The sequence below is a fragment of the Geotrypetes seraphini genome, chromosome 3 (assembly GCF_902459505.1).
Source record: "Geotrypetes seraphini chromosome 3, aGeoSer1.1, whole genome shotgun sequence".
In the NCBI taxonomy this organism is placed as follows: domain Eukaryota; kingdom Metazoa; phylum Chordata; class Amphibia; order Gymnophiona; family Dermophiidae; genus Geotrypetes; species Geotrypetes seraphini.
Genome location: NC_047086.1, coordinates 406,605,572 through 406,856,930, shown reverse-complemented (window position 1 = coordinate 406,856,930; position 251,359 = coordinate 406,605,572). Strand labels below are relative to the sequence as shown.

At 45.2% G+C, this 251,359-nt stretch overlaps 2 protein-coding genes across 3 annotated transcripts; both read right to left on the bottom strand.

Moving 5' to 3' along the window:
• Positions 1-24,277: 24,277 nt before the first annotated feature.
• Positions 24,278-69,313, bottom strand: LOC117357507 (histone H3.3A). Its single transcript, XM_033938222.1, has 4 exons — positions 69,157-69,313; positions 68,603-68,739; positions 42,359-42,512; positions 24,278-24,989 (listed from the first exon to the last, which is right to left on the bottom strand). Exons 2-4 carry the CDS (start codon positions 68,728-68,730, stop codon positions 24,861-24,863), a joined length of 411 nt encoding a protein of 136 aa, XP_033794113.1. The 5' UTR covers positions 68,731-68,739; positions 69,157-69,313; the 3' UTR covers positions 24,278-24,860.
• Positions 69,314-126,644: 57,331 nt separating this feature from the next.
• On the bottom strand, positions 126,645-242,519 carry ACBD3 (acyl-CoA binding domain containing 3). Of its 2 annotated transcripts, none has more exons than XM_033938785.1 (8): positions 242,198-242,519; positions 195,276-195,417; positions 191,348-191,488; positions 187,584-187,742; positions 185,998-186,172; positions 176,683-176,878; positions 149,108-149,392; positions 126,645-128,161 (listed from the first exon to the last, which is right to left on the bottom strand). In XM_033938785.1, the coding sequence occupies exons 1-8, from the start codon at positions 242,376-242,378 to the stop codon at positions 127,950-127,952; spliced, it is 1,491 nt and encodes a 496-aa protein (XP_033794676.1). In that variant the 5' UTR covers positions 242,379-242,519; the 3' UTR covers positions 126,645-127,949. The 2 variants fall into 2 exon arrangements, with proteins under 2 accessions (XP_033794676.1, XP_033794677.1); XM_033938786.1 differs by lacking the exon at positions 242,198-242,519 and adding an exon at positions 241,989-242,093.
• Between the last annotated feature and the right edge of the window lie 8,840 nt (positions 242,520-251,359).

Here is a 251,359-nt window from a genome sequence, read left to right as displayed (position 1 = left end):
TCTCTTGCTCCAATCTATCTTTACCCTTCCCCCCAATCCAGCAGCTGCCTCCTGCCTCCTCTCTCTTCCCAGGTGACACTCAGCCTCTGCCCTCTCTTGCTCCAGTCTCTCTTCACCTTTCCCAATACAGCAGCTTCCTCCTCTTCCCACCTGACACCCAGCCTCTGCCCTCTCTCTTGCTCCAGTCTCTCTTCACCCTTCCCCCCCAAACCAACAGCTGCCTCCTCTCTTCCCACCTGACACCCAGCCTCTGCCCTCTCTCTTGCTCCAGTCTCTCTTCACCCTTCCCCCCCAAACCAACAGCTGCCTCCTCTCTCTTCCCACCTGACACCCAGCCTCTGCCCTCTCTCTTGCTCCAATTTCTATTCACCCTTCCCCCCCAAACCAACAGCTGCCTCCTCTCTCTTCCCACCTGACACCCAGCCTCTGCCCTCTCTCTTGCTCCAATTTCTATTCACCCTTCCCCCCCAAACCAACAGCTGCCTCCTCTCTCTTCCCACGTGACACTCAGCCTCTCCCCTCTCTCTTGCTCCAATCTATCTTTACCCTTCCCCCCAATCCAGCAGCTGCCTCCTGCCTCCTCTCTCTTCCCAGGTGACACTCAGCCTCTGCCCTCTCTTGCTCCAGTCTCTCTTCACCTTTCCCAATACAGCAGCTTCCTCCTCTTCCCACCTGACACCCAGCCTCTGCCCTCTCTCTTGCTCCAGTCTCTCTTCACCCTTCCCCCCCAAACCAACAGCTGCCTCCTCTCTTCCCACCTGACACCCAGCCTCTGCCCTCTCTCTTGCTCCAGTCTCTCTTCACCCTTCCCCCCCAAACCAACAGCTGCCTCCTCTCTTCCCACCTGACACCCAGCCTCTCCCCTCTCTCTTGCTCCAATCTCTCTTCACCCTTCCCCCCCAAACCAACAGCTGCCTCCTCTCTCTTCCCACCTGACACCCAGCCTCTGCCCTCTCTCTTGCTCCAATTTCTATTCACCCTTCCCCCCCAAACCAACAGCTGCCTCCTCTCTCTTCCCACCTGACACCCAGCCTCTGCCCTCTCTCTTGCTCCAATTTCTATTCACCCTTCCCCCCCAAACCAACAGCTGCCTCCTCTCTCTTCCCACGTGACACTCAGCCTCTCCCCTCTCTCTTGCTCCAATCTATCTTTACCCTTCCCCCCAATCCAGCAGCTGCCTCCTGCCTCCTCTCTCTTCCCAGGTGACACTCAGCCTCTGCCCTCTCTTGCTCCAGTCTCTCTTCACCTTTCCCAATACAGCAGCTTCCTCCTCTTCCCACCTGACACCCAGCCTCTGCCCTCTCTCTTGCTCCAGTCTCTCTTCACCCTTCCCCCCCAAACCAACAGCTGCCTCCTCTCTTCCCACCTGACACCCAGCCTCTCCCCTCTCTCTTGCTCCAATCTCTCTTCACCCTTCCCCCCCAAACCAACAGCTGCCTCCTCTCTCTTCCCACCTGACACCCAGCCTCTGCCCTCTCTCTTGCTCCAATTTCTATTCACCCTTCCCCCCCAAACCAACAGCTGCCTCCTCTCTCTTCCCACCTGACACCCAGCCTCTGCCCTCTCTCTTGCTCCAATTTCTATTCACCCTTCCCCCCCAAACCAACAGCTGCCTCCTCTCTCTTCCCACGTGACACTCAGCCTCTCCCCTCTCTCTTGCTCCAATCTATCTTTACCCTTCCCCCCAATCCAGCAGCTGCCTCCTGCCTCCTCTCTCTTCCCAGGTGACACTCAGCCTCTGCCCTCTCTTGCTCCAGTCTCTCTTCACCTTTCCCAATACAGCAGCTTCCTCCTCTTCCCACCTGACACCCAGCCTCTGCCCTCTCTCTTGCTCCAGTCTCTCTTCACCCTTCCCCCCCAAACCAACAGCTGCCTCCTCTCTTCCCACCTGACACCCAGCCTCTGCCCTCTCTCTTGCTCCAGTCTCTCTTCACCCTTCCCCCCCAAACCAACAGCTGCCTCCTCTCTCTTCCCACCTGACACCCAGCCTCTGCCCTCTCTCTTGCTCCAATTTCTATTCACCCTTCCCCCCCAAACCAACAGCTGCCTCCTCTCTCTTCCCACCTGACACCCAGCCTCTGCCCTCTCTCTTGCTCCAATTTCTATTCACCCTTCCCCCCCCAAACCAACAGCTGCCTCCTCTCTCTTCCCACGTGACACTCAGCCTCTCCCCTCTCTCTTGCTCCAATCTATCTTTACCCTTCCCCCCAATCCAGCAGCTGCCTCCTGCCTCCTCTCTCTTCCCAGGTGACACTCAGCCTCTGCCCTCTCTTGCTCCAGTCTCTCTTCACCTTTCCCAATACAGCAGCTTCCTCCTCTTCCCACCTGACACCCAGCCTCTGCCCTCTCTCTTGCTCCAGTCTCTCTTCACCCTTCCCCCCCAAACCAACAGCTGCCTCCTCTCTTCCCACCTGACACCCAGCCTCTGCCCTCTCTCTTGCTCCAGTCTCTCTTCACCCTTCCCCCCCAAACCAACAGCTGCCTCCTCTCTTCCCACCTGACACCCAGCCTCTCCCCTCTCTCTTGCTCCAATCTCTCTTCACCCTTCCCCCCCAAACCAACAGCTGCCTCCTCTCTCTTCCCACCTGACACCCAGCCTCTGCCCTCTCTCTTGCTCCAATTTCTATTCACCCTTCCCCCCCAAACCAACAGCTGCCTCCTCTCTCTTCCCACCTGACACCCAGCCTCTGCCCTCTCTCTTGCTCCAATTTCTATTCACCCTTCCCCCCCAAACCAACAGCTGCCTCCTCTCTCTTCCCACGTGACACTCAGCCTCTCCCCTCTCTCTTGCTCCAATCTATCTTTACCCTTCCCCCCAATCCAGCAGCTGCCTCCTGCCTCCTCTCTCTTCCCAGGTGACACTCAGCCTCTGCCCTCTCTTGCTCCAGTCTCTCTTCACCCTTCCCAATACAGCAGCTTCCTCCTCTTCCCACCTGACACCCAGCCTCTGCCCTCTCTCTTGCTCCAGTCTCTCTTCACCCTTCCCCCCCAAACCAACAGCTGCCTCCTCTCTTCCCACCTGACACCCAGCCTCTCCCCTCTCTCTTGCTCCAATCTCTCTTCCACCCTTCCCCCCCCAAACCAACAGCTGCCTCCTCTCTCTTCCCACCTGACACCCAGCCTCTGCCCTCTCTCTTGCTCCAATCTCTCTTCACCCTTCCCCCCCAAACCACAGCTGCCTCCTCTCTCTTCCCACCTGACACCCAGCCTCTGCCCTCTCTCTTGCTCCAATTTCTATTCACCCTTCCCTCCCAAACCAACAGTTGCCTACTCTCTCTTCCCACCTGACACCCAGCCTCTGCCCTCTCTCTTGCTCCAATCTATCTTCACCCTTCCCCCCCAAACCAACAGTTGCCTACTCTCTCTTCCCACCTGACACCCAGCCTCTGCCCTCTCTCTTGCTCCAGTCTCTCATCACCTTCCCCCCAACCCAACAGCTGCCTCCTCTCTCTTCCCACATGACACTCATCATCTGCCCTCTCTCTTGTTCCAGTTTCTCTTCACCTTTCCCCCCAATCCAGCAGCTACCTCCTCTTTTCCCACCTGACACCCAGCCTCTGCCCTCTCTCTTGCTCCAATCTATCTTCACCCTTTCCCCCCCCCCCCCCCAATCCAGCAGCTGCCTCCTCTCTCTTCCCACATGACTTTACATTACATTGGTGTCTTCTATCCCGCCAATACCTTTCAGTTCTAGGCAGTTTACAAGAAGAGTTGGCCTGTGCATTCCCAGGGAGAATACATGTTAATAGATGTAGTATGCGTCGGGATCTGTGGAGGGTCGATCAGGTTTAGTTAGATCATTTCACAAATTTCTTGAATAGAAAAGTTTTAAGTTAATTTTTGAATGTTTTGTAGTTGGGCGTCGTAGTCAGCAGATTGGAGAGGTGGCAGTCTAGTTTCGCTACTCTGGCGCCTAATAGTCCATCGTATATTTTTTTGCCTAATAGTCCATCGTATATTTTTTTGCTTTGTATGCCTTTGATTGAGTGGGGGGATAAAGTGTGCATGAGTTCTCCTTGGTCTGGATGTGTTTTTCCTGATTAGGTGGTTGCTCAGATAGCTTGGTCCGTTTCCATTTAGGGTTTTGAATAGGGTGCAGTAGAATTTGTATTATATGCATTCTTCTACTGGGAGCCAGTGTGAATCTCGGAAAGCGGTGGTAATGTGGTCATATTTTTTCAGCAAGTAAATCAGTCTATGAGCTCTATTTTGGACTGTTTGTTTTAACCACATTACCGGAAAGATGTGCTGAGAATAGAGTCAGTTCAGCGGATGGCCACCAGGATGGTCTCGGGGCTCAAGGATCTTCCATATGAAGTAAGGCTGAATAAATTGAAGCTGTACTCACTTGAAGAAAGAAGAGAGAGAGGAGACATGATTGAGACATTTAAATATATCATGGGTCGTATCGAGGTGGAAGAGGATATCTTTCGTCTTAGGGGACCTTCGTCCACCAGAGGGCATCCGCTGAAAATCAGGGGAGGGAAATTTCATGGGGACTCCAGAAAGTATTTCTTCACTGAGAGGGTGGTTGATCATTGGAATGAACTCCCACGGCAGGTGATTGAGGCCAACAGCGTGGCAGATTTAAAAAATAAATGGGATATTCATGTGGGATCTCTAATGAGGTAAGGGCAGGAGGTTGGTGAGCAAACTCATGGGGGAAGGGTCACTGGAGTGGGCAGACTTGATGGGCTTTGGCCCTTTTCTGCTGTCATTTTTCTATGTTTCTACTCGAAAGGGTCCAGAGAAGAGCAACTAAAATGGTTAAGGGGCTGGAGGAGTTGCCATACAGCGAGAGATTAGAGAAAGTGGGCCTCTTTTCCCTTGAAAAGAGGAGAGTGAGAGGGGACATGATCGAAACATTCAAGATACTGAAAGGAATAGACTTAGTAGATAAAAAAACAGGTTGTTCACCCTCTCCAAGGTAGAGAGAACAAAAGGGCATTCTCTAAAGTTAAAAGGGGATAGATTTCGTACTAACGTAAGGAAGTTCTTCTTCATCTGGAGAGTGGTAGAAATCTGGAACGCTCTTCCAGAGGCTGTTATAGGGGAAAGCACCCTTCAGGGATTCAAGACAAGGTTGGATAAGTTCCTACTGGAACAGAACATATGCAGGTAGGGCACTGGTCTTTGACCTGGGTGCCGCCACGGGAGCGGACTGCTGGGCATGATGGCAGCAGCAATTCTTATGTTCTTAAGATAAGTCATTACACAGGACTTTCTTACAGATCAGATTTCACAGGTGAGCTATGGGAAGAAAACTGGCCATGTCTAACCCTCAGTAAGCCTGGTTGTAAGAGAGAAGTTATAGAGGCTCAGTATTACAGATAGTTTTCACAGCAACGTGTGAACTGCATATATAAATTACATGTATTTGCTTGAGATTATTTAATTCTAGTTCTGTTATCCCAAGACAAGCAGACAGCCTATTCTCACATATGGGTAACGTCATCAGCGGAGCCTGGATGCAGAAGCTCGCAAGCAGACTTGCTTGAAGAAAGTAGAAGTTTTGAGTCGACCGCACCGCGCATGCGCGAGTGCCTTCCCGCCCAGCGTAGGGCGCATCTCCTTAGTTCTCAGTTTTCCATGGAGCCGAGAAGTCTGTCTTTGACTCTCTGCATTTAACTTTGTTACTTCGTGCCTTCTCTACACCGCGGTTTATGTTTTTTTCTTCACAAATCGCTGGGTTTTTTTTTTCTTTAAAAAAAAAAAAATAATTTGTACTTTCTTCCGTTCAGCTGCAGCCCTGGTCTTCGATTTTGCAGCGGCTGTTTTTCCTCCTATGTCCCAGCCAGCAACGGGCCTCAAGAAGTGTAGCCAGTGCCAGCGTGCAATTTCCCTCAGACCCACCCGTTGATGCCTCAAGTGCCTTGAGGCTGGATCATCAACCTCGAGCCCTTAAAAGTTGTCGTCTGTTGGTGGAGAAGCTCTTCAGGATGGATTCTTCCTCTGATCCCTTGACTTCGAAGGCGACCTCGGCCTCACCTTCGACCGAGACTCCTCCTGCTTCTATTGCTTCCACCTCGAGCCTCATCAGACCTTCATCGTTTGCAGCGGCTCTCTCCTTGACAACGTCTGCTGTATCTTCCCCTGTATCCTCAGGTCAGATAGCTCAGCAGAAAGTTCCAGCGGTGATGCTTAAGGTGCCTAAGACTTCCAAGTCGAAGCACATTTACACTGCCTCTGTGGAACCTCCAGCCAAAACAGGTGGTCCGGTTTCAGATGCGGATCCATCCTTGCCGGCTTCTTTTCAGACCATGTTGGAGAAGTAATTCATTCAGTTCCTTACTAATATGGAACCGAAGCTTCTTCATCTCATCCAGCCTGGCCATTCTGCAGACTCCCTCGAGGTCGAGCCGTTTCCTTTGCCTGAGTCTGAGTTTGCACACTCTTTGCAGGGAGCAGAGTCTCTGCGAGTGTCTGGTCTGACATCTAAGCACGTAAAGCAAGGAGCAGAATCTTTGCAAGTGCCTTGGCAGGAATCCTCACACTCTATACAAGGAGCAGAGTCTTTGGGAGTGCATCAAGGTTCCTCCACCAAGCCTCTGGAGCTTCTATCTACAGCCTCCAGTCCTATCCATTCTTTGGTGACATCGGCTGCTTCTGTCTCCGAGGCTAAGTCTCCTCGAACTTCGAGATCTGCTTCCAAGCACCGTTCTCACTGACGATCGAGGCCTTCATCGAGGAATACTTGCAGGCATAGTTCTTCTTCTTCTAAAGAACATCCCTCTTCAACTAAGACCACCGACTCCTCAATCAAGGTCTCCACTTCTACACCTCAAGGATGCAGCGGTTTCGATTGCTTCGTCCAAGTCTCCATATTCTTTTGATGCCTTTTTTCCTGCCGAAGCTTCATCTTCAACCCAGGCTGCCTTGATGACCTCGAGTCCTTCTCGAGGCAAAGCATTGGCGGATCAGCTATCTTTTTCATCTTTTCTTCGTCAGATGGCTGTTGACTTGGATCTTCAATTAGATGCTGGTTCCAAATACTCTAAGGAGTATCTCAAAGTCATGCATCTACCTCAACCTCCGGCAGAGTCACTTAAGCTTCCTCTTCACAAGCTTTTGTCTCAGACTTTTGCCAGATGCCTGGAGACCCCTTATACCATTCTAGCTGTTCCAGGCAAATTGGACCCTAGGTATAAAACTCTCCATCGCAAAGGGTTTGACAACTCAGTTATCTCATCAATCCCTGCTTGTGGAGTCATCCTTAAAGAGGTCTCATCCTTCCAAGGTTTATGCCACCATTCCTCCTGGAAGGGAAAACTATGGACAAATTTGGACATCGCATCTAGCAAAATTCTATGATGTCCTCTAAAGTCCTTAATTATAATTTTCATTTTATTACTTATTTTGAGTTCCTCATAACTCTTTTACCTAAATTTTTGAGTTATTTGGATACTCAAAAACATTTTGAATTTCAAGTGAATTGTATGAATATTGAATGATTATTGTATACTTGTTATGAGATATGAAAATGAATAAAGAATTGGAAAAAAAAAAAAGTCATTGCTTCTCTATCACAACACAGATTACATCTCCTTCAGTCGTCTTATGATGCCTTCAAGTTGTCTGCCTGGGCAGCTGTTTGCTCTGTAGCAATGCATCGCCTTGCCTGGCTTCGTACCATTGACCTGTATCCTAATCTTCAGGACCGTTTGGCAATATTCCTTGTGCAGGCAATGACCTCTTTGATGAATCTATCGAGGCAGCCACCAAGAAGTTGTCTGAACATGAAAAATCTTTTGCTTCTATTGTCAGACCTAAGCCCAAGCCAACTCCTGCCAAGTCTACACATCCTCCTCCTATTTACCAGAGGCATTTTGCTTCAAGGGCGGCTCCTTATACTCGCCCCCCTCCTAAGAATCAGCAGCCTCAGAAGCAACAAAAATCTCAACTTTCTGCTGCACCTAAGGCTTCACAATCTTTTTGACTGTTTACAACAGAGCATAACCTTCATCGTTCTGTCTCTGACTTCCCTTCCCCCTATAGGTGGTCGTCTCCATTATTTTTACCACCGATGGATGACAATTACATCTGACCTCTGGGTGCTGACCATCATCAGGGAAGGATACTCTCTTCATTTCACTCAGGTTCCACCAGAGCTTCCTCCAAGAGAATATCTTTCCAATCCTTCCCAGACCTCCCTTCTTCTTCAGGAAGCTCAAGCTCTGCTTCGTCTCCATGCCATCGAACCAGTTCCTTTGGAACAGCAGAACAGGGGGTTTTACTCCTGTTACTTCGTTGTTCTGAAGAAGACGGGAGATCTGTGGCCCATTCTGGATCTCAGGGCTCTCAACAAATTTTTGGTCAAAGAAAAATTTTGAATGTTATCCCTGGCATCCCTTTATCCCTTCTCAAGCAGAATGACTGGTTATGCTCTCTGGATCTCAAGGAGGCCTATATTCATATTCCCATTCATCCGGCCTCCCGTCAATATCTCAGATTTCGGATGGGGAATCAGCATTATCAATACAGAGTGCTGCACTTCAGCCTGGCTTCATCTCCCAGAGTGTTCACCAAGTGCAGCAGCTCTAAGGAACCATGGTCTTCAGGTATTTCCCTACCTTGATAACTGGCTCATCAAAGATTCAACATCTCAGGGGGTTATTGTAGCGACCCAACGAACTACCTGGTTCCTACAAAGTTTGGGATTCGAAATCAACTTTTCCAAATCCCAACTTCAGCCCTCACAGAATCTACAATTTATCGGAGCTGTTCTGGACACTGTCGAACTCAGAGCATTCCTCCCACAACAACGTCTGGAAGCTCTTCTTCAACTCTGTCATAGTGTCTTCCCGCTCTTTCATCTCAGCGAGACACATGATGGTACTCCTGGGTCACATGGCCTCCACAGTACAAGTGACTCCTTTTGCCAGACTTCACCTCAGAATTCCTCAGTGGACCCTGGCATCTCAATGGACACAGGTTTGCGACCCACTTTCTTGATACATAGCAGTCACTCCTTTATTGAAGCAGTCTCTCCGTTGATGGATGCTCTCTTCCAATCTCTCCAGAGGCTTGCTTTTTCAAACGTCCCCCCATCAGAAGGTCCTCAGGACAGATTCTTCAACCTACGCTTGGGGCGCTCCTCTTGATGGTCTCCGTACAGAAGGCCACTGGACCAGTATGGATCGTCAGTGTCATATCAATCTGTTGGAACTCGGAGCGATCCTCAAGGCTCTCAACGCTTTTCAACATCTTCTTTACGACCAGGTAGTCCTCATTTGGACGGACAACCAAGTTGCCATGTATTATGTCAACAAACAGGGAGGGACGGGATCTGTCTCCCTTTGTCAAGAAGCTCTGAAGGTTTGGGATTGGTCAATCCGCCACAACGCCTTCCTCAAAGCTGTCTACATACAAGAGGTGAAGAATTGCTTGGCGGACAACTTGAGTCATCTTCTGCAACCTCACGAATGGACACTCCATTCCTCGCCTCTTCATCACATTTTTTCACAGTGCGGAACGCCTCAGATAGACCTCTTTGCAGCTCCACACAACTAAAAACTGCCTCAGTTCTGCTCCAGGATATACTCTCATCGCCTCGAGACAGATGCTTTTCTTCTGGAATGGATGAATCTCTTCCTATATGCATTCCCTCCGTTCCCTCTCATTCTTAAGACTCTGGTCAAGTTGAAGAACGATCATGCCACCATGATTCTGATTGCTGCTCGGTGGCCGAGACAACATTGGTACTCCCTTCTACTTCAACTCAGTAGCAGGGAGCCATACCTTCTACCAGTTTTTCCATCTCTCCTTACACAGTCAAGGGTCTCTCCTTCATCCTGACCTGCAGTCTCTACACCTGACAGCTTGGTACCTCTCAACATGACTCCTCTTCAGTTTCTCAATCTGTAAGACGTTTTGGAGGCTTCTAGGAAACCTACTACTAGACAATGCTATCACCAAAAATGGACTAGATTTTCTACATGGTGTTTTTCTCATGATAAGGAGCCTCAACATTCCTCCTTATCTTTTGTTTTGGATTACCTTTTGCACTTATCCACTTCTGGCCTCAAGTCTACATCAATCTGAGTCCATCTTAGTGCAATTGCGGCTTTCCATCAACCTATTGAAGGGAAACCCCTCTCTGCTCATCTGGTGGTTTCCAGATTCATGAAAGGACTTTTCAATGTCAAACCTCCTCTCTAACCGCCTCCTGTAGTTTGGGACCTCAATGTTGTCCTTGCTCAGCTGATGAAGCCTCTGTTTGAACCAATTGACAAGACTCATCTGAAGTATCTCACTTGTAAAGTGGTGTTTCTCATTGCCCTCACTTCTGCTCGACTAGTCAGTGAGCTGCAAGCCTTAGTTGCTGATCCACCTTTCACAGTGTTTCATCATGATAAGGTGGTCCTAGGTACTCATCCAAAATTTCTCCCTAAAGTGGTATCGGAATTTCATCTCAATCAATCTATTGTTCTTCCAGTGTTCTTTCCGAAGCCTCATTCTCATCCTGGAGAAGTAGCTCTTCACACTCTGGACTGTGAACGTGCTTTGGCCTTCTAGTTGGAACGCACCAAACCACACAGAACTGCTCGTTTGTCTCCTTTGATCCAAATAAGTTGGGACATCCTATCTCTAAGTGTACCATCTCCAATTAGATGGCTGCTTGTATCTCATTCTGCTATGCCCAGGCTGGATTACCCCTACACAGTAGAATCACAGCCCATAAAGTCAGAGCAATGGCAGCTTTATAACTTTCCTCAGATCTACACCTATTGAGAAGATTTGCAAGGCTGCTACTTGGTCCTCGGTTCATACTTTCACATATCAATATTGTCTGGATACTTTCTCCAGACAGGATGGAGTTTGGCCAAACAGTATTACAAAATTTATTCTCCTAAATTGCGAACACTCCCACCATCCCATTCTGGTTAGCTTGGAGGTCACCCATATGTGAAAATAGCCTGCCTGCTTGTCCTGGGATAAAGCACAGTTACTTACCGTAATAGGTGTTATCCAGGGACAGCAGGCAGCTATTCTCACAACCCACCCACCTCCCCTAGTTGGCTTCTCTGCTAGCTATCTGAACTGAGGAGACATGCCCTATGCTGGGCGGGAAGCACTCACGCATGCGTGGTGCGGTCGACTCGAAACTTCGTTTCTTCAAGCAAGTCTGCTTGCGAGCTTCTGCATCCGGGTTCCACTGATGACATCACTCATATGTGAGAATAGCTGCCTGCTGTCCTTGGATAACACCTGTTACGGTATGTAACTGCTTTTTAGCTCAGCAAAATTAGTTAGGCAATAGTGTAGTCTTTAGAGCAGTGTTTCTCAACATGTGGTACATAGTAGTGCTGCCCAATTCGCATCGATTCACTTTGGGTAAATCGGTTTGAATCGATTCGTTTGCACAAAAAATCGAACTCACCAATTCAAGGTCAGCCCCCCTTGAGACCTGTTCGCATTCGGGCTTTCCCTCTGTCCTTCATCTAATGTAACTTCTGGTTTTGCGAAACCGGAAGTTACATCATAAGAAAGGACATTGGCTTGTGCAATCTGCGGCGGCAGCAACTTGGAAGCTTGTTAATTTTTTATAGCTGTTGGCTCTTGGCTGGCTCGTTCTCAAAAGCATTTCTCCTCTCCTCCCGAGTTCCCACATTTAACTTTCAGCATATAGGATCTCTCTGCTGCAGTGCTCTCTTCTTTTTCTGAGGCCATGGAATGGGGGGGAGGGAAACTGAGGCCCTTTCTTTAGGGAAGCTGGAGAGGGGGAATATAGTGCCTATTTCTTTAGGGATGCTCTGGGCCTGGGTAAGCTGAGAATCAGGAGGCTGGGGAGGGGGGAATATGGAGACTTTCTTTGGCGATGCTCTGGGCGTGGGGAAGTTGAGAATTGGGAAGGGGGGAATATGGGGACTCTGGGGATGCTGATAATCAACTCTGTAGGCTGAGGAGGGTGAATATGGGGTCCTTCTTTTGGGGATGCTCTGAAGAAGCTGAGAATCGGGGAGGGGGAATATGGTAGTGCTGCTTGATTTCCTTGTTTAATTAAAATGTTTAAACTTAAAAAGCTGTGTCATTGAAAGTGAATTGATCAACAGGGTGAATCAAAATATTTTTCACTGAATCAGGCAGCACTAGTACATAGCACTGCACGGGTCTCTTGCCCCCCTTCCTCCTTAATGGCTGCCGCTGAGGATCCCCTGCCCTCCTTCCTACTCAACCCCCTCAGCCGACCCAGGCTTCCCTCTGATGTAGAGCTGACATCAGAGGAAAGCCTTCCGGGTCAGGGGGGGGAGCCCAGTTACCTCCTTCCAGCTGGGCTATTCCTGCCTGCATTCAGCGGCTCCTTCATGCTGCATGTGGTTAACCCAGAAACCTCACTGACATCAGAGGAAAGGCTTGTGGGTCAGCCACGTGCCGCTGAAGGCACAGCCCAGCTTGATGGTCCTGAAGGAAGCGAATGCAGCTCTGGAGCCAGTAAGGGAGAACAGGAACATGATCTGGGATGAAAGGAGGGGGGGGCACAATTGTGGGACAAAGGCTGGAAGGCAGGGAGAGGGGCATAAACCCAGGACACAGGAAGGGAGCATTAACTTGGAACATAGGCGGGAGGGAATAGAAAGGGAGAATTATTGGGCATGAGTGTGAGTGAGAGGGAAAAATGGAAAGGAAGAAAAAAGAAAATTTGGCACAGAGTGAGGTAGAGATGCATGGAGAAATGTTGCATATGGTGGTGGAGGGAACAGATTGAAGGGGATGCAAGGGGGAGGAATGTTGTACAGACTGATGGAGATGTGGCATTGTGCTGGAGAGGGCTGAATATGGGGCTAGTGGGCAGAGGTGAAAAATGCTGCACATGATCCGGGGGATGAGAGAGGGAAAATGTTGGATGTGGTAGTAGAGGGGGTGGGAGAGATGCACCCTGGATCTCTCTCTATCCCCACTCTAGTTGCAGCAAGGGAGAAAGACAGATGGACAATGAGAGAGGGAGACATGTTGCCCATATATTTAATGTTTACTTTTTTTTTTCTCTCTAAAGAGAAAAAAAACAACAAAAAAACCACCAACTTTTTACTCCCCCTTTTTCCTATTGTTTTTACCGTTTATGTCTTCTTCTATACCTAATAATAATAATTGTAGTTCAGCCCTTCTTCTCCATATGTATCTGTAAGTTTGTATGTCAGTCTGTTTAAACCATATTATTTACTGATTACATTGATGTAAATTTATATTTTACTTGTTTTAATTTGTACATCGCTTAGTAAAATTTAATAAGTGATTCATTAAGTTAAAAATAAACTTGAAACTTGAAGGAGAGAGGAAGAAAAGTTGGATTCATGGAAGACAAAGATATGTTTGTTGGGGAAGGGAATGAGGTTTGGAGAAGCAGGAGGCAGAAAGAAATATTGGTTGCAGTCAGAAGGCAGTGCAACCAGACTCATGAAATCATGACACAAAGGTAGGAAAAATTATTTTATTTGAACATTAAAGCCTTACTAGTTCAAACCAATGGTCCATCAAACCCAGTTGCCTGTTCTCACGGTGGCCAATCCAGGTCAAGCAGAGGCTTCCCCCCATGTCTTCGTAACAGACTATTGACTTTTCCTCCAGGAATTTGTTTAAACCTTTCTTAAAACCAGCTACGCAATCCGCTTTCACCACAACCTCTGGCACCACGTTCCAGAGCTTTCCTCCTATTGGTTTTAAAAGTATTTCCCTGAAATTTCATTGTGTGTGCCCTAGTCTTTGTAATTTTTGACAGAGTGAAAAATCAATCCACTTGTACCCGTTCTACTCCACTCAGTATTTTGTAGACTCCAATCATATCTCTCCTCAGCCATCTCTTTTCCAAGCTGAAGAGCCCTAACTGTTTTAGTCTTTCCTTATACAGTCTCAAAACCGTAACCATAAGAACAGCCTTACTGGGTCAGACCAATGGTCCATCAAGCCTAGTAGTAGAGAATGACTAGCCGCGGATAACCTGCCGAAGCAGAGGAAATGAAGTGGTTGCCGCAGGTATGAAGAGACCATTCAACGCCCTGTGGAGTGGTGAATGGCCTTGTTTCCACAGTGGAGGGAATGCGCGCGGTCACAGATCGTACTCCCTCCCTCTCTCCCTGATAGCCGCCGCCGCCGAAGCATCTCCCTCCCTCCTGATCGCTGCTGCTTGAACCCAATTGCCACCCAAGCATCTCCCTCCATCCTGATCACCACCGTAGCCTGAGCCCGATTGCATTTCCCTCCCTGCCTTACCTTCAATGGCAGAAAATTTCTCTAAATGTGCTTCTTTACCAGCAGCCGGAGCATTGAAAACACATGTGGCTGCTGTAAAGGTCATCTCTGACGCAACTGGAAGTTGCATCAGAGACGACCTTTACAGCAGCCACACGTGATTTCAACGCTCCGGCTGCTGGTAGGAAACAGGGAGGGAGAAAGGGAAGAAAGGTGGGGTGGAGAAAAATAGATGCTGAAGCCGGGACCTGGGGAAGGTGGGGTGGAGGAAGTGGGGAGAGGAGACTGAAGGAAAATGGGGAAGAGAGTGGGGAGAAGATGCTGAAGGGAAATGGGGAAGAGTGGGGAGAAGATGCTGGAAGGAAAGAAAACAGATATGCCAGACTATGGGGGAGCGGAGGGAAGCAGATGGGTGCCAGCCAGACCAATTGGGGAGGGGGGGGGTGAAGGGAGAGGCACAGTAACAGAGCAAATGGAAGGCGCAGAGAGAAGACAATCAGTGCTTGGAAGGAATTGAATGAGAAGATGTGGAAAGCAGAAACCAGACAACAAAGGTAGAAAAAAAAATTATATTTTCTTTTTTCGCTTTAGGATTAAGTAGTATATTAGTTGTGTTGATAAAAATGTATAGAGAAAGCCCTGCCAGCTGAACATCTTTCTCCAGTTCAGCAGCCAGAACTTTGATTTATAAGGCAGGAATAAGCTAAATATTGCAGTACTGAGGCTTGTATGGATGCGAAGGGGACAGGGCAGTGACAGGGACAGATTTTTTTCCCCTGAGTCATTCCCTACCCAGTAGCCTGTTCTCACGGTGGCCAATCCAGGTCACTAGTACCTGGCCAAAACCCAAGATGTAGCAATATTCCTTGCTACCAATAGAGGGCAAGCAGTGGCTTCCCCCATATCTTTCTCAATAAGACTATGGACTTTTCCTCCAGGAACTTGTCCAAACCTTTCTTAAAACCAGCTACTTTACCGCTCTTATCACATCCTATGGCAACGCGTTCCAGAGCTTAACTATTCTGAGAGAAAAAAAATTTCCTCCTATTGGTTTTAAAAGTATTTCCGTGTAACTTCATCCAGTGTTCCCTAGTTTTTGTAATTTTTGAAAAATTGATCCACTTGTACCAGTTCCATTCCACTCAGGATTTTGTAGACTTCAATCATATCTCCCCTCAGCCATCTCTTTTTCAAGTTGAAGAGCCCTAACCATTTTAATCTTTCCTCCTTAAATTTCATCTGCCACTTGGGACGCCCAGTCTTCCAATTTACTAAGGTCCATCTGCAATTTTTCACAATCCGCATGTGTTTTAACAATTTTGAACAGTTTAGTGTCATCTGAAAATTTAATCACCTCACTTATCGATCCAAATTCCAGATCATTTTTAAATAAGTTAAATAGCACCGGTCCCAGTACAGACCCCTGAGGCTCTCCACTGTTTACTCTTCTCCATCGAGAAAAATGACCATTTAACCCTACCCTGTTTTCTATCCGATAACAAATTCCTTATCCACAACTGAACTTTGTCACCTATCCCATGACTCTTTAATTTTCTCAGGAGCCGCTCATGAGGAACTTTATCATAAGCTTTCTGAAAATCTAGATACACTATATCAACCGGCTCACCTTCATCCATATGTTTATTCACACCTTCAAACAAGTCAAGTAAATTTGTGAGGCAAGATCTCCCTCGGCTAAACCCATGCTGACTCCGTCTCATTAAATCATGTTTGTCTACGTGTTCCACAATTTTATTTTTTATAATCGTTTCTACCATTTTGCCTGGAACTGAAGTAATTTCCCAGATCTCCCCTGGAGCCCTTTTTAAAAATCAGCATAACATTGGCCACCCTCCAATCTTCAGGTACTACAGACAATTTTAGCGACAGGTTACAGATCACTAACAGCAGGTCATCAATTTCATGTTTGAGTTCTTTTAGTACCCTAGGATGTATACCATCCAGTCCGGTCGATTTATCACCTTTTAACTTGCCAGTTTGGCTCAGTGCATCTTCCAGATTCACCAAGATTTCTTTTAGTTCCTCCGCATCATCACCCTTGAAAACCATTTCTGGTTCAGGTAGATCTCTTACATCTTCCATAAAGCAAAGATTTCATTCAGTTTTTCCGCTATGGCCTTATCCTCCCTGAGCACCCGTTTTGCTCCTTGGTCATCCAACAATCCCAGATTCCCTCACAGGTTTTCTGCTTCTGACACTTGTCTTACCTTTCTAGAGCCTGCTATTAATTGATCAAAATATGATTCCTTTGAAAGCTGTGTAGACATGTAAAATTTGTAAACACTGGTCTTGATTGCATAGAGGTATTTTGGGTGATATAGTTCCTAAGGTTTATAGAACTGTAGTCATATGAAAAAAATCTAATGCAGTTAATGCGGCGCTTTTACAATTGAAGAGTGTGTAGGAAAATAGAAATAGGTTGGCATCAATTCTTTGTTGGAGAATAGAGAAATGGAAAAGCACGACAAATAAGACAATCTCAGGATCAAGTGGAATACATTCTCTGGATTAACAGGGACAGCTATTTAATAATAAAGCTTTATTCAAAATTGTTTTGGAGTCACAGATACTAATATATTTTTAAACTGTTCACATTACATCACCTTCTGCTATACAATTGGTTGTTTTCAATCAGTTAACAGGTTGCAATTTGGAAAGGCAGTTCAAATGTCAATGCTTGCCCTGGGATCGGTAGCATGGAATGTTGCTACTATTGGGTTTTTGCCAGGTACCTGTGACCTGGATGTTATCTTTAGGCAAGAGAATGACATGGGGACAAATTTGTCCCTGCAGGAAATCAATTTCCCCGTCCCTGTGAGTTTTGTCAGTTTCTGTCCCATTCCTGTAAGCTCTGCTTTAAACGCACAAGCCTTGAATACTTATGATTTTGTTTTGAGGCTTGTGCAGATGAGGATGAAGCTTACAGGAATAGGGCAGGGACAGGAAAATGAGTTCCTGCAAGGTTAGGGAAAAATTTGTTCATGTGTCATTCAGCACAGTTACTTACCGTAACAATTATTATCCAGGGACAGCAGGCAGATATTCTCAACAGGTGGGTGACGTCTCCGACGGAGCCCCGCAGCGGACAGCCTCGCAAGCAGACTTGCTTGAAGATCTTTGTAAGAGCTTACGAGTGCTGCACTGCGCATGCGCCTTCCCGCCCAAGTCAGGGCGCGCGTCTCCTGTGAGGTATCTCAGTTCAGATAGCTAGCTTAGAAGCCAACCAGGGGAGGAGGGTGGGTTGTGAGAATATCTGCCTGCTGTCCCTGGATAACAACTGTTATCCAGGTAAGTAACTGAGCTTTATCCCAGGACAAGCAGGCAGCACATTCTTAACAGGTGGGTGACCTCCAAGCTAAGCATAATGGGATGGAGGGAGAGTTGGCAATTTAAGAAAACAGATTTTGTAAAACAGACTGGCCAAAATGGCCATCCCTTCTGGAGAAAGTATCCAGACAGTAATGAGAGGTGAAAGTATGAACCGAGGCCTAAGTGGCAGCCTTGCAGATTTCCTCAATAGGAGTTGATCTGAGGAAAGCTACAGATGCCGCCATTGCTCTAACTCTGTGGCCCTTGACTCAACCCTGTAGAGAGAGACCAGCCTGAACATAGCAGAAAGAGATACAAGCAGCCATCCAGTTGGATATGGTTCGCTTTGAGACAGGATGCCCCAACGTATTTGGATTGAAGGAGATGAAAAGTTGTGGGGCTGTTCTGTGAGGTTGAGTGCGTTGCAAGTAGAAAGCCAAAGCACGTTTACAGTCCAAAGTATGGAGCGCCACTTCTCCAGGGTGAGAATGAGGATTCTGAAAAAAATACTGGAAGAACAATAGATTGATTGATGTGAAATTCTGAAACAACTTTAGGCAAGAATTTTGGATGAGTATGGAGGATCACTTTGTCATGGTGGAAAACTGTGAAAGTTTTCCACCAAGGCTTGTAACTCACTGACTGTTCGAGCAGACGTGAGGGCAATCAGGAACACCACTTTCCAAGTAAGATATTTGAGATGAGCCTTGTCAATTGGTTCAAATGGAGGTTTCATCAACTGAGCCATGACGACATTGAGATCCCAGACCACTGGAAGTGGTTTAAGCGGTGGATGTGGTGTAAGCGGTGGATTAACATTAAAAAGTCCTTTCATGAAGCGGGAAACCACAGGGTGTGCAGACAGAGGTTTCCCATCAAGAGGCAGCAATCGCACTGAGATGGACTCGGATAAATGTAGACTAGAGTCCAGATTGTGATAAGTGAAGTAAATAATCCAAAACCGAAGCCAAGGAGGTAGACATTGGCTCCATGTGGCGAGCAGAACACCAAATAGAAAATATAGTCCATTTCTGACCGTAATATTGCCTAGTGGACGGCTTTCTGGAAGCTACCAAAATGTCCTGAACAGATTGAGAAAACTGTAGAGAGTCAGGTTGAAAGGTACCAAGCTGTTAAGTGTAGAGACTGCAGATTGGGATGCAGTAAGGATCCTTGACTCTTGAGTAAGCAGAGAGGGAAAAACTGGTAGAAGCAGAGGCTCCCCTGGTGCTGAGTTGAAGTAGAAGGGAGTACCACGGTTGTCTGGGCCACCAAGGAGCTATCAGAATCATGGTGGCAGGTTGCGACTTGAGCTTGATAAGAGTCTTGAGAATCAGAGGGAATTGAGGGAAGACATAGAGAAACTGACCCGTCCAGTCTAGGAGGAAAGCATCTGCCTCGAGATGCTGGAGAGAATAAATCTGGGAGCAGAACTGAGGCAGCTTGTTGTTGAGGGGAGACACAAAGAGGTCTATCTGAGGGGTCCCCCATTGAGCAAACACCTGATGTAGAGGTGAGGAATTGAGTGTCCATTCATGAGGTTGCAGAAGACGACTCAATTTGTTTGCCAGACAGTTGTGCTGACCTTGAATATAGACAGCTCTGAGAAAGATGTTTCGATGGATTGCCCAATTTCACAGCTTCAGAGCTTCTTGACAAACGGAGTGAGATTCCGTCCCTCCCTGTTTGTTGATACAGTACATGGTAACTTGGTTGTCCGTCCAGACAAGGACTAAGTTATCATGAAGAAGGTGTTGAAAAGCTTTGAGAGCATTGAAAATCGCTCTGAGTTCCAACAGATTGATGCAACAAAGACAGTCTGCAGGAGACCAATGGCCTTGGGTATGGAGACCGTCATGGGCTCCCCATGGGTAGGTTGATGAGTCTGTTGTGAGAACCTTCTGATGAGGGAGAGTATGGAACAGCAAACCTCTGGAAAGATTGGAAGAGAGCATCCACCAGTGGAGAGACTGCCTCAACAATGGAGTTACTGTAATTTGTTGAGAAAGTGGGTCGGTAGCTTATTGTCACTGAGATGCCATGGTCCACTGAGGTTTGTGAAGGTGAAGTCTGGCAAAAGGAGTCACGTGAATTGTAGAAGCCATGTGACTGAGGAGAATCATAATTTGTCTCGCTGAAATTAATGTGAGGCAAGACACTTGATGGCAAAGGCGAATCAGAGCATCTTGGCGTGGTTGAGGCAGGAATGCTCTGAGCCGGACCGTGTCCAGAGTGGCCCCGATGAACTGAAGAGACTGAGATGGGTTCAACTGGGATTTTGAAAAGTTGATTTCGAACCCCAGACATTGGAGGAACATAATAGTCTGTTGGGTAGCTGCAATAACCCCTTGTTGAGAGGAGGCTTTGATGAGCCAGTTGTCCAGGTATGGAAAAACTTGAAGACCCTGGGTACGGAGAGCTGCAGCCACCACCAGCAGACACTTTGTGAAGACTGGGGGATGAGGCGAGTCTGAAATGAAGAACTCTGTATTGTAGATGAAGATTCCCCACCTGAAATCTTAAATACTTGAGAGAGGCTGGATGAATTGGTTTATGAGTGTAAGCCTCTTTGAGATCCAGAGAGCACAGCCAATCTCTCCGATTCATCAGGGAATACAGAGTTGGTAAAGAAAGCATCCGAAACTTCTCTTTGACTAGAAATCGGTTGAGAGTTCTGAGGTCCAGAATGGGTCGCAAGTCTACCATCTTCTTTGGGACTAGAAAATAACGGGAATAAAAGCCCATGTCCCGTTGGTTCAAGGGAACCTCCTCGACTGCTTGAAGTCGAAGAAGAGCCTGAGCTTCCTGAGGAAGGGGAAGTTGCGACGAAATGGACACTCTCTTGGAAGGTGATCTGGAGGCACCTGAAGAAAGTGAAGTGAGTATCCCTCCCGAAGGATGGTGAGAACCCAGAGATCTGAGGTGATCATCTCCCACTGCTGATAAAAATGGTGAAGACAACCTCCTATGGGCAGAAGAGAAGTCTGATGGAAGGAGGTTGGTATGCTCAGACTGGGAATGTCAAAAAGACTGAGCTGGTTTAGCCGCAGTAGAAGTCTGAGCTTTCTGCTGTCGTGGTTGCTGTGGCGGTCGTCTAGGCGGAGGCCTGGAGAAAGCTGGCGTCATTTTTGAGGATAACGACGTGGTGGAGGCTTGTAGGGCCGAGCAGGAGTCGTCTTAGGCTTGAGCCGGATCAAGGAAGCAAAAGCGCTCATGTTCAGAGAGGCGCTTTGTAGCAGCTTCAATGGAATCATCAAAAAGTTCATTTCCCTGGCAAGGCAAGTTTGCTAGACGGTTCTGCAAATTGGGATCCATATCAACAATGCGGAGCCAAGCGAGGCGATGCATGGCTACTACAAAAGCAGAAACTCTGGAAGAGAGCTCAAAGGCATTGTATGTGGCTTGCAGCATGAAGAGTCGAAGTTGAGACAAAGTTCGAATAATGTTTGAATTCTGGAAGACACTGTTCCTCAAGAACCGGATAAAACTTAGGCATTAATTTGAGGAAGTGATTAAAATAAGCAGTGAAAGTGCAATTGTAATTGAGAATTCTGTTAGCCATCATGGAATTCTGATAGAGCCTGCGGCCAAACTTGTCCATGGTACAGCCCTCCCTGCCTGGAGGGACCGCAGCATAGAGCTTAGATGGTTGAGCTTTCTTTAATGAAGATTCCACAACCACAGACTGGTGAGACAATTGAGATTTCTCAAATCCCTTACAAGGTATGGTGCGATATCTGGATTCCAGCTTAGATGGAATGGCTGTAATAAGGAGTTTCCATATTTCTGAAGAAATTTGCTTTAAAATAGGAGTCATAGGAAGCCTCAAGGTCTCCTTGGATGGATGAGGCAACTCCATGTCAGCCAAGTATTCAGGAGTGTACTTCGAATCAGAGTGGAGATCCAGCTGAAGAGCTTTCCCCATGTCAAAGACAAATCTCGCAAATGAGGCAGACTTCGAGGTAGATAGACCCTCAGGAGAAGGAGAGCGAGACTTAGGAGCCACCGAATAGGAAGGAGAAGCCTCTCTGGAATATTGAGGAGGCTCAAGACTCCAGCCGCATAGTCACTGAAGAAGCTCCACTACCTGTGACAGGAGGAGTCAAAGAGTGCTTGGGCTTAAGAAGCCTCGATGGTGAAGTCCCCGGGGTCCAAGGGACAGAGTGGATCGAGGCAGGAGGAGAAGGCTCCCTTGGAAGCGGTCTCGATGGAGGAGTCGTCGACCTGGATGTACGTTGAGGAGAATCAGCCGGTGGAAAAGTCTTGCGAGACCGAGACTTATGTTTAGGTTTTGAAGAAGTCTCGACAGCCATCGATAAACGAGGCACAGAAGACTCAGTATCCGGAGGAGAGGTCTTGTGCTTGAGAGAAGACTCAGGACTTTGCTTGGAAGCATGATGCCTTGAATGCCTCGAGCGAGGCTCAGGAGAGTCTGTCCCAGGAGGAGGCGAAGAGTCACTGTTTGATAAACAACGAGACTTCCAAGGCTTGCCTCGAGGTGCTTCAACAGGAGGCTCAGGCTGGCTCGTAGGAAGCAGGGTTGAGGCGGGAGGAGTTAAGCCATTCTAACCACTCATATTTCCTCGGTCATGGTTCTCAACATGTTCTCAAACATAGGCACCGAGACGAAAGGATCAGGTCTCGAAGGTGCAGCAGTGCGTTCCAAAGAGGGTGACCTCGAGGATGAGTATTCCCTATGTTTGGAGGCACGCTTAGCTGTAGGTCTCATAGAAGCTGGCAGGACCGTAGGCACAGCCTGGGATGCCTGAGTCTGGAGGCTTCTTAGTAAGGGTACCTGAAGGAGAAACAGGAGACTTACCCACAGATGAAGACTTGGAAGAGACAGGGGCCGAGACCTTCGAGGCCGAAGTGATTGAGGTCTTGGTCGAGGCAGCCACGGGCGTCGGGGTCAAGGCCCTTTCAGTAGATTGCTCCATAGTGCAAAATAGTTGAAGAATTTTAGCACGGCATCTGCAAAGGGCTCGAGGTTGAAGGGCAGCACAGCGCGAACAAGCGTTGGGGCAATGTTCAGGACCCAGGCAAACAATACACCGATGATGAGGGTCGGTGATTGAAATAACTCTGCCGCACTGGCTACACTTTTAGAACCCGGTAAGAGGCCGGGACATAGAAAAAAAGAAGACCGACGAAAGAATGAGGTCAGCGGCCAGGCCTAGGCCAAAAGGCCGCTGGCCGAAAAAGAAACAACATAAGTTTGTTTGTTTTTTAAATAAAAGATAAAGTACACGCGAGCACAGCGACTAGAAAAAATAACAAAGCCGCGGTGCGAGAAGGCAACGAAGGACTGCAGAGCTGAAGTGAAGACTTCTTGGCTCCGCGGAAAACGATGAACTGAGGTACCTCACAGGAGATGCGTGCCCTGACTCAGGCGGGAAGGAACTCGCGCATGCGCAGTGCAGCACTCATAAGCTCTAACAAAGATCTTCAAGCAAGTCTGCTTGCGAGGCTGTCCGCTGCGGGGCTCCATCGGTGACGTCACCCACCTGTTGAGAATATGCTGCCTGCTTGTCCTGGGATAAGCTACTTTATGCATCTTTCCATCAGCACTGGCTCTGATCATTATTACCCTGATAATAAAAATAAGGACTCCAGTGAATTTACACAGTAACATAGTGACTGCACTAAAAAAGCCAAAACGAAAGACAAAAAACTGTGGAGTCAATGTTTTTAGTAAAAAAAACCTTAAAGAGCTTAATGAATATAATCCCAATGAGGGGGCTAAAATCCAATGTATGTGCAAATGGAATTAGGAAAGGTTCAAAGAACTGCAACCAAGATGATAAAGGGGATGGAACTCCTCTCGTATGAGGAAAGGCTAAAGAGGTGTTAGACAAGGGAGAAGCCAACACTTGCCCCGGGATTGGTACCATGGAATGTTGCTACTATTTGGTTTTTTTGCCAGGTACCTGTGACCTGGATTGACCACTGTGGAAGCAGGATACTGGGCTAGATGGACCACTGGTCTGACCCAGGATGGCTATTCTTATGTTTAGAACTTTTTGACACCATGTTTCCCTCACATTGTGCCATTTTGATCTAGTCTTGCTCCTTTCTCTATTATTGAGCTTAGAAGTTTCATAGTGCAAGGACACTTATACCAAATTAAGTTGGCTGGCAGCAAGCAAGGGTAGATCTTCTGCATGACATGAGGTTCTTGATTATAGTAGCCTCTTAAGTAAAGTTTGACATACTAGGCAATGAATAGACCAAGAATCTACAACATAAGCCAAGAATCTACAACATAATACTAAGGAATGCACACCCGAGTCAATAGGACACAAAAAGGAACAAGGCCCATAGTCAATCTACTCCATTGCAGGAATAATGTGCATACATGAACTGAACACTACATACTATTAAAATGCCAGTATCAGTGGTAAAGCCCAATGCAGAGTGTACAAAGTCTTCGCTTCCACTAATTTGGGGGAGTAATTAAAGGGACTTGGAGAAAAAAAAAAAGAGAAATTATACTAAGTTTAATCATTCATTTGGCTTAGAACTTCTTGAAGTAATGCTTATTAAAAATAATAATAAAAAAAAAGTTTTGCATATTTACCATGAAAAAAAGGCAGCTGCCCTATCTAGTATCCCAACTGCTACTTCATGTATGTCCCTATTTCACTCAGGCAGTGTTTCAACCTCAGGCATCATATGGGTGGCATAATAGAGCCACACAATATTGGACAATATGACAGTTTCTTATGTAACTGCAATAATCACAATACTGGGACTTAAAGCATGGAGACCACAATCAATTACTTTAATGTATTTTAATAGCAAACTTACAGGAACAGCACAGAAGACAGACAACATTAAAAACATGTACTTGCATGTAGGACAACTCAGAAAAAAAGGATATAGTGAATGGAATCTACTGTATGATAAAAATGCTACAAACACCATTTAGTTGCCTTTGATAAGAAATTTACTTGTTTTAAAAAAATCCAAATGCTGGCATTGTCCAGAAAAATTAAGATTTTTATAATCATTATAAAGTTGAATTGCTGAAACTTGTTCTTTGAAACACTGACTGCATTAATGCTTTATGTCCCCGCATTTATATTAAAAACACACACAAATGAAAATGGAAAAAAAATCCCAAAATCTTATCAATACCTGATTCTGTCCCCATTCCACCTCCTCTTATCCCCCCCCCTACACCCTCCCTCTCCCAAAGTTTGCAACCATATACTTAGGTAACTTATTCTCCCATAGCCCCCATGTGAAAAAAAAAATCTAAACGTTTATAACTACTAATAACAGGAAGAGGAGATTTTTTTTTCTGGTTTAAAGAATGAGTGTGTTCCCCGTCATGGTGGAGATTAAGCACGCTCTCCACGTATGCGGCGTGCTAGCTGGATATCTTTTGGCATGATTGTGACACGTTTGGCGTGGATAGCACACAGATTGGTATCTTCAAACAGCCCAACAAGGTAGGCTTCACTTGCCTCCTAAAATAAAAGAAAAATATATAATGAAATCTTCTATTTATGAACCCATTCCCATGGAATATGTGATATTGAAAACATGAGGCAGAACATTGTGATTTAGATGTTTACCTTATGCTTAAAAGCTGGGAAAGTGTGATGGCAACTAGTGTACATTAGATCTTGTACAAATAGAGCCTTTTATTGGGTGGAGGGAGAAGGTATACAAGTGCACATATTGATGAACCACATACAGGAAAGGGAGACAAGGCCCTGGAAACATGGATGGGAAGATCCAAGAGCCAGAAATACCAAGGTAAATATACAAACAGCAAAGCTGAAGGTAGAATGATATGGAGCATCATATTTTGCAAAAGTCAGGGGGAAGGAGAAATTAAGTTCTTACCCGCTAATTTTCTTTCTTTTAGACTCTCCAGATCGGTACAGTTCACTGATGGGTAATAGCTCAACATGACCAGCAGGTGGAGACAGACAAAACTATGGCTGTAATACTAATAGCTGTGCTTCCCTCTAGTCCAGAGTCTCTCAAACTTTTTCAAGTCGGCGCACACTAAAGGTGGTGGCCATGGCTTGAGGCACCCAGAAGTGCGCAGACATCACCATGATGACATCACGCGTATGCGTGACATCATCACGTCAATGTCCGCACATTTGCCGAGGCCCTCCAGATGGGCCCTGATGTACCAGCAGGGAAGAGGGCCAGAGATGAAAGGCACTGACACCAGCTGATTGCCTACAGCAATGTTTCTCAACTATTTCAAGCTAAATACCCCCTTAGTTTAACAAATATCAACTGAGTACCCCAACCACAGACCTCCCTAGGCACACCCAAGCTCTGCCCCAGATCCCATCCCCTATACTAATTGTAATGCAATTTTTTCCATTCATTTTTCATATACACAATATACACAGCAGATATAAATTCTCAAAACTGACATTTCAATCACTATATTGAAAATAAAATAATTTTACCTACCGGCAATCCTCTGCAGGCTACTGTAATTAGTTTTAAAGGTGAGACCGGGAGGCCAGGGGGGAACATGGAGGACACTAGAGAGAAGGGGGAAACATGCAAGCCTTCGGCAAATCGGGCAACGCTGGCACCGTACCGCATAGGGAAGTCAGCTGGTAGGCGCCTCTCTTCCTACTCAGTGTGCCGCGACACACTTGGACTCTCAGGACACACACAGTTTGATACAAACTGCTCTAGTCTAATCAGTCTGCCAAATAGCCAAGAAGAACTAGAGGTGCTAATTATAACAGTAACAACACTCCTAACAGGAGTAACAGAGCAATACTGTTGGAATTACATAGAATAAGCCCCCTTCAGCAAAACATCCCCACAGCTCGCCAGCTACGCCAAAGCCACTGTTCTTTTGATCGCCCCAACCCTATAAAAATACTAGAACCCGCAAAAAAAAAAACACACTCTTCATGCAAGTCCCGTAAGAATGACAGACAAACAGGGTGGGACTATACCAGTCTGGAGAGTCTAAAAGAAAGAAAATTAGCAGGTAAGAACCTAATTTCTTCTTTAGCACCTCTCCAGACAGGTAAAGTTCACTGATGGGACTTATCAAAGCAGTACCCATCATGAGTGGGACCCCTGGAGGGCTGCCACCAGAACACGCTCATCAAACACAGCGTCCCAACGCACCTGGATGTCTACACGGTAATGTCGCAAAAAAGAATGCAGAGAAGACCAAACAGCGGCCTTACAGAAGGCTCCAGAGAAGACTCAGATCAAGAAGCTGCCTAACCCTGAGTGGCATGAGCCTTGACAAAATCTGGAACAGGCTTCTTCTGAAGAAGCAATAGTCTCTTTGAACCAGCATGCAATGGTAGCTTTGGAAATGCCGTTCTCCTTACGAAGATCCACTAAGAGGACAAAAATATGATCTAACTTCCAGAACTCCTGAACATAAAAGAACCTGACAGACATCCAACTTGCGCAACTCCCTCTGTTCCGAAGAGCCCTCCCGGCTACCCAAGACCAGGAGGACCACAGACATGAAAAGGCGAGACCACCTTTGGCAGAAAGGAAGGAACAAGCCGTAGCACCACCTGCTCCCTAGAAAACTCCCTAGAAAACAAGAGAAAACCTGCAGCTCAAAAACGTGTCTTGCAGAAGTAATGGCCACCAGAAAAACTGCCTTGAGAGTAAGATCCTTCAACAAGCAGGAACCCAGGGGCTCAAATGGAGGGCACACTAGCATGGACAGGACCAGATTAAGATCTCAGGCTGGAATCGAAGGCCACACTGGAGGCCGAAGCAATTTAGCCACCCTCAAAAAGCGAACCACATCTGGAAAAGAAGTTAAAACACTTATCCTGCAGCAAACAGCGAAAAGCAGAAAAAGCTGCAAGCTAACCCAGAGAGAAGACCAGACCAGGCCAGGCCCCTATTCAGGCCATCCTGCAAGAACTCCAAGATGTGAGGCAAAGAGGCGCGAAAGGAAACCACTGCAAGTGCAGCACACCAAAAATACGCTAAACCCGCACATATGCCTGAGAAGTGGAAAGCCTCTGGGACCCCAAGAGATTGGAGATCACTTTATCTGAATAACCTTTCTTATCTAGGTGTTCACTCTCAAGAGCCAAGCCGCAAGATAAAAAGGACCCAGATCAAATATTGGAATGGGGACCTGTCAGAAGGTCATGTGAGAGGGGCAGCGGAAGAAGACCTGCCACGAGAAGACGAACCAGATCCGCATACCACAGGTGTCTGGGCCAGTCCAGAGTCGCCAGGATCACGCAGCCGGGGTGCCAAGCAATGCGAAAGACTCTGCCCACCATTGGCCACAGAGGAAACTAAGTACAGGAGGCCCGAAATCGGTCAAGGCTGTACCAGAGCATCCAGCCCCTCAGCCTGAACATCCCAGCGCAGACTGAAGAACCTTGGTGCTTTGGCATTGACATTCATGGCCATGACTGGCAGCCCCTAAGACTGCAAAATCCTGCGCTATCAGACTCCTGATTCCCCCTGATAATTGACGTAGGCCACTGCCATGGCATTGTCTGAGAGACAGACTTGCCTGTCAACATTTGGAACATTAGCAACGCCAGCCAAATGGCTGTGGTCTCCAGAATATTGATCGGCCGAGATGCCTCCTCCGCAGAGCAGCTGCCCTGAGCCGAGTGACTGAGACACTGAGCTCCCCAACCGAGGAGACTGGTGTCCATGAGAAGCACTGTCCACTGGGGCTAATTCAGACTCACTCCCTGCACTAGATTGGAAGACTGTAGCCACCAAAGGAGACTATGACGAACTAACTCCTGAAGAGGAATGGGAAAATCCAAATTGTGATCCTGGGGTGACCGCCACTGAAGCAGAGCATGCTGAACCACATCCAGCAAAGCATGCTGAACCACATCCAGGGAAGCTGCCATCGACCCCAAGACCTGGAGAAAAAAATTTGCACCCGACACCAGGAAGCCATCAGAAGACGAACCTGCAACTGCAACTTGACCACTTGGGCCTCTGGCAAAAAGACCTTCCCCAAGCTGGTGTCAAAAAAAATCCCCAAGATACTCCAGGCGCAGAGATAGAGCCAACCGGCTCTTGGACAATTTGACTACCCATCCCAGCGACTGCAGAACTCCACAACCCAAGCTGTAACTTGTGAACTCTCCTGAAAAGACTGCTCTGATCAACTAGTTGTCCAGATAGGGATGAACCAGAATGCCTTCTGTAAGGCCGCCGCCACAACCACAATAATCTTGGTGAACATCCATAGAGCCGTGGCCAGTCCAAAAGGAAGTGCACAAAACTGATAGTGCTGACCTAAGATCACAAAGTGAAGAAACTGCTGATTGTAGGCGCAAATCAGAACATGCAAGTAGGCCTCCATCAGATTGAGAGATGTCAGAAATTTCCCCGGCTGAACCACCAGAATGACACATCTCAGGGTCTCCATGCAAAAAGACAGATCTCGCAGAGCCCTGTTGACCCCCTTCAAATCCAAGATGGGCCAAAAAGTCCCCTCTTTCTTGGGCTCCACGAAGTAAATCAAATACCGACCAGTACCACACTCCTGTGGAGGCACGGACACTACCGCTTTCAGATCTAGCATTCTTTGAAGCATCTGGCGAAAGGCCTGCTTCTTCCATGCCAACTGACAAGCAGAAACGCAAGAGTGATCTGAAAAGGAGTGGAAAAACTCCAGAGAATAACCGTCCCAAATCAAATCCAGGACCCACCGATTCGTTGTGATCCCGGCCCACCTCTGGAAAAGTCTTACCGCCGAGTGCCCGCTGGAACCAAAGGAGGCACCAGCAAGGAGTCATCGGGCGAGACTGGCGGCAGAGGAATCACGTCACCCCCGACAGGCCCCCCCAAAAGGACTGCATGTTGTGAAAGAAATGGCCCCAGGGAGACCCAGAGGCAGGAAAAGAAGCAGCCCCTCAACCAGGGTGATATCTGCAGAAATCACGCAAACGCCCCCGAGCAATGCCTCCCTGTGCAGGCGGGCACGGTCTTCAGGAAGATGGGGCACCTTGGAGTCTGTTAAGGTCTGAAACAACTTGTCTAAATCCTTGCCTCCAAAAGAGAAATTTCATCAGCTTAGCCTTAGATGGCGCATTCGCCGACCAAGCTTGGAGCCACAAGGTACAAGCGGCCACCATGAGAGCCATGGACTTGGCCAACGCCCATAAAAGGTCCTACGTGGCATCAGAGATAAGAAGCACCCATCTCAATTTTGGCTACTTCCTGTTCCACCAAGGACCAGTCATCAGACTCACGGTCAAGGACATGCTTGGCTCACTGAAAACAAGACCGAGCTACCAAACTGCCACACATCGCCGCCTGAACCACAAGAGCAGTGACATAAAAATTCTGATTAAGGAGGGACCCTAATCTACGCTTCTCGGAGTCCCTCAAGGCTGCACTCATCGGGCACCGTATGCCGCTTTGTAATGGTCGAGGCCATCACATTCACCACAGGTGACTTCAAGGTATCCCTATCCCCCCCTCTGGGATGGAATACAGACGAGTCATAGAGCATGCAAAACGAAAGGGTGTCTCTGGTGCTTTCCACTGCACAAACACAATATCCCGAATATCCTGATGCATAGGAAAAGAGTGGGATGATGAGCAGATCCCCCGAAGCAGAGGGTCCACCACACGCGGGGGCTCCTTCGCATCTTCCTCAAAACGCAACACTGAGGAAACCTGAAGAATAAGCTCCTGGATCTCTTCTCGCTGAAAGATGTACACCGACGCATCCTCGCGAGCTGACGGAACCGAAAAACTGCCGCCAGTGGCCTCGGTCCCCTCGAGAGGATCCTGGAGGTCTCCCAAAGGGTCCAGGTCCTCATCAAGAGAAAACTGTTCCCAATAGAAAAAAATCATAGTTCCAAAAGACTCTTGGATGAGAGGAGAAGACAGGGATGAAACCGGCGCTGAGGGGGACCGAACCAGAGTGGACACAGAAGGGAACCCCATTACCACCACCGAGGTGGAAGCAGGACCCCCAGCCGCCTGAAGACAAGCCTTAAACAAGGTGAAAACAAAAATCAGGGGGAAAATCTCCTGATGGTCCATTAGGATTCACTGCCAAGGTCGATGACCCTGCAGAAACCTGCCCTCCATCTCTCCTATACAGGGGAAAGGTCACCTGAGGCTACAGACAAAATGGAGATGCTTCCCGCCAAAATTGGAGCAAAGCCACCTGGAAAACATGCCCCTGAGGCCTGTAGCAGCTGAGAAGCCTGAATTGTCCCAGCCACTAAAGCAGGCAAGCTGGAAGCAGTGGTAAGGGAGTCCCCAGCACCATCGACGGTAAGGGAAACTTTATTTCCCTAACCCTTAGCGGCTGGAGGAATCCCTGTGTGGGCGGTGAGCTGATGTCAGCTGCTGGCACATGAAGCACTTGTGAAAGGGATCCCCTTCGCGGCGGCTGGTACACCGCAAACACAGGCCGGCCGCATCGACCTCGCGTCTGTAGAACAATGAGCACTTTTTCCCTTTAAAAGTGCTCGTTGCACAATATGCAACCTAAAGGGAAAAAGTGCCGGTTAGCAATAAAAAACAGTAGCAATGAATTGAAGGCTCCCTTCAGACCGGCACTGCTTCAGGATTATTATTGTTCAATCAATCATCCTTTCAAGGCTGGATTATTGTAATTCGGTCTATTTAAGCTTGACCAAGAAAAGCTTTCAAAGATTTCAACTGATCCAAAATACTGATGCTAGGCTGATCTTTGCAAAAATTGATCACGTCTCTCCGCTCCTGCAAAAACTTAATTGGCTTCCAATAATTTCCAGGGTTTATTTTAAATGTGCCTGCTTAACATTTAAGATCTTACATGGCATCCTTCCTCCTTTAATTCCCGTCTTGGAATTCTGTAAGATCTGACATTACCAGATCTACTCAAAAATTTAAATTGTCCTTTCCTATGTTAAAAGGCGTTACCTACATTGGCAAACTAGGGAAGTCTCTACTTTTCAAAATTACTGAACTGTGGAATAATTTTCCTATTCAACTGCACGATCTGGGCTCTTTCCAACCATTTTGAAAACATCTGAAAACTTGGCTATTTTCAAAGTTGTAAATTCTGCTCCTCTTCATACTATTCTAAATCCATATTGTATCTGTCCTCCTTTCTAATTTCTTGTAAACCGTGCCGAGCTCTACTGTTATAGAGAAGATGCCACCTCTTTGACAATTAACTGTTTCAGCTTCTGTATAGTAACCCCTCCTCTTGCTTCTCCATGCCCCCTCTACTACTTTCCCACTTTCTCTTTGATCTATCGCCTTGAGCTTGTATAGGTTTGTGTAACTCACAAATGGAAGATTAGATTAGATATAAACCTAAGGTTTAGTTTAGTTTTTTTTTTCTATCAGAACAGACTCCACTGGCTCTCTAAGCCACATGCCTTGCCAGTACTGGTTTTTCAAACCTCTGTTCAAACTCACACAAAATGGCCAAATATCGCCTTAGAATATCAATATGCTACTTATATATACTTTTTCTAAGGTGAGTTGCTTAGCAAGAAGTGTATTTAATGGGAGCCCTAAAGACGCGGCCGCCATCTTACAAGCACTAAGTAGCAACAGATAAGAGGTGGATGGCAGAGGATTGGGTAAGTAAGGGGTTTTTATCTGAGTTTTTTTGAGTAGTGGTATATGTGAGGGATATTAATTTGGACAATATGATTTGTTTTAGTGTGGATCCCTGACGAAACTTTGGTGAAACATGTCGGGTCCTACCGCTATTCCACATTAATGAGCAACTCACCATTACTGAGATAAGTAGTCACAAATCAAAAGAATGATAAGAAATGCACAATATCTAAAAGAATACTTTAAGTAGACCGGTGAGGATTTCACCACTTGAATCTCCCCGTTGAAACACCTTGGTGGGATGGAGGAGTGGTGGTTCTGAGGTCTTAAAGAACTGTTTAAACTGTTTAATAATAATAACTTTATTTTTCTATACCGCCATAATCTTGCAACTTCACAGTGAAGACAAGCTGTACAATCAGCGAATTACAGAGTATAGATAGAAATGAGAACATTCAGCAGTCAGTGAGCAGGTGCCAAATGGTTAGGAGAATGATATACATAGGACTGCTGAAAAGTATTAACTTAATTTTCATGTTACATTGAAAAACATTGGGCATCAGCAGAAAGCTGGGTACGATTGTGAGGAAGACATAGTAGTATACAGAGAAAATGGGGTTCCTAATGGAGAGGAATCAATGAGTACGGGTGAGGTGAGGTAGCTTTGATCGTGTAGGGAAAAAATCTGGCTATGACATGAATTTCTTAAATAAGGCGGTTTTTAATTCTTTCCAAAAGACACTGTAGGTCAGTCTAGCTGCATCAATGAGGTAGCCTAGCCAAGTTTGCTGTCTATCAGCTTGGAACTTGAAAGTTCTGTCTACGAAGGTTCGATATCTGCAGCCTGAGATTTTCGGGTATGTAAAGAGGTTGCGGTTTCTGGTAGTCCTGGTAGAGGAGTAGAATTCGAAGTGCTGTAGAAGGTAGTTGGGGGCCATTCCTCAGATTAGTTTGTAGCAGAAGCAGGAGAATTTGAATAAGATTCGCGCCTCAATTGGTAACCAATGCAACAATCTGTAGAAGGGACTAACGTGATCACTTTTCTTTAGTCCGAATATTAAGCAGACTGCCGTGTTTTGGACTATTCTCAATTTTCTCACGTTTTTTTTGGGTATCCCCAGGTAGACAATGTTGCAGTAATCCAGGATGGGTAGAATCAGTGACTGTACTAGTAATCTGAAGGATCGAGGGTCGAAGTATTTTTTATGGTTTTCAGTTTCCAGAGAGTGAAGAAGCATTTTTTTGTCACCGTATTTATGTGATCGGTCAGGATCAGGTGGGTATCTAAGGTGACTCCTAGTATTCTTATAGTTTGTAGTATTGGGTGATCGTGACCATTTATGTGAATTGTAGTTGTATTGATTTTTTCCTTTGGGCTTGCCAGGAAAATTTTTGTCTTTTCAGAGTTTAGTTTCAATTTAAAATTTATAGTCCATTGTTCGATTTCGGTCATGATGTATGAGATGTGTTTTGTGTTGGCAGTGATCACTTTTGTAATTGGTATTAGTATAGATATATCATCTGCGTATATGTAGTAAGTTAGGTTTAACTTTTGAAGTAGGTGACCTAGGGAGGAGATGTATATATTGAACAAGGTGGGAGATAGGGAGGAACTTTGTGGGACTCCCGAAGGGCTTTTCCAAGGTTTGGAGTAATTCCCATCATGGACTACTTGATAATGTCATTTTGTTAGGAATCCTTGGAACCAGGTCAACACTCTTCCAGATAGCCCCATTTCATCTAGGCATATAAGCATTATTTCGTGGTCCACTAAGTCGAAGGCGCTACTGAAGTCTAATTGCAGGATCAGGGCGCTGGTACCTTAACTGAAGAGGTCATATAGGTTTAGTAAACCAAGAAAGAGGAAATTGAAAGACAGATCAACCAGTACCTTAGAAAAAGTATATATAAGTTGCCAGTATTGGTGGCAAGGCTTACAGCTGAGGCACCTCTAGAAAAATTTTGGGGAGATGGAAGAAATGGGGGGAGGGACTCAACTCATGACCCGAGTGTGACCCCCCCCCCCCCCAAGATCGGATGGACCTCTGAAAGGGTCCCCCACGCTCAATCAGTCACCAAACAGGGACAAGGCGGAAAGCTAAACAACTTCCAACAGGCCTACACTAACCATTTTCAGGGAAGACTGGTACAGCTTACCACACCTGCTGGAGACCGAGCAAAAACTGTTTAGACTAGAAGAAGCACAGCTATTAATATTATAGCCAAAGTTTTGTCTCCGTCTACCTTCTGGTCATGGTGAGCTATTACCCATCAATGAACTATACCGGTCTGGACAGGTGATAAATAGAAAGTAAACAAGAGGAAGAGCTGCTGTATTATATTTTTTGCCATTATGATTGTATTGGTATAAGTTATATTTCCTTCTATTTTTACCTTTTTGGTCTGTATTGTTCCTCTTCCTTTTTTTTTTTTTTTTTTTAAACTACCGTATTTTTTGCTCCATAAAATATACTTTTTCCACCCCAAAAAGGGGGTGCATCTTATGGAGCGAATACACCTCCGCCCGCCCCCCCGGCGTTCTGCTGCTGCTCTTCGCCATCCCCACCGCCATCTTACTTGATTGCTGCCACAGGAAAGAAAGAGAAGGGCTGGCGATGTGCAATCGGGCCCACAAGTCTTGCCCCAATGTCAACTTCGGCGTCAGAGAGAAGGTCCGGGTCAGCCAATCGCTGGCCCAGACCTTATCTCAGACGTTAGAATTGACGTCGGGGCAAGATTTGTTGGCCTGATTGCATGCTATTGGCCCTTGGTGGAGTTGCGGCAGCAGGAGTCAGTCGCTGCCATGTCAGCAGCAGGAGTCAGCCTTTCCCTATTGGCAGCAGGAGTCAGCTACTACCGTGTCGGCAGCGGCATCAGGTGTATGCTGCGGTCCAGGAGACAGAAGCCTTGTTTTGGTCAGAGAAGCAGGCTTTTTTGGTCTTCCGTGGAGGGATTGTCGGCTCCTGAGATGGCAGTGCTGCAGTTCCTGCGGTGGGGGCTTGAGGACCGTTCCTGTAGCAATTTCAGGTGTGTGTGTGTGTTCAGTGGGGGGGGGTAGCCTGGTGCGGGTGTGCTAGTGGCACTGGTGGGGCATGGCTTGGGAGGTGAGCCTCTGGTTATTTGGGGTAGTGGGGTGTTGGTAGGTTGGGGCTTATCAAGGTTTGGTGAAGGTTTTTTTGTGCTCCTTATGGCGCCTGCTAAAAAGTCTAGTTCCAGGGGAGGGAGGGGTGGAGGAGTTCGGAGGAGTCGTTCTGCAGTGGTGGCAGTGCCTGTTGGCAGACCAGGGAGGAAGAATCAGCATGGCAGGAAGGAAGGAAGACAAGTTTTGTGAAGTTGCGGCAGCAGTGGGCGAGTGGTGGACCAGGGAGGAGGAATCAGCATGGCAAGGAGGAAGGCAGTTAGGCTTCGGTGTGGGAGGGAGGAAGGCCTCGGTGTGGGAGGAAGGAAGGACAAAGGCTGGAAGGCAGTGAGGGAGAGGGGGCAAGAACTCGGGACATAGGAAGGAAGAAGGAAATAGAAAGAGACAATTGTTGGGCTTGAGGAAGTAAGGAAGGAAAGAAAGAAAGAAAAAGAAAGAACTATCTAGTGCAGGGGTGCCCAACGCGTCGATCGCGATCGACCAGTAGCTCAGGAAGGCAACTCGAGTCGATCGCACTCGTGTTGCCGTCCTGATCTACCGGCCGATCAGCCTTCCTCTCCAGTGTTCTCCCTAGGGCCTTTTAGCTGTCATCTGCCGCTGCTGAACATTAAACCCCCCCCCCCAAAAAACCGGCTTGGAAATTTCAGCCCCTAGCGAACTTATGCTCCGGGCTCTAACGTGTGCGTGCAGGCTTCTCTTCTCTTCCCTCCGAAACCGGAAGTTATGTCCGGGGGGGGGGGGGGGGGGAAGAAGGGAAGCCTGCACGCACATGTTGAGAGCCCTGAAGCAAGCGTTCGCTACGGGCTAATGCGGGAGACAGGTTAGTGAAGCATTTGTTCTTCTTCCTGCCGGGTCCTGCCTACTTTCTGTTTCCGCGAAGGCAGGACCCAGCAGCATTTCCCCCAATAGGTTGATCACGATCTTGGGCTGATCAGCCTTCCTCTTCCCGACGGCAGAATTGACGTCGGGGAGAGGAATGCTGGTTGGCCGAAGCAGGGAGAGCTTGGGGCCTGTTATTGGTGGCGTTTGGGTCCTGGTCCCCGATGGTAATGGCAGTGGCAGTGGCTTGGGGGAGGGCAGGGAGAAAGAAGGAAAGAAGAGAAACAGAAAAAAAAGAAAGGGAGGCAGAGAGAAAGAAAGGGCAGGGAAGAGGAAGGAAAAGTTGGGGGGAAGGAATGAGGTCTGGAGGAGAAGAAGCATACAGGCTAAAAGAAGGGAAAAAAGATTGTATGCACAGTCAGAAGAAGAAAGTGCAACCAGAGACTCATGAAATCACCAGACAAGGTAGGGAAAATGATTTTATTTTAAATTTAGTGATCAAAATGTGTCTGAATTTATATCTGCTGTCTATATTTTACACTAAGGTCCCTTTTTACTAAACCGCAATAGAGGTTTTTAGCGCAGGGAGCCTATGAGTGTCGAGAGCAGCGCTGGGCATTCAGCGCAGCTCCCTGCGCTAAAAACTGCTATCGTGGTTTAGTAAAAAGGGAGGGGGTATATTTGTCTATTTTTGTATGGTTGTTACTGAGGTGATAGTGCTTAGAGTCATCTGCTTTGACCTCTTTGAAAAACCCTGGAATAGGAATGATGATTAACATTTTCTATGCATACAGTGTGCTTTGTGGGTTTTTTTTATTTTATTGTTGGTAGATCATTTTGACTTGGTCATTTAAAAAGTAGCTCGCAAGCCCAAAAAGTGTGGGCACCCCTGATCTAGTGTAACCAGAAATCACCAGACAACAAAGATAGGATTTCAATTTAGTGATCAAAATCTGTCTGCTGCAGTATATTTGTCTATTTTTCTAGGTGGCTTGGTTCAGAGGCACAATTTGATTCAGAATATTTTTTTCTTGGTTTTTCCTCCTCTAAATCTAGGGTGCGTCTTATGGTCAGGTGTGTCTTATGGAGCGAAAAATACGGTAGTTATAGAGAGTGACATGGGGACAAACTTTTACCGTCCTCATGAGCTCGGACCCATCCCTGCAAACTGTCTGATTCCATCCACACAAGCCTCGAATAGTTATGATTTTATACTGAAATCATTTTATTAAAGCATAAAATGAAACAATATTCTGCACAATTGTCATTTTATAAATCACAAATACAGAACAAGGAACAAAGCCCCTATCTGCCCTCCCCCTCACAAATATCCCCTCCACTATCAAAAAAACTGAATAAATCAAATTACTACAGATCTATCTCGGAGAGAATGTGAACTCGCAGGCCTCGAGCATGCGCAGATGCTCAAGGCCCAGCACAGAGGACGACGATCTTCGGGCGGACACCAACGCACATGACATACCGGTGCCGAGGCCGAGCTGAAAATAAGAAGCGGGTTCGGGTGGGTCTGGGGGACTTCAGGTCGTGGCGGGGGGGGGGGGGGGGTGTGTATGCTCATAAATCGAGCCACGCTCGGTTTCCGAGGCGCCGATTTTGCGAATGTTTTGCTCGTCTTGCAAAACACTCACTAACTGGTGCACTCGTAAACCGAGGTACCATTGTACTTCAGTCACACATGGCAGGAATAATATTAGAGGAGTGCAACTAGGGCAACTGCCCCCGGCCAGCTAAAGGCACATGGCCTTGGCTTTATAGCCCCCCAGTTATGTCCAACACCAGTTCTGGCAGGATCTACATTTCAAATCTGATATATTGTAATCACAAAATAGAAAATAAAATTATTTTTCTACCTTTTGTTGTCTGGTCATTTTATTCTTCAAATTACATTGGTCTCAGGCTCTGGTTTCTGTTTCCTGATCTCTACACTTAACTCACTCACCAGAGTCTTCAGACTATTTGACATTTATTTCCCCATGCTCACCATCCATCTTCCATCTCTGTGTATGTTTTTCCCCCATGTTCAGTATCTTTCTTCTTCAACTCCTATACTCCCCCTTTCTAGTTATTTACCCTGTGCCCATCTCCCTGCCGCCATCACTACTATTGTGTCCCTATGCCCTCCCCCCAGTCCAGCATCTCTCTTCTACATTCCTATTCTCCCTCATGTCTAGGCATCTTCCCTGTGTCCACATACCATCCTATGTTTAGTATTGCCCCACTGATTGTGTCCATATACCATCCCCATGCAGCATTCCCCTTTGTTCCCTGTCCCTATGCTTCCATCAATGCCCACTATCTCCATGTCCAGCTTCTCTCATATTACACCAATGTATCTCACCCTCTTTCCTCCCTCCTCCTTTAGGTGCCATCAGTGATGAGCATTGTATCATCTACATAGTGCAAGCTGTTTATATTTCAGCCACCAACTTTGAAACCAACGCTCTCCTTTCAAATTAGCTTTTCTGAAAATGGCTTTGCTGTAAAGGTTGAAAGATAAGTTGACAAGATATAACCTTGCTTGACACCATATTTTATTGGAAACCAATCAGTGTTGCCATATTCTGTTCTCACTGCAGCTTCATGATTTTTGTAGAGGCTCTATCAGCAGAGTTGTATGTTTGGGTGTTCCAATTTGTGCTAGAGTTCTCCATAGTTTATCATAATCCACACAATCAAAAGCTTTGTTGTAGTCAAAGCATAAGTATAGGGGCTTTTGGTGTTCTTTGCTCTTCCACCAATATTCATCTAACATTGGCAATAATTTCTCATTCCTCAACCTTTTCTGAAAGCAGCCTGAACTTCAGGTAGTTCTTGCTCAATGTATGATTCTAGCATGCGTTGTATTATTTTCAGCAATATTTTGCTGTCAATTGTTCTATAGTTGTTACAGTCCTTGGTGTCACCTTTCTTTCTTATAGGTACGAACAGTGATCTTTTCCTATTGGTTGGCCATGTTTCCAAATCTGTACAGTCGAGCGAGGGCCATGATAGCACCTTCTGAGCGTTTGAATACCATCAATACAGGCGACTTGTTTTTCATTAAAGCTTTAATTACTGCTATGACTTCTTTTAAAATATCTGGTTCTTCTTCAGCGTCAGTTTCCTATTCAATTTCCTCAATGTTATAATTTTTGCCTTTTTTGTATAGATTTTCTATATGGTATTTCCATCTTTTTTAATGCTTTCTGGATCATTCAATATCATTCCATTGGTGTCCTTAATCATCCTCAATCAAGGCTGGAATTTCTGCCGCAATCTCTTAACCTCCTGATAAACTAATCTAGTTTTCAGTTTACATGTTCTGATTCAATATTCTGACAAATATCCTTTAGATATCATTTTTTGTCTTGCCAAACCTCTCTGAAGATTTTTCATTGCAGCATGGATGGCTCCTTTAGATAACCCAGAAGCGAGGAGAGACGGGGAAGATATACTAACTCATTTGGTGGGGGGAGGGTTTTGCCACTACCACTAGTCTGACCCTGGTTCAATTTTTTTTTTTTTGCTGTGGGGAGGAAAGCTTTTTACCACTCCTGTGTGGAGGTAGAAGGCCTTGTTCCCATCCTCGCAGTAAACCGACAGCAAAGTTTTCTGTTCCTGTGGATACCATGGTTTGCCATGGGAACCTGTCATGCCATTTTCTAGCTCAGGGGTGCCCAAAAGGTCGATCACGATCTCCCAGTAGGTCGCAAGGGTAACGCGAGTCGATTGTGGAGCCCATCCCAGCTCCACAATAGACTCAAGTTGCCTTTGCTTTCTCCCAACGCTACAAAAGTCAGGCACGTGCAGTCACTGCACAAGTGCCGGGCCCACAAGCCTCCCCCTCCCATCAATTCTGACGTCGGAGAGGAAGTTCCGGGCTAGCAAACTTCCTCTCCGACGTTTTTGCGGTATTAGTGCAAATTATTTTTTTCCTTTCTGATGGATCACTTCATTTCTTAGTCAAAACCCACCTATCCAAAGTTTGTCCATTGCATGTTCTCCACCTCTTCTCATGACTATTTTTATTGGTCTTTGTGTTATAATGAAATCTTTGGCCTTGCATCAGAGCAAAAATAAAGCCATCACATTTAGAACATTAAAAAAAAGAAAGAAAGGGGGGTAGGGAGAAAGAAAGAAAGGGAGCAAGGAGACAGAAAGAAAGACAGAAGGGGGAGCAGGAAGAGAGGACGAAAAAGTTGGACTTATGGAGGGACATAGAGAGATGTTGGTTGGGGAGTGGAATGAGGTCTGGAGGACAGGAAGCATGGAGGAGGCAGAAAGAAGGGAAGAAATATTGGATGCAGTTAGAAGAAGAAAGTGCAACCAGAGACTCATGAAATCACCAGACAACAAAGGTAGGAAAAATTATTTAATTTTCAATTTAGTGATCAAAATGTGTCCGTTTTGAGAATTTATATCTGCTGTCTATATTTTGCACTATATTTTACTAAACCGCAATAGCATTTTTTAGTGCAGGGAGCCTATGAGCGTCGGGAGCAGCACAGGGTATTCAGCACTGCTCCCTGTGCTAAAAACTGCTATCGCGATTTAGTAACAGGGGAGCTGTTATATCAAATATAGCATAATTAATGATACAGGAAAGAAATTTGTTCAGTAGGATTCCAAGTTATGACTGAGTCCCTGAACAATGTTAGTGCAGGCTATCCAAGTGGGTACACTGCAAAGAAGTCTGCCCCTTGGAAGTAGATCCTCAGCCTTGGAGTCTGTGCTCTCCCGCAGACAGAGTTGTCCCAAAAGAGGGATCCTCTGCAGCACCAAAAAGCCTAGCAAACGGTTAGCAAAGACAACTGAAATTAAATGAAAAGAAACACGAGCAGAAAATACAAGCTCCTACCATCTCGCTTTTAGAAACAATTGAGAAATTGGAGTACAGACGGATGGGAGGTGGAGCAAAAGAATGCTAATGAAGCTCCCTACAAGACTTTTCATGAGAAGGAATTAGAGAATGACACGGTGGCGGTTTACCCGTGGCTACCGCGTTTAGCCGCGGGTAACCCGCCAAAACGGGGAATGAAAAATAGCAGCCTCTGCAGGGACGGGGACAAGGCCATTCACCGCCCCGTGGAGCGGTGAATGGTCTTGTCACAGCAGTGAGGCATCAAGGATCGCGCGGTCCCCGCAGCCCCCACCCGCTCGATCGTTTAACTAGCTTCCTCTCTCCACCTCACCTTAGTTTGCCGGCTTTCTTTTTTGGCGATCAGCACGCTTTCAAAGAGCTGCACATGCGCGGCTGCTCAGTATTCAATCTTCTGCTCTGACCCAACTGGAAACAGGAAATTGCAGCAGAGCAGAAGATTGAACTTTGAGCAGCCGCGCATGCGCAGCTCTTTGAAAGTGTGCCGGTCGCCGAAAAAGAAAGCCGGCAAACTAAGGTGAGGTGGAGAGAGGAACCTGGTTAACGATCGAGCCGGCGTGCGGGTGGGGGATGCGGGGACCGCGTGTTCCCGGCTCACACAAGGAAGGAGGGAGTGTAAGGGAAAAAGTTTCTCTTCCTTGGAAATAGATTCTGAAGTGACCTCATCAAAGAAGACCAGCACCAAATGTACAAGAAATCCCTTAAACAGTGTCAAAAGAGCCCAAAAGAGAAAACTGCTACTGCCGTGAGACTCCATTATTGAAGGAATCAACTTGAAATCACAGTTCAAGAGACAGGAAAAGGTTAAATGCCTCATGGAATCCTCAGCCACAACACAAACCAAATTGTGAATGAAATCAGAGCAGACAGTAAAAATTATAAAATTGATGTCTAATGCTGAGGCATTAGAAATAATGCCTCAGCAATACAATTTTCAGAAGTTCTATTTGCTCATGGTAAGGGAGAAGAGAGACTGCTAGTGATGGTGGGGGGACTGATAGAAGATATGAAAGAAGAGTGGTAGAAAGGAACAGATGGTAAAGGAGGGAGGGAAGGGTGGTGGTGGAAAGGAATAGAACAGACATTGAAAGAGGGTAGAGAGGAACAGACCATGAAGGGAAATGTGGAAGGCAGAGTGGGGAGAAGACGCTGGAAGGGAAGAAGACAAATGCCAGACTATGGGAGAGCGGAGGGAAGAAGATGGGTGCTAGACCAATTGTGGGAGGGGGTGAAGGGAGAGGCACAGTAACAGCAAATGAAAGACGCAGTATATAGCAATACAGTGCATACCTGACACCACTCAGCACCAAGTGACATACAACCTGAACAGCATGCAGTGAAAGACTAGATGTCCTGAAGACTTTCCATCACTATTCCACTAGCCTTATACATCTTTCACTCCCGCACCACCACTGCACTCCACTCCACCCCCCCTCCACCCGACTCAATGAACAGCTTTTCAGTGTTACCTGCAAAGCACCAATAGCAGCGCTCTGGAAGCGCAGATCTGTTTTGAAGTCCTGAGCAATTTCACGGACCAGACGCTGGAAGGGAAGTTTGCGAATCAGCAGCTCAGTGGACTTCTGGTAACGCCTGATTTCACGTAGGGCTACTGTACCTGGCCTTAAGAAATTACATTAGGAGATTAGCAGAAAATAAAAAATACCATTTCTTGCAAGAAGTTATTTTCACATAAGTACCATTAGAACACTTTTTAAAATCAATGATTCACATGTGCTATTTAACAAAATGTAGGACCGAGTTCTCACCTTTCCAAATTATCAAGCTTAAGAATAAAAGCTGTTAGGTTACTTTCCGTAATTATAAGTGTGATATACCAAGGCCCGACTTCCAAAAATCCTTTAACATATGTGTACTTGTTTTCTCTCCACTAGCAGAATATTAAAGGGTTCAAATTATTTTCCTACATATTCATTCAACAGTTTTCATGCTTGAGTAAAGCTTTCAGTGCATGTTAGTTTTTATACTGCTGAAGAGTAAATGAAGGCAGATAAAGACCATAAACAGTCTTCCCATTTCATCTTTGCTGTTAATTCTCCTATAGATAATGACATAGGAACAGGAATGTGCAGTACGTTGTGGTAATACACAGTGGTGTATTTAGATTTTAGCAAAGCCTTTGTTTTTTTTTTTTTAATTCTTTATTTTATTTTTTAATTCTTTATTCATTTTCACTTAACAAGTATACAATATGACATCTTATACTATACAAAATCACTTGTACATTCTTAACCATAAATCTTAAATACTTTAAATTACCCCCCATCCCATCCTCCCAGCCCTCCCTATATCAATAATACTCATTCATATATGTATTATATCCCTTCTTATTATAAAATTTCAAGTATTTAAAGGTCAGTGTTCTCCCTAGGGCCTTTTAGCTGGGCGGTCCGCCCAGCTAATTTAGACGAGCGCCCGGCTATCATCTGCTGCTGCCGCCGCTGCTGAACATTAACCCCCCCCCCCAAAAAAAAAAACAACCGGCTTGGAGATTTCAGCCCGTAGCGAACTTATGCTCCGGACTCTATTGGGGGAAATGCTGCCGAGTCCTGCCTTCGTGGAAACAGAAAGTAGGCAGGACCCGGCAGCAAGAAGAGCAAATGCTTCACTAACCTGTCTCCCGCCTTAGCCCGTAGCGAACGCTTGCTTGAGGGCTCTCGACATGTGCATGCCGGCTTCCCTTCTCCCCCCCCCCCCCGGACATAACTTCCGGTTTCGGAGGGAAGAGAAGGGAAGCCGGCACGCACATGTCGAGAGCTCTGAAGCAAGCGTTCGCTACGGGCTAAGGCGGGAGACAGGTTAGTGAAGCATTTGCTCTTCTTGCTGCCGGGTCCTGCCTACTTTCTGTTCACGCGAAGGCAGGATCCGACAGCATTTCCCCCAATAGGTCGATCGCGATCTTGGGCCGATCAGCCTTCCTCTCCCCGACGGCAGAATTGACGTCAGGGAGAGGAATGCTGGTTGACCAAAGCAGGGAGAGCCTGGGGCAGCGTCAGCTTTTGGGCCTGTTATTGGTGGCGGTTTGGGTCCTGGTCCCCGATGGCAGTGGCAGTGGCTTGGGGGAGGGCAGGGAGAAAGAAAGAAAGAAAAAGGGCAGGCAGGGAGACAGAAGGAAAGAAGAGAAACATAAAAAAAAAGAAAGGGAGGTAGAGAGAAAGAAAGGGTAGGGAGAGAGGAAGGAAAAGTTGGGGGAGGGAATGAGGTCTGGAGGAGAGGAAGCATACAGGCTAAAAGAAGGGAAGAAAGATTGGATGCACAGTCAGAAGAAGAAAGTGCAACCAGAGACTCATGAAATCACCAGACAAGGTAGGAAAAATGATTTTATTTTAAATTTAGTGATCAAAATGTGTCTGAATTTATATCTGCTGTCTATATTTTACACTAAGGTCCCCTTTTACTAAACCGCAATAGAGGTTTTTAGCGCAGGGAGCCTATGAGCGTCGAGAGCAGCGCTGGGCATTCAGCGCAGCTCCCTGCGCTAAAAACTGCTATCGTGGTTTAGTAAAAAAGGAGGGGGTGTATTTGTCTATTTTTGTATGATTGTTACTGAGATGACAGTGTATAGTCATCTGCTTTGACCTCTTTGAAAAACCCTGGAATAGGAATAATTAACATTTTCTATGCGTACAGTGTGCAACATTTTCTATGCGTACAGTGTACTTTGTGTTTTTTTAAAATTTTATTGTTGGTAGATCATTTTGACTTGGTCATTTTAAAAGTAGCTCGCAAGCCCAAAAAGTGTGGGCACCCCTGCTCTAGAACATCGCCCCTTAGTTTTTTATCAAGTGGTGCAGTGAGGGGCCAGCACTTTACATCTTATCACCTCATTCTTTCTTTTTTCTCCTCATGTACAGAACGGTTCTTTATTCTAAGCAGCTCTGGCACTAACAGTACTACAGGTGCCTTATGCTACTTTCACCACCACTTGCAGTCAGGTTCGGCATTTTATCATGGTTTTGGTTTTTTATTTAGTTTTTCACCAGTATTTTCATTTATTTATTAAAGCAGCCTTTTTTAACAGCCCGATGCCCCTCCCCTATCAGTGTGCATTCAATCCACTGCCGACACTGTTTTGGCGCTTCTTTCAACAGATCAAATATCATAGCCCTACTGTTGCATGTTCACATTTATTCTGTGTACGAGTTTATCTCATCAATGCAGAGACCTTTTCGTTAAGTTCATTTTACTCTCCCTTTTTTACTTTCCCGAGTGCTGTGGTTTTATTCTTTGGTTTTAATAAAAGCTCATTTGAAGAATAATTTAGATCTTTCCCAGGTTTCACTTTTCATCTACCCGGTCTTTTCTGGTTTCCTTTCTATAGTCTGCTTTTCATCTAGAGTCTTTTGAGTTTAGAATTACATTTTATGACATATTTTTATGGTTAAATTGTATGACATGTCTAAATCGGTCAAGTTATCCATTCTTTTTATTATTTTTTGTCCCCTCATACAGTGGCAGATCGCCCCGGGTGCCAGCCTTAGGGGGGTACACAGCCGGCTGGATCCAGAACCTTCCGAGCTGCTCTAAATGGCACCTGCACCTCAGCACGGCTGCCGTACTTATTCCGATAAAGGAATACAGGGACTTATGTATAAATACTAGTCAGTAAAATAGCTATAATGATAAATAGGAGACTGACTATAATGGTGATAATTACCAGTGAGGAGAAAGCGACTGACACTTTGAAAAAATGTTCAGAAAAGTGAAACTCTGAAGAGGGGGTGAGAACCTCCTCTTAAGGGAAGAGTTTACCGTCCAGTCATTGTATTAGTATATGAAACATCACTTTCTGACCACTGGTAAAATGTTAAATTGTTCTTGCAAGCTCAGCATGAAATATTCATAATTTCTTATGCAAAAGATCTCTCTCAATGGAAAAATGATGCAATGCACTTATCTGTAAAATATTCTTAAGAATCTTAAGGCTCTCAGGGGTCCCAACGCGGCCCCGTTTCGAGTTCTGCTTCAGGAGACCCAAAATCACATTTTAAACCCTCTGTGCAGTCATAATGCTTTTCCAAGAGATAATCATTCACTGAGTTCGAAAATTCCAAGTGACCACTTATTCCGAAGCAGAGTCAGCAGCCACACTGAAGTGCAGGAAGGTCCTGCTATGACTGCATTTGCCGCCTCTGCCTCCGGAAGACGTAAGTGGCGTCGGAAGGGGTGGACTGGCAGCTGCAGTTATTGCGGAACCTTGCCACAACTCCCTGTGTCTGCCGGCCCACCCCCTCCAACATCACTTACATCTTCCAGAGGCAGAGGCAACAGAAGCAGTCATCATGGGACCTTGCTGGTTTGGAGGGAGAGAGGAGCATAGAAGGGTGGTAGAGGGAGGAAAAGGGGGTCAGGGTGGTATGGAATGGTGGTGGAGGGAGAGAAAGGGGGCAGATGCTGATGGAAGTGGGGGGAAGGGAGAGGAGAGAGTGAAATGCCAGACCATGGGCGTGTGGGAGAAGGAAGGGAAGAACAGGAGAGAGATGCTAGACCATTGGAGGAGGGAAGGGAAGAAGATGGATGCAGAATAATAGGGGTGAAGGGAGAGATGGAAGGGGAATACAAGGAGAGAAGATGCCATATAGAAGGGGCAGAGAGAGGGTAGACAGTGGATGAAAGGAAGAGAGTGACAAGACTATGAGGAAAGCAGAAACCAGAGAAGACAATGTAGAAAAAAATTATATTTATTTTTTTGCTTTAGGGGAGATGCATCGCTGTTTCTGTGGTGTTGTATACAGAGTCCAGCTTCTTGGTGGTTCAATTTAACCTTTGTCTACGTTTTTATATTTTATCCCCCCTTTTACAAAACTGTAGAGGGTTTTTTATAGCACCGGCCATGGTGGTAATTGCTCAGAATTCTATGAGAGTCTGAGCTGTTACCACCATGGCTAAAAACCACATTATAGTTTTGTAAAAGGGAGAGTTGTTAGTTTGTGATTACATATTCCATACTAGGCGAAGGTGTTTTCTGTGTTGTGTGTGTTCGAAAGACATGGTTTTCAGTTAGGATTGACTGTGTAGGATTGATCTGTACTAGTCTGGCTTGTTTAGTTTTACAATGGGTGTATTGAGGTTGTACTGCTCACTGTAGTATATAAGATGCTGCCTTTTCCTAGGTACACTCTTGTGTGATGTGTGGATTATTACTAAAAATCATGTTTTTCATACAGATGGGGGGGGGGGGTGTAAAAAAATGATGGGTGTCACATATGCTAGGTACACTACTGCCTTCATAGTTTATATCTAATCCACAAGCCTGCTTTTAGGACCTACAGGGTATGTATCCCTCTGATTCATGACAATTTCACTTCTCATGTTATCTTATCCATTCTTTTTATTATACAACTGCTTTGACGTGATTGGACCTTGAAAACTAAGGGCATCAGTGTTCTCCCCAGAAATTTTTTCCAGCCATGAAAAACATTTGCTGCATTTAGTGTGCCGGAGTTAAAAAAGTTTGAGAGACGCTGCTCTATACTATTTGAAAGAGGGCAAATATCTAATTATTCACTTCTAGAATTGGATACTTCTTAAATTTAATAAAAAATTATGGAAGAAGTGTCAAATCTTAAGAAAGGCTGCCATATTGAGCATTGGAAAATAACTAATAATAATTAACTAATACAAATAGTTCACATTTAGGGCTCCTTTTACTAAGCTGCGCTAGCGGTTTTATCACACGCTTAGCTCGCACAGAATTGCCGCACGTGCTAGACACAAATGCCAGCATTGAGCTGGCGTTAGTTCTAGCCGTGTAGCGCGGCAATTCTGCACGCGCTAAAAACGCTATTGCAGCTTAGTAAAAGGAGCCCTTAATTTTCCCTACCACCAAATTTCCCCGTCCCGCCCCACCCGGCTACTTTTTCATGCCACCCGGCTGGAAAAAATTTCTGGGGAGAACACTGAAGGTGTCTAATCATTTGAATATTCAATCAATGGCCCCCATATCTTTCTAAACCTATCATAATTCCCATTCTGTAAAGCAAGAACTCTTTCCATCTTATACATATAACATACTGAACTCCATCAAAAGGTATAATTGAGTCTTGTATAGTCTTTCCAATTCCTAGTGATGTGTTGAATGGCACAGGCCGGGACATGGGCCCAAAGAGCGGCCGGGAACAGACGAGGTCCCACGGCCGCGGCTACCGGGAGCCCCCGGAGCGACGGAAAAAATAAAACTTATTTATTTTTTTTTTTTTTGACGAGAACTGAACAATTAAATAAAAGAAACAAGAGAAAACGCAGCGACCGCGTCGAAATCAGGACACAGCCGCGGCGACAGAAGGCAAATTGAAGAGCACAATTTTCCACAGGGCTTCTGGCTCCGCGGATGAAATTGAACTGAGGACCACGAGGTGGGGATGCGCCCTCTAGTGGGCAGGAAGGCTAGCACATGCGTGGTGCAGTGTGCAAACTTGAAACTTCAATCAAGTTTGCTTGAAAAGCTGTCCGCGCTGGGGCTCCGTAGATGACGTCACCCACATGTGAGAATATCATGCCTGCTTGTCCTGGGATAATAATAGTAATTTATTGTTAGACATTGAAATTTGACTTTTAAACCTCATTGAAGTACCAAATAAAATTGTATCATATGACAAGGCAACAAAGTTTTCTAATAGCAAATTAATTTGGGGCCACATTGATTTCCAAAAGGCATTAATACAAGGACAGAAATAAATTAAATGATCTAAAGTCCCTGCATCCTTATTACAATGCCAGCATCTATTAGACCTAGAAGTATCTACTTTTTGTAAACGAACTGGGGTCCAAAAAACACTCTATGCAATAAAAACAACCATGTTTGCCTCATAGATGCCAACATTGTAGACTTTAATCTCCAAGACCAAATTTGTGGCCATTGAGATGCAGAAATTTGGTGCTTGATCTCAATGCTCCAAATATCCCTCAACCCAGTTTTCTTTTTTTTTTATTCAGATATTCATTAAGTAATTTATACCACTGTGCGGCTTGGTGAGCCAAGAAATCCGCCTGAAAGCAAAGGAATTCTAAACTATATTGATTATTAAGGTTCTTCCATTCAGGGAACCCCTCCTAAATAGCTTGCTTCAACTGCAACCATCTAAAATTTTGTGTCTTATTTAAACCATATTTATGTTGCAATTGTGAAAAACTAAGCATCGAACCATTTAAATAATATCATTCAAAGTACGAATACCTCCACTAACCCATTGCTTCCAGCCGAATTGACATCCGCCAATTTTAATCTTGGAGTTCAGCCAAATGGATTGATGTAATGATTTAGAAATTGGAATAGGTGTCAAATTACTAATATAACGTAAAGTTTTCCAGGTATCAACCAATATTTTATTCTCTTTATATCTTCTAGGTATTTTTATACTAATCAAATGCACCAGATGTATAGGAAACAGGAGTCGCCATTCTAAATATAACCAGTCTGGGACATTCTCCATGAGCTCTGGGAGGATCCAATACATACCCTGACGTAGAATATAGGTTTGATGATACCTATAAAAATTTGGAAAATTTATCCCTCCCTCCAAAATTGATTTTTGTAAAGATACTAATGCAATTCTTGGTCTTTTACCCAACCAAACAAATTTCGTAAGAATACCATTCAATTTTTTATAGAAGGACCCCTGAAAAAAAAACCGGTATCATACTCATTTGATAGCAAACTACAGGCAATATCATCATTTTTATAGTTTGAACTCTCCCCCACCATGAGAAATGCAACGGATTCCATTTTTCACATTCTTTATTCATTTTTGCACATTACAACAAGTGTAGCAGATAAACTCATATGAACTTATAAAATACACACCTTTGACAGTGTTCCAAACAGGCATCTAATAAATAATTAGAGTGCCCATCTGGATGGGCTCCAAAGTGACAAGCTGGGTCAGAAACTGTTTGAGTGGAAGACGACAGAGGATAGTGGTCAATGGAGATTGCGCTGAGGAAAGGGATGCTACCAGTGGTGTGCCTCAAGGTTCTGTTCTTGGGCCTGTTCTATTTAACATTTTTATAAGCGATATTGCTGAACGGCTGTCAGGTAAGATTTGCCACTTTGCAGATGATACCAAAATCTGCAATATAGTAGACACCCCAGCTGGTGTGATTAACATGAAGACATAGCGAAGCTTGAAGAATGGTCTGAAATTTGACAGATAAAATTTAATGCTAAGAAATGCAAGGTGAAACATTTGGGTTGCAAAAACCCAAAGGAACAGTACAATTTAGGGGGAGAAGAACTTATATGCATGACAGAAGAACGGACTTGGGTGTGATCGTATGTGATGATCTTAAGGTGGCCAAACAGATTCAAAATGTGATGGCGAAGCTAGGTTGCATAGGAAGAGGTTGGCCAGTAGGAAAAAAGGAGGTATTGATGCCCCTGTATAAGACTCTAGTGAGACCTCATTTAGAATATTAGAAACATAGAATATGACGGCAGGAAAGGGCCACGGCGCAACAAGTCTGCCCACTCTAATGATCCATCCCCTAAGTTCTTCCTTGAAGTGATCCCATGTGCTTAAAATTAAGTACGCTATTGTCCTCAATTACCAGCAGTGGAAGATCATTCCAATGATCAATCACCCTTTCGGTGAAAAATACTTCCTAGTGTCGCTATGAAATCTCTCACCTCTGATTTTCAACGGATGCCCTCTTGTTACCGTAGGTCCTTTAAGGAAAAAGATATCTTCTTCTACCTCAATATGGCCTGTGACATATTTGAACGTCTAAATCATGTCTCCCCTCTCTCTGCGTTCCTTGAGTGAGTATAGCTGAAACTTACCCAGCCGTTCCTCATACAGGAGATCCTTGAGTCCCGAGACCATTCTGGTGGCCATTCGCTGAACCGACTCAACTCTCAGCACATCTTTTTGATAATGTGTCCTCCAGAATTGCACACAATATTCCAGATGAGGTCTCACCATGGATCTGTACAACGGCATTATAACTTTGGGCTTCCGGCTGACGAAACTTCTTTGGATACAGCCATTTGTCTAGCCTTGGATGAAGCAATACTGTTGGAAATTGCATAGAAAAAGCCCCTTCAGCAAACGTCCCCACAGCTCGCCAGCTATGCCACAGCTCTCTTTGACCCTAGAAAAATACAAGAACCCGCAAAAAAAAATAAAAAATAAAAATCATCACACTCTTCATGCAAATTCCACAAGAACAGACAGGGGACTGTACCAGTCTGGAGAGTCTAAAAGAAAGAAAATTAGCAGGTAAGAACCTAATTTCTCCTTCTTTAGCTCTTCTCCAGACTGGTACAGTTCACTGTTGGGATGTACCAAAGCAGTACCCATCATGGTTGGGAACTCTGCAGGGCTGCCACTAGAACACGTTCACTGAACACAGTCCTGATGCGCCTGGATGTCCACACAGTAGTGTCGCACAAAGGAATACAGAGAAGACCAAACCATAGCCCTACAGATATCTATTGGAGGCACCAGAGAAGACTCAGCCCAAGAAGCTGCCTGATCCTGAGTGGAATGAACCTTGACAAAATTCAGAACAGGCTTCTTCTGAAGAAGGTATGCAAAAGCAATAATCTTCTTGATCCAGTGCACAATGGTAGCCTTGGAAGCGCCATCCTCTTTACGAGGACCCACTAAGAGGTCAAAAAGATGATCCAACTTCTGGAACTCCTGGGTCCACTGAACATCAGAGCAAAGAACCAGACAGACATCCAACTTGCGCAACTGCCTCTGCTCTGAAGAGCCCTCCCAACTACCCAAGACTGGGAGGACCATGGACTGATTGACACAAAAAGGCGAGACCACGTTCAGCAGAAAAGAAAGAACAGGCCACAGTACAACCTGCTTCCTAGAAAACTCCAGAAAGGGAGGCCTACAAGAGAAAACTTGCAGCTCAGAAACACATCTCGCAGAAGTAATGCCCACCAGGAAGACCACCTTGAGAGTAAGGTCCTTCAACAAGTAGGAACCTAGGGGCTCAAAGGGAGGGCGCACAAGCATACAAGGACCAGATTGAGATCCCAAGACAGAACTGAAGGCCACACCAGAGGCCGAAGCAATTTGGCTGCCCTCAAAAAGCGAACTAAGTCCGGAATAGATGTCAAGCGCCTACCCTGCAGCAACCCACAAAAAGCGGACAAAGCTGCAAGTGGAACCCAAAGAGATGACCAGGTCAAGCCCCTGCCAAGGCCATCCTGCAAGAACTCCAAGATGTGAGGCAAAGAGGCACGAAAGGAAACCACTCCACACACGGCACACCACTTCTCAAAATATGCCAAATGCACATAAGCCCAAGAAGTGTAAAGCCTACAGGGCCCCAAGAGAATGGAGGTCACTTTATCTGAATAACCCTTTTTACCTAGGCGTTTCCTATCAAGAGCCAAGCTGTAAGACAAAAAGGGACACGGATTGAACATTGGAATGGAACCCTGAGTCAGGTCATGCTAGAAGAGCAGCGAAGAGGATCTGCCACAAGATGACAAACCAGATCCACATACCACAGGCACCAGGGCCTGTCTGGAGCCACCAGGATCATGCGGCTGGGATTAGAGAATGACATGGTGGTTGTTACCCGCGGCTAGCCGCGGGTAACCCGCCGAAACGGGGAAAGAAAAATAGTCGCTGCGGGGACGGGACAAAGCCATTCACCGCCCCGTGGAGCGGTGAATAGTCTTGTCTCCGCAGCCCCCACCCGCCCGCAGCTTTTAGCCAGCTCCCTCCCTCCACCTCACCTTATATGCTGTTTGCCAGCTTTCTTTTACCAGAGCCACACGTGTTCAAAAAGACGCGCATGTGCGGCTGTGCAAGTTGATCAATCTTCTCCTCTGACGCAACCGGAAACAGGAAGTTGCAGGAGAGTAGAAGATTGATCAACTCGCAGCCACGCGTGCGCGTCTTTTTGAACGTGTGTGGCTCGGGAAAAAGAAAGCAGGCAAACTCGGCATATAAGGTGAGGTGGAGGGAGGGATCGGGCGGGTGGGGGCTGCTGGACCGCGCAATCGCGCGTGTTCCCGGCTCACACTTAGGAAGGAGGGATTGAAAGGGAAAAAGATTTTGGGCTAAGGGGATGAAGAGGGAAAAAAAGAAAGCCACAGCAGGAAAGAAATTTGAGGACAGGCAGGTGAGCCAGATGCTGGAAGCAGGGGGGGGGGAGGAAGAAAGAAGGAGAGAAGCTAGATGGGGTTGAAAAGAAGAGACATACTGGTATGGAAGAGGAAGATAGGGGAAATCTGGACACAGGAAGGTAACAGAAAGAGGGGAAATTATGTGCATGGGGCATAGGGACAGAGACATAAAGGGGACATGCCATGGGGATGGTATATGGACACGGGGGGGGGGGGGAGGCAATGCCAGATACATAGGGGAGATATTAGAAATGTGGAAAATAGGAACACAGAAGCGAGATGGTTTGTGGGGATGGGACAGGGACCGAGCTAGCAGGCTCCAGCGGCTTGCACAAATTACATTGTAACATGCCACGAAAATAAGAGGGAGGGAGGGAGGTAGATAAGCCACGCGAGAGGAGCTGAAGGGTGGTAGAAAGGAACAGATGGTGAAGGAGAGAGGGAAGGGTGGTGGTAGAAAGGAATAGAACAGACATTGAAAGAGGGTAGAGAGGAACAGACCCTGAAGGGAAATGTGGAAGACAGAGTGGGGAGAAGACGCTGGAAGGGAAGAAGACAGATGCCAGACTATGGGGGAGCGGAGGGAAGAAGATGGGTGCTAGACCAATTGGGGGGGAGGGGGTGAAGGGAGAGGCACAGTAACAGCAAATGGAAGACGCAGAGAGAAGACACACAGTGGATGGAAGGAATTGAATGAGAAGATGTGGAAAGCAGAAACCAGACAACAAAGGTAGAAAAAAAAATTCTATTTATTTATTTATTTTTTGCTTTAGGATAAAGTAGTATATTAGTTGTGTTGATAAAAATTTATAAACAAAGCCCTGCCAGCTGAACATCTCTTTCTCTAGTTCAGCAGCCAGAACTTTGATTTATAAGAAAGGAATAAGCTAAATATTGCAGTACTAAGGCTTATATGGATGCTGCGGGGACGGTGACGGGGCGGTGAATGGGATGGCGATGGCGGTGACGGGGCGGTGGCGGGAATGGCAGTGAAGGGGACGGTGGACTGGGGCAGATTTTTTTCCCTGTGACATTCTCTAGCTGGGATGCCACGCAATGCAAAGAACTCTGCCCACCATGGAGGAAACACATACAGGAGGTCCGCTGCTGGCCAAGGATGCACCAGAGCATCCAGTCCCTCGACCTAAACATCCCTGCGCTGACTGAAGAACCGGGGTGCTTTGGCATTGACACTCGTAGCCATCAGGTCTATGAACAAGTGACCTCCCATGTCTGCACAATCAACTTGAAGGCTATGGGACCGAAACACCACTCTCTGTGATCTAGCAAATGATGACTGAGAAAGTCTGCCTGGACATTCTCCACTCCTATGTGAAAACTGAGATGGCCAGAAGATGAGTCTCTGTCTAGACCATGAGCAGAGCAGCCTCCTGTGCAACCAGATGACTCCCAATTCCCCCTGATGATTGACGTAGGCTATCGCCATGGCATTGTCCGAGAGAACCCGAACAGATTTGCCCGTCAATGTCTGGAACGCTAGCAACGCCAGTCGGATGGCTCTGGTCTCCAGAACACTGATCGACCAAGACACCTCCTTCGGAGACCAACTGACCTCAGTCAAGCGACCAAGACACTGAACTCCCCAGCTTAGGAAACTGGCGTCTGTGAAAAGCACTGTCCACTGGGGCTGATCCAGACTCACTCCCTACACCAGATAGGAAGACTGTAGCCACCAACGGAGACTGTGAGGAACTCACTCCCAAAAAAGACCAGGCGAGTCCAAACCATGCATCTGTGTGACCACTGCCGAAGCAGAACATACTAAAGCGGACACATGTGAGCCCGAGCCCAACGCACCACATCCAGGGAAGCCGCCATCGACCCCAGGACCTGGAGAAAATCCTGCGCCCGAGGGCACCAGGAAGCCATCAGAAGGCGAATCTGTGTCTGCAACTTGTTCACTCGGGCCTCTGGGAGGAAGACCTTTCCCAAGGAGGTAAGAAAGAAAACTCCAAGGTACTCCAGGCACTGAGACGGAGCCAACCGACTCTTGGACAGGTTGACTACCCATCCCAGCGACTCCATCCAAGCTGTAACCTGGGAGCGCTCCTGAAAAGACTTTTCTCGATTAACCAGTTGTCCAGATAGGGGTGAACCAGAATGCTCTCCTTGCGCAAGGCCGCTGTCATGATCACAATAATCTTGGTGAACATCTATGGAGCTGCAGCCAGACCAAGAGGAAGCGCACAAAACTAATAGTGTTGTTCCAAATTGCAAAGTGAAGGAACTGCTGATGGGAGGTGCAAAGTGGAACATGCAAGTAGGCTTCCATCAGATCGAGAAAGGTCAGAAATTCCCCTGGTGGAACCGCCAGAATGAGATCTCAGTGTCTCCATGCGAAAAGACAAACTCTGAGATCCCTGTTGACCCAATTCAGATCCAAGATGGGCCGAAAAGTCCTCTCCTTTTTGGGCATCATGAAATAAATGGAATACCTGCTGGTGCAACACTCCTGAGGAAGCACTGGAACTACCGCTTTGAGATTTAGAAATCTTTGAAGCGTCTGGTGAAAAACCCTCTTCTTCCATGCCGCATGACAAGGAGAAGCGAGAAAATGCAGGCAAACTCCAGAGCATAACTGTCCAGACTCACTTCCAGGACCCACTGATCTGTCGTGATTGCTGCCCACATCTGGTAAAAGTCTCGCAACCAGGCACTCCTCGGGCCAGGGGAGGTGCTGGCAAGGAATCATTGGGTGGGACGTGCTGCGGGAGAACCAGTGGAGGGATCATGTCACCCCCCTGAAAGGCCCCACAAAAGGACTGCATGCGCTGAAAGAAATGGCCCCAGGAAGAACCGGAATCAAAGTGGCCCCTCGACCAGGGCAGTATGTACGGAAATCACGCAAATGCCCCCGAGGAACGCCACCTCACACAGATGGGTACAGTCCTCAGGAAGATGAGGCACCTTAGAGTCCGTTAAAGTCTGAACCAACTTGTCCAAATCCTCACCAAACAAGAAAGACCCCTGAAAGGGAAATTGTGTCAGTTTAGCCTTTGAGACCGCATCCTCTGACCAAGCCCAGAGCCACAGGGTACAATGAGCAGTCATCCCAAGGGTCATGGACTTGGCCGACACTCGCAACAGATCATACATGGCATCAAAGAGATAAGAAGCACCCATCTCAATCTTGGCTACCTCCTGCTCCACCAAGGACCAGCCATCAGAATCAGTCAAGGATACGCTCAGCCCCCCCCGAAAACAAGCCCAAGCGACTAGACCGCCACACATCGCTGCTTGGACCGCAAGGTCCTCAAAGTCCCTCAAAGCAGAGCCGCCCTCAACAGGCACTGCATGTTGTGTTGTGATAGGCGAAAAGCACAGTTACTTACCGTAATAGGTGTTATCCAGGGACAGCTGGCAGATATTCTCTACATGTGGGTGACGTCATCCATGGAGCCCCCAAACTTGATTGAAGATCTTAAAGTTTGCTAGTGCTGCTCCGCGCATGCATGTGCCTTCCCGCTCAGCTAGAGGGCGCGTCTCCTCAACGTGGTCCTCAGTTCAGATAGCTAGCAAAGAAGCCATCCCGGGGAGGTGGGAGGGTTGCGAGATTATCTACCTGTTGTCCCTGGATAACACCTGTTACGGTTCCTTTCCACCTGACTCCCTCCTTCGATTTTTCTCAGTCGGTGTGGGATGTTCTTGAGGCCTCTCAAAAGAGTTTTACTAGACAATGCTACTCCCAGAAGTGGTCTAGATTTGCTGTGTGGTGTGCTTCGAATCGTGTGGAACCGCTATCTGCCTCCTTGTCCTCCAACTTTGCTCCACTTGTCTCTGTCTAGCCTCAAGTCGACTTCTATTCAAGTCCACCTTAGTGCGATTGCTGCCTTTCATCAGCCGATCGATGGGAAATCGCTCTCGCTCCATCCAGTGGTTTCCCGATTTATGAAGGGCTTTTTCAATGTCCATCCTCCACTCAAGCCCCCCCCCGCCGTGGTTTGGGATCATAATGTGGTTCTAGCTCAATTGATGAAACCTCCGTTTGAACCCATTGATAAGACTCATCTGAAGTATCTCACTTGGAAGGTGGTGTTCCTGATTGCCCTCACGTCTGCTCGCAGAGGCAGTGAGTTGCTAGCTCTGGTTGTGGACCCGCCTTTTACTGTTTTTCATCGTGAGAAGGTGGTCTTTCATACCTGGGGGGCCGCCGGCGGTCCTGACTGCTGGACATGATGGACCCCTGGTCTGACCCGGCAGAGGCAATGCTCATGTGCTTATATGTGCATCCTAAGTTCTTGCCCAAGGTGGTTTCGGATTTCCACCTCAACTAGTCCATTGTTCTTCTGGTGTTTTTTCCGAAGCCCCATTCTCATCCTGGAGAGTGTGATATGCAAGGTATGCCTGCTAGGGCTGTCCCTAATGTAAAGCCCACTGCTAGAGCAGATAGTGCCCAAGTTGCTCTATTTAAACCTCAAGGTAACCTTTTGCCTACATTTACTCCTGGGTCCAGCAGAGGGAGTGCTGGCCCCAGAATGCAGGTTTCCCTTCCCCCACTTAGACAGGGAAGGAAGGTCAGGAGATCTGGCACACCTGAGCGTTTGGGGCGTGGTCCCCAGCTCCTAAACCTCAGGTCTGCATGGCTGGAGAGAGAGAAGCAAGCAGGCAGCGAAAGCAGGCAGTCGCAAAGCTCAGGGCTGAGAGCTCTGCAAAGCTGTTCAGTTCCTGAGCAGATGGAACTAGTAGAGGCTGGAGCAGAGTTACCTGAAAGACCTGTGGAAGAGTTCCAACCCATGGAATTGGATTTGGAGCCGGAGTTTTTCCCTGAGTTAACTGCCAGCACCCAGCCCATGGAAGTCTGCTAACCAAAGGCAAGTGTTCAAGTGCTTTATAACTGTGGATTACAAGTGAATAGGTTTTTTTTTGAAGGCCTATTTTTGAGCAAGGCAGACTATGTTTTGTTTGAAGGTGGTGGGGTTAGCCCCACGTCAAATGTGGAGGGATAGAGGGCCATATCTTGGCAGTATTCCATCACGTGGAGCACACCACCTTATCCAGCACTTCTGCGGCTGGAAGAATCAGTGCCGGTGCACTGGTTCAAACACAAGTCTCTTTGGTGAAGAATAAGGACTTATGCTGGGACTATATTATCCAATGTGCAGAGAAACCTTATTGTTTGGGAACGCTTGTTGCAGAAAAGAATCCTTTTTGTTGAGGTTTAAGATTTCTAGTTTTGAGTTTTGAAACCTCTTTCTTTTGAAGAAATATTGGACTACAATAGGACTGTTAAGTTTACCTCTTTTGAACATTGCAAAGACTTACCGATTGGCGGCTATTGCCTGACAAAGTTTAGTTTTTTGATTACTTTATTTTGAAGACTGATGTCAAGCTGATGTGTGAAGCAACCCTTTTTGTTTTTGGATATTACACCATTAAATCCGGTCCAGGTTTTGTATTCTTACTTACCGGTTTGCAGTGTGGTTTTTTCCTTTTTTTGGGTTGAATCCTGACTTACTTACTCTTGTGTAGCTAGCCACAGCACACAAGGGCCAATACTTCTGTGTCCCAGCGGCTCGGGACCAATTGCCCTGACCCCGCTGGTGACAAGAGGTGGCGCTTCACACGCTCTTGACTGTAAGAAGGTGTTGGCTTTTTACCTCCAACGCACCTAGTCTCATCGGACGGCTCATCAACTCTTCATATCTTTTGATCCTAATCGGTTAGGGCGGGGGTCGGCAACCTGCGGCTCCAGAGCCGCATGCGGCTCTTTTCCACCTTTGCTGCGGCTCCGGTAGTGTGTCACGCAGGCATGCACCTTACAAGTCCAGCGTCGCGGCGGGAAATAGCCATGCTGAGCAGTGAGCTCAGCACATACACAGATGAAAGCCTTGCTTGCTGATTGGTCCGGCGGCCCCGCCCCGCCGTGCCGCCGGACCAATCAGCAAGCAAGGCTTTCATCTGTGTAGTGCTGAGTTCACTGCTCAGCATGGCTATTTCCCGCCGCGACACTGGACTTGTAAGGTGCCTGAAAAAGAAATCATCCTGGCCGGGGTCGGTGTCATGCTCCGGAGATCTACAGCCTTCCTATCTCCCTCTCCCTTCTACCTGCTTCCGGCCACATCCCCTGCTCCGCGGCTCTCTTCGGCAACTCAGCAGCAGCGATCGACACAAGCTTCTGACGTCGGGGCCTACCCTCTGCGAGTCCCGCTTGTTTCAACTTCCTTTTTCCACAAAGGCGGGACTCGTAGAGGGAAGGCCTCGATGTCGGCAGCTTGTCTTGATCACTGCTGCTGACGAGTTGCTGAAGAGAGCCGCGGAGCAGGGGGGTGTTGCCAGGTGCAGGTAGAAGGGAGAGGGCCAGATGCAGGACTCGTGGGTGAGGGAGGGGAAGAGAGAGAGAACGAGAGAGGGGAGGGAAACAAAAGGAAATCTTTCATACTGGGCTGGGCCGGAGTGGAGGGAGGGTGGAAAGATTCTAGCTACAGGGTGCAGTAACAAAGGAAAAGGGGGGGAAAGCTGAAAATGGAGATAGTGACACAAAGAAGAGAAAGGGTAAGCAGGACCTACTGAATAAGGATAGAGATACAGAGGGGACATGAAGAGGAGGTGAAATAGAGACATAGAAGTAATGCTGAAAAAGTGTGTGGGGGAGATAAAGACATTGAAAGGGCAAATGGTGAACATGGCGTAAAGATAAGGACAGAGACAAATGAAGATTCTGAAAAAGTGGTGAGATAGGGATATAGGTGAGATGGACACAAAGAAGGGTGATGCTGGAAAATAGGTGGAATGGTAATTCTGACAGACACAGAAGGGAAATGCTGGATCAAGGAGAGATGGGGCTCAGGCTGGATGGAATGAGGAGAAATGCCTTGTTGGCCCGGAACTTCCTCTCCTACGTCAGAATTGACGTCAGGGAGCGGAATGCTGGTCAGCGCAACACTTCTGCAGGGAAAGCTTGGGACGGCGGTGGCTTGGGGGCTGTTCCCCGATTGCGGTGGCAGCAAACCGAGTGGCTTGGGGGAGGGCACGGAGACAGAAAGAAGGGGAAAAGGGAGACAGAAAGAAAAAGTTGGGGGAGAGAATGAGGTCTGGAGGAGAGGAAACATACAGGAGGCTGAAAGAAAGGAAGAAAGATTGGATGCACAGTCAGAAGAAGAAAGTGCAACCAGAGACTCATGAAATCACCAAATAGCAAAGGTAGGAAAAATGATTTTATTTTCAATTTAGTGATCCTGTATATAGCATTAAGATAAGAAACAATATATGCAGTGTTAGATTTGTTTTATAATGGTTTTGCGGCTCCAAGTTTTTTTTTCTTTTCGAAAACGGGTCCAAGTGACTCTTTATGTCTTAAAGGTTGCAGACCCCTGGGTTAGGGCATCCTGTTTCCAAGCGCACCTTGTCCAACTGGTTGGCTGCTTGTATTTCCTTCTGCTACGCTCAGGTAGGTCTCCTGCTGCAGGGTCGGGTCACAGGGCATAGAGTACGAGCGATGTCGGCGTCTGTCGCTTTCCTCAGGTCCACGCCTATTGAGATCTGCAGGGCCACTACTTGGTCACCTCTCACTACTGTCTGGATATTTTTTCCAGGCGCGATGGCCAGTTGGTTTTACGTAATCTGTTCTCCTAAATTGCCTACTTTCCCACCGTTCCCTTCTGGTTAGCTTGGAGGTCACCCACATGTAGAGAATATGCTGCCTGCTTGTCCTGGGATAGCCCAAGCAACCAGACCACCACACATCGCTGCTTGGACCGCAAGGGCAGCGACATCAAAATTCTGTTTAAGGAGGGACTCCAACTTAAGCTCCTCAGAGTCCCTCAAAGCAGAGCCACCCTCAACAGGCACTGTATGTTGCGTTGTGATGGGCGAAACCACCACGTCTACCACTTGCGACTTCAAGGTATCCCTATCCCCCTCCGGGATGGAATACAGAATGCGCAAAACAAAGGGTGCCTCAGGCACTTTCCACTGTGCAAGCACAATATCCCGAATATCCTGATGCATAGGAAAACAGCGGGATGTTGAGCGGATTCCCCGAAGCAGAGGGTTCACCACACGAAGGGGGATCCTTCTCGTCTTCCTCAAAACACAACACGGAGGAGAACTGAAGCTGCTGGAGCTCTTCCCTTTGAAAGATGAACACCACCAATGCATCTTTGCCAGCTGATGTAACTGAAAAACCTCTGCCAGCAGCATCTGTACTCCCCAAGAGGATCCCCAGAGAAAAAAAATCATCCCCCCCCCAAGATACCCTCGGCTGATTGAACAAGAAAGGGGGAGAAAGGGATGAAACTGTTGCTGGGGGGAAGGGGGGGTCAAACCGGAGTGGATGCAGAGGGAAACACCCCCCCGAGACCCCCAAGCCAGAAGCAGGACCCACGGCCACTTAAAGATAAGCTTTGCATAAGGCTAAAACAAACTCAGGGAAAAAAACCCTGGGCCCAATTGGACTCACTGCCAAAGCAGAGATCTCAGAAGAAACTTCCCCTGTTTCTCCAGTACAGGGGAGAGGTCACCTGAGGCTGCAGACAAAATGGAGGCGCTTCCTGCCAAAATCAGAGCAAAGCCCACTGAAAAAACGCCCCCGAGGTCTGTAGAAGCTGAGAGGCCTGAATTGCCCCAGCCACTAAAGCAGGCAAGGCGGCAGCAGCTGATAGGAAGTCCCCAGCAGCTTTGATGGTAAGGGAAACCTTATTTCCCTGAGTGTCAGTGGCTGGGGGAATCCCTGCATGGGTGGCGAGGGAAGCACGGGCTTCCCCTCCTTCAGCTGCCAGTGTGCGAGGTACTCGCAAAGGGGATCCCTGGACGCCGGCAACTGAAGCCGACAAGGATTCCCCTTCACACTCACGAAAGGGATCCCCTTCACGGTGGCCAGTACACCACAAGCCCAGGCCGCCTGAATTAACTTTGATCTGGAGCACAATGAGCACTTTTTCCCTTTAAAAGTGCTCATTGCATAATACGCGACCAAGCTATGGGAAAGTGCCAATACAATACTCTGAAGGCTCCCTTCAGACCGGAACTGCCTCAGGGTTTATTTTTTCTGTCAGAACAGACTCCACTGGCTCTCTAAGCCATATGCCTTGCCGGTATCGGTGGCAATGTTTACAGCTGAGGAACCTCTAGAAAAAAATATGGCAAGGTGGAGGAACAGGAGGACACTCATGACCCGTCGAATGTGATACCCCTAAGGTCAGACAGACCCCCCAAAAGGGTCCCCCCAAGCTCTGTCCAGCATCAGACAGGGACAAGAAGGCCACTATACAAATTCCAACAGGCCTACACTAACCAAGGGAAGCCTGGCAACAGCTTACCACACCTGATGAGACTGTGAGAAGATTGGTCAGATTTGGGGGAAGCACAGCTACTTGTATTGCAACCAAAGGTTTTTGTCTCTGTCTCCACCTGCTGGTCATGGTGAAGTATTACACATCACTGAACCTGTACTGATCTGGAGAGGTGCTAAAGAATTAGAATTAACTTGTCGTCATCAGCATGAAAAATGATTTATAATTAATTTGATTTACTAACTTTATATACCACTTAATACTAAAATTTTAAAGTGATTTACAGTAAAATTTAAAATACAATAAAAATAAATCTGTCACAGAAGTCCTATAATTTAGGCTGAGTTTTGGTATTATGCTGATTAAATGGAGGCTTGGTTATTTTGGAAGTATTCCAATTTTCTTTAGAACCACAGGCAAAAAGGCCATCTCAAATATCTTTTACACTTATGCACAGACTTTGTTGTGTTTGAAAATACTTTTGAAGAGGAGCAGTTTTGTTTGTTTTTTGTCTGCAATTAATTGATTGGTTTTCCTGTGCTGTAAATATGTAGTTATGTCATTTGTGTTTATTATACCAAGCCAAATCCTCTGAAGCGAAGTTTGAGGCAGGTTACAACAGCAATTAATGCAGTGGTCTACAACTCGTGGCCCGGGGGCCACATGCGGCCCGCCAGGTACTATTTTGAGGCCCTCGGTATGTTTATCATAATCACAAAAGTAAAATAAAACAATTTCTTGATCATGTCTCTTTAGCTACAAATTACAATATTATTATTAAGACTTAGCCAAAAGGAAAGAGTTATAAACTATAAATAATTTTTACCTCATGCAAAATTGTCATTTCTTTAATAAGACATTAATTATTTTTTCTGAGGCCCTCCAAGTACCTACAAATCCAAAATGTGGCCCTGCAAAGGGTTTGAGTTTGAGACCACTGAATTAATGCAACAATAATAGCAATCCATGTAGTGATAGCCATCAATGTAACAATGGTAATCAATGCAACATGAACAGCATTAATTGTTTCAGTACAGGCATAAAGACAGAATTTGCATGCAGAGCTTTCAGATAGGATATTTGTTTGACTTTTTTCATCAACAAATATAAACAATTCAAATTTTACAATAGCCCAAATGACCCAACAAGGCCTCCATAAGTATTTAAAACATTTAAGGGAAGTGTGTAGCTAGCGCTACAGCCTCAGCACCCTAAGGTTGTGGGTTCAAATCCCTCACTGTTCCTTGTGACCCTGGGCAAATCACTTAGGCCAGGATTCTCAAAAAAACCCATGTTAAAAAGCGACGGTCTGCTAACGCAGCCGTTTTGATACCGAATCTGAAAACCTGACATTCTTTAAAAAATCACGCATGCAAATGAGTAGACAGCAGCAAAGAGTCGTTAAATTTGCATGTGCCCATTGCTGGTGATAGCGATGGGCACATGCGCAGAAAAAACAGTCAACACCGTCAAACCCCCCTCAAAAAACACAACGGCAGGAGAGATGCCCACACTCTCCCGCTGCCCTAAAATCCTGGCTGCGTCCCCCCCCCTGCAGCAGGAGAGAGTGGGCATCCCCAATGCCACTGTCACGACCTGACTGCCCCTCTGCAGCAGGAGATATGCCCAACCTATCCTGCTGCACTAAAATACCCAATGCAACCACCCCACCACTGACCAGACTGCCCCCTGCAGCAAGAGAGATATCTCTCCCCCCTCTCAAAATAGATGAACAGGAGGAATGTGGATACTCTCCTCCCAGCTGCTGCATCGCCTAAAATGGGAATTCCCTTCTCGGGTGCATTTTTGGATGCTCCAGGGAGGGGCCTGAGGCCTCTCCCATACGATACATCTGGATAGGTCCTAAGGCTCTGATTGGCCTGGATACCCCATAGGAGGGGTCTTAGATGTCGGAGCCAGTCAGAGCCTCGGGTCCCACCCTGGTGCATCCCAAGATGCACTGGGGAGGGGAATTCCCATTTTAGATGACACAGCAGCAGCTGGGAGGAGGATGTCCAAGTTTATTAAAAATTTGATAAAAATCGCTTTTTCAGACTTTCAAAGCGATGTACATTTAAAAATGGGGGAGACAAATAATTTGTTGGGGGAGACTCTACAATCAGTATAGGACAGAGAAGGAGAAAGTGAAAAACAAAAGGGAGTTACATTGTTGCTTGCCTGCTTTAAATGACACTTGTCTATGTTGAGGTAAGGGGGAGGGGGGCAACAGGGATCACTTGAATGCGGGGGAAAGTGGGAATCTCTCTTGTTGCGGGGAGCGGTTGGGTGGTCGTGTCGAGGATTTTTGTGCAGCAGGAGTGTGGGCATCTCTCCTGCTGCAGGGGGGGGGTCTCAGCCGGGATTTTAGGGAAAGGATATTGTGATGCAGCTGAGAGAATGGGCATCTCTCCTGCTGCATCACAGCACAGGGCTTTCTAGCAGTCTCTGACACTGACCGGCACTCCTGGACCAGTCGCCTTTTTTTGGCACCAAAACCAGACGCCGCTTTTTGAAAATGGGTCAGCATTTTTTAAGAATCCATCGGAGGGCACATTTCAATGTTGAAGAGTCCATTTGCATGTCAGTGTCAGATACTGCTAGAAATCTCGTATAGATGAAGGGCTTCGAGGTAAAATAACATTATTCGCCGATGACGCCAAACTGAGTAATGTAGTGGGCAAATGCACAACAGACGAAGATTCAGTGCCCGACAACATGATGCACGACCTACTCCTACTGGAGCGATGGTCTAGGACATGGCAACTCAACTTCAATGCCAAAAAATGCAAAGTTATGCACCTGGGCAGCCAGAATCCATGCAAGTCTTATACCCTTAATGGCGAGATCCTAGCAAAAACGGTAGCAGAACGAGACTTGGGGGTAATCGTCAGTGAGGACATGAAGTCTGCCAATCAAGTGGAGCAGGCTTCGTCCAAGGCAAGACAAATCATGGGCTGCATACGAAGGGGTTTCGTCAGTCGTAAGGCGGAAGTCATTATGCCATTGTATAGATCCATGGTGAGGCCTCACCTGGAATACTGTGTGCAATTCTGGAGGCCGCATTATCGCAAGGATGTGCTGAGACTGGAGTCGGTGCAAAGAATGGCCACCCGGATGGTCTCGGGACTCAAGGATCTACCATACGAAAAACGGCTTGACAAATTACAGCTATACTCGCTCGAGGAGCGCAGAGAGAGGGGGGACATGATCGAGACGTTCAAGTATCTTACGGGCCGCATCGAGGCGGAGGAAGATATCTTCTTTTTCAAGGGTCCCACGACAACAAGAGGGCATCCGTTGAAAATCAGGGGCGGGAAACTACGAGGTGACACCAGGAAATTCTTTTTCACTGAAAGAGTGGTTGATCGCTGGAATAATCTTCCACTACAGGTGATTGAGGCCAGCAGCGTGCCTGATTTTAAGGCCAAATGGGATCGGCACATGGGATCTCTTCACAGGGCAAAGGTAGGGAAGGGACATTAAGGTGGGCAGACTAGATGGGCCGTGGGCCCTTATCTGCTGTCTATTTCTATGTTTCTATAATCCCTTTTGATAATCCACCGCTAAACTGCGTTTAGGCTAAACCGCAGGAAAACAGTTTAGCGATGGCGTTAAACTTTTGAGAATCTTGCTCTCAATCCCCTCATTGCCCCAGGTACACTAGATAAAGAGTTTGAGCCTGCTAGGACAGATAGGGAAATATGATGACGTACCTGAATATAAAACCACTTGGGACTTAAGTGGTATATAAATAAAGTAAATTAATTTATACCCTGCTTATACAAAAGTGGATACAATTAAAAATCTAGAATACAGCTTTAAGGTTAATATACTCTGAGGAAAAACTCTGATCATATTTCTTTATTTTATGGTAAAGTTCATCGGTTGCCAAGATAGGCATGTGTTGTCTTTAAATTGTGTATTGCAGTGTTTCTCAACATACGGTACACGTACCCTTGGGAAGGCTTGTGGGTCAGCCATGTGCAGTGTGTGAATCGTTGCCTGTGTGTGCCCCCCCAAGTCGCTAAAGGCAGATGGAGCGAATGCAGCTTGAACAAGATCTTTCTGGGACCAAGGGGGGAAAGGAGTGCATTGGGGGCATTAGACGGGCACGATTCTGGAACAACAGTTGGAAGGCAGGGAGGGAGAGGGGCACAAACTCGACTTAGAAGGAAGGGAGGTGGCATGAACATGGGACACAAGGAAAGGGAGGAAGGGGGCACTAACTTGGGACATAGGAGGGAGGGAATCGAAAGGTATTGTTGGGCATGAGTGTGTATGAGAGGGAAAAAGATGGTGGCAGATGGGGAAAGGAAGAAAGGAAAATTTGCCATAGAGAGAGGAGAGATGCATGGGGAAGAGAAGGAAGTTGGATTTGGTGGTGGAGAGGGAACAGAGGGACGGATTCAAGGGAGAGGAATGTTGGACATAGTGATGGTGGGAGAGATGTGGCATGGTGCTAGAGAGGGGGTGATAGGAGAAATGGGGCATGGGGCTGGTGGGCAATAGTGAAAAATGCTGCACATGATTTTGGGGGATAAGAGAGGGAGAAATGTTGGATTCATGGAGGAATAGAGAGAGATGTTGGTTGTGGAAGGGAATGAAGTCCGGAGGAGAAGAAACATGTAAGAGGCAAAAAGAAAGAAATATTGGATGCACAGTCAGAAGGAAGTGCAACCAGAGACTCATGAAATCAACATCCAACAAAGTTAGGAAAAATGATTTTATTTTCAATTTAGTGATCGAAATGTGTTTAGAGAATTTATATCTGCTCTCTATATTTTGCACTATATTTTTCTATAGTTGTTACTGAGATGACATTACATATTTTATAGAGATCTGCTTTGACTTCTTTGAAAAAAATACCCTGAATATAAACATTTTTTCTGCATACTGTGTACTTTGGGTTTTTTAAAATTTTATTTTGTGATTACCATTATGTATTAATAAGATTAATTGTTTATATATACAAAATGGATGGAATAAATTACATTATAATCAGTACTATTATGGGGGTGGGGTCAGGGGTGGAGCCTGGGGTTACTCGGTTGATATTTGTTAGACTTAGGGGCTTGAAGAAGTTGAGTGACACTGGTTTATTGTATAAAATATTGTTAATAATAAACGGCAAATAAGACAACGTTAACCCATATAGCTTTTGCAAAAGGATAAAGAGAAGTTTATGAGACTATTTTCAGGCAGCTGTCAGATTAAAAAAAAAAGATACTTTCCTACAGTATTACTATGTGCTAACTATCTGGATTTTTGACAATGGATTAATACATTTCAAGAATTTGTAGGAGCTCAATAATAGAATTGTTTTGATGAATATTGTTTTACGATTGTAACTGCTGGAAATGTCCAGCTGTTTTAAGCCTTACTGGCTTAGAACCGCAAGGTTAGTGCAGAATATTAGAAATATGTTATTTGCATACTAATGGCAAAATTAGTACAAAGCCATTACGGTATTACTTCAGAAAAGGCCTTTATTTTTAGTGCTGCAGTAAAGACAGCCTTAGTGCACAGTAAAAACCCATGCAAGGGCATGCTAAGGTCACATTTTGCCACAGCTTAGTTAAAGGACCCCCAAGTTTGTAAACAATGCAAGATTACTTGAATTGGCCAAAGTCAGGAGTTAGTATCTTTGAACCTGGGCCTCCCTGTTGCTGTGCCATTTTTATTAACAAACATATCCCACTTATACCTAAGTGGGTTACTGAAATATATACATAAAATACAAATCAATGACAGAAAAACATACAATAATATTTTAAGTTACTCATTCTGCACCTTATTAAATAATATTTCACAGCTATGTTAAAAAAAGGCTTCCACGTGTTTTAAAAGCATTTAAAGACATTAAATGTTCTACCATCCTCAACTGACCAACCAGATTGTTCCATAGAGCCACCCCAACTACTGAAATAATCTTCACTCTAGTATCAACATATTTTATCAATGTAGATGATACCATATCATAATTTGTGATAAACACCAAGGAATTCCATTTTATTTTTACTTTGTTGGGTCAAATGCTTTTTTGAGCAAAAAAAACCCCCAACCCTGCTAAATATAAACACTAATATCAATTATTTATCTGCCCAAGACAACAATTAGCAGCAAGTTTGACATAATTCTAATACTGCTGTGGAAGAGCCTGAGAGAAAGGGGAGGCAGCTGCATGCGATTTTTAAAAATGGTTTACTCTCTTCAGCCTATTTTAGAAACGACAGAATCACTTGAGTCAAATGAAAGAGACCCCGACTGTCGTCTAAGGCCTCAACTGAGCACAATGCCATCAGCCTCCATGTAAACAATAGAGCAGGCGAAGCCCCAATGGATCGTACCTGTAGCGATGGGGCTTCTTGACCCCGCCAGTAGAGGGGGCACTCTTCCTGGCGGCTTTCGTGGCCAGCTGCTTCCTCGGCGCCTTGCCACCGGTGGACTTGCGGGCGGTCTGCTTGGTACGAGCCATCTCTCAGATCTAGGAGGGAAGAAGAAGAGCCACACCATCAAAAGCGGAGCCACCCTCTGCAAAGGCGCATCGCGACGAAGCCAAACTCGCCGCTCAAGTTTAGCCGGAGTTTCGGCCGAGCGCCCAACCCCCCCAACCCCCGGTCCTTTCCGTTATTGGCCGCCGAGGGCTCGCGCCTCGCTCTGGACGACCCAAAAGCAGAGCGAAGTTGCACGAGGAGAGCGCGTCGGCTTCGGGCCTCCGCTGCTGTTGTGTCACGAGCGAGGGCCGGGCGGGAATAAACATGTCGGAAAGAAAGAAGGGCCGGCGCGGAGACGGAGGCCGCTCTCCCCGCTCCCCTCCCCTGACGGCCGGCGGGGCTTTCCGTCGAGTGAAGGCCGGGCCGGGGGGGGGGGGCCGTGACGCTCTTCCCGCCGGAACGCTCACCTCGCGCGGTGGCTGTAGAGAGCGCGAGCGGCTGCGGGCGGGCGGGCTAGCTGCAAACACAATCGAAAGATGGCCGACTCTGGGCTATCCCAGAAAGCCTCCCGCGCGCGCCCGCGCGCCCCCTCCCGCCTCCGTCCCCGGCGGCAGCCAATCGGGCGCCGGCGCCTGGCTCGCGCCGATCTGTATACAAACAGGAACGGCGTGCGGCCGGCGGCGGCAGAGGCAGAGGCGCGCTCCCTCTCTCGGCCGGGCGGGGGCGCTGCTCGCGGCGAGACTGTCGTAAAACTGAAAGCGCTTTGCCACAGAGCGGGAAAACGACGGCGACGAGATTGAGAAGGACGAGTCGGCTAAAGCGAAGAGGGAAGTAAAGAAACGTGGGGTCAGTCCTATTTATTGATTTTTCAAACGTCAGGGGTCTCAATCCAGTCGCGTTTTCATGAGCTTTCAACGCCTATTCACGGGGGAAATCCTGAAAAGCTGACTGGATTGCGGCCCTGGCTCTAGGTCCTCCAGCCTCTTTTACTAACGCCTAGCGCTGGTAACTGCTCAAAAGGCTAAAGGAGTGGGGAGGGGTAATGCCTAAAAACCAATACAAAAGAGAGACATATCATCCACATTTACTTTATTGAAGAAATGCAATAAATACATAATAATATAACACAGTAAAATAGTCATTACATTTAAATTGACCATATTAACTTCTAATAAATGTTTATCATTCCTTCAAAATACATTTTTAAACAGGAGTTTTGATTGAGCACAATTAATTTATAACGTTTTAATCATCCACATTTAAATTCAGAGCAATTCCTTGAACAGGACCAGCTTTCTGAAAGTCCCTCTATCAGCACATATTGAACTCACAGCTGACAGCAGAACAAAGCCTGTCCAAAACACATATTTTGTCAGGCAGGGGAAGATTCTCAAATGTTGGCGGTAAAATCCACTGTCACGGCCGCTACTCTTAACGATTTTGAAAAGGCAAGCACATGCAAATGACATTCGCAGAGAGTTGTTGAATTTGCATGTGCCAATCACTGGTGATAGCGATCGGAACATGTGCAGAATAAACCCACACACAATTAAAAAAAAGACCCCCAAATCAAAGATTGACAGGAGGGATGCCCTCTCCCTATCAAGCAGCAGACATCCCTGCTGCCGCCAAGCAACACCCCCTCCCGGGCTGCAGGAGGGATGTCCACTCCCTTCTGCCACTAAGCAACACTCCTCAGACATGCTTTTTTCTCTTTGGAGCTCTACCTGCAGATGCTTGTAACCCACTCTCTTATGTTTCTAATTCACTTGATGGCTGTTTCTGGAAGCAAAGCCAAAACAGGAAGTGAATGAAAGGAAACAAAGCCTTTTTTCCCTAAGGTCAGAGGTCTGCGAACACATGGCACGAATAGCGGTCACAATGCATGCAATCGTGGATAAGTGAAATCATGAACTGGGAACGTGCAAGTAACGAGAATGGACTGTACATGATTGTGGACTCAAGTGCATGTTTCATAGTATTTCACTGTGAAATTGAGGATTGTTCTGAGTCCTGATGAAGGTGAACCTGCCAAACATAGCCGTGTTGAGTCTTGTATGATTGACTTTGTATTCCTATGAACGATATAGAAACTTTGTAGTTTCCAGTGTTGCATTAAAGATCAATCAGAATTCTGGGTATCCACGTGTCCTACTTTTTTTTTTGTTTCTTACATGTTAATGTCACCATTGGCACCAATCATTAAAAGTTACTCCGTGAGCCCCAACCAACATATATTTTGTAAGCAGTAAAAGGAAAATTCTGTAAATGGTATCTAAAAAGATAGAATCCAATCTATAATTAGCTAACACTCTTAATCCCTCAGGGAGAATGTTTGAACTTAGAAAAATGTAAAATAAAAGTTGAATAATTGACATCAGTATGAGCCCTTGGCATGCAAACGAGGGATTGTGGGCTCGGGCAGTAACTCATAGGTGACCAGCACCAGACATAAGTCTAAATAAGAACTGCCCCATACATCATATAGTCCTATTTGATATTATCAATCTAATCAAAATCCCATTTAAATCAAAATCAAAACATTCACCCCGAGGGAGAAAGGGAAAAAAAAAACAAAATTGAAAAAATTAAAGAAAGTGAAGAAATACAAAATAAACTCCCAAGAATCATCACAATATCTGATAAATAGGTAAGTATAAAGTGCAAAGTGCTCACAAAAAATTCATGCTAAAGTTGTCGTGCTGCATTGCTTCTTATTGACATTTCATAATATCACTTAATAATGGCAAAAAGTGCCTGAAAATATTTTTAAAAATCGTGAAAAAGTTGTTATCCCAGGACAAGCAGGCAGCATATTCCCACACATGGGTGACGTCACCGACGGAGCCCCGCAGCGGACAGCCTCGAAAGCAAACTTGCTTGAAGATCTCGAACTTTCGAGCACTGCACCGCGCCTGCGCGCGTGCCTTCCCGCCCGAACTAGGGGGCGCATCTCCTGAGAGGATCCTCAGTTCGTTTATTTCCGCGGAGACAAGAAGACACGTTTTCTTTCTCTGCAGCAAATTGCCTTCTCATCACCGCGGCTGTTTCTTTATTTAAGTCGGTCGCTGTGTTTGTCTTATACTTTATTTTTCTCTTGATAAAATAAAAAAAAAAAAAAAATATTGTTTGTTTTTTCTTTTTTGTCCGGCCGTCGAGCTTTGGGCCTAGGCCCATTAGCTCCTTCGTTCGACACGGACTTTATTTTTTCCATGTCCCGGCCTCTTACCGGGTTTAAACGATGTCGACAGTGTAATCGGGTGATTTCGGTCACCGATCCCCACTGCCGTTGTTTACAGTGCCTGGGTTCTTCTCATTCCCCAGAAGATTGTCATCGCTGCTTCACCCTCACTCCACGGGCTTTTCGGCGACGTGCTCAATTTTTTCAACTTTTCGGCATGGAGCAATCTTCGGATCCGGCCTCAACCTCGGCGGCTGCCCCGGTCTCGAAGGCTTCGACTCCGACGACGTCGACACCTGTGGTCTCGAAGGCCTCGACCCAGACTCCGGCTGGAGTTTCGGTCTCGAAGGCCTCGACCTATTCTGCTTCGGTTGCCTCGAAGACGACGCCATCCACGAAGTCTTCTACGGGGGGTAAGTCTCCGAGTTCCCTTTCAGGTGCCGTATCCAAGAAGCCACCAGAGTCCTCGGCACGTCCAGCTTCGAAGCGTACCTCCAAGATAAGGGAATACTCACCTTCGAGGTCGCCCTCTTCGGAGCGTACTGCTGCACCTACGAGGTCAGAATCTTCTGTCTCGGTGCCGATGCTGGAGGACATGTTAAAATCTATACTTACCACTCAGATTTCCTCGTTGGTGGCTCAACTGGTCCCGTCCTCGACCTTGTCTCGGACTGATCAGCCTGTCACTCAACCAGAGCTTCCAGTCTCCCGAGGCCGATCCCGGACACCGAGGAACATTTCTTCATCAGAGTCTTCTCCGGGCTCACCTCCTTCGAAGCACCGGTCGAAGCATTCAAGACCTGTTACTTCCAAGCTTCGGAGGGAGTCTTCGACTTTAGATACCGAGGCTTCTTTACCTCGCTCTTCGAAGACGAAACATGGATCTCGACATCATCGAACCTCGACTCGAAGCCCTTCTCGATCCAGAACACCGTCGAAGCCAGTCCGTCGAGACAGTTCTCCACACACCTCGACTCATTCTGTACCACGTACACCTGGTACTTCTCCATCTAGGAGTTTGAAAAGAAAACATTCTCTTACTCCACCTCACAGTGCAGCTTCTTCTGTCACTCTACGTCTGGAATCAGACCTTTCACCATACTCTAGAGAGGCTTCTCCATCCTACTCAGTTCAGCCTAAATCTCGCAGTGGCTCTCCTGAGGAAACATCTGATCCAAAATCAATTTCTTTTGCCAAATTTATTTTTGACATGGGCCAAGCTCTCAAGCTAGACCTTCATTCAGACTCCAAATATACTCCTGAATACTTAGCGGATATGGAGCTTCCCCATCCACCGAAAGAGTCACTTAGATTACCTATGACTCCTGTTCTGCAGCAGACCTTCACTCGCAATATGGAAACTCCTTATTCTATCACTGCTATCCCATCCAAGTTAGAATCTCGTTATAGAACAGTCCCATGTAAAGGCTATGAAAAGTCTCAACTTTCTCATCAATCTCTGGTGGTAGAATCATCATTGAAGAAAGCACATCCCTCCAAAATTTATGCTTCAGTTCCTCCTGGTAGGGAAGGCCGTACCATGGATAAATTTGGTCGACGTTTATACCAGAACTCTATGATGGCAAATAGAGTTCTTAATTATAACTACATATTTACGTCCTACTTCAACCATTTTCTAAAGATTTTACCTTCCTTTTACCCGGACATCTCTACCAATCGTCTATCAGAATTTAAAAATATCCTTAAGACTCTTTCTCAGTTGAGACTATTCATGTTGCAAGCTTCCTATGATGCATTTGAACTCTCGTCTAGAGTATCTGCATTTGCTGTAGCTATGCGTCGGTTAGCATGGTTACGTATTGTGGACATGGATCCTAACCTTCAGGATAGATTGGCTAATCTTCCTTGTCAAGGAAATGAGTTATTTGATGACTCTATTGAGGCGGCTACCAAGCGTCTTTCAGAACATGAGCGCTCTTTTGCTTCCCTCATTCATCCAAAACCTGCACCAACTAGAGGTTTCAAACAAACTCCACGTCGCTATCCGCAGAAAACAACTCCTGCTTTTTCTAGACCTCCTTCTCGTCGGCCTCCTCCACAACAACGACAACAGAAGTCTCAGACCCCTGCTGCCACCAAGCCTGCTCAGTCTTTTTGACAATCTCGACCTGAGCATTCAAATTTCTCTGTTTCCAAATTCTCCCCTCCCCATAGGGGGTCGCCTGTCCACATTTTATCATCAATGGGAGCTCATTACATCAGATCTCTGGGTACTTACCATCATACGAGAGGGATACTCTCTTCGACTCCTTCAGGTACCTCCAGATCGCCATCCAAGAGAGTGTCTTTCAAATCAGTCGCATCTTCCCCTCCTTCTTCAGGAGGCTCGAGCTCTTCTTCTCCTGCGAGCAGTGGAGGAAGTTCCTCTTCCCCAAAGGAACTTGGGATTCTACTCCCGTTATTTTCTAGTTCCCAAAAAGACGGGGGATTTGCGACCGATTTTGGATCTCAGAGCTCTCAACAAATATCTAGTCAAAGAGAAATTTCGAATGCTCACTCTGCCAACTCTATATTCCTTGATGGATCAAGGGGATTGGATGTGCTCCCTCGATCTCAAAGAGGCCTATACTCATATCCCTATTCATCCAGCGTTTCGCAAGTACCTCAGATTCCAGGTAGGAAATCTTCATCTTCAGTACAGAGTTCTCCCCTTCGGACTGGCTTCTTCCCCCAGAGTTTTCACCAAATGTCTAGTGGTTGTGGCTGCAGCTCTTCGCAACCAGGGTCTTCAAGTATTTCCATACCTAGACGACTGGCTCATCAAGGCTCCCTCTTTTTCAGAGGTTATTGCAGCGACCCAACAGACTATTCTTTTTCTACAAAGTTTGGGATTTCACATCAATTTTCCCAAATCTCAGCTGACTCCTTCTCAGTCTCTCCAGTTCATAGGAGCAACTCTGGACACTATCAATTTGAGAGCATACCTTCCACAACCACGTCACGATGCACTCCTTCAAATTTCTCAACAATTCTTCCAACTTTCCACTGTTCCAGCAAGGAAAATAATGGTTCTGCTCGGTCACATGGCTTCTACAGTTCATGTGGTTCCTTTTGCCAGACTTCACCTTCGCATTCCTCAATGGACACTGGCATCTCAATGGCAACAATCAGTGGATCCACCAACTCGGCTAATTTCCATCACTCCTTCATTAAAGAAGTCTCTCCGTTGGTGGATGCTCTCTTTGAATCTTTCAAGAGGTTTACTGTTTTACCCTCTTCCTCATCAGAAGGTCCTCACAACCAACTCGTCAATGTACGCATGGGGAGCCCATGTGGACGGTCTTTGCACTCAAGGACTCTGGACCCAAGCGGACCGGCGGTGTCCTATAAATCTGTTGGAACTCAGAGCGATATTCTATGCTCTCAAAGCTTTTCAGCATCTACTTCACGACATGGTGATTCTAGTACGTACCGACAACCAAGTAGCCATGTATTACGTCAACAAACAGGGAGGGACGGGATCTCATTCCCTCTGTCAAGAAGCTCTGAAATTGTGGCATTGGGCGATTCTTCACAACATCTTCCTCAGAGCGGTTTATATTCAGGGTCAACACAATTGTTTGGCGGACAAATTGAGTCGTCTTCTACAACCTCACGAATGGACACTCAATTCTCCTACTCTTCGCCAAATTTTTGCTCGTTGGGGGACTCCGCAGATAGATCTGTTTGCGTCACCTCTCAACTTCAAACTGCATCAATTTTGCTCCCACATCTATACTCCTCAACGTCTCGAAGCGGATGCGTTTCTACTGGACTGGAGGAATCAGTTCCTTTATGCTTTTCCTCCGTTTCCTCTGATTCTCAAGACTCTAGTCAAGTTGAAATCAGACCATGCCACCATGATTCTGATAGCTCCTCGGTGGCACAGGCAACCTTGGTTCTCCCTTCTACTTCAACTCAGCACCAGGGAGCCTCTACTTCTGCCAATATTTCCTTCTCTACTCACGCAGAATCAAGGATCTTTGCTTCATCCCAATCTACAGTCTCTACATTTGACAGCTTGGTACCTTTCTATATAACAGACTTTTCTCAATTCTCTCCGTCTGTTCAAGATATTTTACTTGCTTCCAGAAAACCATCAACTAGACAATGTTATGGTCAAAAGTGGACAAGATTCTCTGCTTGGTGTTCTACATGTAATTTACCACCCAAATCTGCTTCCTTGACATCAGTTCTGGACTATTTACTTCATTTATCACAATCTGGACTTCAGACTACATCTATCCGAGTCCACCTTAGTGCCATAGCTGCTTTTCATCAGCCCTTGGATGGAAAACCCCTTTCTGCACATCCTATGATTTCTCGTTTTATGAAAGGACTTCTCAATCTCCATCCTCCTCTTAAACCACCTCCTGTGGTTTGGGATCTCAATGTTGTTTTAGCTCAACTTATGAAATCTCCTTTTGAACCACTTGACAAAGCTCATCTCAAGTATCTCACTTGGAAAGCTGTTTTCCTAATCGCCCTCACTTCTGCTCGACGTGTCAGTGAGTTACAAGTGCTGGTGGCTGATCCACCTTTCACAGTTTTTCACCATGACAAGGTTGTTCTCCGTACTCATCCTAAATTCTTGCCTAAAGTTGTTTCAGAATTTCATATCAATCAGTCTATTGTTCTGCCTGTATTTTTTCCAAAGCCTCATTCTCATCCAGGAGAGGCGGCTCTTCATACCCTGGACTGTAAACGTGCTTTGGCTTTCTACCTCCAACGCACTCAGCTTCACAGAACATCTCCTCAACTTTTCATATCTTTTGATCCGAACAGGTTGGGTCGTCCTATATCAAAGCGTACCATTTCCAACTGGATGGCTGCTTGCATTTCTTTCTGCTATGCTCAGGGTGGTCTTCCTCTGCAAGGTCGAGTGACGGGCCACAAAGTTAGAGCTATGGCGGCATCTGTAGCTTTCCTCCGATCAACTCCTATTGAGGAAATCTGCAAGGCTGCCACTTGGTCCTCGGTTCATACTTTCACATCTCATTATTGTCTGGATACCTTATCCAGGAGGGATGGCCATTTTGGCCAATCTGTTTTGCAAAATCTTTTTTCGTAAATTGCCAACTTCCCTCCATCCCTTTTTACTTAGCTTGGAGGTCACCCATGTGTGGGAATATGCTGCCTGCTTGTCCTGGGATAAAGCACAGTTACTTACCGTAACAGTTGTTATCCAGGGACAGCAGGCAGATATTCCCACAACCCTCCCACCTCCCCTGGTTGGCTTCTTGGCTAGGTATCTGAACTGAGGATCCTCTCAGGAGATGCGCCCCCTAGTTCGGGCGGGAAGGCACGCGCGCAGGCGCGGTGCAGTGCTCGAAAGTTCGAGATCTTCAAGCAAGTTTACTTTCGAGGCTGTCCAATGCGGGGCTCCGTCGGTGACGTCACCCATGTGTGGGAATATCTGCCTGCTGTCCCTGGATAACAACTGTTACGGTAAGTAACTGTGCTATATTGAAACCCACAAGTTAAAAAGATTCCTAAAAAATTCATAAGAGAATAAATAAATACGCAAAGCCACAGTTCATAAATCAAATTTGGGGAAAATGTATGTCCTATATAAAGTTCATACTGCCTCGTGACAATTCATAGCACCGCTTAATGCATGAAAAATTCATCCAAAGTTGTTATTCAATGAAAAATACTTAGCTGAATCTTGTTGGAGCGGAGATTGCCAACAAAACAGTAATTTAGCAAGGCGACAGAGACTACTAAGACCTGTCAGCACAATCAAACAATCGCTAAGGAATGTATGAAAAATAGTAATGGCGTCTCAGGAGTTTAAGAATGCTTTGGAGAACCCGCGAGAACAGCGCACGTTGATGTGCCGTAATAACATCAAGAATAATGTAATGACGCAAAGGCGTCAAAAATGTAAAACGCCGAAGCACTGAAAAATCAAAACCAGGTAAAGAAAATAAAAGACAAAAATATATACTGTATAGGAAAAAACTAGGGAGAAACTAGAAAAAATGAGTCCCATACTGGCCATAAGAAACTTTGGAAAAAAGAAAAATAAGATGAATTTTCTTAACAAATTTAACTGGTGAAACATCTATTCACATTTTCATTAAGTCCCATGGGAGACTATGATTTGAGATGAAAATTCAGAAGTTTTCTCGCTTAAGGAGGTAAGTATGTCTATCACCATTAAAACTTGTGGGAATCTGTTCCAAAATGCACCATTCTAACTGGGAAAAGACATGATGATAAATCGTATTATGAGCCACCATTGGCGCAGTAGATTTGCCTGTTTTCAAACAACTGCGGTGTTCAATTAGCCTGGTCTTAATGCTAAGGGTAGTGCATCCCACATATATCAATCCACAGGGACAAGAAATCACATAAACCACAAACCTGGACTCACAAGTGGTATGAGACCTAAGCTGGAAATTTTCTTTGTAATTGGATGAACCCACTGGTTGCCTGAAAGGAGAATGATAACCAGTGCCCCGAATATACTGGGGTTTCACTTGAAAATCAGAGGAAACTAGATGTTCAGAGAGATTTTTCCCCTGAGTGAAGGCTATGCATGGGCTTTCTTGAAAAGCCTAATGGAGTTGTAAAATATGCCAGTGAGATCTAATACTGGCAGCTACTGCGGAAGACTGGGTCAAATGGGATAATACACAAATTTGATTGGTTGAAACTTCTTTGTTGCCGCCAGTCAACATCAAGTCCCGGTTGGCATGCCATGCCCTAAGATAAGCTTTATGAATAACACTTCTTGGGTAACCTCTATCTAAAAAGATAGCCATCTATCTCTTGTCAAGCACACTTAGACACCTATTACAGAATCATGCCTAACTTAAAACTAATATATTGTAGACCAGGGTTTTAAAGGCCTACATCAGGGGGAGGGAACTCCGGTCCTCAGCCGTATTCCAGTCGGATTTTCAGGATATCCCCAATGAATATGCATGAGATCTATTTGCATGCACTGCTTTCAATGCATATTCATTGGGGAAATCCTGAAAACCCGACTGGAATACGACTCTCGAGGACCGGAGTTCCCTACCCCTGGCCTACATTATAGGCGCCTAAATACTTTAGTGCAGTGGTTCCCAACCCTGTCCTGGAGGACCACCAGGCCAATTGGGTTTTCAAGCTAGCCCTAATGAATATGCATGAAGCAGATTTGCATGCCTGTCACATCCATTATATGCAAATCTCTCTCATGCATATTCATTAGAGCTAGCCTGAAAACCCGATTGGCTGGTGGTCCTCCAGGACATGGTTGGGAACCACTGCTTTAGAGAATCACACCTAGCAGCGCCTAAGTCTTCCACCCATAAACACTCCTACATTGGAGTTAGCGCGTATCTTTTGTAGAATCATGCCTAAGAATATAGGCACCTATCAACCAATTTTTTATTTTTTTCAATTTACTAATTAACCCCCCCCCTCCCTTTTTACAAGCCGCTGCAGTAACTGCCCTGAAGCTCGTAGGAATTTAAAGGGCTTCGGGACTTCGTGGCTTTGTAAAAGAGGGGGTAAGTTAGGTGCTTAACTTTAGGCACTTCTTACAGAATTTCCCCATAAGATGCTTTTGGATAACAACTGTCCTTTTAAGGACTAAAACAAGCTTTATAGCTTTTTACCCTTACCTATTGTTTTTTCCCCTAACTGTGTTCTTTTTCTCAAAGATTGTAGTTTTCTCCCTTTCCTAATTGTGTGAAGTTAGTATATATGTTTTGGTATGTGTTTACTAACCTACCCTGGTTCTGTTTAGTAATTTAATTTTAACTTGTTTTTAAGATACTTTTTTATTTTGTACACCGCCTAGAAATTTGATTAAGCGGTATAACATTTTTTTAATAAACTTGAACTTGATGTTCTAACCCCACACTAATTAACATGCAGCAATGCCTCATGCGCTAACTGATTAGCATTATAATGCACATTCTCTACTCCCAAACATGCCCCATCAATAAAATTAGGAAATATTTTTTTTTACATGTAGTATACATATGCAGTAAGTGCGGGCTAGTACTTATTGCGGTTTAGTAAAAGGACCTCATAGTGAGTAATAGTGAGTAATCTACTCCTGCTAATTTATCACAGTTCTTCAAAAATATCACTAGAAGGAGACAACGAGAAATTACAGCCAAACCATTATCAATTTCAAACTGAATTATTTATCATAAAATTCTTTAAAATGAGTTCAACTAAATAGATTCATTCAAACTTTGGTCAGACGTTAAGGGCTCCTTTTACTAAACTGTGGTAAGCACTTGCAAGCACTTACTGAATGTTAAAAGTGTTTACCGTGGGGTGTACTATGGTCTCCTGTGGCACACATAATTTTCTCTAAGGAGGCTTATTTGAGGTGGAGAGCGGGCATCACATTGTAAGCAGCCGCTGAGCTTATCGCAGCAAGGGATCTCCCTACAGTGATAAGTTTAGTGGTCGGGGCCGTACATCGCTGGCAGGAGGGATGCCTAGTCTCTCCTGCCAGAACCTCCCTATCCATACATCGCCGGCAGGAGGGATGCCCAGTGGGACCTCGAGTATTACTCCACTTTTATGTTACTCCACTTCCTTGGGAGGATCGACCTCTTTATTTCTTTAATATCTTGAGCTGTTTTTAATAGTTTTCATCTACAGCTGTTTGATTCCCAATAGTATTTCTCATAGTCTACCCTCAGCAAAGGCAATATGATTCAACTTTGCAACTGGACTTCGCAGCTTCCATCCATCCTAACAGGCGGACAGTTATGCTATTGGGTCACATGATGCCTCAGTCCATGTGGCTCCCTTTGTGAGATTCCATCACGGAACATCTTAGTGGTCCTTACCTTCTCTATGGCTTCAAGCTCTACATCCACTCTCACAAGAGATTTCAGTCACATCTTCATTTCTACATCTCTGCAGTGACATATCAATTTAGTAAATCTTCCAGGGGGCTGTTGTTCAAATCCCTACACTTGAGAAATCAAACCTTTTGTAAAGACTTTAGCTTTTTCTGAAATACTGCCTGCATATGGAAAAGGAGAGCAAAGAGTGAAAAACACAGAGGACTTTAATAGATGGCTCAGAGCCTGGTGTCATCAAGAAGGCTTCAGGTACATAGGAGGATGGGGAAATACATGGAAGGACAAGAAGCTATATTGCACTGATGGGCTACATATTACTACAGCAGGAAAAAGAAACCTTGCAGAGAAATTTAGACAATATTTTACCAGGCATTTAAACTAGAAGGTGGGGGTGGTGTATGTACGAAGGACAATTATAAAGACCACCCCCGGCAAAAGAAAAGATGTGATAGTAGTAAAGGCTGCAACATAAGCAATATCAGCAACTCATTTCTTAGTATTGCAACGGAAAGTGAAACGACACAAAAATCCATACGAAGAAGGAGATTATCGCTGAAAAATAGCTGGAAAGCGATGACCACAAATGCTCGCAGTCTAAGCAACAAAGTTCATGATCTGCAAGCCCTGATATTAGAGGCAGATCTAGATATTGTTGCTATCACAGAGACATGGTTCAGTGAATCACATGGATGGGATGCAAACATACCGGGATATAATCTTTTTAGGAAGGACAGAGATGGTCATAAAGGTGGAGGAGTAGCTCTCTATGTAAAGATCAATATCCAAGCGACCGAAATGCAAGGGACCTGGGGAGAGGAAGAAGCGATATGGATTGCTCTGAAAAGAGAAGATGGAACTTCTATCTACGTGGGTGTAGTCTACAGACCTCCGACTCAATCGCAGCAAATTGATAAGGATCTGATTGTGGATATCCAAAAGTTTGGAAGGAAAGAGGAGGTTCTGCTGTTGGGAGATTTCAACCTGCCGGATGCGGACTGGAATGTTCCGTCTGCGGAATCGGAAAGAAGTAGGGAGATTGTGGATGCCTTTCAAGAGGCTCTGCTCAGACAAATGGTGACGGAACCCACAAGGGAAAAAGCGATATTGGATCTGGTCCTCACAAATGGAGAGAGTATCTCTAATGTTCGAGTGGGTGCTCACCTGGGTAGTAGCGATCATCAAACGGTTTGGTTTGATATAACGGCTAAAGTGGAGAGCGGCCGCACGATACTTAAAGTCCTAGATTTCAAACGTACGGACTTTAATGCAATGGGAAAGTACCTGAAGAAAGAGCTGTTAGGATGGGAGGACATAAGAGAAGTGGAAAGACAGTGGTCTAAGCTGAAAGGAGCGATAAAAATGGCTACGGACCTTTATGTGAAGAAAATCAATAAAAACAAAAGAAAAAGGAAGCCGATATGGTTCTCCAACCTAGTGGCTGAGAAAATAAAGGCGAAAGAGTTGGCGTTCATGAAATATAAAAAAACCCAAGAAGAGGAGAGCAGAAAGGACTACAGGGTGAAACTGAAAGAAGCCAAGAGAGAGATACGTTTGGCGAAGGCACAGGCGGAAGAACAAATGGCTAAAAATGTAAAAAAGGGAGATAAAAATTTTTTCAGATATATTAGTGAAAGGAGGAAGATAAAAAATGGAATTGCTAGGCTAAAAGATGCTGGGAACAAATATGTGGAGAGTGATGAGGAGAAAGCAAATGTGCTAAACAAATACTTCTGTTCTGTGTTCACAGAAGAAAATCCTGGAGAAGGACCGAGATTGTCCGGCAAAGTTACACGAGAAAATGGAGTAGATTCTGCGCCGTTCACGGAGGAGGGTGTTTATGAGCAACTTGAAAAACTGAAGGTGGACAAAGCGATGGGACCAGACGGGATCCATCCCAGGATACTAAGGGAACTCAGAGAGGTTCTGGCGAGTCCTATTAAAGACTTGTTCAACAAATCTCTGGAGACGGGAGTGATTCCTGGGGATTGGAGGAGAGCGGATGTGGTCCCTATTCATAAAAGTGGTCACAGGGATGAAGCAGGAAACTACAGGCCGGTGAGCCTCACTTCAGTTGTTGGAAAAATAATGGAAGTGTTGCTGAAAGAAAGGATAGTGTATTTCCTTGAATCTAATGGGTTACAGGATCCGAGGCAACATGGCTTTACAAAAGGTAAATCGTGCCAAACGAACCTGATTGAATTTTTTGATTGGGTGACCAGAGAGCTGGATCGAGGACATATGCTAGATGTAATTTATTTGGATTTCAGCAAGGCCTTTGATACAGTTCCTCATAGGAGGCTGTTGAACAAACTTGAAGGGCTAAAGTTAGGACCCAAAGTGGTGAACTGGGTCAGAAACTGGCTGTCGGACAGACGCCAGAGGGTGGTGGTTAATGGAAGTCGCTCGAAGGAAGGAAAGGTGACTAGTGGAGTCCCTCAGGGTTCGGTGCTGGGGCCAATCCTGTTCAATATGTATGTAAGTGACATTGCTGAAGGGTTAGAAGGAAAAGTGTGCCTTTTTGCAGATGATACCAAGATTTGTAACAGAGTAGACACCGAAGAGGGAGTGGAAAATATGAAAAAGGATCTGCAAAAGTTAGAGGAATGGTCTAATGCCTGGCAACTAAAATTCAATGCAAAGAAATGCAGAGTAATGCATTTGGGGATTAATAATAGGAAGGAACCGTATATGCTGGGAGGAGAGAAGCTGATATGCACGGACGGGGAGAGGGACCTCGGGGTGATAGTGTCCGAAGATCTAAAGGCGAAAAAAACAGTGTGACAAGGCAGTGGCTGCTGCCAGAAGGATTCTGGGCTGTATAAAGAGAGGCGTAGTCAGTAGAAGAAAGAAGGTGTTGATGCCCCTGTACAGGTCATTGGTGAGGCCCCACTTGGAGTATTGTGTTCAGTTTTGGAGACCGTATCTGGCGAAAGACGTAAGAAGACTTGAGGCGGTCCAGAGGAGGGCGACGAAAATGATAGGAGGCTTGCACCAGAAGACATATGAGGAGAGACTGGAAGCCCTGAATATGTATACCCTAGAGGAAAGGAGAGACAGGGGAGATATGATTCAGACGTTCAAATACTTAAAGGGTATTAACGTAGAACAAAATCTTTTCCAGAGAAAGGAAAATGGTAAAACCAGAGGACATAATTTGAGGTTGAGGGGTGGTAGATTCAGGGGCAATGTTAGGAAATTCTACTTTACGGAGAGGGTGGTGGATGCCTGGAATGCGCTCCCGGGAGAGGTGGTGGAGAGTAAAACTGTGACTGAGTTCAAAGAAGCGTGGGATGAACACAGAAGATTTAGAATCAGAAAATAATATTAAAGATTGAACTAGGCCAGTTACTGGGCAGACTTGTACGGTCTGTGTCTGTGTATGGCCGTTTGGAGGAGGATGGGCAGGGGAGGGCTTCAATGGCTGGGAGGGTGTAGATGGGCTGGAGTAAGTCTTAACAGAGATTTCGGCAGTTGGAACCCAAGCACAGTACCGGGTAAAGCTTTGGATTCTCGCCCAGAAATAGCTAAGAAGAAAAAAAAAAAAAAAAAAAAAAAAATTTTTAAATTGAATCAGGTTGGGCAGACTGGATGGACCATTCGGGTCTTTATCTGCCGTCATCTACTATGTTACTATGTTTTTAAATCAGTGGAAAATTATTTATGTCAACCTGTAGTATGCAAAAGATCCATAAATAGAGGTCAACTATAGCACATAGAGACCTAAGTGAAGGAAAGAGCTCAGAAATATCACACCGAGGATCATATAGAGTTCTCTATTTGCAAGGTAGTGGTGAGTATCTATCAAAGATCAGAAAACCTTCACGGATATTTTGGCCCAAAAATTAACCGGCCTTAATTTATCAAGAATTTATCTTTATTTTTTCTTTTCCTTTGTTTTTTTAATAATTTATCTTAAACCATTTATTCATTTATTTACATATTTATTCACTTACTATGCCACTGCATGACAAATCTGTTCAAGATTTAGAATGGAATAATTATATCAAATTATATAACAAGTACACTAAATCATACTGCGTCTTGGACTCCTGTCCCCCAGAAATTATAAAAGCAGCCCCATTAGACTTTAAACCAGGGCTGCCCAAGTCCGGTCCTCGAGATCTACTGGCAGGCCAGGTTTTCAGGATATCCACAATGAATATGCATTAGAGAGAGATTTGCATACCAAGAAGTCAGTGCAGGCAAAGCTCTCTTATGCATATTCATTGTGGATATCCTGAAAACCTGGCCTGCTAGTAGATCTCGAGGACCGGACTTGGGCAGCCCTGCTTTAAACTAACTTTGTTGAATTATTTGACCGATAATTTAAAAAATGGAAAATTCCTTTCTAATAATGGTCACATTATAATAACCCCAATTCAAAAAAATCGTAAAGAATCACTAGCATTAGTAACCAACTATAGACCAGTAGCATCCATTCCATTTTTTGTAAAATTCATGGAAGGATTGGTACATACCCAATCGATGGAATATCTTGATCAGTTCTCTCTTTTACATGAAATTCAATCTGGTTTTAGACCTCTATTTATCACTGAGACAGTAATTGCGGCCTTCTTAGATAATTTACGTTCCTTGTTTAGTAAGGGCCCAGATTATGCAATTTGATATGAGCTCTGCCTTTGACTTAGTGAACCATGGGAAACTGTTACAATGCTTAGATGCAATTGGTATCAGAGGCGATGTGTTAGACTGGTTCCGAGGTTTCCTTATGTCCCGCACCTATCAAGTACGCTTTAACTACAATCTCTCTGATACCTGGAGTAATTCATCTGGTGTTCCACAGGGGTCTCCAATGTCCCCATTGCTTTTCAATGTTTACATGTCATCACTAGGTACGCAATTGTCCCAACTGGGGATAAAAATATTTAGTTACGCAGATGACTTCACGATCATTATCCCATTCACTACCTCTCTCTCCGAAGTCACTCCTATGGCAACAGAAGTACTAAATGTGATGGAACAATGGATGACCTGAATTTAGACTGAAGCTAAATTCAGAAAAAAAAAATTCTTCATAGCCTCGCCATACCCACTCGACAGTAAAACATCGCTACACATCAACAAACTTAGTTACCCTATCCAATGTACTATGAAGGTATTGGGTGTAATTCTAGACCAGGGCCTAACCATGAAAGACCAGGTGGACTCTTTGATCAGAAAGAGTTTTTTTACTCTCTGGAAGCTTCGGTCCTTTAGAGCATATTTTGATGCTTCATCATTCAGAATTTGGTACAGTCCCTTAGACTGAGCCAACTTGACTACTGTAATATTGCCTATCTGGCAATTTCCCAGAAGAACATGCAGCGATTACAACTGGTGCAAAATGCGGCGGTCAGGCTGATTTTTGGGCTGAAGAAGTTCGATCATGTAACTCCTTCCTACCGACTCCTGCATTGGCTGCCGATGGAGGCAAGTGTGAAGTTTAAGTTTGGATGTTTCTGCTTTAAGGTACTATTCAGCCTAGTCCCCAGATATATAACTGACCTTTTCTATTTCTCAACTTATTGACATAAGAGAAGCTCAAACTTGAATTTTGTTTTTCCACCAGTTAGAGGATGTCAATTTAAAAGACATCATCAACATCTCTTCTCATATCAGGCAGCATTATGGGGTAAAGATCTGAAACAATTACTCATGCTTGTGAATACTTTTGGGGAATTTAGGAGACACCTAAAAACATATCTGTTCCTAAAGTACTTAGACACAATGTCTCTGCACAATCTTTCCCCACAATAACTGACCGCTAAACTTTAATTCTATTAGTTCTACTCAATCTGTAACAATTTTTAATCATTGTAAACCACATAGAACTTCACGGTCCTGCGGTATATAAACTGTTATTATTATTATTATTAAATCCCTTTAGGTTGCTCCCTGAAAGCACCGGTTTGTGCATTAGTGAACTGATACTCCTTGGTGGGAAGGGGGAGTTAACAATATCTGTGACGGAGGTGTTAACTTTCCAAGAATAAACATGACTTTCAAAATTTAATGCAAGCTGCATTCTTTATTTTGCACTAAGCCACATTATTAGCTAATAACACATGTTCTTGTCAATCTGCACATATTAATTGGCCAGGAACGCAGCTTAGTATTAGGGCCCTTAGATTGCAAGCCCACCTTGAGCTCAGACCTTGTAACATAAATAATTCAGTTTAAAAGCTTTAAATAGAGTATTTTGTGGTAGGCTACCCGAGAATACAATACTGGGAAGTTTTATAGGGATCGTTATCTGCTCCTTTTTGCTCATTCATGAAAATAAACAAAAATAAAAAGATACTTCTTTCCATCTTTCCACCCTGGCCACTCAGGTCAGGTAAGGGCAGAGAACAGAGATTTGTAACCATATACACAGCGACAAATAGAATTACAGAGAAGTACTTGTAGGTTATGTTTTCTCAGCTCAATCCTTCAGATTTAAGGTTATCCTTGTGCAGCTGTTTTCCTGGCTTTGATTGTTTCTCTGGAGGCAAGTAGGCAGTACATAAGAATCTTAATAAATACATGAAGTATTTCTCTTTCTTTTGTGATAGAGGACAGGGAATGGTTCCCACTGAACAACAGATCATCTGTTATTCTGCCACACTGGTGAATCCCTGGTTCCCCAAAGCACTTTACATACCACTGTGGCAATTAACTGCCCCATAGGGCTCATTCTGCTATTTCTGGCTGCCCTTCAGAATGAAGTAATGAGGATACAGTTACCCAGTTTCCATGGGAGCAAGACATTGCCACTGGGCACCAAAGATTCTCTGACTTAGGGTGTGCTGATGCTAACGGCAGGAGAGGCAGAAGACTCAATGGTGAGAACAGAGCAGAGGTTAGAAAGATATCTAGCAGCTCTAGAGTGTAAGGTCTATTGAGGGGAAAACGAGACTGCAGAAGCATTCAGGAGTGCTACTTGAACAGGTCTGACCCTAGCAGGGCTTGGGGTCTAGGCATAATCAGCAGGAGTGGGGCCTCCCTCAGATTGAATAGCAGGGGGTAGGGAGAAGTCTCCTTCCTCAGATTCAGTTTTGGTGGTGGATTTGTAGCTTGAGTCTGCTGCAGAAACTCCTAACCCACTAGTGCTCTCAGGAAGCAATACTGACCCAGAATAAATAGGAAATTAGAGAACCTAGGTGGGACTAATGCAGTGATATGGGGCCCTTGAAAGCTACCATGATTTCTACTTAGAGGCATTAATATACAAATAAACCTTTTCCAGAGGAAAGAAAGTGGTAGAACTAGAAGATATGGGTTTAGATTGCAGGGAGACTGACTCAGGAATAATGTCAGGAACTACTTTTTCTCTGAGAGGGTGGTGGGTACTTGGAATACCCTACCACGGGAGGTGGTGGAGATGAAAACGATAATGAAATTTAAAAATGAGTAGAATAAACATAAAAGAATCCCGTTTGGAAGGCATGGAACCAAACAAGCTTAGCAGTGATCATTCTCCTCAAAAAGAAGAAAGGCTCTATGTCAGGGGTGTCAAAGTCCCACCTTGAGGGCTGTAATCCAGTTGGGTTTTCAGGATTTCCCCAATGAATATGCATGAGATCTATTTGCATGCACTGCTTTCATTGTATGCTAATAGATCTTATGCATATTCATTGGGGAAATCCTGAAAACCCAACTGGATTGCGGCCCTCGAGGAGGGACTTTGACACCCCTGCTCTATGTATAGACTCATTCCTCCCTTACCGTATCTGAATTTGTCCTGAGATTTAATCTGTTTATTCTTTAGCAACTCTCCAGATCAACATAGGTTAATCTTACAAGCGGTTATATCTCATCATGACCAGCAGGTGTAGACTGAAACAAAAACTTTGAAATAGTACATAATAGGTGCCTTTCCCTATTCCTATCAGTCTTCTTTCAGTCTCCAGCAGGTGTGAGTGAGCTGTACCCATCTCCCTTGGTAGGGCTGTTGGAATTTGTTAGGGATCCTGGTCTCCGTCTTTGTGCCGGATTGAGCTTGGGTGGGCCCTGTTTTGGGATCTGTCTGACCTCGGGGGTGTCACACCTGGCAGATCTCATGCTGGGTCCCTCCCCCCTTTTCCTCCACCTCCCCAACATTTTTGTAGAGGTGCCTCAGCAGTAAGCCTTGTCCCTAGTTCAGGCAAGGCATACTGCTTTAAGAGCCAGTGGAGTGTGTTCTGTTAAAAAAAAAAAATCCTGAGGTAGTGCCGGTCTGAAGGGTTGCTTTCCCTTTAAATTTGCTGTATTTTACTGTATTTTCCAACTAACTGGCACTTTTCTTCTAGTTAGGTCACTTATGGAGCAATGAGCCCTTTACAAGGGAAAAAGTGCTCCAGACGCGAGGCACTTGCGGCCAGCCTGTGCAAGCAGTGTATAGGCTGGTGCGGTGGAGGAGCCTCGTCAGCAGTGGGTGTCGGCGTCCAGGGCTCCCCGCTGCTAGTGCCTCACGAGTCAGCAGGGAGCAGTGGAGAAGCCCAGTCTCTCCACCATGGAGAGATTTCCTCAGCTACCGATGGTAAGGGTAAAAATGATTCCCTTACTGCCGGTTCGGCTGGGGATTCCCTCACAGCTGATGCTTTAGCGGCTGGGACAGTTCAGGCCTCCCAGCCGCTACAGGCCCTGGAGGGGTCATTTTTGGCAGGATCTTCGCCATTTTTGACGGCAGGCCACTCCATTTTGTCAGCCGCCTCAGGTGACCTTCCCCCTACATTGGAAAAACAGGGGCAAGTTTCTGCTGGGTCCCCTAGTCCCATGGAACCCCTGGGGTTTTTTCCCCGATTTAATTTTTGCTTTGTGCAGAGCCTATTTTCAGGCGGCTGGGGGTCCCGCATGTATCCAGGGTTTCTTTTATTTTTTTGGGGGGGGTTCCTCCGCACCCCCTGTGGCTTTGCCTCCCTCTACGCCTTTGGCGTCCCTTCTTCCTCCTAGGCCTGGATGAGGACCTGCACCCTTTTGAGGAATTCTAGGATCCTCTCGAGGGGACGGCTGTTGGTGGCGGGCGTCTGGTTTCCTGCTTTCTGGCAAGGAAGCGTCCGTGGTTTGCCTTTTTCAGAGGGATGAGCTGCTAGACCTGATTCAGCAGGTGCTGTGTTTCAAAGAGGCGCCTCCAGAGGCCCCTCTTCTTAGGAGTATCTGCGCTGCTTCCCGCTCTTTTCCTATGCATCAGGATATTTGGGATCTTGTCCTGGTGCAGTGGAATACACCGGAGGCGCTGTTTCGGTTTGCACGCTCAATGGCTCGTTTGTATCCCATCCCGGAGGGGGATAGGGCTACCTTGAATTCGCCAGTTGTGGACACAGTGGTCTCAGCTATTGCTAAGCGGCATACCGTGCCTGTAGAGGGTGGTTCTGCCTTACGGGACTCTGAGGAGTGTAAATTGGAGACCATTCTTAAAAAAATGTTGATGTCTCTGCCTTGGGGTCCAGGCAGCTATTTGTGGGGGGGGCTGGTGGCTTGGGCTGTTTTTCAGTGGGCCAAGCGTGTCCTGGATTGTGAGTCTGATGACTGGTCCTTGGTGGATCGGGAGATGGAAAAGACTGAGATGGCTGCCTCGTTCCTCTTGGATGCCCTTTATGACTTAGTGTGGACGTCTACCAAGCCTATGGCTTTTGCAGTGGCCATGCGTCGTACCTTGTGGCTTCGCGCTTGGTTGGCAGATGCGCGAATAACGGTTCCGCCAGGACGTCACTCAACTCCCTGAGCACCCTGGGGTGTAGTTTGTCCGGTCCCATAGCTTGAGTCTTGATAGCTCCTCATAGACACTGCTGGGCGTAAACTCTAAAGTGCCCCGCCTGCCTGAGGATAGTGCCTGCCTGGCGGTTCAGGGTGGCACTGCCCGGGGGAATCTGCGGGAGTGCCACAGATACCGTCCTGGGCATGGGGCTGTTCCCTTCCCGGCTTTAGGAATTTCCCGGGATCATTTTTATCAGGGCATGCAGTCCTCTTGGGGGGCTGATAATCCCTCCGCCGGTTTTCCCACTGCCCGTCCTGCCCAATGACACCTTGCCGGCATCCCCTCTGGTTCCGATGGGTGCCCGGTTGCGCAGGTTTTTTCCAAAATAGGCCAAGATCACATCCGATCAGTGGGTCCTGGAGGTGGTGCGGGACGGTTATGCTCTGGAGTTTGCCAGCTCCCTGCCAGATCATTTTCTAGCTTCTCCGTGTCAGGCGGCATAGAAGACACAGGCCTTTCGTCCGACCCTTCAATGCTTGCTAGATCTCAAAGCGGTTGTTCCAGTACCCCCTCAGGAGTGTGGCACCGGCAGGTACTCAATTTACTTTGTGGTGCCCAAAAAGGAGGAGACCTTTCGGCCCATCTTAGATTTAAAAGGGGTCAACAGGACTCTCAAAATTCCATCTTTTTGCATGGAGATACTGTGGTCTGTCATTCTGGCGATTCGGCTTGGGGAGTATCTGACTTCTCTCGATCTGACGGAGGCCTACTTACATGTTCCAATTCAGGCCTCCCATCAACGCTTTCTTTGCTTTGCGATCTTGGGTCAGCACTATCAGTTCTGTGCGCTTGCTTTTGGTCTGGCCACGGCTCCACAGACATTCACCAAGGTTATGGTGGTCGTCGCAGCAGCCTTGCGGACAGAGGGCATTCTGGTGCATCCCTACCAGGACGACTGGTTGATTCAGGCAAAGTCGTCTCAGAAGAGCACCCGGGTCACAGCTTGGGTGGTGGAGTTTCTGCATTCGCTGGGATGGGTGATCAACCTTTCCAAGAGTTGGTTGGCCCCATCTCAGCACCTTGGGGTTCTGTTCGAACCTCCTTGTGGAAAGTCTTCCTTCCAGAGGCCCAGGTAAGCAAATTGCAATATCTGCGCTGACCTGTGATGATTGGGATGGAGGAATACATGCTGGCAGGGAGTAGTGTAGTCCCAAAATAGAGGAGTAGGATCCACGGCATTGGTGTTAAGGTGGTAGTGTAGTGATGCGGGATTTGGGCATTGAGGTATACTTCCAATATCTACTTAGTTTATTTTGTAACAGTGCTATTGTTTTGGCAAGCTCTAAAAGCAATAAGCTTTAAACTAGATTCTATAGACACAAGAATATAATTCAGGCCATAGAGCCAGTGCTGCCAGAAGAATCAGGCTTGGGCAGATACTCCATATTCTTCATAATGCCCAAGAAAGGCTCAGAAGATTGGAGACCCATCCTAGATCTCACACACATCAATGAGGCCCTAGCCTGAAGATTCCACACTTTTGCATTGAAACTGTGCGATCAGTTAGCGCAGTGGTAGCTCTGGGGGAATTTCTAGCTTCCCTAGACTTGATGAAAGTCTATATGCACATCCCCATATTTCAAGAACACAGGAAATTCCTGAAATTCCATGTGATGGAGAGACATTATCAGTTCTTGGCACTTCCCTTTGGATTGGCAACAGCAGCCCGCATGTTCACCAAGATGATGGTAATGGTAGCAGCGCATCTTAGCAGGGCAGAATTGCAAGTGCATCCATATCTGAATGACTAGCTGATCAGAGCTCCCTTCATTATCGGAAGAACAAGCAGTAGCTCAAGCAGTCCAGGTCTTGCAGAGCCTGGGCTGGATAGTGAATTTCAAAAGAGCCAATTGGTTCTGTCCCAATCCCTGGAACACCTGGGAGTACTATTCAACACAGCAGAAGGCCGGGTCTATCTTCCAGAGACACACAGACAGAGGTTTTGCACTCATAACAGACAGGATGGCCAAGCCAGCCCCATCTGTATGGCAATACCTTCAAATACTAGGCTCCATTGCAGCCACTATAGATGTGGTCCCTTGGGTGAAGGCTCCTATGTGTCCTCTCCAGAATGCACTATCTCAGTTGTTCCCACAAATGGATTCCTTTCAAATGTTCTTATGACTCCTGTGGACTCCGGAATCCCATCGCAGTATGAGTTGGCTCTATCCACAGTCATTATTACGGGGCATGTCCCTCAGAATAACTTCTTGGGTGATTCTTACAACAGATGCCAGCTTGTTCGGCTGGGGAGGCCATTGCAACAGTCGCCCAGGGATGGTGGTCCATCAACAGACTGGAATTTCGGGCCATTACCTTAGGTTTTACTTTATGTGCCCTCTCGTGCACTATGATCTGCTGAACATTTTGATTTAGTTATCTGAACTCAAAAGACATTGCACTTGGAAACCATTAGAATTAGTGTGTTTTTTTGCGTAGGTCCAGCTGAATGGAATAAGCTTCTAGTTCATATCGGACAAAAAAAGGACTTACCGTATTTTTCACTCCATAAGATACGCCTGACCATAAGACACACCCACCTCTAGAGGAGGAAAAACCAAGAAAAAAAAATTCTAAACCAAATGGTGTACCCTGTACCCTGTCCCCCCCCCCCCCCTCTGGTGGTCTAGTGGTAGGTCGGTACAGGGCACATCTAGTGGTAGGCATGTCTAATGGTAGGCAGCCCCAAGCCAGCCTGCCCCAGGCCAGCCCGCCAGCCCCAAACCAGCCAGCCAGCCAGCCAGCCCCAAACCAGCCAGCCAGCTCCAGGCCAGCCAGCCCCAAACCATCCGGCTAGCCCCAAGCCGGTCAGCTCCAGGCCAACCAGCCAGCCAGCCCCAAACCAGCCAGCAAGCCCCAGGTCAACCAGCCAGCCCTAGGCAAGCCCCCTCCCTGGTACCTTTTTAAATTCTGCCATCAGCTCCAGCCTGCTTCACTTCCTCTCTGACTGTCGCGGCAGTCTTTGCTCTTCATTTCCTGGCCAGTGGCGAAACAAAGCAGCGCGGCCGTCAGGAGCAAGCTTTATGTTCTCCTGCTTGGCCCTGTGCTGCTTTCCGAATGGCTGCCATAAGTTCTCGCGAGTCCCATGAGAACCTACGACAGCCATTCAGAAAGCAGTGCGGGGCCGAGCAAGAGAGCGTAAAGTTTGCTCCTGACGACTGCCCTGCTGATTTGTTTCGCCACTGACCGGGAAATGAGCTGGCTGGACCCTGGACCACCAGGTAAAGGGGAATGGCAGATGGATGGATGGATCGGGAGGGGGGTAAAACAAAAGATGGTGCGGTGGCAGCGGGCGGATGGATTTAAAAAGGAGGTGCGGTGGCAGCGGGCGGGTGGGTTTAGAAAGGTGGTGTGACGGGGGCAGGTTTTACAATGGTACAGGGGAGGGTAACAAAATTTATACATTTGCTTCACTGAGATTTCCATCCACTTTTGGGTGGAAAAAAAGTGCGTCTTATGGAGCGAAAAATACGGTATGTAATTTTAAGAAAATATTGAAACATTTATTTTGTAAGATGAAATATGATTATTGTCATTTTATTATGATAGAGGACTATCTGAGATATTTTTCTGTGTTGTAAAATTTTATATAGTACTAGACTTAAAGCCCATTACATTAACGGGTGCTAGAATATATGTCTGTCTTTCTGTCTCTCCCTCCCGCTGTCTTTCTGTCTGTCTATCTCCCAGCCCCCCTTTGTCTGTCTGTCTTTCTCCCTGCCCTGTCTTTCTCCCTGCCCCTGTGTTTTTCTTCCTTTCTTTCTGTCTCCCTCCCCACTTCCCTGTGCAGCAGCCGCAGCATTCCTTCCCCCTCCATTTTCCTGTGCAGCAGCATTTTTCCCTTTCCCCCACTTCCCTGTGATGCAGCATTTTTTTCCCCTTTCTCCCACTTCCCTGTGCAGAAGCCGAAGCAGCATTCCCTCCCCCTCCATTTCCCTATGCAGCAGCATTTTTTTCCCTCCCCCCCACTTCCCTGTGCAGAAGCCGAAGCAGCATTCCCTCCCCCTACATTTCCCTGTGCAGCAGCATTTTTTCCTCCCTCCACTTCCCTGTGCAGCAACCGCAACATTCCCTCCCCCTCCATTTCCCTGTGCAGCAGCATTTTTTTCCCTCCCCCCCACTTCCCTGTGCAGCAGCCGCAGCATTCCCTCCCCTTCCATTTCCCTGTGCAGCAGCATTTCCCCCCACTTCCCTTTGCAGCTGCCGCAGCATTCCCCCCCCCCCTCCATTTCCTTGTGCAGCAACAGCATTTCTCCATCACCCCTTCTCTTCTCGCGGTATGGCCAACTCCTTTGCCAGAGTTATTTTTAAGTTTAAAGTTGACACAGCGGCTCCTCTAACGATCCCCGCCTGCATCGGAAGTCTTCTCCGACGCAGGTGCGGCTTGTGAGAGGAGCCGCTGCGGCACCTGTAAACTGAAAAATAACTCCGGCAAAGGAGCCGGCCAACTGGCAGTTCAATGAGAACCACAGCTTCCTTAAACACATCCTCCCTTCCTTCCCGCTGTCTGGCTGGCTGCCTTATTTGTAAGTTGGTCCTGTTGTTCGGTCTGTCCTGCTCCCTGCGTGCCTTGCCATAGTGTTTTTTTTAAGTTCAAAGACACGGTGACGGCTCCTGGTTTAAATTCATCCCTCCTTAACCATTCCTATGCCAGATTTTGATCTGTTTGTAGTTTCAACACTTCCTGTTTTATTTAGCCAGTTGACTCTGCTCAGTGACCTTACTGCCATCCTGGCGTCCATTGGTTGCCTTTGCTTGTCTGGCAGGTGTGACTGTGAACTAGGGAATTGTGGACAATGTTTGTTTGTTATTCAGACAGGACTATAACGTCCATAAGTCAGTATTCACCAGTTGTTTTTCCTCACTTGCTGATCCAATTCTTTCAACAACTTTTAACTTGTTTTGCAGATTCCATTGCTTCTGTGCTGGTGGACTCTAATTCATGCCTTCTGTTCACTGGAACACTTGTCCGAGTTTAAGCATAGGGATTAATCTGTTTTTGTACTCATTGAGGTCTGTTGATGCTGGCAAATATGTATGCAAGTCTATGATAGCTTTATGGGAGAATTTTAGAAACTTTTTATTCTTGTAAAAGCCTCTCCTAAAATTACCCCATGATTTATGTGTATAAAAAAATGAAAGATAACAGGAAGATGCATGCTTTTTATTGTGCAGATGACAGCTAGAATTCAGTGCTGGCATCCACATAGCTAAGGGGCCTTCTACTTAGGGTAACTATGTGGCTCCAGAAAAAGGAGAAATAAACCACAGTGGAGATGCGTAATGATGTTGGTGTGCAATTTATTCAATCAATCATAAAAATCTGTGCGGTGGCTCAACATGCACATGTTTCGGCCAATATGGCCTCCCTCAGGAGCCTTTCTCAGAATGATCAGTTAATTGAGTGAAACACCTCATTCAAGTATTATGAATTCGATTGGAGATACCGTACCATAGTAACATAGTAGATGACGGCAGATAAAGACCCGAATGGTCCATCCAGTCTGCCCAACCTGATTCAATTTAAATTTTTAAATTTTTTCTTCTTAGCTATTTCTGGGCAAGAATCCAAAGCTTTACCCTGTACTGTGCTTGGGTTCCAACTGCCGAAATCTCTGTTAAGACTTACTCCAGCCCATCTACACCCTCCCAGCCATTGAAGCCCTCCTCAGCCCATCCTCCACCAAAGGCCATATACAGACACAGACCGTGCAAGTCTGCCCAGTACTGGCCTTAGTTCAATATTTAATCTTATTTTCTGATTCTAGATCCTTTGTGTTCATCCCTGTAGTAGGCAGGAAAACGTCAGACCAAAGCACAGGGCCGGACGGAAACTCAATGCCCGACAGCATGGTGCACGACCTACTCCTACTGGAGCACTGGTCCAGGACCTGGCAACTTAGTTTCAATACCGAAAAATGTAAAGTCATGCACCTTGGCAGCCAAAATCCTTGCAAGACTTACACCTTTAATGGTAAAATCCTACAAAGGACTGTAGCAGAACGTGACTTAGGGGTGATCATCAGGGAGGACATGAAGACTGCCAAGCAAGTGGAGAAAGCTTCATCTAAGGCTAGACAAATCATAGGTTGTATACGTAGGGGTTTCGTCAGCCGGAAGCCCGAAGTCATTATGCCATTGTATAGATCCATGGTGAGACCCCATCTGGAGTACTGTGTACAATTTTGGAGGCCGCATTACCGCAAAGATATGCTGAGACTTGAGTCGGTCCAGCGAATGGCCACCCGGATGGTCTCGGGACTCAAGGATCTCCCGTATGAGGAAAGGCTGAAAAAATTGCAGCTATACTCACTCGAGGAACGCAGAGAGAGGGGAGACATGAGCGAGACGTTCAAATATCTCACGGGCCATATCGAGGTGGAAGGGGACATCTTCTTTTTCAAAGGCCCCACGGCAACAAGAGGGCATCCGTGGAAAATCAGGAGCGGGAAACTACACGGTGACACCAGGAAATAATTCTTCACCGAGAGGGTGGTTGATCACTGGAATGATCTTCCACTGCAGGTGGTCGAGGCCAGCAGCGTGCCTGATTTTAAGTCAAAATGGGATTGTCACGTAGGATCTCTTCACAGAGAAAGGTAGGGGAGGGTTATTGGGGTGGGCAGACTTGGTGGGCCGTGGCCCTTATCTGCCGTCTATTTCTATGTTTCTATCCCACACTTCTTTGAACTCAGTCACAGTTTTACTCTCCACCACCTCTCTCGGGAGCGCATTCCAGGCATCCACCACCCTCTCCGTAAAGTAGAATTTCCTAACATTGTCTTTGAATCTACCACCCCTCAACCTCAAATTATGTCCTCTGGTTTTACCATTTTCCTTTCTCTGAAAAAGATTTTGTTCTACGTTAATACCCTTCAAGTATTTGAACGTCTGAATCATATCTCCCCTGTCTCTCCTTTCCTCTAGGGTATACATATTCAGGGCTTCCAGTCTCTCCTCATACGTCTTCTGGCGCAAGCCTCCTATCATTTTCGTAGCCCTCCTCTGGACCGCCTCAAGTCTTCTTACATCCTTCGCCAGATACAGTCACCAAAATTGAACACAATACTCCAAGTGGGGCCTTACCAATGACCTGTACAGGGGCATCAACACCTTCTACTGACTACGCCTCTCTTTATACAGCCCAGCATCCTTCTGGCAGCAGCCACTGCCTTGTCACACTGTTTTTTCACCTTTAGATCTTCGGACACTATCACCCCAAGGTCCCTCTCCCCGTCCGTGCATATCAGCTTCTCTCCTCCCAGCATATACAGTTCCTTCCTATTAATCCCCAAATGCATTACTCTGCATTTCTTTTAGTTACCAGGCATTAGACCATTCCTCTAACTTTTGCAGATCCTTTTTCATATTTTCCACTCCCTCTTCGGTGTCTACTCTGTTACAAATCTTGGTATCATCTGCAAAAAGGCACACTTTTCCTTCTAATCCTTCAGCAATGTCACTCACAAACATATTGAACAGGATTGGCCCCAGCACTGATCCCTGAGGGATCTCTATGCACAAGAATCATTGTCTAGCACTGGGGTTTGCTAGTGATGGACGTTATGTCCACAGCCTGGAATATCAAGACTCCTCAGTTCATCAGTCACTAGCAAGAACCCATGTGTACAATTCTGGAGGCCGCACCTTCAAAAAGATATAAAAAGGATGGAGTTGGTCCAGAGGAAGGATACTAAAATGGTGGTCTTTATGATAAGGCATATGGGTAAAGACTTAAAGATCTCAATCTGTATACTTTGGAGGAAAGGCAGGAGAGGGGAGATATGATAGAGTCATTTAAATACCTACGTAATATAAATGTGCATGAGTCACGTCTCTTTCATTTGAAAGGAAACTGCAATGAGAGGGCATAAGATGAAGTTAAGAGGCGATAGGCTCCGGAGTAATCTGAGGAAATACTTTTTTACGGAAAGGGTGGTAGTTGCATAGAACAGTCTCCCGGAAGAGGTGATAAAAACAGAGACTATGTCTGAATTCAAGAGGAGAGAGAAAGAGATAATGGTTACTGTGGATGGGCAGACGAGATGAGCCATTTGGCCTTTATCTGCCATCATGTTTCTGACTCTTCTGTATATGTGTTTCTGCCATGGCCTCTGATCAGACAGGTGATCAAATAGATTGAGGCTCACTGCAGACAAATATCCCTCGTGGCCCTAGACTAGCTAAAACACTTGTGGTATGGTGATCTCATGAGGCTCTTGGGGAGCCCTTGCATTTTAGAGTCAGGCTGCTCTACTGGTGCCAGATGTATCTATTCTCACAGCTTGGCTGTTGAGTGAGCCAGGTTGTTGAAGAGAGGCTTTTCAGCCAGTGTAATTACCACCTATTGAACTCTTGCAAGTGGTCCCTTTTCCTGGGGTACGTGTGTGTTTGGCACATTTTTGGGGTCAATTCCTTTTTTTTTTTGGCACATTTTTCATGCATGGTGTGCAGGTAGGACAGTCCATCTGCTTTGGTCATCCTTGCAAGATGGTTTGAAGAAAGGTCAGGCCCTGTCCTCTTTCTGGGTGCAGATGGCAGCCTTTAGGAGCCCAGTTCAGTGCCATCCCCTAGCACTTCATGTGGATGTCTCTTGCTTCCTTTAGGGAAGTAAATATCTAAAGCCCCCGCTTCATCCAGTGGTTCCTCCTTGGGTACTGAACTTGGTTATGGTAGTTTGATGACGATGCCTTAGGAGCCTTGTGTGCAGTAACTTTGAAGGATCTTTCCCTGAAAGTGGCCTTTCTAGTGGTCATCACTGTTGCTCGGCGCATTTCAGATTTCCATTCGCTTTTGTGTCAGGAGCCTTTTCTCACCTTCTGGATGAGCGGGTGGTTTTGTTGACCATTCCTTCCTTTTTGTCAAAAGTGGTGACAGCTTTTCATCTCCTTACCATTTCCTTACTGGTATTTATTTGAAGAGGACATCTGAATTTCAGAAGTGTGATCGACTTTTTGTGTTGTTTGGAGGACACAGAGGGATGCAGTAACTTCTAAGGCAACTAGTATAGATTAAGGAAACAGTGGCATTATTGTATTTGCTCAGTGGCAAGCTGGTGCCCAAGGTATTAAAGGCGCTTTCTACTAGGGCTCAGTCAATGTTTTGTGCTGAGCAGTCCTTGATTCCAATTCAGGACATTTGCAAGATGGCCACTTGGCCACCTCTCCATTCTTTTGTGAAGCATTGGATATCCAGGCTCAGCAGGAAGCCAGTTTGGGAGAGGCAATGTTTGCACATTGATTGCCCATTTCCTGCCCTCAGTGAGTACTACTTTGGTACTTCTCACTCTTGGGGAAATGGTCTGGAGCAGAAAATAAGGAAAGAGAAATTAGATCTTACCTGCTAATTTTCTTTCCTTGAGTCTCCAAGTCCCGCTCTTTTGTCGTGCACGTAAGTTCTCCCCCTAAACTGTACCATTCCATCCCTCTAAACTGTATCATTCCATCCCAGTTTATTTATTAGACGTCTGTGTGGAACACTGTCTCAAAGGCTTTGCTAAAATCTAAATACATCACATATAGTGCACTCCCTCTACCCAATTCTCTGGTCACTCAGTCAAAGAAATTGATCAGAATAGTCTGACAAGACCTACCTCTAGTGAATCTCTATTGCCTCCAGTCCTGTAATCCACTGGATTCCATAAACTTCACCATTTTCTTATTTTAAAGCGTTTCCATTACTTAACAGTAACAAAGGGAAAAAGAAGATCAGAAAAGGAGAAATTAGATTGTACCTGCTCATTTTCTTTCCTTCAGCCTCTTCCTCCATGGATGGGTTATAAGCCCTCCTGCCAGCAGATGGAGAGACTGAGAACTACTAGTGATATCACCTTATTAGGTCCTGTGCAGTCTTGAGCCCTTCAGTACTTCTATTAACAAAGCCAAGAAGTAGCAAACCAGTGGAACAACCAAAGAAACACTGTGGAAACATGATGTTCCTGATATGGAGTTTATTAAAATATCAATATAGCAATCCACATAGAAAACTTTCAAGACCCAGTCCGCTGGGAGTGTTGGACCCTCTTGGGATGGGCCCCAAAGAAATAGGCTGGGTCAGGAACTGGTTGAGTGGAAGACGATAGAGTGGTCAGTGGAGATCGCTCTGAAGAAAGGTTCTGTTCTCGGGCCTGTTCTTTTTAATATTTTTATAAGCGATATTGCTGAAAGGTAGTCGGATAAGGTTTGCCTTTTAGCGGATGATACCAAAATCTGCAATAGAGTAGACACGCCAGATGGTGTGAATAACATAAAGACCTAGCAAAGCTTGAAGAACAGACTGTTTCTTTAGTCTCTGCACGCTGAGAGTTCATCATCTGTTTCATTAAGTTAATTTTGCAGTATTGGTTCAAACCATTATCTTGGCACAGCTGGATGACTGTAATTCCATTTATGTGAGATTAAGCAAAGGAAACGAGAAACGGCTGCAATTGATTCAAAATGCTGTAGCCAGACTGATTTCTGGAAAGAAAAAATTTGATTACATGTCACCTCTGCTGAGGAAACTACATTGGCTTCCGTTTCAATTGAGAGTTCAATTTAAATGTGCCTGTTTAGTCTTTAAAATTTTACATGGTCTAATTGTTTCTCTGATGCCTTTATCTCTAAACACCATGAGATCTTCGGGCACGAGAACAACTCATATGAATAAGCTTTCTTTTCCATCATTAAGAGGAATCAAGTCTATTAGTAAAATTTCACACTCCTTTCCATACTTACTAACTGCGATATGGAATGGACTACCTCTTCAAATTAGATCGTGTTTATCTCTTCAGATCTTTTGCAAAACCTTAAAAACCACTGTTTCATCACTTTTTAGGCTATAGCTTCAATGAATGTTAATGCCCTTTATGACTATAATATTGTATTGTATCACCAAATGTACTATCCAATGTAACTTTTGTGAATGTTAGCTTGTAACCCGTTCTGAGCTCCTGGGAGGACAGGATAGAAATCAAATAAATAAATAAATCTAATTAGGTAAACCAAATTGAGCAGATGATTTTAGCAGATGATTCAGTATATAAGAATTAGATTAGATTATTAAAATATTTACCATTAATCTGATCCTGTGTGATAAGTATTTTTATAGGAATTTTAGCATTTTTTAATTGAGATAAATATACAGTATAGATTACTCTTATTTCTGTTAGGCATATCTCTTAATTGCTAAAAATGCTGCCTTTTTTATTCGGTATCATCATCAAACAACTGCCTGCTGAATATAGTCCAAAAAGGTCAAGTTGAGAGTGCGTGGAATAAACTGTGGCTCAAGCAGACACAAGGATTTTGCCAATTGTCAGCAGAATCTAGACCTTCTTAGCATTCTGCATTGTCTGCCTGGATTGCTGTCACCTGTAAGTAGTTTCTGTGACCTACTTTTTGACTGCTTCCTCCTAGGGAATCCAAAAATAACTTTCTGCTCCTTTTGGAATTGTATCCTTAGATTACCCAGGCAGTTTGATAAGGACAGAGTGTGATGAGCATTATACAGCAACATTAGTGTTCCAAACTGAAGGGTATTTTCACTTCTTAATTTTGATCATACACTTCTCCCTCCGTATTCGCGGTTTCGATTATTTGCGGGTTTTAGCTTGCTGGCTCCTCCCCCCAAATTACATCAGCTTGCATAGAGAAATCGCCGATTCCAAGCGTTGACAGAGAAAATCGCCGATTCCCAGCATTTTCTTCACCGTGTTTTGCCTCCTTCAGGTACAGGCCAGGTCTTCCACCATGTTATTTGCGGTTTCACCATATTCACGATGGTTTTTAATAGAAAACAGCGAATAACATATGAAAAAGTTATTTGCGGTTCTGTTAATCCCCTATCACAGCGAATACAGAGGGAGAAGTGTAGTTTTCTTCTGTACATTTTAAAGAAAATTAAGCTTTTTGGACCCTGCGGGAACAGGTATTGGTGTAGTTTGACCATTTAATTGGGGTGGGAAACAAGAGGGGGTCACAAAGGCTTAGCTATGATATCTTAACCTCTTTTCCTATAGCTCAAACCTATGGTGTCCCACAGGGTTCTATTCTATCTCCCCTGCTATTCAATATCTTCTTGTCTCCCCTCCTTTCTCTAGCCCAGTCTATAGGCTTCACAATCTATGCTTATGCGGATGACATTCAATTACTCCACCCAGTTGATACCTCCAACTCCATGGAAATTCAAGCAATCAACAAGAAACTAGACAAAATAAGTGACTGGCTCTACGCAAATAAACTCTCCCTAAATATCAATAAATCATATGGCCTACTTTTCCCTACTAAAAAGAATGAAACTATTATCAGAAAGATTCTCATTAAAACTCATCCGGTAAAAATGGAAACCAAAATAAAACTACTTGGGATTACCATAGATAAGGATCTTACCTTTCATGACCAAATCAGTACAGTAGTAAAAATCTGTTTCTATAAACTTTGGCTTATACGTTCCCTATCATCTATCCTTGACACTGCAGCAATTACTACTTTAGTTCATTCACTTGTCATCTCTCATCTTGATTATTGCAACTCTCTCTACAACGGAATCCCTCAAAAAGAACTACGACGACTACAACTTATACAAAATACGGCCATAAAACTTATATACAAGTTAGGGAAATTTGATCATGTCACCCCTCTTCTGAAAGAAGCTCACTGGCTTTCCTTAACTCATCGCATCACATACAAAATAATCATGCTAGTTCTCAAAATCAAACTTTCCCATCAACCTCCCTTTCTAGATAAACTTCTAATCCCTTTCTGTCCCTCATGGACCCTTAGATCGGCAGACTAGAACCTGCTTTCCGTTCCCTCTATTAAGGAATTTTTCTACACCAGGAAAACCAACTTTTCTGTAGTCGCTCCTACTTTATGGAACGCATTGCCATCTCAAATCCGCCACGAGAAATCAATCGATAAATTTAAGACTAAATTAAAAACATTCTTATTTCAAGACGCGTTTTCTTGCTCTTGAATATAATCTATTCTTAAACACTCCAACCGCTTTCATGAAGCGATCCCATCCCTAATGTTTTATCCTTTCCCTCTCCATTTCCTTTCCTTTTTTTTTTTTTTTTTTTTAAGATCTAACAATGTAACTTTTCCCTTCCCTGCTTTCTTCCTCACCATCACTACCTAGTATGTCCTGTTAAAGTCTGAATGTTCACAACCCCACTCTAAATATCATTTTATTAGTATTAGTTTTATCCTATCTTAATTTGTAAACCGGCTAGATACTTGTTGATGGTCGGTATATTAAAATTTAATAAAACTTGAAACTTAACATATTCATGTGCACACATATATTTCATACACATTAAATAAGGTTATCCCTAAAAAAAAAAACAAAATAGGAAGGGCTTTTTTTTTCCCTTTATTGAAATGATGCGTACCGCAGGAAATTTCTTCTCATACCATCCCTACAAATAGCAAATAGATGGTTCATTCTCCCACAGCAGCATAAAAGAGGTAACATCAGCCCTACCATACCATCTTCTATTGCCCCATAACAACACAAAAGAGGCTCTGGCAGCAACACAATATCACCTTTAGTCCCCCGCAACACAAAAGAGGCTCCAATAATCCCATCATACCACCTTCAGTCCTCCCCACAACAGCAGAAAAGGGAAACCAGCAACTCCCCTATACCATCTTCCTTCCTCCCTAACAGCACAAAAGAGGCAATGGCAATCCTCATCAATACAACCTTCAATCCCCCCTCCAAAAAACCCCCCAAAACACAAGCTCCAGCAACTATACCAATTCCATCCTCTTCTCTCAGGTCTGCATCAGATCCTTTTCCCATTACTAGCATCTCTTTTTACGATTCTCAGCCACTGCATCATCTTCTACCTTCTCCCAGCTCTAGCATCAGACCCTCTTCCCAACTTAATCCCAGCTCCAGCATCAACCTTCTTATACTATCCTCAGTATCTGGCAAAATCAGTCCCTACTTCCACCCTCAGTCCTAGTATCAGCATCCTGGAGGTGCCTGTTTCAAGCCTGTGTGTCTAACTACTAGGGCGAAGCAGAAGAAATGTCTAGATTGAAGACACAGAAATGTACAGTATGCCTGCTTGGGAATATCAGCTTCTTTGTCTCTGTCTTCCTCCCCTCTCAATCCATTATCTCCCCTCTGTCTCTCAATTCTCTCTTTTGTCTTGGATCTCCCCTCTATCTCTTTCCTCTCCCAACCAAGAATGGTCTGGCATCTTTCCTCCCTCCTCCAGTGAGGCCCAGTAACTCATTCCGTCTTCCTCCAACAATCCCCCCAACAAACCTTCTTGTCATGTCTTTCCCACCAATATTAAAATTTGTTTTTCCTGTCAAAATTCAAATTTGTGACCAAGAGACCTTTCTGCCTCAATCATTTCAAAGCCCAGCCAATCAGGTTTGAAGTCCCACTATATATAAAGACAAACTGCAAAGCACACCCTGAAGAAAGCCATAGTATGATGGCTGAAACATCAGTTCTGCCTACCCAGATGTGGTGAGACCTGGACAACTAGGAGTGGTTTAATGGTTAGAGCTACATCCTCAGCACCCTGAGGTTATAGGTTCAAGTCCCACACTGCTCCTTGTTATCCTGGGCAAGTCACTTAATCCTCCATGGCCCCAGATAAGTTAAGATTGTTAGCCCACCGGGACAGATAAGGAAAATGCTTACCTGAATATAAACCACTTAGACAACCTCCATTGATAGGCAGTAAATAAATAAATAAACAATCATGCCGCCAGCTGTGGAAGCCTAAAAGAACAAGTACCTTTGCTCTATGGTGTGAAACTCAGCAGGGTTGATCTTTGTCCCCACTCCTGTTTTTGCTTTCCCTAGAACCATTGGCCCCAAAAATTAGGACATCCCCTGAGCTGCAGGGGTTGTAGATAGGTGGTCAGGAATGCAGAATTACCATATTTTTCACTCCATAAGACACACTTTTCCCCCCCAAAAAAGGGGTGAAAAAAGGGTGCATCCTATGAAGCGAATACCCCCCCCGCCCGTTACCTTATTTAGATCGGTGTCCGTCGCTCACCCACTGCTGCTGCTACTGGTCGCTCGCTGCAAGTAGAGGAAGGGAAGGACCAGGCGGGTGCAACGATTGCACGGTACCAGCCCAGAAGCCTTACTCCCAAAGTCAATTCTGACGTCGGACAGAAGGTCCAAATTAATGTCAGGGGTAAGGCTTCTGGGCTGGTGCCGTGCAATCGCAGTACCCGTCTGGCCCTTCCCAGCAATTTGTTTCGTCGGAGGAAGTGAAGCGCCGCTGGGTCCCCGCTCATCCCTCGCTCTCGGGCTGTTTTCGGTGCCGCGCTGACAAGTCCCCCGCCCCCCCCCCACTGCTGCTGCTTCATGGACATGTCCTCACAGCAGCAGCAGCGGGTTGCAATTAAAACCAGCGCGCAGGCAGGCTTGAGGGGTAGGACAGGCTGGAAGGCAGTGAGGGGAACTTAGGAGGGAGGGTGGAAGGGACAATTGTTGGGCCTGTTTTGGGGGGGAAGAGGACAAAGGCTGGAAGGCAGTGAGGGGAACATAGGAGGGAGGGTGGAAGGGACAATTGTTGGGCCTGGGGGGGGGGAAGGACAAAGTCTGGAAGGCAGTGAGGGGAACATAGAAGGGAGGAAGGGACAATTTTTGGGCCTGAGGAAGGAAAGAAAGAAAGAAATAAATCAACAGACAACAGGGTGAAGAAGAGGACAAAGGCTGGAAGGCATTGAGGGTGACATAGGAAGGAGGGAGGAAGAAGGGACAATTGTTGGGCCTGAGGAAAGAAAGAAATCACCAGACAACAAAGGTAGGAAAAATGATTTTATTTTCAATTTAGTGATCAAAATGTGTCAGTTTGGAGAATTTATATCTGCTGTGTATATTTTGCACTATATTTGTCTATTTTTCTAAAGTTGTTACTGAGGTGGCATTGCATATTTTAAAAAGTCATCTGCCTTGACATCTGTGCCCTGTCCCTGCCCGCCCTGTCCCAGTCTACCACTAGACCACCAGAGGGGGGACAGGGTGCAGAGCCTGGCAATGAGTGTGGGGTTGGGTGCAGAGCCTGGCAGGGAGAATTTGGTTCAGAATGTTTTTTTTCTTGTTTTACTCCTCTAAATCTAGGGTGCGTCTTATGGTCAGGTGTGTCTTATGCAGCAAAAAATACAGTAATCTGTTTGCAGACGACATGATGCTATTTATTGGGAACACTCAACAATCAGTTCCTATCTGACTTCCCCTTAAGATGGGCTCAGGGAGAACTTAAATTCTTCAAAATATTCCTAAGTGTGGATTGGTCCCGATTTTATAAGTGTATTATTAATGATAAATTAGCAAAAATTAAGACGGCATGGCTTGGATGGATTGATCTGCCACTCTCTCTCTTTGGCCAGATTGCTCTTATTAAGATAATGTTACTTCCAAAAATATTGTACCCCCATGCTAACGTTGCCTATTTGGATTTAAAATAAGGAGGAAAGACCATATAAATCCATCATTAGTTCTTTCATTTGGAGAGCAAGAAGGGAAAGGGGGGAGGGTCTGGAACCTCCGGACTTAAGGCTCTATATAATGTAGCCACCTTGATGAGGGGGAACCATGAACTCTACACCAGGTATAGATTTGCCCCAGAGCAAATTTTTCATGCCTTGACACACTTGTATGATATACTAGAATGTCATTCCACACAGACATGGTGTGGGATGGAGGGATCCAACATGGGGTATAGATCACCCTGTTATGCAAGGCATGGAAGTGGTGGGGGCAGAATATAGAAGGCGAGAAGGGCAATTGTGCATTTCATGTTAATAGGTAACAATCTTTGGCAGTTGGGGGAAAGTAGGTGCTTGGGCCATTGTACTGAAGTGAATAAGGACTCTACGTTCCCCAAGATGGAGGATTTTAAGAAGGCATGGAGGCTCGCTAGTATGAAGTTCTTCCTGTACTTTTAGCTGAAACATTTCTATGTGGAGAAATATCATTGGGACTCTAAAGGGGGCACATTCTTAAGGGTTGACAGATTTTTGCTCTTGCTAAACTCTGTATCTACCAGTGTAAGGTAGCTAGGGAAGAAAGATCTGAACATATTCTGAAACAGTTGGCCACTCAATGGTCGAGAGATCTGGTCCTATGGTTATGAAGGAGGGTTTCTGAAATGTGACCAGGGGTTACAGGACCTAAAATTTAAAATCCTGCATTATACCTATATGTTTATTTAAGATTTGATCTACTGCTCCTACATTTTACTGACCTAAGCGGTTTACAAAGCATCAAACTAAAATGAAATTAGGTACTTGAGAAAAACTACCCTATCTGTCCCGAAGGCTCACAATCTAGCTAAAGTACCTGATAAACTAAAAATATGTAATAACAACATATAATACATTTCCAAGATAAAAAATCAAAGAAATAGAAATATTGAAAGCAGATAAAAAATAAAAAATAAAATAAAACAAATTTAAGAGATAGAAAAGTCTCTGAAGCGGCCTGATAGCAAACAGTCATATTTTAGTGCAATTCCCAACATTGCACATTTCATAGATCTATCACTGGCAGAGCTTGAGAGCATCAAAGAAATTAACATTTCTAAAAAACATATCCACTAAAACTGTTAAATGAAATAAATAAACCCAAATCAACACGAATCAGTACAAATTAAGGCAGATTGCGGTCCCCATTCCATTAATAAATTCATGAGAGCTATTTGAAAAAAATGTGCTTTTAGATGTCTCTTAAATTTTTGAAATGATTCTTCCTTCCTTAACTGTACTGGTAAATTGTTCCACAATATTGGAACTAAGTAGAAAAATGCACCATTTCTGGTTGAGGCAAGGTGAACCTTTGAGATATGGGGAACAGCTACTCTATTGTCATTTAACGATCTAGCGACTAGGTGTGTAAAATAACACTAGATTAGAGAGAGATAATGGTTGTAACTCAAATAATGCCCTATGTGCCAGCATCAGGATTTTAAATTTAATTCTAAATTCCATTGGTAACCAATGGAATTTCAAATATAATGGAGTTACATGATCATAGATGTGTGTGCGACCTAACAGCCGAATTGCAGCATTTTGTACTGTTTGTAAATGTTTCAGTTGCCAAACTGTTATTCCTGCATATACCAAGTTGCCATAATCCAACTTAAGATAGAACAAAAAGCATGGATTAAAGCATGGAACGATTTCTCATCCAGGAAATCTCGAATAGCTCTAAGTTGTCTTAATGCACCAAATCCTTTCGCAACTGTAGATGAAACCTGCTTCTCAAAATTCAAATGACAGTCAATTATAATTCCCAAATACTTAAAACTATCTACTATCTCTATATGCTGATAGTGTAGTGAAAGATCTAGTTGTGGTGTTACCTTGTCACCGGAAATACAACATGCTACTGTTTTTGACATATTCAATACTAGTCCATATTCCCCCAACCATTCTTCTATCCTATCCAAACCAACCAAAAGAGGGTTCTGATCCAATGTTGAAGGGGATAAATCATATACCAACAAAATATCATCTGCACAGATATATGTACTGATTCCTAATTCCTGAATTCGTCTTGCAAGAGGACTCAAAAATATATTAAACAGAATAGGTGAAAGAGCTGAGCCTTATGGTACCCCACAGTCCAATAATCTATCACTGGATGTTGACCCATCCGTAACTACTCTAAAAGTACGATCCCAGAGAAAGGCTGCAAACCACTCCTATTAAACCTATCTCATGGAGCAATCTGAATAGAAGTTCATGGTCAACTAGATCAAATGCTGAGCTCAGATCTAAAGATAGCGAAGTTCCCGTGATCCAAGATAGAGTGAACTTCACTAAGGAAACCTGCTAAAACTGTCTCAGTACTGTGTATAGTTCGAAATCATGCCTATCTTGGATTTAGAACCTTTGTTGACTCGATATAAGAGACCAATTGCTCTAAAATTATCTGCTCTGTCAGTTTTGCTAAAAAGGAAAGATTTGAAATTGGCCTATAACTAGCTGTATTAAATATACCTAAATCGTTGTTCTTCAAAATAGGTTTAATAACTGTCTTTTCCCAGCATACTGGGACCTCACCCTTATTTAAACTGTTATGTATCATATTTAAAGCCAAAGCTGATAGCCTATGTCTAAAGCACGATAGCCATTGTGACGGGAAGGGATCTAACTCACAAAAAGTAACATGCATTTTACTCAAAAGTTTCTCTAGTTTTGTCAACATAGGCAGTTGAAAAGTTGACCAGTTTGATTTTCCTAGTTTTATACTATCCTCTTTGATTCATCCCTATCTAACTCAACATTATTTGATGTTCCATTTTTTTCCCCTTGACCGTAAAAGTAAAATTAGCTAGCACATCTGCCTCTAGCATTATTCTAGTTCTATTATTACCCCTTTTTTTAAAGCTGATACTATAGAAAATAGTTGTTTAGTTGGAATTCTTGCATCTTTTATTTTCCATATAAAATAATCTTTTTTTGCTTTATCTCCCTATTAAAAATGCTTTAGATATTCTTACACCGACCTAAAGTTGAACTAGTTCTTTTCTTTTTCCAAATTCTTTCTGCCCTTCTTAACTGTCTCCTAAGTAACCGAAATGCCTCATGAAAATTTTTTCAATCTTCTGTCCGTTTGCCGGGGCAGGCCGCTCGGTCATAGCCCAAGGGCTTCAATTTTGGGGCGGCTATTTTTCCTCCTATGTCCCGGCCTGTCATGGGCTTCAAGAAGTGTAGCCAGCGTGCGATTTCCCTTACGGACCCACACCGTCGGTGCCTCAAGTGCGCTGTGCTACTCTTCAACCTCGAGCCCTTACATGTCATCACCTTTTGGTGGAGAAGCTGTTCGGGATGGATTCTTCCTCTGATCCCTCGACATCGAAGACGCCCTTGGCCTCACCTTCGACTGAGATTCCTCCTGCTTCTACTGCTTCCACCTCGAGCCTCATCAGACCTTCGTCGTTTGCAGCGGCTTTCTCTTCGACGACACCTGCTGTATCTTCCCCTGTTTCCTCAGAAACTCAGCAGAAAGTTCCAGCGGTGATGCTCAAAGTGCCTAAGACTTCCAATTCGAAGCACATCTACACTGCCTGGGTGGAACCTCCAGCCAAAGCAGGTGGTCCGGTTTCAGACGCGGATCCATCCTTGCCAGCTTCTTTCCAGACCATGTTGGAGAAGCAATTCATTCAGTTCCTTACTAATATGGGACCGAATATTCTTCCTCTCATCCAGCCTGGGCATTCTGCAGACTCCCGCGAGGTCGAGCCGCTTCCTTTGCCTCAGTCTGAACTTACACACTCTTTGCAGGGAGCAGAGTCTCTGCGAGTGTCTGGTCTGGTATCCAAGCACGTGAAGCAAGGAGCAGAATCTTTGCAAGTGCCTCGGCAGGAATCCTCACACTCTATCCAAGGAGCAGAGTCTTTGGGAGTGCATCGAGGTTCCTCCATCAAGACTCTGAAGCTTCACTATACAGCCTCCAGTCCTATCCATTCTTTGGTGGCATCGGCTGCTTCTGTCTCCGAGGCGAAGTCTCCTCGATCTTCGAGATCTGCTTCCAAGCATCGTTCTCACCGACGATCGAGGCCTTCATCGAGGCATACTTCCAGGCATAGTTCTTCTAAAGAACGTCCCTCTTCAACTAAGCCTCGCTCTACTCCTACTTTGACTAGACCGCCGACTCCTCGCTCGAGGTCTCCACTTCCAAACCTCGAGGATGCAGCGGTTTCGATTGCTTCGTCCAAGTCTCCATATTCTTTTGATGCCTTTTTTCCTGCCAAAGCTTCATCTTCGACCCAGGCTGCCTCGACGTCCTCTAATCCTTCTCGAGGCAAAATATTGGCGGATCAGCTATCTTTCTCATCTTTTCTTTGTCAGATGGCTGTTGAGTTGCATCTTCAATTAGATGCTTTTCCAATACTCTAAGAAGTACCTCTAAGTCATGCATCTTCCTCAACCTCCGGCAGAGTCTCTTAAGCTTCCTCTTCACAAGCTTTTGTCTCAGACTTTTGGTCGATGCCTGGAGACCCCTTATACCATACCGGCTGTTCCAGGCAAATTGGACTCTAGGTATAAAACTGTACATCGCAAAGGGTTTGACAACTCACAGTTATCTCACCAGTCCCTGCTTGTGGAGTCCTCCTTAAAATGATCGCATCCTTCCAAGGTTTATGCCACCGTTCCTCCTGGAAGGGAAGGGAAAACTATGGACAAATTCGGACGTCGCATCTATCAAAATGCCATGATGTCCTCTAAAGTCCTCAATTATAATTTTCATTTTATTACTTATTTTGAGTTCCATTTCTCTATTATCAAAATTCTTGACTTATTTGGATACTCAAAAGCACTTTGAATTTCAAGAAGTCCTTGCTTCTTTATCACAACTCCGATTTCGTCTCCTCCAGTCATCTTATGATGCCTTCGAGTTATCTGCCTGGGCAGCTGCTTGCTCTATAGCCATGCGTCGCCTTGCCTGGCTTTGTACTATTGGCATGGACCCTAATCTTCAGGATCGCTTAGCTAATATTCCTTGTGCGGGCAATGACCTCTTTGATGAGTCTATCGAGGCAGCAACCAAGAAATTGTCTGAACATGAAAAATCCTTTGCTTCTATTGTCAGACCTAAGCCAAAGCCAGCTCCTGCCAAACCTACACACCCTGCTCCTATCTATCAACGGCGTTTTGCTCCAAGGACAGCTCCTTACAATTGCCCTCCTCTTAAAAAACAGCAGCCTCAGAAGCAACAAAAACCTCAACCTTCTGCTGCACCTAAGGCTACACAGCCTTTTTGACTGTTTAAAATAGAGCATAACCTCTACCGTTCTGACTCTGACTTCTCTTCCCCCTATAGGAGGTCGTCTCCATCATTTTTACCACCAATGGATGACTATTACATCCGACCTCTGGGTGCTCACCATCATCAGGGAAAGATACTCTCTTCATTTCACTCAGGTTCCACCAGAGCTTCCTCCAAGAGAATATCCTTCCAATCCTTCCCAGACTGCCCTTCTTCTTCAGGAAGCTCAAGCTCTGCTTTGTCTTCATGCCATCAAACCAGTTCTTTTGGAACAGCAGAACAGGGGTTTTTACTCCCGTTACTTCCTTGTTCCTAAGAAGATGGGCGATCTGCGGCCCTTTCTGGATCTCAGGGCTCTCATCAAATTTTTGGTGAAAGAAAAATTTTGGATGTTGTCCCTGGCATCCCTTTATCCCCTTCTCGAACAGAACGACTGGTTATGCTCTCTGGATCTCAAGGAGGCTTACACTCATATCCCCATTCATCTGGCCTCCCATCCATATCTCAGATTTCGGGTGGGGACTCTGTATTATCAATACAGAGTGCTGTCCTTCGTCCTGGCTTCATCTCCCAGAGTGTTCACCAAGTGCCTGGTAGTGGTAGCAGCAGCTCTACGGAACCATGGTCTTCAGGTATTTCCCTACCTCGACGACTGGCTCATCAAAGATTCAACATCTCAAGGGGTTATTGTAGCGACCCACGGACTACCTGGTTCCTCAAAGTTTGGGATTCGAAACCAACTTTCCCAAATCCCAACTTCAGCCCTCACAGAATCTACAATTCATTGGAGCTGTTCTGGACACTGTCCAACTCAGAGCATTCCTCCCACAACAACGTCTGGAAGCTCTTCTTCAACTCTGTCATATAGTGTCTTCCATCTCAGCGAGACACATGATGGTACTCCTAGGTCACATGGCCTCCACAGTACATGTGACTCCTTTTGCCAGACTTCACCTCAGAATTCCTCAGTGGACCCTGACATCTCAATGGACGCAGATTTGCAACCCACTTTCTCAACACATAACAGTCACTCCTTTATTGAAGCAGTCTCTCTGTTGGTGGATGCTCTCTTCCAATCTCTCCAAAGGTTTGCTTTTTCAATCGCCCCCCCATCAGAAGGTCCTCACGACAGATTCCTCGATCTACGCTTGGGGCGTTCATCTCGATGGTCTCCGTACACAAAGCCATTGGTACAGTACTGATCGTCAGTGTCATATCAATCTTTGGAACTCAGAGCGATCCTCAAGGCTCTCAACTATTTCAACATCTTCTTCACGACCAGGTAGTCCTCATTCGGACGGACAACCAAGTCACCATGTATTATATCAACAAACAAGGAGGGATGGGATTTGCCTCCCTTTGTCAAGAAGCTCTGAAGGTTTGGGACTGGGCAATCCGCCAAAACACCTTCCTCAAAGCTGTCTACATCCAAGGGGTGAAGAATTGCTTGGCGGACAACTTGTATTGTCTTCTGTAACCTCACGAATGGATACTCCATTCCTTGCCTCTTCATCACATTTTTTTCACAGTGGGAACACCTCAGATAGACCTCTTTGCAGCTCCCCACAACTTCAAACTGCCTCAGTTCTGCTCCAGGATATACTCTCCCCATCGCCTCGAGGCAGATGCTTTTCTTCTGGAATGGACGAATCTCTTCCTATATGCATTCCCTCTCATTCTCAAGACTGGTCAAGTTGAAGAACGATCATGCCACCATGATTCTGATTGCTCCTCAGTGGCCGAGACAACCTTGATACTCCCTTCTACTTCAACTCAGCAGCAGGGAGCCATACCTTCTACCAGTTTTTCCTTCTCTGCTTACACAGAGTCAGGGATCTCTGCTTCATTCCAACCTGCAGTCTCTACACCTGACAGCTTGGTACCTCTCAACATAACTCCTCTTCAGTTTTCACAGTCTGTAAGAGACATTTTAGAGCAGGGGTGCCCAATAGGTCGATCGCGATTGACAGGTAGCTCGCCAAGGCAAAGTGAGTCGATCACCCAGGACTCACTTTGCCTTGGTGATCTATCGGGCCGATCAGTCTTCCTCTCCCCGACGTCAATTCTGCCGTTGGAGAGGAAGTTCGGGCCAGCCAATTGCTGCCTGGCTGGGCGGAACTTCCTCTCCGACGGTAGAATTGACGTCGGGGAGAGGAATGCTGGTCGGCCCGAAGCAGGGAGAGCTTGGGGTGGTGTCGGCTTTGGGGCCTGTTATCCATTTGGGCAGTTTGGGTCCTGTTCCCCGATGGCAGTGGCAGTGGCTTGGGGAAGGGCAGGGAGAAAGAAAGAAAGAAAGAAAGGGGGCAGGCAGGGAGACAGAAATGAAGAAGAGAAACAGAAAAAAAGAAAGGGCATGAAGAGAGAAAGAAAGAAAGGTCAGGGAGAGGAAGAAAAAATTGGGGGATGGAATGAGGTGTGGAGGAGAGGAAGCATACAGGCTGAAAGAAGGGAAGAAAGATTGGATGCACAGTCAGAAGAAAGTGCAACCAGAGACTCATGAAATCACCAAAGGTAGGAAAAATGATTTTATTTTAAATTTAGTGATCAAAATGTGTCTGAATTTATATCTGCTGTCTATATTTTACAATATGGTCCCCTTTTACTAAACCGCAATAGTGGTTTTTAGCGCAGGGAGCCTATGAGCGTCAAGAACAGCATTGGGCATTCAGGCAAGCTCCCTGCGCTAAAAACTGCTATTGTGGTTTAGTAAAAAGGATGGGGGGGGGGGTATTTGTCTATTTTTGTATGGTTGTTACTGACAGTGCATAGAGTCATCTTCTTTGACCTCTTTGAAAAACCCCGGAATAGGAATGATAATTAACATTTTCTATGCGTACAGTATGCGTTGTGTTTTTAAAAAATTTTATTGTTGGTAGATCATTTTGACTTGGTCATTTTAAAAGTAGCTCGCGAGTCAAAAAAGTGTGGGCACCCCTGTTTTAGAGGCTTCTAGGAAGCCTACCACTAGACAATGCTATCACCAAAAATGGACTAGATTTTCTACATGGTGTTTTCTCATGATAAGGAGCCTCAGCATTCCTCCTTATCTTCTGTTTTGGATTACCTTTTGCACTTATCCACTTCTGGCCTCAAGTCTACATCGATCCGAGTCATCTCAGTGCAATTGCGGCTTTCCATCAGCCTATTGAAGGGAAACCCCTCTCTGCTCATCCGGTGATTTCCAGATGCATGAAAGGACTTTTCAATGTCAAACCTCCTCTCTAACCGCCTCCTGTGGTTTGGGACCTCAATGTTGTCCTTGCTCAACTGATGAAGCCTCTGTTTGAACCAACTGTCAAGGCTCATCTGAAGTATCTCACTTGGAAAGTGATGTTTCTCATTGCCCTCACTTCTGCTTGACGAGTCAGTGAGCTGCAAGCCTTAGTTGCTGATCCACCTTTCACAGTGTTTCATCATGGTTAGAGAATGACACGGTGACAAAATTCATCACCGTTCCCGTCCCCGCGGATAACCGCGGGAAACCATCTTCATGTCATTCTTTAAGGAGAGAGGGAAGAATTGGAGTATGAATGGCCACAACCACTGACCCGCAAGCTTTGCTTTGAAGAATGCTGTGTAGAAGGACCAAGGTTGAAATAGAAACTAGAAAATGACATGGGATTATTTCCCGCGGTTATCCGCGGGGACGGTGATGAATTTTGTCACCGTGTCATTCTCTGATCATGGTAAGGTGGTCCTAGGTACTCATCCAAAATTCCTCCCTAAAGTGGTATCAGAATTTCATCTCAATCAATCTATTGTTCTTCCAGTGTTCTTTCCAAAGCCTCATTCTCATCCTGGAGAAATAGCTCTTCGCACTCTGGACTGTAAACGTGCTTTGGCCTTCTAGTTGGAACGCACCAAACCACACAGAACTGCTCCTTAACTTTTTGTCTCCTTTGATCTAAATAAGTTGGGACATCCTATATCTAAGCGTACCATCTCCAACTGGATGGCTGTTTGTATCTCATTCTGCTATGCCCAGGCTGGATTACCCCTACACAGTAGAGTCACAGCCCATAAAGTTAGAGCAATGGCAGCTTCAGTAGCTTTCCTCAGATCTACACCTATTGAAATTTGCAAGGCTGCTACATGGTCCTCGGTTCATACTTTCACTTCTCACTATTGTCTGGATACTTTCTCCAGACGGGATGGACAGTTTGGCCAAACAGTATTACAAAATTTATTCTCTTAAATTGCCAACACTCCCACCATCCCATTTTGGTTAGCTTGGAGGTCACCCATATGTGAGAACAGGCTGCCTGCTTTCCTGGGATAAAGCACAGTTACTTACTGTAACAGGTGTTATCCAGGGATAGCAGGCAGCTATTCTCACAACCCACCCACCTCCCCTGGTTGGCTTCTCTGCTAGCTATATGAACTGAGGAGACGTGCCCTACGCTGGGCAGGAAGGCACTCGCGGTGCGGTTGACTCGAAACTTCGAGTTTCTTCAAGCAAGTCTGCTTGCGAGCTTCCGCATCCGGGCTCTGCTGATGATGTCACCCATATGTGAGAATAGCTGCCTGCTGTCCCTGGATAACACCTGTTATGGTAAGTAACTGTGCTTTTCTAGCCTATGGATATACCTCCTCCTCTCTTATCAGATCTTGAATAAGAAAAAAGTTCAAAGTCATAAGGAAGTGCGTGAAATAAATTGGCTTCTTCCTCAGTTCATAACTATGTCTCTGTAAAGCATACAATCTCCACATCCTTATTCTCTACTAAACCCAGAATAGCAGCTGTTTTAGTCTTTACTGACCTACAGTTTACTAATAGAAATGTTGCCTTGCTATTTGTTGCTTTTCTAATCCTTTGGCCATCGAGCTTTCAATTAAACATAGAAATAGACGGCAGATAAGGGCCCACGGCCCATCTAGTCTGCCCACCTTAATGTCCCTTCCCTTCGCCCTGTGAATAGATCCCATGTGCCGATCCCATTTGGCCTTAAAATCAGGCACGCTGCTGGCCTCAATCACCTGTAGTGGAAGACTATTCCAGCGATCAACCACTCTTTCAGTGAAAAAGAATTTCCTGGTGTCACCTCGTAGTTTCCCGCCCCTGATTTTCAACGGATGCCCTCTTGTTGTCGTGGGACCCTTGAAAAAGAAGATATCTTCCTCCGCCTCGATGCGGCCCGTAAGATACTTGAACGTCTCGATCATGTCCCCCCTCTCTCTCTGCGCTCCTCGAGCGAGTATAGCTGTAATTTGTCAAGCCGTTTTTCGTATGGTAGATCCTTGAGTCCCGAGACCATCCGGGTGGCCATTTTTTGCACCGACTCCAGTCTCAGCACATCCTTGCGATAATGCGGCCTCCAGAATTGCACACAGTATTCCAGGTGGGGCCTCACCATGGATCTATACAATGGCATAATGACTTCCGCTTTACGACTGACGAAATCCCTTCGTATGCAGCCCATGATTTGTCTTGCCTTGGACGAAGCCTGCTCCACTTGATTGGCAGACTTCATGTCCTCACTGACGATTACCCCCAAGTCTCGTTCTGCTACCGTTTTTGCTAGGATCTCGCCATTAAGGATATAAGACTTGCATGGATTCTGGCTGCCCAGGTGCATAACTTTGCATTTTTTGGCATTGAAGTTGAGTTGCCATGTCCTAGACCATCGCTCCAGTAGGAGTAGGTCGTGCATCATGTTGTCGGGCACTGAATCTTCTTCTGTTGTGCATTTGCCCACTACATTACTCAGTTTGGCGTCATCGGCGAATAATGTTATTTTACCTCGAAGCCCTTCTGCCAAGTCTCTTATAAAGATGTTGAATAGGATTGGGCCCAAGACTGAGCCCTGTGGTACTCCACTAATCACCTCCGTCATTTCGGAGGGGGTGCCGTTCACCACCACCCTTTGGAGCCTACCTCCAAGCCAGCTCCCAACCCATTTCGTCAATGTGTTACCTAATCCTATAGAACTCATCTTGCTCAGTAACCTGCGGTGTGGTACGCTATCGAATGCTTTGCTAAAGTCCAGGTACACGATGTCCAGGGACTCCCCAATATCCAGCTTCCCCGTTACCCAGTCAAAGAAGCTGATCAGGTTGGATTGGCAGGATCTCCCCTTAGTAAATCCATGTTGTCGGGGATCCCGTAGATTCTCCTCATCCAGGATCTTATCTAATTGGTGTTTGATTAGAGTTTCCATTAGTTTGCTCACTATCGATGTTAGACTCACTGGTCTATAGTTTGCTGTCTCCATCTTTGAGCCTTTCTTGTGGAGTGGAATGACGTTAGCCGTCCTCCAGTCCAACGGGACGCTGCCTGTACTAAGGGAGAGGTTGAAGAGCACGGACAGTGGCTCCGCCAAGACATCACTCAGCTCCCTAAGCACCCTGGGGTGCAGGTTGTCCGGCCCCATTGCTTTGTTAACCTTGAGCTTTGACAGCTCACCGTAGACACTGCTGGGCGTAAACTCAAAGTTACTAAACGGGTCAACTGAGCCAACCCTTGTCTGTAGCTGAGGGCCGAGCCCTGGCGCTTCTCGGGTGAAGACTGAGCAGAAGTATTCATTTAATAGTTGGGCTTTTTCCGAATCCTTTTCCACATAGTCTCCGTCTGGTTTCCTAAGACGTACAATCCCGCCTGAGTTTTTTCTTCTATCACCGATATACCTGAAGAAGGATTTATCTCCCTTCTGGATGTTCTTTGCTAGAGACTCCTCCATGAGGAATTTAGCCTCCCTGACTGCTGTTTTGACGGCTTTTGATTTGGCCAGGTAGTCTGCTCTAGAGTCCTGCTTCCCTGATTGTTTGTAAGAGATGAATGCTTTTTTCTTCTCCTTGATCAGGTCTGAGATCTCCGCAGTAAACCACTGTGGCTTCTTGTTCCTTCGCCGTTTACTTAATGATTTTACATAGCGGTTTGTTGCTTCTTGTATGGTTGCTTTCAAAGTCGACCACATGTCTTCCACGTTATCGGTTTCTTCTTGGCTTTGTAGCGCCTGGTGAACGAAGTCTCCCATTTCTTTGAAATTTGTGTCCTTGAATTTGAGGACTTTGGTTAGTGTAGTAGATTTAGTGAAACCTTTCCTGATATTGAACCATACCATGTTGTGGTCACTGGAGGCCAATGTGTCGCCCACCGAGACCTCTGTGACACTTTCTCCATTGGTAAGTATCAGGTCCAGTATTGCCTGATCCCTTGTCGGTTCCAACACCAGTTGCCTGAGGCTTGCTCCTTTCATAGAGTTTAATAGCCTCCTGCTGCTGCCGGAAGCAGAGGTAAGTGTAACCCAATCCACATCAGGCATGTTGAAGTCACCTAGCAATACTGTGTCCCCACGCAAGGTGATATTTTCTATATCTTCGATTATTTCCATATCCAGGTCATCCTGTTGTCTTGGGGGTCTGTAAATTACGCCAAGATACAAGCATTTGTCCTTCCCTCTGGCCAAATTAACCCAAAGGGATTCCCCAGTATACTGGACATCTGAGATTCTCGTGACCTTAATGTCATCTTTAGTATATAATGCTACACCCCCTCCCTTCCTACCCTCTCTGTCCCGGCGAAGCAAGTTGTAACCCGGTATGACCATGTCCCACCCATTTATTCAGATTACACCCTGCTTCTGGCTAATTCTTACATCCACCTTACCTCGGTTCCTCCCCAGCCTATTCCCTATTATTATCAGTATTGAACTCATCATACCAACAGCACCCAATAATCAAATAAGATTGTTCAATGAATTACACGTATCTTATTTTTTTTCCTATAACAATTATCAAAATCAGGTTGTCTCTCCTATATGACTAGAACCCAGGGTGTTAGGGCGGGATAGTGGTAATCTATGAATGTGTGAACTGTAAATGTCTTTTGGGTTCCCTGATGCACATGCTGGTTGACTGTCCTTCCCTTGAAGAGTACTGGAATAGTGTGTTGGACTTTTTCTCAACAAATCAGAACATTCAGTGAAATGGTCATATTTAATGTTAGTGCTGGGGCATGACACAGATGTTTTGTAACAAGGTTTTTCTAATGATTTCTGGAAATTTATTATTATCCTAGGACAAGCAGGCAGCATAGTCTCACATATGGGTGATATCATCCATGGAGCCTGATACAGACAGTATGAAAAGTGAAGTGTTACTTTAAGTTTTTAGAAACTTTGCGACTGCCCATCCTACGCATCCGCGAATGCCTTCCTGCCCAATGCTTGCTCGCGGTAGCTCAGTTTTTTGTTTTCCACGGAGCGAAATACTCTTTTGATTGGACTCCGTTCAGTCAGCGTTGCCTTCCTGCTTTGCGGGAAAACAAAGTTCTTTTCTAAAAAACAAAGTTCTTTCTTAAAAAAAAAAAAATAGTAGAAATATTTATTTTCTTTTTCTATTACCTCAGTTTTTGGCCTTGATGTTCTTTCCCTTGGTGGAATTTTCACCATTGAGTTTAATCTCGCCAACGAGACTTTTCCCATGTCAAAATATAACGGGGTTTAAAAAGTGCTGTAGGTGCCAGAGGCCTGTACAATTTCCCACAACAATTGTTCTCTAGAACTGTTAGTCACTAATCACTAACTTTGTTAGTTCTACTCAATTTGTAGCACTTTTAATCATTGTAAACCGCATAAAACTTCACGGTCCTGTAGTATATAAACTGTTATTATTATTATTATTATAATAATTGGTGTCTTCAGTGTTTGGGTTCTGATCACCAAATTGAGTCTTGTGTTAAGTGTTCCAGTTTGCAAAAAAGCCCGTCGTATTCAACAGGAGAAGCTGTTTGGCTCTACTATGGACGTCAGAAAAACTTTGGAGCCGTCACCATTGAAAACTACATTGACATCGGCAAATCTTCTAGCATCGGGGAAGCCAGTTACCAAGACATCCTCTTCCCAGCAAGTGTTGCAGGTCTCTACATTATCGAGTCTCTTGATGCAGACCACACATCGATGCCATCGATCTAAGGATCTGCAGATTGTGTCTCCTAGGTGTGCATCCTCATCAAGGTCACCCTCTTCGAGACAACCTGTATTGGCTGCTGCTGATGTCAAAGACCTATTTCCATCACAGACCCTCACAGCTGGTGGCTTCAGTGTTTGGGGCCTGATCATCGGATCGAGTCTTGTACCAGGTGTTCTACTTTTCAAAAGCGCTCTCGTAAAGCCCGTTGGATTCAGCAAGAAAAGCTGTTTGGTTCATCTATGGCCCAACCGTCTTTGCAGATGGTGCCGACAAGACCATCAATGTCTGCGACATTGGAGTATCTTCCAACATCGGCATCGAGTCTCTCGAAGCCGACCTCTCCGCGACGCCATTGATCCATGGACATACCAGTTATTTCTCCACCTACATGTGAATCCTCTTCGAGATCACCCTTACTGAGGCAACCTGCGGCGTCGATAGTACTGGCCGATATGCCTGTAGTACTGGCAACTAAACAACTAAACACACGCTGCAGGCCTCGACAGCATCGAGTCTCTTGATGCAAGCAGCAAGACGTCATTGATCTGCAGACCTCCAATCTCTTGTGCGGGGTGCATCCTCTCCCAAGTCGCCCGCATCGAGGCAGTCAGCGGCACCATCGGTACTGGCTGGTACATCATCGATACAAGTTCAATCATATATGCCTATGGTACCGGCGCCTGATGTCAACACACATCACAGACCTTGACAGCATCAAGTCTTTCGATGCAGGCCGTAAGCTGATGTCCTTAATCTATAGACGTCCATCCCCAGTGGCCCACATCGAGGCAGTTTGTGGCACCGTCAGTACCAGCTGGTACATCATCGGTGGTGCAATCATTTTGAGTAAAGCTTGATGGTTTCTTCCGCAGGGAGCTTGCCAATGTACTTAAGTCACATTTCTTGCCTCTCCCTCAGTTGATTCTCTCAATACTGGTTCAAACCATCACCTGTTTGGAGCCTCACGGTACCCCTGTGGCTAATCCATTGAAGCATCAGGCTTCTATAGGATCACCTGCTAGAGGATGCTGTACTACCTCTCCACATTGAGTTCATACTTTATAAAAGTCCTCTTCTTCAGTGCGGCGCTCTAGCCTTCACCATCGGAGTTCTTCATCACGACTACCTCCTCGTCTAAAATGACAAACTGCTTCCTCTCCATCCTCTTCACCTTCATCAGATCGGTGCCGGAAGTGTTGCAAGTTCTCTCATAGACATTCCTTTCCAGAAATGCTGTATGAATCAGGATCTGATGCAGGCCGCAGTGTTTCTTTTTCAAAACCTGAGCCTTTTGAGACATCTTTCCCCAACAGATGGTCTTCGCCTGAAGATTTGGCCTTTGCCTCATACATTAGTCAGCTGGGCAAGGACTTATCTCTCCAATGGAAGCTAATTCATCTTTACTTACTGAGTTTTCAGACATACTCAATTTTACTGAATCTCCCAGAGAATTTTCCAACTTGCCATTAAATGACATGTTTAAACAAACTCTCTTTAAGAATTGGGAAACACCTTTATCTGTTAGATCTGCTCCTGCTAATCTGGATTCTATGTATAAAATCTTGCCTACTCCAGATTATGACAGTCATCAACTTCCACATCATTCTTTACTAGTGGAGTCAACTTCAAAGAAAAACTTTGATACCACAGTCCATGCTTCTTTGCCTCCAATTCATGAGGGTCACATTACGGAGAGTTTTGGCCATCGCCTTTACAAGAACTCCATGCTGTTGAGTAGAATCCTCAATTATTCTTTCTACATGTCTTCGTATCTGCAACATATACGTTGGTTATCCAATTTCCAACAATATATTCCTTTAGAATACCTTTTGGAATATCAACGTTCTATACATACTCTTTCTCAAACTGCAATATATATTTCACGTTCACTCTCAGATGCTTTTCAAATCTCTTCTAGAGTGTCTGCTATGTCATGAGGTGCTTAGCTTGGCTCAGACTCTCGAACATTGACATCAATTTCCAGAATAGGCTGGCCAGTATTCCATGTTTGGGAAAGGAGCTGTTTGATAAGTCTGTAGAGACGGCAGCACAAAGCTAGCTCAGCATGAACTGAACTGGAATACTTTGAACAAGAAAAAGTCTAACTCGTTCTCAGAAATCTTTTGTGAAACTCAGATTGGTTGATCTTCAACCATCTTCTCCTGCATCATCTAATTCTGGGTAGTCTCAGCTCCTCAGTGGCCCAGATAACCTGGTTCTCCCTACTACAGCGGAATATCAAAGAACCAATACCCCTGCAGATCTTTCCATCTCTTCTCACGCAGAGTCAAGGATCTCTTTTACATCCCAATCTTCAGTCTCTGCACCTGACAGCTTGGTACCTTTCGAGATAATATCGGCTACCATGGATCTTTCTGATCCTATTCGGCCTGTTTTAGAGGCATCCAGAAAACTTACGCAGCAGTGCTACCAACACAAGTGGACGCGGTTTTCTGCATAGTGTACTCTTCATCATCATGCTTCATCCTCATCTATATCTTCTGTATTGGATTATCTTTTACATTTATCCAACTCCGGTCTTAAAACCACTTCAATTAGAGTTCATCTCGGTGCTATCAATGCTTTTCATGGACCAGTCAATGGCAAACCTCTGATTGCTCATTCTCTCATGTCCAGATTCATGAAAGACCTTTTCAAAATCAAACCATCTATCAAACCACCTCCAGTGGCTTGGGAACTTGGTTTTCTCTAGACTAGTGAAGCCTCCTTTTGAACCAATGTCTTCGGCTCATCTTTAATATCCTGGAGGAAAAGTCCATACTCTGTTGGTGAGAGAGACATGGGGGAAGCCACTGCATGCCCTGTATTGGCATCATGGAATATTTCTACACCTTGGGTTTTGGTCAGGTACTAGTGACCTAGATTGGCCACCGTGAGAACGGGCTACTGGGCTTGATGGACCATTGGTCTGACCCAGTAAGGCTATTCTTATGTTCTTATCTCTCTTCTACTCGTCGAGTGAGTGAGCTTCAAGCACTGGTGGCGAATCCCCCTTTTACAGTGTTCCACCATGACATAGTAGTATTTTGCACCCATCCGAAGTTCCTTCCAAAAGTAGTCACTGAATTTCATCTCAATCAATCGATTGTGTTTACAGTGTTTTTTTCCCCCAAACCTCAATCTCATCCTGGAGAAAGGGCTCCTCCTACTTTGGACTGCAAATGATCCTTGTCTTATTATTTACAATGAACTCAGCCACATAGGACATCTCCTCAACTGTTCATCTCATTTGATCCAACAGAACTATTTCTACAGGGTTGGCAGCTTGTATCGCCTTCTGTTATCCGCAGGCTTAGCTGCAACTGGGGTGTCATGTCACAGCACACAAAGTCAGAGCTATGGCAGCTTCAGTGGATTTCTTACATTCCACTCCTATTGATGAGATCTGTAAAGCTGCTATTTGGTCCTCAGTTCATACATTCATCTCACTACTCTCTGGAATCTTTTTCCAGATTGGATGGCCACTTTGGCCAAGTAGTATTGCAAAATTTATTTTCTTAAAGCCAACACTCCCTTCATCCCATTCTAGTAAGCTAGGGAGTCCAAGATATGAGAATATGCTTGTCCTTGGATAAAGCACAGTTTCTTACCATAACAGGTGTTATCCAGGGACAGCAGGCAGATATTCTTGCAACCCACCCACCTCCCCTGGTTGGCTTCTTAGCTTACTTATGGAACTGAAGTACCGTGAGCCTACGTCGGGCTGGAAGGCACTAATGCATGCACAGTGCGGGCAATTGTGAAGTTTCTAAAAACTTAAAGTGGCGATGCACTTTTAAAGATGTCTGTACTGTGGCTCCGTGAATGACGTCACCCACAAGTGAGAATATCTGCCTGCGATCCTTGGACAACACCTGTTACAATAAGTAACTGTGCTTTTTGGCAAGCCCATCAAGGTTGCTGCACAAAAATTAGCTCAACATGAACAGACTTAGAATACTTTAAATCAGGGATCTCAAAGTCCTTCCTTGAGGGCCGCAATCCAGTCGGATTTTCAGGTTTTCCCCAATGAATATGCATTGAAAGCAGTGCATGCACATAGATCTCATACATATTCATTAGAGATATCCTGAAAACACGATTAGATTGTGGCCCTCGAAGAGCGACTTTGAGACCCTTGCTTTAAATAAAGCAAAGTCTAAGTCTTTTTCTTCAAGGAGATCAACTAAACAACCTCCTTCACATCAGAGACATTCTCCTTCTACACCTTCTTTTTCTAGGCATTGAAATAGCGGCAAATGTGGTAGAGGCCTTGATCTGATTCAGTGGAACTTGTTCATAACTCTGCCCGATTCTTCTAGATCAGGGGTGTCCAAAGTCCCTCCTTAAGGGCCACAATCCAGTCGGGTTTTCAGGATATCCCCAATGAATATGCATGAGATCTATTAGCATACAATGAAAGCAAAGCATGCAAATAGATCTCATGCATATTCATTGGGAAATCCTGAAAACCCAACTGGATTGCAGCCCTCGAGGAGGGACTTTGACACCCCCGTTTTAGATCAATCGGAGCTTCCCTTCACTATATCATCAACGTTGATCTCTCATATCAACCGACCTATGACTTTTCACAGTCCTTCTGGAAAGTTTCTTTTTTCATTTTATACCCATAACAGCCTAACAAAAAAATTCAGTTGGTCGCATCAGTGGTTCCATCTCAAGTTTCTTGATTTCCAGCACTATTTATACTTAATTTCCTATGAACTCCGCTGAGCAAACTTGCATTGGTAGGAAATCCACCATGGGTGAAGAGCCTGTAAGATTGTTTTTTTTCCTATTACCTGGACTCCATTCCACCAAGAGGGGAATCTAACATGGATGTAGAGTCTGTAAAGTTGGATTTTTCCATATGTTTTTCAGCAAGTATAACACAAATTGGCATGCATCAATCAGGCTGCAACTGCTTTAGGATTCCACCATCGGGTGTAGAGCCTATAAGGTGGTTCTTTTCCTGCTGTTGGGATACATGGATATATGGACATGACGGGATCTAACAGGGGTGTAGAGCCTATAAGATTCCTCCCATATCAGAACCATGCACGACTTTATTTTTGAAGCAGGATCAATCAAGTTTTTTCTTGAAACATGTCTTCCACTGTACCATCAATGTTTATACAGTACCTTCCAGAAGGCATCCATTTACTATTTTTCCCTACACTTGTTCGTTCATGAACATTCCCCATAAAACTTTTTACTCTATCTCCTTTTGATTCCTTTCATATGCTGAAAGATTAGAGAAACTGGGGCTCTTTTCCCTGGAGAAGCGGAGTCTGACCCAGCAGAGGCACTTCTTATGATATCCACCATTCTTATTTAGCCTCAGAAATAGAAAATGTATGATCACTTGAAGAAAGGGACTAGAGACAGCAGCTTTAGCCACAATGCCAATGGCTGTATTTAGTCTCATTTACAGGATCTCTTTTTTTTTGGTAATTACAACTCTAGATAAATGCAATTTGTATTTAAAAAAATGAAACATCAACATTTACAGATAAATGTACTTTTAATTAAGATTAAATATATTATTCCAAGATTTTTTTAATTATACTTGTACTCACGAACTGCCAAAGGCAATCTGAGAAAAAGATGAAATATGTTTTGATAGCAATATTTAAAGAATTGTTATGTAAAGCAGTATACTGTTGTTTAACATTTTATTGTCAGGACAGTCTAATCAAAGGCTGAGATAAACAAACATATAAAAGTGCTTGCCTTGTTTTTTAAAGTATGTTACGTACAGTATTTTAAAGTTTATACAAGAGTGATATATGAAAAGAACCAATGTTATGGAATCTATCAGCACTGATACCCACTGGAATTGTAACAAGGTACAGAGTGACTAAAATCACTTGCAGAAATGTACATTTTCTGCAGGGGATTAGGATCTCTGTATTTTACACAAACAAAAACTAAAGTATGCAAATACACACCTGACATCAAACAAAAGCAAACATAAAACAGACCCAGTAAAACAAAATCTTTAAAAAGAGAAAGATTTCCGTTGCTCTGTTTATACACTTTCTAAACATGCTCAATCAATCAACAGAAATTTTATTCTTGGAAATTATTTCAAAGATTAGATTTAAAAATAAAATCACTACACCTACAGCTGAACTATTCTTCTCTTGTTTCCTTGCCAAGCTACTTCTGCAAACTGGATTTCTGTATTTGTCAGTGTTTTCCCATTGATCAAAATGTAAACCACTGCCCTCATTTTTTTTAAAGCTGAGATTTTAATGCAATTAGTAGTCAAAATGAGCCGGCATGGGGTATTTTACATGAGCAATACAATCTATGGTGGGATTTGATGTCAACCACAGCAGATGGAACAGGTGATGCCATCCTCATTGGCCATTCCTGGTTACAAGCGCTTGGTACCTACATCCTTCAAGTTACATCTTCCAGTTAGAGAAAGCATTACAGGAATTCTGTTTTACTGGACTGCAGTTGTACTGACAGTGCCATTCACAGTTTCTAGAGATTTCTACATAAATCAATTGTTCCTTAGCCCTAATTGCACTCTGATCCTAGATTTGATGGAATTGCATTCAGTAGGCTTTACGATTTAATTTTGTTCAAAAAACAGAACAGACAAGTTAGGTACACTTAGGGTAAAAGCATTACAGAAAGCTTCTATATTTGAAGTAACAGCCTCAAATAAAAAGTAGAGAGACTGGGAACATTTTAACCAGCAGCCAACTGTGATCCATAAGTGTGCCGTGACTCAGGTAGCTTCGGTGGTACCTTGCTTGGCAGTGACTTCATTGCCAAGGAAATACCAAATAGGACAAACACTGCTTTTAAAGTTCCACAGCCTTTGAGAAAACTTCAGAAAACGTCTTCAGCAACACTGCAACATCTTTATCTCGTGTAATAGACTCTGTAGTATACTGTTTTGGATCGCCATAATGAATAAGAGTTGTCAAACTTCAGAAGATAGACTCCCCTGCCGGGGTATTGGTGGCTACCGGCATACACTTCTTCATGACAGTCTCGCCTATAGACAGGCACAATCTCATCCACCTGAGACTTCTCAGCAGTCTTTTTGGCTTTTTCTTCACTGTTGGGATTTTCTGTAGGAAGGGAATAAGAGCTGTAATGAACAAATCTTGAGCATCCATAAAACTAAAACATTTTACAGGCACTTTCTATTAGATTTTAATTAGCAGGGGCAATGTTTCACACTGGGTCAACAATATGTGCAAATCTATATTTGTTCCCAATATCCTTGCCTTCAACACTGTACTGGGGTGACAGCGCACACTGCAAGTCATAGCTTTTTCCTGGACTAATGCCATATAGTGCTTTGAGAAAATCTTCACACTTTGTACATTTTTCATATTTTGCTCTCTAAAAAATAGAATTAAAAATATAGGAGGAATTCCACTCATCTAAATATACTCTACAATGGATAAATCTTCACATCCCTTGACTCAATACTTGGCCCTTTCTGGAGAAATAATAGCTACAGAATATGTCATTTAAGATAAGAATCTACTAACTTTGAACAAAGTGGTATAATTTTTGCCCACTCATTGCAGAATAGCTCAGACTCCTTCCCAAGGTCTTCAGGTTTCTGCAATGAAGGGTTCAACCAAGGACTAGCACTGTACTTAGTAATAGAGTACAGTAACGGTTCATAGCGTAAGGTTTGATGCAATACTACCTAGGCATACTCAGTCTTGATTTATCCTTGCCATTTTCAGGGCATAAGACTGTAAAAGTTTGCCCAGCACTAAAACCCCACTCTGGTCCAGCCATGATCAGGGAACAAACCATAGAGGTCTGCCCGACACTGGCTTTGCAACTCAATTACTGGTGTTGCCATCTAATCACCGCTAAGTTTGTTTGATTCTATGCAAGATTCTTTTTTGTTTATCCCATGCATTTTTGAATTCTGTTCTTGTTTTCACGTCCAACAAGTTTATTTCAAATTTGATGTACCGTTTATTAAGGAATAGCTAAACGGTTTACAAAGAAATAGTTAAAAATATGCATAATAAAACAATGGCAATTAAAACTAGATATAGGGATAGTAGACAAGACTGACGGGACTCACCAGACATGAGGAAAAGGACATAAGAGAGTAAAAAGTACATCAAGATAAAAAAAAAAAAACAACAAAAGGGAGTGAGGGTAGGAGAGCATTCCAGGCATCTACCACCCTCTCCATGAAAAGGTACTTCCTGACATTATTCCCTTCAATCTAAATTCATGAACTCTCTAAAGGGTCAGCTGGCAACTCCTTCCTGTTTTCATGGCAAGATCTCTCTCACTGTTCAAGGGGATATTGTGCAGATTTTGATAAGGATTGTTCATTTGTGCCCTACTCATCCCCAGTCACCTGATTCTACCCTCCTGGGATTCAAACTTTTTTGTGCCTCTTAACATAACATAACATAACTTTATTCTTCTATACCGCCACAATCATACGACTTCTAGGCAGTTTACACTGAAGAGAACTGGACAATCAGCGATTTACAAAATAAAAATAGTAAACGTAAAACATATTTCTCAAGGATATTAAGCATAAAATTATTAAATTTAGTAAAACTTCTGTTTAGGAAATGAATCTGTCGAACAATGCAATCTTAATTTCTTTCCAAAAAGCACCATAAATCAACCTAGCTCCATTGATGTAATTGAGGACTTGTACGAATGAAAATTCTTGCTTGTTGAAAATGCACTACTACGCTCTCAGAGACCTGTGTTTTTCAAGCACATAAGTGTTAGAAATAGCGTATACAGGTGAATGGTTTCTTTCATCGAGCAGTAGTTTTTTAGATATATGTGCCCCCCCCACATTACACTGAAAACTTAACTTTTTCCCTAAAAAACAGGGAAAAAGTTAAGTTTCCAGTATAATGAGGGGGGTTACAACCCCCCAAACTCCCCCCCCAACGCCAGCGCAATCTCTATTAAGTAGAGTGTGGGGGTTTCCCCCCCCACACCCCGTCAGAACCCTTTAAAATACGGGTTTTCTTCGGCGCGATCAAGCCCTGCGCTCAGTTGTCTGCGCTGGGTTGTTGGCGCGCGCTTTTGACCCGTCACCGGAAAATCCACGGCTTAATCCTAGGATAGGCAGCAGAAATTCTGTTTTACTATTGGGATTTTGCCAAGTACTTGTGACCTGGGTTTAGAGAATGACACGGGAACAGTTTTCTCCCTGTCCCGTCGAGTTTTGTTGCTGTCCCTGTTTCTGCCCCATTCCTGTAAGCTCTGCCTTAACTGCACAAGCCTCAAACACTTATGATTTTAAATTGTTTGAGGCTTGTGTAGATGAGGACAGAGCTTTCAGGAATGGGGCAGGGACAGGAAAAGAATTCGCCGGGACAATGAGTTCCCGCAGGAACAGGGAAAAATTTGTCCCTGTGTAATTCTCTACCTGGGTTGGCCACTGCTGGAAACAGGACACTGGGCTTGATGAACCTTCAGTCTGTCCCAGTATGGCAACTGTTTTGTTTTTATGATGTATGAGGTGTGACAATTAAGTTCATGAACTTGCCACCATGCACTTACGTTGGCAGCACTGTACAAACAGTTTGGTAAGGTTTCATAACATTTGTATATCAGTGTCTCACAGCTGTGTTCGTATTGATGTGTGGCGTTATCTTGCTGGGTGGCGTTCATTATTGTTGTTGCATGTTTTTGTGTGTCATTGCGAAAATTACAGCAATGAACAAACATTAAATTTCTTGTTAAACCTGGCCAGAGTGGAAATGAAATCAGGGACATGTTAGTCCAAGTTTATGGGAATAATGCCATGAAGAAAATGGCAGTGTAGAAATGGATTAAACATTTTTCTGAAGGGATGAAGAAAGGTCAGGGCAGCCAGTAACGAGCTGAACTGACAAAAACATTGCAAAAATTTGTCAAATTGTGCGTCAAAATCAGTTGACTATGAGAAGCATAGCAGCCCAAGTAAACATCGATAGAGAAACAGGAAAATCTTAACTGAAAATTTTGGCATGAGAAAGGTGTGTGCAAAAATGGTCCCACACAACAATACACCAGCTCTGTGAGGAAGTTTTTCGCTTCCCTGCTCACCTGATCTGGCCCCAATGACTTTTTTCTTTACCCAAAGATAAAGGAAGATATTTTGATGATATTCAGGACATCAAGGTTAATAAGACAACAGCTCTGTTGGGCATTCTAGAAAGAGAGTTCCAACATTGCTTTGAAGGGTACATTAGGCGCTGGCGTAAGTATATAGCTTCACTAGCGATGAGTTCATGAACTTAATTGTCAGACTTCGTATATCTAACTGAAACATATAATAATAATAATAATAACAGCTTATATACCGCAATACCGTGAAGTTCTATGCGGTTTACAAAAGATTAAGCAAAGGTACAAATCCTAATATAAACATCTTGGATGTACAAATAAGATATAATCACACCCTCCAGATATTCATCTGAGAGCCGCAGATGATCCTTGGTATTTTGGGTTCTACCCCTAGAATTGTCCACCCTCGGGTTAGTTACAATATGAAAAAGTCCCCATCCACTACGATGCAGCCTGCTTCTGTGTTTTTAAGAATAACCAGAATATTCCCCAAACACAGTCTCCTGCTGGCTGTTTACCACACAGCTATTCATTAATAGAAAGTAAGCTTAACTCAACATATGCGGTGGATTAGTTACATGCTCACAGAGGGCTAATTTCCACAAGAACTTGCCAAAATCATCATAACCCCTATTGTGAAAGACCCAAAGGGAGCAACAGATCAGCCATCCAATTTCAGACCTTGTCTCCACCACCTCTTCTGGGAGACTGTTCCACACATCTACCCTCTTTCTGTAAAAACGTAATTCCTTAGATAGAGCCTATCACCTCTTAACTTCATCCTATGCCCTAAAAATTTTAGGAATTCTCTTAGATTCTTCACTTACATTTAAAGACCAAATAAATTTCTTGGTTAAGAAGTGTTTTTTCAGTCTGCGCATGTTAAAGAGGGTTAAGGCATTTTTCCATCACCAACATTTTTACAGTTTTGGTACAATCTGTCATATTAGCTCGGTTGGATTACTGCAATGCACTCTATTTAGGAATAACCAAAGGCAATTTGCAAAGATTACAATTGATACAAAATACTACGGCCAAACTGATTTTTGGGAAACAAAAGTTTAATCATGTATCCCTATTGTTGGAAAAACTTCATTGGCTTCCTGTTTGTTTTAGGATTCAATTTAAATGTGCATGCATTGTTTTCAAATTCTTATTCAGTATTTTCATACTTCTGGTTCCATTAATTTGGAAGATCCAGTTTTTCACGAAATACACAAAGACTAAGGGCTCCTTTTACAAAGGTGCGCTAGTGTTTTTAGCGCATGCACCGGATTAGTGTGCGCTAGCCGGAAAACTACTGCCTGCTCAAGAGGAGGCGGTTGCGGCTTGCGCACGTTGAGGCCCTAACGCACCTTTGTAAAAGGAGCCCTAAAACTTTCCTTCTGTTCTTTTAAGGGAATTAGATCTAAAGGAAAATTAATGAAATCCTATATGTTTAAATTAATGGAGGTTTAGAATGCAATTCCATTTATAAGAGACTTAAATTCTTTCCAACTACTTCATAGAACATTGAAAACATTATTGTTTTCTAAGCATCTAACAACCCGCTCTGTCTAATTTTCCCTTATTGTCAGTTTATGTCTTTTGGTTCAATTTTTCTTTTACTAATATTTTCTTTTTTAATACTATTGTTATTTTACTTCAAGATTGCTGAGTTGAGCTACATTTTTATGGAGATGATCCAATCCTATAAACTTAAATTTTAGTTTAACGTCTCTATCATATCTCCCCTCTCCTGCCTTTCCTCCTAAGTATACATATTGAGATCTTTAAGTCTGTCCCCATACGCCTTATGACGAAGACCACTCACCATTTTAGAAGCCTTCCCCTGGACTGAATCCATCCTTTTTTTATATCTTTTAGAAGGTCCAGAATTGTACACAATATTCTAAATGAGGCCTCACCAGAGTCTTATACAAGGGCATCAATACCTTCTTTTTCCTACTGGCCATACCTCTTCCTATGCACCCTAGCATCCTCGCAGTCACCATTTCAATCAGTTTGGCCACCTTAAGATCATCATATGCCCAAGTCCTGCTCTTGTGTTGTGCACATAAGTTCTTCGCCCCCTAAACTGCACTGTTCTTTCAGGTTTTTTGCAGCCCAAATGCATTCCTTACCATTAAATTTTAGCTGCCAAATTTCAAACCATTCTTCAAGCTTTGCTAGGTCTTTCTTAATGTTATTCACACCATCCGGGATGTCTACTCTTTGCAGATTTTGGTATCATCCGCAAAGAGGCAAATCTTACCTGACAGCCGTTCAGCAATATCGCCTATAAAAATGTTAAAAAGAATAGGCTCAAAAACAGAACCTTACGGCACACCACTGGTAACATTCCTTTCCTCAGAGCGATCTCCATTGACCACTACCCTCTGTCGTCTTCCACTCAACCACTTTCTGACCCAGCCCGTCACTTTGGGGCCCATCCTGAGGGCTCTAAGTTTAATTATGAGACATCTGTGTGGAACACTGTTAAAGGCTTTGCATAAATCTAAATACACCACATCTAGCGCACTCCCTCTATCCAATTCTCTGGTCACCAGTCAAAGAAATTGATCAGATTTTTCTGTCAAGACCTACCTCTAGTGAAGCCATATTGCCTCCAGTCCTGTATTCTCTGTTTTAAAAGCATTTCCATTAATTTGCTTACCACAGAAGTCAGACTTACTGGCCTGCAATTCCCTACTTCTTCCTTACTTCCACTTTTGTGTAGAGGAACTACGTCTGCCCTTCTCCAGTAGCACTCCCGACTCCAGAGAAGGATTGAAAAGATCAGTCAGCAGAGCCACCAGAACCTCCCTAAGTTTCTTCAGCACCCTCGGATGTACACCATCTGGCCCCATTGTTTTGTCTACCTTTAATTTAGCTAGCTCCTCATGATCACAATCCTCTGAAAATCGATCAGGTCGACCACTCCATCCCTATTCACATTTGTCTTCAGTCTTGCTCCCGGTGCTTTAGCCATGAACACAGAACAGAAATATTTGTTAAGCAATTCAGCCTTTTCTTTATCAGCTTCTACATTTCTCCCCTTCACTTTTGAGTCTCACAATGCCACTTTTGCATTTATTCCTATCATTGATATATCTAAAAAATGTCTTATCACCCTGTTTTACCGTACCAGCTATTTTTTTCTTCCATTTGTATCTTTCTTTTCCTGACTACTCGACCAGGCTCTTTTAACTTTTCCAGATATGTTTGCTTGTCTTCCTCTTTCTGCAATCTTTTGTAGTCCTTACCTTACTTTTGAGAACCAACGCGGCCTTCTTTTCCTCTCACTTACTTGCCTCACAAAAAGGTCTGCCGCCCTTACAATAACTCCTTTCAGTTTAGCCCACTGCATTTGTACTCCTTCCAGATGTTCCCATCCAGGCAACAATTCCTTGACGTAATCCCCCATCAGAACAAAGTTTTGTTTTTTTAAGTCTAGAACCTTTACTTTTGAATGAGTTCTCTCTATACCAGTCTTAATATTAAACCGTACCATGCAGTAATCACTGGATGTCAGATCACCCACTGTAACATCAGAAACACTTTCCCTGTTTGTAAGCACCAAGTCCAGTATGACCCCATCCGTGTGGGTTCCATTACCAACTGCTGGAACAGTTCTCCTTGAAGAGAATTCAGGATCTCCCTACTTCTAGAAGACCCAGCAATAGGGATACCCCAATCAACATCCGGCATGTTAAAATCACCTATTAGTAAAACTTCCCCATTTTAGATATATTCTGATTTTCTACTATTAAATCTGTCCACTTCTTCCGTCTGTGAAGGAAGCCTGTATATCACACCAGTGAAAAGATATGAACTTCGGATTCCTGGATCATAGAGAGGCACTGCAGGGACTACAGGGACCAGACGGACTCCATTTGACCAGCAGAGGTAAGAACATCTTCGGACACCGACTAGCCCGCCTGCTTCGCAGGGCTTTAAACTAGGTAAGTTGGGGGAGGGGACCTACTCATATACTGGTGTGGAAAGGAACTATCCTGATGGGACAAGTCGACACTCTGTTTCCGAGGTAAGGACCCAATTTGCAAACAGTTCTCTAGGAGCCACACAGACTCAGTCAGGAATAGCCTTACAGGGACTCAACAAACACAAAGTGTGGAGGGCCATGTATGTTAATGCACACAGTTTAGGCAATAAAATTCTAGAACTGGAAACTGAAATTAGGGATGCCAACCTGGACGTGGTGGCAATATCCGAGACTTGGTTCACGGACGCACATGGGTGGGATATGGCTATACCGGGGTACAATCTACTTCGTCAGGACAGAGAGGGCAGATTAGGTGGAGGGGTAGCACTATACATTAAAGAGGACATCAAAACCACCAGGATCACTGATGTCAAGTATACCGGGGAGTCCCTCTGGGTAAACCTGGCAAGAGGTGGCAAAAAATGCCTGTATCTTGGTGTCGTATACAGACCTCCAAGACAACCGGAAGACATGGACGCAGAATTAATTGAAGACATAGAGAATATAACTCTACGGGGCGACACTGTACTGCTAGGAGACTTCAACATGCCTGATGCAGACTGGAACACATTTTCAGCAACAACCAGCAGCAGCAGGAGGCTTTTGACCTCCATAAAAGGAGTACATCTCAGACAGATGGTAACGGAGCCCACTAGGGACCAGGCGATCCTAGACCTGGTACTCACCAACAGGGAAAGCGTCTCAGAGGTCTCGGTAGGAGATATGCTAGCCTCCAGCGACCATAACATGGTATGGTTCAACCTTGGGAAAGGATCCCCTAAATCAATTACAAAAACAAAGGTGCTCAAATTCCGGGGCACCGACTTCGCACGCATGGGAGATTTCGTTCATCAGACGCTGCAGGACCAAGCAGAGACCAGCAATGTGGAAACTATGTGGTCGTACCTGAAATCATCTATACACGAAGCAACTAATCGCTACATAAAATCAGTATATAAAAGACAAAGAAACAACAAACCCCAATGGTTCACTGAAGAGATCTCGCACCTCATTAAGGAGAAGAAAAAAGCATTTCTTTCATACAAACGTACGCAGAGAAGAGAAACTAAAGTAGAATATAAGACCAGATCTGCAGCGGTCAAAACAGCAGTTAGGGAGGCCAAACTTCGAGTGGAAGAAACTCTGGCAAAAAACATTAAAAAAGGGGACAAATCCTTCTTTAGGTATATCAGTGATAGGAAAAGGAACACAGATGGTATAGTACGCCTTAGACAATCGGACGGAAACTACGCAATGGCGGATTCTGAAAAAGCAGAACTACTAAATGAATATTTCTGCTCAGTCTTCACCTGCGAAGCACTGGGACACGGACCACAGTTGATGATAAAACAAGACATGGATGACCCGTTTCAGAATTTTGAGTTCACACCTGGGGACGTCTACAACGAACTGGCAAGGCTAAAGGTAAACAAGGCCATGGGACCGGACAATTTACACCCAAGAGTGCTCAGAGAATTGAGAGATGTTCTGGCGGAACCGTTGGCAGTGCTCTTCAATCTCTCACTAAGTACGGGGATAGTTCCGTTGGACTGGAAAACAGCCAACGTCGTTCCTCTACATAAAAAGGGTTGCAAGGCTGAGGCTGCGAACTATAGACCGGTAAGCCTCACCTCAATAGTGTGCAAACTCATGGAAACACTAATTAAATATAAATTAGATACGATCCTGAACGAGGGAAATCTCCGGGATCCCAGCCAACATGGATTCACCAAGGGTAGGTCATGCCAGTCCAATCTAATCAGCTTCTTTGACTGGGTAACAAGAAGACTGGACTCAAGAGAGTCCTTGGACATCGTGTACCTGGACTTCAGCAAAGCGTTTGACAGCGTCCCACACCGCAGGCTGCTGAACAAGATGAAATCGATGGGATTAGGAGAGACTCTAACTGCATGGGTTAAAGATTGGCTTAGTGGCAGACTTCAGAGGGTGGTGGTTAACGGTACCTTCTCTAAAATGTCAGAGGTGACTAGCGGAGTGCCACAGGGTTCAGTCCTGGGCCCACTCCTCTTCAACATATTCATTGGGGATCTGACTCAAGGGCTTCAAGGCAAGGTAACCTTATTCGCTGATGACGCCAAACTATGCAATATAGTAAACGGCTATAATCTACAGGATGCTATGGAGCAAGACCTGCGTACTTTAGAAAGATGGTCCTTGATCTGGCAGCTGGGCTTCAACGCCAAGAAATGTAAGGTCATGCATCTCGGTAACGGAAATCCTTGCAGAACCTACACCCTGAATGGAGAAACTTTAACCAGGACTACGGAAGAACGAGACTTAGGAGTAATCATCAGTGCTGACATGAAAGCAGCCACTCAAGTGGAGAAGGCTTCATCTAAAGCACGGCAGATGATAGGTTGTATCAAGAGAAGCTTCGTCAACAGGAAACCTGAAGTCATGATGCCATTGTACAGAGCCATGGTGAGACCTCATCTGGAATACTGTGTGCAATTCTGGAGGCCACATTACCGTAAGGATGTGCTCAGAATTGAATCGGTTCAGCGGATGGCCACCAGGTTGATCTCGGGGCTAAAGGGTCTCCCGTACGAAGAAAGACTGAGCAAATTGCAGTTCTACACTCTCGAAGAGCGTAGGGAGAGGGGAGACATGATTGAGACATTTAAGTACATCACGGGACGGGTCGAGGTGGAAGATGATATCTTTCTTCTCAAGGGACCCTCGATCACAAGAGGACATCCGCTCAAACTCAAGGGAGGGAAGTTTCGTGGAGACGCCAGGAAATACTTCTTCACGGAGAGAGTGATTGAGCATTGGAACAAGCTTCCAGTACAGGTGGTCGAGGCACGCAGCATCCCAGACTTCAAGAACAAATGGGATACCTATGTGGGATCCCTACGAGGTCATGCCAAGGGATAGGGTCACTAGGACTTGAATGAGCTAGGGTCTAGTAGAGTCAGTAGAGTGACAGTATAATTACAATTGTACTTTAGGGGGTCAGTAGACTTAAGAGGGTGGGTAAATGGTGTGGGCAGACTTGATGGGCTACAGCCCTTATCTGCCATCAACTTTCTATGTTTCTATTTACCATTCCCTCTTTCCAAATTGATCCACAGTGCCTCTTCTTTGCCCTGTTGATTCTGCAATTGTGTGGCTTTAATATGATCTTTAACTTATAATGCTACTCGCCCTCCTTTTCTTCCTACCCTGTCTTTCCTGAACAGATTATAGCCTGGTGTAACTACATTCTAGTCATGGTTCTCCTTGAACCTCGTCTCCGTGATTGCCACTATATCCAATTCATCTTCTTCCATTACAGCTTCCAGATTCAGAATCTTCTTTTCCGTACTTCGAGCATTAATATATACTGCTTTCCAGACATTGCCTCCTTTTCCCATCTGTGTAGATATTCAGTGATTTACTTACCTGGGGCTTATACTCAAAAGGGGGCTTTGATCACCCTGCCCCATCACTACTAGTTTAAAGCCCTCTTCGGTAGATTAGCCAGCCTGCCGCTGAAGACATTTCTTTCCTTTTTTGAGAATTGGACACCTTCCCTGCTCATCAGCCCTTGAAAAATCATCCCATGGTCCAGGAAGCCAAAACGTTCTCGACGACACCATCCACATAGCCACGCATTCATCTCCAGGATGCGTTCTTCTCTGACCTAGACCATACCCTCGACAGGAAGGATGGACGAGAATATCACTTGCCCACCTGACTGCTTCACCTTCTCTCCCAGAGCCATAAAGTCATATTAGTGCCAATGTGAATAAGCATCTTTGGATAATAATCATCAGATTCTTGGCAATCTCTCCGTAACATCTTGGATTTTGGCACCAGCCAGACAGTGTACCTCCCGGGACATCATGTCTGTTCTACAGATGGACGCTTCTGTACCCCTCAGAAGGGAATTGCCAACCACCTCTCCCTGGGATGGTCTCATCTCCTCCACTTCCAGGGCAGCATACTCTTTCTTCAGTTCAGGGGTGGGTGGAGTCATAGTACCAATCTTGCAGGGTTCCATAATCTGAGTCCAGCTGTCTTCCCTCAGCACAGCCTCTTCTTCCCCCGCTGCTTGAAATCTTTGACGCCTGATGAACCATTTCATTGATGTACCTCTCATTCTCATGGATGCTTCTCAGTCTTTCTACCTTCTCTCTCAGTTCTTTTATTTCCATCATGAGGGATTCAAGCTGAACACAGCTTGCACATAGAACCACTCCCTCTGCCTGAGGAACATTTTCTGTCTGCACAGAGACAGAAGCTTTAACCTGAGCAGCAGCTTTGGTGACATGATTTTTCCCAGCTATACTGTGGTTGCAGAAGTACTTACACCTGGAAGAAAAGAGAAAGAACAGAAAAATCCCATCAAAGCAATTCCCTGTTCCTGGGGTGGGCGGGAGGGAATTAACCTCTGTGAGTCTGATCTCTAAGAAAGTCCTCAGAGTTTGTGACACCTCCTTGCATAGCTCAGCCTGAATTCAAGCAGGCATAATTGCAAATGTCCATCATTTTGCATCATGTAGTCCTCACACGACTGCCCCCAAATGTTTATCACTGCTGGGCAACAGATTCACTCCCTCAAAAAACATTTCTTAGGGCTGAATCATGATTTTTTTAAAATCATGGCTGGGCAAAGTCTTAGCCCTAAGCGTTCATCTTGGCTGCTGACATAACTTCCTCTCCACTGCAGAATAGTTCATGCATTATCCCAGGACAAGCAGGCAGCCTATTCTCACATGTGGGTGACGTCATCCACGGAGCCCAGATGTGGACAACCTCACAAGCAGACTTGCTCGTAGAAACGTAGAAGTTTTGAGTCTGCCACACCGCGCATGCGCGAGTGCCTTCCCACCCAGCACAGCCGAGAAGACTGTCTTTAATGCTCTTCGTGAAACTTCGTTGCTTCGTGCCTTCTCTTCACCACAGTTTGTCTTAGTTCTTTTGCGAATTGCTGTGTTCATTTCTTTATTTTCTGTTTTAAAAAAAAAAACCCAAACTTATTTTTTTCATCGACTGACTGGCGGGGCAGGTCGCTCGCCCGTAGCCTGCGGGTTTCGACTTCGCAGCGGCTATCTTCCCTTCTATGTCCCAACCAGTAACGGGTTTCAAGAAGTGTAGCTAGTGCCGGCGTGTGATTTCCCTCACGGACCCACACCACTGGTGTCTTAAGTGTCTCGGTCCTGACCATGATCCAAAGTTGTGCCCACGCTGTGCTACTCTTCAACCTCGAGCCCTTAAATGTCGTCGAGTTCAAGTGGAAAAGCTGTTCAGGATGGACTCTTCGGCTTCACCCTCAACCTCGGGTCCTGACTTCAGCCAGGGTTCCTCCTGCTTCAACGACTCCGACCTCGAGTACTATCAGACCTTCCTCGTTTGGATCGTCTTTGGCCTCGAGTACACCTGCTTTATTTCCCCTGAGCTTCCCTCAGGTCAGATACCAAGCAGAAGGTTCCTGTGGTGGTCCTCAAGTTATCCAAGCATCAGTCCAAGCCAAAGCATGCTTCTACTGCCACCTCGGAGCCCATAGCCTCAGCAAGTGGTCCAGTTTCAGACTCGGATCCACAATTGCAGGCTTCTCTCCAGACCATATTAGAGCAGCAATTTATTCAGCTACTGACCAAATACATGCCTGCCTTGACTCTTGTTTCCTGCAGTCCAGCCTGGGCAATCAGCAGTCTCCCGCGAGGTCGAGTCCCTGCTTGTACCTCGAGCTGTGTCTACACACTCTATGCAAGGAGTTGAGTCTTTGCGAGTGTCTGATCTGGAATCTTCGCACTCTATGCAAGGAGTCGAGTCTTTGCAAGTGCTTCGAGATTCCTCGATCCAAACCACTGAGTCTATGGGGTTTCGATCTACAGCTTCTAGCCCTATTCATTCACCAGTGGCACTGTCCGTCTCCAGGCATAGAGCGACCTCTCCTTGATGTCAACCGAGACCTACTTCCAGGCAGCACTCTCGTCATAGATCGAGGCCCTCATCGAGGCGCAGGTCTTCTTCCACAGAAAAGCCTTCCTCGTCCAGGCCTCAATCCAGACCTTACAGCTCTTCGAGGCCTCCAACTCCTCCACCTCGGTCTCTGCTTCCAGACCCCGAGGACTCAGCTGATTCAAATGCCTCCTCCAAATCTGTATTCTTTGGGTTACCAATATTCTAGAGCGGCTTTGCCTTCCTTCTCCACTCGAGGTCATCGAGTCCGTCTCGAGGCCAGGCTCTAGCAGATCAATAATCTTTTCCCTCCTTTCTTCATCAAATGGCTGACGACATGGAAATTAAATTGGACGCTGGTTCTAAATATTCTAAGGAGTATTTAGAGGAAATGTATCTGCCTCAGCCTCCTGCGGAGTCCCTCAAGCTTCCTCTTAATAGGCTTTTGTCTCAAACTTTCAAAAGAAATCTAGAGACTCCTTATGCTATACCTGCTGTTCCAGGTAAATTGGAATCGAGGTATAGAACACTACATTGCAAGGGATTTGAGAATTCATAGTTATCTCACCAATCCCTTCTTGTGGAATCTTCATGAAAGAAGACCCATCCTTCCAAAGTATATGCCACAGTACCTCCTGGAAGAGAGTGCAAGACCATGGACAAGTTTGGCCGTCGTCTTTACCAGAATTCCATGATGGCCTCTAGAGTCCTAAATTACAATTTCATCTTCACGACTTGTTTGAAATTTCTGGTTGACCATCTTCCAAGTTTTATGAAGAACTTGGATGAACATAGACATATGGAGTTTCTGGAGCTTGGTGCTACCTTGGCGCAACTCCGACTACATCTTCTCCAGTCATCTTACGATGCCTTTGAACTTTCTTCCAGGGTCACTGCTTTCTCAGTAGCGATGCGTCGCCTGGCTTCGCACCATTGATATGGACCCTAATCTTCAGTATCGTTTGGCTAATATTCCTTGTGAAGGCAATGACCTCTTTGATGAATCCATAGAGGCTGCCACCAAGAAGTTGTCTGAGCATGAAAAATCTTTTGCTTCCATTGTCAGGCCAAAGCCTAAGCCAGCTCCTGCAAAGCCTTCTCGACCTCTTCCAACTTTCCAGAGGCGTTATCCTTCAAGGGCGGCTCCTTATACTCGAGCACCCGCCAAGAAACAACAACAGCAGAAGCAACAGAAATCTCAACCTTCTGCTGCACCTAAGGCTGCTCAGCCTTTTTGACTGTCTCACACAGAGCATAACCTCCATCGTTCCGCCTCTGTGCTCCCTTCCCCCATAGGAGGTCGTCTCCATCATTTTTACCATCAATGGGAGACCATTACATCCGACCTCTGGGTGTTGTCAATAATCAGGGAAGGATACTCTTTTTCATTTCTCTCAGATTCCACCAGAGCTTCCTCCAAGAGAGTATCCTTCCAATCCATCCCAGACCTCCCTTCTTTTTCTTCAGGAAGTTCAAGGTCTGCTTCATATCCGTACCATCGAGGAAGTTCCATTGGAACAGCAGAGCAGGGGGTTTTACTCCCGTTACTTCCTAGTTCCAAAGAAGATGGGCGATCTGTGGCCCATTCTGGATCTCAGGGTTCTGAACAAATTTTTAGTCAAATAAAAATTTTGCATGCTGTCCCTGGCATCCATTCATCCCCTTCTAGATCAGAATGATTGGTTATGTTCTCTAGATCCGTGGTTCCCAACCCTGTCCTGGAGGACCACCAGGCCAATCGGGTTTTCAGGCTAGCCTTAATGAATATGCATGAGAGATATTTGCATATAATGGAAATGACAGGCATGCAAATCTCCTCCATGCATATTCATTAGGGCTAGCCTGAAAACCCGATTGGCCTGGTGGTCCTCCAGGACAGGGTTGGGAACCACGGATCTAGAGAACATAACCAATCATTCTGATCTAGAAGCTCAAGGAGATTTACACTCACATCCCCATTCATCCGGCCTCACGTCAGTACCTCAGATTTCGGGTAGGGAATCTGCATTTTCAATACAGAGTGCTACCCTTTGGCTTAGCATCATCTCCCAAAGTGTTCACCAAGTGCCTCGTAGTGGTAGCAGGAGCTCTAAGGAACCATGGTCTTCAGTTATTTCCCTACCTAGACAACTGGCTCAAAGATTCAACAGCTCAGGGGGTTATTGTAGCGACCCAATGGACTACGTGGTTCATACAAAGTTTGGTATTCAAAATCAACTTTTCCAAATCCCAACTTCAGCCCTCTCAGAATCTACAATTCATCGGAGCTGTTCTGGACACTATCCAATTCAGAGCATTCCTTCCTCAACAATGTCTGGATGCTCTTATTCAGCTCTGTCACAAAGTGTCTTCCCGCTCTTCACTCTCAGCAAGATACATGATGGTACTACTAGGTCACATAGCCTCCACAGTACATGTGACGTCTTTTGCCAGACTTCACCTCCGAATTCCTCAGTGGACCCTGGCATCTCAGTGGACGCAGGCTTGCGATCCACTATCTCGACACATTACAGTCACACCTTCGTTAAGACAGTCTCTCCACTGGTGGATGCTCTCTTCCAATCTCTCCAGAGGTTTACTGTTTCAGACGTCAGCTCATCAGAAGGTCCTCACGACAGACTCTTTGACCTACACTTGGGGGGCTCACTTTGACGGTCTCAGTACTCAAGGCCACTGATCCAGCACGGATCGTCAGTGTCATATCAATCTGTTGGAACTCAGAGCGATCTTCAATGCTCTCAAAGCTTTTCAACATCTTCTTCACGACCAGGTAGTCCTCATTCGGACGGACAACCAAGTCGCCATGTACTATGTCAACAAGCAGGGAAGAACGGGATCTCTCTCCCTTTGTCAAGAAACTCTGAAGGTTTGGGACTAGACAATCCTCCACAACATCTTCCTGAAAGCTGTTTACATCCAAGGGGTGAAAAACTGTTTGGCGGACAAATTGAGTCGTCTTCTGCAACCTCACGAATAGACACTCAATTCCTCGCCTCTTCATCACATTTTTTCTCAGTGGGGAACTCCTCTGATAGATCTCTTTGCATCTCTCCACAGAACCACAAACTGCCTCAGTTCTGCTCCAGGATATATTCTCCTCATCGCCTCGAGGCAGATGCTTTTCTACTGGAATGGACAAATCTCTTCCTGTATGCATTCCTTCCATTCCCTCTCATTCTCAAAACTCTTGTCAAGTTGAAGAACGATTATGCCACCATGATTCTGATAGCTCCTTGGTGGCCAAGACAACCTTGGTACTCCCTTCTACTTCAACTCAGCAGCAGCAGGGAGCCATACCCTCTACCAGTTTTTCCGTCTCTCCTTACACAGAGTCAAGGATCTCTACTTCATCCCAATCTGCAGTCTCTGCACCTGACAGATTAGTACCTCTCAACATAACTCCTCTTCAGTTTTCTCAACCTGTAAGTGACAATTTAGAGGCTTCTAGAAAGCCTGCCACTAGACAATGCTACCACCAAAAATTGACTAGATTTTCTACGTGGTGCATCTCTCAGGATATGGAGCCTCAAGATACCTCATTGGCTTCTGTCTTGGATTATCTTTTGCACTTGTCTACTTCTGGCCTCAAGTCTACATCCATTCGAATCCATCTCAGTGCAATTGCTGCTTTCCATCAGCCTAATAAAGGGAAACCCCTCTCTGCTCATCCAGTGATTTCCAAATTTATGAAAGAACTTTTCAATGTCAAACCTCCTCCCAAATTGCCTCTAGTGGTTTGGGATCTCAATGTTGCTCTTGCTCAATTGATGAAGCCTCCATTTGAACCAATGTCTATGGCTCATCTGAAGTATCTCACTTGGAAAGTGGTGTTTCTCATTGCCCTCACATCTGCTCAAAGAGTCAGTGAGCTGCAAGCGTTAGTTGCTGATCCACCTTTCACAGTTTTCCATCATGACAAGGTAGTCCTCTGTACTCATCCTAAATTCTTACCTAAAGTGGTTTCAGAATTTCATCTCAACCAATTTATTGTACTTCCAGTGTTTCTTCCAAGACCTCATTCTCATCCTGAAGAATCAGCTCTTCATACTCTGGACTGTAAACATGCTTTGGCCTTCACTTGGAACGCACCAAACCACAAACTTTTTGTCACCTTCAATCCAAACAAGTTGGGACATCCAATTTCTAAGTGTACCATCTCCAACTGGATGGCTGCTTGTATATCTTTCTGCTATGCCCAGGTTAGACTGCATCTACAGAGTCGAGTCACAGCCCACAAAGTCAGAGCCATGGCGACTTCAGTAGCTTTCCTCAGATCCACTCCTATTGAGGAAATTTGCAAAGCTGCCACCTGGTCCTCGGTTCATACTTTCACCTCTCACTATTGTCTGGATGTTTTCTCCAGACAGGATGGCCATTTTGACCAGAGAGTATTACAAAATTTATTCTCCTAAGTTGCCAACACTCCCATCATCCCTTTCTGGTTAGCTTGGAGGTCACCCACATGTGAGACTAGGCTGCCTGCTTGTCCCGGGATAAAGCACAGTTACTTACCATAGAAACATAGAAATTGACGGCAGAAAAGGGCTATAGCCCATCGAGTCTGCCCATACCAATGACCCACTCCCTGATTCTTACTCTCCTAGAGATCCCACATGAATATCCCATTTTCTCTTGAAATCTAACACGCTGCTGGCCTCAATCACCCTCTGAGGCAGCTCGTTCCAATGATCTACCACCCTTTCAGTGAAGAAGTACTTCCTCGCATCACCCTGAAATTTCCCTCCCCTGATTTTCAGCGAGTGTCCTCTGGTTACTGAGGGCCCTGTACAGTTGTTATCCAGGGACAGCAGGCAGCTATTCTCACAACCCACCCATCTCCCCTGGTTGGCTTCTCTGCTAGCTATCTGAACTAAGGAGACTCGCACTGTGCTGGGCGGGAAGGCACTTGCCCATGCGCGGTGTGGCAGACTTGAAACTTCTACGTTTCTACAAGCAAGTCTGCTTGTGAGGTTGTCTGCATCCGGGCTCCGTGGATGACGTCACCCACATGTGAGAATAGCTGCCTGCTGTCCCTGGATAACAACTGTTACGGTAAGTAACTGTGCTTTCTTAACACAAACTGTGCTGTAAAGTCAGCCATAGAATAGGCCAGAAGAGCTTTGCTGTGGATCAGGGGACACCCCCCATTCAGCACCAAACTCCAATGACACAGAAGAGAATGCTGAGTGGTCAAGGCAGTGGCCACTATTCCCACCACAAAAATACCAACTACTGTACCAGCTGCTGGAAGTTCATCTTGTCCCACAGTCCTTCCTATTGCAGGAAAGGCTGCTCTGCAACTTCTGCTCAGACTCTGCTGCAGTTACACCAACCCCTTGATCTCTTCCGGAAGAAAATGACCTAGCTACAGTACTCTGGTACCAGCTCTTCTACTCTCACATTCATACCACGATCAGACAGTCTTCCCCTTTATTGAGTCTACTTCTAACCTGTGCCTCCAGTCAGCTCCACAGTTAACGTTTTTAGAGGTTTTTTCCTAATCTTTATTGCCTCTTGACCAGCTGCTCCAAGATTTTTGTCAAATTAAGGGGGAAAAGGACATCCGGGCATCTCTTCCCCTTGTCGGGCCATCTCCCTCCCTTCCTGCACCTTCGCGATGCATTTCCAAACCAAAGTTTTCTCTCTCAGAGGGGCCCCAACGTGGCAGCCGTTCTCACTAGTTGCACATGGCTGCCCCGAAGCTTCTCCTCTAATGCAATCCAGCAGAAACAGGAAGTTGCTCAGAGAAGTTTCGGGGCAGCCACGTTCAACTGGTGAGAACAGCCCCTCAGAGAGAAAACTTTGGTTTGGAAAAGCGTCTGCAAAGGTGAGGGGAAGGGAGGGAGATGGCCTAACAAGGGGAAGAGGTTGAGTGGCGCTTTAGGTTTATTGTGTGCAGAAAGAGGGGGAGCAAATGCTAAATGGAAGGGGGGCAGACACTGGATGGAAGTTGGGGGGGAGAAAGAGGGGAACAGGTGCTAAATGGAAGCAGTGAGGAGAGAGAAAAAAGGGCACATGATGGATTGGGGGAAGAGGATGGAGTTAGATACTGGAAGGGGTGAGGGAAAGAGGTGGTAAAGCTGTAGGTAGACACAATGAAAAGAGGGAAATTGAGGACTGGATAGTAAGAAAGAATTTAATCTAGACAGAGGCAGAAAATTAATTGAGAGGGAAAACCAAGGAAGAAAAGGAAGGAGAAGGGAGCAGAGAGACAGATACCAGATCTGATGGGAGGAAAGGAGGAAGGAGACAGATACCAGATCTGAGGGGAAGAAAGGAGGAGAAAGAAATGTTAAAATCCACTGGAGGGGGAGAGATGGAAGAAGACAGATGCTACACCATGGGGGTAGCAGAGGGAAGAAGATGGATGCCAGACCAATGGGGGGGGAGGGAGGAGGGAGAGATGAAATGGAGAGGCAGACAGTTTCTGGAAGAGAGATAGAAAGAGAGCAGATACCATATGGAAGAGGCAGAGAGGGGGCAGACAATGGATGGAAGGAAGAGAATGATGAGAAGATGAGGAAAGTAGAAATCAGACAACAAAAGGTAGAAATTTTTTTTTTTTTTTTGCTTTAGGATAAAGTAGTATTGTAGCTGCGTTGATAAATGTTTATAAATAGAAAATGAAAATAAGGGGATCCTTTTTATTGGACTAATATTAATACATTTTTGACTAATTTAGAGACCAAAACTCCCTTCCTCAGGTCAGGACTGATAATTTACTGACCTGAAGAAAGAGGTTTTAACCTCTGAAAGCTAAATGAGAAATGTATTAGTCCAATAAAATGGTGGGCACTAAATTTTCTTCCTGCCATGCCCCTTGCCTCCTACTCCAATGCAAAATATAAATTGGTGGATTTCCCAAAGCCCTGCCAGCTGAAGATCTCTCCTAGTTCGGCAGCCAGAACTCTTCAAGCTCTGCAGTTAATACCACAATTTTATTTGCATTATATCAGCAAGACTGAGTTACTGGAGCTGCAAGGAAGTAAGCCTCGGCCAGTTTGTGGATAATTCATTATCCTGAGTTTCATAAAATACTCTGCTAATACATTAGCATTGTTAAACATCTTATAGAAGTGCAGTGAATCCAAACATAGAAAAAAGTAGCTGTCTATAATTGAGAACTTCTACCAAGTAAAGCAATAGAAATCTAATCTTTTTCTTTGGAACTGGGACCCTCCTCATGTTGTCTACCAGAAATCACATCAAGAACTTGGCTCTTATGGCTTCCATGATGCATTTCCTGTTGGACAGAGGTTGCACTCCAGCCCTGAAACGGCTTTGGAGGCTATGCATGTGGCTGCTGCCGGCAGGATAGGGAGGGGTACAGGAGATAATGGAAACGGACTATGTGGGTAGGGAAGGGGCAATCTATACGTTTCTACATGGACAACATAATGGAGGGGTAGAATGGTGGAACCTGTAGGGGAATATTTGCAGTATTCTCATGTGCATACTTTTCTGAACCAGGATTACACAATTTCACCACTAAAGACATCCTAAAGGACTGAGATATAAGTGTATAGCAATCTTATCCATTTTGATAAGAAAAATTATCTTTCAGCAGTGAACTCTTCATGACCAGGACATAAACAATAGATTTTTGAGAAATGTTAAGTATAACCTTGAGCAAACTATGCAACTGGACTGATAATTTACCAATCAAAGTTTGAGCAAAAATTTGAGATGACCAGGAAGAAATCAACCTGGTGGCCTTTCAACTGATTATGTATACACAGCGCTGCTATCTAGAGAATATACGCACTCAGTGGTGACATTGAGCAGGAAGTTTAAGTTATTCCAGCCTTTTTCCTCTCTAGATAGTGATTGAATTTCACCCTCATAGTCAGCCATAGCTCTGAACAATGGATCATCATCTGTGCCAGTCTTATAGGGGAAGAAGAGACCAATGTCTACTGTGCTATGTGTCCTTGTAATACTATGTTTGCCATCACTTTGTATGATGTATGTAAACTTATAACCCATTCTGGGAGGATGAGATAAAAACCCAAATAAATACATAAATAAACAAAAAGTTGGTAATTGAAAATTATACCTTCCTCATCTTCCTCATCTTCACTGGATTCACTGACATGTATGCTGACTGCAGTATTTGGGGAGTCTGTCCATTCAAAATAAACCCCAAAACCAATGTCATAACTGTCTGTGGCAAACTCCCAGAACAGGTAGGAACCTTCCTCGTGTGTTGGTACACGGACTGTCACCACTTCTCCTCGTCCCACAGTAATCACTGAATCTGCATCCTGTCGAATCTTCTCCTTAAAGTCTTTTATTTGGGGACGTGTCCACATGGAGGGAGCTGCTATTACTGGAGTTGGTTCTGATAAAAACAAATTATACGCTATTAAAATACTGTAAGGATTTATGTGTAGAACCAAAAAGTACATATTAAAAAACACCCAAACCTGTAAGAAATGGGAAATTCTCTCTTGGCATATCAATTCCACACTGCATCTCAACAGGACAAAGAGATGTTCAAAGTAGAGAATGACACAGGGACAAATTTTTCCCTGTCCTTGCCCCATTCCTGTAAGCTCTGCCTCCAACACTTATGATTTTAAAGTGTTTGAAGCTTCTGCAGATGAGGACAAAGTTTTCAGAAATGGGGCAGGGACAGGAAAATAAGTTCCTGCGGGGACAGGGAAAAATGTATCCCCGTGTCATTCTCTAGTTCAAACGCAAGCAACTATTACAGCATTGCAAGGGTGCTTGAAACCAGAGTTCTTCAGATGCTGCTAGGCTTTTAAATTAGACTAGCTATAAACAAACCAAGGAACCTATTAACCCCATAAACATTAATTCACACATCCAAAAATACCATTTTTTAAGATTAAACTCACCCACTCCCCATCCTTTCTTGATAAGTATCTCATTCCTTATGCTTCTCCCCAGGCTCTGAGATCTGCTGATCTTAACCTACTGACTGACTATTCCATCTCTCAAAGATCTTTTCTACACTCGAAACTTTATCTTTTCTGTCACAGCCCCCTCCCTCTGGAATGCAATCCCATCTCATCTTCGATCGGAAAACTTACTCGATAAATTCAAAACTAGAAGCTAAAAACTTTTTTATTTCATGATGCATACCAAAATTCCAGATAAGATCCTTTTTGCTTCTATTTTTAATTTAATTGCTCAAAACAACCGCCTTTATGAAGCGATCTCCCTCCCCTCTCCTTTTTGTGCTCTCCCTTCCCCTTCCTACCTCCCTTTTATTTTTTGACTTCGATGTAATTTTAAATCTTCCCCTCCCTCAGTGCCTATCGTACCTACTCTGTTCATATCTTTGTCTGTTTTATATGTTCCCCTAATTACTTATTTTTTTTATTTCTATTATGGCATTTTTTAAACTGTAATTTTAGGAATTGTAAACCGTCCAGATATTTGTTTGATGGTCGGTATATCAAAGTGTAAAAAAAATTGAAACTTGTGTATCACATCAGTAAGCCATTCATTCATTCATCTACCAGCTGGAATACCAGCAAGAAGGCCAAAATTAAATCATAGGATTGCCTTTAATGTGAATGCAAACCATAAATGGACCCCCATCTTCATCACGATCACAGCCCCCCCTCCCCTCCAAGAAAACCTTTCCCCCATAGACAATGAATTCTCCAGAGACAAGCAGGGGAAACACAGGCACACTTGTTGATGAAGACCTTGGACTAAGCCTGTGTGTTAGTGCTCTCCCCTATCTACAGTAAGCTTTTGAGAGGACCCTGCCTTCAGTGGCTCCTCCCCTCACCATGCTAGTTTTTTCTTCTGCCTCTCCTATTAAGTCGCAGCTCTCTTCCCTCTCTCCTTCCATCCTTAACTAAAAAAAAAAAAAAAGACAAGATTTTATACCACTGTACCGAGTGATGGTGCGCCCGTATCTGGAGTACTGCGTCCAATACTGGTCGCCATATCTTAAGAAGGATATGGCGATACTCGAGAGGGTCCAGAGAATAGCGACTAGGATGATAAAAGGCATGGAAAATCTTTCATATGCTGAAAGGCTGGAGAAGCTGAGGCTCTTTACCCTGGAAAAGCAGAGACTTAGAGGGGACATGATAGAGACTTATAAGATCATGAAAGGCATAGAGAAGGTGAAGAGGGACAGATTCTTCAGACTAGCAGGGACAACAAAAACAAGAGGGCATTCAGAAAAATTGAAAGGAGACAGTTTCAAAATGAATGCTAGGAAGTTTTTCTTCACTCAGAGGATGTTGGACACCTGGAATGCGCTCCCAGGAGAGGTGATAGGACAGAGTACAATATTGGGTTTCAAAAAGGGATTGGATGACTTCCTGAAGGTGAAGGGGATTGAAGAATACAGATAGAGGGTAGCTTTACAGGACACTAAATGAATAGGGGATACACATTTTAGGTAAAGGATCACTTACAGGTCATGGACCTGGGGGGCTGCCATGGGAGCAGACTGCTGGGCATGATGGACCCCTGGTCTGACCCAGCAGAGGCAATGCTTATGTTCTTAGACATATCTAAATTATTTTCCATTTGGTTTTAAGTCCCCATTTAAATAAAATAAACACAGACAGAGAAAACAGGATTTGGTCAAAAATAAAAAGGACATTATACAGCCAGCTTCTCGTTTTTACTGACGAAAACGACAAACTCTAGGACTACAAAGGCTCTTGTCAACACCATTCCTGCAGTGCGATCCAATAGACATTGCCTGACTCCCACCAGCTCTTCACGCCAAAGGTAAAATTGTGTCACCAAGACCGCAGACCACACCACTTGCTTCCTCTCCTTAGGGCCCTGTATCGGCATCACTGTGGGAGGGAAGCAGACAACAGAAAGTAGCCAGTAATGGCAAACGTGCTACCCCCCTCCCCTCCGACCACAGCAATCAGAAAAAAGGATCGGCTCCTTCTATGAAGCAGAAGGCTCCCATGGGCCCAGTTTTGGCCTCTCAGTCCTCTGACTCTCCAGCACAGAAGCACTCTTCAGCAGCAGGTAAAGCTTCTAAATTCATTAAAACAGCTCCTAAAAGCCAGGTGCCTAACCTTACACAAGCAATTTTTCCTTAGCAGTCTGTTTCAGCATTTTTCCAGGTCCTCCAGGGTTTCATGCAGGAAAAGTGCTACAGGAGGCTCCTCCACCCTGCTTCAGTGCAGAAGTGTCCTCTGGATAGACCAACTGTGCCATCCACATCAGAATCTTTAATATTTGAACAGTCAGAATATCCACAGGAGCTACATTAGAAGCTTTGCACCTCCTCCAGTGACATGGTTGGACCCTGATAATGCTGTCACCCCAGAATACTCCTATCCAAAGATCCTGCAAACTCCATCAAAGGAGATTATTGCCCTCCCAGTACATCAGTTACTTCAAGATCTTCAGCTTGCTAATTGGCAGAAACCTCAATCAGCATCCACTGCGTCTAAGCACCTAGACTTAAAATACTAAGTGCAAAAAGAGCATGGCCATGATTCTCAGCAATTACCACACCATTCAAAGGTGTCAGTTTGCCATTCAGAGAGCTAAGACAACTAAGTCTTAATTCAACATGCTACCAGGAAAAGACTATCGTCTCCTTGATTCTATAGGGCGAAGAGCTTTCATCCAGGAACATAGTCCATCAACTCCAAATATTGCATTTTCAACATTCAGTTCTACAACAACTGGAAAATGCCTCTCAGGAATCTACTTATCACCTCATCAAAACAAACTACCATATTTCCCCGAAAAGAAGATCTAGCATCATTTTTGGGGTAGGTCTTAATATAAGCCCTAGTCCTGGGATTCGCCGGCAACACTTCAACCCGGCCCCCCCACCGTGCAGCCGAACCCCTGCTGACCCTCCATCCTTCCCTCCCCGCTGACCGCTACCTTCAACCGAAGCAGCGTCGGCCCAGCAACACTCTAAACAGGCTGCTTGGCCTTGTCCGTCAGGGATGGTCATCAGTAACACGGCAGAGTGAAATACCCCATGAACAAGGCCGAAACAGCCTATTTAGAGTGTTGCCGGGCCGACGCTGCTTTGATTGAAGGTAGGGCTGGCTTGCTTATAGAAACATAGAAATAGACGGCAGATAAGGGCCACGGCCCATCTAGTCTACCCACCCTAATGTCCCTCCCCTACCTTTGCCCTGTGAATAGATCCCATGTGCCAATCCCATTTGGCCTTAAAATCAGGCACGCTGCTGGCCTCAATCACCTGTAGTGGAAGACTATTCCAGCGATCAACCACTCTTTCAGTGAAAAAGAATTTCCTGGTGTCACCTCGCAGTTTCCCGCCCCTGATTTTCCACGGATGCCCTCTTGTTGTCGTGGGACCCTTGAAAAAGAAGATATCTTCCTCCGCCTCGATGCGGCCCGTAAGATACTTGAACGTCTCGATCATGTCTCCCCTCTCTCTGCGCTCCTCGAGCAAGTATAGCTGTAATTTGTCAAGCCGTTCTTCGTATGGAAGATCCTTGAGTCCTGAGACCATCCGGGTGGCCATTCTCTGCACCGACTCCAGTCTCAGCACATCCTTGCGATAATGTGGCCTCCAAAATTGCACACAGTATTCCAGGTGGGGCCTCACCATGGATCTATACAATGGCATAATGACTTCCTCCTTACGGCTGACGAAACCCCTTCGTATGCAACCCATGATTTGTCTTGCCTTGGACGAAGCCTGCTCCACTTGATTGGCAGACTTCATGTCCTCACTGACGATTACCCCCAAGTCTCGTTCTACCGTTTTTGCTAGGATCTCGCCATTAAGGGTATAAGACTTGCATGGATTTTGGCTGCCCAGGTGCATAACTTTGCATTGAAGTTGAGTTGCCATGTCCTAGACCAGCGCTCCAGTAGGAGTAGGTCGTGTATCATGTTGTCGGGCATTGAATCTTCGTCTGTTGTGCATTTGCCCACTACATTACTTAGTTTGGCGTTATCGGCGAATAATGTTATTTTACCTTGAAGCCCTTCTGCCAAGTCCCTTATAAAGATGTTGAATAGGATCGGGCCCAAGACTGAGCCCTGTGGCACTCCACTGATCACCTCCGTCATTTCGGAGGGGGTGCCATTCACCACCACCCTTTGAAGCCTACCTCCAAGCCAGTTCCCAACCCATTGCGTCAATGTGTCACCTAATCCTATAGAACTCATCTTGCTCAGCAACCTGCGGTGTGGTACGCTATCGAATGCTTTGCTAAAGTCCAGGTACACGATGTCTAGGGACTCCCCAATATCCAGCTTCTCCGTTACCCAATCAAAGAAGCTGATCAGGTTGGATTGGCATGATCTCCCCTTAGTAAATCCATGTTGTCGGGGATCCCGTAGATTCTCTTCATCCAGGATCTTATCCAATTGGTGTTTGATTAGAGTTTCCATTAGTTTGCTCACTATCGATGTTAGACTCACTGGTCTGTAGTTTGCTGTCTCCATCTTTGAGCCTTTCTTGTGGAGTGGAATGACGTTAGACGTCCTCCAGTCCAACGCTTGCAGTCGGCGGGAAGGATGGAGGGTGATCAGGGGTTCAGCTGTGCGGTGGAGACGCTCAAGGGTTCTGCTGCACAAGGGATGGGAGGGAGGGAGGGAAGGATGGATAGAAGCTGGGCAAGGGTTCTGCTGCATGAGGGAAGGGCAGAAGCTGGGCAAGGCTGCATGAGGGATGGGAGGGAAGGATAAAAGCTGGGCAAACTTCTGTTGCACAGGGGAATGGGAGGGAAGACACTGCACATGTGGGAGAAAGGAAAGAGGAAGAATTGGGGTGAAGGAGAGGAAGGAAGAGATGATCATGTGCATACCCCGAAAATAAGACCTAGTGCCTTTTTTGGGCCCCAAATGATTATAAGACACTGTCTTATTTTCAGGGAAACACAGTATGATGTGTATATATATGATATTATCTCTAGAATAGCAGCAGTTGCAATTACAACCTGTCGCACAGCATGGCTCAAAGCTTCTGATCTCAGGGAAGACTTCCAAGAATAGCTAGCAGATGCTCCCTGCTTATGCGATAGTCATAAGAATTGCCATACTGGGACAGACTCAAGATCCATCAAGCCCAGTATCCTGTTTCTAACAGTGGCCAACCCAGGTCCCAAACACCTAGCTAGATCCTAAGTAACAAAACAGATTCTATGTTGCTTATCCTAGGAATAAGCAGTGGATTTCCCTAAATCATCTTAATAATGGCCTATGTACTTAGTAACTTCATCACATGCCCCCCCTAGTCCTAGTATTTTTAGAAAGAGTAAACGAGAAATTAGGTCCTTACCTGCTAATTTTCTTTATTTTAGTCCCTCCAGACCGGCACAGAAATGGATGGATTTATACTCCTCTGCCAGCAGGTGGAGATTGAGACACTATCTTCTAGCATCACTACAAGTGGGATGTAGTTCCTCTTACAATCAGTCTTTACGAATAGCCAAGCAGCAATCAACTAGACTGATTCAGAACATACGACTCCACACTTACATGGAGATAAAACATAAGCCTAGCCCAAGAGGACTAGGAAAATACTGTTGGATACCGATTAAAACAAGAACCTTTCCCAAACGTCCCACAGTTCGCCAGCTAAACCAACCGAACCAAATGCCACTGCTTTTGTAACTCCTCCAACAACCAATAACAACCAACACCTGCAGAAAAAAATGCACTCTTCGCAAAAAACACAGAATAACACGACAGGGCAGGGTTCTGTGCTGGTCTGGAGGGACTAAAAGAAAGAAAATTAGCAGGTAAGGACCTAATTTCTCATTGATTATCATCCCTCCAGACCGGCACAGAAACGGATGGGATGTTTCAAAGCAGTACCCATCATGGGTGGGCCGCCCGAAGAGCCACCACTAGAATGCATTCACTGAATACCATGTCTCAACGCGCCTGAACGTCCACACTGTAGTGCCATACGAAGGAATGGAGAAAAAACCAAACCGCAGCTTTAAGATCTCTACCGGAGGTACAAGGGAAGGCTCTGCCCAAGAAGCTGCATGACCCCGAATGGAATGAGCTTTGAGAAATTCCGGAACAGGCTTCTTTTGAAGAAGGTATGCCAAAACGATAGCCTCCTTTGATCCATTGCACAACGGTAGCTTTGGAAGCACCATAAGAGGACCTGTTAAGAGGAGAAAAAGACGATCCTGGGCCAATCAGAGCCTCAGGCCCCTCCCCGGTGCATCCCAAAATACACTGGGGAGGGGAAGGCCCATTTTCGACGATGCAGGCCAGCTGTGAGGAGGGAGTCCTCATCTTTCTGTGTATCTATGTCAGGGATCTCAAAGTCCCTCCTTGAGGGCCACAATCCAATCGGGTTTTCAGGATTTCCCCAATGAATATGCATTGAAAGTAGTGTACCATCGATTCTATTTACTATATCCTCATTATATATTATCAAGGAGTTTCTTTAACATCAACGATCTTCCAAAGTCTTCTGATATATTATGATTTACTTGAAAATTATATTGTTAATCCTTTCAAATGTCACTTTTCATTTCTCTTCATACAGTCTTATATTCTGGTTATGGGATATGACCTCAGTGGCTACTTCTGTACAGAATAAATCTGTTGAAAGTACAGAATTTCAGTGTAGCTAGCCTCCTCATTGGTCTTATCCCCCAGCCTACCACTCAAATCTATTTCTTTATCATTTAAAGTGCTTTTAGTAGTCATAAATAACTTAGTATATAACTTAGCTTTAAAGTGCATGCACATAGATCTCATGCATATTCATTGGGGAAATCCTGAAAACCCGACTGGATTGCGGCCCTCAAGGAGAGACTTTGAGACTCCTGATCTATGTGGAGGGGCGGGAAGGAGGCGGGAGAGGTTTTCTATGGCTGGGGGGGGGGGGTCATTTGGCAGAAGGGAGAGTGGGCATCTCTCCTGCTGCGGGGGCAGCGTGTGGCCGAGCGGCGGCAGGCATTTCTTGGCAGCGGGGAGAGTTGGCATCTCTCCCGTTTTTTGTTGGGTTTTTTTTTTTTGGAGGAGGGTTAATGCATTTTTTCTGTGCATGTGCAGTGATGGGCAAATGCAAATTTAGCAAATCTTTGTAACTGTCCACCGACCTCATCTGCATGAGCAGACCATCGCTTTTTAAGGTGGTTTTTTGAGAATCCTGGCCTCAGTCTCCACCTGCTGGCAGAGGAGCGTAAACCCATCCGTTTCTGTGCAGGTCTGGAGGGACGATAAAGAACAAGCGATTCACTACCCTTTCCACTCCACTCAGTATCCTGAGCCATCTCTTCTCCAAGCTGAAGAGCTCTAGCTGCCTTAGCCTTTCTTAAATAGAGAAGTCATTCCATCCCTTTTATCATTTTCGTCATCTTTCTCTGTACCTTTTCTGAGATATGGTGACCAGAATTGCACACAGTATTTAAGTATGGCTGCACTGGGGAAAGGAAGGGGAGTTGTTCGATCAGGAGCAGGATGGCAGGAAGTTGCCATGGGGGGTGGGGGCAGTCAGAGAGAGCAGACCTGCTGAAGGGGGAGGGGAAATGGATGGTGGACTGCAATTGGGGGTGGGGAGAGGAGGGGACATGGATGATGGACCAAAAATGGGGTGGAGGGAATGGTAGAAAGAGTGACTCAGACTAGAAAGAGGTGGTGAGAAGGAAGAAAGAGATCCTTGGCTGTGGAGAGAGAGAGAGATAGACAAGGGGGTGGGGGGGGGGGGATGGTAGAGAGAGGAAGAGAATGGGACCCAGACTAGAAAGGGGGTGGTGAGGAAGAGATTTTTAGCCAGTGAAGAGAAGGAGAGAGAGATGCCACACCATGGGGAGCCAGGGAGGGGATTTAGGGTGGGAGTGAGAGAGGTGGGAAACACAACTGCAGTTGAGGAAGCAGAAGAGGCTGGAACCAGAGAATGGAAAAGGAAGGAAGGAAGGAATTTCAGGCCTTAGGATAGGGGAATTCTATGCAAAATACTAAATAAACTTTGCAGAATTTTCAACCGTTTTGCACAGAATTACGCCAGGAGTAATTTTAACCAAAGATATTTAACATTTTTCTGTTCTTTTATTATAAATTATTAGACTAGTTTACACATTGTTTATAGTTATGACAAAAGAAATTGGAGAAAATGGCAGAGCAGGCATTCTAGAATGAAAGGGCAAAGCAGATCACCAAGGGCTTTGCTACATACTTCTTTTGCTTGTTTTCTATGTTTCACTAGAGGTTTTCTTCCACCTGGGTCATTATCACAGCAGTGTCTCCCACACTTGTGTCCAGCTAATCAAATTTTCATTATAACTACAATGAACGTGTGCGAGATATGTTGAAATATACTGTAATGTATGTAGTGATTGCAAACCAGCCTCAATGATATGCAAAAATCTGACTGGGGGTCCCTGAGAACATGCTTAGAATAATAATAACAACAGCTTATATACCGCAATACCTGAAGTTCTATGTGGTTTACAGAAGATTAAGTAAAGGTAACAAATTGAATTGACTTTAAGAGGGGAGGAAGAAAGAGAATTAATAGGACAGGAAATTCATTATTGAGGAGAGAGTGATCAAAAGGACAAGTTAATCGCTATAGAGGGGAGAGAGAAGAGAGGATCAGTTGTCTAGATACTTTAGGAACAAGTGTGTTTTTAGACGTTTCCTAAATTCCCCATAAGTAGTGGGCGAAAGCAATTGTTCTAGGTCTTTACCCCATGATGCTGCTTGGTGCCAGAGAAGATGTTCATGGTGTTTTTTCAGTTTACAACCTCGAACTGGGGGGGAAACGAAATTGGAATGTGAGCTTCTCTTGAGTCTGTTGGCTGAGAAGACGAAAAGGTCAGTTATGTATTTAGGGGCAAGTCCGTGTAGTGCTTTAAAGCAGAAGTAGGCAAATTTAAACTTTACGTGCACCGCCATTGGCAGCCAATGCAGCTGCCGGTAGTAGGGTGTCACGTGGTCAAACTTCCTCAGCCCAAAGATCAGTCTGACTGCTGCATTTTGCATCAATTGTAAACGTTGCATATTCTTTTGGGAAATTGCTAAATAAGCGATGTTACAGTAGTCAAGTAGACTCAGTACGAGGGATTGGACTAGGGTTCTGAATGCCGATGTATCGAAATAAGCTTTAATGGATCTGAGTTTCCAGAGAGTAAAGAATCCCTTTCTTATTAAGGAGTCTACCTGGTCTTTCATGGTTAGGCATTGATCCAAAGTTACACCTAGTATCTTAATGGTGGGTTGGATAGGGTAACTAAGTTTATTGATACATAGTGGTGATTTGGTGTCAAGCGGATGAGGTGAAACAACGAAGAAAGTTGTCTTTTCTGAATTAAGTTTGAGCCTAAAGTTTGTCATCCAGTGCTCCATCACGTTTATGGCTTCTGAAGCTTTGGGAATAGTTTCAGAGACAGAATTAGCGAATGGGATGATAATCGTAAAGTCATCTGCATAACTAAATAGTTTTATTCCCAGCTGGGTTAGCTGCGTGCCCAGTGAGGACATATAGACGTTGAAGAGCAATGGAGATAGAAGTTACTGTACCCGCCCCATCACCTTCAGCAGGTGCCTCTAGATCAGGGATCTCAAAGTCTTTCCTTGAGGGCTGCAATCCAGTCGGGTTTTCAGGATTTCCCCAATGAATATGCATTGAAAGCAGTGCATGCACATAGATCTCATGCATATTCATTGGGGAAATCCTGAAAACCTGACTGGATTGCGGCCCTCAAGGAGGGACTTTGAGACCCCTGCTCTAGATAATCCATTGACAACAGCTTTCTTCAGAACCCAGCACATATTCATTCTGAAATCTATCCAGTAGATGTCCTTCTCTTACTAACTGCCCAAAACAACAGTTAACTAACCTGACAACATACATAACAAATACAGGTAACTGGAAGTGACAAAAAGAGCTACTACTACTATTAATTATTTCTATAGTGCTACCAGATGCACTATAGAAATAATGTAGCACTGTACAAAGTCACAAAGACGACAGTCCCTGCTTCAAAGAGCTTACAATCTAAACAGCTAAGACAGACAAACAGGATGTTATGGATACAGTTAAGGGGAACAGTTAATCTCCTGGCTGGGTTACAGTGGGGAGTTGGGTTAAGGATTGAAGGCTATATCAAAAAGATGGGTTTTCAGTTTGCTTTTAAACAAAGGAAGGGGCTTGAGGTTCACCCTTCCTGGGACAGTGGATACTCTGGGCTCCATCTCATTGGGTGTACAAAGATGTGGTGGGGATGGTAGTGTCTCTGCTTCAGGCATGAGCAAGTTCACAAAGAGAAGCAGGGCATCCTTCCAGTTTCTGGATTTTCTAGGGCTTCTCTGTCTCCAGACAGTGTCGTGCATTTCTTCTCAGGGTGAGTAGAGAGAACCTTCGTGAACAGATTAGAATTCACATGGATTGTCCGACTCTCTTGGCCTGGGTTTATCTGCAGGTTCTGGGGCTCAGGCAGCCTCCTTGGAGGCAATCCTCTGGGCCAGAGCACCCATGCACCCTTGATGGGAGTCCCTCTTCTCTTGATGTTCTCCCAGGAGTTTTTCCACCTTTCATGGCCACTCTTCTGGACGAAGCCAGACAGCAGCAATCTGAGAGGGTGGCTAGGGCTGGCTTCTTCAGATTTCCAAGTGATTAGCTATTAGCACAAATGCCAGCCTGTTGGGTTGCAGGCTCATTGTGGGGCATACTCCATTCGGAGGGAGTCGGGTAGTGGACTCCTGGTCCGCAACGTTGGACCTTTCATCTGGAGCTACTCGCTCTCCAACCCCTTCAGAAAGGCCGGCGGTGCAAATTTTCTTCAATGCCGTGGCGGTGCATAAGTACATTACATTACATTACATTAGGGATTTCTATTCCGCCATTACCTTGCAGTTCAAGGCGGATTACAAAAGAATTATCCAAGATGTATTACAACAAGAACTTACAAAAAAAAAAAAAAAATTGGTCATTTTCAAAAAGAGTAAGAAATGGGTAAGGTTATTTGTTTGAGGTAGTTGGCTTTAGTGAGAGGTGGAGTTTGAGACTTGTGGTATTATTTCTTTTTTTCAGAGTTTTCTTGAAGAGTATGGTCTTTATTTCATAAGAACATAAGCATTGCCTCTGCCGGGTCAGACCAGGGGTCCATCGTGCCCGGCAGTCCGCTCCCGCGGCGGCCCTCCAGGTCCATGACCTGAAAGTTTTCCCTACCTAACCTAAAATGTCCATACCCTATTCGCTCAATGTCCTGTAAGGTAAACCTCTATCTGTACCCTGTTATCCCCTTCGCTTCCAGGAAGTCATCCAGTCCCTTTTTGAACCCCAGAATTGTACTCTGTCTTATCACCTCTCTGGGAAGCGCGTTCCAGGTGTCTACCACCCGTTGAGTGAAGAAGAACTTCCTTGCATTCGTTATGAATCTGTCTCCTCTCAGTTTTTCTGAATGACCTCTTGTTTTAGTTGTCCCTGCGTCTAAAGAATCTGTCCCTCTCCACCTTCTCTATGCCTTTCATGATTTTATTTTATTTCTTTTCTAAAAGTCTTGTAGTCGAGGGATGCTGTCAGTAGATTGGCGATTTGGTTGTCTAGTTTGGCTGCTTGAGTGGCCAGGAGGCCATCATATAGTTTTTTCCGTTTGACCTCCTTAATTGGGAGGTATGAGAATGGGGTGTGAGTTTTCCTATGTCTGGTTGCAGTGTTGTGGATGAGGCGGTTATTCAGGTAGTTTGGACTGTCTCCGTATAAAGTCTTAAATAGTAGGCAGTAGAATTGCATTCTTGCTGGGATCAGAAGCCAGTGGTGATTGGAGATATGCTTCTGTAATGTGATCATGTTTCTTTAATGAGTAGATGAGTCTTGGTGCTGTGTTTTGGATAGTTTATAGTTGTTTTGTTATGGTTGTAGGGCATGGGAGGTAGAGGATATTACAGTAGTCAAGTAGGCCTAGTATTAAGGACTGAACTAGGAGCTGGAATTGAGTTTTCTCGAAGAATTTCCGAACTTGTCTTAAGTTTCTCATGACTAAGAATGACTTTTGTATTGTTTTATTGATTTGCGGTTGCATGGTGCAGCATCTGTCGATAGTTATTCCTAGCAGTTTTAGGATGGTTTGTATGGGGTAGTTGATTGCATTGATTTCAATGTTGGTTATGGTTGGTACATCATGAGGGAGCTCTAGTGCTCTCTCTTTTTCTCTTGGGCAAGATAGATTGGCAGCGTTCCACTGGGAGGAAGCACTTCTTTGGTCTTTCTCGGCGGCCCATGGGGCTGGAGTCTTCACTATTCCAGCAGTCTTCCTCGGCCAACATTTCCTGGTTTCGTAAGCCTGGTTCCTCTCAGAGAAGCCATTTCTTCTGCTCTTACGAGAGCCATAAGAAACAAATAGCCTTACTAGGTCAGACCAACGGTCCATCAAGCCCAGTAGCCTGTTCTCACGGTGGCCAATCCAGGTCATTAGTACCTGGCCAAAACCCAAGGAGTAGCAACATTCCATGCTACAAATCCAGGGCAAGCAGTGGCTTCCCCCATGTCTTTCTCAGTAACAGACTATGGACTCTTCCTCCAGGAACTTGTCCAAACCTTTCTTAAAACCAGCTACGCTATCCGCTCTTACCAGTGTATGTCCCAGAGGATCTTGTTGGCTTTGGCAGAGATCTCGAAGGCCGGGCACCTTTTCAGTCAACGAACAGCATGGAAGTTAGGGTCAGATGTATTGGTTTAGCCCTTGCTGGCTCACGAGTTCCTGTTTGATGTTCCCCCTGTGGCCTCTGATAGGTCAGGTCATCTTCTGGACAAGCGACACATTCTGTTGTCTTTAGTGGCTCTGGTTTGGCCTCGCATGTCTTTAGTGGGACGAGATGCTCCGGTTCCCTTTTTATTAACATCTTCTCAGTCAGGGACCGGTGTCCTTGGAGAACCAGGGCTGTGGAGTCGGTAGATAAATGTTCCGACTCCAACTCCTCAGTACTTCAGACTCCGACTCCGACTCCAGGTCCCAAAATTTCCTCCGACTCCACAGCACTGGTTAATTTTCAGATCGTTAAAATGGAATGTCAAGTTGAGAGAAATGAGCATTTTCGACACCACCTTCTTTTTGCTTTTAATCAAGGTTCTAAGGCCGCAGAAGCTGCTCGCAACATTTGTGCTGTGTATATAGTGGGTGCTATAGCTAAAAGAATCACTCGTGATTGGTATGCCAAGTTCAAAAATGGAGTCAGTAGATAAATGTTCCGACTCCTCAGTTTTTTGTACTTCTGACTCTGACTCCAGGTACCCGAAATTTCCTCCGACTCCTCGACTCTGACTCCACAGCCCTGTGGAGAACCCTCAGTGTTTTGGTCTTACGGCTTGGCTCTTGAGTGCTCAAGCCTTGATGGTGAGCGGTTATTTGGAGGTAGTTATCTCAACTCTTTTGCGCTCGAAGTACCCTCTACTTTGGCTTCTTCTGCCAAAGCCTGGTAGGCTTTTCTTACAGGGGGATGCTAGGAGTTAGGTAGAGCCTGAGCAGGCTCCCAGTTAGGTAGTCCTGGTTTTTCTTCAGAAGGGTTTAATCAGAAGTCTGGCAGTGGCCTTACTGAAAGTTCAGGTTGCAGGCTTTGCGTGTTTTCGGGAGCGCAGAGGAGCTAGTTCACTTACTACTCTTTCAGATCTGACCAGGTGTATGAGGGTTCGCTTTGTCAGCGTCCTCCCTTGAGTCTCCTTTTCTCTTCATGGACTCAACATTGTTTTACAAGACCTTGATGAGGCTTCCTTTGAACCACTACAGCAGTGGTCTCAAACTCGCGGCCTGCCAGCTACTATTTTGAGGCCCTCGATATGTTTATCATACTCACAAATGTAAAATAAAACAGTTTCTTGATCATATGTCTCTTTAGCTATAAATTACAATATTATATTATATTACATTACATTAGGGATTTCTATTCCGGTTCAAAGATTTAGCCAAAAGGAAAGATTTATAAAACCATAAAGAGTTTTATCTCATGCAAAATTGTCATTTCTTTAATAAGATATTAACTTTTTTCTGAGGCCTCCAAGTACCTACAAATCCCAAAATGTGGCCCTGCAAAAGGTTTGAGTTTGAGACCTCTGCGCTATAATAATAATGACAGTTTATATACTGCAAGACCATGAAGTTCTATGCGGTTTACAATGATTAGAAATGTTATAGATTAGGAATGTTACAGATTAAATGGAATAAATAAAGTACAGACTTAGTTATTGATAGTTCTAACAATCATTTGTTGAGGACTGAGATTATAAAGGTTGGTTTCCTAAGTATTTCAGGAACAGATGTGTTTTTAGGCGTTTCCTGAATTCCCCATAGGTAGTGGATATAGTTCTTCTGGACCCGACATTCACAACAGTTTTTCTGGTCACCGTCGTCTCAGCACGGTGTATTTTGGAGTTTCTGCTCTTTTGTGGATGTTTTCCTCTGTACTTTACATTCCTTCTTGTCGACTGGTCTTGACTTTCTGAGTCCATCAGAAGGATAGATTTCATATGACAGGTTTGGAGCGCGAAGATCAGATCTTCCACAAATTAGATGTTACATTACATTACATTACGGATTTCTATTCCGCCTATACCTTGCAGTTCAAGGCGGATTACAAAAGATTTGACTGGACATTTTCCAGTGAAGATACACTTTTTTTTTTTTTTTTAACAAAAGAGGAGATATAGCTGGAAAGATTCCGAGGGGATTTACAAGTTGGATAGCAAATTGACAGTGCAGAACTGTGTGATATAAACAAATAGATTACATTTGGAGTAGGTAAGATTACAATACATTTCAGGGATCTGTTTACTTGGTAGGTGATTTGGGGAGGATTTTATAGGGGAGAATTATCTGGAGGTAGGTGAAGAGGGGTTAAGATATTTGGATGAATTTTTTGAAAAGCAGAGTTTTGATTTCTTTTCGGAATGTTTTGAGGTTGCCCGTTGTCATCAGCAGGTTAGAGATGGAATGGTTGAGTTTTGCTGCTTGTGTTGCCAGAAGGTTGTCAAACATTTTCTTGCGCTGTGTGCCTTTGAGTGGGGGGAAGGCAAAAGGGTTCGGGGTTCTTCTGTGTCTTGAGGTGAAGATCTGGTTTAAGCGGTTGTTTAGGTAGGAGGGGGAAGAGCCATTTAACGCTTTGAATAATAGGCAGTAGAATTTGAATTGAATTTGTGCTTGTATGGGTAGCCAGTGAGAGTCTAAGAAGGTCTTGTCTGGAAGATCTTGCTCCTTTATTTGGAAAAAAATAACTGAGTTCTGGGCCTTCTGGTCATTTTTTTGTTCTCACTACTGTGCCTCACCGTGGTGGACTGGCATCCAAGTCCTCAATCGCTTGATGGATTTGAATGCCAATTCCGCAACTTACCTCGCTCATGGAACACAGCTGCCGTTTTTGATTCCAGCATTTTTGAAGGGAAGGTTGGTGTCGTGGGTGGTATCTTGTGCGATTCATCCTGCAGAAATTTGCAGGGCGGCTCTTGGTCCTCTCTTCATACTTTTACCTGGTTTTACTGAATGGATGTGGCGATGCGTTCTGCTGCCGTTTTTCAGGACCTTGGTTTTGTGGGCAGGCTCGTCTGTCCCTCCCTAGCTTCCATGGCTTTGGTATGTGACCTATCGTATGGAATTTGGAAGGGACGTAACAGAATGGAAGATTAGGTTCTTTCTATTAAGAACATAAGAACATAAGAAATGCCTGCACCGGATCAGACCTGGGGTCCATCCAGTCCGGTGATCCGCACACGCGGAGGCTCAGCCAGGCGAATTCCTGGGAGAATTCCATATGACCCGCCCTCTCTGTATACACTGAGTGGTTTGGAATAGCCTGCTTCTTTCTGCCTCGGTTATTCTCCTTACAGGCTTGAAGATTGTTCAGCCAGTTGCCGGATCCTGTGGTGAATTTTCTATGAGTACATAAGAACATAAGCAATGCCTCTGTTGGGTCAGATCAGAGGCCCATATGCCCCGCAGTCCGCTTACGCGGCGGCCCATCAGGTCCAGGACCTGTATAGTAATCCTCTATCTATATCCTTCTATCCCCTTTTCCTTCAGGAAGTTATCTAATCCCTTCTTGAACCCCAATACCGTACTCTGTCCTATCACACCTTCTGGGAGCGCATTCCAGGTGTCCACCACCCTTTGGGTGAAGAAGAATTTCCTAGCATTGGTTCTGAATCTGTCCCCTCTTAATTTTTCCAAATGTCCTCTCGTTCTTGTAGTTTTCGAAAGTTCGAAGAATCTGTCCCTCTCCACTCTCTATGCCTTTCATGATCTTGTAAGTCTCTATCATGTCCCCTCTAAGTCTCCACTTTTCCAGGGAAAAGAACCCCAGCTTCTCTAATCTTTCAGCATATGAAAAGTTTTCCATACCTTTTATCAGTCGTGTCACTCTTTCTGAACCCTCTTGAGTATTGCCATATCCTTCTTAAGGTACGGCAACCAATATTGGACGCAGTACTCCAGATGCGGGTGCACCATCACCTGATACAACAGCAGGATAACTTCTTTCATTCTGGCTGTAATACCTTTCTTGATAATACCTAGCATTCTATTTGCTTTCTTAGAGGCCGCTGCGCACTGTGCCAACGGCTTCATTGTCTTGTCCACTATTAACCCCAAGTCCTTTTCTAGGGTACTTTCACCCATTACAAGCCCTCCCATCGTATAGCTGTACTTCGAGCTACTGTTTCCTACATGCAAGACTACATTTCTCTACATTAAACTTCATCTGCCATCTCGTCGCCCACTCTCCTAGTTTGTCCAGGTCCCTTTGTAAATCTTCGCAATCCTCTTTAGTCCCAACTCCACTAAATAGTTTGGTGTCGTCTGCAAATTTTATTACTTCGCATTTCGTCCCTGTTTCTAGATCATTTATAAATACATTGAACAGCAGCGGTCCGAGTACCGACCACTACGGAACACCACTCGTGACCCTCCTCCAGTCCGAAGAGTGGCCCTTCACTCCCACCCTTTGCTTTCTACCCGCCAACCAATTTTTGATCCATCTATGTACGTCACCTTCCACCCCATGGTTCTTCAGTTTCCATAATAGGCGTTCATGGGGTACCGAAGGCTCTTTCTTGGGGTGCTCATTGCACACAACAGGTTACTTCTACATTATTCATTCTTTGTGTCTGTTTATTACTTGTTGATATTTTGCAGAGCATTCCAGTTTGTGACTTACTTGTGTTGATGCAGATTCTCCCCTGTACCTCCTTTGTCCTGGATTTTGGGACTGAACTGATTCTACCACTAGAGGGTGTGCACCATGTGTTCTGAAAAGACGTGAATTCCTGCAGTACCCGGACTGCAGATTGGGATTGAACACCTAGCGTATGGAATTCTCCAGGGACTAACAGAAAGAAGATTATTGTAGGTAGAAACCTAGTCTTCCCTTAAGCTTGAAGGCCAAAAGTCAACCACAGGAACCAAAAAAATTAGGAAAAAATATTAAAGACTCTCCGAATCAAGTTTTATTAAAACTCTCTATCCTGTGCTATGGGCAATGTCTTCTAGGCAGCTGCCCAATCTAAAAAGAGGAAAGGTAATAGGTCTTTAGTGTATAATACAAGACATGACAGTGGGGATGGGGGGAGAACTACAAAATTCTGATAGAAAAGGTGGGATGGGAGATATTAAATGCAGAGCTTCTCTTATGCTAAGAGATATTCTCTAAGTGTGGGAAAACTGCTACTGAAAAGTCTTTAATTCTGATTTAAACTGTACCAGAGATGACTGAAGGCATAAGGGAACAGATAAGGAATTCCATAGTGATGTGGCAGGTGTGACATACGAGATATGTGGGCTCATATTAGTAATAGCTATCTGAATGTAATACGATGAGAAACCGGGAACCAATGTGCTTTTATGTGGTCAAATTTATATGCATTATGAATCAATTGAGCAGCATGAAGAGAGTTACAAAAGCCAATTTGTTGGATTACTAGAGAGTGTATTAGAATGATCAGTGCTGAAGGATGAACTGAATGAATCATGGCAAGTTTGAAAAAAGATCTTTTGACCACAGGATTTATACCAAAAGAATGGAAAGAAGCAATCATCCGTCCAATAATAAAAAATCCTAAAGATTAAATTTCAATTGAATCAAATTACCTACCTATCGCCAATTTACCATTTATCACTAAACTAATAGAAAAAGTTGTTTTCAATCACGTAAGCAACTTTATTGAAAAAACTCATACACTTCATCCCAAGCAGACTGGTTTCAGATCCAATCATTCAACAGAACACTCTATGATAGGCCTTACAACTAACATTCAATATCATTTAGATCACCACAAATCTGTACTTTTGATTTCACTTGATTTATCAACAGCATTTGACACCATCGACCATCATTTACTTATTAAGAGACTGTCTTCCATTGGTATTTCTGATCAAGTTCTAAATTGGTTTAAAGCATACTTTCAAGATAGGTCAATCATCATCAAATAGCTATACAAACTCTTATGGTATCCCTCAAGGCTCAATTCTGTCCCCTCTTCTATTCAATATTTTTTTAGCACCTCTTCTCACGTTAAATCAATCGATTGGATTCTCTGCTTTTGCCTATGCAGATGACATCCAGCTTTTATATCCATTAAATACTGCGGATTCTAATGAGATAACAAATATAAACAATAAGCTAAAATAAATTAGTCAATGGCTAAAAGACAACATGCTGGCCCTGAATCCATCTAAATCTTCAATGATGTTTTTCCCATGGAAAAAGGATCTTACATTTTTATCACAAATACTCTTGGACAATTTCCCACTACAAAAAGTAACAACGACAAAAATACTGGGAGTATTATTGGACCATGAATTATCCTTCCATGATCAGATTAGCTCTTCCATGATCAGATTGCACTTCTTCGAAGGAATTAACAAACAGATGGACAGAGGAGACCCCATAGACATCATATACCTAGATTTCCAGAAAGCCTTTGACAAGGTGCCTCATGAACGTCTACTCCGGAAACTGAAGAACCATGGGGTGGACGGAGACGTGCATAGATGGATCAGAAACTGGTTAGAGGGTAGGAAACAGAGGGTAGGGGTGAAGGGCCACTACTCAGACTGGAGAAAGGTCACGAGTGGTGTTCCGCAGAGCTCGGTGTTCCGCAGAGCTCGGTGTTCGGGCCGCTGCTTTTTAACATATTCATAAATGATCTAGAAACAGGGACGAAGTGTGAGATAATAAAATTTGCGGACGACACCAAACTATTTAGTGGAGCTCGGATAAAGGAGGACTGCGAAGAATTGCAAAGTGACTTGGACAAACTAGGGGAATGGGCAGAGAGATGGCAGATGAAATTCAATGTTGAGAAGTGTAAAGTATTGCATGTGGGAAGCAAAAACCCGAGGTATAATTATACGATGGGAGGGATGTTATTGACTGAGAGTACCCAAGAAAGGGACTTGTGGGTAATGGTGGACATGACAATGAAGCCGACGGCACAGTGCGCAGCTGCCGCTAAGAGAGCGAATAGAATGCTAGGTATAATCAAGAAGGGTATTACAACCAGAATGAAAGAAGTTATCCTGTCGCTGTATCGGGCAATGGTGCGTCCACATCTTGAGTACTGCATCCAGTATTGGTCACCGTACCTTAAGAAGGATATGGCGTTACTCGAGAGAGTTCAGAGGAGAGCGACACGACTGATTAAGGGGATGGAAAGCCTTTCATATGCTGAGAGATTGGAAAAACTGGGACTCTTTTCCCTGGAAAAGAGAAGATTAAGAGGGGATAATAGAGACTTACAAGATCATGAAGGGCGTAGAGAGGGACAGATTCTTCAAACTTTCAGAAAATAAAAAAACAAGAGGGCATTCGGAAAAGTTGAAAGGGGACAGATTCAAAACAAATGCTAGGAAGTTCTTCTTTACACAACAACAATGCAATTCCAGAGGACGTTATAGGGCAGAGTACGGTACTGGGGTTTAAGAAAGGATTGGACAAATTCCTGCTGGAAAAGGGGATAGAGGGGTATAGATAGAAATTTACTGCACAGGTCCTGGACCTGTTGGACTGCCGCGCGCGATGGACCTCAGGTCTGACCCAGCGGAGGCATTTCTTATGTTCTTTTTTTTTTTATCAATAAATGTTTATTGAAAAGTTTTGAAAATATACAAACATACCATGAATATCATGGACAACAGAACATACAGCCATCAATCAGAGAGCACCACAATAAACGTACAAATCACAGAAGTACCCCCACCTACACAGTCAAGTCCCTGATACCCAGCAACAACCAGAACTCCACAAATCCCTCCCCCCACCCCCAAGCTTCATCGCCAGCAAAGAGGGCCCCCAGTTGGTTCTTCAGGAGAGCCCCCTCAGTCCTCAACCCCCCCCCCCCAGAAATAAGCTCAAGACAAAGATGTAATTTTATCAAGAATTCGTGTCCAAGTCCGGGTATAAGTATAATAATAACCATGACGCTTTGCAATTGACAGTTCCATATTACAAATAAACTGGAGTTTAACAGTCCATTCCAATTGGGTGGGCGCCTGCCCCTGTTTCCAACGAGCAGCTATCAAACATTTAGCCGCCGCCAGGCCCCAACGTCGGATCTTAGTTTGCCATGAATATAAACATACATTGTAAAGGCCTAGCAAGCACCCCTGCGGAGAAAAAGGCAATAATATTTGTAACAATTGTGATAAACACCCCACCACCTGCCTCCAGAAAGGCTGTAGGACGGGACAGGCCCACCAGATATGCAAAAAGGTCCCCAATGCCATCCCACATCTCCAACACAAAGCTGAAACACCTGGATACATACGGTGAAGACGTTCTGGTGTATAGTACCACCTCATCACCACTTTGTAAGCGTTTTCCTTAATGAGAGCACACGAGGTGGCCTTGCCTACCTCAGTGGTGATCAGAGCCCACTCCTGAACAGAAAATGTACAGTTTAAATCCAACTCCCAAGCTCTCTGATAAAGAGACGGAAAGGAATAGGAGCCTCGAATATATTGGTAAAGAACAGAGATAGGCTTAGGAAGGCTCTTAAGAGTGAACCACATGTGGGCAAAGGGATCGTTAGACTGAAAAGATCCCCGATCCCACTCCCGAGAATGAAGAAAATGACGTATTTGAGAATAGGCTAGAAAGTCTCCTCTGGGCAGGGCAGCACTAAGCCGGAAGGTTTCAAAAGACATCAGGACCCCTTTTTGAAGCACATCCCGAAAAGTATGCAACCCTAAATGTGCCCACCTCACAAATGCAGAACTCTCCCTTCCAACGGGGAACAGGGGCTCCTCCCGCACCGCCCCCAAAATCGACGGAACCACCCCCCCCCCCCCCAACGGCGACGGGTATCGCACCATACTTTCAAAAGATGCTCCAGAAATGGGTTTCCCGGAACCACGAACCTCCTAGTACCAATAGAAGATGACCAAAGTAAATATTTCAAACAGGGGCGCCCCACAAAATGTTGTTCCAGTCGGACCGCCAACTTATACTCTGCAATCTCCCAATCCAATAAAAGACGCAATTGAGCTGCTCGAAAATACCAAAATAAATTCGGTACCGCCCACCCCCCACTAGCCCTGGCCGCCCACAGCGCTGCCCTAGAGATACGAGAAGGCCTCCCCTGCCAAATAAAGCGAAAAAACAGAGTATGCAACTGTTTCAAAACTAGAGTAGGGACCGAAATCGGCAATGTTTGGAAAAGAAAAAGCAAGCGGGGCAAAACATTCATTTTAAGAACTGCTATGCGACCCCACCATGACAACCAAAACCCATTCCAGCGTTGAATATCAGTCCTAATCTGTTGAATAAGCCGCGCATAGTTAACAGTAAACAATTGGGATAAGTCCGCAGGTAACCGAATCCCCAAATAACGAATAACCCCGGGCGCCCAGCGGAAAGGAAACCGAACAGCCAAACGACGTTGGTCCTCCTCTCCCAATGTAACACTCAGCAGTTCAGATTTATCCATATTCACCGTAAATCCCGAAACCCTCCCATATTCCATAAAAAGGGCAACAAGAATCGGCAATGAAACCTCCGGGTCCCGAACATACAATAACACATCGTCGGCAAGCAGTGCCAGTCTATGTTCAAGATCTCCCACCTTCACCCCCAATAAATCCCCATGCTCCCGTATACGAATGGCTAACGGTTCCATAGAGAGAGCAAACAACAAGGGAGATAAAGGACAGCCCTGTCGAGTGCCTCTCCCTATGGAAAAAAATTCGCTATAAATCCCATTAATACGCACAGTAGCCTTAGGATCCCTATAAAAGGCTTGCACCCAAGCCAAAAAGAAAGAGCCCAGCCCCATCCGATGCATCACCTGCCATAAAAATTCCCATGCCACTTGATCGAAAGCCTTCTCAGCATCAATCGCCAAAAAGGCAACTTTTGCAGAAGTCCGCTGTGCAGCCCACAAAAGATGCAACGTTCGTCTAATATTATCACAAACCTGCCTTTTTTGAACAAAACCAGATTGATCCAAATGTACCAGAGAGGGTAGTACCTTTCCCAAACGAAGAGCCAGAACTTTCGCTAGAATTTTTGCATCAGTATTTAATAACGAAATCGGTCTATACGACCCGCACCCAATAGGATCTCTGCCCGGCTTAAGCAAGACCGAAATCCCTGCCTCCCCCATGGACTTGGGCAAGGGGGAACCTCCCCGTACTCCATTCGCTACGCGGACCAATAATGGAGCCAAAATCTCACGAAAAAGTTTATAAAATTGATTAGTATACCCATCTAGCCCAGGCGATTTGCCCAACTTCAAATTAGCAATGACTCCCAGAACTTCCCCTAATTCAATAGGCTCATTAAGCACATCCCTATCAGTTTCCGAAAGCTGCGGTAGCCGCAACTCAGAAAGGTACCCCTCAATGGCCGCGGTATCATGCCCCCCTGATGGCCGATACAGGTCCGAGTAAAAATCGAGGAACACAGCACTAATAGCCGAATCAGTACAATGCACCGTGCCCGCAGTATCCCTAATCTTAGTAATATTCGCTCTCGCCTGCTTCAGCTTAATAAGTCGAGCTAAGCGAGATCCAGGTGTGTTATTATACTCATAAACAGTGTGGCGTAGGCGCAGCCGCAAGAACTCGTATTCCTCCATCTGCAACAAGGAGAGTTCCGCACGAACCTTAACAAGATGGTCATATACTAAGGGGTCCTGATGTCTCTGATGCAACTTCGTCAATCGCTCCAGTTGTTCATGAAGCACTAAAGAACGCTGCGCCCGCAAACGCTTTCGGCGAGCACCCCATTTAATAAAAACGCCCCGTACTACCACCTTCAGTGCATCCCACAGAGTCGCATCAGTGACCGTATTGTTATCATTATGTTGAAGGTACTGAGCCACTGTCGCACTCACCTCTCGAATTACAGCTGGATCTTTCAATAAAGACTCATTAAGTCGCCAAAAACGACGTCCCACCCCCTCCCAATAACCTGCACAGGCTACCCATACTGGTGCGTGGTCAGAAATTTGGATAGTTCCAATTTCGGCCTGTCGAATCCCGCCCCACGAGTTACGATGAACCCAAACCCCATCAATGCGCGCATACGATCTATGTGCATGAGAGTAATGAGTGTAAGAGCGCTGCGCTGGATGAGACAACCTCCAACTGTCTACCAAGCCCAAAGAAGAGAACAAAGATAGAAGAGCTTTTCTAGCAGCCCTAGTCGGAGACCGAGTCCCTCCCATAGAGTGATCCAGATGAACATCTGGGGTAACATTAAAATCTCCACCCAGATAAACAGAGCCTTTCACAAAACCCACCAATTCAGTTCTAAGGGACCCAAAATATGTTGCTTGACCAGTGTTGGGACCATACAGATTTATAATAGTGATAGGACGGCCCTGTAAGGTAGCCATTAGAGCCAAGCATCTCCCTGCCCCATCCCGAAACACTTGTTGAACCACTAGACCCAGTCCCTTTCTAACCAAGATGGCCCCCCCTCCCACCCTCTTCCCCGGTACCGCCCCCTGGTGTGTCCAGATTTGATCAAAATATGGAGATTGTAGGACTGCTACATCTCGAGGCCTTAAATGTGTTTCTTGAAGTAAACAAACATCCCATCGCAAGCGTGTCAACTCTTTTAATACAATACTGCGCTTACCCGGACTATTAAGTCCATTAACATTCCACGATCCTAAAATGAAAAGCTTATCACCCTCCTTCCCTGTCCCTCTTCCCCCCCTAACCCCCCCAGAACCCACCCCCCTCCCCCCTCCCCTGCGCCGATCCGAATCCCGAGCCTCAGGATTCGCCAGCATGTAGAAAGTGCAATCCTCCCCCAAAGGCAATCATCACTCATCTATAAAGTCAATGAGACTTCCAACACATGAATTCCCCCACTGTCACTATATTCCACTCCCCCCTCTCCATCCTGCACTCATCATCCAAGCACTCCCCCAACCCCTCACACCCCATACTTGCCAACACCGAACCCCCCGGATCCCAGACCCCAACACCCAGAGAACCGTACAACTTCACACGTACACCATGAGAACAGAACATAATAATAAACCACCAAGCCCCATTCAAAAAGAGCAGTGTCAAACCAATGTCTCCAATTCTCCCAGCCAATTCCAAGGGCCTACACTCAACCGGCCCAGGCAAAGCCCCGCAACGAGGCAAATCAAACTGGTTTCACCAGCGTCCAAACATGTTCAGGTCTGGGATTTCGCAGATTTCTTGCCAGAACGCAACGCTGTACTCCAAGGTTCACTTTGCGCAGAAGTGGATGCTACTGCCGGAGGTCTGTCCCCTTCCATCAGAGTCCCGCATCCCAGAGCTCTCATCTCCGCCCAAGCTTCCGACACTGTGGTAACTCGGCGAGATGTGCCGTTAATGGTCATCCATATGCCAAAGGGGAATAACCACCGATATTTATGGCCCCCAGTGCGCAGCGCTTGTGTGACCTCTTTAAACGCTCTGCGCTTCTGCAAGGTAGACCACGCCAAATCTTGGAAAACCCCCACTGCCAGATCTTTCCATCGGAGAGCTGCTTGTCTGCGGCCCGCCAATAAAATACGTTCCTTCAGTGTAAACTCTCCAAAGCAGGCAATTATATCTCGTGTGCCCTGGGCCCTGGGAGCTCCCAAACTGCGGTGGGCCCGCACCAAAACGATAGACTCAGGAACTTCAGCTCCATCCGCCCTCAGGAGATGTGCACAAAAGGCTCTCACCACCTCTTTACTGTCCCGAAAAGCTTCCGTTTCAGGGATGCCTTTGAAACGCAGGTTGCATCTCCGAGAGCGGTTCTCCAAGTCTTCAACTTGTGCCTGCAGTTCCCGGAGTTCAGTCGATAGGCGACCCGTAACATCAGAGGTAGTGGATACAGTGGTAGTTAGAGCAGCCACGTTGTCTTCAGAAGCTGAAACCCGAGCTCCCAGCTCACTGACCTCCATACGGAGCTCTGCAATCGCCGCCCGCACATCTCCCCTCACTCCAATTATTTCAGCCTTGAGCTCTGTAAACCAGGCAGCCATGGACTTTTTCGGTGCCTCTCCAGCCTCCCCCCGCTGGTCAGAGATGCCCTCATCTTCCGACTCGGACTGAGTCGTCGGCCCGGCCGCCATCTTTTTTTTCTCTCCCACGCCACTCACCACCTCCGGGCCCGATTTTTCCGGCGGATCGCCGAAAAATTTAAATTTGTCCAGGCGTTTTCGGGTCGCCATCAGCAGGGGAACCTCGGCAGCCGAAAATAGCGGCTTAGAAACAACGCTGTGGAAGCGCCACTCGCGATTTCTTGCAAAAGCCCAACAGAGCTTCTGCCTCACGCTGCCATTCAGCAAGGTGACGTCACTTCCTCCCCGCATTTCTTATGTTCTTATGTAGTTAAAAACTGTTTTTACAAACTACATCTCATTAGATCCTTAGCCAACGTCTTAGAACCAAAAGCTCTTAATGTTCTGATTCATTCCTTGGTTATTTCCAGGCTGGATTACTACAATACATTATACCATGGCATAACTCAGAAAGAAATAAGAAGGTTGCAAATTATACAAAATACTGCAATAAAAATTATTTACTAACTCCCAAAAATACGATCATGTCACTCCCCTGTTACAAAAAAGCACACTGGCTACCAATTTCACATAGAATAATCTATAAAACTGCACTATTAACCTTCAAAATTCAACAAACCAACACACCAATATTTTTACATCGTTATTTGATACCATATTCTCCAGCCAGATCTCTAAGGTCAACAGATCAGCATTTGCTGACCGTCCCGTCTCTGAAAATAATAGGCACCAGAAAAGCTACAACTTTTTCAATCATAGCACCCCAGCTATGGAACAAGTTACCAGTTTATCTGTATGGTGAAACTTCTTTAGAAAAATTTAAAAACACATTAAAAAGCCACCTATACAAAGATGCATTCGAGTCATAAACAGGATAACTCTTTTATCGACAATCTCAGGTTCAAATATTTATATCTAATCAGATCTATATATAGTTCACAACTTCTTCCTTTCATTTTTAGACCTTGTTTTATTTGAAAAACATTTTTAATTACCCTCCTGATGTTGTTTTTCCTTAAATGTTCTCTTACTCTTTAATAATTGTAATTCAATCCTTTTTCCTTATGTATCACTTATTAATTGTGTACATTGATTGTATGTTTGCCTGTTTAAATTGTTTTTAAGTTGTCCTCCCCCTCCAATTTTTTTTATTGTTATACGCATTGAAAATATTTGATATTGCGTTTATATAAAAATTTTAATAAACTTGAAACTCTTACCTTTTGGTCCATTCTCTAGAGCTTCTTCTAAAGCATCATTTTCCAGCTCTTTTTCAGGGCCATCTGTGTGCACATGGGTTTGGCCATTGACTGAAGGGAGGTCACTTGTCAAACCTGTTTTGACTTTGGAAGCTGAAGTTACTGACATCCCTGTTCCTGCTGCAATGGCTGCTTCCTGTTGTTTCTGTAAAGCTGCCTGCAATTAAAAGGAGGAAAAAAGCACAGTATTAAATTATCACACAGTGTGATTTCTTAAAATTGCAAACTTACAAAACACACATATTTTTGTAATCCCCAAATGCAGCTTCCCTTGTCATTTTGCAGGCTGAGAACCCAGGAGCAGCTGAATGGTCATAGCAGTAAGATGAGAACTGGGGAAGCTAGATGTGCCTTGTAACACTAAACCCTTCATTGTGTCAGGAAAAATAGACTGTGAGCCCTCCAGGGAACAGGAAAAATACCTACTGCAATTGAACATTAACTCACCTTGGGCTACACCTGAAAAAGATTTGAAAGAAAAAATAAAAATAAATAAATTTTCAGGTCATTAGTTTTCAAATGAAGTCCTCAAGTACTTCAAAGCAGGTCTGAGCTCAAAATATCCAAGTTGAATATTTCTGTTACATTTGCAGGCACTGCAAAAGCTAGGTTAATTAGCAGATTTTACTTACTGTATTTTTTGCTTTATAAGACACACCTGACCATAAGATGCACCTACATGTAGAGGAGGACTATCAAAGAAAAAAAAATTCTGAACCATAAAAAAGAAAACCCCAAATTAGAACTACTGAGGAAAAAGATTTTGGTGTCATCGTGGACAATCCACTGAAATCCTTTGCTCAGAGTACAGCTGCAGAAAACACCACCACCCAACAAGAGTGAAACTGCCTTAAGAATGGGGACAAAAAATACTTTATTTCAAAATATATGACCCGACACGGCCAGTATTTCGGCTCTTGCTTGCCTCAGGGGTCTTTTCTCTTTTCAAAGTGATTTATCCCAAATACAATGAAACTTTTTCTGGAGATACTATATGTATCTGGCATTTAGCTCAGGATAGGTAGCTCTTCCTTGTGGAAAAGCTGAGCAGCCATAGGATCATCTGCCTTCTCAGGAGGAAGCTCCCTTTTCTCCAAAGGATCTAACAGAGAATGGCGGGAGATCCGAGAGAGAGCGAGAGGCATCAGATCCATGGTTCTGGTTGTGTCAGAGGAGAAGCTTCCACCCACAGACACATGCGACTGCAGGCATGCTCTGGCGGTTTGAGCAAGTTACTCTGTAAACTTGCGCCGCGAAGGTAAGGGGCAGGGAGCGAGATGCTCAGACCGCGCAAGGAGTGCTGAAGGGCTGTGAGGTGGCAAGAGAAAAGGGTGGTGGTGAAAAGGAAAGGAACAGACGCTGAAGGGAAGGGGAGTGGAGAGGAACAGACAGTGAAGGTAAATGTGGACGACAGAAAGTGGAGAGGAAAAGACGGTGAAGGGAAATGTGGACGACAGAGAATGGAGAGGAACAGACAGTGAAGAGAAATGTGAACGACAGAGAGTGGGGAGAAGACTGTGAAGGGAAATGTGGACGACAAAAGTGGGAAGACGGTGAAGAGAAATGTGGACGACAAAGAGTGGGGAGAAGACGCTGAAGGGAAATGGGGAACAGAAAGTGGGGCGAAGACGCTGAAGGGAAATGGGGAACAGAAAGTGGGGAGAAGACACTGAAAGGGAAGAAGACAGAGATGCCAGACTATGGGGGGAGTGGAGGGAAGAAGATGGGTGCCAGACCAATTGAGGGGGTATATGTGAAGGGAGAGGCACAGTAATAGTGCAAATAAAAGACACAGAGAGAAGACAGACAGTGGATGGAAGGAATTGAATGAGAAGATGAGGGAAGCAGAAACCAGACAACAAAGATAGAAAAAAACATTTCTATTTATTTAGGATAAAGTAGTATATTAGTTGTGTTGATAAAAATTTATAAACAAAGCCCTGCCAGCTGAACATCTCTTTCTCTAGTTCAGCATCCAGAAAGCACAGTTACTTACCGTAACAGGTGTTATCCAGGGATAGCAGGCAGATATTCTTGACTGATGGGTGACGGCACCGACGGAGCCCAGGTACAGACAATTTTAGAGTGATTGCACTCTAAGAACTTGAAAAGTTCTAGCAGGCCGCACCGCGCACGCGCGAGTGCCTTCCCGCCCGACGGAGGCGCGCGGTCCCCAGTTAGGATAAGCCAGCTAAGAAGCCAACCCGGGGAGGTGGGTGGGACGCAAGAATATCTGCCTGCTGTCCCTGGATAACACCTGTTACGGTAAGTAACTGTGCTTTATCCCAGGACAAGCAGGCAGCATATTCTTGACTGATGGGTGACCTCCAAGCTAACAAAAAGAGGGATGGAGGGAAGGTTGGCCATTAGGAAAACAAATTTTGCAAAACAGATTGGCCGAAGTGTCCATCCCGTTTGGAAAAAGCATCCAGACAATAATGAGATGTAAAAGTATGAACTGAGGACCAAGTAGCAGCCTTGCAGATTTCCTCAATAGGAGTTGAATGGAGGAAAGCTACAGATGCTGCCATAGCTCGAACTCTATGGGCAGTGACAGAACCTTCCAGTGTCAGTCCGGACTGAGCATAACAGAATGAAATGCACGCTGCAAGCCAATTGGACAACGTACGTTTAGAAACGGGGCGTCCCAATTTATTCGGATCAAAGGACAGAAAGAGTTGTGGAGTTGATCTGTGGGGCTTAGTACAGTCTAAATAGAAAGCTACAGCCCGTTTACAGTCCAAAGTATGTAAAGCCTGTTCTCCAGAGTGAGAATGAGGTTTCGTAAAGAATACAGGTAGAACAATCGATTGGTTGAGATGAAATTCAGAGACAACCTTAGGGAGAAACTTTGGATGTGTACGCAGAACCACCTTGTCGTGATGAAAGACTGTAAAAGGTGGATCAGCAACTAGTGCATGCAGCTCACTGACCCTCCTGGCAGAGGTAAGAGCAATAAGGAAGACCACTTTCCAAGTGAGAAACTTGAAAGGAGCTGTAGCCAAAGGTTCAAATGGAGGCTTCATTAAGGCGGAAAGAACCACATTGAGATCCCAGATTACAGGAGGGGGCTTAAGAGGTGGTTTCACATTGAAAAGACCCCGCATGAATCTGGAAACCAAAGGATGAGCTGAGAGAAGTTTCCCATGAACTGGCTCATGAAAAGCAGAAATAGCACTGAGGTGGACTCTGATGGAAGTAGACTTGAGACCAGAGTCAGACAAAGAAAGAAAATAATCTAACAAGGTCTCCACTGTAAGGGAAGTGGGATCATGATGATGATGAAGACACCAAGAAGAAAACCGTGTCCACTTCTGATGGTAACATTGCAGAGTGGCCGGTTTCCTGGAAGCATCCAGAATAGAACGAACGGGCTGAGACAGAAGAGGATCAGTTGAAGTCAGCCCGAGAGATACCAAGCTGTCAGGTGCAGAGACTGGAGGTTGGGATGCAGAAGGGTCTCCTGATGCTGTGTAAGCAGAGAAGGATATAGTGGAAGAAGAAAAGGTTCCCTGGAACTGAGTTGAAGTAGAAGGGAGAACCAATGTTGCCTGGGCCACCATGGAGCAATTAGAATCATGGTGGCTTGTTCCCTCTTGAGCTTGAACAAGGTTCGTAACATGAGAGGCAGAGGAGGGAAAGCATACAGGAACAGATTGGACCAATCCAGAAGAAATACATCTGCCGCCAGACGGTGAGGAGAGTAGAGTCTGGAGCAGAAGTGGGGCAGCTGATGATTGTGAGGAGCTGCAAAGAGGTCTATCTGAGGAGTGCCCCATTGAGCGAAAATGGACTGGAGAGTCAAAGGATTGAGAGTCCATTCGTGGAGCTGGAGAATTCTGCTGAGATTGTCCGCTAAGGAATTCTGCTCTCCCTGAATGTAGACAGCCTTCAGGAATAATTGGTGATCTGTCGCCCAAGACCAAATCTTTTGGGCTTCTTGACACAAAAGGCGAGAGCCTGTCCCACCCTATTTGTTGATGTAGTACATTGCAACTTGATTGTCTGTGCAAAGTAGCAGAACCTGAGGAAAGAGAAGATGTTGAAAAGCCTTGAGGGCATAAAACATCGCCCGGAGTTCCAGGAAATTGATGTGATGCTTCTCTTCCTGAGCTGTCCAAAGGCCCTGAGTTTGAAACTCATTCAAGTGAGCTCCCCAGGCATAAGGGGAGGCGTCGGTGGTGATGACTAGTTGATGAGGAGGTAGATGGAACAGAAGACCTCTGGAGAGATTGGAAGATATCAACCACCATTGCAGAGACTTACGAAGAGATGATGTCACAAATATGTGTCGTGAGCAAGGATCCGTCGCTTGGGACCACTGGGTAGCTAGGGTCCACTGAGGAGTGCGCAGGTGAAGACGTGCGAAGGGGGTGACATGAACTGTCGAGGCCATGTGACCCAAGAGTATCATCATTTGCTTGGCAGAGATGGAGCGTTGTGGAAGCACCTGCTGGCATAGAGATTGAAGAGTCTGAAGACGGTTGGACGGCAGGAATGCTCTCATGAGGACTGTGTCCAAGACCGCTCCTATGAATTGAAGTCTCTGAGTAGGGATGAGATGAGATTTGGGTAGATTGATCTCGAACCCCAGAAGTCGTAGAAAAAGGATGGTCTGGTCGGTGGCAAGGAGCACCGCCTGAGAGGAAGTGGCCTTGATTAACCAGTCGTTCAGGTAAGGGAAGACCTGAAGATGATGAGAGCGTAGAAAAGCAGCCACCACAATTAGGCATTTGGTGAACACTCTGGGAGAGGAGGCAAGACCGAAGGGTAACACCTTGTACTGGTAATGACAGTGATTGATCATGAAGCGGAGGTACTGTCTGGAGGCCAGATTGACCGGAATGTGAGTGTATGCCTCTTTGAGATCGAGGGAGCATACCCAGTCGCATTGATTGAGAAGAGGGTAAAGAGTGGCCAGAGAAAGCATTCTGAATTTTTCCTTGACCAAGCATTTGTTGAGATCGCGAAGATCTAAAATGGGTCTGAGATCTCCTGTTTTTTTGGGGACCAGAAAGTAACGGGAGTAGAATCCCTGCCCCTTCTGATCTAGAGGAACTTCCTCTATGGCGTTCAGAAGAAGGAGGGATTGAACTTCTTGTAGAAGAAGGGAGGACTGAGGAGTGTTCAAAGCAGACTCTCTTGGCAGACTTTGGATAGGAAGAGTCTGAAAGTTGAGAGAGTAGCCGTGGCGGATGATGTTGAGGACCCACTGGTCCGAGGTGATGGTCTCCCAACGGCTGAGGTACAGAGAAAGACGTCCTCCTATGGGTTGAGGAAGATGGGCAGATGGTAAAACACTGGCTATGCCCTGGAGAACGAAGTCAAAAGGGTTGCGTGGACTTCTGTGGTGGAGGAGGTTTCACCTGTTGCTGCTGTTGCGTCCGAGGGGGTTGCCTTTGTTGTTAACGCTGATGCCTAGGCTGCTGAGGAGCTTGTGGTAAGGGTCTAGCCACATAACGACGCTGATAGGCCGATTGCTGACGAAAAGGGTGGACAGGTGGAGTCTTCTTTTTGGTTTTAAGAAGAGTGTCCCATCGAGTCTCATGTGCAGACAACTTTTGTGTGGTGGAATCCATGGAATCACCAAAAAGTTCATCCCCTAGGCATGGAGCATTAGCCAGGCGATCTTGATGGTTGACGTCAAGCTCCGATACCCTGAGCCAGGCTAGACGACGCATGGCAACAATCATGGCTGTGGCTCTAGAGGTGAGTTCGAAGGTGTCATAGATAGAACGGACCATGAACTTTTGAAGCTGGAGAAGAGAGGAAGAACATTGGCGAAAAGCAGATCTCTTGCGGTCAGGGAGGTATTTCTCAAAGGAAGCCAGATTCTGAATGAGATGCTTCAGATAAAAGGAGAAATGAAAAGCATAATTCCCTGACCGGTTAGCCAACATAGCATTTTGGTATAATCTCTTACCAAATTTGTCCATGGCTTTCCCTTCTCTGCCAGGAGGGACTGAGGCGTACACACTAGCTCCCGCAGACTTTTTCAGAGTAGATTCCACCAATAGAGATTCGTGTGGAAGCTGCGGTTTATCAAAGCCAGGTATGGGGATGACTTTATATAAGGAGTCCAATTTACGAGGAGCTCCTGGGATAGTCAAAGGAGTCTCAAGATTTTTATAAAAGGTTTCCCTCAAAATATCATGGAGGGGTAATTTGAGAAATTCCCGTGGAGGCTGGTCAAAGTCCAGTGCATCAAGGAACGCTTTGGATTTCTTGGACTCAGCCTCCAAAGGAATAGAAAGAGACTCACACATCTCTTTCAAGAAAGAGGTGAAAGAGGCAGTATCTGGTTTAGAGGATGGATCTTGAACAGAAGGATCCTCTTCACCAGATGAACATTCACCTTCAGAGAGAAGAGGCTCTTCGGAGTCACCCCACAGATCAGGATCCCTAATTTGGAAACTGCGATCCCGAGACTCCGGTGTCGAGGGTTCAAGGTGTCGGGTTTTACGTACCGACTTACCCGACCTCAAAGAAGCAGTACCGGGAGAAGTTAAAGTTTGTATCGGTGCCATTTGAACAGCCTGATGCAGCGCTCTCGGTTCCGGTGCCAGAACCGGCAGGGAGACCGAGGAAGCCGAATGGATCGGTACCGATAGAGAGGAGGCGGACAATAGAGGCTGCCCCACTGTCGGTACCGGTGGCTCAGTCCGGACCGGGACTGGAAGGCTCGGTGCCAATAGAGCAGGAAGGAGCTGCTGCAACTGCTCTTTAAGTTGCACCTGAAGGACGGCTGCAATTCGCTCGTCCAGCGAAGGCATCGGTACCGCTTTCTTTTTCTGCGGTACCTGTGGTGCCGCTCGACGCCCAGAGGATGAGGAGCCCGAAGACGAGGGACTCACCTCTATAGGGGCGGAGCGTTTGTGCGGGCGCCTCATGGTCGGCAGGACTGGACTCGCTGCCACAGAGACCGGAGGGCGCTCCAGCGGGGAAGGCTTCTTAGCCGGCTTACCTGACTGGTGCGACGCCGGCGCGGTGTTGTGCGGCGTCGAAGAAGTGGGTGCCGAATGCGAAGGAGCCGATGCCGGTGTCGATGCCGCAGAGTCAGCCATTTCGGCACCGAAAAGTAATTTCTGTTGAATTTGACGGTTTTTCAACATTCTCTTTGATCCGGACCCAGGCACTGTAAACACCAGTTGTGTGGGTCGGTCAGAGAAATGGGCCGTGTACACCGCTGGCACTTCTTGAACCCTGGCTGAGGGGGCATGAAAATAAAAACGGCTTCTGCCAAATCAAAGGCCGAGGCCTCGATGATGGCAATAGGCCCCGCCGGGGCAAACCCGAGAGAAAAAAAGAAAGGGTTTTTTGTTTTTTTTTAAAAAAAACAAAACAATGAAACGATAATAAAAGAAGGAAGATTTACTTCCACACAAGATTTTCGCGAGCGGGAAGGCGAAAAAAGGTCTTTTCAACGGCCGTTGAAAAGAACGCGTCTTCTTAGCTCCGCGGAAACTAAGAAACTGGGGACCGCGCGCCTCCGTCGGGCGGGAAGGCACTCGCGCGTGCGCGGTGCGGCCTGCTAGAACTTTCCAAGTTCTTAGAGTGCAATCACTCTAAAATTGTCCGTACCGGGGCTCCGTCGGTGCCGTCACCCATCAGTCAAGAATATGCTGCCTGCTTGTCCTGGGATAACTTTGATTTATAAGGAAGGAATAAGCTAAATATTGCAGTACTGAGGCTTGTATGGATGCCTCGGGGAGGGGGCAAGGACAGTGGTTGCGGGGACAGGGACAAATTTTTTCCCTGTGTCACAATATGGTGAAATCAGCAATTTGAGAATTTCAATACATAAGCGATTTCAAATATTGGGAGTCTGGCTAGAGTCTACTTTACTAGCTGAGATCAAGTCTGCTTTCTTCTAGATGCGAGTACTTAGTAGATTAAAATTGATATTATCAAATTATGATTTTTGGATTGTTGCTCAAACTGTTAGCATCCATAGGCTAGATTATTGCAATACACTGTATTAAACAATTTTTTATTGATGACACCATAGAAAACAGCAAAAGAACAACAGCCAACATAATACAAAGTTCATCATCCATATTTTTTCCAAAATCCCCTCTCCCCCTCCCATGTAAAACAAAACAAAATGCAAAGGATCAAGGCAAACAAAATCCCTGGCTATAACCAGAAAATACCCCAAAGGCACCACTGGAGCAAAACAAGAAAAAGTGTGTCACAACATGGGTAGCAGCGGTGGAAGCCTACACAATTGGGTTAACTACAGCAACCAAAGGAAGAGAAAAGGAAGATAGATTCCAAGACCCTGGATAAGCCAGCAGGCTCTAAAAGTAGCCACCCAGCCGTATATAGTGTATCGAACCATGTAGTACAATGGTCCATATTTGAATATAAAGGGACCCCCCCACCCAAAGAGCTAGAAATTGCAATGCATTGGATTTAAAGGATGGCATCTGCAAGATAGAGAGCTTTGCAAGTTGAAAAAAATCACAAAAAGCCTCAATGTCAGAGGAGGTTAGAACAAATAATTGAGAGAAACCTGCTCTTAGATTCCCAACTCTCAGAGCACAATCAGCAGTCAGCAATAAAGCCAATAGATCATCATTTTTTAATAATCAACACTTCTTATAGTAAATTTGGTAAAAAAGTCAGTTCTTGAGGAAACTTCTTTTTTATCACCGTAGGAACGACCCCAAAACATCATATATATTCACAAGTGTCCATCTTATCTGACTAAAGTGCAGTGAAAGTGGGAAACTTCAAATGTTAAATCTAACTTATACTCTACTTAAAATGGACCATAAAAATCCATCATAAATGTGATATCGCTTATGTGTAGAAGCACAGAGTCATTGGCGTTTCGTGTCCTTCTTCAGGGGCAAACTCAGAAGCTCAACCCGCTAAAGCTGCCAATCTTTCTTGCTCCTAATTGTCATGGCGTTCGAATTTCATGCCACTTGCTTTGCAAGTTGTTCAGAATGCAGCAGCACGGGTGATTTGTGGAGGGAGCAGATCTGATCATGCGACACCTTGCTAAAACGTCATTGGTTACCCGTAAAATATGAAGGGTTAATAAATTTACACTGTGCAAAAACGAGGGCCTCAGTAATCGCAGTGGCAGGGATGCTTTTATGCAGAAGTTCAAAAAGCTGGAGAGTTCTTTTGCTAAATGTAAATCATGTTTTTATAATTCTGTATGAATTTTGTGAACCGCTTAGGTCTTAAGGGAGGATACACGGGATGCCCACATAACAAAGCTCTTCATTCATGGGACCTTCAGTCACGTTCCCTGATAAGTACCTGCTGCTGGGCCAGCTGCACTTGGTAGAGCTGCTGCATGTACTGCTGGTAATGTTGCTCCTGGAGCTGCCGGATGAGCAACTGCTGCTGCTCCATGTTACCCGGGTACTGCTGGGCCGCGTACTGTTGGAACTGCACTGCCGTCTGTGAGTTCAGGGCTGCCATTATCTGCTGCCTGGGCAAGGAAAACACACAGCAAGGCAAGCAATCAAGGGCCAGGCCGACACTTCCATCACATCCCAGGCACAAAATGCCAGCTTTGTAACACAACAATCTCACCCCTACAGCGTGGAGATCTAGGAGGAGTCTGATGAGACGGCAGCATCACACTGGATCACTGAAGCACTTACACAGAGACTACTTTTTGGACCCATCCCCTTCATTCTATATAATGAAGCTTACATTTATATAGACTAGTGCTCTTTACATATGGAACGACAGTAGTGTGCACAAGAATGGCCAAGAGCTACACATGGTGGGTCCATTCACGCCATCCACAGACCTACACAATTCCATTCGAGGGCACTTCCATGCATAAGTACATGCTCATTACAAAACAAAACCCTCCGTTTAAAATATTCACTTCTTTTTTTAAAAAAAATTCTTTATTCATTTTTTTATGTTACAACAAGTATAGCAATTAAACTCATATGAACTTAAAGATACACACTTGATTAACTCTCATATAACCATACAGTTTAACATTTCATTACAAATTAATATTCTATAATATTTTAAATATTATGTAAGAAATCTAAAATTTAAATCATTCTAATTGAATATAATAATCCCCCACCCCTCCCTTCCTATTCAATAATACATAAAATCATCCTTACTGTGAAAACTATTCAAATACTCATGTATTATATAACAACAAGTAAAACCCACCCCTTTTCCCCCCTAATCAAATATCTTATCATGGGAAAAGTTAATCATTCATTACAAAAATCTGTTAATGGTCCCCAGATTTTCTGAAATTTACTAAAATAACCTTTTTGCGTTGCTATTGTAAGTTCCATTTTGTAAACATTTTTTTTTTCTTTCTCTTCCTATATTTTAAGTTCTTGTAAACCGTGCCGAGCTCCACATCTGTGGAGATGATGCGGTATATAAACTTAAGGTTTAGTTTAGTTTAGTATATATGACATACATAATTCCATCAGAAATTGTAATTTAACCTGTCATACTTTTACCAATTGTATGTTATTTGTTGTATTGCTACTCCAGTTAAAATAAATAAAAGTTTGTTGTTATTTGACGAGATTTGACTCCTTGCTCTCATAGTTGTTCCAAATAAAATAGTATCATATGTCAAGGCTACCGGATTTTCTAACATCCTATTAATTAAAATATCCACTTCACTCCCACAAAGATATTAAGTTTGTTGGTAAGTTCTTGAGAACCCAACGCTGACCTCATTAACACAGATGATTCAGGAGAGGGGTTTTAAGAAGGGATGGGTCATGATAAAAATATGTACACCTTCTATTTTAAAAGAGTGACCATCTGAGGAAGAGGTTAAACCAAGCTGGTATTTTAAGGAATTTACCCAGTGATAAAATGTACAGAAATAACAGTGTGCTTACTTCTGCTGTTCCATGCGATACCTCTCTTCCTCTATCCGCCTCCTCTCCTCTTCCTCTCGCCTCAGTCTCTCCTCTTCCTCTCGCCTCAGTCTCTCCTCTTGCTCCTTTAAACGCTCACGTTCCTCTTCTTCCTGACGCCTCCGTTCTTCCTCTTCCCTCCTTCAAAACAGCAGATCTGGCATAAATGAAGGGAACACAACCAAATGCAAGTGGAGAGGGTTCTGTTTAGACAACTGCTGTACACGGCTGCTTTCAGCGGGACACTTCCATTATACACACAATGAGAAATACATTCAGGTACGTAATGTCCTCTTTACTTGGTACTAGTCACATAGTTTAGCAAAACTAGGCTGCTGCATGTAAAGTTCATGTACCAAACTTTGATTGCCCAACTTGTCAAACAACAAAAATCATTTCAGAACATATTTTTCTAGAAGAGTATCAATAAAACCATATTTTCTGGCATTTCATTTTCTTATCCCAAGAAACCCCCCCCCCTATGGTGACAGATGTTCCCCTTTATTCCTGGCTCATCAACTATTCCCCAGATGCACTCTACAATACCCCCAGTGCATCGACCTAGCTCTACCCAGAATCTGCTTCCTGGTAACAATGTTGGTTATGCTGATGTGAGAAAAAAAAATCCATAATTAAAACCAGATGATAGAATGGGATCCTTGGGAATCTGAGTTATCAATAATATCTTCAAGATGCAAATATTTGTTTCCCTTGTTCACTTCCAGGACCATTTTGCCCCAAAAAGGGCAGCTAGCAGAACTGAATAAAAACTAAATAAAATTGACAAAAAAGGAGGTTCTGTGCATGAAACATAATGGGCAAAATCAGTAGTTTCAAAGAAAAATCTACAAGGAAACAGTCATGGAGCTTGCCAGCAAGTCTAATAAGAGACAATTTCTCAGAAATCATGCTTTTGAAAATTCTGCACATAAAGATGAAGAGCACCTCCTGCTGGACTCTTCTTTTCACACGGGCCAGACCAATAACCTATTCTCACGGTGGCCAATCCAGGTCACTAGTACCTGGCCAAAACCCAAAGGGTAGCAAGCAATGGCTTCCCCCATAACAGACTGTGGACTTTTCCTCCAGGAACTTGTCCAAACCTTTCTTAAAACCAGCTACGGTATCCGCTCTTACCACTGACAGCTAATAGGAAAATATTTTCCCTGAGGAAATGCACATGAGTCGAGTCTCTTTCATTTGAAAGGAAACTCTGCAATGAGAAGGCATAGGATGAAGTTAAGAGGTGATGGGCTCCAGAGTAATTTCAGGAAATACTTTTTTACACAAAGGGTGGTAGATGCATGGAACAGTCTCCCAGAAGAGGTAGTGGAGACAGACTGTGTCTGAATTCAAAAGGGCCTGAGATAGGCATGTGGGATCTCTCGGAGAGAGAAAGAGATAATGGTTACTGCAGATGGGCAGACTAGATGGGCCATTTGGCCTTTATCTGCCATCATGTTTCTATGTTACTTTTCAAAGTCAAGAATATTACACACTGAGTTGGGGGAGGGGGGTTGTTGGATTGTAATGTAAGTTGGTAATATATTATTGAAATTCTGTTTTGGAAAACTTAATAAATGAACCAAAAAAAAGAGAGAAATCACTTGAATATCTAAATTCTCCATAGAAATACAGCCACTTGGGCCATTCCACATCAACCTCCTCCAAATTGAACAAAATGTATGTTGATGTTCCCTACGGTCTCAAACAAAACCATGCAAAAATTTTGGGCTGGATCTCAGTTGGTTTGAGACTTACAGGTCACCTTCAGAGTGCCATGCTCCACGTAACACAAAACAGCCACTTTGTCCAGGCGCTGCAGCCCAACAAAACCTGAATTTTTTGGGATTAAGTTGCTGTGCAAAGTTTGGAACTGAACATGAGCTTGCCTTCCTTTTTATGGGTCAACAAACTATGTGAAAAATGGTAAAATTTAAGGCCTACTTTGATTCCTCCTTGCTCCTGACCTGTACTTCGTTTCAGGCCATAAGTGGACCAGTAATCAGTCTAGGATTTGCACTTGGAGGCTTTGCAGCCAACTGGAACCAAAGATATAACGACAAAAAGGTGATGTCACTTTTTTATCTTATCTCTATTGTGTACCGTATTTTCGCAGATATAACGCGCGCGTTATACGCGTTTTTACGTACCACGCATACCCTTCGCGCGTTATATGCCTGAGCGCGGTATACAAATTTTTTTTTACATATTTCACACCCCGCCCGATGCCCAATTCATCATCTGGAAGGACGCTCGCACCCCCACCCCGAAGGACCGCCGACTCCCCGACAATATCGGGCCAGGAGGGAGCCCAAACCCTCCTGGCCACGGCGACCCCCTACCCCCACCTCGCACTACATTACGGGCAGGAGGGATCCTAGGCCCTCCTGCCCTCGACGCAAACCCCCCTCCCCCCAACGACCGCCCCCCCCCAAGAACCTCCGACCGCCCCCCCCAGCCGACCCGCGATCCCCCTAGCGACCCCCACGACCCCCCCACCCCCCTTCCCCGTACCTTTGGTAGTTGGCCGGACAGACGGGAGCCAAACCCGCCTGTCCGGCAGGCAGCCAACGAAGGAATGAGGCCGGATTGGCCCATCCATCCTAAAGCTCCGCCTACTGGTGGGGCCTAAGGCACGTGGGCCAATCAGAATAGGCCCTGGAGCCTTAGGTCCCACCTGGGGGCGCGGCCTGAGGCACATGTTTTGTCTTGAAGGAAACACAGCAGGATTTCTGTAGAAATTCAAATTTGGTCAGAATCAAAGCTTCATGCTAAGAACAAATCCTAGATTCCACCGATAAACTCAAAAGTCCAGAGCGTCTTTTTATGAATTCTTGATCTTCTGAAGAGAAATTGTTGATGGTCTTTAAGCTACTTTGGCCAAAATAAAAAACTTGATGGTTTGTGGCATTCAGAACCATCATAAATCAATACTATATCAATATTATAAGGACCTGATTCATTGTTAACCTCCATAAGATAGAATAAAAGGTCACAAAGATAATAAAAGAAATGTGAAAGGAATCAAGAAAAATTTATAAGAACACAACAAGAAAACAAGTGATGGAAATAGAATGCCTAAGTCATAGTTTCATAAAGATAAATAAAACATCAGGATGGGCCAGGACCTGTCCATCAAGGCAGCCACTGTTTCCAAAATCTCTCTGCTTAACACACTGCTGACATGACATGACAGTTTCTTGCAAATGTGATACATTTGCATGTCTAGGCTTGCATGCAGTGAACACAGCACAACTTAACGCCCATTTTGAGCAGTCATTTAGAAAAGTACTTGGCAAAGCAAGACGTATCATAAATGGCCTCCACTCAGCTGCCTATAAGTCATGAAACAATATGGATTGGGCCAAAATTTTTGCCCATGGTTTTGTTTGAGACCCTAGGGAACATCAACATAAAACGTTGTTCAACTTCTCTTTTTGTGGAGTTGGCACCCTTTCGAACAGAGGGGCAGACAGCATCATCGCTTCTAACCTGATATTACTTTGGCCTCACCATCAAACTCACCTTCATAGACCAACATCCTTGGATCAGATGTGGTCCATGGGTTGTTTGCCCACCTCTTCTCTAAGTAAAATCTTAGCAGCAGAGACCAAATAGAAATCCTTACTAGCACCCTTAAGAAAGTGGGAAGCAAAACCAAAAAATGCAAGCGTCAAAGTGGGAGAAGAAGTGGGAGACAGCTGTGTCTGAAGAAGCAAAGAAAGAATAGAAAGGGCTTTTACCTTCTCCTTTCTTGTTCTTCTTTCTCTATTTTATGGGATGTGACGTACGTAGAGAAAAGATGACAACACCTGTTTAAGAGGTGGACAAACTGTGTCATGGCATCTTCCCTGCTTATGTTCCCCAACGCAGCCCATTCTTTCCTGTAGGAATAGTAAAACAAATCAGTCACCATGCATAGACACGGAACAGCAGCATTCTTGTCTTTTCATTTACACCTTCTATGCTAACTTTCTTTACCTCAAGTCATCTGTTGCAGAATAGCAGTTCTTAAAACGGCTCAAAACCAAAACAAAATATCATTAAATTCCAAAACATTTCCGGAAGCCTAAATCTTTGTCTGAAGTGATAACAGAATAAGCATCACAATTTATTTAAAGAAGAATCCTGTTGGGATCAACACATCAATCCAGCAAGCAGAAGTATGAAAAATATGGAGAAATAACTTTTTTTTTTTTTTTAATAGAAATCTTTATTGATTTTCAAACTTTGATAGTGCAATACAAATGGTAAATCAGAAATATTGCACAACATACACTATTAACTATACAATTATTACATTAAACAATCATTTTCTCCCATCCTCATCTTCATTCTTAAAATAATAATATACAATATTATAATTAAATAATTTAACTCTTCAAAAATACATTTCCTTCCATCCTCCCTGGATGTGTAAGGAACTCAATGAAAAACAGATAATTTTCTGGAACAAAGCAGTACACATCTGCCCAAGCAGAAGGTCCATCAACCACTGCATCTAAGCAAGCAAAATTCCAGCGTGACACTCACTACCCTGCATATACCAGGGTATATATTACAAGCATATAAAGATTTATCTCACTTGTCAAATCATTTAATTATTATAAATATGTGAGGGCACATGAATATTAACCACTCCCCCCATCATATATTTGAGTCCTTTTTTTTTGGGGGGGGGGGAAGGGTACCTCATCTTATACTTGCATCGCCTTATATTCGAGTATATACAGTGGCTTCCCCCTGCCCTAATTTGCACCCTTATTTCTGGCAGCAACTCCAGTTTAACTCCGTCCCCATACTGTAAAGCACACTTATGAATCTCTCTCTCTTTTCCCCCACTTTGGATCTTATTTCTGGCTTCTTTTGTATCCTATTAAACTTTATACTTTTAGACGTTTTCTTTAGTATAAAGAAATGCATGCTACATTTGCCCAGTACTAAAAATGTTCCCTTCTTTAAGTGCTATATTCATATTAAAATTAAGTGTGATGCCTGCATATTCTTTTTTTTAAAATTTTTATTTCTATTATTCAACAAAATTTTACAAGAATACATCTTGTTACATTAAATACAGGAAAGAAAAAACAATACAGAAGTATTACAGATTCATACTTATAAAAATAATTTTTCCTTTCTTAGACCACCATAATAGGGGGATGGTCAATCAAAACTTTTTTGAGAGAAATTTAACGAGGAACTTAATTAAACGATTAGGCTTTATGTTCTAAACACCAGCTATTAATTTCTATTTTCCCTCAGTCCTTGATGATTTTCTTTACATCCAAGAATTCCTTCAGGTGGTTAGGAGAAAAAAATGTATATTTAACTCCCAAATACCTAACTAGGCATTTACAGGGGTATGCTAACAAGAAAGTTGCTCCCAATTTTATAGTATCTTGACGCATAGAAAGAAATTCTTTCCTCCGTTCTTGTGTAGTCTTTGCAACATCAGGATATATCCAAACTTTTTGCTCCCCAAATAATTTCTGTGAGTTTTTAAAGAATAGTTTCATAATCATGTTCACGTCTTGCTCGAAAACGAATGATACTAAGAGCGTAGCTCTAACATTATCAGTAGAAATTGTTTGTTCAAGAAGAGCGGTCACATTAGCAAATTCTACTTCATTATTTTTCCTCCTTATCTCTTTCTCAATCTCGTTTTCTCCTTCTTGTCTTCCGGGTATCTTCTTATTTGGTAAATAGTAGATTTTATTTATAGGGGGAATACAATTTGACGAAATCTTTAAATTTTCAATCAGGTATCTTTTTAATAAGTCCAAAGGCAATATACCCGGAATTTGAGGAAAATTTAAAACACGGAGGTTCAAACGCCTGTTGAAATTTTCAAATTGCTCCAATTTCTTATTTATAAGGAAACTATCTTTAATTGAAGCCACCTTGAATTGTTGTAAATGCAATATATCCTCCTGCATCTGCTTAGTTTGAGCACTAGAATCCCTTTTCATTATTTCCACAGTTTCAGTCAGCGAGTCCAATTTTTCCACTATTTTTGTTACCTTTTCAGATGATTTTTCCATTTTTGACTCCATCCGCTGAAGCAAAGACCAGATGCTTTGAAGAGAGACCTCCGTCGGAGAGGACAAATCCCCCTCTCTCTTGTTGGCTTCCATCAGCAAACTGTCTCCAGACGCTGTGCCCTCGTCGGGAGACCCCGCGCTTCCACTTCCGGGATCGGGTGTCTCTCGCCACATCGTTCCGGCAGTTGCTGGACACGGAGGAGTGTGGGAAACCGGAGGAGACAGCGATGTTTCTATGCCCGAAAGGGCAAGCGACTCCCTCTCTTCGCCGCCCAACGCCGGGCTCTCCACTCCGGATATTGCTGATGCCGGAGGAGCCGAAAAGAAGCTTTCCATCGTTAGCTGCCGGGGGGTAGACGCCAGGGCCGGCGAGGAAGGTCCCCTGACCACCCCTTTTCTCTTCGGAGGCATAAAGAAAATGAGGTAAATAATTCAGGCAAAAGCTAAAGCTAAACGTGGCGAGATCTTAACGCGTCTCTCACAGCTCCTCACATCGCCGCCATCTTGACCTCCCCTACACCAGATTTCTAGATGCCTGCATATTCTGAGGACCACCAGACCAGCTCAAAATGATCTTTTACTAGGAATGAACAGTTTTGATGAAATATTTATTTTAAAAATTTCTAACCCACTTAATCCTAAGTGGTTTACAATCATAATTTGAAATATAAAAATTAAAACAAGCACAGCATAACGTATCTAAAATTAATCTCAACCTGTACCATAATCCAATCAGCTAAAAGGCTCCACAGACAGACTTGTTTTCAATACCTTCTTACATTTCGGAACCTTAATGATCCAGAATGAAATATTTGCCACCAAAATGGCAGATGCTCTTGTAGTTGCCAATCACAACACTCTCTCTGATCTTAAGGATCTGGTTGGTTGATATTAGCTTGTCCCTTGTGTCAAAAACCAAGGGATCTTATAATGAAAGATAATACAGAATTTGACAGGTAGCCAACAAAGCCATTTCAACAGTGGTGCTCAAATCTGCTTCCATCACTTATCAAGCGCGCCATCACATTTTGAACCACCCGAAGTGCTCTACACCAGGGCTGCCCAAGTCCGGTCCTCGAGATCTACTGGCAGGCCAGGTTTTCAGGATATGCACAATGAATATGCATGAGAGAGATTTGCATAGCAAGAAGGCAGTGCAGGCAAATCTCTCTCAGGCATATTCATTGTGGATATCCTGAAAACCTGGCCTGCCAGTAGATCTCGAGGAACGGATTTGGGCAGCCCTGCTCTACACCGTATGGAAACTATTACAAGATAAAGAGCATTGCCATAGTCCAGTCTTTGAACTGCTATGGTTTCAACCATCAAATGAAAATCATAAGATGACAACAGGAATTTAATTGACTCTTAAATGTGAAATCACCACTCAAATGATTTTTTTCCCTACTATTGCTAATACCCACAGCACAAGTGTAACCTTCAAATATTCCTACAAATTAACATTCACCATGGTTTCACGACATGGCTACCTGCCTACTAATGGATTGAGAGAAAACACCTCTTTCCATGGCAGACAGATTCACACTCCCTTCTGCCTGTGCAGTCAGTTATTTGCATTGCACTGGAATACATACAGGTTGATTTCCTGCATCTCTGTAGCAACACTCACCTCCTGTCATTGCCGAGTACATCAAAGAAGCCAACCTCTGGGCATGTGTCAGGATTGTATGGTCCCAGCTGGACCTGTTTGTGCAGTGCCACAAGTTTGAGTTTCTCTTCGTAGGTTGGATGGAAGGCTTTCCCATCTTTTTCTGCAGGGAAAAAAATAATAAATTCAGTATTAGCTATCCACTGAGCATCAAAATTCAGCTGAGATCATTTGTGAAGTTTTACCATACACACACAAGTATAAAACTAAGAATAAGAACATAAGAAAAGCCTTACTGGGTCAGACCAAATCTGATGCTGACAACCTTTACTTAATAAAAAAAGTACCCAATGATAAGATCTCCAGAACAGAATTTCAGTGCTTTATAGGAAAAATTAGACTCCCCAGGCAAGATAGTCCACTTTGAGACAGTGAAAGGGATCTGATGCTACATCTAATCTAAACTTTCTCCTTCCTAAGATGGAAAGCAAAAAGCAATGAGTGCTATGCAACAAGAAATGCTCTTTCTTCTGTATTTTCTAGCAGGGATAAAGTCTGAAATTTTATAGTAGGACAAAAGTTTTCAATAAATCACCAGTATTCAAAGTAAACCATTAAACTGAGTCAGCTGTCCAGCAGTCCATAGAACCGATATGTATAAAAACAGAGAGGAAAACTTGGAGCAGCTTCAAATAGTGCCCTCAATGCCTATTTCATTTAGTTTGGATAGAAGTAAGTGGTGGTTGACTGAGTCAAAGGTGGGTGTCCCATGCTTAAGATCTGTTTGATTTTGGTGGTTAAGGTTCATAGAGGAAGTTCTGTGCTATGTTGGGAGTTAAATCCAAACTGTGAGGAATAGAGGCAGGAGAATTTTTCAATACAAGTTGCTGTCATCATTCCCCCCCTCCCCCCCCGAGAGAAAATTGGCAGGAGGGATGCCCACTCCCTCCTGCCAACGGAGGCACCACCCCCGAACCATCTCCTACCCTCCTCCCTCCCGAAAAAAAGGCAGGATTCTCCTTGCCTCTTTGGTCACTTCTGGTCCTCCTTGGTCACTCTAGGCCATGTCAGGTTGCTCTGGCCACACTGGGGTTAGGCAAAAGCATTCATCCCCCCTCAAGGGTGGCTCCTCCTTCCAGTGGTTTTCATTGTAGGGGTACTGCAAACCTCTAGCTGAGGCTTCCCTTCTCTTCCCCAATTTCCTGTTCGTTCATGGTCCATTTCCTTTCAATCAATCATTTTCTTTATATGTAAATTAATATATTTATTTAAAAAAAAATTGTATACTGTATAAGGCCTATACGGTTTACATAAAAACATACGTAAGATTAGCTTTCCCCAATGAGGCCTATTCTCGATCGTTTGATAGGGGATTTCCACAAGTGATGCCCTCTTCTGTTCCCTTATTCCAGATGACAGGACATACACCCCATCACATAAATAAAATGCTTCTTTGAGGAAAAAAAATCTATTTAAGATAAATAACTTTGGGACTATAATGTATCACCCTCTTCCGCTCTCTCTCCCTCCAACCCCCCTCAAGGGAGTTTCTTGCAAACTCTCTCTCCTTCCCTCCAAGCCCCCTGCGGGTGTTTTTCTCTCTCTCTCTCTCCTTCCAACCCTCCCTCCCCCAGCAGGATCCAGTGGCACAAGCTCTCTTCTCTCTCTCCAGCCCTGGCCCACCAATCATTATTTTAGATCCCACTAATTAAAATATGACTTGCAGTTTAATTCTAGGACTGATTAATCAAAAGTGGTCTTCACAGTCCTCAAGTATCATCCTGCTCACGGATCAATTAAAAAGTTTCCCACAGACCATATTTTTGTTCCAGAACCTAATAGATGTCCCCATTATGTTTCAATTAAATGATTTATGTTTATCATTTGTTATACCGCATATAGAGCTCAGCGGTTTGCATTAGTTACATACTAAAGATATTACAAAGAAGAACAAAGCCAATAAGTTAATGTTCACTGACCCAAAAAATAATCCAACCCCCCCCCAAATAAACAAAAGAAAAAAATTTTTCTGTAGAACTTTAAAATTGTACAGAATACATATCAATGTCTTAGCTTTGGTTTCTTCAGCTTCGGCAACTCCGATGGTAAGGAAGCAAAATGTTTTCCGAGCAGTTCTCGAGCTTTAAGGTCTCTCTACATGCTGAGGCTTTTTCTGTCGCTGTCATGCTAGTGAACTCATGGCCTCACAACTAAAATCTGCCTTTAACGGTTTAGCATGCATGTGTTTTAGCAGCAATTATTAAAACGATTTACCGTGGTCTTTTCCGAGTTTTCCAGCAGTCTCCGATACTGCCATACAAATGGAGTACAATGGGGTCATTAATATTAAAATGAGCACTCAGAGCTATTCTCTATAATCGCTGAGTGATTCTCTTACCTCTCTGTGCCACATTTGCAGCCAAAATTTACCGACAGGTCTCAGCTGGCATTGCCTTACTTTCTGATCAATGCCTGAGCACTGATTGGCTCAGGCACTGACAGGAAAGTAAGGCTTGATAGCTCAAAACAGAAAATTTTGCTGCTAGCAAGCAACACCCCGGCGGCAAGAGAAATGACCACTCCCTCTTGCTGCCACGTAACCCCCCCTGCCCCTCCCCCTGTTTACAATGGCTGGCTGGAGGGATGCCTACTCCCTCTGGCCAACAGCCTGCCTCTTCAAAATGGTGAGCCTTCCCCTCCCTAGTGTATCCCAGAATGTGCCTAAGGCTCTGATTGGCCCAGGTTAAGGCCCCTCCTATGGGAGGGGCCTTAGGCATCTGGGCCAAATCAGGCCCCTCTCCTGATGCACTGGGGAGTGGAAGGCCACCATTTTAAAAAGGAGTAGGCATCCTTCCGGCCAGCCATCGTAAACAAGGGAGAGGCAAGGGGGAGGTGTTAGGAAGGTTGTATGGCAGCAGGAGGAAGTGGGCATCTCTCCCACTGCCGTGTGTGTGTGTGTGTGGGGGGGGGGGCGTTGCTTGATTTCGGTAGTGGGCATCCCTCCTGCTGATGTTCAATTTTTTTTTTGGGGGGGGAGGTTGTGCATTTATTCTACTCATGTGCCAATTTTTTTGGGGGGTTGTGCATTTATTCTACTCATGTGCCGATTGCTATCACCAATGATGGGCACATGCAAATTTAGCAAACTTTCGCTACCCTCCTCCAACCTCATTTGCATATGCGTTTTTTTGAGAATGACTCGCCTTTTTGAAATCGCTACAACAACGGCTGTGACAGCAGCCTCTCGGTTTTTAATGCAAAGTTTTGAATCTTTTTAGTTCCTGCTGCAGGTCTTGTATTTTCTGACCTAACTCCTGAATTTCTTTTCCATGTTTTAAACTGTTTACATTTAATGACTTTTCTTCCAATTCCTCCTTCAAAACCTGAAGTTCTAAATTTTTCTTGAGGATATCCTTTTGAGTCTGGTCCAGCACTTGGTTTCCCTCCTTGACTTTGTCAGTTCTTGCTCTGTCCTCTTGTCCATCCTGTCCCCCACCAACTCCTCTGCTGAATTTTAATCTTTGGCCCAGCCAGCGGCAGCAGCAGTGAGGTGAGCCTGCTGTCATGGGCCTGCCCCAGAAACCTTCTCTCTACAGTGTCCTGCCTATGTGGGAACAAGAAGTGGCTCCAGAGAAAAGGCTTCTAGAGCAGGCCAATGGCAGGATCACCTTGCTGCTGCCTCCAGCCAGCTCGAAGATTAAATTTGGATGGAGGAGGTAGGTGAGGAATGGGGGAGAATACCCCAGGCAATATAGAAAGCTGTCTGGACACCGAGACATCCGAACACATTTGAACAGGCACAATCTTCAGGTTGGAAATTGCTTTGATTTCATCATATGTCCTATCTGAGCAAAAATATATTTGGCATTATTACTGCATGTTACCGCTATTTTGATACAGTTGTTATGAAGAAATAAAGAGCTGAAACAAGCAAATATTCCTTTTTAAGACAGGACTGAGTGGCAGTGAATACAATGAGTAATATTAAAGAAGCAGAAATAGTATCAATAATAAAACAACAGCATTGACATTTTTGTTTAGGGGAATCTATCATCAACTTAAAGGATTCCGGAAACTGTCCACCTTCGAGAACACCATTCTCCTGTTCTACCGTCTGAGTTATCTACCCTTCCACAGTATTATCATCTATTAGAAAGAAAAAAATCTGGAACCGCCACAGATAAGTTTGAGATAAAAATCAGCAGGTTAGAAAAGAGGTAATGATGAAAAAATGGCCCTGTTTCTTTATGGTTCAGTCACTGAGATCACGATACAGTCCACTCAGCAGAGCAGATATTGGTCTTGATGGGTAGCGTAATGCCCACAATGATCCTGTTGTAGGTGCTTGTATAAGAAAAGAAGAAACAATAGCAACAGAATACTTACAGGAAGTAGCTTCAAAAATAAAATGGGAAGAAAAATTCAAATGTCTAGTACGCAGTTTAGTCACAGACAGTGCTGCAAATGTATCCAAAATGTGAAGAAATTTAGAAGAGCTGTTATCTCCTAGCCAAAGAGACTTCAGTGTCCCAGAAATAAAGACTACTGTATTTCCCCATACAGTGGAACCTCGGTTTGCGAGTGTTTTGCAAGACGAGCAAAACACTCAGCAAAACTTTTGACTCGCAAACCGAGCACTGCCCCGATAAACGAGCACTTACAGCCCAGGAAGCACCGCTTCGGGGGATTCCTCTTCCTTCTTCCGGCCAGCCTTCCACGTCGGGTGCCTTCCGCAGGTTGGAGGACCTCTGCCTGGGCCTGCGCGGCCGGGTGCCATCCCGCCTGCGCATTGCGTATGATGCGCACAGCGTCAATCATCGGCGTTGTGCGTGTCGTGCGTGGTGCTCAGCTGCGTAGGCTCAGGTGGGGGCTCTCCAGCATGCGGGGGGCATCCGACGTGGAGGACTGACAGGTGGATGGAGGCATCCCTCTGAAGTGGCACCGTGGGGTTCTCCGGCCGCTGGCGGACATTAGAGGCATCCCCCCCTGAAGTGGCACTGTGAGGTTCTTTTACATTACATTACATTACATTAGTGATTTCTATTCCGCTTGTGCCTTGCGGTTCTAAGCGGATTACAAGTTAGAAGACTGGACATTTCCAGTAGCATTGCAGTACATATAATCAAGAATGCGTTAAGTTACAATTGTTATTCTGGACTTTTCCAGGAGAAATTGATAGCAGATAGTAGATAGTGATAGGTTGTTTAGACGAATAGAGATAATATTGTCCGGATTCTGTTGTTTAGACGAGTAGAGATAATACTGTCCGGATTCGGGTGTTGCTGGTGGTGGTGTTTGGGTAGTCATGAGAGCATTTTCTAATACTTTTGTGAGGTTATGATGATGGGAAGTGTTTTTTGAAGAGATGAGTTTTGATTTCTTTTCGGAATGCTTTAATGTCTATTGATTTGGTCAGTAGATTGGTGATGGTAGTATCGATCTTTGCTGCCTGTGTCACTAAAAGGCTGTCATATAGTTTCTTTCGTCATGTTCCTTTGAGAGGGGGTTCTTCTTCAGATGACGGACGGAGGAGACAGCGCTGCAGTACCTGGCACCCGACAGGTACAGACCCCGGGTTCTGGAACGAATCGTCGGTGTTGCCACTATTTTCTATGGGGAACTTTGCTTTGATAAACGAGTATTTTGGATTATGAGCATGCTCCTGGAACGGCTGTATATATGCCGTGGCTTATACATGGGTTTTACAAATCTGTCTATGAGGCGTGGCTTACTTAAATGGGGCGGCCTATCTAAACCTTTAAAATCATCCCCACCCCATACCTTTTTAAAATCCCCCTTAAATACATCCCTCAAATCTCCAGGGGTGCAAGGCAGTTGCAATCTTTTCAGCATCCACACCGCTTGCTGAATGGCTGCCGTGAGAAGTGACGGCAGCCAGTACGACTCGTACTTAAGAACATGGATATGGCTTCATTTGATTTCACTAAGCTGTATTTCCAGAGGCCTAGACTCCTACACTTCTCCTGCAGCAGATTCAGAAATGACGCACGGACACATTAAGAACAGTACCTTAGAGGGAACACTGGTAGGGACAGTTGGGAGCAGAATCTGAAAAGTTCTCAGTTACATACAAATCCCACTTAAGAACAGCTTTAAAAACGTAACTCGTCCTTAACCCAGGGACTGCCTGTACATCTAGATCTGTCTGCTGCTGCTGACACACATTCAGACTTTACCCAATAGAAACTACAACTACTACAGTCATTCTGGGAGATGAGGAAAAGTCAAGAACAAAACAGGCTCCAAGTTTACCTCTGCAGTTCAGACCAACCGATCTCCCTTGCTCTGGCCAAACCCAATATAAAGAAGCGCATATATATACAGCTATGATAGAAGAACACCCTGTACATATAACTTAATTGCACAAGTCCAGGGTCAGCTGCCCCTAGAGACCTAAAAAGAAAAAGCCGGGGGGGGGGGGGATCTATCTTTATCTCTCTATATTTTATACAGCTCAACTTGCACTGGTTGATGTATATTCTAGCAGAAGGTTCTCTCTCCATGCTTTGATTTTTGCCCTCTTATTCCCAATTCTTTAGAAGATGCTGCTATTTTCCTGCAAAGCTTGCCCAGAAACTAGAAGCACCAAGTTAGCTTCATATTCTGCAATATGACATTTGTTCTTCTTAGCTGTACAGCACAGTTATTTACTGTAACAGGTGTTATCCATGGACAGCAAGCATATATTCTCACATGTGGGTGACGTCATCTACGGAGCCCCGATGCGGAAGCATTTTCAAGCAAACTTGATTGAAGATTTAAGTTTGCTCTGCTGCTCCACGCATGCGTGCCTTCCTGTTCCACTAGGGGGTGCATCCCCTCGTGGTCTCCAGTTCACTTAACTAGCCAAGAAGCCAACCTCGGGGAGGTGGGTGGGTTGTGAGAATATATGCCTGCTGTCCCTGGATAACACCTGTTACGGTAAGTAACTGTGCTTTATCCCAGGACAAGCAGGCATGATATTCTCACATGTGGGTGACCTCCAAGCTTACTGAAGAGGGATGGAGGGAAGTTGGCAATTTAAGCAAATAGATTTCGCAATACCGATTGGCCGAACCGGCCATCGCTTCTGGACAGGGAGTCCAGACAGTAGTGGGAGGTGAAGGTATGAACCGAAGACCACGTGGCAGCCTTGCAGATTTCCTCGATAGGTGTGGACCTGAGGAAGGCTACGGAGGCTGCCATCGCTCGGACCTTGTGTCCTGTTACTCGACCATGCAGCGTGAGACCAGCCTGAGCGTAGCAGAAGGAGATGCAGTCGGCCAACCAGTTGGACAAGGTGCGCTTGGAGACTGGGTGACCTAACCGGTTTGAGTCGAAGGACAAAAACAATTGTGGGACTTTCCGGTGTGACTTGAGTACGTTGGAGGTAGAAGGGCAACGCTCTCTTACAGTCAAGAGTGTGGAGCGCCACCTCTCCGGGATGAGAGTGGAGCTTGGGAAAAAACACAGGCAAGACAATGGACTGATTGAGGTGAAAATCAGACACTACTTTAGGCAAGAACTTTGGATGAGTGCGGAGTACCACCTTGTCGTGATGGAATACCGTGAAGGGTGGGTCCTCTACCAGAGCCTGTAACTTACTAACCTGCCGAGCGGAAGTGAGCGCAAGCAGGAAAATTACCTTCCAAGTGAGGAATTTTGGATGGCATTTGTCTAGGGGCTCAAATGGAGGTTTCATTAGTTGAGCCAGAACCACGTTGAGGTCCCAAACCACCGGAGGAGGTTTGAGAGGAGGGTGGACATTAAGGAGACCCTTCATGAAGCGAGAGACTAAGGGATGGAGCGAGAGGGCTTTCCCTTCCAGGGGCTGGTGAAAGGCCGCAATCGCACTGAGGTGTACTCGAATGGAGTTGGTCTATAGGCCGGAGTGAGATAATTGAAGTAAATAGTCAAGGACCAGAGGGACGGGGACCGACACCGGGTCCTGGCTGTGGGAGAAGCACCAGGTTGAGAATCTGGTCCACTTTTGGGAGTAGCAGGTTCTCGTTGAGGTCTTTCTAGAGGCCTCCAATATCTCCTTGACTGATTGAGACACGGGGAGAGAAGTCAGGGGGAAAGAAACCAAGCATTCAGATGAAGAGATTGAAGATTGGGATGTAACAGCGAACCCTGACCCTGTGATAGTAGAGAGGGAAACCGAGGCAGAGGCAGTGGATCTCTGACACTGAGTTGAAGTATAAGGGAAAACCAAGGCTGGCGTGGCCAGCGAGGAGCAATCAGGATCAGGGTGGCTTGTACTGTTTTCAGGTGGACAAGCGTCCGCAGGATCAGAGGAAACGGTGGAAACGCGTACAGGAACCTTCCCTCCCAGTCGAGGAGGAAGGCGTTGGCCTCGAGCCGGTCCGGGGAGTACATCCGGGAGCAGTGACCACTCGTGTGGCTGGAGGAGGCGGCTGAGTCTGTCCGCCAGACAGTTTTGTTCTCCTTGTATGTACACCGCTCGAAGGAAGGTTTTGTTGGAGATTGCCCATTTCCAGAGGCGCAGGGCTTCCCGGCAGAGGGGCCAAGACCCTGTTCCCCCTTGTTTGTTTACGTAGTACATTGCTACCTGGTTGTCGGTTCGGATGAGAACCACCCGGTCGTGGAGCAGATGTTGAAAAGCTACAGCTGCGAGATAGATGGCCCGAAGCTCTAGCATGTTGATGTGGCAGCGACGGTCCTCTACTGACCACATCCCTTGAGTGCGTAGGCCATCCAGATGGGCTCCCCAAGCGTACTCTGATGAGTCCGTGGTGAGCACCTTGTTGTGTGGGGGGGCGAGGAAGAGCAAACCTTTGGAAAGATTTGAAGAGTCGGCCCACCAGCGGAGCGATCGTTGCAAGGAAGGAGTCACTGTCACGGGGCGATCGATCGAGTCCCGATCTTGATGCCATTGAGAGGCTACGTTCCATTGAGGGATTCTCAGGTGGAGACGGGCGAATGGTGTGATGTGGACGGTGGAGGCCATGTGGCCTAGTAGAGTCATCATCTGTCGAGCTGATACCGAGGGTAGCAGTGAGATCCTTCGACTCAGATTTACTAACGCCTCTAGACGTGGAGGGGGGAGGAAGGAACGGAGGCGAACCGTGTCCAGCGTGGCCCCGATGAACTGCAGGGACTGCGAGGGGCTCAGTTGGGATTTTGGGAAGTTTACCTCGAACCCCAGACTCTGTAGGTAGATAATAGTCTGTTGGGTCGCTGAGATAACCCCTTCCCTGGACGGGGCATTGATCAGCCAAACGTCCAGGTAGGGGAATACCTGAAGGCCCTGGGAGCGTAAGGCAGCTGCGACCACCACGAGGCACTTGGTGAAGACCCGGGGTGACGATGCTAGGCCGAAGGGGAGGACTCGGTATTGTAGGTGCAGGTCCCCTACTTGGAAACGCAAGAACTTGCGGTGAGCGGGGTGCACTGGAACATGTGTGTACGCCTCCTTCAGATCGAGGGAGCAGAGCCAATCGCCTTTTTCGATCGGGGGTAGAGGATCGGTAGGGAAAGCATCCGAAATTTTTCCCGTACCAGAAATTTGTTGAGTCGTCTCAAGTCTAGTATTGGGCGTAGGTCTCCCATTTTCTTCGGTACCAGGAAGTAACGGGAGTAGAAGCCCTTCCCCCGTTGGTCGGGGGGAACCTCCTCCACTGCTCGCAGGCGAAGCAGATCTCGAGCTTCTGAGAGGAGTAGGGGTAGTAGCGTTCGGTTGGGAGGGCACTTCCCTGGGGGGCTGTCTGGGGGAATGGCTCGAAAGTTGAGAGAGTATCCTGATGAGATCACGCCAAGGACCCATGCGTCCGACGTGAGTTGTTCCCAGTGAGGGTAAAAAGCTCTGAGGCGGCCCCCGATAGGCAGGGAGCTTGGAACTCTGGCGGAGGGGGTCAGCCCCCTTCCGCATATCCTGTCAAAAGGACGGGGATGGTTTGGTAGTTGCAGGCGGTTGGGATTTGGGTGGGGCCCGGTGGTGGGCTTGCGGACGCCTGGGCGGAGGCCGGGAGAAGGCAGGAGTGGATTTTTGCGGGTAGCGGCGCGGAGGGGCCCTGAATGGCCTGGACGCGGGCGGTTTTGGCTTTTGCCGGACAAGGGAGGCAAATGAGCGTTCGTGTTCAGAGAGGCGTTTTGTAGCCGCCTCGATAGTGTCGTCAAACAGCTCTTTTCCCACGCAGGGGAGGTTAGCCAACCGGTCCTGTAAGTTGGGGTCCATGTCGACCAGGCGCAGCCAAGCTAGTCGGCGCATGGTGATAGCAAAGGCTGCCTCTCTGGAGGAGAGTTCGAAGCCATCGTAGGCCGCGTGGAATAGATGGAGGCGTAGGTTGGAGAGGGACTCTACAAGCAGGCTAAACGCTCCTTGGCGAGAGGCTGGTAAGTCAGTCTCAAAGGTTCTCAGTAGTCCGATGAGGTGTTTGAGGTAGGATGTGAAGGTGAAAGTGTAGCTTTGCACCCTAGAGGCCATCATCGCATTTTGATATAGTCTCCTGCCGAACTTGTCCAGGGTTCGGCCTTCCCGACCTGGGGGGACCGTGGCTGAGACCCGGGAGGGGTGAGCCTTTTTCAGGGACGATTCTACCAGCAGCGACTGGTGGGAGAGCTGCGGTTGTTCAAACCCCGGATAGGGTACCGTACGGTACTTGGCCTCCATTTTGGAGGGGACGGCTGTGACCATGTAGGGGGTCTCCAGGTTCCTGAAGAAAGCCTGTTGGAGTACCGGATTAGGCGGTAAGCGAAGGGACTCTCTGGGCAGTGATGGCATGTCCAGCTCCGCTAGGTACTCCTTTGAGTATCTGGAGTCGGACTGGAGTCTAAGTCCAAAGCGTGGCCCATGTCCTGGACAAAGTGAGTGAAGGATGGGCGGGATGTTCCCGAGGCCCCGTGTGGGGTCGGTGAACGAGACATCCGTCGGGTGGAGAAGGACAGGGAAGCTTCCCTCGAGTATCGAGGTTTCCGCTCTGATCCACGTTCCGAGACCGAGGAAGCACTGTGAAAGTGTTCCGGGGTCGGGGATCTCCGACGTCTCGAGGAGCCCCTCGGAGACGATGCCAGGGTTCGGGGTACCGATTGATGTCGAATCGGTGACCTCGACCCGGACTCCCTCGGTGAAAGCCTGACACCTCGGATCGGAGCCCCGGTCCGAGGGGGAGTTCGGAGGATGCGCGGGTTGGAGAGTGATAACTCCGCCACCCTGAGCGGTCCCGTACGAGGTGTAGGGGAACGGCCTCGTAGAGTGGGGGAACTCTGGGCCTTCTTGGAGGTACGGCGGTTTGAGGTTTCTGTCGGTTTCGCACGACGTTTTGCCCTGTGGCGGTCTGTGGAGGGAGAGCGCCTCGGGTGCCTCGGCGAGGAGTCAGAGGAGTATGAGATGCGGCGAAGCTTGCGCACTTTTCCCGAGGTGGCTCGACGCGAGGCTCAGGCTGGTCTGGCACATGCGGGGTCGAGGTCGAGGCCAGTTGTAGATGGGCCATTGCAGCGGACAGCTCCGACGAGATCATTGCTCAGAGTAGGTCCTGGAAGACAGGCACGGACAGCATCGAAGGCAGGTCCACTGCCTCGGTGCACTCCACCGGGGGCGACCTCGTATCAGAGTATTCCCGTGTGGTGGAGGCACGGCCCGAAGGCTTGGAGGGATTCGCCGGGTGTCCCGAGGTTGGTTTCTTTGCTGGTAAAGAACCTGAAGAGGGAAGAGGGGACTTACCCGGAGCTGAGGCTTTCTGTTGTCCCGAGGACTTCGGAGTCGAGTCTCGAGGCGATGCCGAGGTATTCGAGGCCGACCTCGAGGCCGAGGTAGAGGGTTGGTCTGGGGCGAAAAGATCCGCCATGCGGGCTTTCCTTCGACGGAGGGCCCGGTTCTGGAAGGTAGCGCACTGGGGGCAGGAGTCGGTTGGATGAGCGGCCCCCAGGCAGAGGATGCTCAGGCGATGCGGGTCTGTGATGGATAGAAGCCGCTCGCACCGGGTGCACTTCTTAAAGCCGGTCAAAGGCCGGGACATAGAATCGAAAGTGGCCGCGGCTCGAGTAGCCACGGAAGCCTCCGGGTCGGTCGGAAGCCTCCGGGTCGGTCAAAAACGAAGCAGGAATCAAGTTGAAAAGGAAAAAATTCGCGCACAGCGACTTAATCGAGAAAAACAAGAAAAAATCGCGGTGCTAGAAGGCAGTTGGGGCAGAGCCTGAAAAAACACGACTTCTAGGCTCAGCGGAAAATTTTGAACTGGAGACCACGAGGGGATGCGCCCCCTAGTGGAGCAGGAAGGCACGCATGCGTGGAGCAGCAGAGCAAACTTAAATCTTCAATCAAGTTTGCTTGAAAATGCTTCCGCATCGGGGCTCCTTAGATGACGTCACCAACATGTGAGAATATCATGCCTGCTTGTCCTGGGATAACAAAGTTTATTTTTCAATTCGATACAGTCAAGCCCGTTGGGTTAAATGTTGAACTTGACCTTCGTTCTTTTTTAGAATGTTTCCTATCTTTTATTATGTTTTTAAATTTCTTACTTTAGTTCTCACATTTGCTCTTACTTTTGGCTTTTCATCACTTTTTGCTGTTATTTTCTCCTTTTTTAGTGTATATATATATATATATATATATATATATATATATATATATATATATATATATATTTTTTTTTTTTTCATATATAAAAGCAATTTTTTCCATTACTCAATATGGAAAAATTATGTTCTTACCTGTTAATTTTCTTTCCCTTAGACGCAGCAGATTAATCCAGAGACCAATGGGATAGCTCACATCTACCAGCAGGCGGAGATAGAGAAACTGATTAACAGGTGGTCCTATTGGCTGGCACTCCTCCTGTTTATCTAGTATAGCTCCTTGCCCAAGCATCCGTAACCATCAATAGGCATAGCATGTAAAAAACTTCTTTCCCATAACAAATCTCAAAATGCAATAATACAGAAAACAACCTGCCATAATAACAAACTGCGAAAGTTGCAAAAGAAAAAACCGAGAGACAATATCCAGAAAGGGTGGGGCTCTGGATTCATCTGCTGCGTCTAAGGGAAAGAAAATTAACAGGTAAGAACATAATTTTTCCTTCCCTAGCAACAGCAGCAGATGAATCCAGAGACCAATGGGATGTAGCAAAGCAATCCTCAATCTGGGTGGGAAGCAAACACCGCCTCCGCAACAACCGAAGCACAAAACGCCCCTACCGCATGCACCCCCACATCCAAGCAGAAATGCGAAGAGAAAGCACTCTCGGAAGACCAATTAGCCGCGAGACAAATCTCCTCCAAGGAAAAAACCTCTGGGCCGAGCCCAAGAAGTAGCCATCGCTCCAGCGGAATGGTCATGAAGTTCTTTCGCCAACCGCTTCCCTGCCAGCAAGCAAGCATAAAGAATGTCCTCCTGGACCCATCGAGCGATGGAGGCTTCGGACGCTGCCATACGTTTGAGGCGTCCCTTGAAGAATACAAAAAGAAGATATAAACAACTAAAAGTCGTTAGAAACCGAGCTCACGGAGAACGCTACGTACGTATCAAAAAATGCAGTGAATAAAAGCACTGCTCCCAATTTCTCCTCCCAGGAAGAAGGAAGGAAAAGCGAGCATGACATAAAAGAAAGGATGACACCCCCCTAGAAAGAAATAGTGGTACCATCCAAACTGATACCCCATATTTCGGAAATCAGAAATAGGAATCTCCGTTGAACAAGGCCTGCAACATAGAAAACTGCAGAGCTGAAGCTATAAGGGAGTAAATTCGGGGGGGGGGGGGGGGAGGGATACTTGGAATGGGCAGACTTGGTGGGCTATAGCCCTTTTCTGCCGCTTTTTTCTATGTTTCTATGGCCACAAGAAACCCCATGTTCAACGGCACAGCCCTTTAGAGTCCCAAAAGACAAGGATGAAATGAAGCCTTCGGTAAACTGAGAAAAAGTACTTGAAGATTGTACTCCAAACTGGGCTTTATAAGAACATAAGAACTGCCATCTCCGGATCAGACCTTCGGTCCATCAAGTCCGGTGATCCGCACACGCGGAGGCCCTGCCAGGTGTACACCTGGCGTAATTTATAGTCCACTAATAATTTGTTTAGGGCACAAACGTGAGACTAATAGTAAATATATTACAGATACGTTTTGTCAAATACAGTTATAAGCAGGGATTCATCCAGACCAAAAATACAAAGATATAGCTGACAAACTGAAAATCAAAAAGATGAAAAAGATGAAAAGGAGAAAAATAAACCTCAATTGAGGGCAGTTGGGACTACACAAGTACCCAATCATCCACTCATCATCACGGGTCTATAAAAAACTCCAAAACATGTATAAATAATCAATTATCACGTCTTTCATTCATACAAAATCTTCTTTTTTGTTATTTTTCACAGTCTTTTTTTAAACATTTTTTTATGATTTCAATATAACTGTCAAGCAGTAAAAGGCCCGAATCCCAAACTTAACCACATTACTTGGCGAGGACTACAGCTGAATATCATAAGTATAAGCAGTTTTTAGAGATATGAAGCATATATCTGGAATCGTGAAAAAATACACTCATCTGAAATCGAGGGTTTTCACCAAGGGCTTCCAACTCAAGATCCCGACAGAAAAGACTTTCTGTTTCGCCCGGCAAGGGCTACTTCAGGGGAAAAAAGCCAACTCGAATATCTCTCTGCTTCTAATTATTTGCTGGAAGTAAAGCCGACTCCTCTCAAGATGGTGCTGGGACTGAAAGACGCGCCCGGCTCGAATAAAACACGAACCGGGCGTATTGACGTCATCAACTACGTGATGTACGATAGGCTAAACACAAGCACTTCTAACAACCTCCAAAAAAACCAAAGGAAGGAACTTTAGAAATAAATTTCAGAGGAACGGCTGCCATTCATAAGCTGTATTTAAGCCATCTGGCTCTAAAGTTTGTAATCGACTAATCCATTGTTGTTCCTTCTGCCATAGTATTCTTCTAATGTCCCCTCTTCTCTGAGTCGGGCGCAGTTTCTCGATAACCCAACATTTTAAGTTCTCAAACCTATGGCCAGATTGGGTACAATGAGCAACTATCGGGGCTGTTAATTTCCGAGTGTTCAAACAGCTTTTATGTTCAGTAATTCTAATGGTTAAGGTCCGTGATGTTTGACCTATGTATAAGCGGTCACATGGACATTGAATAGCATATATAGTGTTCACAGATTGACATGAGGACGTCTGGTGTAAAACAATATTCTTGCCATCACTGGGATTGATAAAACTAGAAATAGTCAGCATTATATCACAATTTGAGCAATGGCCACAAGGTTTGTGACCCTGGATGTTGTTTAAATTTTCTCCTATGAAATCTTCCTTAGATGTATGGCATAGCCAATCACTTAAATTTTTATTTCTTGATTGTGAAAAAATAAATCTTTTGTTTTCAAAACAGGGAAGCGTTTTTAATAGGGGAAGATGTTTTTTGTATTTCTTAATCACCTGTGATGTCATACGAGTTTGTTTAATCACACATGGGATTATAATGTCATCTGAATGAGGTTTTTTGTAGTCTAACAATGTTTCCCTAGGATTATCTTTTTCATCTTTTTGATTTTCAGTTTGTCAGCTATATCTTTGTATTTTTGGTCTGGATGAATCCCTGCTTATAACTGTATTTGACAAAACGTATCTGTAATTTATAGTCCACCATATCTTTATATGCCTCTCTTAAGGAGATATGCATCTAGTTTGCTCTTGAAGCCTAGGACGGTCGATTCCGCAATAATCTCCTCTGGGAGGGCATTCCAGGCGTCAACCACTCTCTGAGTGAAGCAGAACTTCCTGACATTAGTCCTGAACCTGTCCCCCCTTAGCTTCATTACATGTCCTCTAGTCCGTGTCAAATTGGACAATGTAAATAATCTTCTCTGCTCTATTTTGTCGATTCCTTTCAGTATTTTGAAGGTCTCGATCATATCCCCACGCAGTCTCCTTTTCTCAAGGGAGAACAATCCTAGTGTTATAAGTCTATCCTCGTATTCCAGTTTCTCCATACCCTTCACCAGTTTTGTTGCTCGTCTCTGCACCCTCTCCAGCAGTTTTATATCCTTCTTTAGGTAGGGAGACCAATGTTGGACGCAGTATTCCAAGTGTGGTCTGACCATTGCCCTATAAAGCGGCATTATAACTTTCTCCGATCTACTCGAGATTCCTTTCTTTATCATGCCCAACATTCTATTTGCCTTCTTTGCCGCTGCCGCGCATTGTGCCGACGGCTTCAGGGTCCTATCTATCAGTACACCCAGGTCCTTTTCTTGTTCACTCTTCCCCAGAGTTGCACCTGACATTGTATACTCGTATTCCTTATTCTTATTGCCTAAATGCATTACCTTGCATTTCTCCACATTGAACTTCATCTGCCATTTCTCCGCCCATGTTTCTAACCGACACAAGTCGCTCTGGAGTTCCTCTGTATCCCCCTGCGATCTGATTGCCCGGCATAGTTTTGTATCGTCTGCAAACTTGATGATCTCACTGGATGTTCCTTCTTCCAGGTCATTGATATAAATATTAAAAAGGATCGGCCCAAGTACCGAACCCTGGGGTACACCACTAGTCACTTTCTCCCAGTCGGAGAACTTCCCATTTATGCCCACTCTCTGCTTTCGGTTTTCCAGCCATTTGCCTATCCATCTTTGTATATCTCCCTCTATGCCATGGCTTTGTAGTTTCCTGAGAAGTCTTTCGTGTGGAACTTTGTCGAACGCTTTCTGGAAGTCCAAGTATATTATGTCCACCGGCTTCCCACTATCAATTTGCTCGTTCACGGTCTCAAAAAATTGGAGTAAATTCGTCAAACATGATTTCCCTTTCCTGAATCCATGTTGACTGGGTTTCATCAAGTCGTGTGCGTCCAAGTGCCGGACTATGCTATCCTTGATCAGTGCTTCAACCATCTTGCCGGGGACCGACGTAAGACTCACAGGCCTATAGTTGCCCGGTTCCCCTCTCGATCCTTTTTTGAAAATTGGCGTGACGTTCGCTATCCTCCAGTCATCCGGTATCTGTCCAGTTCTGATTGTCAGGTTTGCAAGTTTTTGCAATAACTCTCCGATTTCAACCTTCAATTCCTTTAAGACTCTCGGGTGAATTCCATCCGGTCCAGGGGATTTGTCACTTTTAAGTTTGTCGATCTGATAGTATATCTGGTCTAAGTCCACTTCAACTGTGGTGAGGCTGTCTTCTATTTCTCCTGCAAACACTTTCTCCGCTTCAGGTATTGTTGAGGTGTCCTCCTTCGTAAAGACGGACGCAAAGAAGGAATTTAGTTTGTCTGCGATTTGTTTATCTTCCTTGATGTACCCTTTTCTTCCCTGGTCGTCCAGGGGTCCCACTGCCTCTTTTGCAGGTTTTTTCCCTTTCACGTATCTAAAGAAGGGCTTGAAGTTTTTGGCCTCCTGGGCTATTTTTTCCTCATATTCCTGTTTGGCATCCCTCACCGCCTTGTGACATTTCTTTTGATCATCTTTATGTTTGTTCCAAGCTTCGGTTGTCTTTATGCATTTCCATTTTTTGAAAGAGTCCTTCTTTTCTTTTATGGCTTCCTTCACCTGTATGGTAAGCCATGCTGGTTCTCTTTTGCTCTTTGTTCTCCGATCTTTGGAAATCCTCGGAATGTAGAGATCTTGTGCTTCTGTGATAGTATTTTTCAGTAGGGACCATGCCTGATCTACCGTTTCAAGTTTGTCCACCATCTTCTCGAGTCGTTTTTCTACCATGGCTCTCATGCGATCGTATTTACCCTTTTTAAAGTTTAAGGTGGTGGTTAAGGTTTTGGCATGTTTCCCTTTCCCGATGTCAAGTTTAAAGTTGATTACATTGTGATCACTCGTTCCCAGTGGAACCATGACTTCCACTTCTGTTATCGGTCCCGTGAGGCCATTTAGGACCAAGTCCAAGGTGGCGTTGCCTCTTGTCGGCTCTTTTACCATTTGTTCCAGGAAGCAATCCCCTAGCACCTCCAGGAACTTGGCCTCCTTGCCGCAGTTGGAGGTTGCTAGTTTCCAGTCTATCCCTGGGAAATTGAAGTCTCCCAATATAATTACATTGCCTATCTTGCATTCTTGTTTGATTTCCTCCATCATTTCTGAGTCAGTTTCCTCCGCCTGTCCTGGGGGACGATAGTAAAGGCCAATTTTCGTATCTGCGCCATATTGACCAGGAATTTTGATCCAGAGTGACTCAAGCTTCTCTTTCATTTCTGTTGTAACCATTTCAACAGAATCTATTCCCTCCTTAACATATAGAGCAATACCTCCACCTTTCTGCCCTACTCGATCTCTTCTATACAGTTTGTATCCCTGTAGTACTGTGTCCCATTTGTTTTCTTCATTCCACCATGTTTCTGTTATGCCAATGATATCCAATATGTCATGTCTTGCTATTGTCTCTAGTTCCCCCATTTTGTTACCTAGACTTCTAGCATTCGTATACATACATCTAAGTTCCCTTCGTGTTACCTTTTTGGACCTTCTACTCTTGGCCGTCCCTATAGTTTCAATTACGGTATCCTTTACTGCTCCTGTGTTATCACTCTTGTTTGCTGTGTGGTCGTCCCCTCCTGTGTCCGAGTTGTCCCTTCCTGCTTTTTCTCCCTTATTGGCTGTGAGGTCGTCTTCTCTTGTGTAGGAGTAGTAGTCCTTGGCTTCTTCGTCGGGGCATCCTGCTATCCGTGCCATCGACCGGTGGTCGACTGTCGGCTTTCCCCTATCTTTCAGTTTAAAGCCTTCTCGATTGCCTTCTTCATGTTGCCTGCCAAAACTCTTGCTCCTTCCTTGTTGAGGTGTAGTCCGTCCCTTCTGTAGTACTTGCTTTTTCCCCAGAACGCCGTCCAGTTGCGCACGAAGTCGAAGCCTTCTTCTTCGCACCATCGTCTCATCCAGGCGTTGATTACTTGCAATTCCCCTTGTCTCTTTCCATCCGCTCTTGGTACTGGGAGGATCTCAGAGAAGGCCACCTTCACCTCCCTGATCTTCAGTTGTCTTCCGAGTGAGCGGAGCTGGCCCTTCAGCTCTACCCTGTCATACTTCCGCCCGCTCACATCATTTGTTCCCACGTGGATAAGCACAGCGGTGTCCTCTCCCCCTGCGCCATCTATGATCCTGGAGATCCTGTTGGTCACATCCTTCACTCTTGCTCCAGGCAGACAGGTGACGACTCTGTCCTCTCTTCCTCCTGCGGTGTGGCTGTCCACATGTCGTATAATGGAGTCACCTACGATGATCCCCATCTTCTTTATTCGGGAGTTCCTTGGGGGGCGTAGGTCCATGTCCTTGGAGTAGGGCCAGTCTTCTTCCTCCAATGATACTCTTGAAATTGTTTCCTGTTCTTTGGGTGGGGCGATGTCTTCCTGTGCTCTCACTATTCCTCCTGGTGTGCGGTTGTCTCCTACCTCGTCTTCGGTTTCTTCTGTGTTTGCATGGGTGTTTGCATGGGTGTCTTCTCTCCTCACTTTCTAAGAGGCGCATGAATATACCGCACTCTGTTTAGGAACTGAACTACATGAAGCTGAGAAGTAAGCGAAGAGCAATATACCTAGCCCTTGTAACAAGCCAAGAATGGCACTAGAAGCTGAAGGGAATTGAACGCTAAGCCCTCGGCAATACACCTGTGCCAAAAAGGAACTCTGGAGTGGTTCAAATGTTAAGAAGCACCCAAGAAAGGAAAAACTTCCAAAAGGAAGCAGAAGCCACAGGAGAAGACGTCCGTAGCACCTGGATAAGAGAAGAAACAACCTGCTTCGCATAACCCTTACATGTCAGCCAAGATTTTTCAAAAAACTAGGTCGTAATACTAAAGTAGTACAAATATCCATGTTGATCGGACCCTAGGCGAGCAAAGCCGGAGATACCAGGAAACTTCTTAGTCCGGCTGTCGAAAGACTCATCAAATCCGCAAAGTAAGGATGGCGCCGCCAATCCAGAGATTCTACAAATACTGTGCCCAGAAAGCGAGCTCGAGATGGCAAATCCAAGCCATCATCAGCCAGCGGAAAACAATGAAAAAGAGAAGGCAGAAGCGAGAAAGGAGCCATGCAGCTACCCCCTCTAACTCCCACTCCCTGGGCCCGCTGAAGAAGCTAGGAAGTTTAGAATTGAGAGATGAGGCCATGAGGTCTAGGTCAAGGAGATCTCACATCCATAAAAAGAGCTAAAACGCCTGAGCCACAAATCTCAATATCCAGGATGCAGAAGATTACACTATTACTAACATGCATACTTTCCAGAGCATACACAGCGCTGTACACTGTAACATACAAGAAATGGGCCATGCTCAGATTCCGTGGAGAGAAAGTCTATCCAAACTCTTATCCTGATCCATAAAAGGATCTGCCAACAGAAGACGAAGATGAGAGTCCACCCATTGAAGCAGAACAACTTCATCTGCCAATGAGTACAACACCTACTGCCCAAGCTGTAGAGAAATACCCCCATCCTAATACTGACCAAAAGGACCTTCAGCGGCAATCCGGAAGAATGATCTGAAGCTCCAGAAAAGTAGCCTGACCCTGCTCAAGAATAGAAGAATGAACAAGTACTGAGTCACCTCTGACGACTAGACTCCTTGAGCTGAGGATGGAAGCCACCGAGCCCCCCAACCCGACAGCCCGGGATGGGCGGTGGTCATGAGATAGTCCAGCAAAGACTGAGGCATGCCTTGAAAAGAGAAATCGCGCTGAGCCACCAAATCATACAGAGCGATGCAGGAGGAGCATACCAAATAATTGGAGCCCTGGGATACCAGGAACCACCGGAACAAAAGCGACTGCTGTAGCGTAAGAAGGGGAAAGCAAGCCGAAGTCCCCAGTGGAGTCAGCAATATGGATCCCAGAAACTGTACAGAATCCCATACTCTTGGTCATGGTAAGCGAAGAAGAATACCAATCTGAGACTGAGACCCCACGCCCAAGTCTCCGGAAAGAAACACACGTCTCTCCTATATGAATAAAAACATCACCCCGAAATACCTATAAATAGTACAGGAGAAAAGTGCGCTGTGCAAATTCGAAGATGCACGTGTAAAGAACTGAGGAAAAGATATCACCCTTTTTGTGTCAGTCAAATGGCCCGACTGGAAGTCGTCCGAATCAAGCAGGCAGTCAAGAAGAAATCAGATGAATCGCCTGGTAGCGCCAAAACGGTATCACCGCCCACATCACCTAAAACGTTTGTGAAGCCTTGGGTAGGCGAAATGGCATGTGCCAAAACCGAAAGCGCCGCTCCAAGAGAGGCAGGCAAACCAAGTGCCGATTCGGAGTCCAGAGAAAATGTAAATATACTCCCAGGTTGTCTGCAGAAATGTGTAACCCCGAGAAACTAATTCAGCAGAATGGGATCCAGCCTGCCCAATGCCCCCATCTCGGGCACCATGCAGTAAGTGGAACAACATTCCTTAGTTCCCGAAGAACTACAAGAACTGTCCTGAGGACCAGTAACACTGAAAAGGGAAACACAAAACATAGAGACCTGGAAACCTGAGGAGGATGCAAAGATGCAAGCATCCTGAAAAATCTTCACAGCCCCCTGACTTGACATTATAGCATCTTCTCCCTCATGAGAAAGCCTGAAGAGTCATTGGAAGAAGTCAAGATCCCCTCAGAATGAAGTGCAGAAGGTCAGGGAATGGCAGGATGACACCTGTTACGGTAAGTAACTGTGCTTTATCCCAGGACAAGCAGGCAGCATATTCTTAACTGATGGGTGACCTCCAAGCTAACAAAAAGAGGGATGGAGGGAAGGTTGGCCATTAGGAAAATAAATTTTGTAAATCAGATTGGCCGAAGTGTCTATCCCGTCTGGAGAAGGCATCCAGACAATAATGTGATGTGAAAGTATGAACTGAGGACCAAGTAGCAGCCTTGCAGATTTCCTCAATAGGAGTTGATCTGAGGAAAGCTACAGACGCTGCTATCGCTCTAACCTTATGGGCCGTGACAGAACCTTCCAGTGGCAGTCCGGTCTGAGCATAACAGAACGAGATGCAAGCAGCAAGCCAATTGGATAACGTACGCTTAGAAACAGGATGTCCCCAACTTATTTGGATCAAAGGACAGAAAAAGTTGGGGAGACGATCTGTGAGGCTTAGTGCGCTCTAAATAGTAAACCAAAGCACGCTTACAGTCCAAAGTATGCAAAGCCTGTTCTCCAGGATGAGAATAAGGTTTCGGGAAGAATACAGGCAGGACAATGGACTGGTTAAGATGAAAGTCAGATACAACCTTAGGGAGGAACTTTGGATGTGTACGTAAAACCACCTTGCCATGGTGAAAGACTGTAAAAGGTGGATTGGCAACTAGTGCATGCAATTCACTGACCTTCCTGGCAGAGGTGAGAGCAATAAGGAAGACCACTTTCCAAGTGAGAAATTTGAAATGAGCTGTGGCCAATGGTTCAAAAGGAGGTTTCATTAAGGCGGAAAGAACCACATTAAGATCCCAGACCACAGGAGGGGGCTTGAGAGGTGGTTTCACATTGAAAAGTCTCCACATGAATCTGGAAACCAAAGGATGAGCAATAAGAGGTTTTCCGTGAACTGGCTCATGAAAAGCAGTAATGGTACTGAGGTGGACTCTGATAGAAGTAGATTTGAGACCAGAGTTAGACAAATAAAGGAGATAATCCAACACTAGTTCTACTGCTAGTGAAGTTGGATCATGATGATGCAGAAAGCACTAGGAAGAAAACCGGGTCCACTTCTGTTAATAGCATTGAAGAGTGGCCGGCTTCCTGGAAGCATCAAGAATAGAACGGACAGGCTGAGAAAGAAGTGAATGGGCCGAGGTCAACCCGAGAGATACCAAGCTGTCAGGTGCAGAGACTGTAGTTTGGGATGTAGGAGGGACTGCTGATGCTGAGTAAGCAGAGAAGAAAACAGTGGAAGAAGTATGAGCTCCCTGGAACTGAGTTGAAGCAGAAGGAAGAACCAATGTTGCCTGGGCCACCGTGGAGCGATGAGAATCATGGTGGCTTGTTCCCTCTTGAGCTTGAACAAGGTCCGCAACATGAGAGGCAGAGGAGGAAATGCATAAAGGAATAGATTGGTCCAATCTAGGAGAAACGCATCTGCTGCCAGACGGTGAGGGGAGTAGAGTCTGGAGCAAAATTGGGGCAGTTAATGATTGTGAGGAGCTGCAAAAAGGTCCACCTGAGGAGTGCCCCACTGATCGAAAACGGACTGGAGAGTTATGGGATCGAGAGTCCATTTGTGGGGTTGAAGAATTCTGCTGAGATTGTCTGCTAAGGAATTCTGCTCTCCCTGGATGTAGACAGCTATCAGGAACAAATGGCAGCTGTCGCCCAAGACCAAATATTTTGGGCCTCCTGACACAACAGGCGAAAGCCCGTCCCACCCTGTTTGTTGATGTAGTACATTGCTACTTGATTGTCTGTACAAAGTAGTAGAACTTGAGGAAAGAGGAGATGCTGAAAAGCCTTGAGGGCATAAAACATCGCTCTGAGTTCCAGGAAATTGATGTGATGCTTCTTTTCCTGGGCAGTCCAAAGACCTTGGGTTTGGAAATCGTTCAAGTGAGCTCCCCAGGAATATGGGGATGCGTCTGTGGTGATGACGAGATGATGATTAGGCAGATGAAACAGAAGGCCTCTGGAGAGATTGTAAGATTTCAACCACCATTGCAGAGACTGTCGAAGAGACGATGTCACAGATATGTGTCGCGAACAAGGATCCGTCGCCTGGACCACTGGGTAGCTAAGGTCCATTGAGGAGTGCGCAGGTGAAGACTTGCGAAGAGGGTGACATGAACTGTCGAGGCCATGTGACCCAAGAGTATCATCATTTGTTTTGCAGAAATGGACAGCTGTAAAAGCACCTGCTGACAAAGATGAAGAAGGGTCTGAAGGCGATTGGATGGAAGAAACGCCCTCATGAGAACAGTGTCCAAGATCGCTCCGATGAACTGAAGCCGCTGAGTGGGAATGAGATGCGACTTGGGCAGATTGATCTCGAAACCCAGAAGTTGGAGAAAGAGAATGGTTTGGTTGGTGGCTTGAAGTACTTCCTGAGATGAAGGAGTGTTGATTAACCAGTCGTCCAGGTAAGGAAAGACTTGAAGATGGTGAGAGCGTAGGAAAGCGGCCACCACAATGAGACACTTTGTGAATACCCTGGGAGAGGAAGCAAGACCGAAGGGTAACACCTTGTACTGGTAATGACAGCAATTGATCATGAAGCGGAGATACTGTCTGGAGGCCAGATTGACTGGGATGTGAGTGTAGGCCTCTTTGAGATCGAGGGAGCATAGCCAGTCGCCCTGAGTGAGAAGAGGATAAAGTGTGGCCAGAGAAAGCATTTTGAACTTTTCCTTGACCAAGCATTTGTTGAGATCTCGGAGATCTAGTATGGGTCTGAAGTCCCCGGTTCTTTTGGGAACTAGAAAGTAGCGGGAGTAGAAACCCTGCCCTTTCTGTTCTAGAGAAACATAGAAGATGACGGCAGAAAAGGGCTACAGCCCATCAAGTCTGCCCACTCTGCTTACCCACCCCTTGTCTATGCCCTAATGACCCAATTTCCTTATCTTGACCCTCGTAGGGATCCCACATGGGTATCCCATTTATTCTTAAAGTCTGGCATGCTGTCTGCCTCGATCACCTGCACTGGAAGCTTGTTCCAATGATCAACCACTCTCTCTGTGAAGAAATACTTTCTGGTGTCGCCATGAAATTTTTCGCCCCTGAGTTTGAGCGGGTGCCCTCTTGTGGCCGAGGGTCCCTTGAGAAAGAAAATATCATCTTCCACTTCGACACGTCCCGTGAGGTACTTAAATGTTTCGATCATGTCTGCCCTCTTCCTACGTTCCTCAACAGTGTAAAGCTGCAATTTGTTCAGTCTCTCTTCGTACGAGAGACCCTTGAGCCCCGAGATTATCCTGGTGGCCGTCCGTTGAACCGATTCAATTCTGCGCACATCTTTACTGTAATGTGGCCTCCAGAATTGCACACAGTACTCCAGATGAGGTCTCACCATGGCCCTGTACAACGGCATTATGACTTCAGGCTTTTGGCTGACGAAACTTCTATTGATACAACCCAATATCTGCCTTGCCTTAGATGAAGCCTTCTTCACTTGATTGGCAGTTTTCATGTCTGCACTGATGATTACTCCTAAATCTTGTTCTGCTGAAGTCCTAGTTAAAGTTTCTCCATTCAAGAAGTACGTCCTGCATGGATTTCCGCTTCCGAGGTGCATGACCTTACATTTCTTAGCATTGAAGCCTAGCTGCCAGGTTGAGGACCAACTTTCCAATGTAAGCAGGTCCTGCGCCATATAATTCTGTAAACTGCATTCACTTACTATATTACATAGTTTGGTGTCATCGGCGAATAGTGTTATAGAGGAACCTCTTCTATAGCGTTCAGAAGAAGAAGAGATTGGACCTCCTGAAGGAGGAGGGAGGACTGAGGAGTGTTGGAAGCAGACTCTTTTGGAGGACTTTAGGTGGGAAGAGTCTGGAAGTTGAGAGAATAGCTGTGGCGAATGATATTGAGCACTCACTGGTCTGAGGTGATGATCTCCCAACAGCTGAGAAAAAAAGATAGACGGCCTCCTATGGGTTGAGGCAGGAGGGTTGATGGATGGAGACTGGCTAGGCCCTGGAGAGTGGAGTCAAAAGGGTTGAGTGGACTTCGGTGGTGGAGGAGGTTTCACCTGTTGCTGCTGTTGTGCATGAGGTTGTTGGCGTTGCTGTGGACGCTGGCGTCTTGGCTGCTGAGGAGCAGATGGTAAGGGTCTAGCAGAAAAGCAACGCTGATAGGACGACTGTTGGCGAAAAGGCCGAACAAGTGGAAGCTTCTTTTTGTTTTTGAGAAGAGTGTCCCAGCGAGTCTCATGCGCAGAAAGTTTCTGAGTGGTAGAATCCATGGATTCGCCAAACAACTCATCACCTAAGCATGGGGCATTGGCAAGGCGGTCTTGGTGGTTGATATTGAGTTTGGAGACTCGAAGCCAAGCGAGACGTCTCATAGCAACCGCCAATGCTGTAGCCCTGGATGTAAGTTCAAAGGTGTCATAGATGGAATGCACCATGAATTTGCGAAGTTGCAATAAATTAGATGTGCAGTGACGGAATGAGGCAAGCTTCCTATCAGGAAGATATTTCTCAAAAGAGGAAAGCTGTTGGATAAGATGCTTCAGGTAAAAAGAAAAGTGAAAAGAATAATTACCTGAGCGATTGGCAAGCATGGCATTTTGGTAGAGGCGTTTGCCAAACTTATCCATAGCTTTGCCCTCTCTGCCAGGAGAGACAGAAGCATAGACACTAGAGCCCGCAGTCTTTTTCAAAGTGGATTCCACAAGTAATGATTCATGCGGGAGTTGAGGCTTGTCAAAGCCTGGAATGGGAATTACTCGGTATAAAGTGTCCAATTTCCTGGGAGCACCGGTTATTGTTAAAGGTGTCTCCAAGTTCTTATAGAAAGTTCTTAAAATATCATGGAGGGGTAATTTTAGAAATTCCTTAGGAGGTTGGTCAAAATCCAAAGCCTCAAGAAAAGCTTTGGACTTTTTAGATTCAGCCTCCAAAGGAATAGAGAGAGACTCACACATTTCCTTCAAAAAAGATGAATCAGGTTTGATAGAAGGATCCTGTGTAAAAGGGTCCTCCTCAGGCGCAGAGGCCTCAGCATCAGATAGTAAAGGCTCTTCTGAATCATCCCAAAGATCAGGGTCTCTGACTTGCGAAGTACGGTTCGGTGTGCCTGGTCTTGCGCAACGATTTCCCAGAACGGAGGGATGCAGTACCCGGGGAAGTCAGTGGTTGCCGGTGCCGGGAGTCAGAAATCGGTGCGGGGTCGGCTGTTTGAACCGCACGATGCTGACCTCTTGGTTCCGCAGATAGCACCGGCATGGAAGCCGAATATGCAGAGTGGACAGGTACCGACAAGTAGAAGCTGACAATAGAGGCTGCTCTAGGGCCGGTACCGGCGGCTTAGACCGGACCGGAACTGGAAGGTTCGGTGCCAACAGAGCAGGAAGGAGCTGCTGCAATTGCTCTTTAAGTTGGACTTGAAGGACAGCCGCAATATGGTCATCCAAGGAAGGCACCGGTATCGCTTTCTTTTTCTGCGGTACATGCGGTGCTGCTCGACGCCCAGAGGATGAGGAAGCCGAGGAGGATGCACTTACCTCTATAGGGGCGGAGCGTTTACGGGGGCGCTTCGAGGTCAGCAGGACTGGACTCTCTGCCACAGCGACCAGAGGACGCTCCAATGAGCAAGGCTTCTTAGCCGGCTTACCTGAGGGGTGCGACGCTGGAGTGGTGTTGTGCGGCGTCGATGAAGTGGGTGCCGGTTGAGAAGCCGCCGACGTCGATGCCGAGGGATCAGCCATCTCGGGACCGAACAAAAGCTTTTGTTTTTTAAGGTACGCTTCTTAAGAGTAGCACAACGGGTGCAGGTGGAAGCCCTATGATCCGGACCCAAGCACTGTAAACACCAGTTGTGTGGGTCGGTCAAGGATATGGGGCGCGCACACCGTTGGCACCTTTTGAATCCTAGCTGAGGGGGCATGAAGGTAAACACGGCCTCTGCCAAATCGAAAGCGGAGGCTTCTATGATGACAATAGGCCCTGCCGGGGCGACCCCGAAAAAAGAAAGAAAAATAAATTATATTTTATTATTATTATTTTTTTAGAAATTAAATAGAAAAAGAAAAGGAAGCTTTGAGAAGCAAAAAATACGCGAGCGGGAAGGCAGAAAAAGATTTTTCAATGGCTGTTGAAAAAAAACGTGTCTGCTGAGCTCCGCGGAATTGAAACTGGGGACCGCGCACCTCCGTCGGGCGGGAAGGCACTCGCGCATGCGCGGTGCGGCCTAGCTAGAACTTTCTAAGTTCTTAGAGTGCAATCACTCTAAAATTGTCCGTACCGGGGCTCCGTCGGTGCCGTCGCCCATCAGTTAAGAATATGCTGCCTGCTTGTCCTGGGATAAATACAATATTATTATTAAGACTTAGCCAAAAGGAAAGATTTATACACTATAAAGAGTTTTCCCTCATGCTAAATTGTCATTTCTTTAATAAGACATTAACTATTTTTTCTGAGGCCCTCCAAGTACCTACAAATCCAAAATGTGACCCTGCAAAGGGTTTGAGTTTGAGACCACTGAGCTAAAACATAGGGGTCCTTTTATCAAGGCGTTAAACCGCCTGCCGTGCTGGTCGCTAACGCCTCCATTGACAAGGCGTTAGTATTTTGGCTTGCCACGGGGGTTAGCGCGTGCTGAAATGTCCGACGCCCTAACCCCCGTAGCGCACCTTGATAAAAGGAGCCCATAGTCCTGCTTTCAAAGGCTCTGGCATGATCAACAGCTACATTATAGTTCTAGCAGCATAGCGCATAGTAAGCAATATAGATACTGAACAGGAAATCTGTGCAAAATTTCTGTTTACAAAATGATGCAAACAAGTTGCCTAAGCTAAAATTCAAATCACCCATGTCCAAAAAGAAAAGAGCATGAGAAAAAGAAGCCTGGCATACACACAACCACCAGGCTCCAGGAAAGGAATCTGCATCACATTCAAATATGCACCAATAATGGAAAGCACAGCAGTAAAACGCTACACAGGAGACATTTTTATGACATTCTATTTAAAACATGTTTGATTAATTTCAGTTGCATAACTCATGAGAGGCTTTTCGGAAAGCTTTTCACGAAGTTCCTCATGAGAGATCCCTGAGAATGTCATGGGATATGAGGCAATGTTCAGTTGTGGATTAGGAATTGGTTATCGGACAGAAAACAGAGGGTAGGGTTAAATGGTCACTTTTCTCAATGGAGGAGAGTAAACAGTGGAGTGCCACAGGAGTCTGTACTGGGACCGGTGCTATTTAACTTATTTATAAACTAGTGTTTAAGCCCGTTATATTAACGGGTGCTAGAAAGCAGCCCCCTTTCCCTCTCCCCCTCCTGTTCCTGCCTAACTGTCTCTCCGTGGCCCCCCCTTCTGTCTTCCCCACCTAAGCAAAACGATCTGCCTCCCAGCACACCCCTTCCCCCAAAGCAGCCCCCTTTCCCTCTACCCCTCCAATTCCTCCCTGACAGTGTTTCCGTGACCCCCCCTTCTGTCTCCCCTCCCAAGCAAAGCTATCTACCTCCCAGCACACCCCTCCCCCAAAGCAGACCCCTTTCCCTCTACCCCTCCAATTCCTCCCTGACTGTCTCTCCGTGGACCCCCATTTTGTCTCCCCCCAAGTAAAGCTATCTACCTCCCAGCACACCCCTCCCCCAAAGCAGACCCCTTTTCCTCTGCCCCTCCAGTTCCTCCCTGTCTCTCCTTGGCCCCCTTCTGTCTCCCCCCCCAAGCAAAGCTGTCTGCCTCCAAGCACACCCCTCCCCCAAAGCAGGCCCCTTTCTCTCTCCTGCTCCAGTTCCTCCCTGTCTCTCCGTGGCCCCCCTTCTGTCTTCCCCCCCTAAGCAAAATGATCTGCCTCCCAGCACACCCCTCCCCCCGAAGCAGCCCCCTTTCCCCTCCTGTGAGAATGTTTACCTGCATGGGCCACCTGCAGCACCCTCCAGCTGTTCCTCTGAGCTGAAACTCTTTCACTCGCCTCCCGCCTACATTTTTTTGAAGATGCACGCCATCCCGCGGTCTGGCCAGCTCCCCTAGTCCCTTGCCGCCGCCGCCACCCCCTTCCCTTTCCTTCCCGCGGTCGACAAACCTCTTGGCTCCAGCAGCGGCCGCAGCACTGTAAACACGCTGCTTCGCGGCCTCTACTGCCCCGATTTGCTTTGCCGCGTCTCTGATGATGTCATCAGGGACACGGAAGAGCAAATCAAGGCAGTAGAGGCCGCGAAGCAGCGTGTTTACAGTGCTGCGGCCGCTGCTGGAGCCAAGAGGTTTGTCGACCGCGGGAAGGGGGTGGCGGCGGCAAGGGAGCCGGCCAAACCACGAGAAGGGAAAATCGGGTGGGAAGCTCAACGGGGATTGGGGGGGGGAGCGGCGAAGACGACGACGAACTGAAAAGAACCCTAGGCGCGCATGCGCACTCCTGCAATGCCATGGACCTACATCTCACAGATCAGGGAAAACAGAAGCACACAGTTGAGTACGCATGTGCGGCTAGCGTTTTATTATATAGGATGATCTGGAAAGTGGAATGATGAGTGAGGTGATTAAATTTGCAGATGACACTAAACTGTTCAAAGTTGTTAAAACACATGTGGATTGTGAAAAATTGCAGGCGGACCTTAGGAAATTGGAAGACTGGGAGTCCAAGTGGCAGATGAAATTTAATGTGGACAAATGCAAAGTGATGCACATTGGGAAGAATAACCTGAATCACAGTTACTGGATGCTAGGGTCCACCTTGGGGATTAGCGCCCAAGAAAAAGATCTGGGTGTCATCATAGAAAATATGATGAAACCTTCCGCCCAATGTGTGGCGGCGGCCAAAAAAGCAAACAGGATGCTATGAATTAGTAAAAAAAGAGATGGTTAACAAGACTAAGAATGTTATAATGCCCCTGTATTGCTCCATGGTGCGACCTCATCTAAAGTATTGCATTCAGTTCTGGCCTCCTTTTCTCAAGAAAGATATAGTGGCGCTAGAAAAGGTTCAAAGAGCAACCAAGATGGTAAAGGGGATGGAACTCCTCTCGTATGAGGAAAGACTAAAATGGTTAGGGCTCTTCAGCTTGGAAAGGGACAGCTGAGGGGAGATATGATTGAAGTCTACAAAATCCTAAATGGAGTAGAACGGGTACAAGTAGATCAATTTTTCGCTCCATCAAAAATTAAAAAGACTAGGGGACACTCGATGAAGTTACAGGGAAATACTTTTAAAACCAATAGGAGGAAATATGTTTTCAATAGTTAAGCCCTGGAACGCATTGCCAAAGGTTGTGGTAAGAGCGGATAGCGTAGCTGGTTTTAAGAAAGGTTTGGACAAGTTCCTGGAGGAAAATATCATTGTCTGTTATTGAGAAAGATGCGAGGGAAGCCACTGCTCGCCCTGGATCGATAGCATGGACCTGAGCACAACACGAAGTTACCCACCGCGAAGGACCTAGCTCTATATTTTGATTCCAAAATTAAAAACCTAAAAAATAACTGTATAAGCAATAACGATGCAACAATCATCCCCAGCAACTACCAAATAGCTAACTCACATGACAATGAAATACCTACAGACATGATCTGAAGTTCCTTTCTAGATCCAGAATGGAATACCTACACCAAACTCTACAACAAATACTCTAAATCTCACTGCATCCTAGATACGTGCCCTCCAGAGATTATGAAAGCGGCACCACCAGAATTCAAAATATCACTATTACACTACCTAACCCACAACCTAAAAAATGGGACTTTCCTCACTAACAATGGCCACATAATAATAACCCCCATCCCAAAAAATAGAAAAGAATCCTCAGCGCTAATAACAAACTACAGACCAATAGCATCTATCCCATTCATTGTAAAAATCATGGAAGGACTAGTACATACCCAACTAATGGACTACCTTAATCAATTCTCTCTCCTGCATGAAACTCAATCTGGCTTTAGAACCCTATTCAGTACGGAGACAGTAATCGCTGCCATCCTAGACTATCTGCGCCTATTATTTAGTAAGGGCCTCAACGCCCTGATCATGCAATTCGACATGAGCTCTGCATTCGACTTGGTAGACCATGAGAAAATGATGCAATGCTTAGACGCCATTGGTATCAGAGCTGAGGTACTAAACTGATTTTGTGGCTTCCTCACATCCCGTTCTTACCAGGTACGCTTTAACAACAAACACTCCGACACCTGGAGCAACTCATCCGGAGTGCCACAAGGGTCACCGCTTTCCCCACTGCTTTTCAATATCTACATGTCCTCATTAGGTGTGAAACTAACCCAACTAGGAATAAAACTATTCAGCTACGCAGATGACTTTACGATCATCATCCCATTCGCCAACTCCATCTTGGAAACCATTCCCAAGGCATCCGATGCCATAAATGAGATGGAACAATGGATGACAGATTTCAAGCTCAAGCTCAACGCAGAAAAAACAAAATTCTTCGTTGCCTCCCCTCACCCGCTTGACAATAAAACCCCACTATTCATCAATAAACTCAACTACCCTATTCAGCCCACCATGAAAATACTAGGTATTATTCTAGACCAATGCCTAACAATGAAGGAACAAGTGGATTCCCTATTCAGAAAAGGTTTCCTTACTCTCTGGAAACTCAGAACCATTAAATTATACTTCGATACGTCAACATTCAGAATCCTAGTGCAATCCCTCATACTGAGTCAGCTTGACTACTACAACATCGCATATCTAGCAATCTCACAAAAGAATATGAGATGTCTCCAAATAATGCAAAATGCTGCGGTCAGACTTATCTTCGGGCTGAAGAAATTCGACCACGTGACACCCTACTATCGGCAGCTGCACTGGCTACCAACGGAAGCCCGAGTAAGGTTTAAATTTGTCTGACTCTGCTTCAAAGTACTATACGGCCTGACCCCCAAGTACATAACAGACCTTTTCGAATTTTCTAATAACAAACTCAAGAGAAACACATACCCAAAACTCATTTCCCCTCCACTTAAAGGCTGCAAAATGAAAAAACACCACGAACACCTTCTCTCTCACCAAGCTGTCCTATGGGGCAAAGACCTAGACCAACTGCTTTCGCCCACTACATACGGGGAATTCAGAAAACGCCTAAAAACATACCTGTTCCAGAAATACCTAAACAATTGACCCGCTCTCCCTATCCCTCCCCCCTCCCTATTCCACCTGAACTTACAGCACTGTTATAAATATAATCTGTTATCTTCATCTTATCGTAACTTTACGTTGCTATTTATCCCCAACAGGTCCTGTCGGACATTACCTACTAAAATGTACATATTACATTTTCGCTCAGCAAATTGTATTTCTATACTATTGCCTCCTGAGGTCTCTGATCTCTGTATTTCCTCTGAATATCTACTTATTGTATTTCGCTGAATGTCCAGCACTCTTGATTGTAAACCGCCTAGAAGTCGCAAGATTGTGGCGGTATAGAAGAATAAAGTTATTATTATTATTATTTTGCTATTATTCGGGTTTTTGCTGCATAGTGACCTGGATTGGCCACTGCGAGAACGGGCTACTGGGCTAGATGGAGCACTGGTTTGACCCAATAAGGCTATTCTTATGTTCAACTAATACAGGTTTGTCTGTGGGGAATTAGGGCTAAAACATCATCTGAGCTAAGCTTAAAAGTCAGCAAAAAATAAGCAGTTAAAAGAACACCAAGGGTCACTGTACACAAAAGAAAATTATTCCTTGGGTTCAGCAGTTAAGCAGTAGCCAAATGATTCAGGTGACACTGAATTGGCTAAGTCACTTCATGTTGTTCAACTGAAAAATCAAACTTCTTGTGGAAACTGATGTCAGTCCTGCCAGCCAGGCTCAGGCGAGAATACGCTTAAACAGAACCAGCAAAGCCTGTCTAGAAAGCTGCACAGCATATGGAACTGTCCGTCACCGAGGAGTGTCAAAGGAAGGGCTGGAAGCCAGTCCCAAAAACATACAGGACAATGAGTCAGCGAGGAATGAGGTTCAGTTACTACAGAGCATACTTAGTCCAGGTCTTGACTCATTTCCTTTCAGTTTAGAGAAGCCAGCGGTCTTCTCTCTCTCTCCTCCACCCTGCAGCATTCTGGTGATCTTGGATATCTTTTCCTGATATGTTAAGGAAAACACAATCACATCACCATGACCTACAGCACCAGCTCACTCACTGCCCTGCAACCAGCTGTCCTGGGCATCTGTGAGATGCTGCTGCCACACCAAAAGGGTTCTCAAGAACCACCTTGCTTCTGAAACATGAGACTGTGCAGGTAGGCTTCAGTCAAGTCTAGGGAAACTAGAAATCCACCCCCCTCCCCACCCACCACTGTGCTTACTGACTGCCTGTCACTGTCTCTATGCAAAAGTGTAGAATCTTCAGGGCCTCATTGACGAGAGATCATAGAAAACATAGAAACATAGAAAAAATGACGGCAGAAAAGGGCCAAAGCCCATCAAGTCTGCCCATTCTAGTGACCCTTCGCCTTGAATTTGTTCACCACCCCCTGCCTTTACATCATTAGAGATCCCACGTGAATATCCCATTTATTTTTAAAATCTGCCACGTTGTTGGCCTCAATCACCTGCAGTGGGAGTTCGTTCCAATGATCGACCACCCTCTCGGTGAAGAAATACTTTCTGAAGTCACCATGAAATTTTCCTCCCCTAATTTTCAGCGGATGCCCTCTGGTGGATGAAGGTCCTATAAGATGGAAGATATCCTCTTCCACCTCGATACGGCCCGTGATATATTTAAATGTCTCAATCATGTGCCCTCTCTCTCTTCGTTCCTCAAGTGAGTACAGCTGCAATTTATTCAGCCTTACTTCATACGGGAGATCCTTGAGCTCCGAGACCATCCTGGTGTCCATCCGCTGAACTGACTCTATTCTCAGCACATCTTTCTGGTAATGTGGTCTCCAGAATTGAACACAATATTCCAAATGAGGTCTCACCATGGATCTGTACAGTGGCATTATGACTTCTGGCATCCTGCTGATAAAACCTCTACGGATGCAACCCATCATTTGCCTTGCCTTGGAGGAAGCCTTTTCCACTTGATTGGCAGTTTTCATGTCATCACTAATGATTACTCCTAAATCCCGTTCTTCCGTGGTCCTAGCTAAGGTCTCATCATTTAACGTGTAAGTCCTGCATAGATTTCTTTTACCCAAGTGCATCACTTTACATTTTTTAGCATTGAAGTTGAGCTGCCAAGTCGATGACCATTGTTCCAATAGTAGTAGGTCCTGTGTCATACTGTCAGGCATAGTGCTTTTACCTACTATGTTGCACAGTTTGGCGTCGTCGGTGAACAATGATATTTTTCCTCTGAGCCCTTGGGTCATATCACTTATGAATATGTTAAATAGGATTGGACCCAAGACCAAGCCCTGTGGAACTCCACTGGTCACATCTGATGTTTTGGATGGGGTACCATTTACCATCACCCTTTGAAGTCTACCGCTCAGCCAATCCTTAACCCATGCAGCTACATAGTAACATAGCAGATGACGGCAGATAAAGACCCGAATGGTCCATCCAGTCTGCCCAACCTGATTCAATTTAAAAACTTTTTTTTTTTTTAATTTTTTCTTCTTAGCTATTTCTGGGCAAAAATCCAAAGCTTTACTCGGTACTGTGCTTGGGTTCCAACTGCTGAAATCTCTGTTAAGACTTACTCCAGCTCATCTACACCCTCCCAGCCATTGAAGCCCTCCCCTATCCCATCCTTCACCAAATGGCCATACACCGACACAGACCGTGCAAGTCTGCCCAGTAACAGGCCTAGTTCAATATTTAATATTATTTTCTGATTCTAAATCTTCTGTGTTCATCCCACCTTCCTTGAACTCAGTCACAGTTTTACTCTCCACCACCTCTCTCGGGAGCGCATTCCAGGCATCCACTACCCTCTCCGTAAAATAGAATTTCCTAACATTGCCCCTGAATCTACCACCCCTCAACCTCAAATTATGTCCTCTGGTTTTACCATTTTCCTTTCTCTGGAAAAGATTTTGTTCTACGTTAATACCCTTCAAGCTAGTGTTTCCCCTAATCCCAGCGATTTCAGCTTGTTCAATAACCTGCTGTGTGGGACGCTATCAAAAGCTTTGCTGAAGTCAAAATACACTACGTCCAGGGACTCCCCGGCATCTAGTTGTCTTGTTACCCAGTCGAAGAAGCTAATCAGATTTGATTGGCAGGACCAGCCCTTGGTAAATCCATGTTGATGGGGATCACGTAGATTTTCTTCATCCAGGATTGTATCAAGTTTCTGTTTGATCAGTGTTTCCATGAGTTTGCATACTATGGATGTGAGACTCACCGGTCTGTAATTCGCCGTCTCTGTCCTGCAGCCCTTTTTGTGGAGTGGAATAACGTTAGCTGTTTTCCAGTCCAGGGGGACTCTTCCTGTGCTTAGGGAGAGATTGAAGAGCATGGATAATGGTTCCGCCAGGACTTCACTCAACTCTCTGAGCATCCTGGGGTGTAGGTTGTCTGGTCCCATGGCTTTGTTTACTTTGAGTCTTGAAAGTTTGCAGTAGACGCTACTGGGCGTAAACTTGAAGTCTTGAAGCGGGTCTTTCTGGCTTTCCCTTGTCCGTAAATGTGGACCGGATCCCGGCGCCTCACAGGTGAAGACCGAGCAGAAGTATTCATTTAGTAGTTCGGCCTTAGTGGAATCCGATCCTCCAAGCTACTGAGCCCATCTTAGGCACTATGAAGTATGAGGGGGATGCTGAAAAATTCTCAGCCCAACCAAGAAGAGAATGACATGGATATGGTTCACCAATGATTTGAAACAATGCCAAAACACAGAATTTCATTTCTGTAAATTGGCACTTAACGGAATACAGTAAGATAAATTCTCTTTTCAGCTACAGCGACAAAATAACACTCAGAATTTAGGAAGTTGGTTGAGCTGAGAAGTTTTCAGCACTCCCTCGTATATCTGTCCAAATCCGATTACTCTGGTGGCACTGATTCTAGGGCCTGAATTTCTACAAGTCTCTCAACCGTTACTAAGACTCTGCATGACTTTTCTGAAACCCCACCGGAGAATCCACAAATCAGTCTATTAAGGGATGGGCAAACTCAAGCTTGTACTGTCCCCAGCCATCTGTGCCCAGACCTTTGCTTATGCCTAAAGTCTTCCATCTATTCTCGGGAGGAAGGCTTTGGCCCTGGCCTCACAGTGCTTACTTGGTCGTTAAAGTGGGCCAAGAATCGGATGCTTGGTTCGCCTAGTTCCTGTAAATCTGTCTTGAACCCCGATAGGATCTCCGAGTTGAGTCTCCTCCTAAGTACTGTCAGAAGCATCTGGAATTACAAACGTCAGACCACCCAGAACCTCTAGATCAGGGTTGTCCAATGTGGGACTTCAAGGACCGCAATTTAATCAGGTTTTCAGGGATTTCCCCAATGAATTTGCATGAGGTCTATTTGCATGCATTGCTTCCATTGTATGCAGATATATCTCATGCATATTTATTTGGGAAGTCCTGAAACCCCGACCTGGCGAGGGCCAAGGTTGGACACCCCTGTTCTAGAGACTCACGGTCTAGTGTCAGGCAGAGATTTGGGCCAGTGATCTGCCAAGCTAGCCATCAGGTTGCCCAGACTCTTCCTCAACATCTGTCCTTTGAAAGGGAGTCTGCTGAGGGTAGCCTTGGAGGCAGAAGCTTCCTCCTCACTGCCTGATCCAGAGCATTCTGCGGTCTGAAATGGAATAAGCCAAGACTTTGCTCACGACTGATGATGCTGGGGAGCATCAGTGGAAGCAAAGGCTCACTCTCTACCAGGGTAAGACCACACATCCTGGAATGACAAGTGTGTGCCTCAAACGAGGCTGCTGCAGAAATGCTATTTTAGGATCACATCCAGTGTTCCCTCTAAGCGGGCGGGTGTTGTGAGCAAACTTTTTTCACCGTGAGCCAAAAATATCGGGCGCCAGCAAGTTATGAGCCAACTCGCCCGATTCTCCTCTCGCCGCCCTGCCATCTGCCGTACGCCTCTTCCGATCGTGCGCTGTGACGAGAAACGTGTGCGCTGCGATGTAATATTTTGTGCGCCAGCGCACGCCAGCGCAGCTTAGCGGGAACACTGGTTCAAATGGTTTTATTTATTTCCCCAAATTTATTTTTGTTATACGCATTGAAAATATTTGATATTACGTTTAAATCAAAATCTCAATAAACTTGAAACGAGTGCCCGTGAGATTGTGGGAGGGTTAAATACTCAAAACTTAGAAGTTTTTGCTACGCCAGCTTTCTGGTATCTTTACATACAGTGGCGTACCTAGCATATGTAACATCCGGGGCCCATCATTTTTTGGCACCCCCCCCCATCTGTAAGAAAAACATGATTTTTAGTAACAAACCACACGTCACACATGAGTACCTAGGAAAAGGCAGCATCTTACATATTGCAGTGAGCAGTACATCAATACACCCATTGTAAAACTAAACAAGCCAGACCAGCACAGATCAATCCTACACCGTCAATCCTAACAGAAAACCATGTCTTTCGAACACACAGAACACATAAAACACCTTCGCCTAGTAAGGAATATGTAATCACAAACTAACCCCTCCCTCTTTTACAAAACTGTAGTGTGGATTTTAGCTACGGAGGTAACAGCTCTGATGCTCATAAAATTCTGAGCATCAGAGCTGCTACCACCAAGGCTGGTGCTAAAAACGCTTCACAGTTTTGTAAAAGGGGGGATAAAATAAAAATACATAGACAAAGGTTAAATTGAACCAGCAAGAAGCTGGACTCTGCATACAATGCTTCACAGAAACAGTGACACATGTCTCCTAAAGCAATAAATAAATAGAAATTTTTTTCTACCTTTGTCTTCTGTGGTTTCTCCTTTCCTCATCTTCTTGTAACTCTCTTCCTTCCATTCACTGTCTGCCGTCTCTCTTCCCCTATATGGCATCTTCTCTCCTTCTATGCCCCTTCCATCTCTCCTTTCACCCCATTGGTCTGGCATCTCTCTCCTCGCCTTCCCTCTCCCACACCTCTCCTCATAGTCTGGTATCTCCCCTTCCCTGATTCTCTGGCATCTCTCTCCTTTCCTTTTCTTCCATCTTTCGCTCCCCCTCCATGCTCTCACATCTCCCCCTTCCTTTTCCCTTAGACTGGCATACCTTCCTCCTATGCTCCAAGCCCTGGCATCTCCTTTAATTCCCTCCCTCATCTTCCTTCTCCCTCCAGCTGGGTACCGCAACACTCTTCCCTGCAGCTCTGCACTTCCCCACAATTGCCATGCTTCGGTTCCTCTTCTTCCTTCCTTCCTCCCCCCCCCCCCCCGCGGGACCCTGCGGCACCATCAACGCTTACTCCCTCTAATGTCGGCCCTGCAGCTCCAGACTTCCTCGCACCTTCTCCCCTCCCCCTTTGGATCGCTATTATTTTAAATGTTATAGCCGCGGAGCTGTATCCATCAGTGGAGATGTCTAACCTCGGCCTGCCCCGGAACTCTTACTGCAGCAGCCGCCCGTCTAGGCAGGAACAGGAAGTCACTGTTGCAGTAAGAGTTCCGGGGCAGGCCGAGGTTAGACATCTCCACTGATGGATACAGCTCCGCGGCTATAACATTTAAAATAATAGCGATCCAAAGGGGGAGGGGAGAAGGTGCGAGGAAGTCTGGAGCTGCAGGGCCGACATTAGAGGGAGTAAGAGTTGATGGTGCCGCAGGGTCCCGCGGGAGGGGGGGGGGGGGAGGAAGGAAGGAAGAAGAGGAACCGAAGCATGGCAATTGTGGGGAAGTGCAATCCCCCCAATGCGTCCCCTTACCTTACCTCCCCTTACCTTTGCGACGCGTGTGTGCGCTGTGAAGAGAAACTTTGCGCTGCGATGTAATATTTTGTGCGCGAGCGCAGGCCAGCACACCTTAGCGGGAACACTGATCACATCCACTCTGCGATCCAGCATATCCTTTAATACTACATCTCCCTCACTTGGCAGGGACTTGCGCTTAGTTATCTGTTGCCCACTCCTGTGACATAGGATACAGCCTAGGCATTGTTCTGGCTACCTTTAAAGAGCCCTCGGGTGCATCCCAGTGCTCCATGACTAACACACTCATAGCAGGATGTTGGGAAAAAGACATGGGCTGCGCTGTCACTCCACTGAGGAAAGACCATAGAATGGAAGAAGCCTACTGGGAGTCTAACTGTAACTCCCGCAGAGAATCAGTAATGATCTCTAATAGTGCTGAAGGCTTGAACAACCAACGCACAGTGGGATTGTCCTCTTGATCAAGAGCACCCACTGCGTCCTGCATACTCACTTCTATATGCGATCCAAAAGGCATACAGACTGAAGCCTCTCCTTCTGAACCCTAGAAACCAAAGGGGAGCCTAAGCTGGACGCTTCCACCTACCCATCACATGCTGTGTAGCAGGTGGCGCAGAGGCACTCTTCAAGTGACCATCCAGTGCACCTCTGGTATGAATTATGGTTAAAAGAGCCCGAGGACTCCATCCCTGCCAGTTTTGAGACAAAATGAGGTGATATGAAGGTTCTGAAGATTTTTTGGGGGGAATCCAAGATGGCCACCACACAGACACAAAAAAAAAAACAGTTTTGTGTTTTAGCACAAAAAAACCCAAAAATTACTTATCTAAAAGTAAAAACACTCCCCCCCCCCAGAAATCAGGATTTTAGAGGTGGGGGACACTATAGGAAGTGGCAGAAACCCTTAGAGAAAGGATTTTCATAACCCCCCTCCCCTGATTTTGCCCATAGGCTTACTGACTGTAACATGCTCTGAAGGTGCTGCAGCTTGTCTCAGCTCTAAGAAGTAGCTGGATATGGAAGAAAAAACTCTGCCTCAATCAGTCATTCCTCCAATGCGGAGATCTTCAGGCTGCCAGTTGGACTGAAGTCAGACTGATCCTCAACCCCCGGGGAACCACGTATGCAAAGGAAGTCGTGGTTCCACTGGGAACGAGTGATCACAATGTAATCAACTTTAAACTTGACATCGGGAAAGGGAAACATGCCAAAACTTTAACCACCACCTTAAACTTTAAAAAGGGTAAATACGATCGCATGAGAGCCATGGTAGAAAAACGACTCGAGAAGATGGTGGACAAACTTGAAACGGTAGATCAGGCATGGTCCCTACTGAAAAATACTATCACAGAAGCACAAGATCTCTACATTCCGAGGATTTCCAAAGATCGGAGAACAAAGAGCAAAAGAGAACCGGCATGGCTTACCATACAGGTGAAGGAAGCCATAAAAGAAAAGAAGGACTCTTTCAAAAAATGGAAATGCATAAAGACAACCGAAGCCTGGAACAAACATAAAGATGATCAGAAGAAATGTCACAAGGCGGTGAGGGATGCCAAACAGGAGTATGAGGAAAAAATAGCCCAGGAGGCCAAAAACTTCAAGCCCTTCTTTAGATACGTGAAAGGGAAAAAACCTGCAAAAGAGGCAGTGGGACCCCTGGACGACCAGGGAAGAAAAGGGTACATCAAGGAAGATAAACAAATCGCAGACAAACTAAATTCCTTCTTTGCGTCCGTCTTTACGAAGGAGGACACCTCAACAATACCTGAAGCGGAGAAAGTGTTTGCAGGAGAAATAGAAGACAGCCTCACCACAGTTGAAGTGGACTTAGACCAGATATACTATCAGATCGACAAACTTAAAAGTGACAAATCCCCTGGACCGGATGGAATTCACCCGAGAGTCTTAAAGGAATTGAAGGTTGAAATCGGAGAGTTATTGCAAAAACTTGCAAACCTGACAATCAGAACTGGACAGATACCGGACGACTGGAGGATAGCGAACGTCACGCCAATTTTTAAAAAAGGATCGAGAGGGGAACCGGGCAACTATAGGCCTGTGAGTCTTACGTCTGTCCCCGGCAAGATGGTTGAAGCACTGATCAAGGATAGCATAGTCTGGCACTTGGACGCACACGACTTGATGAAACCTAGTCAACATGGATTCAGGAAAGGGAAATCATGTTTGACGAATTTACTCCAATTTTTTGAGACTGTGAACGAGCAAATTGATAGTGGGAAGCCGGTGGACATAATATACTTGGACTTCCAGAAAGCGTTCGACAAAGTTCCACATGAAAGACTTCTCGGGAAACTACAAAGCCATGGCATAGAGGGGGATATACAAAGGTGGATAGGCAAATGGCTGGAAAACCGAAAGCAGAGAGTGGGCATAAATGGGAAGTTCTCCGACTGGGAGAAAGTGACTAGTGGTGTACCACAGGGCTCGGTACTTGGGCCGATCCTTTTTAATATTTATATCAATGACCTGGAGGAAGGAACAACCAGTGAGATCATCAAGTTTGCAGATGATACAAAACTATGCCGGGCAATCAGATCGCAGGAGGATAGAGAGGAACTCCAGAGCGACTTGTGTCGGTTAGAAACATGGGCGGAGAAATGGCAGATGAAGTTCAATGTGGAGAAATGCAAGGTAATGCATTTAGGCAATAAGAATGCGGAATACGAGTATACAATGTCAGGTGCAACTCTGGGGAAGAGTGAACAAGAAAAGGACCTGGGTGTACTGATAGATAGGACCCTGAAGCCGTCGGCACAATGCGCGGCAGCGGCGAAGAAGGCAAATAGAATGTTGGGCATGATAAAGAAAGGAATCTCGAGTAGATCGGAGAAAGTTATAATGCCGCTTTATAGGGCAATGGTCAGACCACACTTGGAATACTGCGTCCAACATTGGTCTCCCTACCTAAAGAAGGATATAAAACTGCTGGAGAGGGTGCAGAGACGAGCAACAAAACTGGTGAAGGGTATGGAGAAACTGGAATACGAGGATAGACTTATAACACTAGGATTGTTCTCCCTAGAGAAAAGGAGACTGCGTGGGGATATGATCGAGACCTTCAAAATACTGAAAGGAATCGACAAAATAGAGCAGAGAAGATTATTTACATTGTCCAATTTGACACGGACTAGAGGACATGAAATGAAGCTAAGGGGGGACAGGTTCAGGACTAATGTCAGGAAGTTCTGCTTCACTCAGAGAGTGGTTGACGCCTGGAATGCCCTCCCAGAGGAGATTATTGCGGAATCGACCGTCCTAGGCTTCAAGAGCAAACTAGATGCATATCTCCTTAAGAGAGGCATATAAAGATATGATGGACTATAAATTACGCCAGGGTACACCTGGCAGGGCCTCCGCGTGCGCGGATCGCCGGACTTGATGGACCAAAGGTCTGATCCGGAGATGGCAGTTCTTATGTTCTTATGTTCTTAAATCACAGCTGGCACCCTGAACAGCCCGAGTTCAAGCCCCTGTGATTCAGTAAGTGAACTAAGGTACTTAGGGTATAGACCCTGAGCTCCACAAAGATCTCTGCAGGCAAAGTTCTCCCCTGAACTGGGGAGTTCTGGTGCACTGATAGCCGCTAAAACCATGAAAAATGCCAAAAATAATAAAGACATATAAAGAGCAGATCAGAAAGACACCCTCTGGCTCTTGGGCAGAAAGAAAAACTGAAGGGGCAGCAGAGCCCTTGGTAGAAGGAGGAGGTGTTGAAAACCTGGAGTGGATTCCTTCTGCATGGCTTGCAAGCATGGGGAGAATGTCCTACTGCCCAGAATGATTATTGAACTGTAAACTGGATAAGGTAGCTGATGTTTTCCTGTGATGTGACCTAGTGGAATTTGATAATTTCATTTGTTTTGTTATTTTAATTTGTTTCCTTCTTTTTAGGCAATAAAGATACAATAATTTGGCTGCCACCTAACATTCCAGAACAGACACCTGCTCCTCTTATTAAGCTGCAGCAAAACATGAGAGAAGCAAGAAGCTTAAGCGAGATGCTAACTTGCTCCTAGATTCAAAAAATATTTTAACACATAAACCTAGATAGAGTGAACGGGGGATCATTTTCTTTACTCCATCAAAAATTAGAAAGACTAGGGGACACATGAAGTTACAGGGAAATACTTTTAAAACCAATAGGAGGAAATTTTTTTTCACTCAGAGAATAGTTAAGCTCTGGAACATGTTGCCAGACGTTGCAGTAAGAGCGGATAGCGTAGCTGGTTTTAAGAAAGGTTTGGAGAAGTTCCTGGAGGAAAAGTCCATAGTCTGCTACTACTTGCCCTGGATCGGTGGCATGGAATGCTGCTACTAATTGGGTTTTGGCCAGGTACTTGTGACTTGGATTGGCCACCGGGCTAGATGGACCCAGTAAGGCTATTCTCAGGGCCAGCCTCCTGGCTCAAGTGATTCAAGTTTCAGCAGCCTCATTTATCAGGCCTAAGTGCACCAGAGGCAATGTGCTCAGACCAATGTAGGGTAGTCCAAAGGTAGCGCTCCAGTAGCTTAGCTTGGCAAAAAGAATGTCACATGTGGTAGAACAATGAAAAAAAGCAAACTGAAAATAGATAAGGGGGGGGGGGGCACTATAAGAGACAGAAAAATTAAAAAATAATGTAACTGAAAGATGGGACATGTGTGATAGAACCCAGAAACTACAACACATAAAATGCTTCCAGTCAAGCAGTTTTTGAATTCTGACAGCAAATGTTGGGCCAAAGCATATTTGTAACTTTCATCAAGATGATTCACAGTTAACTGGAGAGACTAAAAACATTATTTAAAAATGAGCGCATCTGTGGTGGTATATTCAACACTCAAAGTACCTTATTTATTTCATCATTTTTTTCTCTTTTTCTACTGGTTTATTCCTCTACATCAGGGGTGTCCAACCTGCAGCCCAGTGAAGTATTTTGTGCGGCCCTGGTCGAGGGCGATGCAGTGTTTTCCTCTGCTGCCCCTGGGTGTTTACCGTCTTGCCGGCTCCCTCCTCTGTGTTGCTGCATTGTTTGCGCAGCCCCAGAAACATTTTTTTTCGGTCAATGCGGCCCAGGGAAGCCAAAAGGTTGGACACCCCTGCTCTACATGCAGAAGGGCCTTGAACTCTCAAAAACATATTTTACAGTTTTCATAGTCAGAATGACAAGAATAAACCGTCTGCAGTGCACAGTCTGGACCAGAGGTGGCAACGAGGGCTGCAATCCAGTCGGATTTTTAAGATTTCCCCAATGAATATGCATGAGAACCATTTGCATACAATGGGAGGCAATGCATGCAAATAGATCTCATGCATATTCATTGGGGAAATCCTAAAAACCCGACTGGATTGCGGCCCTTGTTGCCCACCCCTGGTCTAGACCTTACCTTTTTTTTTTTTTTTTTTTAAATCTAAGAAACCAAACAGTGATCAGATCCATATATAAGAACTAAAAAGAGAGCACTGGACCTCTGCTAGAATAGATGCCATTTGCAGTTCTTTTCTGAATACATTTACAAGAAAGTGAACCGATGATTTCCTTCAACACCCAATAGATCAGTGATTCCCAACCCTGTCCTGGAGGAACACCAGGCCAATCGGGTTTTCAGGCTAGCCCTAATGAATATGCATGAGAGAGATTTGCATATGATGGAAGTGATAGGCATGCAAATTTGCTTCATGCATATTCATTAGGGCTAGCCTGAAAACCCAATTGGCCAGGACAGGGTTGGGAACCACTGCAATAGATACACAGAAAATGCATGAATATGACGACACATATCTCCTGCAGCTCATTAACTATTCATATTGATTTATAGTTTGTTTCCTGCTCTAAATAAGTTAAAATGGCCCAGGGCCTAGAGATCTTTAAATATTAATGTGTTATAAGACGTGTATATTTTTGTTCTAATGTTATATAGACTGCTGAATGTCTGGTTTTACTGTAGTAAAATGTTAGTTTTTGCAATAGCCAAGTTGAAAAAAAGTCCTAAACCAATTAGATGTCTCAAGCTACAATGCAGTAATAATCAAGAATAAATAACTGTTAATAAATAAAAAGAGAAAATACTCCCAGGGGAGGGAACCATTTTGGAGTTCCTTCACACCTACTGCTAGAAGCAGATTGTTGAATTTGTGATTACCCTGTTTGCTATTCATGAGGCAGTCAATCTTGCTAGGGGGGAGGGGCTGGGTGGAGAGAAAAAGAGATAACTGCTTGCTTATCTTGTTAGTAAAATAAAATGAGCAGTACAATCTTGTGAAGCTGCTGTTGGACATATTTGTTTCCTGTTCAGTTGTGCATTTGCGTAATAAAATATATTTTCAAAAAGAGAAAACCTTCAATATAAAACTTCAGTACTTCCGGTTTCATTGCCTTACTGCACTTGCAAGAACCTTTTCAAATGTGGGTTCTAATCTATGGAACGCCATATTTGAAGAAATCCCCTACCTTTTCTTCTGGAAAGGAATGAAATCAACTCTGTTCCACCAAGCACTATGCGATTACCCACCACTGTGTATGTTGCCTTTTGCATAAGAACATAAGAATAGCCTTACTGGGTCAGACCAATGGTCCATCAAGCCCAGTAGCCTGTTCTCACGGTGGCCAATCCAGGTCCCTAGTACCTGGCCAAAACCCAAGGAGTAGCAACATTCCAGCATCTCAAAGAATAGCAAGATTCCGGAACCCCAATGAGAGCAACATTCCAGAGCTGAGATTGTGATGTCATAATGCCTCAGAGCCAACCTCAGTGATGTCACAATGGCTTAATTGTTCTATACTTGGCTCATGTAAGAACATAATAGCCTCCCTGGGTCAGACCAACGGTCCATCAAGCCCAGTAGCCCATTCTCACGGTGGCCAATCCAGGTCCCTAGTACCTGGCCAAAACCCAAGGAGGAACAACATTCCAGCATCTCAAAGAATAGCAAGATTCCGGAACCCCAATGGAAGCAACATTCCACAGCTGAGATTGTGATGTCATAATGCCTCAGAGCCAACCTCAGCAGTGATGTTACAATGGCTTAATTGGCTCACGTAAGAACATAAGAATAGCCTCCCTGGGTCAGACCAATGGTCCACCGAGCCCAGTAGCTTGTTCTCATAGTGGCTAATCCAGGTCATCAGTACCTGGCCAAAGCCCAAGAAGTATTAACAGTCCAGCTTCTCAAAGATAATAAGATTCTGGAACCCCAATGAGAGCAACATTCCACAGCTGAGATTGTGATGTCATAATGCCTCAGAGCCAACCTAATCAGTGACGTCACAATGGCTTAATTGGCTCACATAAGACCATAATAGCCATACTGGGTCAGACCAATGGTCCATCGAGCCCAGTAGCCAATCGAGGTCCCTAGTACCTGGCCCAAACCCAAGGAGTAGCAACATTCCATTGTACAGAGGCTTCCCCCGTGGGTCCATATCAGACTACGGACTTTTCCTCCAGGAACTCGTTCCAGAGCTTAACTGTCGCTCCCTTTCTTCTCTAACTGGCCCGGCGCAGAGAGGCTCGTTTGTCTCAGGAACGTCTCGCGGGCCCATCGCGCGCGCGCACGCGCCGCCTCCTCACCTTTGAAGAACTTGAGCGCGAGGCCGTAGAGCTCGTCCAGGCTGAAGCCCCAGCGCTCGAGCTCGTGGTAGAGGCCGAGCGCGGCCCGCGAGGCCTCGTCCCGCTCCGGCTGCTCCGGGTCCGGGCTCAGCGTCAGCCCGTCTATGGATACCTCCAGCCGCTCGGAACTCACCACCGCCATCGCTCTGGGCTCCAGGCAGCGGCCACGTACCTACTTCCGCTTCACCTCTCACCCCGCCCGTCGCCAAGGAGACGGAGACGGCCCGCGCAGGCGCCCTGCCGACCTGCTCTCTGGCTCCAAAGGCCTCCCTCGTGCTACTATGCAGACATTAAAGAGACAAGGCCCAGGACCAGTAGGCGGAAGTGCTGAGGGAGCCCCTCTCTAGACATTGGAATGACTCACACACAACAACAAACTTTTATTCATTAGGGCAGGGGTTGCCTTTCAACATATTACCAATAATTGGAAAAATTATAATAATCTTAATTACACATTCTGGTGGAATTCGTTATGTCCTATTTTTAAGATTGGAAAGAGCAATAGCGAAGCAAAAAAGGGCCATTGGAAAAATATTGTAATGAATAGGCATTTCTTTCTTCCTTTTTTCGATTTATTATTTGCACACTCAGTGGGAGGGAGGATTTTAGGGAGAACATTTTTATAATTATGTTTATAATAATAGTATTATATATTTTATTGTAAAATATATTGATGAAGGGTGGGTGGTAGGGTTCTATCTTTGTCTGTTAGATTTTATAGTGCTATATTGGAATCAATATATGATATATTTTTGTGCACTTGTTCTTGGATTTAAAAATGAATAAATAATTTAAAAAACAAAAACAGAACACACACAGACGATGAAAAATTGGAAGACTGGGTGTAAAGTGATGAATAACCCAAATCACAGTTCCCAGATGCTAGGGTCCACCTTGGGGGTTAACACCCAAGAAAAGGATCTGGCTGAAATCTTACGCCCAATGTGCGGCAGCAGCCAAAAAAAGCAAACAGGATGCTAGGAATTATTAGAAAAGGGATGGTTAACAAGACAGAGAATATTATAATGCCTCGGTATCGCTCACCTTGAATATTGCGTTCAGTTCTGGTCTCCTTATCTCAAAAGATAGAGTGGAAATAGAAAAGGTTCCGATGATAAAGGGGATGCAACTCCTCTCCTATGAGGAACGACTAAAGAGGTTAGGGCTCTTCAACTTGGAAAGGAGACGACTCAGAGAAGATAAAATCGGTTTTTGACTCCATCAAAAATTACAAAGACTTGGGAACACTCAAAGTTACAGGGAAATACTTTTAAAACCAATAGGAGGAAATATTATTTCACTCAGACAATAGTTAAGCTCTGGAAAGCATTGCCAGAGGAATTGGTATCAGTGGTTAACATAGATGGGTTTAAAAATGGTTTGGACAAGTTCCTGGAGGAAATGTCCCTAGCCTGCTATTGAGACAGACATGGGAATCAGTAGCAGTATTATCTGGATTTTTGCCAGGTACTTGAGACAGTGGAAACAGGATACTGGGCTAGAAGGACCACTGGTCTGACTCACTATGGTTATTCTTATGTACTTTTTGGAATCTTACCAGGAATTTTGCAGTTAGTACTGGAAACAAGATATTGCATTTGTTGCACTGGTGGTCTGACCATTTGGAACTTCCTGTGTTCTTATAGAAAACCAAAGACTCATATGACATGTTTAGAAAGGAAGTAAAGTAAGATAAAAGTTCCCTTTTCTAACCCATTTCTTTCTATATGTAAAATACTTATCTGCACATAGGGGATAATACACTTCTCCCTCTGTATTCGCAGTTTCAGCATTTGCAGTTTCGATTATTCACGGTTTTTAGCTTGCTGGCTCCTCCCTCCCAATTACAGCAGCTTGCATAGAGAAATCGCTGATTCCAAGCTTTTACAGAGAAAAATCGCTGATTCCCAGCACTTTCTTCACCGTGTTTTGCCTCTCCTTCAGGAACAGACCAGGTCTCCCACCATGTTTTATTCACGATTTCACTATATTCACGATGGATTTTAACAGAAAACAGCGAATAACATATGAAAAGGTATTTCACAATTTTTCTGTATTTGCGGTTCTGTTAATCCCCTATCACAGCGAATACGGAGGGAGAAGTGTATTAGTATTTTCTAGTGGATTGGTTATTTGCTTTTTAGGTAGTGTTTCTTGTTTGTTTGCTCTTGATTTGTCCCTCTTGTTCTGGAGACTTTAGGAGGTCTCTGAATTTGTTTCTCTATGTCTTTGTTAATTGTGGCACAATTAAGGGCTCATTTTCTAAGCACTTAGACACACAAAGAGCCCCTTTTATAAAGTGGTAAATACACAGAAGCCTATAGGAATTGAATGGGCTTTGGTGCATTAACCACAGCCTTGTAAAAGGGGCCTAAAGTGGCATAAGTCACCATGGTAGGGGTAGGGAATTCCGGTCCTCGAGAGCCGTATTCCAGTCGGGTTTTCAGGATTTTCCCAATGAATATGCATTGAAAGCAGTGCATGCAAATAGATCTCATGCATATTCATTGGGGAAATCCTGAAAACCCGACTGGAATATGGCTCTCGAGGACCAGAGTTCCCTACCCCTTTTACTAAGGTGCGCTAGGGTTTTTAGTGCACACAGGAAATTACCATGCGCTACGCTTCTAGAACTAATGCCAGCTCAATGCATTAAGGTCTAGCGTGTGCTATTCCGCACGTTAAAGCCCTAACGCGGCTTAGTAAAACGAACCCTAAGTGTTTTGAAAATGAGGCTCCATATCTTCTTTTCTTAATGCATTACTTAAATCTGTAATGAGAAACTGTAAATAAGGAAAACAAGTTAAAAAAAAAAAGTTACTAGACAGTGCCTTGCAAAAGTCTTCAGACTTTGCATAAATTTTCATATTCTCGTTCAAAACATACAGTTCAAAATGCATTGAAGTAGGAATTTGTTTCATTGGCCTGTACTGCATACTTCACATTTTCAATGTAAAAGAATTATTAAAAGATACACAAAAAAAATTAAGAAAAATAAATAAAGGTTTTGAGTGCATACATCTTAACTGAATCAATAACAACCATAAAGTCACTGGTGATAAGTGACTTCCAATTTTGCAAAGCAACTTTGAAGGTGAACAATAATTGTGTGCATTAGCATCTTCCCTGGCCAAAGGAAGGAGCTGAACAGCAGAAAGACATCAGTCAAGCTGAAGGGTCTACTCTAAGTGGAGCAGCCCACATAGAGAATGACACAGTGACAGAATTTGTCACTGTTCCCATCCCCATAGATAACCATGGGAAACTATCCCATGGCATTCTTTAAGGAGACAGGGAAGAATCAGAGTATGAATGAGCCCAGTTACTGACCGTCAAGCCTTGCATTGAAGAATGCTGGTGTAGAAGGACTGAGGTTGAGATAGACACTAAAGAATGACATGGGATGGTTTCCTATGGTTATCTACGGGGATGGAGACAAATTCTGTCAATGTGTCAGGCACAGATCTCGGGTCCCAGTACTTCGGCTAAAAGATCTGCCACTCCTGCTCTATAATTTGAAATGGCCTATGTGGTCCTTCTCTGGAAAAGCTGGGGGAGCCCTGCATTAGGCAAATGTTGGCATAATAGGAGACAAAGAAGCAGCAGCCACTGTCTATGAGAAAGAGGAGAGGAAGCTTAAGGAAGCCCAACCAGTAGGGGGTCCTGGAAGGATTAAAGAGCTCAAGCCAGCTCATTCCTCTGCCCTCAATAAACACTCACAAGCTCTGTCTTCAGCCTGCTGGGGGAAGTGAAGCAGCAAGAGTGTTAATGACAGTACAGGAATCAGTCCTGCCTCTGTACCAAATGGAAGCATTGCTACCCCAGTGCACGTTTCTGTATAGCTAGACTAGAGCATGTACAAGTTATTTCCACTCTGATAATCCATAGATTACTGAAGAAAGCTGACTAAGAACTAGTGCCAGCAGGAACACTATTGCCTGTTGATAGCTATGTTGCAGGAGAGGGATGGTAGGGTTACCATATGGCTCCAGAAAAAGGAGAATGGATTGAGACATTTGGGTTTGCTTGCATTGCTTTAAGTATAATAATGGGTGATTTCAATTATACTCTCAATAAGGAGAATAAGTGTGTTCTGCCATCAATATATCATCCAATAATTTGATAATATTGTGGTAACAATAGGGTGAAAAAGAAGACCTTCATGGGTTTAAAAAAACTCCTTGTCACATAATCTTCAAAAAGATATAAAGAGGATAAAGTCAGTCTAGAGGAAGGTTACTAAAATGGTATGTGTGGTCTTTATCATAAGGCGTATGGGGACATAAGAATAGCCTTACTGGATCAGACCCATGGTCCATCAAGCCCAGTAGCCCGTTCTCACGGTGACCAATCCAGGTCACTAGTACCTGGCCAAAACTCAAGGAGTAGCAATATTCCATACAGGGCAAGCAATACAGGGCAAGCAGTGGCTTCCCCCATGTCTTTCTCAATAACAGACTATGGACTTTTCCTTCAGAAACTTGTCCAAACCTTTCTTAAAACCAGATATGCTATCCGCTCTTACCACATCCTCTGGCAATGTGTTCCAGAGCTTAACTATTCTCTGAGTGGAAAAATATTTCCTCCATTTGGTTTTAAAAGTATTTCATGTAACTTCATTGAGTGTCCCCTAGTCTTTGTAATTTTTGACAGAGTGAAAAATTGATTCACTTGTACCCGTTCTACACCACTCAGGATTTTGTAGACTTCAATCCTATCTCCCCTCAGCCATCTCTTTTCCAAGCTGAAGAGCCCTAACCTTTTTAATCATTCCTCATATGAGAGGAATTCCATCCCCTTTACCAAATTGGTCGCTCTTCTTTGAACCTTTTCTAGCGCCACTATATATCTTTCTTGAGATGAGACCAGTATTTAACGCAATACTCCAGATGACGTCATGAGGTCACACCATGAAGTGATACAGGAGCATTATAACATTCTTAGGGGTTCTTTTACAAAGGCGCGGTAGCAGTTTAATGCATAGAATACTGCGCGTTAAACTGCCTGCTGCACTATTACCTAACGCTTCCATTGACAAGGCGTTAGGATTTTAGGCTGCCACGGGAGTTAGCATGTGATGAAATGTCCGACGCGCTAACCCCCGTAGCGCACCTTGATAAGAGGAGCCCTTAGTCTTGTTAACCATCCCTTTTTAAATAATTCAACTGAACTGAACAGGTATGATGGGATTTATTATTATTTATTTAAACTATTTGATTTGATCGCAAAATCCAAATCCAATGCGATTTACATTTAGTTAAAAATTAGGTTAAAATAAAAATCAAACTAAAGGACAATTAGCAATAATTATAATAAAATAATACATTTGAAAGAGGGAGGCGAAAAAAAAGTGGCTTAAATACAAGCTTATTATTATTATTAATTCCTAGCATCCTGTTAGCTTTTTTGGCCGCTGCCACACATTGGGCATAAGGTTTCATCGTATTGTCTACAATGATACCCAGATCCTTTTCTTGGGCGCTAAATCCCAAGGTGGACCCTAGCTTCCGGTAACTGTGGTTCAGGTTAGTCTTCCCAATGTGCATCACTTTGCATTTGTCCACATTAAATTTCATCTGCCATTTGGACACCCAGTCTTCCAATTTCCTAAGGTCCGCCTGCAATTTTTTTCCAATCTGCCTGCGTTTTGACAACTCTGAAGAGTCTGTATACTTTGGAAGAAAGGCAGGAGAGGGCAGATATGATAGACATTTAAATACCTACGTAATGCAAATTTGCATGAATCAAATCTCTTTCATTTGAAAGGAAATTCTGCAATGAGAGGGCATAGAATGAAGTTAAGAGGTGATAGGCTCTGGAGTAATCTAAGAAAATACTTTTTTTTTTCCATTTTTATAACTTACATCAAGTGCATCAAAAAGTAACCACATTTTAACTTAAATACATCACTTGAAATTCTACAAGTCTTCATATTAAATTGAATTTATCCCTTTCGCTCCCATCCTTTCAATATCTCATAACACATATACCATATAATGAAGTCCCCCTCCCCCCACCCCATTCTTTCATTTGTATAAATCAGGGAAAATAATACCTATTCATTGCAATAATTTGTTAATGGCCTCCACACATCTTGAAATTTATTAAAAGTCCCTTTCTGAATAGCTAATGTTCTTTCCATTTTATAAATATGACAAACTGAATTCCACCAAAAAATGTAGTTTAATCTATTCCAATTTTTCCAATTACATGTTATTTGTTGCATGGCAACTCCTGTTAAAATAAGTAACAGTTTATTATTTTTGGAAGATATTTGGCTCTTAGCCCTCATAGACATTCCAAATAATACTGTATCATACGATAATGCCATATGATTTTCTAATCTAATCTAATCCTTAGGTTTGTATACCGCATCATCTCCACGTTCGTAGAGCTCGATGCAGTTTACAGTAGGAGAAATAGGAAGGAACTACAATAGAGGGTTAGAGGTAGAAGTGTGAAGAAAATTTAGAGGACTTGGGATGCCAAGATATAAGAGTTTCCTTGATTCCTAAGTTGGAGGGAGACTTACATTTTTTGAGAAAAGCCAGGTTTTCAGATGTTTGCGGAAAACTTGGAGAGAGCTCAAGTTCCGAACAGGGGAGGTAAGGTTGTTCCAGAGCTCAGTGATTTTGAAGTGAAGGGAGGTCCCTAGCTTTCCTGTGTGGGAAATGCCTTTTAGCGAGGGGAAGGATAGTTTTAATTTGTGGGAGGATCTGGTGGTATTAGGGTTTGAGGAATTCCAAGAAAGAGGGATAAAGGGAGGGAGGATACCATATAGGATTTTGAAAGTTAAATAGGTACATTTATAGTGGACCCTGGCGATTATTGGAAGCCAGTGGAGCTTGGCCAGGAGCGGGGAGACATGGTCAAATTTACTTTTAGCGAAGATGAGCTTGGCCGCGGCATTCTGAATCCGTTGGAGTCTGTGGAGGTTTTTCTTAGTTAGGCTTAAGTAGATAGTTGCAATAGTCCAATCTGGAGAGGATGATGGATTGGACAAGGAGGGTAAAATGTTTTTGATGGAAGCAGGATCTAACTTTCCTCAGCATGTGAAGGCTGAAAAAGCATTTTTTTACCAAGGATTGGAGATGGTCATTGAAGGACAATGTGGAATCAATGATGATGCCCAAGACCTTGCTCGAGAACTCAAGCTGCAGAGAGGAGCCAGAGGGTAGTGGGATGGAGGTGGGTAGGTGATCTAGTTTTGGACCGAGCCAAAGAAGTCTTGATGTAAGTTATAAAAATGAAAAAAAAAAGTATTTTATCTTCTTTTCACTCTTTTCCTTCCAGCGTCTGCCCTGTCTCTTCAATCCAGCATCTGCCCGTTCCATCCACTGTCTGCCTTCTCCCCTTCCATATGTATCTGACTTCTTTCTATGCCCCTCTCCCCTTTCCATCCAGCCTGTGCCTCCTCTCTCCTTTTTACATCATTCATTCCAGCTTCACTGCTTTCTTCATTTGTATCTCTCATACACCAGATCTAGCATCTTTATCCCTCTCTCATTTCTCTGCTGACCCCCTTTCCAGCATCAATCTCTCTCTACTTTCTCATTCCTCTCTCTCCCCTTTCCCTCATCTGATCTCTCCATTCCACCCTGACCCCTTCCCCTCCTGTAATCTCTCTGCCAGCTGTTTCCTTCCTTTTTTCCTTCTCCCTTCCCTCCTCCCCCCTATCCAAAATTAACTCTCTTCCCATCCCTTTCCCTCCTCCCCTCCCAGCAGCATCTCTCCTTCTACCTCCCTCCAGGTCCAGTAGCAGCTCTCCCTTTATCCAGCAGCTTCCCAGCCTCCAACAGTGGCTTCCTCCCCTTCTAGCAGCTCTCAATACTTGCCTGCAGCAGGGATTTACTTAGGCAGCCTTGGGTCTGTTGCCGCCTCTGAGGAAAGAGGAAGTTGCCGTTGAATCACTGCCCTGGCAAGTAGGAGAGCTGCTGGGAGGGGAGACAGCCACCGTCAAAGGCTCCCCAGGATCTTGCTCCCGCTCCTGCTGACCATCTCCCTTGTACCTGCAGCTTTCTCCCTTCCACCTGCACCTTCCCCGCGGCCCTCTTCAGCGACTCGGCAGGGGCGGCGATCAAGACAGGCTGCCGACATCGGGGCCTTCCCTCTCTGAGTCTTGCCCATTTGGTTTCAATTTCCTGTTTCCGAATATGTGAGACTCGCAGAGGGAAGGCCCCGACGTCGGCAGCCTGTCTTGATCGCCCAAGGCTGGGAGGAACTGCAGTCGGCAGGAAATTGAACTGCCGTCTCGATCTCGCTGGCCCTGTGCGGACTGGCAAAAATTTTCTGCGGACCGGCACCGGTTCGCGGACCGGCGGTTGAAGAACAGTGCTCTATGCAACAGGAAAAACCATGTTTGTCTCATAGATGCAGACATTGTACATCTCATCCTCCAAGACCAAATTCGTGGCCATTGAGACGGAGTAATTTGATGCTTAATCTCAATGCTCCAAATGTTTCTAAGACCAGTCTTTGGTTTTTTATTAATAAATGCAGATATTAATTTATACCACTGTGCGGCCTGATGTCCCAAGAAATCCGCCTGAAAGCATAAGAACTCTAAACTATATTGATTATTAAGATATTTCCATTCAAGGAACCCCGCCTGAATTGCCTGCTTCAGTTGCAATCACTTATAACTTTGTGATTTATCAAAACCGAATTTATGTTGCAACTGTGAAAAATCAAGCAGTTTACCATTAGATATAACATCATCTAGAATACGTATACCTGCTATTATCCAATACTTTCAGACGACCTTAAACCTGCCAATTTGAATCTTGGAGTTCAGCCATATAGTTTGATTTGTAGATTTTTTGTATTGGAATAGGTGTTAAATTATTTGACATATTATAAAGTTTTCCATGTATCTATTAATATTCTGTTTTCTTTAAACAATCTAGGCATTTTGATACTATGAACATGACAAAGCCTCAGAGGAAACAGGAGCTGCCATTCCAACCACAGCCAATCTGGGAACTTTTCCATGAGCTCTGGGAAGACCCAATACATACTCTGGCGCATAATATAGGACTAATGATACCTATAGAATTTGGGAAAATTTACTCCTCCCTCTGCAATTGGTTTTTGTAAAGATACTAAGGCAATTCTAGCAATTTT

Bases quoted from the DNA above. Each gene is read 5' to 3' on its own strand.
- LOC117357507 (XM_033938222.1), bottom strand. From the start codon at position 68,730: ATGGCTCGTACCAAGCAGACCGCCCGCAAGTCCACCGGTGGCAAGGCG. The intron at 42,513-68,602 runs GTACGATCCATT...TAATTTCTTAAG, and splicing joins AAGAAGCCCCATCGCTACAG to GCCAGGTACAGTAGCCCTAC. The intron at 24,990-42,358 runs GTAACACTGAAA...CTTTTATTTTAG, and splicing joins CTGCTATTGGTGCTTTGCAG to GAGGCAAGTGAAGCCTACCT.
- ACBD3 (XM_033938785.1), bottom strand. From the start codon at position 242,378: ATGGCGGTGGTGAGTTCCGAGCGGCTGGAGGTATCCATAGACGGGCTG. The intron at 186,173-187,583 runs GTAAGCACACTG...TTCCTTGCCCAG, and splicing joins TATCGCATGGAACAGCAGAA to GCAGCAGATAATGGCAGCCC. The intron at 128,162-149,107 runs GTATAATTTTCA...CCCTTCCTACAG, and splicing joins AGATGAGGAAGATGAGGAAG to AAAATCCCAACAGTGAAGAA.